The 270,380-nt window shown below is 38.9% G+C and overlaps 3 protein-coding genes and 2 long non-coding RNA genes across 15 annotated transcripts; 3 read left to right on the top strand and 2 right to left on the bottom strand.

Moving 5' to 3' along the window:
• The first annotated feature begins 6,288 nt into the window (after positions 1-6,288).
• Positions 6,289-26,414, top strand: EIF4E (eukaryotic translation initiation factor 4E). The gene is made up of 7 exons (XM_053976452.1): positions 6,289-6,376; positions 15,010-15,116; positions 16,727-16,822; positions 18,797-18,860; positions 20,743-20,856; positions 23,355-23,494; positions 25,356-26,414. Exons 1-7 carry the CDS (start codon positions 6,359-6,361, stop codon positions 25,468-25,470), a joined length of 654 nt encoding a protein of 217 aa, XP_053832427.1. The 5' UTR covers positions 6,289-6,358; the 3' UTR covers positions 25,471-26,414.
• Positions 26,415-50,779: 24,365 nt separating this feature from the next.
• LOC128806688 (uncharacterized) lies at positions 50,780-53,510 on the bottom strand. Its single transcript, XR_008436906.1, has 3 exons — positions 53,196-53,510; positions 51,068-51,160; positions 50,780-50,921 (listed from the first exon to the last, which is right to left on the bottom strand). It is a non-coding gene; the product is annotated as an uncharacterized LOC128806688 (long non-coding RNA).
• Positions 53,511-53,626: 116 nt separating this feature from the next.
• Positions 53,627-138,886, top strand: TSPAN5 (tetraspanin 5). 5 transcript variants are annotated; one of them, XR_008436905.1, is made up of 9 exons: positions 53,627-54,167; positions 112,102-112,152; positions 123,405-123,551; positions 125,361-125,531; positions 127,355-127,480; positions 130,528-130,575; positions 130,706-130,822; positions 131,374-131,519; positions 136,907-136,984. XR_008436905.1 is itself a non-coding variant. In XM_053976449.1 (9 exons), the coding sequence occupies exons 1-8, from the start codon at positions 54,087-54,089 to the stop codon at positions 136,961-136,963; spliced, it is 798 nt and encodes a 265-aa protein (XP_053832424.1). In that variant the 5' UTR covers positions 53,627-54,086; the 3' UTR covers positions 136,964-136,968; positions 137,264-138,886. The 5 variants fall into 5 exon arrangements, 4 of the variants coding, with proteins under 4 accessions (XP_053832424.1, XP_053832423.1, XP_053832425.1 ...); XM_053976449.1 differs by lacking the exon at positions 131,374-131,519 and adding an exon at positions 137,264-138,886 and having other exon boundaries at positions 136,907-136,968; XM_053976448.1 differs by lacking the exon at positions 136,907-136,984 and having other exon boundaries at positions 131,374-136,588.
• On the top strand, positions 74,792-76,950 carry LOC128806689 (uncharacterized). The gene is made up of 4 exons (XR_008436907.1): positions 74,792-74,836; positions 75,968-76,074; positions 76,172-76,209; positions 76,632-76,950. It is a non-coding gene; the product is annotated as an uncharacterized LOC128806689 (long non-coding RNA).
• Positions 138,887-139,715: 829 nt separating the features above from the next.
• On the bottom strand, positions 139,716-230,760 carry RAP1GDS1 (Rap1 GTPase-GDP dissociation stimulator 1). 7 transcript variants are annotated; one of them, XM_053976430.1, is made up of 15 exons: positions 230,532-230,759; positions 198,539-198,649; positions 183,385-183,507; positions 178,251-178,376; positions 165,610-165,756; positions 157,649-157,777; positions 155,209-155,334; positions 152,537-152,680; positions 152,115-152,246; positions 151,572-151,706; positions 149,878-150,003; positions 148,748-148,887; positions 145,849-145,975; positions 144,443-144,571; positions 139,716-140,382 (listed from the first exon to the last, which is right to left on the bottom strand). In XM_053976430.1, exons 1-15 carry the CDS (start codon positions 230,533-230,535, stop codon positions 140,255-140,257), a joined length of 1,827 nt encoding a protein of 608 aa, XP_053832405.1. In that variant the 5' UTR covers positions 230,536-230,759; the 3' UTR covers positions 139,716-140,254. The 7 variants fall into 7 exon arrangements, with proteins under 7 accessions (XP_053832405.1, XP_053832407.1, XP_053832409.1 ...); XM_053976432.1 differs by having other exon boundaries at positions 198,539-198,646; XM_053976434.1 differs by lacking the exon at positions 149,878-150,003 and having other exon boundaries at positions 230,532-230,760.
• Between the last annotated feature and the right edge of the window lie 39,620 nt (positions 230,761-270,380).

The raw sequence follows: 270,380 nt of genomic DNA, 5'->3' as shown, positions 1-270,380 counted from the left end.
TGAAAAAAGATACTCTCTCTGCCTGTAAGATGACTGTGCTTATGTTCTCTGGGTGTTGTCAAACTTGTCAATGTAGAATCATAGAGTTGTTAAGGTTGGAAAAGACCTTTAAGATAATCAAGTCCAACTGTCAGTGTTGCTCTACCACCATGGTGACCACCAAACCACGTCCTCAAGTGCCATGTGCACGTTCTTTGAACATTTCCAGGGATAGTGACTCTACCACCTCCCTGGGCAGCCTCTTCTAATGCTTAACAGCCCTTTCCATGGGTTGGATTGGATATTTCCTAATATCCAAGCTAAACCTCCCCTGGCACAACCTGAGGCCGTTTCCTCTTGTCCCTGTCACTTGTTACATGGGAGAAGAGACCAACCCCCACGTGGCTTACAGCCTCCTTTCAGGCAGTTGTAGAGAAAAATAAGATCTTCCCTGAGCCTCCCTTTCAGCAGGTTAAACACCCCCAGCTCCCTCAGCTGCTTCTCTCCAGAGTTGTGCTCCTTCCTCTGCTCCATTGCCCTTCTCTGGACATGCTCCAGCACCAGAATGTCCTTCTTGTAGTGAGGGGCTCAGAAGTGAACACAGGATTTGAGATGCAGCCTCAACAGTATCACAGAGGAACGATCGCTATCCTATGTACTAAAACATCTTTAACTTGTATCAGTGCAAGATGCTTCTTACTGGTTCATGTCAATAAGCAGTTTGTTTCAAAAAGAGCACAGGGAGATGCCTGTTGAGTGGGAGAATAGCTGCAAAATACTTCAGAGCATGTATCTGCAAGATCCAGCCATTAGTACTGGGATGCCACTCCTTGTTTAAATTTCAGCTCTCTTCCCACTGCTGGCAAGTACAGGCCATGATTTCAGCTAAAACTTTGCAGGATGAGATTCTGTCTCTCTTTCTACTTCAGTGCCATTAACTTCTATTAAACTACACCAATCCTTATTCTGATATTAGTACACAAAATATTCTCCTGATTTCCTGGCATCCAAATGACTCCCCAGAAAGTGTTATTCAAAATCCAATCTATAATCTCAGTATTTTCTGCAACTGTCTTATTCCCTGTGGTCTTCTGTCCCCATGTTTAATAAAGAATATCAATAATTTTAAAAAATCTTAATCTCCTAGGCTTAGGCTTATCTCCTAGGTTAGAGGTTAGGTGAAAATTCTTGCTTTCCCAGAACAGAAAAGCATACATCCTATTTTTTCAGAATAAGTGTATTCATATAAATCTACTTGATGCATTATGATTGCGTTAATTGGCAAAAAGTGGCTAAGTAGTGTCCATAGGACAAGGGCAGCAGATAAAATGCATGATCCAGGTTTGCTGTATGATAAGCTGTTTCACTTAGCATGGCAAATTAATGGAAGGAATTTGATGCCATGCTATTACTGAAGTGTAGTTGCAGGTGGACACCCGTGTTTCTGACAGTTCTCACCTTCATTTCTCCAGTACTGATAATACTTGTATCAGCCTACCATTTGTAGAAAGCGTGAATTCACTGTCAGCAAATTAGGAATGGAGCAAATTAGGAATGTTTCTAGGGTGCCTGCAAAACACAAAGATTACAATAATTATTTTCTTTAACAAGTGAAAATAGCAGTGTTTTGATTCATGCAGCTCACGCTGTGACAGTATTTATGTCCAAATTCTGAAGATAGGCAACCAACTGCCAACCAACATCATGAAATATCTTTAAAGGACACATCATTAAGTGCTTATTTTAACCTTCTTAAAGCAAAATGTTACTGAATGGGCAGAATCACTCCTTAATGACCCATGTGCTAGCAGGTACTGTACTGTGAAAAATCAGTGCTGCTTTTCCAAGCAACCAACAAACCAAGCTATCAAGCAAAGCAGGACAGGTACCTTCATACACTTCACTTGCCTCTTTGTTCCATTTAAGGAACCCTAAGGAGTTGCAGACATCATTTACCTGGTTAAGCAGGGTTTGCAAGTACCTGTTGTCACTGACATGGTATAAAAAACCTCAAGTATACTTGCTGATCTAGTCTCCTGCTCAAATGTCATCATCTGCTTCTTGATGAGATTTCAGTACAATCATTATTAATAATTTAGGATACTTTACTAAATTTTATGAGCATCTAATTCACATTCAAATTGATATATGAATATAAATTCACAATTTATTCCTATTTTTGTCTTTCTTCCTTACTGTGACAATGTCAGTATATGCTTGTGCTCATTTTGTAGTGGTCAACAAGGAGGCATGTAAGGAAAAAAGAGGACTCCTGCTGTACCTAGTAGACAGGGTTCCTTCTGTTATCTGATTTCATTTATTTGCTGTATTTCTGAAGTGCAAATTAAAGGCATGCTGTTTCCCTGCTTCCTTAGAGAAGCCAAAGATGCATGTATTAATTAAACATTTTAAATATATGTGTAATTTAAAGAACAGCAAGCCCCCTAATTGAGGAATTCACAAACTTGTGTAGTTGTCCTCCGCAGTCTTTAGAAAGAACACAGACTGCAACGGCAGATCAGCCTAGAATAAGAAACCCTGAAAGATTTGGCCTAGGGTTTGCTGTTGAAATGGTTTTTAAACAGCCCCATATAAAAAATTATGTGGTTTCTGTGGTATTTCAATGCTTTTGTTTTCCAATTTGGCCTTGATGTTCTGATTTACAAAGTGAACTGACTCCTGCATCCTGAAGGTCCATCCACTGCCATTTCCCATTATCTGGTGGCACACTCATTCTCACCAGGGAAGATCACTGACCTTTGCTATGACCTTACCTGAGCAGAGGTGTTTTTTCTCTGTCAGGCTTTTCACATCCCTTTCCGGCTGCCTGTCCCCCTGTGTTAAGACCAACGCACACAGAGGGGCATGAGGCACGAATTTTATAGCCCATTCATGATGCTTGATTTGCGTCCACTGTTGTCCTCCCAACTTCTCCAAAGCCATGCAAGGCTGGGAGTACGTGAGGGCAGCAAAGAGGGCAAAAGGGGAGGTCAGCAATGTCTCATGGGTCAGAGAGCAGCCGCAGAAAAGCAAGAGCAGCTGGCAGCTGAGACAGCTGCTGCTTAGGGAGAAAATGGCCACTGAATTTGACATTACTTAATTAAGAGAGCACCTTAGCTTGGGTCCCCCCTCCTCGCTTTGCTTCTCTACATTGCAGCAGTGGGGGCTGGGCAGTCCCGCTTTCCCAGTGAAGCTCTTGGTAGCTGTCTCCTGTTCAGGCTCATTGAAGACACAATTAAATGCCTCTTTGTCTAGGGAGGGCTGAAACAATGCAAAAATGCCACCCAGGAGCCGGATCACATGCAAATGTGCCCTGTTGTGGCTCAGCCAGATGGTACAGGCACTTAGTGAGTTTCTCATACCAAATGCAACAGTTATGTAGGTTGTGCGTGTCTGTGTGCAAAAAAGAGAAATCGCAAACCCATCACAAACACCTCAAAGATGGCCACAAAAGCATGATCTTAAAAAGTGAATGGAAAACAGCCCTATAGGAAACATTACCCAGAGGAAAACACAAACCTGTGCTCAAAGCAAAATACTCTTACTAAGAACACAGGGGGGAAAATAATTGTAAACGTCCTTTGTAAATGAACAGAGTTGCATTAAAGAAATACCTGTCTCTATTTTTTCCTCTTTAAAGAAAAATCGTGGGATTTCAAGTTCTGTCCAATTCTCTTAAGTCAAAAGAGGTTGCAATGTATTTTAAGCCCCTGCATCACTTTTTTTCCCCCTCCATTGGTGCAGATACAAACTAAACTACTGAAAGGCCACAATCCAGGCTGGAGCAGCCTTTCTCAAAGCTAATTCCAAGCAAGCTTTAGTTGTGGTGAAAAGGAAAATCCTGCATTCTTTTGTTTTGTTTTGATTTGATTGTTCAAGCTGTACTGTCTCTTGCAGAGTCTGTATTTAATATAGGGCATCAAATTTGCACTATGATGTAAGAATGCTTCTCTCTGCATTCAAGAACACTCTTCTGGTATCCAAGAATTTTAGCAATTTCCAATGTATGCATATGAAACCGGTTGTTTTATCATGGGACAAGATCAAGCTGCATCTTTGTAAAAAAAAAAAAAAAAAAGGTGTTTTTATGAAAAGCATTCCTATTTAACCAGTAAGTTGCAAGCTTTAAAGGGAGAAACTCTACTGCTGGAAATATTTGAAAGAATCCATGAATATGTCTGGAGATGAGAAAAATTTTATTCTTTGCTATGGAAACAGTAGAAGTCATAGAGTGAAGTTCTGGCCTAATAAATTCAACAAGCATGTTACTGATATCCAAAGAGATTTCACTTAGTTTGTGTCATCAGCAGGCCATAAAAATAGACTTAATAGTAGTAAAATACAATCAGTGTTTTATTTCCACTTCAGATACCATGGACAATATTGTGTGACATTAAAAACTCTTTTTATTATCAGGTTTCAAAATCAAATTAAGATGATCAGATTTTTAATCACATACAACATGATGATTCTAAAAGTATTATTTCATTCAAATCACTGAGATATAGGTGTGCAGACCAATTTGAGCTCATACCTACACACCTTTGACTTGGATGCTCCATTTTGCACAATGAAGATGTTCCCAGCACTACCTAAATTCACACTGGAAACTGATAAATCCCTGAAGGATTGCTGAAGACGAGATACCCAGCACTTCTTTACTTCAGTCCCTTCTTTGCTCCACTATAACTTCAAAAGGTGGGATTTTTCTGGCTGTATCTGTGATACCTCTTTGCCTTCTATGGTAAATCTCCTTTTAGTTTGAAGATTATACCACTTGCAAGGCAGCCACATCACTTCTGAGCATCTTGTCTATTATGTGTATTATATCCTCTCATTGCTTCTGTAAGTTGTTGGATAACTTCTGATGTCACCTTTAGAGGCTTTTTGCCTCCAAAACTCAACAAATCAAAGAAAAACATCCCAAACCACTACACATGCTTGCTTCCCATTTGTGTGGCAATAAGGTAGGCCATGTTCTGAGCTCAGCTGTGCTATATTCACCTAGCTAATTAAACACTGTTAATAAGCATAGCTGTCTTATAGGGGGCTGTTTTCCCTGCCTTGCATGAGAGAAATGAAATAGCCAAATGCTATATGACATTCAATGCAATTTGGTGGTTAATACTCACTTATAGTTCTCAGTAAAATGACGTTCAAGGCTGTAAAATGTAGGTCTGTACACTTTGCTCTTTGAGAATAAAAATAAAAAGTTAAACAGAAGAAGATGAAGAAAAAATTATCAGGGAGGAAGACGATTTTGGATGGGTTATCTTTATTTATGTTAAGAGACTTAAAGGCAGGATTAAAACAGGCAGTGGAAGAATGTACATGTCTGCCAAACAAGTAAAGTGGGATATAAGATCCATATGGCAGCATATTAGGCAAATAAATAGGAAGATTTATTAATTACTGTTTTGCATCAAGCCATCTAAAAAGAATTACCAGAAACCAGAAATTTTGCAAAATAGGTAAAATGAACAGTATACCACTGGACAAAAAAAAAAAAAAAAAAAAAAAAAAAAAAAAAAAAAAAAAAAAGAGTCAAAAAAACCCTGCTTCTTCATATACTTTCTGAATGTACAAATTTCAGAGATTATGTTCTTGTTTTGCCATCATAATGTGATTTATAATTATACAGTTTAGGAAGAAATATTTTGGTTTTCAATTTCTGTTTTGTCACTGGGATAAAGATCTGCCCCAGCTCTTTTACTTTGAAAACTGTTACGGTATTTGTTTCATCAAGCAGCATTACAAAAGGTTAAGAACTGAATTATATTTGTGTTTTTCTTTATTGAACCCTTTGCCTTTGATAAGTACTAATCAAATCACAGCACTGAAATGAATCCCATGGCTGGGATTCATTACTTGGTTTAACAGGCTGCCCCGGGGAGTGGTGGAATTGCCGTTCCTGACAGTGTTCAGAAAAATGTGTGGATGTGACGCGTATGGACATAGTTTAGAGCAGGGCTTCGAAGTGCTGGGTTAACACTTGGACTCAATGTTCTTAAAGCTCTTTTCCAACCTAAATGACTCTCTGATTCTGTTCCGGGGACAGAAGGCCACGGAGCGCTGTGCTCGGGGCACGCGACGCTCTGAGCCCGGGGGCCGCGCCGTGCACTCAGCGCGAGCGGGCTCTGCTGCGCCCGCAGCGGCCGCCAGAGGGCGCTCCCACGCCGGCCCGCCTCTTCCTGCCCGGGCGACTGTAGGAGGGGTTCCCGGCGGCCCCCGCGCTTGAAGACTACATCTCCCGGCTGGCACCGCGCCCCAAACGGCCACCGGGCGCTCGTGACCACCGGGCGGCCAATCGCGTGCGGCCCGGGGTCTTTACCCGCCCCCGCCCCGCCCCGCGGTGCGTCCGCGGTCCGAGCGCTCTAAGATGGCGGCGGTGGAGCCGGTGAGTGCCGCGTTCCCTTCTCCCGCCCGCCTTTCCCTTGCCTTCCTCCCACAGCATCCTTATTCTCTTCCTCCTCGTCGAGGCGCCGCTCCGCCGGCCGCGACGGGCGAGGGCGCGGCGGGGGCCCGGCCGGGCGGGCAGGAGTCGGCTGGCCGGGGAGGCCGGCGAGGAGCGCACGCTCGCAGGGGCGGGGGAGGGGACGGCGGGCGCTGTGGCTGTGCCGGCACCGCCGCCCGGGTGCGGCGGCCGCGGCTCCGGTGGGGCCCGGCGGCAGCGGGGCCCGCGGTCCGGCGGCGTCCATTGTGTGGCGCCCCGCCCGCGGCCCCGGCGGCCGCCCGGCCCGCCCGGCGCATGTGGCGCGGTGGGGGTGGCCATGTTGGTTCCCGCCGCCGCGGCGAGCCGGGCGGCGAGGGGCGGCTCCTCCGGCAGCGGGGAAGGGCCGCGTTCCCGGCACGCTGTGCCCCGGAGAGAGGCGCCGCGGTGAGGGAGCGCGGGGTCGGTAAGTCACAAATGCGCTGCTGGGGCAGCCGCCACCACAGCCCGGTGGTGAGACTCGGCAAACGAAATCGTCTTTTCCAGATTGTGTCATCTTTTATTCGAGAGGATTTTTTTTTTCCTAACCTTTCATGATAATTCAGTGCTTCTTTTTGTTTTTTCCAGGTGATAAGCTATGCTCATGGTATTATGCTCGGTCTCACAAACGTAGCCCCAGCCTGCACTTCCATAATGAGCTGGAGCAGCTGGAAGTGATCCAAGTAGAGTTGTTATTCTAATCCCACATGATTGTGTATCATGAGGAGAGGACAGCAGAGGACTCTGTTAGGGTTTCAGGAAAACACAGTTAAGGAGGGCTGGTCTCTTGCTGCTGTGCTTACCAGTTGTGACTAAATAGCCAGTGTGCTGTTTGGAGAGGCCTTGTAACATTTAGAGAAAGTGAAAAAAAGTTTGAAAATCAGAGTTTTTAAATAAAAAGTAATTTTGCCATTTTGTGTAAGGGACACTGATTTTTCTCCTAATGGTTTTATTCTTTGAACCAAACCGCATATTTTTACCTATGAGGAAGAGATGGAAGTGGGCCAGCATTTGTAAATTGCATGGCAGCAGTTCTGTACAGGGAGAGTGTCAGCTATTAAGAGTGCAAGACCAGACCACCAGCAGCACTTTTCCCATGTTCTTCAGCCAGTGTTAAATTCTTTTTTTCACATCCCAAAGCCAGTCTTTGAGTTGTTGCCCACGTATCTAAAGATGAGGGCTTCCTCTCAGTGTAGTGCCTTGTGGTGACTCTGGAGCTTAGTAGGAATTGTGATAAATAATTTGCAATACAGCCATTAGAAATTGAAGTTACTCTAAAGGCCTGCACCTTGTGGCTTTCTTATCCATGCTGCTGGCACAAAAACTGTCTTTGCACCATTTTCTCCAATGACTCCATCAGTACTTTGGGGTAGATCTGAGCCTAATGTAGCAGAAAGTAAACGATTGGTTTTGCCGTGCTGTGTCCCAGCAAGATTGATTGCCTAGATCCAGTTCACTATCAGCAGTTGTGCTGAGCCCCTTATAGTAGAAGATGGAGCAAAGCTGACAACAGTTTAAGTAATTAATGCAGTTACTGAATGTTCTGCTGTAGCCGCAGTATGTTCGCATTCAGGAGTCAGCTACCACCTGTGCTTGCTTATTTTTAAATTGCAGTAAATAACAAAGTCTTTGTTTATTGTCCTTGTAGGTGGCTCCCTTCTGCCTAACCCTAAAGTTAGACGTGTGTAGTGACTGAGGTCAGAGGTGTTGCAGAAATACCGCGTGCTTTGCAGCTGAACAATTTAATTGCATGTGTGGTTAGGGATTACCTCTGGATCATAGGGAGGCCTTTCTGTTGCTCACCTGCAAAGTCTGGATCTGGGTTTGTAGGGATATCATCTGTAATGCTTTCCTGGTAGGAGAATGTGTCCAGAGAAATGAAAATACAACTGAGTAGGGGTTGGTTTTGGTTTTTAAATACAGGCTTCTACTAAGGTCGGTGATGTTTCTGGTACTATCATGGTTTCAAAAGTAGCATACATTGAAAGTCTTAAGAGGCTTGAAAAATGTTTGACTTTTAACAAATACAGAAACTTGAGAGTTCTGTGGAGAGTCCCATAATAATTGTCAAAATGCAAGATTATTCTGTATAAATACAGACCAATTGCACAGTGGTTTACTTCTCCACTGTAGGGAGGACTTAAACCTTTGTAACACTGACAAGTTAAAATTCTGTTTTTCTTGTGATGTCTAGGTTTTTCTTTTAAAAATAGTCTAGATTAATTTTTGAGAATATGCAGAAGCGTCACCTGTTAGAGTGCTCACACAGCCTTTGAGGATTAAATGTGATCAGATAACACCCTGCAAAAGTCCACAACAAAACCAGTAGTAATACTTTAGTAAACAGTAGTTTACCAAAGGTGACTTTAAAATGTAGCTGCACAAAGCCTGTTACTTCTAGGTGCGTATAAATCTTATCCCTCACTGCAAATTGGAAATGGCACCATAGCTCTTTTGTATTTTTGCTTAATGGTGGTTATTGTCATAATTGCAATTCTTGTGAATTTACCTCTTTTTTTTTTTTTTTAGCATACAACAGTGACATTTCATTTATCTGTAATTTGAAAAGTGCTTGTTTGAGAAGGTAATCATACATAGGTGGGAATCAAAACTTTATTTAAATGAAAATATCTCAAGGGGTTACAAACAGTGGTGTAGGACCTTAAAATTCTGGAAAGTTCATAATAGCTCCTAAAATTCAATGTAGGCTGAAAGGTATTTATTTTGCATTATTTGCAGACAGGTAGCATGTAAGTTTAATTCAGCTTCAGACTTGCTCTTGTTGCTGAGTATTTCTGCTGTAGAAGTCAGTGACCTTATCTGCTTGAAGTCAGTATAGCACTGAACTACAGTATTGTGAACACAGTTGCTTGCTCATTGCATTTTCCTGAGATGATACAGGATAGATGTACCTTTCATGCTGTTTTATAATTGAGAATATCTAAGCTTTTGAATTGTAAATAACCTATCTGAGTGAGTATGGAGCTTCCTCTAAGAGGAGTATGTTGCACATCTTGTAAATTTTTTGAGATAAACAGTTTTCTGAAAGCAATTTTGAATAATTACATTTCACATATCATATAAAATACCAAACTTACTTCAAAAAAATGCATAAAAATAGCATATGAAATCAAGCTGTGTTTCATTTACTGGTACTACCTGCAGGTGTGGAGGTACATGGGAAACTTTATGATTGAAAATGTGTCCTTTTGCAGTTTTGTAAAGATTAGTTTGAATTTTGAGGTGATAGAGGGGAGCATTAAATAAGGGATGTTGGTAGAGTGCCTGCATTTTGAAAGAGAAATACAGACTTTAAATGTGAATTAATGTGATTTTTTTTCCTCAGATAAATTCTTTCACTTTTGAAGTATTCTATAGTCAAGGTTAAACTTGAGTTTAGAAGCTGTTTATTATCTTGCAGTAGTCCTTGTTTCTTGAAGTTTAAAACCTGTTCCTGTATAGGACATTGGTGTTCGGAAGGTCTGTGTGATGTGCAGATGTAAGTGTGCTGTAACACAACTGTTGTTAGTGGCCTTAAAGTGCCAATTGTCCTTGATTCTGTATAGAGGATGTAAGGCAGAAAAGTTTTAACTGCTTAAGTCTTTTTTTTTTTTTTTAATAGAGGTCTGTTTCTCTTGTGCTCTGTGCTGTTCATCAGATAACCTATATGTATAACCTGATGCTGTTCATCAGATAACCATCCTTTGCAATCACTGGGCATACCAGTAGTACATCCAGAACTTTTTCTTTGAAAACCTCTCTTGACATTCATACATTCTACATTAAATTCTTTTCTGACGATTGAATGTGTCTTAAATTTTCAGCGATATAAAATTCTATCCTTTGTTGAACCAGAGGCTCAGTATACTTGCAAAATGTGGAGGTCTTTTGTGTAGGAGTGTTTGGGGAGACTAGAGGCTTTTGTTCTTTGACTTATCTGAACTGTTATCCCCAGCAGTTCTGGGAAGTTTTCTTGTCCGAGTGCTTTAGAACTGACAGAATGTTATATGTGGAAACTCATCCCATGGGTAGATTTTGTGTTCCAGTAGCAAAGGCAGCATCAGAGTGCAGACTGGGGTAAGAGGTGTTAGCACAAGGGCAACTTGCTTAGGCAGCGACAAAAACCACAAAGATACTGAGGTAGTTTGGTATTCCTTGTAAGCCATTTGCTGATGCTAGTTAGAAGTTTGTGAGTTAAATGGTGAAAATCTGACAGGCATTTTCATGTATATAACTAATTTTGCAGAAGTCAAGAGGGCTATAAATAGTCTCTGTATCTTTTAAATGAAGTGATATTTCTGTGAAAACCTTTGACCATGGAGGAAGTGTATGACTTTTTACTTAGTCTTTTATGCCTGTTCTCCTGTACACGTGTTCACTTCTGTTGCAATTTGAGGAGATGTCACTCAGTTAAAATCAGGTTTCATGCTTGTGTTCTAATAGTGATTGCCTTTCTAAAAATCTGTGGTGTTCTAAGTAATGATGAATGCAGTTAGGATAGTTGCTGTCTATTACACCTTGCTGTGTCACAAGTAGAAATCCTTTCTTTGTCCTGGTGTCTGGAAATCTACTTCACACTTATAAATTGGTAACAGGTGGCTGTTAGTACCTCTCTTCCAGTTGCTATTACGTGTACTCCATATGATTTTTACCACTGTACATTCATTCCTCAGAGTTGTGTGTCAAATCATCACCTGGCTTGTTTTCTTACAGGATGTAATAATTGCTTGTGGGTGTGCTTTAACCTTTTTTTTTTTTTCCAAAATGTTTTGAAATAAATAGCTCTTGAATTTTGTGCTTTGGAAATTATCCTAGCTCTAGTGTCATAGCAGTTACCCACAAGACCCCTAAGGAGCAGCAGGTAGTAGAAATTGTTTTTCCCAAGACATCAGGTTACTGGGGTGTGCAGTCTTCTTCTTTTGGAAACCCTAAACAGGAAGGTGAAAACTCCGGAATGTAACTTATTTTGGTTGAATGCAAGAAGACTTGGAAAGCCTCTTCCACTAATTAATTCTCTTAGCCTTCACCAAGAGCATGTAATAGTGCCAGGTTATGTCCTTTTGGGCCATAATTGTTGCACTCCAACTGGACTTGTTAAACAACTTCTGTAAACAACTAATGACATGAATGTGGTCTGGGCAGCACCTGAAAGCCCTTGGTAAAACCTAGTCAAGCTTCTTGTTCTCCTTAATAAACAAACCTGATGAAGCAGTTTTTATTGTAAATGCTTTGTTTCCTTCCTGGTGACATGCACACCTTTCTTTGATATGTTGGTCATTACGTGCTGTGGAGAAAGAGTAAATAACACCAATTAAATCTGCAAGTGTCAGAGTCCAAGTAATTGCAGATATACAGAGTCATTAAATGCTGAGTAGGCAAATGTTTCATGGATGTCTACATCAAAAACCACATGGGTGGTGAATAAATGTCATTTAATTATGTGCTGGTTTGTGTATGAGAAGTGGGATTGGCCATGTGAAACTTTCCAGTTTATCTGGTAATACTACCCTGTTTTATTACTTACACTTTAAAAGCAGCAAACTCAGTGGTTACTTAAGTGTATAGAGTCAATTTTAGGTTAAAGAATACATTAGTTACGAGCAATGGTAAAGTATTATGAATGATTTTTAATAAAATAGTCCAGAAACTGCAGGTGGAGTCAGTCTGACTTTGATTAATAGTGTTGCAATTGCAGAGTTCCAACCTGTGAATTGATAAAATGCAGACAGTAACATTTATTCATGTGGTATTTAAAGACTAGAATTCTATGTAATTTCTTGTAGAATTTCTTGGATACCTGGACTTTAAATACCAATTAACAAACTTACATAGTTTCTATTTGACTAATAATGGGAAGTGCTTTGGTATGCAAACATTTAATTCTTGTACTCAGAATAGTGAAAGAAAGGTATAAGATGAAAGGAAATAGGGGCTGATAGTGATTAACCAGCCAAAAATTAAAATGGTTATTTTTCTGTTTTCCTTGATGGCTGTGGGAAATAGAAGGAAGTAAAAATAAACTGATTTAGGCTTCCGAGGTCAGCCAGAAATAATGTTCTTTAATAATAAGTTCTGCTTCCAAATTTACACCTGGTGTGTAGGCCTATAGCTATCCTTGATGGGGCAGCCTGGTGCTGAAAAAGTGTCTTCTGGTGGCATAGTTTTTGAGGGGAGTGGCACAGTCCTGGGTCAAGGTCATAGTTAGTGGAGCCTTGGAGCTGAGCTGTCATTCTCTGTTTTGGACAGGAGCTTGAATAATGGTTAGTCTGAGTTTCATGAATGCCATGTAGCTTTCAGAAGATCTAAAGGGACTTGATATTGTGATGGCTTAAGTAAAATGCATGTGCTGAGTCAAATGTCTTCTGTTTGTCCAAAACCAGAATTTAATGTAATTGTATGAAGGATGATTATCAGTGTACCAGGCAGGTGTTGAGGCTCATTGCATTTTTCTTTTTGTCTGAATGTGCTACCTTAATCCTTTCTAATGTAGTCTTTTGTTAGAAGTTATGAAACAGTTTAGCCCTGCATGTGCTCAGTGGCTTTGTATTGATTCTTCCATTTTATGTAGTTGTGATAATTCTGGAAGAGTGACCAGGGAGACTTTGGGATTAGCTCTTTGTATGTTGAAAGCTAGTTGCAGAGCAAGCATGAGATTTTCAACTGAAATTGTTTTTGGAAGATACTCTGCATCTGCATTCAGCAAGAGTGAGTCTGTTATTAAAGTGCTTCCTTGGTGAATTATACAGCTTCTGTGCACTGTCTGTCTTGAATTGTTCAGTAGGATGGTTTTGTGTGATTCAAGATGAATGATACCAAAAATAAGTGAGGGTAAGACTAGCAATTCTATTCTAGATAGAATATTAAGAACTTAATAAGTTTTTTTGAAGGTCTGCTTAGCTTTTTATAGTATTACACTGGAGGAGATGTGACAGATTTTTCAACACTGTGCTTCTGTGGGTTTGTTAGTGATGATCCCTTTGGGAGATCCTGAGAAAGCATTTAGTTTTATTAGGAGGAAGGGAATTGTGCTATTGTACTGTCTAAATCAAAGCACTGGCCAAGTGCTCCTGTTAGATCTTCACATGTCAGTCTCTTCACTGTGAATGCAGGTGCATGTGAGTGTTCTGAAATACCATGAGGTGTTTTTCTAGGTGGGCTGTTAAACTAAAGCATACTTGATTATTTTCAACCATAAAGAGTAACTTCTCTGGTGTAAAGCATAATATCATGCTTAATTATGCAAAATATATTGATAAGGAAAAGAAAATCCCTGTTAAGACAGAGCTTCAGGTATTATCCAGGAGAGTTTGCCAGCTGGGTCTGTGAAGACTGAGCAGTGTTATCACTTCAAATTCACTTTTCAACAGCTTTGGTATGATAAATGTATGTGGAAGTCTGGAGTAAACTGTTCCATTAATTAAATTGCTTAACATTACTTAATTTACTCTTATGTTATTTTTTTCCTGTTAAAACCACGAAATTTAAATTAGTTTTTTAATACTAGTCTTACATTGCCACATTTGGAAATGTCTAGAGTATTTGGGTCTGCTGTACTTAGCTTTTATATATATTACTGAAGTGCTTTTTCTTTCATGGGGTCAGCTGTATAGGCATTTTTCTGTTAGCTCTTGGGAAGGAGCTACAGTACTCATTCTGTGTTTCTGTAATATTCTAGCATGGATTGCAGGTTAGGGAGGGATGGTGGTAACTGGCAGAGACACTTGGCCTCACAATAAAGTTTTGTATTCCCTGGTTTGAAGGAAAGGCATTAGAATTTCAAATCTGAAACAGTGACTTCTCAAACTGAATGACATGCCTGAGGGGGTTTGCATGCAAAGAGAATATAATTTACTACTTCATGTTGAAATATATTTAACACTTCTAGAGCTGTCTCTAGAAAGTTGAAAAATAACTCCTGAAATCAATCTCATACATACTAAACCAATAAGTACATTTATTTCAGTTGGAAATTTGAGAACTGATGCATGTTTAAATTCTGGTGTTTGGTTCATGATGTTGTAAATACAAAGATAACTGTGTACTGGCTTGGCTTCTAGCTGCTTGCAGTAGCTGATTTTAGATCTGAGATTTTTTGTTTTATCTTCTACTTGTATTAATAGATTTTTTTCTAAATAACAGTCTGTACACCTGTTTCAAATGATGCTCTGTCAGAAGCTGATAAAAATAATTTTGGTTCTGAAGTTATTCTCTGAATTTATTTTAGATGTGCAAATTCTAGATAACATAGATTGTATATTTCTAAAATAGCACTCAAAGTTAGACAAGCATGTATAATAAACCATTTTGGAAACAAAATACATAGGAAGTAAATCACTGTACAGCAAAATGCAAATTCCTGCAGTTAGTGTTTATTGTAGGACCTGTTCAGATGTTGAAGAATAAAGGGATACAGATTGTGCTTTTATTATGTGATTTGGGCCCACAATCAAGATAGATTGTAGGAACTCTTAGCTTCACCTTTTCTAAAGTAACTTTAGAGAACTAAATTACTTCAATAAAAATTGAGAGGGAATGTATTAATATCTCCTTTCTTCAAACAGGAAACCACTCCCAACCCCCAACCTGCAGAAGAGGAGAAAACTGAGCCAGCACCTAGTCAGGAGGTTGCCAGCCCTGAACAGTATATTAAACATCCACTACAAAACAGGTAAATGATACAGAAACTGACTGTAGTTTTGTCAGGGGTAGAAAAATGCCAGTGGCTTTGCAGCTCTTGTTGACCTTATATTCTTTAGCAGTATTTTGGGAATTCTCAGTAGTTTCTGGAAGGTTTTTGCAGTGAGTTTGCAGAGTAAGGAGAATCTGATCCAGATGTTAATATTCAGTCTTCTTCAGATAGTGCAGTTACAGAAGCTGAAAATCTTTGCAAGTTTTCAAAATGCTTTGAAAGAGCATGACTTTGCTTTTAGTTGGAGCCAGGCAGAGCTTTTGTTGCTTTTATCTGATGTGTTTTAAGAGGCTGAGGCGAAGCTGCTGCCCACTAGAACTGGGAAACTTTGCATTCTGCCTTGTACTTAGGAAAATTAAGGTGCCAGTGGTAAAAACTGTAGTTAAAATTATATTTCAAAATTAGTGAAAAATTCAAGCTCTCTTAGAGCTTCAGAAAGACCAGCTTGGAAGTAATTTTCTCCAAGTGAGTTGATGAATTACTGTGGAATGCTTAGTACTTACTGTTGGCAGGTACCTTTTACCAAGTGATACCTTACTCTTTTTCTAAGTTTTGAGCAAGTGTGGAAAACAATGCTTCTTTGTAGTGCTATGCTGCGTGTATCCCATTTTCCTTTTTTTTCTTTCAGCTTCCATCCTCCTTCTCTTTCTTCTAAACACTTTGATTAAATTGATGCTAACAGTTCTTTACAGGTGTTAGTGAGGCTATTACTTGAATTGAGTAAACTTTTAAAACTAGGTTTAAAGTGTCAGGAAGGGTCTCAAAACAACAGATTGACACTTAGTGACTTAAAGCTCTGCTGAGAGAAGATAAATATAGCCTGGTGCTAACCTGAGTTATTTCAACAGTGCTGAAATGATCAGAGTGGAAAAAAAACCCCAACTGTTTAAGTGCCTCATTAGATACCCTCTTCCAGGATTCTAAATTGCTGCAATGATGCTTTTTAGATTCAGAAAGAGCATCTTTGTGTGAAAGGTTCAATTTTGTCTTGATATTTGTACTCAGCAGAGATTATTTTTTTTCATTTAGTGTCATCTTTATATATGCTAATTTTAAAACTTGAAACAATCAATTTGTGGGGGTTTGAGGTGGTTGCCATTACTAAGCTTAATACAGCTTGCATTTTAAAATTTATGCTTTCCTAGTATGTGAATACTTGGGGAGCTTTCATGTCATACATAGCTTTGGAGTGATAGAATTTGCTTATGTAACCTTTATAAGGAAATTACTGGCCAGGGAGCCCAGTTTGAATCGTTGGTGTTGTTTTAGACCATAATCAGTTGTTTGTGGCAGAGGATTGCAGTTTAGCAGTGACAGCAAGGAGAAACATCTGAAGTTTAGAGTCTTTAAACAATTCCAAAGCTATTCAAAATATTTACCTAATGGATTGATAAAGTCTGCCACGATTCTTGTAATGGAAGCACAAACATTGTTAGTCTGTAAAGAATTGATCATGTAGCTTATTGATGAAAACTGACTTCCATGCTCATAATATATTAAGGTTTCAATTAGTTTGACTATAACAATAGAAATGATTACATTTTTAATATACTTTAATTTCTAGATGTTTTTATTTTGTTCTCCTTTAGATGGGCACTCTGGTTTTTTAAAAATGACAAGAGCAAAACTTGGCAAGCAAATCTTCGTCTTATCTCAAAGTTCGATACTGTTGAGGATTTTTGGGCGTAAGTAAAGATTTTTTAATATGCATGATAATTTTGGGATTTGTTGGCAAAGCTTATGTCCAAGTCAAAAAAACCATAAAGTACTCCATTAACTGCAAATTCTTGTCTGTAATCTGAAATATTTGCAAATTTGAAGGTGAAGTCTGTTGAAGAAAATGGAGAAGTTCTTCATCCTTGAAATACACATTGTTTTGCTGAAACACTGCAACACTGCTTATATTCATGTGTACATGACAGACATATAGAACATTTAATTTGTGCAGTAGCTGTCTCATAGTAATATGAACCTGTAAATTCTGGTGGCCAACTGATTGCTGTTTCCATGGCCCCACATTTTCCTCCTTGATTAAATTGACCACTGGCTCATGTTGCATGTTCAAGAGTGCCTGAATCTGGAGTGTAGTAGTTGAGACTCATGCAGATTAATGGCATCCTTGAAAAAAAATTGTTAGAGGTTACAGAAGAAATTACCTTCATTCTAAGTTGAAGGTCTGTGAGAGTGATTAGGCTCCAACAGCAATAAAAAGCCTTTGAAGGTGGGCCTGTGCTTTCCAAACACTTGCTTCAATCAAGATTTTGCCTGCCGTAATGCTGAAACATGGAGAAAATGCAAGTGCTGTGACATTGAGAGTGAACAAAAAACCATTATACATTTGATCTTAGTGTTTCATGCTACATTGAGTGGTAGGGTTCTTATTTTTGTTGCAGACTTTTTTGGATGTGGTCCCCATGGAGGGAGGTGGGGTCGGAGTGTAGTAATAGGACCCGTCAGTGACCCATTAGCACAGGGAGGAAAAATGCTTCAGCCTTTTCAGTAACTTTATTGGTGCAGTCCTGACAGGAGAATGGGATTCTGGGCTTGTAACCAGCTTTCCTGTTCCTAATGTGAGAGTGACTGCAAACTGTGGTTCACTCAGCTGACAGTGGTGGGATATGTGATGGGCAGCTGAGTTGTTTGAAACTCACTACTAAAGTTGGTTAAGGGTAAGTTTTTGAGCTTCTGTAACTGAGCTAGTCTTGGTAATTAGTGCATAATCTAGATGTCTGCAGTGAAGGTATAAAATCAGCCACCAGAAGTTAAGTTACACCTCCTTTGTGGTTGGAGTGGGAAATAGGTGTGTTGTTCTGGGGAGAAAATTTCAGTGTCAAGGTAAACATAAAAGAGGCAAACTGTTAAATTTGTAACTGGTGTTACAAATTCCTGTGTGTGATTTTGCATTGTTAGAACATCACAGTAATCAAGTTTCTTTTTGATGCTGATCTATGCCTCAATATTAGTTGGTCTTGGGCTACAGGTTGCTGTAATATGTGCAAGCCTCTTTCTGAAGTCTGACCTGTTAGGGGTGAAAAAAGGCCTCCATCTCCGTGTTTGAGAAGGAGACACTATGTACTCCTTTGATTGTTTTTCTGAATTGCACAGAATTTGTAAATTTAATTCTGAATATATGTTTTATTGTCTATCATCTGTTCTTGCCTTTTGAGTCCTTAATTTGAATTATCAGGCCTACAGCATTCATACCTGGAGTGCTGTATCAAATAGCAAGGTTGAACATGTCTCCTAAAAGAAATTCTCAGCAGTGCAAGTAGCCCTAGAAATATAAAGAGTTATCCTTATTCCATGAATGTATAGAATACACATGGACACAGAACCTATTGCCGTGAAAGCTCAGTGAGTTATGTTCCTAATAACTTTGAACTTCAGTTCTAAACATTAGAACTAGGTTTAGAAGAAGTATTAGAAATGAGTTTAAAAACAGTTGTGAAATTCCTATTCCATTCTGCTGCTTTAAGCCTAGAACATCTTAATACTGATACTTTTATATTGTTAAAAAATACTTAAGAAATCGGGTTGCTTCTGAAATAACTTTATTGCTCCTTAATTTTTGGGCTTTGGTCATATGTCTTAAATTCTTTAAGAATTTTGTACCTTAAAACAATGCTTAGTTTTTAATCCTGCTTTTTTCCCTCCAATAGTTTATACAACCATATCCAGCTCTCTAGTAATTTAATGCCTGGTTGTGACTACTCGCTCTTTAAGGTAGGTTTGCTAACGTTTTTTCTTTAGTTAAGGATGTTGATGGATGGTTTCCTGTCTAAGCAAGACACTGTCCAAATATTTCACTTAAGACATTTAGGAACATGGTTGGGAATGTCATAAAGGTGTTAATTTTTTTGAGGACGTCCCAAACAGTGTCTGAAAATCAGGTTGTCACTACTTCTGAAATTGGAAGCACTTGCTTTAACACATATTACAGACAGTAGATTTTAATCTGTGACTTTTATTAGTGTTTGTTTTACATTTGAAATGTTTGTGCAAACAATTAAGTGTAAATTTGTGTAGTATGAAAGGTGTTCCAGCTCTGTCACTTGATGTGAAATGAGTTAAAATGTCTGTGGGAGGCAGCAGTGTTGCCCAGTATTCCTTATGGGTGTACTGCTAGCCAGATGCACAGTACTCCTATTAATTTTTATACTACCAGGTAAATACTGTATTACTTAAGCATGAAATAGAAAAGTACACCCATTATGGACAAAAAGAACATGCTGAGGAAGTGTCCAGACTACTGAATAGGGAAAAGTGTACATGAAATCCTGCCTCAGCTGGGGTGAAGATCTGAATTGGGACTCTAAGTTACAAGCACTACCAAGAGGTTAGGATTTATCATGCAGCTTCCTTTCTGGATTCCAGCACCTAAATAGTCCCTGAAGTGCTGGTGCCTGGTTCCTCCTTTGTCCATAAAGCATAGCCGCAGGCTGGGGCTCCTTAGCAGACTGTGTGCACTGTTTGTAGACCCAGCAGCTTCACGTAGGGTTGCTTGGGTTTGGAAAGGTAATGGTATTCTAGGTGACTGAGAAACCTCAGTAGAATTTTAAGAAGTTGTGGGCCCTTCAGAGATTAGGATATCTATGGATAATGCTTGTATTTTTTGCATTAATCCTTAATTTGTGTTTTGAGTATGTGTATCTGGTCTCTGTTTGCTTGTCATCAAGCAGTAATAATTAACTTCATGGAACAGGTATGGAATTGGTAACTGCTTCAGGCTTCTGGGCAATCTCTTACTGCTGTCCTTCAGTTGTGACCTCTTAAAGGCGATGAAGTAGTTTAAACTTTGCAGCTGCCAGTGAGAGTGTTATATTTAATAAGTGAGATGACACCACTCCATCCTGCATGTTGAACACTTAGTTTTCAGCCATAAGTTTTGTTGTGCAATTCTTAGTGGACAGTTCTTAAAAGAATTCCTCTGTCTAGACAATTACTTACTTTTTTAATGACTTTTGGAAGTGCAGCATAGCTGGTTGATATGGGAGTAGTAGCTGGCTGCTTTGCTGTATCAGCACATACAGAATCATTTACTTCAGTGCAGGGCCACTTGCAAAATGTGAATCAGATCTTGCATTGAAAGGGTATATATTTTTTTTTTTTCTTCCCTCTCCCCAACAATGAAAATCATCTTATTTTCACCTTTATGTGAACAAAGCTCTTGAGAGAGACTGTCAAAGGTGTTTATTTCAGTGAAATAATCTGTATGCATGTGTGAAGTACTTGGCTGATCTTGCACTGAGTGCAAGACATAAAATAAGGACTCCAGATAAAATTAGCTGCTACATTCCTGTTTCATCCAGGGCAAAGCAGGTGGTTGTCTTTGCCTGTTGCCTCAGGATTTTTTTTAGTGTTATGTGTGGCTAAGACTTTTGCCTGTACTGTGATGCTTCTGTAGAACTAAAAATTCACTAGAGTGTACACTTGTTGTTTTGGAAGTTTGATATTGGGGTGAGACAGTATTTCTAGACATTCTGGTATGTGTCTTAAACTGTACACTTCTTTCTTAACCAACTATACCAGTTACCACTGGCCTTTTGGTGTCTCTTTAGGAAAAATAGAGATGGAGTCTGATTTAACTTGTGGCCTTTCTTTGCAGGATGGGATTGAACCCATGTGGGAAGATGAAAAGAACAAGCGAGGAGGCCGATGGCTAATTACACTAAACAAGCAGCAGAGACGAAGTGACCTTGATCGCTTCTGGCTAGAGACAGTAAGCACCAGGGGCAGCTAAGGGGTCTTATGTTTGTGTGAAAATACATTTACCTGATTTGATATTTGTGTGCTATGCTAGTCCAACTTCTTGGCAGCAGAGTGTCCTGTAGGGTTTTATTGACAGGCTGTATTTTAAACATATTTTTTCGATAGTGATCTTCATATGCTGTATTGTCTTAATACTTCCTTGTAACAGGCAGCAACAGGGAGAGTTCTGTAGGACAGATTAAGCTGTTCCCATGTAGTGTACAGAACATTACTGTTGAACTACTGTGAAAATAGTACATTGTCTTGAGTGCAACTTGCTGGTTCAATTGATTAAAAAATTTGTTTTACAAATACTTCTTAAAAAAGTGAATTGTTTTCAGGTTTTGGTTTTGTAGAACAAGAGACTTTCAGATGTACTTTTTTCCTTCTGTATTTATCTTAATGCTAGAGTAGGCAATAATAGCACATTCATCCTGTATATACACACTGTAAAAAATACTTCTTTTTTTCCATTGCTCTTATCTCTTTGGAATAGAATTGAATGGTAAATATATTTCTAGTGTGGATTGCAGTAAATGTCTTACAGAAAAATGTGTTGTCTAGGAACTGACTCAGAATAGCCTAAGACAATCTAGTGCAATCTAGGATTTAGGGACATGGATTGCAGACAGGACAATGCACAGCAGTCTTGACAATCTCATCTTTTGTCCTTGGTTTTGTGAGAGGCAGGGAGTATTGCACCCCTTTGAAAGGGAGAAATGGCCTTCAGAATCAAAGCAGAGGTGTCCAAAATGTCAGAACTTTCAGGATCTTTGTAGTCACTGTAGTTGTGATTGGAAGAGAGCCTTACAGTACTGGGCAGTGTGACTGCACGTGAGCAAATTAACATCCTGCTGCATGTACTTGGACTAATGCATGTGTGAGTCCTGACTGCTAATAGCCGTGACATATGGCTTGGAAACATGTAGATACACTGTGCAAACTGAAGGCTAGAGGACTCTGCTTTTTGCTTAGCAGTGAGCAATGGCACAGAGCCTAAATACCCAGGTGAATGTGATATGTGCCCTAAAACAACCCTGTCACTTCTAATTCCAGTAATTATCTGCAACCAATTTTCTGCAATAGAAATCAAAGCCTTTATAACTCCCCTTCGGAACAAATTTTTATTATGCTATAATGATCTTAACTGTGAACTAAACTTCATTTGAGAAGACTTTTTTCACTGTTGTGCAACATTCAAGAAAATTGTACCTGAGTAGTGTTTATTGAGCATGGAAGTCATCTTTGCTTGCATGTGAACCAGGACAGTTGGTCAATATTTTGCATGTCTGTGTGTGGTTTGATCTTAACCATTTATGGCTTGAATTACGCAGCGAGTGTGTGCAGCCTGCAGTTGGGTGTAATATTTAAAGCATGTCTAGTTATACCTGATTTATTCATTGGCACACTTTGTCCTTTTTGTATTTCCTTGAATAAGCCAGCCCTTTGGGGTCTGATGGGTACTGGAAGACCTGCTTTGCTTGAGAAGTTACAAACATGTTAAATTTCCAAAGGTTATAAGTGGTACCAGAGAACTGACATAATTGTAGTATGTTTAGTGTACTGTGCAAGTGAAGGAAACAAGTATCCATTTGCAGATTTGGTGTGCAGAAAGGTTTTTTTTTTTATTCAGCATAGTCTAGGCAAATCTGTCTTGAGTGCAAGAAACCCTTCGTTTTGAATATCAGGATTGCTTGTTTTACAAGTTTCAAGCTGAAGATTTTAAATACCACTTTCACAGTTAGCATGTTGCATGGGGCTGTGACCCCACTCAGTCTGATGTTCCTGCTTCAATTCCAATCTTCACTGCTAGAAACCTGGGAGGAAGAATCTTGTGTTACTTGTGCACCTGCATTGGTGTGTTGTATTAAACCCTGTTCAGGATCACTGATGCCCACTTTAGAGTTTATGGAAACACTGAAGCTTCCTGTGTTAATTGGAAGTAACATTTCATTGGGTAGCACTTACAGTCTGGCTGCAGTCAGATTTACAGTCTGCAGTCTGAATTGATAGACTTCAGCATTGAAATTAAACCTTATGTACCTGATGTTGTGCAAATAGTCCTTAACAGGTTCTTCCTAGATAATGGATGGGAACAGCTAAAATTTCAGATTGGTCCATCTGTGTTAAGTGTACTGTAGAAAGAAGAATAGTGCTTTAATTCTTCTCTTGTTTTGAATTGGGAGGATGGAGTGGAAGGCAGCACTGTGGGAATAATCAGCTGTGTCAGAACTTGCAGCAGGTGGCAGAGGAGGAGGAATGAAAAATTTAGACTAGAAGGAAGATGCCCTACTAGAGTATGTTCACTTGTAATATTTGGAACTTCAAGAAGACACTGCAATAAATAGAAAGTGATTGTTGTATGGCAAATAGCTGTAGGCAGTAAAATGTGTTCCTTGGTCCTTGTGTACACTGAGTGCTTGCTTGCCTACAGAACAGGATTCTGACTCTGAACTTTCTCTTTCACAGCTGCTGTGCCTTATTGGGGAGTCATTCGATGACTACAGTGACGATGTGTGTGGTGCTGTTGTTAATGTTAGAACTAAGGGTGATAAAATAGCAATATGGACAACTGAATGTGAAAACAGGGATGCTGTTACGCATATAGGGTAAGTAACGTGGTCGGTGCCTTGGCTGTATGGAGTGTAACCGTGCGTGTAAAGCCAGTTAGTTTGATAGAGGAGGCATTTCAGGCAAGTGGAGCCTGTGCAGAGCTGTATCCCAAGCTTAAGTAACTGTGCCAAATTATCTTCAGTTTTTCATTTCTAAACTGCAGAGAAGGTAGTGCAGCAGTACAGAGTAGTTACTAGCACATGCTCATACACAAATCTTGGCAAAAGTCTCATTTCACAATGAGGCATTGTAATTAGCAACTGTAGGTAATGTGCAATCTGTTCCAGCCTGCCAGTTTGTAAAGGTGGGTAGTCAGTAAGAGTAGAGCATTGATATGATTTTTTTTCCAGGAAAGTGATGCTTACAAACAAGATAGGAAAGGAAAGGTGCTGCAAGTCTTAAGCACAGAAGGATGTACTCAAATCTGGGGGGAAAAAAAAAGCTGTACAGTGATGTGCTGTGAAACTCTACAGGCGTTTTCCTACATTTTGCCTCTGTTTAAGTACAGATAAAGCAATGCTGACGATTTGTGGGTTATTTGACCTGCATGCTGTAGACTTTAAGTAAGCAAACAGTAGTTATCTCAGACTGAGTCTGTGCTATGGAAAATGCATGTTGTGCTCTAGTGTGTGGCAAGTATTACTAATTACACAGTTACTATTTACACAATTACAATTACTAATTACACAAGTATTTATTGGATTCTTTAGTACTGATGCTTTGGAATAACTTCCTGTTAAATTTGTCATTGTAGGCCATTTACCTCATGCAAATCAATGAAAATATTTGTCTTCCTGTCTTAAGCCAAACTTGAACTGTCAGGCATAGCTGCTTACTTTTTTCACTACCTGAGGACTCTTTTGACACATGCCTTTTTTTTTGGGCCTTTAAGAATCTGTCTGCCTCCTACTAACAATTTTATTATACAGTCATGTTTTCAGGCTTCAATGGTAAGTGTTTAATAATAAACAAGCAAAACTATGGTATTCATCTTCTGCTACCACAATGTTGCAATAAACCTAGTTGGCATCAGCATTTTAGATGGTGTTAACCATTAACTAAGGAGTTGACTCCTTTAGAGAGCTGTGAAAAAGTTAAGATTTTTGCAAACTGACACTAGGACCAAGGTAAGTTATGTTGCCTTCTGGCTCCTTTATTACCCTAACTCCAGACAGGAGTGGCCAATAGTGACTTGCATCTCGCTCTGTGCTGAGGAGCACTGTGTGTGTGTGTTTGTCCCTAAGGCAGGTACTGCAGCTTGTTTATCTTAAGACATAAGATCCAAGGTGGTTTTTCTTAAAGCTTCTGTTGGGTAAGGTGCCCATGACGAGGTCTGTGGGAGTCTGCTTTCTATTGGTAGTTAAAGGAAAGACAGCAACTCTCTGCAGCCACGATGTGTGGGGTGATTAAAACTGACTGTTCCAGGGGATTGCTGTTTTCTTTGGTTCTGGTGGCTTTATCATCTCAGTAGTTGTGGAATTGTGAACATGAGTTCTTCGTAGTTGTTTTGTTTCTGTATGTGGAAATACAGCATTCTGGTTTAATGATACTCACATGAATGCAGTATAGAGTCCCTGCATTTTGCATTTATTTAGGCCTGTTAATTTTTTTTTGCAAGAGCTTGTCCTATTATATGTGGTAAGTCATTTCACAAAACTTTAAGTGGGTTTTAGATGCAATACACTAGAAAAGATCATATTTCAAGTCCTTTTTTCATATCGGAAAAATTGTTTCTAAATTGGCAACTCTTTTTTTTTTTTTTTATGGTGTCCACAGATCTTAAAAGCAGGTGTCCTGATACTAATTCCTTCTTAAGGACTTTGCTTAAACTGTTGTTTTATTTCTTTTCCTCTCCAGGAGAGTATACAAGGAAAGATTAGGACTTCCTCCAAAGATAGTGATTGGTTATCAGTCCCATGCAGACACAGCTACTAAGAGCGGCTCCACCACTAAAAATAGGTTTGTTGTTTAAGACGACACCTTCTGAGTATTCTTTCATAGGAGACTGCGTCAAGCAATCGAGATTGGGAGCTGAACCAAAGCCTCTTCAAAAGCAGAGTGGACTACATTTAAATTTGATTTCCATCTAAATGTTGCTAAGATTTGTGAGGAGTCTCATTCGCCTTTGTCTTGTACTTCTATGTTCAATTTTTCTATTTTGGCTGAAGTAACCATTACCAATCGGAATTTTAGAACACTTCGCCCCCCCAAATCCATAAGTGTGTTTCTGGCCCACTCTGTAATATCTTGGTAGAAACATTACTATTGCAAAAAACTAATTTGTTTATCCACAGTATTCAGAAAAGAAGTTGCATTTCTGTACCTGCAGGAAATTATTCTGTTTTACATTTGCATTGTATGCAGTAAGATTTTGCTGGTTTGGAAAAGAGTATGGTGCATACAGTTTTCTAGCAATTTTTTATACAGCATCATCTTTGCTGTAACCTCTGCTGATGGCTGCTAGATTAATTTATTTGTTTTCCCTATTTGAGAACATTAGTGATATTTTGATTTCAGTTGTTTTTGCTCATGTAACATTTGGTGAAGAATCTGGGAGTATGACAAAGGTGGAATAAACATGATTTTTGTGCATTCTTTGGTAATTTTTTGGTTTTTTTGTAACATCAAAGCTTTGCTACAGATTTATGCATTTCAGTCAAATCAGTGATCTTTTTGTGTGATTTCCTGAACATAAATGTGGATTTTTTTTTTTTAATGTAACACCGTAATTTACATTCCTTACTAGAAATAGTATGTCTGTTTTTGTATCTTATGCTGTATTTTAACACTTTGTATTACTTAGGTTATTTTGCTTTGGTTAAAATGGCTCAAGTAGAAAAGCGGTCCCATTCATACTAAGACAGTGTACAAAACTGTAAATAAAATGTGTACAGTGAATTGTCTTTTAGACAACTAGATTTGTCCTTTTATTTCTCCATCTATACAGCAAGTATTTGTACCTCTCATGACAAGGCAGTCTCTACTGTGGCTTCTATTGTAGTGTCTTCCAAGAAAGATAAAGTTTGGAGCTATAGTCTGTTGAAACTTTTAATAAACCTATTAGATAGCACCCTAAATCAAAATGGAATTATATCAATGTGGCTACTGTTCTTTCTTAGTGGTTGGTGTAATTGATCATGGGTTTTGTTGTTTCTCTTTTTACTTCTGTTTTATGCCCAACCAAGAATTTTAAGGGTACACAGAAAGCTGCTTAGTTTCAGGTAGGAGCTACAGTAAAAGTGCTTCAGTGAGTGATTCTGCTCTAAGGATATAATGCATAAAGTACAAGTAGAGCATACCAGAGACATGGCTACAAATAAAAGTATGAGTATCTAGATAGCTTGCTATTACATATGTCTGAGTAGTTGAAGCTTTGTTACATTGTTTGCAAGTTACTCCAGAGAGCTGTAAGTTTACTTGGAGGTTCACAAGATGGAGATTTTGAGGGTCAAGTTTGCTTATTTTGAGCAAAAGATGTTCTTTCCACCTCTTAGAGCATGGAGCAAAATCAGTGCTTTATTGCTGATTTCTTGCTTTTTTTTTAAGTGTGTGATGTACTTAAAGATCTTGCCAGGGCTATGGAGCTTTTCTTCAGCTGAGTGTCAAGGCAGGTGCTTTATTGGGGTTTTGATCTTTGTGGTAACTGATTAAAGTGAGTTTAGTCACTGACAGTGAAGCTTCAGTTGCATCTGCCTGATGAAGGCACTGAAGCGTCTGTGTGCTGAAATAGACTTGAACGCTTTTCTTGCACGTTTATTCAGAAATGTGTCATAAGGAGCATATCAGACCATGCCAGAAATGTCTGGATCATTATTACGGCTGTTTAATAGAAATACTTAGAGTAGACATCTCTATCTAAAGATGCTATGCCTTCAGTATTTGTCATTAACCAGGATATTTGTGAATGTGGAGAGAGCTGTCTCGGCTGTTTGTGTGCTGGTTTTGCAGATTCTTGTGTAACTGGTTGCCTGTCCTGATTCAGCAGGTGTGAAAGCAAGTCAGGTTTGTTTAATAGGGCCATTGGTAGTAGAATATAGCAGTCCATGCCTGTTTCCCAGCTTCAGCTAATCATCAGTTATGCTTGCATGCATGGGAATGTGAAGATGAATCAGCATCCTGAGTGGTGACTGCGTGTGTGTAATTTGGGAGCACAGTGGCCCGGCTCCCTCAAAGGAGTGTCAGTGGAAACAGTGGCAATGCTGCCCTTTTGTAAAGAGCATTGAGATTAACCTGAGTGCTGTTGTAAGAAGTACATAGTATTGGGTTTGTTCATTGCACTACAAGACTGACCAGAGTATTATTTAGGGTAGCAGCATTTTGTTCATCTAGAAAAGCAATTGATAGTTTTTTTTGGTATGGCCTCAGGTTTTTGAGCCTGAACCTATTGAAGCAGCCAGCCAACTTGCACTGTAGTTTGAAAACTGCAAGCAGGTTGATTTGAGGCTCTTTGCTCACATAACAATTGTAGTGTTTCTGAAAGACTTGAGAGGAAATTAGCTGGCATGGTTGCTTTATCAAACATACAGCCTATGCCTTTAATTCATTTTTAGAGGAAGCAAATGACCACAAACCTTGTTTTCTCCAGCTTGCAAATCACTTTGTGCTGCATACTAATGTTCTTCTGATTATAATGGTGTAGTTTGTGTGCTGAGGGAGAAAGCTGAGAGTTCTCCATTCTGCATGTTATTGTAACAGCCACAGGCTCAGGAGAGGACAAAGCAGTAAATGTTGAAGCATCTCGTATTGCTGCAGAATATTCAGTGTCATTAAACTCACAGCTAAAGGGAAGGCTATTGTCAATGTGTGCTTTTAGTAAGCCTGGGAAGACTACAGAGTAAATGTATAAAGCATCTTTTCAAAAGTGGGGTTATGTGGTACAAAACCAGAGCAAGGAAAGACAGCAGAAATTCTTGTGCTAGAAGAGGTGTAAGAATGTGCCAAAATACAGCCTGTGAAGATGGGGCAACAGGTGAGGAATATGTGTGAATTGTCAGCTTCTGGATATAACGTTAAGTCTTGGACTGTGCAATGCTTTTCATTGTCACTTCTGTTTGTCCTGCTCACTGTCACTGTCTTGTCTATCAAGTTGTCTCTAGCTCAGGAAACTTAAACATCACCCAAATTCTGGAAACTTGGAGTAGTGGCTTTTAGCCAAGCTTGGAGTGAGCTCAGAGCTTCCATACTACCTAATGGAATCCTTTCTTACTAAATTGCTTGGAAAAAGTACTCTGGACTCCATTCTGGGACTCTGACTAAATGCAAAAAAAAACCCCTAAAACTTTGCATTTTAGTCTCTGGAAGTGTCATGGATCTTCCCTTTGATATGTGACCTCCCACATTTCCAAGAAGCTTTATTTTTGAGTCTTGGCCTGATGGTTTTAAAATTAGTTTTTAAGAACACCCTGCACTCAAGTACTCTACCAGATAGTTAAGCTTGATTGTTAAAACCATAGAGCTTTCAGGCTGCCTGGCACTTAACTTTTAGAGGACTTTGCCCTCTTAAAACAAGTCAGTGATTTCTGTAAAGTTATTTTGTGAATAGGTTTTACTTAGGTCTTAAAATAACTTTTTTTTTTTAATGCAGAATTTGTGCCTTTCCCCATTGGGCAAGAAACAGGCAAATGGAAATGACATGACCAGGAAGGAAATAGGTATAGCTATTTCATTTTGAGGCATTTCATGTCTGTCCATCTGAATTCTTTGGAGGGCAGAAATGCAGAGTGCATTAGCAAGAAGTGTGGAACCAGTCCTGTGGAAGGCACCTGCTGCACCTCTCAGTCATTGCTGTAGAGCTCCAGGAGCTGTTCAATCACAAAGGCTTGCCATTTTTGATCTCTTTGTGGGACAGCCATTCACTGCAGCTGCTTGAACAGGTTTTCTGTCTTAGAAGTTTTGTGTTCTGTCAGAATTTGTTTTCAGGTGTCTGGCTCTGGCACTACAGCAAAGCCTTTAATAAGCACTTAAATTCCTTCCCCTGTGATAAAAACCACAGTCACTCTTCCTCTTGCCTGGTGGCTGTCTAGCACTTTCCCAAAAGACTATGGGATTCCCTCCTAGCCTTCCTATTTTGAAATAAAGCAGGTTCTTATGTCCAGAGCTAAATGTGAATTATGGCTGTGCACATGATGGTTCTTACGCTTCCCAGCATTAACTTGTTATTTTGTGTGATGCCTTAAATGTAAAAACATCCTAGCTGAAGTCTGCCTGTTGGTATCAGTTTGCCTGCTAACCAAACAACTCAGATCTATTTTTTTTTTTTATTATTCTCTGGTAGTACTGAGCGTGTGACAAGCTTAGCTGTGAATTTGTGGGGTTTATGACAGCCTATGCTTTTCTTGTCTCCATTTTTCTAATCCTGATGCTTTTCAAGCCTTACTAAAACATGTTTAATAAAGGGGAAAATTACACTGAGTCTAGTCACTGCTTTTTTAGTCACTGTGATACCATGGAGAATTCCAGGTGTTGCTAAACCCAGATAAAGACCGTGTGTGACTTCTTTGGCATAATAATCTGCTTATGGGATTTCATTTTTTTATCTCTAGCCATGTAAGGATGATAATAGTGAAAATGATACTTGAAAGTGTGTGTGAATATATCGTATATAAAGCAAAAATTACTCATCTATTTTTTCAAAGTAGAAAACTGTTTTGTTATTTCTAAAAGGTTTCTTTGACTTTCTGTAATGACTTACTGGATTTTGCTTACAATAGGTAGTTTAGATCAATCTTTTTTCCTATGTTGTGCCTATTATTGTTATCAAAGATTTGGAGCCAACCTCATAGGTCAGGTTTGGCGTTCTTTGAAGTAAAGCTAGTTTTTGAGCCTTATCTTCCTCCATATGTACAGGATAGTTTATCCTAGTGCGTTTCGCCCTGAGCCGTTCAAATACGCAGAAAATATAATGGGAAATTGGAAGGTACTACTTTATTTCTGTAGTTTGAATGAAAATAAAGTTTCTGAGGAACTAATGTCTCAGCTTCTTGACTCTGTATGGGATGTAGAGAAATGCAGCTCAAACATACATGAGTGTGGAACTACTTTGAAACCTGTGTTCTCTTCAGTTTGCAGCTTGTGTGTCACTGGGGCTCCTGCAACTCACCCACACATCAGCATTCTTCTAAACAGAGCTGGTGTTAACAGCAGTGTTTGCAACACTGTAACACTGGTGATTGCAAAATCACTGCTTTTCCCTTGTTTACCAGTGTTCTTCAGTAGGAAGGAGTAGTCTAAATACGGTGTAGTGGATCAACCAGCAGGAAAGTGCAGCTGAACCCTTCATGGGAGCTCCTGTTGTGCCGCTGCAGCGACATCAAACAGCTGGAGCCAGTGCCAAGAAGCAGCATGGGCTTTGGTCTGCCTGTGCTGTCCACTGGGGGCTTCAGCACCAGAAAAAAAACTCTCTGTAGGTGTTACCACTGCACATCTGTGCACTTGAGTGCCAGAGAGGTCTTCTCATACAAGAGTAGATGTTTGACTTGGCTGTAAATTGACCCCACTACATGTTCATATTGTATGTTTGAAGTGGGGATGCTCCTGCACAGTGAGGAAGTGGTGACTACCAAAGTCCAGAGGTGGAGATGCTGCTTCAAAGTTTCCCTGGACCTGGAAATTTCATCCTTCAGTATGTTTCCTGAAAGTGAGGGAGAAATTTGGTTTGATTATTTTTTATTTTTCTCTGCCTCAGGCCATGAGGGTTTTTCAAAGGTCATTTGGGGAGAAATAAAAATTGGCAACTAGATTGAAGCACTGACACGTTTATGGAATTTTAAGGTAAATTCCCCCTTCAAGGTTCTGGTATTCCTTTATGGCTACAGTAGCCCCTAACCCTCAGTGTTATTTAAAGTTTGTGAGGGTGACAAGGCCACATGAATGTCTCTTTTTGTCTTCATTAAACTGGTGCTTTGCCAGTGTTTTGTGGGGATCATAACAGTGGTGCAGAGTAGTCATGAGCTGTAACAGCAGTAACTGCTGCATCAAAACATTGTTTGGATATGGATGACTTCTTAAGCAATAGATGATTCCTTCACATTTGTGCAAAATGTGAAAATGATGCAAAGGGAAGAATCAGGTTTTGTAATGGATTTGATGCTTTTCCTTGGCCACTGTTTCTCAGTAGAGGCAGTGGTGTCCAGCTGTCCCTGCACAGCTGTGCACAGCTGTCTGACAGCAGGAATGATGGCATTGCTGAGGGGACATTGAGGCAGCTCTCGGCAGCTGGGAGCTGCTTTTGTTCTCTGAGCTTGTGCTGTGGGTGCTCTTGGTTATCTCCAGTAAGCTCCGGGACTGAGAGATGAGGTTTTCACGTCTACTCTGCTACATGATCTCCTCCAGCTGCACTCCTGCGGTGTACAAACACGCTCCTGGTTCTGTGCACTTGCTGTCACTGCACTAACCCTGCCCCTTGTGTGGCTTTCTAGATGGGTATTCATGAGAAATTCTAGGTGTTCTGCCAGAACAGGATTAATTCTGGATTGAATACAACCCAACCAACCTTTCCTCTTCTATGCTCTTAAGATTACAGTTTAATTGCTCTAGAAGTACTATGGTGTGGGGTCATCGCTAGTTAAATTGAGTTAACTCAGTCCTACTCCTTGACTTTAATTTTAGAGTTTTTCTAGGTTTGAACAGCAGAGAATCAGCTTCTTTGAAATGCTGAAGTGTCTTTGTTTTAACACAGATAAGCTTGAGCTATGGCTTAGGTCTGCCTTCCTGTCCCCTGAAGGAATTTGCAGCAGAATTGGCATGTGTCAGTAAGGGAGTAAAATGCCTTGGCAGTGTGAGGTGTTTGCAGTGAGATCATTTGCTGGCTGTCCTGTTGCCAAGTGCTGTGTCTTGCAGTGCTGGGTCCAGACTTTGTAAAGGAGGTCTGTACAGGTGTTAACCACGTTTGAGAATACGTCTGTCTTAAAATCCTGGTTTCTTCCATGTGTTGTGTCAATTTTCAGTGGTTTTATTTTTGCCATTTTATAACAGTTTCTGAGGATCTCCGCAGTATTGCTGAGCTGTGCTCAGTGGTAACTGTTATTGATACTATTAACTATTTTGTATATATATGACTGTTATTGGAGTGCTAACATTTTCTAGCAGTTATGGAGCACCTGCATGCTGGCTGCAGCTGGGTTGGTTTGTTTGGAGTAGAAGAGAGAAGAGATTCCTAGCTGCCTCGTGCATTTATTGAGGGTTGGTTCGAGGAGTTTTTTCCCAAAGCTGAGCCATAACCTTAAAATGGAGACTGCAGATAGTAAAGGCATTCTTTCAGTTCACCGATCAGTGGAGAGGGGGTGGCCAGCAGCAGATAGAGGAGCATCCTCACAGGAATGTGCCAGAGGGCAGTGAAACAATTACTCAAAAACAACTGAACTCCCGGGGCACTGAAACAGCTTCTCCTGGATCTGAAGTGGTCAACCCAAAATGCTGTTCAACTCAGTAGGTTTTGTCCTAAACGTTGTAATTCCTCCTTTGCTGCTGCTCTCTGAGGTCACTGCTGTGGATTTATCAGTTCTATTGGTTGCTTTTCTTAATGAAGGGTTTTTGGTCTTCCTAGTTCACCCCATGCTGATCCCTTACTACAGTGGGCAGAAATCAGAGTTTCTGAAACAGTTTTGTTGGACAGGGCAATTCATATTTTCCAGTTTGTAGTCTGAGGTCTCCCTTGGGACAATTGACTGTAAAGGCCTTTTAATTGCAGAAGACAAAAAGGGGAAGAAAATAAGCTTGCAGCTCTGTGCAGCAAAGTCCCTGTGTAAATATCAACCAGACAAGAAGACTTCTGCTCTCTGGATGGAGTTTGCTGTAGCATTGGTCCAGTGTTCAGCTTAGGTGTTAGCAGAAGGCTCTGGGGTGACATGAAAGGAAGAAAGGCAGAGAAAAGTTTCTGTCACTTCCTGACAGTCTGCCAAAGTCCATCCTGGTCTTCATGTCCATGTGAGGAGTTATGGGGTAGAAAATGCAACCATAGGGCTTCCCTACCTTTCTTCTATCTCTGTGATGTTTTACAGAAAAGTAATTCAATTGAGTTTGAGGCCTTGTAGAAAGGGAAACAAGTCAGATAAGCTGCTACTTAAATATTTTGTTTTGGTCATCTAGTGAGACCTAGTAGTTTGGGGTTTTAAAAAAAATTTCAGTGAACACTGAGGACTGAGTTCTTGTTTTCCAGTAACTTCAGCCCTGTGGCATTTGGTGTGTTCCATTCTTGCCATGTTGTTACCCGTGGAGAAAAGAGTCATTGACAACTTTAAAAACTTAGTTTGTTGGTTTGGGGTTTTTTTCCCTTTCAGCAAAGTTTCTTTTTTACTTTGTCATTAAGCAACACGGGGCCAATCTATCATGGTCTAGATTTTGCTGCAGAGGCTTTAAAAGGAGTCAGTGAAAGGGATGTGTGGTTTAGGAATTTTGCCCTGGAAAAAGGAACGCCTCAATGACACAGAATGGGCAGATATTAGGAAGATCTGCACGATGATGTGCTCACTTAGGGAGATGGTTTGCCAGAGGCACAGGTAAGAACAGCTCCAGTCCACTCAGGCTGCAAACTCCCTGACTCCGGTGCCACTCCTGGCTTTTAGGCATCCTCTTTTCTCTGTTTCGTGCAAAGCTGTTCTGCTGAGGGCATGCGGCCACACATTTCCCTGCAGCAGGCTGCAGATCACACACACAGAGTGTTTGGGAGCTTCACCAGGTTGTGTGTTTTGTTTCCAGATAGGCTCTGGAAAGGTTTGACAGCTGGGCCTGTTCCCACTTCCTGCATGGCTGAAATGATTGAATGCTGACTCAAACACTTGCAAGTGCACATTTTCCAGGTGCAGGCCTCCAGCTGCCATCTGCCCTCAAGCAGCCATAAGATGGTTCTATAAAAAACTTCAAGTGGTGAACACACATGGAAGGAGACATTTGGCAATACAGCAGTAGGCAGTGTATCCCAAATAGAAATCCAGTAAAAAGATACACACAAACCAGCAGTGCCTTGCCGTTCCCCAACAGCTGGTATTGTGTTTGCCATGTTTAGGATCACCTAAAAGCACCCTCACTGTGTTTTCCTTTAAAGCTGTTCCTGTCTGCCTCAGCAAGAAGGATTTAACACATTTGGAAAAATCAATGGGCTTCTGCTGCAGGGGGTTGTGGCATGGGCTCGCTTTTGCAGGGAGCCCTTGAGAGAACTTATTTCTTTTATCTAGTGGCATGAGATGTTCAAGAGGAAAATAACTGTTGCAGAAATTGTTCTTGTGCCTTGCCACAGTCCAAAGCTGGAAATGTTAGAGCAGTTCTCTGTAGCTGCCTGGATTAGAAAGGTAACTCATAAACTCTGGTGGATGTTTTTGAAAATGCTGATAATTGTTTTCAGCATACAGTTTGACTGGTTTTTTTCCCTTCAGTGTAGGAGGATAAAAATGTAATATATTTGTTAATACTTATGTATTATTATGAGTTGTGGTACAGGTAGGAAAAAATAATTATATGTAACTATAACACTGAACTGGGCTGATAGGAACTTGTGTACTGTAGACTCAAATGTCAATAAAATGGGATATGCTTTACTTGTCTCCATGTGGTAAAATCCAGGACCTGTTTATTCTCAGGAGGCAGTTTAAAAACCCAAAATTTCCCCCAAATGCAGTAGTTTCATTACTGCTAGTAAAGCTTTAAGGATACTTTGTTATTTGGAGCATTCCATGCAGAAAATTACTTTTCTGGCTCACTTGGGAACCAGGAGCTCTTCTGTTTGCCTTCCTTTGTTACATACTGTATTCTCAACCATGCTTATTTTAAACTTGAGGCTGACAGCAAAGGTGTCCTACCGACTTGGTTAAAATATTGACTGATCTTTGTGTCCTGTTTCCTACAGTGGACAGTGACAGATGATTAGGAAACAGCTTGAGGAATGAAAGATCCATAGTGTGTTTTTTTCTTTGGGATACCTTGTCCACTTTTGGCAAAAAAACTGTGCACCTAAGGCTGCTGTGTTTAACAGCTCCTGATTGATCTGTCTCCATTAATTTGGTGAGTCCTTTTCTGAATGAATTTATAATACTGATTTTTGAAGTTGACACAGCAGCTGAATTTCCAGCACAGCGATGCATTGTGAGAAAGCACTTTCATTTGAGTCATTGCAGCTTTCCACAAAACAACTGAGATTGAGCCTCCCCTTTCAGTTCAGTCTGGTGGCAGCATGTCAGAACTACCACTTAACAAAAGAGGGTGGAGATACCTTTGCTTGCTTTTTTTGTTGGGTTGTTTTTTTTTTTTTTTTTTTTTTTTTCCAAACTGTCCTCTCTGCCAGTCATGTTTGCAGTTTAGGTTGCGTATTTTTTCTGTGTTTCTGTTGTTGAGTACTGGAAGCCTGATTAATCTTCTACCTAGTGCAAACTATACTGTTACAGTATCTAAATAAAAGTCTTGCAATTGATCATAAATGCCATAAAAATAATGCCATAAAAATAATGCCATAAACATAATACCATAAAAATAAAATAATGAAATTACAGAAGCAGAAAATCTGATTGCAAATTAAAAAAAGAGCAACTCCTAATAATTAGCACAACTTTTCCAAAGTAGTACTATGTGGCCCTCTCCAAGTCTGCCTCACCTGATCAAGAGGACCAGGGTTGTTTCAAATGCAAGCGCCCTGATAACAGTTACATCACTTAAGTCCAGATGTCGCTTGGCAGAGCTGTCTGTAGTTACTGTGTGATTTTCACTTTGCTGATGCTGTAAATCCTCTTTCAGTTAGAAGTAACCAAATGCAAATGGTGCATATTCGCAAAGGAACCTTCTCTGCTCGCGCTCTGGCCTTGCGTGTTGCTGTTTTCAAACAGCCCCGTGATGACTTCAGGAGCCTCATGACCTAATAAATTAAACAGCCATAAACAAAGGCAGCCTGATCTCCTCACTCAGGCATTTTGCCACAGAAAGTCAGTGTTTGCTGGCTCAACACTGTCAAATAGAAAAGGCACTGAGAGGGAGGTGACTCATCTTTGTCGAGGTGAGGGAGCTTCCTGCAGTCCCCTCTCTCTGGGCTCTGCAGATCAGGACCCTCAGCAGCCCAAGCAGTGGGACCCCAGCATTGGGGCAGAGCTGTATTTCCATGGGAGCATCTCCCCGAGGGAGCACACGCCTGTCTCTTCCTGCTGCCTTCTTCCAGAGTTCAGGCTCCCTCCTCCACTGAAGAAGGAAAAAAAAAAAAAAGCTTCACAGTCTTTTGAGCTACAGTAGCTCTTTCTTTCAAAGCTGACCTTCAAGGGAATAAATGCTGTCAGCCAGATCCTACTTCGTGCTGTTTGAAGAAAGACTGAAGTGAGAGAGATGTTTTGAGAAGATCTGGATTATTTTTTTCTTTATTTTCTATTCTGCTTGTTCTTTATGTCCCATTTTTAAGATCCTGTCTATCCTGGTGACAGAATGGCTGACCTGGAAATGTAGAAGTATGAATTAACAAGAGCAAAACTTGGGTCTGCTTGAGAGGAAGGTTTTTGTGTTTTTTTTTTTTTTTTTTTCCTTTGGTTATTCTAGAATAATTAATTCATTATGAAGCTTGCAAAAAGGAAGGAACTACTGTTACTGATAAATACTAATATGTATAAAACTCTCATTGTCATAGGTATTAACTTTACTTTTTAGGGAATTTGACCTGTAACTGCAGCCTGAATTTCAGGTTTCTAAATTTCTGAATTTCAGAGTTTCCATGCTGAGAGAGTCTGCAAAGGAGTAAAAGCCTGACCTTGATGTAATTGCTACAACTGTTCTGTGTAGAAGTGTTGATTTTTCTCTGCCAAAGAAATGTCTTATCAGATTTGATGCATCATGTTGCCTCCAGAAAAACTTAACTCCTTTCTAGACAAATTTAGTTGAAGATAAAAATACTCTTAAAACTAATAGTGCATTATTTGTACACAAGTTTTAGCAGTAAAGGAAGTTTAATTAACATCCCTCATCTTACCTCCATAAAATTAACTTTCATGAATCTCTACTGTAATTTGTTAATGAAAAAAATCTTATTTATTAAGCTTACAAAAATATCAGCCAGTCCACGTAATAACTTCTTGAAGATACATTTTCTAAAGTCCAAGAGTAAGGGGATACAAATCTTTCAAGAACTGATTGAAGATAAGCTCAAATAATAGAGAATTCCAGCTATAACTTACTTTCCTTTGAAAAAATATGGAGGGGGAGGAGATTGTAAGATTTATAGCTATAAGAAGTTTGCATATTTTTCCAGTCCTCAGATATAATTGAGGTGACTGTATTTGTTATGGACCTTGATGTAATGCATAGGCCGTGTTGGGTGCCTTTATCTCACTTAAAGTTTCTGAGGAGATCTGTAATGCAGCTGTGAACTCTGCACAAGAGTGAGAAGCTCAGTGTGAACTGGGTATGGTGCTGCTGCTGAGTCATGCTGACAGCTCAGCCTGGGCAGCTTTAATCAAGGTTCAAAGGGGAACAGGCCATCTCTGAGCATTGAGGTAAGACCAAGGAAATCCTGCAGGCACTGCTGGTGCTTAGTTTGCTTCTTGCTGAACCTGCTGTGCCAGCCTCTGCGCTGATAGTAAGGGAAACAACGTGGCTGCTGATCCTCAGATTTCTGGTACTGAAATTAGGGCTTTGGCTTTCTGACTCAGTGCAGAACATCTTCTTAAAGCAATCAGAACAGTTCCTTTGTTGTCAGATGTCACTAGGGGTGTAAAGAAATTTTCATTGACTTCAAGGATGGTGCTCAAAGTGTGACTTTATAATTTTCCTTAGATGTGATTAGGCACTCTTGCAGTGGAGGCTGCCACTGCTGCCAAGGGACTGTGGGAATATTTATGAAATCTTATTTACGTGTAAATTAACTGTGAATGGATGAACTTACTTTCTTCTTGTAACTAGTAGGGTTAAAACTCAATCATGCACATGGAAAGCCAATGGAAAAGGGACTTTTATCTTATGGAATCATAAGACAAAAGTGTTTTCTCCCCCAGCAAGTCATTTGTGGTATCTGCCACAGGATGTCCTTTGGCAAACATATATCTGCCATAGAAAATGGCTTCATGGAAAAGTTGCATAATGACAGATGTCCTTTGTCATCAGGTGGGTTTATGCCAGGGGCAAGGATGTACTTCCTGTTCTCTGGCTTTATGGACATGCATTTGGTTGGGGAAAAAGATGATGTTATTTGTATGTGATATTTCATATCCTGTCATGGACAATTTGTCCTTTCAGTATGAGTCACACTGGTCTAAGCACTGCATGACGCCAATCACTTGTTTCATTTTGTTAGTTGTTAAAAATAAGGCTGGCTTGCTCCCTCACTTACCTTGCACTAGTTATCTTGCCTTAGATTATATAAATGAAGCTCACTCCTTTTCTCACAACCAAAGACAAAGCCCACTTTTAAAGTGACTCCTCCAGCTCTGCCAGCTCTGGTTTACAGCTGCTGTCAGTTACTATTTTGTCAAAGTTTAGGTTTCAAACTCACCTATCTGCCTGACACTGGAAGGCTTGCCTTTGGATATATTCATTGGATCTGACTTGAGATTTATTTACCACTAGGCTTGTTTTACTGTTCCAAGTAAGGGCCAGCCCCTTCCTAGAGCAGAACGTGTGGTATTTGTCAGAAAGAGACAGCTTTAAGGCTGCCAGATAACCTGACCAGCCAGCTCCTCTGTAAACAATTTTGTGGGCTCTGCTGATAACGATAAAGCAACTGCACTGGAGATGATTGGAAGATGCTGGTATCTGTAAGGCAGCAGACCAGTACTGCTCCAGCATACTCATGAAGAAAAGCACTTACAAGCTTATGAACATTTATAACCTCCTGATACTGGTGATGGCACCCATCTGCAGTTTTTCTGCTGTCAGTGTGTGTCATCAAGCCCCAGATGCTCATTGTTTTGGTCTCATCAAACTCCCTGCTTTGGTTCACAGGCCCACAAGAAACTCTCAGTGGCTCTTTGCAACAAACAAAACAATTACAAACACCTTCCAGCCCAGTCTGGGTGATGCTTATCAAAGGGTTACTCATATAGATCTTGCCTGTATTAGGCAAGGTGTCTGCCTCTAGAATGAGACAGTTGGATCCACGGAACTGCTGGTCAACTCTGTTCAGTTTGTATCTGAAATATAGGCTTTTTCAGCTAGGGATTATAGACCTATGAGGACATGCAGGTGCCATTTTGCTAGTTATAAGTTGTACTGTAAATTAAGTTCTAAGGGGTTCAGGTATTTTAAGAGTGCCATTCACCCCTGCACTAGGTGAATTGATCTGGTATGCATTTGTGATGAAAATCCTGAGAAAGAAGAGTGGGTTTGTTACAATGACAGCAATAAAAAAGTGATGGCTTTAGGTCAAACCTGTCAGGTTTCACCCCTGTGGGGAGCGCAGGGAGAGAAACACCTTTATCCTTCCTGTAAACCATACAAATAGAAAAGCAAAGACTACAAAGTAGAAGAGGGTGAAGGGAGAATCCAGGTTTAAGGAGGAGATGGCTCAAAAAGAAGCACTGTGTCTCCTGCAAATATTTGCTGTGATGAAGCATGGGAAGGCATAAAAGCAGTCTGAAAATCTGAGTATTTACATCTGCAGAAAGAGAGAAGGGGAATGAGAGTGCAGATCTTGCTCTTTTTTCTCTGTCTGTGTTGCCAGAGGGCCAAGGCAGGTAGTGGTTGCAGATAAAGCTGCTACCTTCCTCTGTCCCTAGGGCATGTGGGCAACCCAGCAGCCTTCCTGCATTGCTTTCATTTTGGTGCAGCTCTGCACCTTGCACCAAATTCTTTTAGAGATCCATGGACTATTATTGCCTGCCCTTGCCTTTCCACGTGTCAATTTTGCAGCAGAAATGGATCAGTTTTGCTTGATGTGACTTTGCTGTCTGCTGACTTAAAATCAGCTTCAGCTGCTATGAGACTCAAATGGTGACAGCTGGGAGACTGCTTAGCTGCAAGCATGGCTGGAGTTGCTCTGTGACCTGAAGAAAAAGGTGACTGCATTTTACACTCTGGGTGGCAGAATGCCATGCATTAAGGGCAGTCGAAAATAGGTATGTGGGAGGATGCCCTTACTCAGTTAATACACCTAAATGTGAAGAAAGAGGATTTGGTGTCAAAGTACATCTGTTGCCTGTGGTTTGATGCAGACAGCGTGACATGTACTGCTAAACCTTTGTTCCAGCTGTCACAGGCACCTAAGTTTCCATGATTTTTCATTGGCTGCTGCTTGTGAAATTTTCTGCTTTTGAAATTTACTGCTTCTGACATGGAGGAATTTTTTTTCAAAGTGTGAGTGTGCCTGCAGGATGAGGATGTTGATAGCAAAGAGCTGACTACACTCTGCTGAAAGCTTTAGTCCAGCAGAATTTCAACTCCTGGTTGCAGTGGTAGTTAGAAAGGAAGAGGATAAAATTGGACAGCTCTCACCAAGTCCTCTGATTTGTAGTTTCTGAAGAGATTCTTGTCTTAGTCTATTCTTTGCTATGTAAAGGAAAACATACATATTTTCCCTTTGTGTTTAGAGAGCAGGCATGGATTAGGCTTACTAAGCAATAATCAGCTTTCACTGGTTTAAAATTAACTAAAACAAAACTAGTCTTTTTTCTCTCAGTTGGTGACAGTAGGGGACAGAAGGTGTCTGGAGGAGGTGGCTCAGGCTTTTGTGGCACTGTGAAGAGAGATGTGACCTGCAGCAAGCTCTTTCTATTGCCAGAGGCATGGTGCCATGTCTACTCTGGATGAGTTTTCCTGGCCTATCTTCCCACCTGCCAGGATGGCTGTATGGAAAGAGAAGTGAATTCTGCCCTGTGCGGGGAGGGAGGGATAGGTGTTATCCTGGTGGTGATGGGAATGCATGTCCTAGGGCTGGTGGAGACCCAGCAACAGCAGGTGTCCTATCCTACTGTCCACCACCCTCAACCTGTTCCCTTAAAGAGAATGTCCTCCCCTCTCCTATTTTGTGCTGACAGTGAAATGTTAGAGTTGTAACTGAAACAGGTATGTGGGGGATTTTAAACCCCTGCCCCTTGCAGTGGGGAAGGACACCTAGAGGCTTTTGCTACCTTCTCTTTCTTTGCTCTCTCACTGTCATGCTGAGAGCTTCAGTGACGAAGTGCTGTACTGCAGCTGCACTGAGTGTTCCTTGGTCCGTGGGCAGGGATGTCACCCACCACATCAGGGTGGTCCCATCCAGTCTGGCCTTGAATGGAGCCTCCCAGCAACGGGGCATCCACAGCTGCTCTGGGCAGCCTGTTCCAGTGCCTCAGCACCCCCTCAGTAAAGAACTTCTTCCTACTATCTAATTTAAATCTCTCTTCCTTTAGTTTAAAACTGTTTCCTATTTCCTATCACTATGTGCCCGTGTTCTTGTTACGTGACCTGACCCTTTGTCAGTGTGTCCTCCTAGCTCTGTGTAGCCATGTTTGTATCCCTTCCAATGGGCTTCATGTGCCAGCATAAGGAGGCTGGAGCCTCCATGTTCCCCAGCATGGCTGCTTTGTGGGGGCTGGGGATGTTTGATTTTACTTTACCTTCTCTAACTAAGTAGCTTTATTTTGATTTTGTGTTTGGGTGTGGTTAACATGCCTACTCATCTGGAACCACACAGTGTATGTAATTTCAGTGTCTATCTTCAGGCTCACATCATGCTGGGTCATGATTTTTTTGTTTTGGCAGAACAGCAACTAAAGTTTTCCCTTTCTCACTATTGAGCAACTGGGCCAATGACCTCCTCCTGAAATCACAACTGTGACCCATTTTCTGTGCTGAAGCAGCAAAGGTGTAATAGTTCACAGCACAGCACAGACACAGGCATAGCAGGCAACACTTCCCATTTTCAGTTTCTTCTGCTGGCCAGGTCATGCTGGGAGATGTGACTAAAGGCTAAAAAACCTCCACAGGGTGTGCAAGGCCTGTCTGTGTGTCAAGCATCTTTCCATCTCCTCTTAGCACTGAATTGGAGAAGGCTGTTTTCCTTCTCTAGCATTAGGGGGGAGCATGGCTGTTGAGAGTCAGCACAAACTGAAAAAAAACAAGTTCTGAACCTTATGAGTCCAGTTTAAACCTTGTCCCTACACAATGGCCTGTTTATAATCCCTGTAGCACCAGTAACAAAGCTTCTGCAGGCACTGAAGATTGAAGGACCTTGCTCTCAGACATCAGGCAAAGAGCAGGAGTAGAAATGGACAGCCTGATAATTTTGCAGTCCCCTAGGAAGAAGCAAATGAAACTGAGTGGGATTAACAATTGTTGAAACCTTGTTTGCCATTCCAGAGGCCTTGTTAACAACAGTGTTACAAGAGCTATTCAGGAATGATATTATACCAGCAGGGCTGTCTCTGAGAAGTTGCATTTTCTAAACTATAATTCCTTGGTTTAGTTTACCAGGGGTGTCACTGCTGATTGTACATCGGACCTTGGATACAGGGGAGAATATTCTTCTCTTGTTTGAAGCCCCTGGCTCTGTAAATTAGTTTAGTTTCACACTTTGGTAGAAACATTGTGCAATAAACTGTGTGGTAAAACCTCTCCACCCTCAGCCAAAAAAAATACCCAAACTATTACTGATTTTCTCAGAGCTGGGATTTCACATGTGGGCTCAAAGTTCATAGGCTTACATAATTCCTCTGCTTCCACCTCTGCTGGCTTGTGCTTGCTTCCTCCATTCATGGAAAGTACCGTATTGATCAGTTTCCTTTAAACCTCTAAGGATACTTCCTGCCTACTCACTGAGCAAGGCTGGCAGAATCAGTGCCTGTGTGCACAAAAGGTACCAGATAATGACATTTAGGCCAAATGTTCTATCAAGGCTATTTTACTTCATATGCTTTTCCACAATTTAGCACCTCCCTTAATTATGGCATCTCAAGCTAGTTCATTCTGCACACATTCCATTTGTTTCTTTAGGAAAAATACCAGTGTTAGTAATACTAAGAGAATCAAGGATAAAGTATTTAAGGAGAGTGATTCCTTCCAAGGGAAAAGTTTGGGATGCCCAAAGCACGTGTACCTGGGTGCCAGACAATGGTACTGGTAGCTGCAGGAAGACTATGCAAGGAGGACAAAGTATAACCCATACATGTGGATTCTTCCTCAGTAGTATTACCCAAAAGGAAGTTTTTATCAGACCTGTGGTATTTGCAGTGCATCCAGAAGTCAGAGAAGGAGAAGAGGGGGAGACCTGGAAAGGGCCTAAAAAGGGAAGAATCCTTGGAAGGGCAAAGAAGAAGGCCAGGAAAAAAAAAAAAAAAAACAAACCTTTCTAAGTTGCTCTATGAAGGGCACAAAAGCAACTCATGTGCCCCAGAGTCACAGTGCCATGAAAGTTACAACAGAAATCACCAATGGGAAAAGATATTCTTCTTTACCCCCCTTTGTTTTTCTTTTTCTAAATTAAGTTCAAAAGGATGGCAGGACCATGAGGCAAAGTGTTATTTGTGTAGCAGGGAAGAGACACATATGAGGACATCTGTTTTAAGGAGCTACTTCAAAAATAACCACAGGAGAGGAGTGTGTTTGCAGAGCCCAGCAGGCGACCTGCAGAGTAGTGGAAAGTGAGACAGCAGTGGTGCCCCGAGTGCAGACAGCCCCAAATGTCTGCAGGATTGTGTACTCATTGCCAAAACACCCCAACCTGACCTCAGTGGGTGTTTTACAAATTGAAGGAGGTGCTGTTTCCATGTTTTCTGCCCAAAAACATTGATCCCTTTTCTGTTGCTCTCCTTCTTGACCCCTTTTTCTCAAGTCAGCAGCTTTTAAATTCCACTTTCAAGTCTTTAAAAAATAACCCAGTTTCAACGAATCTCCAAAACATATGGCAAAGGAATGCAGATTTGGGTACTACTCCATCCCAAAGATGAGGTCTTATTCACCAGAAAAAGAAAGAAATAGCAGACTGTCAGATTTTGGAGCAGGATGCTCATGTCCAGAATTCTGCCCTAGCCTATTTACTGCTGACTACAGGAACAGACAGCAAACTTGACCACAGATTTACTGAGATGCTTCAAGAAAGTACATTACACCTTGTCTGTTGCTTCAGCTTCCTGGTGGGTAAAAGAGAGAAGTGAGAAGTACAACTTTTATCCTTGTTTTCTTTCTAAAGTCTGTGATTTCAGACAGCGCTTAAAGTGTTATGGTATAGGATTCAATGCAAATATCAGGTGTGATCCATTAGTGAAATGGAAGTGGTAGAGCCAGATGGTGTGAGGCATCCCACTGGGGAACACAATGTTTCAGGCACCATGCAGTTAATTTCTCCTGTTAGCCAGGTAAGAGAGCATGTTTGGGAAAGGCCAAATGAAAACTAAGCATAATTACTCACTGGGAGATTCACCCTTTCCATGGCCAAATACTCCTTAGAACAGAACTTTGTCAAAACATGCCTGATGAATTTCCATCTCTGTTTTCTAGTGTTACATTGGAAAATCAATGGCAAGAACCACTTCCAAGTAGCAACCAGATGTTTCCTCCCTGCTTTTTTTAGCTATCACTGTGAATAACAGAAACCTTTCACAAAGAGAAGTGAGGGTTTGAGATGTAGTAGCTGATACCACTCTGGGAGGACATAGCTGTATTTCTTTTCTACACGAGTGCCTGTCAGCTGACTTTGGCTATCCCCTACCTCAAGGGAAGCATTATCCTCTGTGCTCCCTCCAGTACTGTGTTTTCTGACAAAGAACAAATGTTTCTGCTACAATCAATCCATGTTGTGGTAACAACTTGGAACAAAGCTTTGGTTTCAGTTATAAAAATTCTCACAGCACAAAGTTAACTATTTGGAGTTTCACAGAATTATTCCACATTCACCTGGCTATGACTGGTATAACCATGACTGCACTTCAGCCAGTGTTTGGAAGCTGACTACAAGCTGCAATGCAGCATCATGTGTCAGTAAAGCAAGAAAGGGTTGTGCTTTGGACAAAATTTGATATTTCAAAAGTGTTGAGTAGCAGTCAAATTAGCTAGTCAAATGAGTTCACCAATGGTCATTTCATATACAGACAGCTTACACCATCCCACTCTTTTCAGTGCCCAAGCAAGTTGCAAACTAGGCCCTATAGGACTTGCATCTGACTGCTTTCAAGGAGACTTGGTCTTCTAAACATCAAGGTCACTTTTGCAACAGGAGCTTTGGCATATTGGGCTGAATTCTGAGAGGCATTCAGGCATACAAATTGTTTGATTTTTAAACTTTCCTTGAAGTATTTAATGGTTTACTGTTTTGATGTCTCTTCTGGCTTTGCCAAGGTTATGTTTTTTCTATTACTTTGTAATCACACAGAAGATATAACAGTTGACTCTCAATAAATTTATGGGTAAGTGTTTCATTCCAGCTTGGACTCAGCATATGGCTTTCTTTGTGTAGTTGTTTGATTGCATCATTCTTGTTTCAAATGTGACAATTTGGCTTAAACCTTTCTTTTCCATGTGTGAAGTGGGACACAAATGCATTGCATCATTTGGTTGTGCATATCCACTGGACATGTGTTTTCTGCTATGGGATATGGAAAACTGCCCACATTTTTCTCTGACTGCTGCTGTACAGATGCAGGCAGGGTAGCAAGTATAAGCTCATTAGGACAAAGATGTGTTGTGAAAGGGAACAAGCACTCTAAGCAGGCACCTGTAAACAGATGTTCTTAATAGTGCAGAAGTAGCTGAGTGCAGGCTCTTCCTTGTCCACCCAGCCAAAGCTGCCCTTGTGTTTGATATGGTCACTGCTCCTGCCACCCTTTCTTCCAGTTTTGCTGCAGGGTTCTATGCACCTTGGCTTGCTCCCTAAATGTCTCACTGCTGCAGAGTCCTGAACCAATCAAAATCTGGGCAATGTCCGTTTCTCCCTGTCTGGAGCACAGCGAGGCCCTGAGATGCAGCATCCCTCTGGAAAGCAGACACCAGCAGGCTGCACAGCAGGGTAATTTACCACTAGATGGCTGGACCTCCTTTTTGTCCAGCTCTCAGTTTTGTTCCCTGCTCAATGACTGTGCCTAGCCCAGAACAGTGGACTCGTAAGCTCTCTGCCCACCCACTTTATAGCTTAACATTTTTAAACAGCTGATGCTTTTAGCAGATTTACCTTCATGATGAAGAGTTCAAGTTTTTGAAATGTACTAAAAGAGCAGTGGTAATATCTAAGAAAATCATAGTTTTTTTGCAAGACAAAATGGAAACGCTTCCTAATCCTGTTCTTGGGTTTTTTCCATTTCATGTATAATACAATTTTCACTGAGTCTTATTTCGTAGGTGTATGCATAAGTGGGACACATTTAACAGTTCATCACTCAGACTGAAATACAGCATCATAATGTCCTGAATAGTCACAGCCACGTGCTTTGATCTGGTGAATTTGGTGGTATAAAATCTGTAAAACTTTGAGACACTGACATACGTGTCACTGTGATTTGGGGCAGCAATGTCTTTTCTTTAAGAAAAATTATTTTACCCACTGTCAACATTTTCAAAAAAATTAATACCTCTGGATGAAAAATGTCAACTTTCCTGATGATTGCAGACTAAAACATTATACAGAGCAAGAAGACCCACTTCAAAAGGAAGATTTCTCCTGCCTGAAAGCAGACAAGAGGAATAGGCAAAGAATCTGTTTTTTGAAGATACCACTTTTTTTCCCCTTATCAGTCTCTTTACATTTTCAGCTCTGTTACTTGTATTTACTGGGTTCACAGTGTGTGTCTATAGATGTATTTGTATCCTGCGTTCAAACCAAGAGAAAGGTATGTTTTCATATTAAAATTATTTTAGCTGTTTTGCTGTCACAGCACTGGCATTTTACACTTTCCACTTGCAGGAACAAGGAGGAGTCATTGTCCCTTCTTCCAAGGTAATATAATCTAAAATATCAAACCTGGAAGTCTTAGGGCACTTTAACACCTTTGTGGGAGCTGGAAGATGTGTCTAAAGATGATGAGACATGAAATAGTAAGGTGAAGATTAATCTAAAAATAGTTCTGGGTTGTGATTTCTTTTCTAAGTAGGAGTTTAAGTAGTGTGGTGGAAGAGCAGGAAATTCAGATGAACTCCACCCATCAAGACGCACAGAGAAACACAGGTAGTGAAGCATACAGCAGAGATGAGCCCCTGAATAAATAGACCTCAAAAGTAATTGTTTAACCCGAAAAGAATATTAGTGTTTATTCTGTTCTTATCTGCAGAAAGGTTTCTGGTTCTGTTAATGCAACAGAAGACCATAAGAAAGGCTTGGAAATTTCCATTTAGTGGACTTGCAGACAAATAAATTGTAAATTTTTTGAAGTGCTTCCTTTTTACAAGTGCCTGAAGTGTAACATGTGCAGATTATTTATGAAGAGCAACCTCACATTTGGAAGTAGTCCAGGAACAAAGTCCTACTTGATCCTATCACAAGCAGAATGTTGTTACTGAGCCCAGAATGTTAGATGTAGCATAATCACAGGCATTGTGTATTCCTCCTATGACACTGTGGGAAGCAAAAAGCCATGGTTTGTAATCAGTCTAGTAGTAGTATTCTATACCTTTTGGGAATGTTTAAATAAACTTATTTTATTTACCTTGTTCCTAAGCAGGTCCACTGATACAAGCTATACAGAATACTACTGTAAAATACCTATTCACCGGTGCTGTTACAAGTGCTACGTTTGCTGTGGCAGCTCTGCATAACATCTGAGAAATCAGAAGTGTCAAAACCAAAGGTAAAGGAAACTGGTATCTTTGATCCAGCTATGTGGTAGCTGTCACTGGATGTGAATAGAGATGGTGGGTTTGAAGAACCAGACAAAAATTGTGAGGAAATCAGCTTAGAAGTATCACCAACCTTTGGGATTATCAGCTCACTTGCACAGTCCTAATAAACTGTTAGAGGCCCTGTTGTACAGTCTGCCAGACAGGAGACACCAGTGTCACAGCAAAGATGACAGCATTTTTGTCACTGCTCTTTCCATAGCTCAGATGAGCAAGCCTGTTCCCGACAGAGGGTGGGAGATGGCTCCCTGCAGCCAGGCTGCACTGCATATCTGGGCACTCCTCCAGCAGGTGCTGACCCCCTTGTGCACCTCATTGCTCTCCCCAAAAGGTTTTGGATCAGCTCTCTGCTGTGAAGGCAAGGACATAGAGTCCTATAACCATTTGAATCAAAAAGCAATGAAAAAAATGTTACTTGGATTTGAAATTAGAATTTTTTTTCACAGTTGGCTTTTTCCACTCTATTCTCAGCAAGACAATTTAAGCTCCTGCCTGCACAGAGGTCTAGGGGCTGAACTCCTGACCAAGCTGGCCAAACAGGTATTCCATGCCTTTTAGTTCAATTATTGGCAAGGCCATGGTGGAAAACTTCTAGAAGCTGGGCTTTGAGATTAATTGCTCTTCTAGCTTCCCTTCCTACCACTCTGGCAGCAACTTGAAGCCTATAACAGCCAGATTTACAGTTGGCACTATCTCATCCCATCACCTGCTTGCACTCCCTGACCTTCTGAGAGGTTTACAGGTGTTCCTGGAAAGAGGTGCCAGAATGATTCCTGAGGGATTGTTCTTGCAGTAAACTCTGATCCAGGCTCCCAGGAGAATCAAAAATCTTCACAGGGGAGGAAGGGAGAAGCTCAGGTGGTTTAGGCCTGAGCAAAGGAAACCCTTGAAGGGAAACATTCTCAAAGATTACTTAAAATGGTGGGTTTTCAGAAAATCTTATCAGCATTAAAAACAAACACACTCAGAGGAAATAGTCACTCTCCTGAGTGGTATTACAGAGCAAACACTGTAAGTTAAACCTCTGAGTTGAGTGTGTCTTGTATTATATGATGAAGAATGACTGAAAGAAAGTCAGAGGGCCTTGAAAAACCTAATGGACCTTAGGAAGATATGGTGTTCTGTTACTGGATAAACACTGGTTGTCCTTTCGGACAGAGCATCGTCAAGAATTATACCTGAACCTTCAAGTATACACAGGCAATATAGTCCATGCTTGGGAAGTGAGAAGCTTCCAAATTTGCAGAGTTTGTCCAGTGCTTTTAGCAATACAAAGTGAAAAAGATAAATTTGGCAGTTACTAGAGTAACTAGAAGAGTAGCTAGAAGAGTCTAAGTTTATACACGTTTTAATGACCATGGTCCAGTAATGGGAGGTGACTACACACTGACTGCAGTTATCCTTAATTCAGGATTGCAAATCTGTGTCTCTTTTTGTAGAATAATGCATATGTTTTATCTCATTAAATCCTGTCACTGTCATGTCCATAAAATGGTTGTAAGAATGACCTCATTATTAATGCCCTTTGAGCCAGTTCGATTGTATGAGTGCTTGGAATCACATCTGCAGCCACTGTGTGACAGTGAGCTATGGACCAGGTATGTTATACTATTCCTGCTTCACTGTTGTATAGACTTGTCAGGGCTTAATCCCTGATATGAAAGAGCTGTGTAAAAAACTCCAGAACCAGGACTTGCTGAGGCACAGAAACAGAGCTGTGTGTCAGGATGTTTGCCCCAAGCAGCACCGCGGTGCAGCCGCAGCGCCGGGTGCTCCTTTGCCCCTGCCTGCACAGCCGTGGGCAGGAAGTGCCACCACTCCCACCCCTTCCTCTCACAAGGAGCAGATGCAGCAGCTCGAGGTGCCTAACACAAAAAGAAATAAAGGCTTGGATACACACTGTCTTGAGAAAATAAAATCAGACACGATGCAACTGGTTATTGGTTGTTATTTGGTATGCCTTAGCTTCAGTTTCTGGCCTCTAACCCCTGTAGATGTATAGACACGCTTCATGCTTTGTGAGTCATCCTAACAACATTGTTGTTATCGCTTTATAATGATGTTGGGTTGGTCCTGTGAGATGATATTATTATCCAGTATTGAGAGCTAAGTTTCAGATGAAAAAGCAGCTCAATACTCACCAGTGTTACCCATAACAGTAATTAGTCAGTACTTGCACTTGTTATTCTTGAGGGAAGCTGAAATCATGTTCACATCTGGGGCAGAGCATGTACTTCCACCAAGGCCAATACAACTTGTATCACTACTTGAGTTTAGTTCTATGAAATTCTTACCTCAGAATTCCTTCTAAACCTAAACAATGTCCCCTCATCAGTGCTTGTACTTTTGCTAAGCAGAAAACAAAGTGTTTTTATGGTTGCGAAACCAGAAAATGAACACAAATGGCATTATGAGCTAGTATGCTATTTAGATTTAAAAATATTCTGAGGTAGATAACACCTCTGACTCTATAAATCTTGTCTGTCAGAAAGCACTATGATTTCCCCATGGAAAAAGACTGCTATCCTATGAATTCCCACTAAAATGGAATGTCTAGGAAGTAACTAGACTTATGGACACAGACACTGAACTTTTCTTAGACCACAGCTCTTTATCTTAGTGCATGTGGCATGAGGTGAGATTGGCAATGGGATACCTCATGGATCTACAGCCTTCACTGTGCTGCACTGCTATTTTTCTTCTCGAGTCACTCCTGCTTGCATTTCTTTTTCCCTGGAAAATGTCAAAGAATTCATAGATCAAAAAAGAGGAGCTGACACAAAGACAGGTACTAGATCTAAGGAATGATTGATTTCAGGAATTGGGTTGAGGATTCTTTGCTTGGTGGGAAGTAAGAATTTCAGAGTCTGCAACTATACCTCTTTTAAGATATGAACTTCTCAAACTTGACACACTTCTTAATATTAGAGTTGGCCAGTCTTTAGTCAGAAGAAGTCCATTTATATCTGCATCTTAGAGATGGAAAATAGATTTAGTCATTCGGATGGGACTTTTTCTCAATATCAGAAGCAAATCAAAGCATTCCTGGTGTTATGAAGCACTCTGCTGCTAGAACCAGCTTTGTCATTGAAATACTGACCATTAGTACTCCTGTGCCTTGTCAGATGAATTATGAACTGATGGAATTTGAATAACTGTCTTGCCCTTCTGCAAGAAAAGGTAATATTGCTCCTGCTTAGTATTGCCTCAGGCTTTTGTGCCAAAACATCACAGTAGAATTCAGTGTTGACTGGTAACTAACAGTGAATTTAAAGTGCTGTCACAGTCATCTTGCTCAGCTTCCAGGCCTAGGTGGCCAGAGCATGTAAGGAGCAATCCACAAGAGATGGCACAAAGCCGAAGGGTGGGGATTTTTTTAATCCCTGTTTGTTTAGGACAGGAGGCAAAATGTGTTTGCAGAGGCTGCTGCAGGTGCAGAAGGCTCTGCTACAGCTGGCATTCTGAAAGATCAATTACCTACACCAAAGCTGTTCTGCTGCCTTGCTATCTGCTTGCTTAATACACAAAGTGAATTAAAAAGAGCAGAGTTCTGTGTTCAATACCCTCTTCAAGTGAGCAATCTAACCTTAAAAACCAGACATCCTTAAGCTGATCAGATGATGGGACAATGTGAAATGCTTTTGGCTCTAAAAGGACACTTGCTAATCATAATACTACGCTCAATTGAGAAAGCAAGTGAACTCATGTAAATATGATGCTATGAATGATGTAGGTTGCATTTCTTTTTGAGTTGTTGGGAATTAATGGATTGATAGTTAATCAATCTGTTATTGTTACTGAATTTATCATAATAAGTATTACTCTGCAATATTTTGCTCCTGCCTGCGAAGAATTAAAATGCTAAAGGGTGCCAACACGTGATGTTAGGAGCATGTTATGACAGTAATATTATAAATGTTTGTACAGGTTGTCACCAATATTTGAAGCCACTTGTAAAAGCAGCACCTTTATATAATACATTATTACCATACTGTACTGTAAGTGGTGATGTGCCTTTATCCACTGGTACAGATCATATACATTACTAATTATTCACCCTTTTCAACCCTTTTCCCATGGATGGTCTTGCAAAGACAGTGTTAAAAATAGACACGGGGTAACACTTGTGATAAACTATACAGTCGTGGTCAAAGTGTATAGATGTGTTGCATTAATTTCTCATTTATTTACCAAAAACATCGCTTATTTTCATGGATCCATTTCAGCAAATGCTTCTCATCGTCTACCAGATGTGATAGACAAACATTTCTCCTCACTCTCAAAAAGACTCATAACAAGTTCCCATAACTGATATGATGGGATCTTGAATCAAGACTGCCTTCCGTAGTTCTATCAGTATCATGTTTCTGAAGTGTGTTACATTGCAATCCTGTAGAGATGGGAAATATATTTTATTATAAAGAAATCGTCCATCTATTGAATCAAAAGTTATACTTGCAGAATCACATAAACACAGAACCGATTAGGTTGGAAAAGACCTCCAAGACTGAGTCCAACTTTCACCAATCTCAACCTTGTCAACCAGACAGTGGCACTAAGTGTCACATCCAGTCTTTAACTTAACACCTCCGGGGGCGGTGACTCTGCCACCTCCCTGGGCAGCCCATTCCTAAATTTAACAACCCTTTTTGTTTAGGAATTCCACCTAATGTCCAACCTAAACCTCCCAGCACAGCTTGAGGCCATTTCCTCTCATCCTGTCACACCTGGCACAACCTGCTTTCAGGGAGCTGTAGAGAGTGATAAGGTCACCCCTGAGGCTCCTCTTCTCCAGCCTCTCTCTTAAGAGCTGGACCAGGAAACTTTGAAGGCTTGATCCATTGAAATGAAGACATCCTTCAGTAAAGAAAACCTGTTAATTATGCTGTTAATGCCAGACCATGTGCACTCTGAATCCCGAACAGCATATGAATACAACTAAGCCCCATAACTTTAGGGCTGTCAGATTCAATATAAACTCAGGGGATGTTAAAATATAAACCCTACCAATCATTGTAAAATGGTTCTTTATGCGTTCCTGCGCGTGTGGCGCATACGAGATCATGTGGGAGGCGATCTGACGGCGCCCATTGAGAACAACCAGCACGGTGCTATTACAGTCTCGCTCCTCCTCATTACCGCAGCCAGCCTAGAACCGGTGCTGCCCTCCTGGCAGCTCTCCTGCTGCGGAGCGGTGTTCTCTGTGCCAGGCGGGACCAGTCCTCGCTGTCTCAGCATTCCCCGGCCTGTGTCAGGGCGGGCCGCCGGAGGGAGGACGGGCGGCCGGGAGCCCCTCAGCCCGGCACGCCCGGTCCGGGCGGAGCCTCGGGGCCGCTCCCGCCCCGCCCCCAGCGCCGGCGGCCCTCGCGCGGCCGGATTGGCGGGCAGCGGTGCCAATCACGCCGCGGGGCGGGGCGCGCGCGGCTGCCCCTTGGCGCTGAGGGGGCGCGCGGCTCCGGCCTCTGCCCGGGCCGATCCTGCCCCGGCGGCGCCTTTCCCGGCGGCCGCCCTGCTCCGTGTCGCTCTCTCCTGCCTCCCGCCGCGAGCAGCCGGGGCCTCCCCCATGCGGGAGAAGAGGAGGAGGAGGAGGAGGTGGGAGCTGCTCGCCGGCCATCCCCGGCGCCCGGCAAGTCGGAGCCGACCCGCCGCCGCGCCGCTCCTGCCGCATCTCCCCGCGGCGCGGAGCCGGCCTTGAGCTCTGCCCGTCGCGCCGGCCCCGGACCCCTCCTCGTAGTCTTGCCCCCACCCCCCTTCTAGTCTTCCCAGTTCCCTAGTCTTCCTCCTTTTTATTTGTTGTGTTTTTTTTTTTTTTTTTTTTTTTTTAATTCTCCTCCTTCCCCCCCTCCCTCTCTGGTTCTCACCCTGGCTGCGAGCAAAGCGTCTTCATGAGCACAGAGGATGTCCGGAAAGCACTACAAGGGGCCTGAAGTCAGTTGTTGCATCAAATATTTCATCTTCGGCTTCAATGTCATTTTCTGGGTAAGTGGGGCCGGTTTCGTGTCTTCCTCTGCTTCCTCCTCCTCCTCCCCGGCCGCCGCCGCTCCCGGCTGGGCACGGCCAGGAGCGGCAGGGACGTGTGACAGCCCGGCGTGAGGCCGCGGGGGATTTTAGATGGGGTGCGGGTGCGAGGCCAGGGGCGCCGCCGCCTCCGACCCGACCGCCCGGGGCAGCCCTTCCCCGGGCAAGCTGTGGTGCTGCATTCCTCCACCTCCCGAGGTTGCCGGTTCTCTTCCCTTCCGGCCCTCCTAATTGCTTTTGTTGTTAGTACGAAGGGGATTTCGTGCCTTCTTCCCACCTCCCCGTCTTTTCCTTTTTTCGTGTTCCCTCCTTCCTTCCCCCACCTCTGCTTTGTAGTGGGAGAGGACGGGAACAACCAGGCACTCAGGCCTGGAGAACGAATTGATCTGCATGTTTTCACCCTGCCATCCCTGTTCGATGCAAATAATAGAAAGAATCACAGTTCAGGTACTCTGTGCAGTGCTGTTTAATGGTTTCACAATGATGAAGTTGTGTATGGCACAGGTTTATTATGATTAGCTGTTAGCACATAGTAGTAGTAGCAATAATAGCATGGAGGAGGGGGGAAAGGGTATTTCCACCCATACCTAAAGTGCAAGCCTGTAGGAGGCCTGTTTGGGCATTTGTTTGGATTCCTGACTGTGCTGCTTGATCTGCCTGCACAGTATCTTGTTGCACCATTGCCCACCGGCTGTGGAGTAGGCAGAACTGTACAGTGAAATGTAACCTGCCTCTAACAGTACTTCTAGCATCTTCTCAATGTGTTGGATTTGGAAGAGAAGCAGCTGTTTTTTGGATGTTCGTGCCAAATTTAATAACTGCGGGGCCGGGGGTGCTGGGATGGGGTGAGCATTCTCACACATGTGTGAGTGGTGAGGTCTTCTCACTGCACAGAATGTTAAAGTCAGGTGAAGGCTTTTACATGTACAGTTCCCGTTTTACATGAGGTGTTCCTCAGAGCAATGAGAAACATGCCCAAACCCAGCTTGACAGAGTCACAGAATATTCTGAGTTGGAAAGACCACCAGGATCAGCGAGTCCAGCTCTGGATCAAACCCAGATAGTGTGCATGTGTTTTTGAGGGCCTTTGGAAGCAAGCTGAATACATATCCACTATAGTGGCTTGTTTGGACTAGAAAGGACAACTGGGGGAAAATGCCCCAACACCACCTTGAAGGTTATAGATGAAGGTAGGGAAGAATAGAGGAGAGAAACCTTTTGGGCAGTTCTGGGCTTCTCATTGTCCCCTTGAGGAGAACAGAGGTCAGTGGTTACATGGACAGCAGGTATCTATAGCTAATCTCAGGTTTGTGTTCTTGGAAAATAAACATATCTGAAGAAGACGTTTTGTAAAGATGGGAGTTCTGATGAAGTCCACTTTCATACTGTATTACTTTTCTTGAACAAGAAGTGCTGGAGTGAAGCTGACTGTGACTTTATGGCAGTCAGACCGACGACCCCTGCAGATGAATGGTAGGGAGCTTTGTAATATTTTTTACCCTACAGAGCTGATGTGATTGTACTCTTGGCTCAGATTTCAGTAGTTGAGTTTGCCATGGTTCTTCGCCCTTGTCTGTTTCTTTGTTTTGATTCTGCTGGGCATATGTTGCTGTGAACACAAATATTTTTCAGCAGGGAGCAAGTATTGTGAGGAACACTTGTGTGCTGTGTCCTTGGATTGAGAGAGGGAATAAATAGAACCATGTTAACTTGCTCTTTTAGACACTGTCAGTGTCTCAGAAGCTCTATATCCTGTAATTTCCTTCATTTTATTCTCTGAAGGTGAATGTGTGGATGGTGCAAGTGGGGAAGTGGTTATGCTTCAGATTTTCTGTAACTAGTCTTCTTCTTACTCCTGTGTTCCCGAGATGGATGCAGTGTAGCTTCTGCATGATGGCAAGTGGGCCTGTGTTGTATACTGAATGGGCCAAAGGCTTTTATACTGCTGGAATGTTGATCTGAAAGCCTGAAAAAATATAATTGTGTATCACCTACTCTGCCAGTTGCTTGATGTGAGGCGCTTGCTTGCAGATTTCCTCTTTTGTAAAATGCTAATTGTCTCATTTGTGTTCCTGGCTAAATTTCTTGGAATTCATGAAGACCAAGCACTTTGAGAGTTTAGTAATTTCTTTATAATATTGTAATCTCTTTATGAGAAAGCCTGCATTTATTACCATGTCTCTCGTGATTTGGAGTGAAAACATAGGCAGATATTCTTGTTGAATACATGTTCATATTATTTTTACTGAAGTGACAGGAAACCCTTCAATGACTGGGCCAGAAGAGCTATAAATGAAAATTGCAAATTCAGTTGGTTGTTTACAGAAAGCGATAATCAAAAATAGCCACTAATGTAGTCATTGTAAATAGACTGAAATGATGAAGAGGTCCTCATCTTAACCCCATGACACTTTCCAGGACCTTGCAAACAGGGAGCACACCTTGTTAGGCCTTCTATCTGAGTGTTATTATATAGTGGTTTTAACACAACCCTTTAAAATGTTAATGTAAACAAAGAAAATACCTCTATTCTGCATCATAAAAACAATGGACTAAAAATAAAGAGAACTGAGTTGGAAGAGTAATGATTTTGACAAGAAAATTGTCAGTGCTTTGAATAGAGGAATATTATAGATCTGCTGAAATTATGCAGGGAATGATTGTATTTGCTACTTAAACTGAAGTTATTACAAAAAACTCTGAGTCTTTAAATACCACAGAATAGGGGCAAAATAAATGGCCGGACCTTTTTTGTCGTTTTCGTTTTGTGTTGGTCAGGTATTTCATGCCTTTAAAACCACATCAGAATTATGAGAATTATGAGGATAATGAATATGGAAAAATTGCACTCAAATGCTGTGTGTGTAGTTGTGACTAAAGGTGTGCTTTTTAGGAGGTAGTTCTCAGGCTTGCACCAGCCCAGGTAATGTATTCTTGGCTAAATATGCGTTTCATACTGTTGGAGAAGACAATATTATCTGCTGAGTCTATGCATAATTAATGTTCTAGATATATTTGCAGGCTTAATTTCTCATGGCAGTTCAGTGTTAAAGTTGGTAAATACTCTGGAAATGTTTGTTCAGAGGTGCTTATTTCATGGGATTACTATGCTGGTGAGGAAAAGGAAAGCTCATTGGACAGCCACCAAAGTAATATTTAGGGACAAAGAACTAATAGGCACAAATGCATCTAAATCTGAAGCTGGAAGTCAGTGTAGTGTTTCCCTTTGCCGTGCTGCCGGTTGTGCATTGGGGCACACATCTGTGCTTTGGCTCCACTGCTGTTCTGACGGTGCTAAAGCACCACATGCTCTGTGTGCCACCTTTCCCGGCTGGCAGCTGCTGCCATAGACACTGCTTTTTCATGAGCCTTTCTCCTCTTGTCTCGGTAAAGCATAAAGCTGTAATATGAGGTAACAGAGAACACTTTTCTGTACTCAAAGCAAGCAAATAAACAATGCCTCCTTCCCCCTTCGGCTTCCACATAGAATGATAGCAAATGTATGGTGCAAAAGGTCAAAGTTGGCCACCCTGCTTCACAAAAGGCAAGAACTAGTTCTCTCTCTTTCCCCCTTACTTTGGGAAGACAATTTTGGGCTGACTTTTAGTTCCAAGAGATGTTTTTAATTGTTCTCTGCTCTTTTTTATACTTGATGGATGCCGTGGATGTATAGTATTGTTAAGGTCTAAACTTTCAATCCACACTTGATTCCACTGACCCTGCTCTAACTGGAAAGATGCATAAAAAGCACTGACACCTCAGAAACTTTTGCTTTAGCTGGTGATTCACTCTAAGTTATGAGCTATGCTGCAATTATGATACATCAGCATATTACGAATCATAACTTGTGTTTTAATTTGCTTGGCATCTGCTGTATTTGATGGCAACCATATGGGAATCTAGATAGTCTTCTGAATTACAGAAAGGTAGCAGAAAGAAAATAAGGTTATATAAGTGTGTTACAAGAAAAATGTTGGGTAAGTGCACTTACCTTTAAAGGACAGCCAATAGATCGCTTATTAAATTTTGTATATTGTTGATAGTTTGTTTTTCAAAGGGGGAGAGGATAATTCTCTGATGTCAGCTGGTTTTCAGATATGCACAAGGAAGTTTTGATTTTATAATTTTTCCCTTGCCACAGTGTTTAAAAAAACTCCAAACAAATCAATGTGAAGCTTGTTCCGTGCAATTTTGAAATGCATTCTGTAGCATTTGATCTTCAAAAATTTGCAATGGGAGGATGTCCTTGCAGTGGAAGTGGAAGCATTCTGTTCATTTCCCTCCCTCCCCCTTTTATGATCAAATAAATGACTTTTTTATTTTACCTTTCTTCATAGCACAGATGAAGCATAGCTAAGCATTCCACCAGTGGTCTTGCTAGAAACAGAGCAATTCTTGTTTTGGGCAAGTACTCCACTGATTTGTAACAGTGAAAGGCGGGGGTGTATGTATTGATGAAATAGATGCATTATTGTGAGGTTGGCATTCTTAAATTCCTCAGTGTCTCTTTCAGCAGATGTAGCCTCAGTCTTTCAAATGCATATAAAAATTTAGTAACTGCTGGCTTTGGGGGACTTGCTTCAGATCTGTAGAGGTCATTCTTAGAATAAAAACTTTCCTTGCCTTGTGTTTCTTCACAACTTTGTGGTAGGCTATCATTGTTAATATAAAAAGAAATAGCTGAGGAACTTGGGAGAAACTATTCCTTTCTCTTAAATATTTGTTTTGACAAAATTGGGTGTTTATAAATGTGCTACTGTTTTAAGTTATTTGATGTTTCTAGTTTCTAAAAGATGGAAGAAGTGTAAGAGAACTAGAACTAGAGAAAACGCATTGTGATTAATTGTGTGACTTCTCGTTTGATGCCAATGTGCTTCAAGCAAATATTATTTGAACTATCATGTGCAGCTTATATACCTTCCTTCTGTGTTAAAGATGAATTTGGTAAATATATTTACCAGTCTTCCACCTTGATTGAATTGTCACATTACATTTTTTCTGGTGGCACATCTATCTCAAAGTCTGAAGAGTCAATTTTAATTTTCAGTGTCTCAGTCAGAGAAGAGCTGATCCATGTGAATGGCACCCAGAGCGCAGGCAGCCCCAACAGAATACTTGTGCCACTGAAACATCTTACGGTTATTTGTGTGTGTGAAAAGAAGTTAACCTAATCCCATTGCCCTTGTTGCATGTGGATAATATTTCCAAAATAAAGACAACAAATTCATGTTCTGCAACACTAAATTTGAAGGTGGATGTGATACCTTAATTCTAATAAGGCAGCCTTTGCACTGTGAACTTTTTGGTGTATGTATTAGGTATGTACATATTCAACTGCAGTGTAAGATGTAATAGGTGTGTAGGGAAGGCATGAGCTGTTCCAGGGAAGAAAGGCTTTCTTTGCCCAGAGGGGAACCCAGAAGACACGTTCTTGTAAACAAACAAAAAAACTACATACAAGGTGCAGTTGATGTAGGATAATTTTCAGATTGAAAATGTGGGAGAGAAATGGTTTTTTTGGAAGGGGTTGGTGGAGTTCAGGTTTTTTGTTTGTTTGGGGCTTTTTTGGCTGTTGTTTTTGCGTGGAGAGTAGTAAGAAGAAAAATATAAGGAACTTCTCTATCCTCTGCAGTGGACAGGAGTTTGAAAGAATGTATGTAATCTGTTACTTAAGAATGCTTTCTAAAACCTAATTCTATAGATTACTATAATCCTGATGTACTTAGTAGTGAACTTTAATTTGTTCTTTATTCCTTAAAGTCTCTAAGATGCAAGTTAATGATTAGTAGAGGATGAGAAACTTGAGTTTACAGTTAGTGAAATATCATTTCCTTTTCTTTTGAGTCCCATTCCTACAAATAGACATTTTGAAGTCTGTGTTGAAAAAGAAATATAAACTGGTTTTGGCACCAGGGCTGCTACAAGTTATAAATTTGGAACAAGAAGCTGATGTGTTGTTAAGTGCTCAGGCTGATTACTTCAACAGTTCATACTCAATTAACCAAAAGCAGTAACCTGTGAAGATTTGCTATAGGCATGTAGAATATAATGTTTTGCTTTCAGTTAAAACTGGAGGTGAGAGAAAATATTTTTGACCCCAAAAAAAAATCACTTGACCTAATTCTACCAGTTAGGAAGTTCTGGTCTTAAACTATAGTTCTGTAAGGGAGCCTTGTTTTGCCCAAAATATGCAGCATGCTTCTCAAATGTGTGGCTGGTAGCCTGTCAACAGGACTGTAATTGTTTTATTGATGTAGACAGGAGAGCAAGGAGCTGAACAGCTTGTGAAGTAACCCAGCTCTGTTAGAGATGACCCAGAAGTCACTGTCAGCATTAGCCATAAAAGTATCTTCCAGTATGGTAGTATTTTAAACTTTTCCATATCTGACTTTTCCATTAGCCTGAATTTTATAGTGACATTGTACTCCTGTACAATTTGTCTGTTTCTCATTAAAAATTAGAAAATATTGTTACAATGCAGTAAAGAATTAAAACAAAAAAAGCTTATCCAATTTTTAATAAACTTATTGAATTGTATTTCATGACAGTTTTACGGTGCAAAATCCAACAACACATTAGGCCTTAAATCAGTAAAGAATAATCTATTTCTATTTCATTGAACTGTCACATGAATTTGGAACACATCCTATTTTTTTTTTTATTATGCTGCTGTTCCTGCCACAAAATATTCTATCTTGTGATGTAGGGCTCCGAAGAACACTTGCTGGGTGAGACTCCTGAAAGGGTTTACAGTTTTTCGCACACTGACAAGACGTTGTCGAGAGGTCAAAACAATAAAAAACTTCACTGACGACTTCAGAGAAATCAGAGAACTTTGGAAAAAGTTTAGAGCAGCATTCACTCAAAACACTTCACAAAGCATTGATGTAGCCCATTCAACTTAGCACCTCCAAGCCTGTTTGATTTTAGGTTACTCAAAACTCTGAGAAGAGAGAAGAAGAAAGAGGGAAAGACAGAAGAGATATATAAAAGAGCAAGTATGGCTACTTCTCCTCCTTTCAGCAGTATTCAGCTGAGAGAAATTCCAAGAGGAGATAGGGTCAAGACCTGTGCTTGCCCCATGCTTCAGTTTAGTACCCTTTGGCTTTCCTGGGCCCTTCTCCCTGCTTGGACTTCAGGTCATCTGTCCCCTTTGGGGCTAGACTGGGCTCAGGGCTGGGGTGTGGAGCATGGCCTGTGGTATGGCAGGGACTGGTGACCACTCTGTGGCTGGGATATGGGCCCAGAGTGGGATGTGTGTGTACAGAGCAGGGCATTTCCTCTCCAGAGCAAAGCCTGACCTATCTATTCTCCTACACATGCATCCAAAATACTTTGAGCCAGCAGTCATTCCAGACTCTCACATGTCGTTCTCTGTGAATACAGATTTTCCCTGATTTCAGCAGTATTTTGTGCAGGTGTAGGGGTTGGTGTGGGTGGATGTCACTGTTCGGTCAGTGCTCAATGTAGCTGCTTCTGTAACATACACAGAGATCTAGAGCAGTTCAGCCTTCTCTGTGTGCTGGCATTTAAAAATGTCACTAGCACATTGAGGCTTGCAGTCAGGGGTGCTTGATTTGGTATCAAACTCTGACTCAGTGTGATCTCATATAACCTCCAGATGGCCTGACTTGCGGATATGCTAAAAACAGTCAGATCCTACTTCTATAGCTTTATAAACTAAATGAGGCTGTAGCAGTATTTATTTTAATACACATCAGTCTCTACATCAGATTCTTCAGCCAGTGTTTCAGCTTTCCAGTCACTTTCCTCTGGACAGCATTTAGAATAAGTATTTCATCACACACATAGGGTCTTATGAATGAACTGTCAATTTTCCACAGAACTGGGAAAAATCAATATGCCTCTTCAAGGCCTTGAAAATCCCTCTGCTCCTAGTGAAGACTTTGTTACATCAAATCATATTGAAAACCATTTCAAGCAATGTTCCTGATGTGTGGTCACAGAAGAGCTTTTTTCCTTTTGCAGCAAAGCAAGGAAATATTATGAAAAAACATTATGTACTTATTCTGTACCTGTTGCCTCCTGGTTTTCCCAACAGCAGAACTTCTTACAGGGAAAAACAACTGAAGAATTATAGAAACTTCTGTTTAAATAGGTTCTATTTCTCCTCAATAAGCAAGTAACATTATTTCTAAAAGTGCTTAGTTCTTCTTTTGGTATTGAATTAAAAAAAAAAAAAAACAACATTAAAAGAAGACTAGATATCTTTAGATATGTACAATATTTTGGATTCTTAGAGCCTTCTGTTTTGCTCACTTCATCAATGTAGTATTGATGAGTTATAACCTGAGTGTGTCTGCTGTCATTGCTCTAGTAGGCTACTCTCAGAGGGTACTGAGTATAAGTGGTGCTGCAAGGATGCTTGCAGTAACTCGGCCTGTGGGGTGTTTCCTAGTGTTGGTGGATTACGTTTAATGAGAGTCCAGCTTAATTTTTGTTGATTTAGGAGCTAATCTTACATGACATGGAATATTATTTTGTGTCAGGATTTTCTCTGTGTCAAGAGGGCAGGTTCTCTCAGTTGAGCTCTGGTGCCCCAAGCAAAGGTGCAGCAGCACTTTGTGTGGGATGTCACCCCAAGCAGATCCACCTGGTGCTTGTCATTTTGTCCAAGCCTGCACCACAGGTTCTCCCTGTTGGATACCTTTGCTTTGCTTACCCATGTAGGGCATATACTTGTGAGGCTGGGTTCTGTGTGCTTCCCTCTCACTGAACTGCATCTCTTCTGCTACATTCTATTTTCCAGTGTGCTGTGATTTAAAAATCTTGTGATTTAAAAAGCTTGAAAGGGAGCTCCCTCTTTGTGCTGTATTTAGTTCTTATGTTTTATGTAGAGACGCAGGAAAAAGTTCCCAGATAATGCATGGCAAGTGTTTTGTTGCTTTGTGTTGGGCTTCAATTAACTGTGTCACCTTGTGGAAGATGTCTCTGCAACACCATATGATTGGAGTGTTTCAGACTGGAGCATGGAATTTGGAAATGGTGACTTTTCAAAGCAGTGCGTCCTCCCAGGTAATGAGAAGGGTTGCCAAGTAACCCCGGGCACCTCTCAGCTCGGAGTATACTGGGGTGTTGTACTGTGCACAGAGCAAGAGTTTCAGATTTTTTAATTTTAATTTTTGCCATTTAAATATAAAACCAGAAACATTCCCTGTTCCATGTGGGTAAAAGATAGCATTTTGTAGAAATTGTCTTCCTGACTGTCAGTTCACGTGGGTGTATGTCTAAAGGAATATGTGTGAATTCAGTCAGTCCAACAATAATTAAATCTATAATTAAAATAATTAAAAAAAAAGAGGTAAGACTTGTAAAATTAAAATTCATATTTTTGAAGAAGTTATCCAATTAATTTCTAGATAAAAATTCTTCCATCTGGCTTGTGAAGACTATAAAAAAATATAAATATAAAATATGTAGGATTGCAGTTAAAAAGTAACTAAGGTCCAGTTTTTAATGAATATTGCTTGATATCTCAACAATTCTCTTGTTTCTTTTTCGTTCTGTGGCCATTAAGAGGGGATGTGAACTGCTGCCTAACTCAATTTTTTTCATCTCTGAATGCCTAGGAGGATCTGTTTCTATTGCAAGGCCGCTTCCCACTTTGGTTGTAGGAACCTTTCAGGATTGGTTTTCATGTGGGGCCTTGCAAATTCTGGTATCAAAATGAGAGCAGGAGGCAGCAGACAGCTGAGGCTGGCACAAGGCCGCAGAGCCAAATGTGTTAATACAGCTTCAGTGGACCAACAGCAGGCAGTTACCAGATCTGGCTGAGAACTTTCTCATCTGGGTCAATTTCTATTGATTGGCTGTTTGGCTCCAACAATGAAGTGTGGGAAGCTGGTAGGACCGGCTCCTCCTTTCCCTGCATAGATCAACTTAAAGTGATTGTACAAGTGTGGCCTGTTTCAGCTCTAGATAAAGTGGTTTTGGAGTATGGAGTACACAGAGGTGTAAGACGCGGTGCTGGGGCAGTAGTTAGCTCACTCCAGTGAGCACTGTTATGCAAGTGCCACCCCTCTGGTGCACTTTGATCATCACTGTTTTTGGAACAGTTATTGCGGTCATCTGTTTACTCCTGCTTGCTCAGTGATGTTAGAAAAACAAAAAGTGGTGATTGTCTTCCAAGGTTATTGTAATGTGAACTTAATTTGAACTTAAGTGGACAGCTGCATAATTTCCCTCTCTGGTTTCTTTTCCTTCTCATAAATGTTCCATTCCAAACACTTTCCTTCCCATAAATCTTCCCATTCCAAACACTGTGCCACTCCTTCTAATAGTGCTAAACCTTCGTTGGAGTGGCCTGCTAGATGGGGTGGCAAATTACCTCTCTGAGACAGTTTGTCGTGAATATCCATTCCCAAGTAGTGTCCTTTCTGGTGGCTTGTTACATACAAAAGGTTTGTATGCATTCAGTACATTTATTTTATATATGTATATATAACACTATGCATGCATATATATATATATATATATATATATATATATATATATATATACACACTCGTATAAATATATAATATGTACACAAAATAGCACAGTACTTAAAAAATTAATTCTGATTTGCTAGAGCAGAAGCTTATTAATTTATGTACCTAAAAGCAGGACTTGAAGGGGCTGGAAATCCATCTAACTGCTGTTGCATGCAGAGAAGGACTTTTGCTTCCTCTGACTGTATTCTACTGCTCTGCTCCTGCTGGGAGCTCTGGCATGGTCACAAGCAGTGTTCCCACTTCAGCTGTGTGGGGCTGGGTGTGGTTTGAAAACATTGATTCCTTTTTGTAGTCTTTGTTTTGAAGATAGGCAGAAGCACTGCCTGGGTAGTCTAAAGGTTTGTGGTGATATTTGAATCAATGTTTTATTCTGCAGAAACCTTTTCTTGCAGATAAGTGTGTGTTTGACTCAGGAACATGAGACAGTTACATTTTTACACGGTTTATATCCTTGTTGGCTTCTGCTTTCCTACATTTTTCCTAAACCACTCTCATACCTGTGGGAGAGGAAGCAGCTCCTGAGCGGATGCAGCCAATAACTTTGCACATTAAAGAAAACCAGTCCAAATCCTGATGAGACTGACACTCAAGGGTTTGTGCCACTGTAGCAGAATGAATTGTGACTCCCATTTGGCCATTTTAGTTGCTTTGAATACTCTTCTCTGCCCCATAGATTCATGATCCTATCAGCTGTCCTGCAGTGGGGCTGACATCTGACAGAGGGAAAAGGACAGCTGTGGGCTGCAGCAGCTTTTGTTTTCAACATCCCCATCCCAGAAACAGGGGTGTGTGTAGGATTTCCAGTGAACTCTCTGGTATTTCATACGTTGTTTTAGATGTCATGCCTTTTAAATGACAGTGATGAAGTACTCCACTTACTTGTGGTTTTCATGTCAATAGCAGCTCACTACTGCCTAGAGAAATTACCATGCCTCTTGTAAATATCCTGTTCTTCTTGGTTTTGCCCTCCTTTCAGTTTGTGCTCTACTCCAGCTTGCAGAGACTGCTCTCTCTGTTCCATTCTCAGAGGAAGCCCTTTCTGTGGCTCTATGTATCTGTGTCTGTTCTTACACCTGGAGTAGAAAGCTCACAGGAGCCTCTGCATAGTCACTGTCATGCTGTGAGAAAGGCAGTTTGTGGACTCTGTTAATGGAGTGCACATGACTGCAGGAAAGGGAGAAGAAGTAAAACCCCAGCACTGGCTGGTTTTTGTATCATTTTATAAGGTACTTGTTCCTATTTGACAAGCACCTTTGTTCCATAAACACATGTGCCCTTTCCAGGGTAATGTGCAAGCATCTCCTTGTGAAACAGCAAGCCTCATGTTGGTGCAAGACCTCCCAAATAACACCTGTGGGAGATAATCCTTCTTTAGTTATTGTGTCAAACTGTAAGTCCGGTGAATATCAAAGCTGTGCACGCAGCTCTGGCTCTGATGTGAAGAATTTCACATTTTGTAACAATTCATAAAAAATTGCTGCAGGACTGAGTCTTGTAGAATCAAGTGAGGTAGAATGGGTGAGGCTATTTTAGAGACTGGCATGATCATAGAGATTTGAGGGATGTGCTGTGTCTCCTGTTTGCACCACATGGAAGACCTGTTGCTGTTGAAGCACAGGATCTCAACGGTGTTTTGAGGCTGGAATACAGGACTGAAATTGAAATAGGCTGGTGATTATTGCTGCTGTATGAGTTAGAAACATACTGTAAAGTCCTAAGTACTTACGCTTAGAGTTTGTGGGACTCCTTTTTTGTATCTTTGGTGATGTATCAGAACTCCAGTGAGTATTGCTGTTTAAATCTTTGTAGTGTACTAGGGTCAGATTTTCGTTTATGCTAAAAGGCTATCTTGTTCCTATCTGCCATTGTAACATGTCCTTAAAATGACTGCAGATGATATTTATGGAGCAGGGTAGAACACCTTTGGTGTAGCTGTGTTGTCAAAATTGTTCAAGTGAGCAGTATTAGACTGCTAGCTTGAGGACTTTGAAGGACTTTATAAGATGGAAAGATGGACTTTGCCTTGTGGGATGTGATTGGACTTCTGTATAAATGATAGTGAGAAATCTATAATTTTTCCCAGAACAAGGAGGAATGGAATATACACATTTGTTCATAAAGCAGAAGGTGTTTAAGAATGTAAGCTTATAAAAGTGAGAGGGTAGTAATTTTTTGTCTGAAAAAAGACCGGTATTTTTTTTTTTTTTTTTCCATCTTTCTTTCTGGGAGGATACTTTTCTGCAGTTATTGTTATCAAAGGGCCACTCTTGTAATTGTTTCACTTGGTTTTGTTAGTAGAATTTTAGTTCAAAAGCTTTCTACCTTGGAAAAAAAACAAACACAAAGGCAAACCAAAGCAAACATCCATAAAGTTGTTTCAGAATTCACAGAAAACAAACTGTGGATCAATTATTCAGTGCCTTCCCTCTCCCTCATCCACTTCCTGATGTGTTATTAATTTTGCATGAGCCCCCTGCTTAGCCATTCATGCACTTAGAGTATAGAGCGCAAAGGCTTTCAGCACTGTAAACGACTGGGCACTTACTACGACCCTCTGCATAAGAGCAGATCCTGTTGACTTCAGTGGGAATCACTTGTTGGCAGCTGCATAATTGTTTTTAAAGCAATGTAGGTTTTTAACAAAAAAAGCAAACAAAAAAGGGAGGATGTGTGAGAAGGCCCAAAGAGGTTCCCCAAACAAAACACTGAAAAGTCATTCAAAGGAGCTGGAGCAATTACTTCAGTTGCCAAAGTAGTTAAGACCTGGCAAAAAGGTGATGGAGTGATCTAACCAAAAACTCTGGCAGAGAACAGTTGAGTGTACCGGGGAGTGTTCCTGCTCATTTGTGTTTCAGAGTAAGTGTCTTGCCTGGCCATCCATTACCTGATAACTTCCCTGCAGCAGCAGGAGCTCTATGAGACTCTAATTCTTGGGAGCAGTGAGAGGACTTCGCTGATGAAGGACACAGAGTTCATCCTCAGCGTGCAGTTGTGACTGTGTTCTCTCTAATTGCAGAGTAGTGGTGTGCTTGTATGAAATAGCTTTACATGTGCTGAAATATGTGCAGAAAAGAGTGTTTTCTGCAGGCCTTGCTACCAGTCTGGGCAGCAAGTTGGTCACTACTGTAATTTTTTATAAGCAGTGATTCCCAGCACTTCAATGAGTACCAAGTCCTGCTTTTGCCAGGCACGTACATAAGAACAGCAACTTAATAATACATCTGTGTTCGAGGGAGCTGCTAATGCCCAGCTCTAAAGCACCACTACTGATGTGCTCTACCAGTGGCCACATAAGAAATCTCCACATTTTATTAGTGGCATCTGAACTTTAACAACAGCTTAGGCTAAAGACAATAGCTTCTGTGTGAAATATATTCTATTACTGCTAATGCTGTCTTACCAAGTAAGCTAGTGTGTCGGAGAGAAGAATTTCTGTAAACAAAGCATAAAAGGTTTGTATATAAATCATGCCTGAAAATCAATTTACAACTGAATGGGGATTGAACATCTGGGTCTAGTTTTGTTTATGCTTTGGTGATTGATAGAGAAAAAGTAAAAACAGTCTAAGTGCAGAACTTGATGAATATTGCCTTTATTTCCTACTATTGGATTGTTTCAGCACTTTGTGGTAAAGCAGTATGAGTAGGTAGTTACAGTTTGTGCTAGTACCAATGGTTTCAGTACTGTTAAATGTAAACAACAAGAGCCAGCTTTCTTTTTGTCCTTGAGGAAGGCTTTAAAGAAATGTGAAACTGATTCTTACTGATGGTTTAGGGGAAAAAAATGGTCAAGGTTAACAATCCCTTGCTTTAGATTCATCTTACCACCAAGTGAGATGAAGAACTTTGAGCTGTTGCACTGAATCCTTAGTCTGCTACATTGTCACATATCTTTATGTGAAACATTAATCTCCAGAGCCAAAAATTGCTCCAAGGGTTTGGAGGAGAGTGCTGAGCCTTGCCTTTTCACCAGATTCAGTGCAAGGGAGTTCCCTAGGGGAAAGAATCTTGCTGTTATTTTTCCCTGTGGTGTGTGAAGAAACAATATATCAATACATCTACAGTTCTTATTAAACAAGTTGAAGTGTTAATGATACAGAAATGAAAAAAATGTATCTTTAAAGATCTTGTAATGTGGATTTCTGTTATCTTTGTGTGGATTAACAGTTTACCTAGAACAGTTTTGTTTTTGTTTTAAAATATGTTTGGCTGTGTTTTCTATGGTGTGAAAGATGTGATAAAAGGACATATTTGAATAATCTTTCATTTCTGCCTGGATGCCATACAGTTCAAAGGTAGTTTGGAGTTTTGATGGTTTTGTCCCAGAGGGCAGTTGAAGACAGAGTCCTTGCCAGCTAACCCAACTTAAAGCCTGTGTAAGATACAGCTTCATGGACTGACCCGGGGGCTGGTGAAGAGTGATATGGGAAGTGAACAACTTCCCTTGGGGAGGATGTGACTGGGAGAACCATTTTGCTAATGAAACATCAGACTGGTTTACCTGCCTTGACTTAAAGCCATATAGGGGGTATTATTTGTGAGTGATGTCAAACACCAATCCTGCAATTAGTATTTGGCATAATTAGTAATTTCTATGGACAGACCCAATCTGAAAAAAAGCACCTACTGTATACTGAGCAATGTCTCTTGGGAATATTTCATCTTAATTAGCTCAAATCTGTGGACACATTGTCATTTCCATATTGTTTTCAAAGTCTGATACCTTTGATCAACCCCAGGCTGCCTTAGGAAAGCCTAAGGTGAAAGGAACGTTGAAATCTGACCATTAATACTGGTCTGGTATGACCCAGTAGGAGTTTGTCTGGAATGGTATTTCTGCTGTACTTTGCTGAAGAGTAATAAAGGTGAGGTTTTTTCCTTCTCCCTTGAACTTTTGGGATGAATCTGTCTAGTGAAAATTTTTCTTTCTGGCTTAACCTGAGATGATGCCAGCAGTTTGTACTTCATGGTCTGTAAAATGTTACACAATTTCAAAATGAATTCTCAGTGATCGCAGTGGGAGTAGGGTGAGGTTTACGTGTTTGTTGTTTGTGCAGTGTTCCTAACAAATTATAATCATCAGTAAAATAACTGGAAGCAAAAGGAGTAAATCCTCCTAAGTTTCAAAGGTTATTATTGGAAGTAATTTTGTGAGATTATTAAAGGTAGCTCTGAAATTTTCAAGAAATTGTTACCTTAATGAAAATATATAATATAAATTATTGTTTTAAATCCAGACATTCACTATTAATCAGTTCCCTTAATATGGGTATTTTGTATTTAACATAAAAGGGAATGTTCTTGGATTTGGATAGGACTCAAGAATGAAAACTTGCACAGGGCTAGACAGAAAGTTGTTTTGAAGCTTTTATGGGTGATATGCTGTGAGGTGTTCTAGTCTTTTTTTCTGTGACGTCTAATATGCTTGGTTGAAGCATTTCTTCATATAGAAAATAAATAAAATAAGGTGTCACTGCCAAGGAGGACCTCATCCTTCTAGATATGCAACTAAGAGGCCATACCTGTGATCATGCTGGACCAGGCAATAGGTCTGTTACAGGTAAATATCCTCAGAAAGTGGCCAGTGGTAGAGAGCTGGTGAGAAGTGTAAGAAACAAGGCAGGTACATAGTGATAAATTTTAGGGAATATGCTCTGAATCCCCAGCCTTTCAGATCCAGAAGTAGTATCTTTGTACTTGGTATCACTATATGATTTTTTTCTTTGTAAATTTATCTGGTTGATCATTGAATATCTAATTTTCTGAAGTGAGTGACATCCAGTTGTTAGCTGTACCTTTTTTCTGTTAGTATTGGCTTTACTTTGGGAGAGGTGGAGTTCCAACAGGCATCTAATAAAGCATTCTGCAGCTTGGAGTCAATTAACTTTCATGTTCATCTGCTTAACTTCTGTGAAACCACAATGAAAATCCTGCATCTAAAGAATGTGGCCTAAAACACCTTTTATCTGCTCCCTGCTGTACCATGCTTCTGGCTTTTCCACATAATACCATTAAGAAACAAATTTTGGATGCCTTTCTTTTCAGTGGTTCAGATGGTTGAATTACAAATGTAGGAGGCGTGTAAAGTCAAGTGAGTGTACCAGTCCAAGGCAACTACAGCTGGATGTCACAGATGAAAAAGCTTGCTGCTGGGAAGAGGAGCTTTAAGTTTCCAGATGGTGACCTAGTTGGATCTCCACACAGCTCCTCCAGTTACAATGACATAACCATTTTCAGCCCAGGCCATGTGTAACAGCAAGACATACAGTTGGCAGTTTTTTATGTTGGCAGTAGGATATATAGTTGGCAATTCTTGCAGTTCTGTCCTTTTTCATCCTCTTTCCCGTGCTTCACAAAAGGAAGAAACATGCAAGCCTAAACTCCCAGAATCCTTATTTAATTCTGCCATTGATTGTGGTGCATTTTTATTAAGTAACAAAATAATGTACAAAAAATGAGAATTCTGTCATGGGCAGGTGAATCTGAAGGGTGTTCTCAGGTAGACACCAGACTATGCCTTCCTATGATTACTATTTTGAAGATTCCCGTAATTGTCTGTAACATAAAAGGTCAAATGTAGCACTTACCTGTTATTTTGGAAGGAAAGGTATAAAGTTCCTTTCTTGTCTGGGCTCCGATAAAGCTCCTAAACAAATGTGTGGGTTATGGGCTGTGCTGCCTAGGCTGTCTGTGAAGCAGAGATCAGTGTAGTGCTGAGAGTAGAACCACAAGGGGTTGCAAAAGGTAAATCAGTGGCCAGGCAGGAGAGTGAAGTCATTGGTGCTGTAGAAGTGTGACATCTGGAAGGTTGTGTTGTAGCCCAAGAAAATTTGTTAATCCAGGCAAGTTTATAAGAGTCATCTTATCTTATACCACAGCACTGGACATCTGATAAATGAAATGTCTTTTCTTGTTTATTTGTATAGTAGTCCTGGGAAGGAGGGTGTCGTGGATGACAACTAGTATTGACTGGCTGATGAAGAGAGAGGCAAGAGGGCAACATAAAACCCGATAGCATGGTCAGATCCTTTAAAGCTAGGATCAGACCATACAGAGACTGACTTCAGATTTAAGCTAGTTTACTAGGCTTGAGAATAAGAAAAAAAAAAAAAGCTTACAGAGTTCTAAGACTTTTTGTTTTACTTAAAAATAATAAATGAGTGCTTCTGAATGTCTTTGTAAGTTCTTATTCCCAGGGCTCAGGTCCATGATCTGATTCCCTTAGGAACTGGATTTCCAAGTAAAGAAAAAGGAAAAGCCCTGAGAAAACAGTTTGGTAGCTGTTCATCATGAAATCTGTTTTATTTGCTGCATGGCGATCTATTTTGGAAGTACTTCAATGAAAAGTTGGGCAATGGAAGGCCTAGCATTTAAATGTGTATCACTTTGATTGGTTGTTTTGGTTTTCTTAAGTTTTTAGGTGTGTGGTTTTGTGTGGTTTTTTGAGGGGCTGAATGGTTTTGGGATTTTGTTTTGTTATATATGTGTGAAGTACTTGGATTAATTCCTGGTTTCTTGGCAGCAACGAAGAGTTGTTCCCTCTCTGCCCCATCGTTGTTGCTCACTGTGTAATTGTGTTCTGCATTGTGCCTTGATCTTGCGTATGGTACATTCTATTGAAAGAGAAATAAACCCATCTTGCGTATTGAATTTAATGCTATAGGCTAGCTCTACTTCCAAAAGTGACATTGCTAGAAAACCGTGGATTTTTCTAGCATTAATAAAATTGAGTGTGGGCAATGTATGTTAGCACACTTACTTATATACATATATATACAAGTCTGCTTGTGTGTGTGTATATGTATATATTTTAACTCTTTTTCCTTGTTCTATTTTTTCCCTTCTGCTCCATACCAATACTGCTGAAGCTGTTGTAAGAGGACAGCTTTTGCTCTTGCCAGCCAGAATCTGTTTTTGCAGTGAGGGGTCCCTGCTGGGGAAGCCTTTCTTTTCCTGCTCTTTCTTGTCTCCGCAGGGTAGCATGCATAAGGACTGCCCTCCCGTCTGCTCTGCTGACAGCCGCGCCTTCTCTGCTCTGGCTGTAGCAGCTGCTGCTCCTCAGCCTGACTGAGAGAGCATAAATTAAAGTACAAAGGTCTCCTGTGGCCACTCTTGGCTGGCAGTGCAATGGCAGATCAGACCTTGCTACATCATCTTCACTTGACTTTCTTCTTTTTCTTAAGAATTTCCTTTGCGTTTGTCTCAGTCACAGTATTTTGCCACTGAGCTGAATAGAAGCAGCAGTCCAGTAACTCTAAATGTTTTATGTACTTGTGTCACTGGAGCAGTTTGCAGAGAAAAGAATCAGTGATGTGGGTTTTACCAAAAGCTCAAGTCTTTCTGCTTTTCATACTGCTTGGAAGAGATAAACTGTTTGTGTGCTTTTCATAGGTGCTGAAGATCTAGGGCTAATTCCTGTTCTCATCTCCCCACGAAGTCAGTGGGAGTGTTAGGAACAGCAGAACCATTGTGCTGCCATTGTGTGTGTGTGACTGAGGGCACAGCACTGAGCATGAGTATTTTCTCCAGTGGGCTTTTATTGTTCTGCAACCTGGTATCTTACAATGCTCATATTGGGGGTCTCAACCCCAGAGGGTGGAGAGGGGGCTACTTAGTGATGGGATGGAATGCCATGCCACAAAACTGGCTATGTGGAATTCCTGACACAACTGTTTTGGTTTTTTTTTTGTTTTTTTTTTTTTTTTTTTTTTTTTTTTGTTTGTTTGTTTGTTTGTTTGTTTTTTTTTTGTTTTGTTTTGTGAGGGAGCTGTTTTGGGTTGTTTTGTTTTTGCCCTGTGCTTGTCTGACATAGCAGAAGTTTTTTGGCTCAGTGTGCTTTAATATGAGGACTGTTCCTTGTAGGTGGTAAGTGGTGAGTATTTTTATGATTATTTTTAATTGTTTTATTTAAGTAACTTTGTCTGCTTCCCCTGCTTTTTCTTGCCTTAGACCCTACAGGCTGGTTTGGCTTATTGGGCTTTTGGCTTATGCACTCTTTTTATAGAGTGCTCACATTTTAGCTAGTCTTCTTATCTGTTTCAGAGTTTGAATTCCAACACCTTTATGGGAAAAAATTAAACTGACTAATATTTTGAGTGTTTGTTTTTTATTTTTTTAACCCTTCTTTAAATATCTTTTTTTTCCTTTTCTTCCCCCCCCCCATTTCTTCCCCACCGTGGAATGCACGTTAAACTTGTAAACTCTTGTGTTGTAGCTTCTGTCATGTTTGGATTTGTCTTCAGGGCATTGTCAGGATTGGAAGGCAGCCCTAAGGAAAAGCATTTCAGTAAGTGGTTCATTTTCAGTCCCTGAAAATCATGTAAGAAATGAGAACCTGCTCTTTTTTATTTCCATTTGTATAATTGTCAGCTAGTCCTCAATGCAAGTTTGTTCAGGTCCTCTGCTCATTTTATCCACTGTTCTCTGGATTATGGATGTGGAGGTTCTCCATGATTTGTGCAATGACTCAATTGTTTATTTTTAATGTAGATATGTTTTGGCTTTAAATGCAAGGCTCTGCAACAGTGAATGTTACAGCATGAATACAGTCTTATCATACTTAGTAATATTCCACACTGTGAAAGCCTAAAAGCAAAACATGCCTAAGCTTAGAACCTTTTTATCTATAGTTGTATTACATATAAAATGTCTTGATTTCTATAGTTGACTTCATGGGTTTGGAGGGAGGGAAGTATCAGGACTTTCTCATGCTGTTCCTTTTATCATGCTGATTAGGTAAGTGAAAGCTACCATGGTGGTGGGACAAGAGGACAGCATTGTGCAAGTGAACTGTTGAATGAAAGCAAAATGTACAGGTGATGAAAAATATGTGTGTCCTTTTTCTTCAGTAAGTTGCATGCTAGTAGCAGGTGCAGATGAAGAGATGGCATCCTGTATATTTGCATGTCACACAGAGCAGGATGAGTGGGACAGCAAGTGGCTGTGTGTGCAGCATCCACGCAGTGGCGGAACACTTCTGTAGCTGTTGGTAACTCTGCCCTGTAACTCCACCCCAGCAACCAATAGTGGGTCTGGGATGTGAACTTGCCAGCCAGGGCTTGCCTTGAGTAAACTGGGCTCTGCTAGCTGCCTTTCTGGAGAGCTGTTGTAACTGCAGGTTGACTCTTCCTTTCTTTTTTTCCCCTCTTCTTTTTATCTTGGACAGTGAGCTTTTTACAGGGTGGGGATGAGAAGTATTCTGTGCATTGATTTGTTGTCTGCTTAATTCTGATCAGTTCAAGAATATTTTGGTACAAAGAGTCCAGGGTGTGGTGAGATGACCCAAGAAGTTTGTTAAGGACATGTGAAGTTAATTGCAGGAATTCTACTGTTGCTGTCAGCTGATGGTGCACACTTTTTTTTTTTTTTTTTGGTTCTGAAATGGTATTATCCTTGAATACATTTTTGTGAATCACTGTCACTTGACTTGCTTGTGGGTTCAGAAGATTGATCTTTGCGTAAAGCTCCTCCTGTCCTTTCCTGGCTGATTAAATAACATTTTTCTGAACTTTTGGCATATCTTTGTGTTTGCCTTATCCTTTAAAGGGGAGGAAGAGAACCAAGAAACATATCTACATCCTCTTCTTATTTAATCCCCTAACTAAAAAATGGACATGAAGAGTTCACAAGGGCATTTTTGATATTAGTGCTGCTCTCTTCTGCAGGCAATAAAATAAGCAAATGGGAGCAGTAGCTGAAGTACTTTTTAGACTGTAATTGTCTACTATTGTACTGTCGTTTGCAAAGATTGTAGAAGCAATATAAGTAGCATTGGTGGTGATTTCTTTTTTTCAGGCATTGTTCTTTCCACCCTCAGTTATAACCAGTGCCCTTTAATTGCAGCTCTCTGTCTAATATGAGCTGAAGAAGGTCAGTGTTAGAGAGGGAGGGTGGAGCTACAGTGTGGAATTCATTGGCCTGGCACTGGTGTGATTCAGCTGACAGCTTTTATGTTGGCTGGCATGGCCCTTTCACAACATGAAATACTTTGTTCATTTGTTAGTATTGTGCTGGGTGTTTGCAATGCTTTCAAACAGGCTGATCATAAGATTTTGAGTTTTTTGACACTTGGTTGGGGCTGACTGTTCTGGCCTATGTACTTCTGTGGGTACTGTAATAATACAAATAACTGTGCTTCTCATTCTGACCAATTATAGTATTGAAATGTCATTTTAAGTGTAACAGTGAAGAACACATTAGTAAGAAAGAATAAGGCATGCAGCTGTTGGGTTGTTTTCTTTTTTGACAGTGACCTGCTTAATCTTCCCAGGACCTTCAATTTTTTCATGGCAGCTTGGGAAACAACTGCTGATAGATTGTTTACCTTGAGGACATTGAGAAGTATTGTTCAAAAGGGTAGTTTGTTCTGTTCTGTTTCCTCTACTTCCTACAGCAGTGAGGCTTGGTCTGGTTTCTGTGCTAAAAAGCCAATTACTCTATGTCTCTCTTACAGGCTATAGACAAACACAGTGAAAACTTGCCCAGGATTTGGTAAGGTTTTGGACTGAAATAATAGGTTTTGGTTTAGTGTGGCTTGCTGTTGTCAGTGCTTTGGTCAGAATTGGGTAGGCTGTGCAAGATAGCTGGCTAGTTACAATATGCTTGCATTAAGAATATTTATTTTGGCATTAAAACAACATGTATGTTCATGTTATAAGTAAAGTCCTTTCTTGCTAATTTTGCATTTGTTCCTAAAAGGCACTGTACTTCAGTGGTGCCTGTGGAAAAACAGAGATCATTTAGTTTTGAGCAGTTACTGAAAAACTAATCCTGTACTCCAGAGTATAATGAGTTGTGGATTCTTTATGCCATTAAGTGAAATATGACTGGTGACCTACTTTATTTGCGTATTTAACATACTGGATACTTTTTGTTAATGGGGTTGGTTTTTTTTTTTTTGCTTTTTTTCCTAGGAAACAAATGCCCTGGTATACTGGAGAACAGCTACTGTATGGAGACTGCTGCCTGTCTGAGCATTGTTCTCTTATAGGTGGAAGGCTTTAAAGAGGAAAGAGCTGGAGTTTCCAAAACCATCTTTATTAACCAAAATAGTGCAAGGATGTGTTTCAGACTGCTGTGCAACTTGTCAATGTATTTGTGTTTTTCTCAGTAGGAGTATCTGTGTTGTATTGGCTTATCTAGTAAAAGTGCTGTATATGTTCCCATTGAAGACATATCAAAAGAAACTGAATGAGTAACTAATAAATGGTTGTTCTTGTCATCCTTCCTGTAGATGCATATTTCTAAAAGTATTTTATTTTGAATTATATGGAATGGAAACAATAATGCAGAATTTGGCATAGAGTAGACTTCAGGAAGTAGTATTTTGTTACTGGAGTAGGTAAAGAGAGGGGTGGGAAACCTTTTAAATGTAAAAATTGTCTCAAATTTGTTCTGCTGCTGACTTTTTTATTTTTTAGCCCAGTGTTTATTGTTGCAACATTAAAAAAATAGATGTGGTTGTTGCAATGTTAAATTTGGAGCTGTGATGGTGGAATGGTGTTAGGATTGGTAATACTGAATGTTACTAAGTGGTGAACAAAAACTGGCTCACTACTTGAATTGTTAGGTGAACTAATGAGTGGTTAGGAGTGTGTTGTTGAGTTTTGAGAATGCTGAGCACATTGGAGGAGAAATAATAAGGGAGAATCTGTGAGCTTTTGGTAGTGTGTGACAAATAAAGCTAAGTTCGTAACTTTGAAAGTGCTGCACAATTCCCCTTCGTTCTTTCTGTGCTGACTTCAAAAACTCAGGTAAGGACCAATGCTCAGTGGTAGCTTAGATGCAGGTAACTTACAGCTGCATCTCTGGGAATCTGTGACTTACTCTGTTGCTTCCAGACTGCTTGAACTGAGTGTGTAGCATGCGGTGCCAGTATCAATACACACAGCACTGGTGCCTGAGTTGTGTGCTGCAAGGGCTTGGTGCTTGTTATTCTGATAATTTTCTCTTCTCTTAGTCTACAGCATGTTAAGAAGGAAATAGTGGCAGGACAAGAGAAATCCGTGTAGCTCTGCAATTCCTTGTCAGGGCTTTATTTTGGGCTGCCTTTATTCAGCCCCTTGCTGAGGGAAGCACAGGTAGCCGACAATAGCAGTGTATGACCATGAGCTGCCCAGAAAGGGGAGCAAAATAAGGGGATGTGCTGGGGAGTGGAGCTTGTTTGCTTGCAAGTGCTTGAGGATTTGAGATTCAAGAGGTAATTTTGTCCATATTTGCCAGTAGTAGGGATATAATGCATACTTCTTGCATTCTCTAAGGGTTAGAACTTTCAAACAGCTAAATATCCTTTAAAAATTTAAAAATTTAAAAATTGTCTGTTTTGTAATTAAAGCATTGAAGTTTTCAAAGTAGGACTTTGATGCAAAAACTGGGGGTGAAAGGAGAGTGAAGCAGAGTTGAAACCATGTCCCTAAGTGCCACATCTACCCTATATTTTGTGGTTGATTGCTACAATGGAACATATTTTGTGACAAGGGAAAGAAATTATTTTTCTTATGAGAAAGCTCTTTTTGGGGTTAGGGGGAGGTTCAGATTGTGTGGTAAGTTCTGCAGATGGATCAGATGGTCATTTCCACAGGTGATCCTCATGTAGCTTATCCAGTGTTTTTGCCTAGTGGAAAGAAGGTAGGTGGCTGACATTTCTCTGGATGTTCAATACCAACATCAACCGCTTCATGAGTACCTGTTCCTACTTGTGCTTGGTCAAAAAGATAACTGACTGCTAATAATAAAAGATTTTACTGTGTTTTTGCAGGTTTTTTTTGTTACTTTTTAAAGAAAGTTCAAGTTTCCAAACTCCACATATGCCAGCTTTTCTGATTTGAGATTACATTATGGCACTGCGCCTCTTCACTAGTTACCAGTAAATCTGATCAAAGTAGATCCAAGTCTGAAGACACAAGTATTGTTTATTAATCTCTCCAAGTGTCTGATGTAAGTTCTTAGTGAAAGCAGCTGTATGTGATGTGATCTGGACCTCCTGCAAGAGCTGTGTGCCAGTGGAACTGCTGATTTTCTTATCTGACTTTGTGTGTGTAAAATAAGACTTTTTCAACAGATGGACTCAATAATAGGCAAACAATTTCAGATTTCGACACAATACATAAAAGAAATCTACTTCTCACACAGTTAAGGCATCTAAAACAGATTTTCCACCTCTAAGGTCTAGAGAGAGGGAGAGGAAAAAACCCAGATATAGGTGTTGTAGACCTCTTGAAGGTCTACAGAACAACTGAACTGTCCCTTTGTGTGATAAATACTTAGCATGTGAATGAATAAATGATTTCATGAGAGGTTGCTGGTTAGCTTGCTCTGTTCCCCCAGTGATTGTGAGAGAGTCTTTGGGAGAACTCTGTGCCTGACTATTGAGTTATTAACACTCATGGATGTTAATAACTATTGAGTTATTAACACTCATGGATGCAGCAACTAAAACTGCACAAAGTGGAGGGGCCAAGCATCTAGGAAGGAAGATCTTGTAATTTCAGCTGGGATTAAAGCCTGTGAGCAGTGACTATGGCAAATTTTGCAACGTGCCATGTTAATTTAACCATAAGAGTCCCTGTTCTATGAGTACACTAGTGAACACTGTTACAAACTATTTTCTTTGAAAATGCTGGATGCCCTCCCCTCCCCAAACCCAGTGCTTATCTCTGTTGCCTTTCTCATGGTCACTTTTTGAGAGAAGGTGGAAGGAGGTTCTGGTGAACAAAGTGGCAATTGCAAATAGGACTGTAACTTCTGTCTCTGCATTAAGTGTTCCCATCTGTTGGATCTTTAATACTTCTCTTGTTTCACTTAGTGTAGGTTTTTCTGGATAATACATGTCATGCACATTTATTGTTGCTCTTAGAGCACTTACATGCAAGTGTAAAAACTCTGAGCTGTGGTGTATTAGAGGTACTTGTGTAAAGCAGTATTTGAGTGTACACAAATGCAAAGTAAAGGCACGCTCTGTTGTGGAACATTTAAATGTGCCACTTAGGCAAGATCTCAAGTGTTGTAGAAAATACATGTGGAAATGTTTTAAGAGTTCATTACATAACTAGGGCATCTGATTATTGTTATTCAAATCTCTTCTCACAATAAAAGCCAAAAACTTGTAGAGGAGTTGTCCTTGTATGTTATCATCATCCCACTGTTTCATAGTGCTGTGTAAATTCAGAGCAGCACTGATGCAGCATTAAGGTGCTTCACTCTTAGTGGAAAGTTATTATTTAATTTAGTTTCACTATGCTTTTCATTTTATTTAATGATATGAACATAGGAAATTTTCCTTTTTTTTCCCTTTTAGTAAGGAAATTCAGATTTGAAAATCTGGGATAGATGTGTACATAAGGAAGCAGTCACTCCAAATATCATTCTGCCTTGTTGGTTATACTGCAGGATGATTTCCCTGGGCTTTCCCTTCTGTTTGTTACCTACTGTAGCTTGATAAGGAGAACCAAAATGGACTTCAGCGGGCTCCTTCCTTGAGCTCTGTTTGTACCCTGCAACCGCAAGGACCATGAAGAGGCCAGCTGGACACTTAGAAATGTAGGAAAGGATATTGGAACATAATCAACAGAGTTTCTTAAATCTGCTAAGATTACTCACCACTGCTAAAGTTAGCTTTTGTCTAAGGTTTTGGAAACCAGGTGCTCTGAGGAAATGAAACTGCTGACCAGCTAAAAGAGCAGTGTCAAGCAGTGGCTACAGCTGTCCCAGGCTGATGTCAGCTGGCACTGGTGATGTGGGAATGTATTCTCACAACAGCTGTAGTGTTACTGGGGTCCCTTGGTGTGGAGTGAATTGCATGTGGCAGTGCCTGCTGGGAAAGATCACTTTCCTTACTGGGGTTCCTTCTGTGGTGTTGGAGGACATAGTAATGATAGGAGAAGTAGAAGATAAGGGCTCTGCTCTAGTGTGCTGGTTATTTTTGTTTTCTTCAGCACTGGTGACTCATATGTTGATCAAAGCTTTAGTTCTGCTAAGTGCCGAGTGTGCAAAATTAATGCTTAAGTTTTACATCTAGATCATTGTCATATGATCTAGTGGCTGCAGAACAGATCAGCAAGAGAGTAGCGAGGTACAAATGACACGTCTGCTCTTTTAATTCAAAGTACTTGATCATTAGGACTCCTAAGTTCCAAATCTTTGTGTAGTAATAATACTGCTTTTTCATGATGTTTCCAGTTAGATTCAGTAACTTCTTGCAGAATGAAATAGAAAATCCTGTCTGCGTTAATCATGCTTAGTTTGTTTAGAGGAGCATCCTTTCAGAAAAAAATTTGGTGAGTTTTAGTTCTGTGTTATATGAAGTGACTGTCTTGGTGGCAGATTCTCCATCTGCTGGCAGGCGACACTGATAATTGTACTGGTGTCACTGTTGGTTTGACAGCTCTCTCAGCTGAAATGGTAAAATAATATAGGTTGTAAATGTATTGTTATGTCTTATTTTGTTTCCTTTGAAAATGACATAATTCATGGTTCCAGTTTAGAGAACAGCTAAAGAAAGTAGTGTCTTGAGGAGGAAGCAACCTCTGTGCCAGGGTGGAGGAGGAATGAGCATTGCAGGGAAGATCTGAGGCTTAAGAACTGTTGCTGATAAAAGGCTACTTGAATAGGCACAGACCAAACCCTGCCAGAAAGCACATCAGTATGTGCCCACATATTCCTGGAAAGGAAATCAGCATCAACTATAAGATAATGTAGTGGAGGTTCTCTGTGGTGCTGTCAGTTTTCTGATTGCAGGCTAAATGCGGTGGTGCAGTGAATTTGAAATGGGAGGAACTTAGAAAGATTGCTTTTGCGTGCAGATGTCAAACATCACGCAGTTATCACAAGTTTATTGAAGATTGTTTTTAATGGGAGTATTAAATCTGTTATGCTTTGCTTGCTTTTTAGCTACCTGTATTTCAGGCTTGTCCTCACTTTTTTTTTTCCTCTCCATTTAATGCAAGTTGCTCAGTGCAGGACTAAATAATTATTTTTTACTCTCAAGTAAATTGCTGTGTATTAGTAGTTATATAGTGAGATTTATTTTATTCCTTGCTTCATTCCAGTGTATCATCCGTTCTTATGCCATGTAAACCCCTGCATTTCAGCTTTGTTTTTCAATCTGCTTTGACCTTTTTTTAAATGCAACTGGCATTTTTACCTTGTATCTTAGAGAGTTGAGTGATTAACCTGCAGAATAGCAAGTGTGATTTGGGTTATTTAGACACAAAATTTTTGAGATACCTTTTTTAGGATTTCACTAGTGCGTGATTTTTCTTTTTCTTTTGCTTGCACAGTAGCTAGTGCATGCATACTGCATGGGATAGGACAGGAAGGTTCTCTTACTTTTAGATCAGATTCTCCTCAGCAGAATTGCGGGGAAGAGGGAATTGGTGCTTTAAATTTGCTGCAGTGTGGATGACTTTACTGACATGTAGCCATGATCATGAATTAAGTGCATGAACATTGCCAAGAGAGAGGTTGTGTGGCTGCTGTGCTGCCCTTTCACTTTCATTGTCTCTTGGTGGCACCCCAACCTACTGCTGGGGACAGGTGATGTTTGTGTTCTACCTTCACTTTGAACCTGGAGTGGTTGGTGTTCATCTGTGTTCACTCATTCTCTTCTAGTGCTTCCTTAATTAGCTGAGAACACTGCATTCCTGTCCTTTTCCTAGGGATATGCTTTTCCTGCAAGGAAGTTAAATTAAATGCAACCCTATGCTCCTGAAGCAACAGATGGAAAACTGCCTGTTGCAGAGGTGCTTTTGCTATTAGCTGATGCATGAATTTCGGTTTCTCTTCAGGTATGGTTAGGTGTACTCCTGTTGCCCTCACTAGCCACTCCTAGCTGCTCATGCTTTCAGCAGAGCTCAAGGAAAGAAGCAGCACTGTTGGGGAGTGATGTGATGGAACTTGTTTTTAATATTCAAGAGCAGCAGAGTTACCTGCATATGAAAAGGGTTTTACAGTGAATGGGTTTTTCTCATCAGCTGGAGTGAGACTTTATCTTAACATTTTCTCCCAGAAGCTGTACTTCTGAGTTTGCTAGAAGTTGCTTTATTGTGTGAGATGTATTGGCACTGATGCTATTGAAAGCCTATTTTACATGACAGTATAACAGTAAATTTAGGTGAATGCTTTTGAAACCTTTCACAAGAGCTGAGATTTAACACTGTAATTTTTTCTTGGGTTGTGTTTCAAAGTAATTATTTTCTACCTTCTTTATATAATCTGTAGGGAAACAAAGCAATTTAAAGATTAACAAACAGAAGCTCATCAAAATACATCTATCGGAGCTAGTGATAAATAATCCTTTTAACAACGGATTTGTTGCTGAATGCAAGTATTGTTCCCTGGTATTCAATTACTTGAGCTGATTTTGTTCATATACTAGAAATATTGCTGTGCCCCAGTCCTGTGGTTATTGATGAAGTTGGAGTGTCTGTATCAGCCCTGAGATGGAGCTTTTAATACAGAAGTCATGCAGCATCCATTTCCTGATTGTCATGAGTGGAGCTGCCCCAAGCTGGCAGTCCTCAGACTTGCAGCTGCTTTGCTGTATTGTGCCAGCATTGGCTGGGGAGAGGCAGCAGGCAGGGAAATAAGCTTTCCCAAGGGGAGGTTAATTTAAAATATTTCAGAAATTACATGTTTCCAGAAAGGGATTAACATGAGGAGACTTAGCAGAGGTGTTTGAAGGAAGATGTGCCAGTTTGCAGATGATCAATCTTGTCTCTGGGGTTTTGTGTGTGGAGTTTTTTTGCCTTGAAACTGAGCAGATCATGGCAGGTGGAATTATTTCAGCCCTTAGGTTACAGAACTGTAAAATATTTGACATATCTGTTTAGTACAGTTCTTAAGATGTAACACTGTGGAGCAGTGCTGGATGTGCAGTCATTCTCACAGTCTACTCCCCAGCTTCAATACTATTGATGGAATCATAAACACTTACATATAATTAGTTTGGATGATGAAACCCTGCCTGGTTAATTTGCCATTAGGTATTTTAAAGAGCTCTAACGAGAGAATGCAGAAGGTTGAGGAGGATTAAGAAAATTTCCACAGCTTTTGCCTTTCACTTTTCTTACTATTTGTGTGGTGAAGCCAAACACTTACAAGCTTATTTGGATCTGGAAGGACAGAAAGAATTGATGGAGATTTGCCAGAAGCATTTTTTAACAGAGTAGATTTTCTGATAGGAAACTGATCAGTCGGTCCAGGCCATGCTGCCCAATGCTAGGAAGTAAATGGTCTCTTGGGGCCAAGTGTCCCAGTGCTTTAGCCAGGCTGATTAAATTGGGCTGATACTGGGGGATTGCCATGAGGGAGCACATCTGCACAGCCTGGAGTCAGGGAAGGGTAGAAGAGCCTCTCTGTGGGTCTCTTTGCTATCCAGCTCTATATTTGGCTCTGCAGGACTTGCTGGACTGAGCAGTAAGTGTGGGGTGAGCGCTGTGTGGGCCTGTGCCACATGCTGCCCCAGTCACGGAATCTATAGCGTGTTGGGTCAATCAGGCTTGGATGGAAAGCGCCGCAGGTGGCTTGAGGGGAGCCTTGCTCACCCGCCTGTGACAGGCTCAGGGCCCAGGCAGCTCGTGCTCTGGCCTTGAGCTATGCCCTGCTAATTTCCTTTTTGTTCCTGCTGGACAAAAATGGCCTAAGTGCTGTTGCCACACACTGTCCTTCCTTCTCAGCTGGGTGGAGTGCTACTTCTAAAAATACTTATCACAGAATTAGGGAGTTGAAAGGGACCCACAAGAATCATGGAGCCCTGCTCTTAAGTGGATGGCCTATGTGAGGATGGAACCCACAAGCTTATCAGCACCACCTGTGTGGCTACACAAAGTGCTGTGTACCTCTCACATCTGAAGCTGGTGACTTGCAGCAATAGTTCTCCCCAGTAGTGGCTAGCATGTGTGGATCTGTACAGAATACCTTTTGTAAATCTTACCTAAAGGCTCCAGTCTTTGACTGTTGTTTCTTCTCATTTAGATAATTTTGGTGCATTGCACATCTTTTGTTTCAAGCCTTGTAGCCAATTTTCTGTAAGAGGCTTAAATTTGCAGGACTTGTTAGCAGTTCTAACATGTTAATGGTTCAAGTATAGTGCCAAGTCAACAGTTTGTTCAATTTTTAATTAGGATTATTTTATATCTGACAGTTTTTTGTAATTGCATGTCATTCTACAATTTTTTTAAAAAAGAAATCAGATCACTTTGGTTGTCCAATTCCTGATCTAATTGTTCCTTCTGTGAGCAGTTGGAAAGAGAGGCAGTCCACTTCAGCTAATTGTGTTGTAACTGTCCTAGTGGCTATGACAAATTGTATTAACTCTTCTGTACTTAAGGGAAAAAATGAAATGGAAACATAGACTTGATGCAAAGGGCTGGCTTTATTTGGTAAAATGTGTTTTGGTTTAAACTTTCACTTGTTTTCAGCAGTACTGTTAGCTTGAGGTTTTGATGCATAGTTGTTTCTGAGGGTTCTTGAGTTGAGAGCCTTTACAGGTATGGGTAAAGGATTCTGTTTCATGTTTCATATTGTATGTAATCTTGCTTCTGGAGAGCTCTACTGGGTCTTCCATGCAGTTCCTCAGTTCAGGAATTTTGTTTTGTCTTGTTTTGAGTTTGTTGGGTTTTATTTGTTTGGGCTTTTAAATTTTTGTTATACTGATATCTCAAAATGTGAATAGCCAGAATAATTTGTGACTAATTTTTGAGGGAGAAGAGGAATGTATTGACTTTTGCAAAGTCTTGTTCCTGTACCATGGCCTATCAGTGGACTGAAAGATGGCATTGCTATCTGACAATTCTTGTAGCACCACTCTTCAAACTTCTGGTGACCTCTTGTCAAGAACACAGGGAAAGTAAGGTGCTAAATGTGTTATCCCCTCCTCCTTCCTCTGTAATAATTCTGAAGCCCTTTGGCACACATCTGCAATATTTATTGGAAGGAAGATGAATATATGCCTTTGATCCTATCCAAAAACCTTATCCAAGAGATGGGGTAGGAGCCTGCTGCAGAGGACCCTGTTTTATTGACAGGAACTCTGAGCAGGTAAAGTTCTGAGTTGTCCTCTTCCTGAACTTGGAAGAGGAGGGAAAAATAAAAAAACTAAGAATAACTGAAATATCCCTTAATATTCGTATCCTAGCTCTGTTGCCAAAGGAAAGCTGCAGCAAAGAAAGAGGCTAAGCTTTGTATGATGAGTTAGTGCAACCCTTGAGTTACCTTCAAGTTACTAGTTGAGCATGGGAGAAGAAGGTGTGGCTTTCCAAAGGAACTGCAGAGCACTATTTGGTATTTGGCCCTGACATATTCCCAGTGATATGAATAGATTTCTTATGTTGCAGCACGTAAGCAGGATCAGAATGTGAGTCTACTACAGCAGTTGGTGAAAACAGCATATGTTTAATTTTATGAAGACTTAAAGACAGATGGTGTCGCATAGAATAATTATATAACAGCCAAAATTCCCTTAATAAATCTTTTTATAATAGCTGTGATAATTACTCATAAATAGCCAGTCATTTCAGTATTTTTCTGTTACATAAATAGTACAGGGATCTAGTTTAGCCCCTCTTAAACTCTTGCGTGAATTTGTTCTTTAGTCCACTTGTCATTTCTAGTCTTCCCTTTCTTTTGACAAAAAGCCCAAGTGATGTGCACTTCTGTCCAATCAAGTGAAATAAATCTGAAAATGTCACCTCTCCCTTACATCTGTCTCTTTTAGGCTTTTTTCTTTGCCTTCATGGACTCCCTGTGTTTTACTCCTCCTAGTCTCTGTCCAAAGAGATTAAAGTTCCCCTAAGAAATTGGTTACTGTGTGTTCCCCTGTAATCAGCCTTGGAGGAATGGAGTATTGAATTAAGATCTGTTTTCTGGGAACTGCTGGCTTTCATCCAAGATTTTTATACCCATTTCTTCAGCTGTTATCTTGGATGTTTCTTGCATGACTCTTGAGTAGACTGGCAAGTTGTGTAGATGGCTGGAAAAGAGTTGTTAGAAATGGGTATGAGCTGGGCAACTATTTCTGAGGCATCAGCATAACAGCCTTTGGAGCACCAGTGGCCCTGATTGATCTGACATCAAGATGAACTACCTGCTAGCAAAAGACAGTTGTCTTTTGAAGAGGATTTTAAGGAATGGATTTAACAAACAATGTCCTTTCTTACCTAAGTCTAAGCCTTTCAGTATCCAGTAGCTCATAACCCATCTGCTTTCTGTATCCAAAGGGCAACTTGCCAATTCCTTGTAAGCCACAGGTCACTCCTCGACTGGCATCATCTTGGGGGAAGGGATAGAGAAAAGCTCTTTTCTAGCTCTTTGCCTGTATCATCTTTATGCTGATTTCTACTTTTTCTGGCAAAGGTAGTACACAGGGCAGGGATTCAGATACAGGTCATGATAAGTAGGCTGGCCAAGGCTAGGGAGATGGTAAACTTACGAGGGACAGAATTCTGCTAACACAACATTTTAAATAATGCCAATCAAAAGTAGAAGCATATATTGAGCACTGGCCAGTTTGTCTGCAAAATGTGCTTCTTATTTGAAGGCCTCTTTGTGTAAGCCATATCCCTGCTTATCCCAACGGAAGCCTTGCTAGCTTCCTTGCTAGCTATGGACCTTTAGCAATCGAAACAGATGAGGGTTTGAAGTAGTAATTATAGGAAATACAGCAGCAAAAGTACTTCAGTAAATGCCACTACAGTTTCTCAGCTGGAGAAGTACTAACAGTGATTTCTTTTGGGATATCACACTTTATTCTCTGTGGTAGATGCAATCTGGCCATTGACAATTCTACTTGAGCAAGTTATAAGTTCCTCACAGCAAGAGCAATGCAGGACTGCAAAGCAGTAGAGGCTGCTTGTGTTAGCCAGGTCATTACTGTGAAAATGCATGTCTTATGTGCCCCTATGCACAGCACTACTTACTGTCATGCTGGTTTACAGTAGTGTCAGCCCTAAACAAATATCCTTCAGCAGTGACCTGGAAGCTGAGCAAAGGCTTCTGCTTGCTGGGGCTGTATCTGTCCAGGCAAGGATCCTGGAAACTGGGCATTCACCTGTGAAAGCACAGATGGGGGAAATATTTGGAAGTTTTGGGGTGTGGGGGAAGAGGCTCTTTGCTAACCTTTATATGTTACCAAATTAAACCATTTCCAGTAATAATAAGTAAAGGAAAATCTCCCTTTCTGAGGTCAACCAACTTCCTGAGAATCTATAAAAAAAGAAATACAAATTTGTTAAAATATAACCAAGAGAGCATCTTCATTTTTTACTGTTATTTATTTTTTAGGGGGAAGCATTCTAAATTTCTTGTTTCAATATGGAATTGTTTGTCTGGCTGGTAGTGTGGTTAATTCATCTGTTTTCAGAAGATATTCAGATCAGATTCAGCCCATGGCTCAGACAAGTTGAGAAATTAAACAGGACAATGTCTTTAGCAGACGTGATCTTGTATTTGTCTTAAACAAATTTCCAAGCAGCTGGACTCTTGATTACTCTTTGGTGATAACTTTCATGATTATCCATCTGAGAAATCCAGTGATTTCTTGGTCTGGATGTTGTTAGGACCCTTGCAGGACAGTTAAATGTCTTATTTTCCAGGTCTAATATGGTTTTTATTTTAAAACTTTTAAAATGTTCTTTCACATTAAGTATTTGCATTATACTGAACATGTCATTTGGTGTGGCATATCCCTTGGGTGAGTCGGGGTCAGCTGTCCCAGCTATTTCCTCTCCCATCTCCATGTGCACTCCCAGCCTCCTCGCTGGCGGGATGGGATGAGGAGTGGAAAAGGCCTTGACTGTGCAAGTGCTGCTCAGGTGAAATGAAAACATTGCTGTGTTGTCAACACTGCTTCCAGCACAAATCCAAAATATAGTCCATACTAACTACTGTGAAGACAATTAACTCCATCCCAGCCAAAACCAGCATGCTGATGGAAATGGGGAATGCATGCAAAAGAAGGGGGTTAAGGGATAGAGCAGTGAAATGTTGCAAATAAAGTTCATTGCTAATGTTGGTGTTTCTTATGTGGTCCTTAAAAATGACTATATTCAGTTTTTTCTTTTGGGGGGAATGGCTAGAGAGAGTTAGAATTTGATGTTCATATTATGATGATGAATGTGACAGTTCCCAGCATTTTGCCATAGAATATTCTCTCAGATTTCTCCAATTGGTACAGCTTCTGTGCCTCTTTTCAGCAGTAGGAGTCAGATTTAAAAAAAAAATAAATCTGTGCTGCTGCAAGGCAAACTGCACTAATAATTCATCTGTTCTAGACCGTGGTATTGTGTGGAAGGTACAAGGTTCATGAGAAAAAGTTTATAAGCAGCAGTTAGTTGGCATGTGATTTATGCACCATGAAACTCCATTTAACTATTTTAGGCCTTTTGTGCCCATGATTCTAAAGTGGAAGTATTGTCTGTCACAGTCGGAGGACGGAGGCACTTACATGCTCAGCAAGATGCTAGTTTGGAGGAGTGAATTAGCTCCCTTTCCAGCCTGGGGATAAAGAAAGGTAGGATTGTCAGATTTCTCCAAGTGATCATTTGCAGCATGTATGAAGTCTTTCATAGTGACCTGTAATATGCAACTTTAAACAATAACACCGAGTGTTGAGGTATAGGGGATTATTCTCTTTAGTGTATACTGCCAGATCTGGAGTCTACACTAGTCTCTTCAGTTTGCAATTTTTGTCACTCACAGAACCTTTCAATACATTCAACATGTTCTTGTCCTAGAAGTAAAAGCTTTCAGTTTAAAAGCAAAGAATGTATTCATTGAAGGCGTGGGACATGGCAACATAATTACAATGAGAGCTCATAAGTTAGTCTGTGCTAGCTGTAGTTACATCTTACTTTGACAAGTTTTTGTTGTTTTGCAGTATTTGACTTTCTGGAAATTTTAACACCACCTTGTAACCTGTTTGTTGAATCTCAGATGAAAAAAAAAAAAAAGATTTGAAGCCAAATCAGCTTCTTTTATTGATACTTGACAACAGAAAACTGCTAATAGTTTGTTTTGATTGAGGTCTTTAAGAAAGGCTTATTAAGGGGTTGAGAACAAATAATCTTAGTGTGTAGGGTGCCAAGAATGTCAGAAGAAGGGATGTTGAGCTAAGCAAGGAGTTTTAATGAATTCAAATGTTAGAAAAAGAGCATAGAAGAAACATGAGCAAAGACAGGCAGAGGATATGTGCAGACATCCTTGGGCACTAGGGGTGCCACCCAGCAGGCCAAAGCCTGGTTGCAGTTCAGGCTGTCTTGGGACATTAAAAATTGCTAACAAGGACCTCTACAAGTATACCAGTAGCAAAAGAAAGTTCTTTGAAGAGACAGGTGTGTTGTTGAATAGTAAGATGGCTTAATAATGGATCATACAAGGAAGGCTCAAGTATTCAATGTTTTTGGCTCAAGAAGGCAGTAGAATGGGGACTTACCAGAGAAGCTGATGTCTTGCACTGTCCTCCTATATCTCATCTGACTCATCTTTGATTAAATGTCAGTCTATTGCTGTTTCTGTTGTGAACAGAGAGTACAGGTTATTCTTTTTTCCTTATGCAGTGGTTAGAGTCTATTACCAGTTTGCTGTCCTTTGTGTTGTAAATAAAGATTCTAAGCCTGTTGGGGTTTTTTAGGCCAACAATCACTTCTTTGCTTTCTTAGGTACTCTAAGCAATCCATGTCTTTGTAAAAGTTAAGTTCCCAAAACTAGATGTAATATCCAGCTAAGCTTTACAGGGACTAAATAGAACATAAGGATTACTGTCTGTATTTTGCAGGATATATGGCTTCAGTTTTAAGCTCCCGTATGGAGTAGAGTTTTTGTGCAATGGCTTTTTCTTGTTGACTCAACTTAGAATTTACCTTAGCTCTTTAAAACACTTACTATTTTTAATATTTATTTTTTTAAATGATGCCCACTCAATAAGGAAGTAGTGTGTGACTGGATTTGCCAGAGAAGCACATAGTTATTGTGGCTGAAATTACAGCAGTGCTTTAGTCTTGCTGTTGGAGGGAGGAAAAGGGTGGGAAGTGGGGGATCATCCTAAGAAGGCTACATGCTATATATGTATATATAGCTGGGATCTTGAAGTCTGGGCAGAATTTACTTGCACTGAGAGTCTTAACAAGCATCAGAGATTTGAATAATCCTGTATTAGATTCTTTTCTGTGAGGACCTGACACACACTGCTCTCTGCACTGCACTTCTGCACTTGGCTGTGTCAGCTTTTGAGTAGCTCCTTGTGTGTTGCCTCTGCTGAATGGATGGTTTCATTCTGTCTAGATCTCTGGACTTGGTTAAAATAAACATGAGGTCTCATTCTGACTGCTATAGGAAGACCTATTAAATGTGCTGTTTTCTTTTATCCTGTTGGTAAGAAAAATATTGAATGATAGAGGATAGGTACCTTGAAATTTCTTGTCATGTCTTTCCATTTTGGTAGGGACATATTGGTAATTATTTGCTTACTCAGCCTGTTCTCCCCATTCTCACTGTCGTGTCCTTGTAAACTCACTAGGACTATTTACCCAAATTTGATAACAAGAACCTTTTATTTCAAATTCCCTCAAAATACTCAAGACTAGTTAGTCTTGTTGAAGGTAATGGGGCCCAAAACAGGCATCAGAGAACTTGTGGGTGGATATTGCTGTTAAAATAAGGTTTTTACTTTGTACGTTGACATTAATCAAAATAAATTAAACAGCACAATGCATAGCTGCAGTGTCAGTGTCCCCTGGGAAACATTTTTGATCTAAATACAGTGGGTGTCATTAAGAGCACTTGAAGTGCAGAGGGGGAAGTGCAGTCTTGTGGCATGAAATAATAATAGTCTTCCCAACACAGAATCACAGAATGGTTTGTGTTGGAAGGGACCTTAAAGATCATCTAGTTCCGCCCCCCTTGCCATGGGCAGGGACACCATTTGTCAGGTTGTATTTTCTAAAGATTACAGAGACAACTGCCAGCCTATTTTTTTTTTTTTTTTTTTTTTTTTGGTAGTTGTTTTTCCTTCTCTGAACGGAGGAAAAGAAACTTCCATTCATTATTTGATTTGCTTCAGAGTCATTATTAATTTTGGAAATCAGTAAATATCTGAGTTAATGGTTACTCAGTTGCTTTTCCAAGTGGAGCCGGGCTTGGCAGAAGTTTGTCTTGGCAAACATGACAAAGCAGGAACCTGTGTTTTCATTCTGTAAACTGTAAAGCAGCAACAGCAGCTTGAAGTCCTTTTGCCATTGATTCCTAAAAATATTTTAAAGGATGCTCTCATGAGACTCCACCTGAGTACTGCATCCAGGTCTGGGGTCCTCAGGACCCCAGGAAGGAAGGAAGGATGGACATAGAACTGTTGGAGCAAGTCCAGAGGAGGCCATGAATGTGGATCAGAGGAATGGAGCTCCTGTGCAGACAGTCTGAGAACTGCTCAGCCAGGGGAAGGGGCGGACTGTGGGGAGACCTTCCAGCACCTTCCAATACCTAAAGAGGGCCTAGAGGAACAAACATTTTAGGAGCTCCTGTTGTGATAGAACAAAGGGTAACATTTTCAAACTGAAGAGGGTCGATTTGAATTAGATGTAAGGAAGAGCACAGAAGAACTTTGGTAAGGAAGAACTTTTGCAAGAGTGTGGTAAAACACTTGAACTTGTTCTGTGGTTTAAGGAGATGCTACCTTGTGAAGCTTCCAAGCTTTTAAGAATTCCGTGTTATTTTGTGTCTCTGATACGCTGTTGTGGTTTAACCTCAGCCACCAACTCAGCGCTGCACAGCTGCTCATTCGCTTTGACTACTCTGCCAGTTTTGATGGAGAGTTTAGTTTGTCTTGTCATTGCTGACAGTCTGTGGGAAGAAATAAGTGTTTGAATGAACAGAGTTAACATTTTGGACAAAAACATGAATCTCCTAGAAATCCTGCTATTTGTAAGTGTAATTTACTTTTTTCTTACTAAATCAAACAAAAAAACCCTATCCCAACAAAAACAAAAAAATAAGCAAAAGCAACTCAGCCTTCAACATTCTAATTTGAAATTATTCTTTAAATATCTTTGGGACTGCACAGCTAGTATTCAGTTGAAGTTACATTTAATTAGTAGTAGTTGCTTAAAGTTGGTAATTCATATGGAAAACTAGATAGATCTGTTTTGCAGTCTTTATTGCTAATAACACGGTCAGGGAACATTAAAGAATGAACATTTTGTCACTGAACAGTAAACTTATGTCATGTTTCAGCACATGGGATGGTTATTATGTGGGGTTTGGATTTTTTTGTTTCTCTGGAGGAGCTGATTAAAGCTGGTTGTTGCCTACAGGCATGTTGGAACAAGTTTCTGTTCTTGTTTCTTAGGATTTCTGTTTGTTTTTAAAATCTAATGCAATGAATGCAATCTGCAGTGCAAATGAAATGGAAGATATCTGCCTTGTTTCACAGGGGAATTTCTCCTCTTCTGAGAGCTGGGTGGATATGCAGAACAGATGAAGAATTTTGGAACAGACAAAATAGGAGGTAGCTAGTACTGCCACAGAGAGAAATGTTATCACAATTTTTGTTTCCTTTTCTTTTGTTTTCATGTTTTTGTTTGTATCTTTTCATTGACTTGCCTGGGGTCCATCTGTGATTTGGCCATTACTAGCTTGGTATTTCCTGAATTGTATTTTTGATGTCCTAGAGTGGCAAAAAATATCAAAGGAACAGGTTTCAATCTGGTCAGCACTTCATATTGTTCTGGCAAGGGCAGGGACATGCAGCTTGTAGCAAACAAGCTTAGTGCCCTTGCTCTCTTAGTATCCTCTGTGGCATTATTAGACTTAATTATGTTGATCCCGAATGCACTTTAATTAGGACAGGCAAGGAGAAAATGAACTAGACAGCACAAGTCACATGGACCCCTTCTATCCTGCTTTTTATGTTCTTTGCTTTATTTTCCCTTTCTTCCTTCTTTGACTCTTCAGGCTTTTAATGGAAAAAAAAAGTATGGTTTTGTCACACAAGGTAATTGCATCTTTTAAAGTATAGCTGCCTGCTGTGACTAAAGGGTACCAAAACAGCCTTTAATATCCTGGTGCTGATGAAAGTTTGTCAGAACTTTCTGAATGATTGATAAAGCTGCTCTTACATTTCTTTTCTACTGGCATTTAGGGCAGGCCTCTAGAAAAGGCCTGTCTGCATTTCTGTTTTGTCTCTTCTGGGATTTTCCTAGATACTTTTATCAAATGTCCATAGAGCCATTCCTTTACACCTACATTTATCTCCCTTTTCCCTACCTTCCCTTTCTTTAGACTTTAAATCTATCAAATAGTGGATTTGTAACCCACTGTAACAGTGTATGGCCAAAACCAGTGAGCGTTGTCAGTATTGCTAAAACGAAACCTTTGCTAAATGTTTTTTCACATGCTGTGTTCTTTGTGTGTTCAGTATGTTAAAGTGGAAGTGAACCAGCAATAATCTGTCACAATCCCCCAGATTCAGTCCCATTTAACTGAACAATGAGAAACCAATGTTTCATCAACACTTTACCCTTCCTGAGCCTGAGAAACTACTGAGGTTTTTTGCTTCTACAACAGGGATGGCATTGTACTCAATCACCAGCTTTGAGGCAGGCCTTGTCCTGAAGAATTCAGTCTATTTGGACAAGACAAAAGATGATAGGGAAAACTGAGGCATGGAAGGGACGTGACCTGTGTAGGGTCTTGCTGCAGGTCAGTGGCAAAACCATGGTGAGAACTCGGGTGCTGTAGCTGCTGTCTCATTGCTGGGTCAGCCCCTGCTCACTGTGGGCAACCACTTCCCAGGCACTCCTGATAATCAACTTGTAACATGTGTACTGCAGGTCAAGCTGCTCATTAACTCTGGTGGTGCTGCTGTCATCTCTTCTTTCAGTTCATTGTCTGATTTATAGCTTCAGGTCTCTCACTCTTGTTTCTAAGCTTCTTCATTCTCAAGGTCTTCCAAGATTATTTTGGAATGAGAAAATGTTAATTTCTAGAAGTATCTTACACCAGATTATAATAAGCAGGTCATTAAGCTGTCATGGTCTATCGTGTCTGTGGGACTTGGGAGACCTTTAATCAGCAGATTATTGACAATACATGGCAAACAGTCTGATATGTAAATAAAAGTTCATGACCTTAGGAATTGCTAATAAAAGGTCCCCATTCCAGTTCCTACTGCTAAAAAAGAAGAAAGGTCTATATATGTTTTTGAAGTAGTTTTTATTGTAAGGTTAGTGAAAGGTAAAGAGCCTTGTAGTTCAGGCCCAAGGCTTTTTATCAGCAACTGTAACATTGCACTGCTGCTAATGTTCAATTTTGCTAAGCATACAACAGTTTCCATATGTTGTGTTGTAATCCTATTTTTGGTGATTTTGTCTTCCGAAGTTATTTCAAGTTCCTTCAGCATAATGAGGATTTAAGCAGCATGAGTGTAGTTTTAGGCATTTGTTTGTTTTGTGGTAGTAAACTCGCATGCTTTTTTCATGTACAGTATAAATACAGAAGTTGCCATTTAACTCCCGGTGTCTTTGCACGTGTAAAACTGATTAGCACTCTCTCTGTGTAAGGTATTAGATGGTCTTCAACAGGAAACAGAGAAATCTTCCTCTATACACCAAGACAAAATGCATTTTGCTTGTCAGCCCTCTCCCAGTTAAAGGTGTGGGAGCTAAACCAGAGATATTAAAGAGCCCTTCTCTAAAAACAGCTGTGTGGTCTCCCCTGCCCCAAGCTCAGTGCTCTGGGCCCAAGGTAGGTTGTGATAAGCACACCAGAGCTGGAAGGAGCTCCTGGGTTCTGTGTGAAGTGCAGTACCTTTGGTGCAGAATGCAAGTACAGATGGCCACAGTTACTTTAGCTCCCCTGGAATTTCCACTGCAGCCTCTTGTCCTTATACAGTTGGCCTTTTCTGTGTTTCATACCACAGTGCAAATTAAAACTAGTGTTTGAGAAAAACAGTTCTCAAAAACAAGCTGCAGCCTTAGTCCTGGGTGTCTGTAATTGACCATGTAAAGTGAGTAAGCCTAACAGAACTGACAATGCTCCTTTGTGCTAAATAAATTCTCTTACTATGGATGTACACAAGAAATTGATAATAGCTGGAAGTACATTCTTCTCATATTGTTTAGACTTGCTGCAATTCTACTGCCTGTATTACTCTTATTTTGGAGGGAAATAGATTTACAGTTAATTGGCCTAATCCCCAGTTAACTGAATTTGTAGACAGATCAAATTTTAATAATGAAAAGCATTACAAATTAAATAGATAAAAGTTTTGGATATTGCATAAAGCATTCTAAATGTTAAATTGAACATGGGGCTACAAAAAAAGGCTTGCTTTTAGTTCTTCATTCGGCCAAACAGATCAATTAGATGCTGTACTCTTTGTCTTAGTGGTTTTGTCTTTCATATAAGTTTTACCAGGATCTTAATTGACAGTTTGTAAAAAGGCTTGTCAGAGTTACCAATTTCAGTGATATAATAAAAACAATGATATAAAATGAAATATATATTAAATATTAGCTGTTAGATTTCTGAGGAGAAATACTGCACTCGTTAGGTGACTTTGACTTCTAAAATAAAAGTTAAAGAGGTCTTTGCCCTAACTTAGAGCTGGTTTCTCTTTTCTTTATCTGTGCTGCAGATATCAATCTCAATTTATTGCTCTCAATCACTTTCTGATTTTTAAAAACATATTATACAGTTTCACTGAAGTATGCCCTATTTTTTGTAATTTGATGTAAGAATATATAATATTCACTCAGTAATAATTGAGTGGAGAATTCCCCTTGCTAATTGAATAAACACTTCTTGATCCTTCTTATTGTTGAAGTTGCAGCTTTGCTTTTGTGGAGTGGAATTGAGCAATTGGTGGGAAAAGTCAATGGAAATGCATTTATCTGTGCTGTAGGACACGTGGCTTGTTCAAAGAGGACTCACTGAAAAGTAGATCAGATGTCTTGTGTAAAAACTGCTGTTCATACACATGCTTCTAGCAAAGCTCTTGCTCTTGTGTAAATGGAGAGGTGATAGGGACATGAGGTTGTTTCTGTATAAACATTTTTTGGCAGCTCTTTTGCAGTAGAAGAATACAGGTGATGACAACTCTTGGGGTGAAAGAAATTTTACTTCCATAAGGAGTTTTTTTCCTATGCAAAATCAGTAGCAATGGCCTTACGCAAAAGTATTAAAAATAGGTGTCTGTCTACAATTTGACTGATAAAAATGATACATTTTAGTTAGAAGGTGTTCCTCAGTGCTTTTTTGTGAAGGCATAACAGAGTTAGATGAAGGACTACTGGTTAGATTATATCACCTTTGATAAGATGTCAGTGTTACTGGATTGTTATCTTTTTACAGTGAATCAAAGAAGTTTCTAAGGTGCACATTCAGGTTAAAAAATCTAAAGTGAAAATTTTCATGTAAGGATGCATTTAAAAATATTTCTAAATAATGGAGTGGACTGTGCTGCATTGATTACTTACTCAAGACTACTGAAGTGCACCATCTCTGAAAATGAAGCACAGCCAAGATACTGCTTTGGGACTGGCAGATGTCATGCAGGACTCCAGGCAGATCATTGAGCACAGCTCACCTCCTCAGCTTTTACAAACAGATATTGTGTTTTTCAGGGTTTCTTTATTAAATTTTTGTTTTGTTTTGCAAGCTATGGCAGGGTGGTATGTTAATATTCCTTATGAAGTGAGGATTTTTGCAAATTAAGACTTACCTGGATGCTTACAATGCAGGTCACCATACTGTGCATTGTACATGCTAAGAATAGCAGGAGTTTTGGTGTAATTCCAAGGGGATTTCTTCACACAGGCAATTTTCAGCATAATTGAACAAAGGAATAAAAATCTCAATTTGTAATATTAACTGCAGAACAATTATTAGGAAGGACTCAGAGCCACACAGTCTAAACTCAAGAAAGGAAAAATGGGAAGGGTAGAAGAATCTGAGATCCAGGTAGTATTTTTGTTAGTGTCTGATCATATTTTGCCTTTTGAAGCCAGAAAAATATTCTGATTAATATGAATTTTTTTTTTTATTATAAAAATGTATCAAAGTTCTGATTTTGCATTTAATAGTATCTCTCATTACCCTACAAGACCATGCATCATGGCAGAGATCTTCTGTCCAAAGCTCTAAATGCTTGCCTGGGGCCAGTATACTATGTACGTGTATTTGGGGTGATTTTATCAGCTGTCTTACTGCCTTCCTTGTGTGCGCCTGGAGTCCTGGGGTGGCTGGATTCCTCAGAAAGCCCTTGGTGATGGGATTTGGAAGAGTGAATTAAGTAGAAAGTATAAGAGCTTAAGCTGAGCTCTTAATTGCACTGCTTCTGTCAGTGGAGATTGACTCACAGAGTGGTTGTCTCCTCACTTTGGTACAAACCTCCAGTCTTTTCACTCTGGGCTTATGGGAAGGCTGCATAGAAATATACGGGAAGTAGCCAAAAAAGACTCCTGTGCATAGGACACAGTATCAGGCAGCTTAGGGTCTTTGGTTTTGCTCCCATTTGTTGCTGATTCATGTGGCAGAAATAGGAAGGATCGTTTTGTGTTACACTGATTAGTGAGATCTGTTGAGAAAGAAATGGGTGTTTTTTATAAGCATGTATGAATATCTTAGGATTCAAACTGGATTAAGTTATTTCATATTTACTGGGAGCCAAGAATTGAGGGAATCCTTCAATTGATGAAAAGAATGGAATCTGTGTTTGTGGAACCTCTTTTTATTTTCTCCAGGGAATCTGTGATCTATAAGATGCCCTAATTTTGGAAGGGGGATAACTATTTAAAAAAATAAACTGTGGGACAATACAAAAATACAGGTAGCTATTCTCAAATGAAGAGGTAAAACAATTTCATTTGTAAAATTGATTGCATGCAATTTTAAGGAACAGAAAATCTGGTAAAGCTGGTGGACACTCATTAAATTTTTTCTTTCTAAAATAAAAATACATTTTAAGAGGAGATGGAGCAGGTGGCTTCAAAGACAGTGGTACTATTTTTGGCCTTCTAATTCTGTGATGTGAACTAATGTCAATAGAATTAAGGAGAGTTTACTGGTTTCTCATTATGCTTTTTTGGTCCACTTCTCAGTTTTAACAAGTTAATGGTAATAAATTGTTTCTCTTAAGTTAGGCACTGTGGACATTAGCAATTATTATGGAGAGAATTTTCAAAAGCTTCTAGTAGTTCTTGGCTATGTTAAAGTCAGAAGGGAAACTAGAGGGAATTGTGCCACAGTTTGGTATGCTTGTACATCCTGATTGTTGTGCATCTTTTGCCTGAAGAACTAAAACAGTGTAATTTTTTCAAACCTTAAAAAAAAAATTATCTGTGTTTCATGCCTTTAGATAGATAATAGATGCAGTGTCTTATGGGGACAGACAGCTCAGCCAGCAGCCAAATCTAATCTCTCTTAGTCACTGGAAGGCTGTGGAGTGTGGGCTTTCTCCTGCTGCTTCTTTTGCAGCTCCAGCCTCCACACGGTCTAATGGCTGATGAGAAGCTCTTTGTGCAGAAATGTGATTATGTTGGTTGAGAGTGCAGGGGCTTGTACATGTTACAAATTGGGGCTGGTAAGTTCCTGTAGCACAGCCTCAAACATCCGTATCTTGTAGGAATTGTGTAGGAGAGGCAGGAGTAGGAGCTCCAAGCAAGTCGGTGATAGACCACACTGACAGTGTAGCAAACTATGGATGGATTTGTTATCCTGCATTTTACATAAAAATCATATATATTGACTGTAATGGCAGACAGGGCAGCAACCCCGTTGGTTAATTTGGGACATATAATTTCAACTCATACAGGGTTTATCCTTTTGCTCTGCTTGAGGCAAAAGCTGGTAGTGCTAATTACCGGATTAAGTGAAGGAGAGACAAAAAGCAGTCCGTGGTGTCTCAGTCTTCACACACTCTGTTTCCCTTGCTCGCTCTTTTCAATGCCCTGAGGGTGCCTGCTGTAGAGTCTAATTGCTCGATTTGGTGCATCGAGAGAGAGGATGTGACACGCCACCCTGCACTTGTTTGTGCTCTGCCCGTTTGGTAGTGACAGAAACCAAGCAGAGGTCATGTGAGGGCAGCCAGAAGAGCGCGGCCGTGCCGGGAACGCAGTTCCAGTACACTGGGCTCCTTTCATGCCTTCCGTGTGAATAGGGGTCAGCGCTGTACCAAATGTCATGAAATTAGGTGGTGATTTTATGCAGACACATTTAATGGGACGAACTGAGGAACCCCACCCCACTCTGGAAACAGTGTATTGTGCTTTCAGGGCAGGTTGGAAGGGCTAATCGTGGGTGGTTGAATGAATGAGACTTTGGAGTAAAGCAATTACAGGCCTGATCCTAGAAAACCCTCTTACTTGCTGTCTGTGTGACACAAGCCTGATGATTTACTAGAGAGACCAGGAGTTCAGCAGTCAGAGATGGAGCTGTTGGAAGACATGTTCCTTAATAAAAAAACCCTGTCACTCTAAGGAGTTCGGGGCTGTAATCTTGTATGCTTCTGTTTGTGGGCTTGCATTTAAGTCTACACTCTCTGGGCTGCCTTGTCTCCCTAGCATTGTTTAGGTTGAAATGTAGTTAATGAAGGTGCGGTTTTATACTGACATGCCCAGCCACTTACGAAGTGTTACAGGTCCATTTACAAAATTCTTGAGAACCCAGTTTCATTGGTGAGTGTTATTGGGGTCTCCTATGGGAGTTGTAACTCATATGCTTTAACTCCTACAGCTGGGCACTGCCAGTGGCAATGTGACACCTGAAAGAAAAGCCCACAAACATGTAGCAAACTACAGCTGTATGGGTAGTGCTGGCCATTTTACATTTTTGCAGAGATAGTGGAAGTGAGGGAAATCTTTAGAAAGCAGTTACATTCTTTCTGAGAATGTTGTATTAAATGTCAAGTATTTTATCTTTCTGTATTCCATCAGCTTGCTAGCTCACAGATTGATGCATGTAATTTCAAGGCTGTCTTCTGTTGTGTTTCCAGTGAATAAATTTTCAGCTTATAGCAGTTATTTTCTTAATCTGTAAGTATATGACACTGTGTTTAGATTGTTAGATTTCATTCCATCTGTATGTCCCATATGTTCTGCCCTTCTGCTGTTCCAATTTGTTTGTGGTCACCTTTTTTCACTATGTGAGGGAAAGGATGTGAGTAGCTGGAAAGGATTCTTGCTGATAGCTCCACAGTCATAGTTACAGCTGTTACAGCTGTGTGTTGTTGAAGACCTACCTTGTCTCTGGGTAGCCCAGTGCAGGGTTAATTGCAGTGTTTGTGCAGCAGGGAAGGACCAGATTTAAAGATCTCTTTCTGTTTCCTGATGTTTCAGCTCAAAGAAATATCTAAAAGTATGCAAATACAGTTAAAGGAAAACAATTAATGCTTTGAAAAGTTTCTAATGTCCTTGTAGCGATGAACAACAGCACAGGTTAGTGAGGAAATTTTTTAGGCTTTTTTGAAAGGAAGAGAAGTTAGGCAGAGCTTTCTGGACTTTCCTGGGCATGTTTGTCAATATACAAATAGTTGCTTCAAAGAGGATCAGTAAATAGAATTATTGAAAAACAGAAAAAATGTGTTTGATATTGTTTTTTCATGCTCAGTCAAACTTTATTTTGTTCTGTTTGCATTTACTTCTTAAATTTAGAATCAGCTCCAAATATACTTGCTCTTAAACAAAAGCAAGGCTGAAAACCAGGAGAAGCTATCTTAAGAGCAGTTTCCTTTCCAAATGCTTCTCTGGGAAAACATGGCTTTCAAGCTGGATCCTTTCCTGTTGCTTCTGTTTGTCTGTTAGTGACTGAAAAGTTTGAAAAGTGAAATTCTGACACTATTAACTTTGGGTGAAACTTAAGCATTCTTTTTCAGATAAGGGAAAATCCAAATTAGTTGTTTTTCTCTGTAGTGTTGTGCTTGCACTTTTGTGTTGCAAAATGTTTCTTTTCTCTTCTAGCATAGATTGAAGTTGCAGTGTAGGTAGAGAGTTGTCAGGATTGGTTTAGCAGTTTGATGCTGTGCATGTTCTCCTTTACACTCAAGTTTTTACCCTTCCTCTACCAGGGTACCCTCTTGTCATTGGTGTTTTTAACAGGAATTAACTTTCACCAGTTAGCAGCTGAGATACACCTTCTTTGGAGCATAATTAGAATTATCTGTTAGCTAATTATCTGTAGTGTGGAGTTGTACTTCTTTAGAACATGAAGCCTTTTAAGCAAAGTTGAAGAAATGTCCTGGCTGGTGCTTTTGCCCTGATTTCTATCACAGGTTTGTCAGAACATACATTCCTTGATCTCTTTCTATCCTTGACTGTTTTATTGGTGCTGAGAAGTCTTCTATCAGGGGTGGTCAGGAGGCTTTCTGAGCACCTCAGTGTGATAGAGGTCTGCATGCCCTAACACATTGCTATTGTGTAACGTGCCCAAAGCATCACTATTCCAATAAGATTCAGTGGGATTCTTAAAGGCAGTACTCTAGAAAATCGTGTTATCTTCCAACTGATCAAGCCGAGTGTAGTGGGTTTAGCCTGGAAGGCTGGAGTTGAGAGTATGGATTGAAGATGTCCCTTTTGAGATCCTGTGCAGGATGATTGTTCCATGGGGAACAGCTGAAGTTTTTAAATGAGTTTTACTGTTGACACTCAATAGTAAAAAATAAGCGCTTTTATTCACTTTTATAACAATGTCCAGCTGGGCACAGAAACTTACCTAGCATTAATTTAATTTTTATAATTAAACGGCTGCTTTGTGTTGCTCATATACCTGGTGCCTTGAAACCCTTCTGGGGCTGAGCAGAAAGAGAGAAAGAAGCTTTTCCTATGTGGAGTAGCAATTGCTGGACTAACTTGAAGTGATGGGTGAGTGCGTGAAGTCAAACTGAATCCAGTCCTTTGTGCACAGTTATTGGGGATTTTTTTTTGTTGGGGTGTTGTTTTGAAAAAGTGGTAGGCAAAGACTGACTGACTGCAAGTGCACAGCTCTGCAGCACAAGGGTCTTAGACACTTGCTTTTTATAGCTTTTCTCTTAGGGAGCCATCTGCATGTACTACAGTTTCCAGATCCCTTAAAGATGTTTTCTAGTCCTTTAGAGTCCTGTTTTACTGCTAGGTATTGGTGGAAGAATCAGCTATTAGTGTTTGTGCAAACAGTAAGTAAGCTGGTGGATTCATCAGGAACTATAGTTGATGGAAATAATGTGGCAATAAAATTGGGAATAAAAGTTTGCACTTGCAAGCAAATGAGCATTTTATATGATGTAGGTGATACTGCTCATACTGTTGGCTAAGCTGAAATTATATGAGAAAAGTAGGCTCTGTCATAGTGAACTGGAAATCTTCCAGTGTAGTTCTGTTTTTTCAATGCATTTATTCTTAAAGCAAGTTTAACCCTCAATTTAAATTGCAGTGATAGCGTTGTATTTGTATCCTCAGCACGAGTCCAGCAAAGGTGTTGGCAGCAAAGCCACCCCAGGCTGTTAAACAGTTGTGATCTGAAGGGGCATCTTAACAGAAGTGAAGAGGATTTTGTTTGCATGTTTAGTCAAGCCCCCAACACCTCATTTGAGAATGACAAATAATAGAGGTGCTTTTGGTGCTGTCTGCAAACCAGACAAAGGGTCAGCAGTCTGTTTCATTTAGATAAGCAGCTGGTTTATAGCTACCTTTCCCCCCCCCTTTTTTCTACTGCCAAACTGTGGAACTTTCGCCTAGGAACAAACCTCTCAGGTAAACGGCACTGTGACTATTTGTTGCCGCCAGTTGTTTGTTCTGTGTGGCTTGTGTTTGAAAAGAAATTCAAATCACAGTTTTGTTTACTTTGCCCTTGCGAAGTGTGCTGTTGCAGAAAGGACAAATTGATGTCAATCCCTGAATATTTTACTTTTGTTGGAAATCAGAAAGCTATAGTATAAATATAGATACTAAAGCATGGATTAATGTCAACATAATTTAAAATATAGCTTGATTTGGTGAATAGTCTTGTTTAATCTAGGTACAGTAACCTCTAGAATTAGTAAGAAGCAACATATGGCAAGATAAAATGCAGAGCTGAATTACCTTCTGGAAAAGAATTTTTCAAAGCTCTGCTCAGCAGACATCTAGTGTCTCTGGAAGCTGCACTCAGAGGTTCATAGAACCATTTCTAATACATAATCTGCATTTTTTAGTTCTGGGCAGTTAGTATAACACACAGGAAATCTTGATATTGGCTAAAAATACTTCTCTGTTTGAGACATTTCCCTCTCTTGCAATGACTACAAAGTGCAAAGCGATGAAGAATTTTGGTCAGTATTTATGCAATATGTGTCTTGTAATTTGGCTTTGTGTGTTCACAAATTGCTGATAGCAATTGTGCATGGGTATTAGAAAATAATTTCGATACCTGCCTATTTAGCATTTGGCTTTACTTTTTTCCCCCCTACATCTCTGAAAAATGAAGTTGTGCATGGGTGTGGCTTTTGAGGTTCTGCTTTTGCTTATGTTGACAAAGTACTGTTGGCCTTTGTACATCTTGGTGCACCTTTGTAAAGTGAAGTGTTGATAGGCTGTCAACTCTTGATAAACCTACCACAGCCCTTCTGGTGTCTCCTCCTCTCCTGCATCACCCCACACTTGGTGTAAGGTGATTTATTTCATGTATTAACATATCCCATACATTTGGGCATTTGCCATTAGGGAATTTGTAACTCTGAGTCAGGTAAGAAGTGTGATAAGCTATACCAGCAGGGCCAGGATTTTGGGCACCTGACTTTGGTTTTTGGCATGTTATTAAATTGCATTGACTCCTGTCCTACCTTTTCAAGCTATGATTTCTTCATAAATGTGGTACCAGTTTCTTTCTAAATGGTTTTGAACATCTTATTGTAGAAGACTCCAGAAAGAGAAAAAGGAATGAGCGTTTGGTAGAGGGAAGAGGCAATAAAGCTATTGAGAAAGTTGCTAGGACAAGTTCTGTGTGTATTTGCATTTTGGGGGTGTGTTCACCATTTGCTTGATGCTCACTCTTTTCTGTGCTGGTTGTTTTTTTCTTTTTTTTTTTTTTTTTTTTAATAGAAAGAGAACAAAGTTAAATTGTTTGCCTTAAGTTTTTCTGTAAAGCTGCTGGTGTTCACTTGCCTCTGTCCAGACTGCTTCAGTCTTCTCATTCCTCCCTCATCCTCCACACGTGTTTGCTTCTCTGCAAAGCGAAGAGAATGAATCTCTGACACTTGAATCTCCAATGAAATCTCTGAGAAACAATCTCCTATGAAAGAACCTGGGATGTGGCAGCTTGTGTAGCTGAGATAGAAGATTCTGGTACTCCCTCTCTGCAGCCTACAAGCACAGCTAGGAGCTGAGACTGCTTTCCCAAAAGGAAATGCTGAGTATTCAGAGTATCCTGCTGCGTTGACAAGCCAACCTGTTTGTGTTTCCTGGCTCTGCACTCTTGATGTTCTCAGCTGTTCAATCAATTGGGCAGGCGAAGTAATTGCCCATTTGTTACTAGGGAAAAAGACTAGCTCAGATTATTTCTGTTTGCTGTATCAAATGCCTGAAGTAGATGTTACAACTTTACTGCTTGCAACTGGAATAAGTGAGCACTTGTGTATCAGTTTCCTAATGAGAATGAATGTATTCTGTTTTTTTATGGGTGTGTTGCTATTTTTCAAAATTCTAGTGGAACAGCGGCTTCAGAAAAAGAATGTGAAGACTCATGGTGGAGATGCACCTAAATAGTCTGAAGCTCAGGTCGAGGAGTTTGGGATGAATGAAATTGGCACAGCAGCAGGAAGAAGACAGACAGAAGAGGCCTAGCTGCCCTCAGGGGCTGGAAGCTGCTAACCCTTGGCAGCAAAACAAACCTGGAAAATGACCCATTTGCAGTTCTCCTTCCAGACCTTTTTCCTTCACCCTGGCTTGAAGCAAAAGATGCTTTCTTTGCCCTTATACCTCTTCTTATAACTGACTTGTATGCCAGAATGAGAAGACTTTGCATTGTCAACCTGCCTAAGATAAATGATGAGTGTAATGATAGAGGATGCCAAATTCAGGTTTAGGGTTTTTTCCCAATTTTCTTATTTTATTTTACACTTTTCTACTGTGTGTGTTTGTATTTTAAGCCCATACTGTTTATTTATGCTGCTACAGTACCACTTACATATTTTTGGAAAGTTTTGCAAATAGCAAATGACTTCAGTCATGGATGTTGCAGTGGTGAGGACTGAGCTAGAGATGGGCTGGTATTGTTGAGGACAAGGCTGGATAGGAAAAGCAGAAGGACATGTAGCATGTAGTGTAGTTCAGAAGCAAAGGCAGGGAAGAGATCTTTGGAAAGGTGTGTACAGCAGAATTTCTCAGTCTTTCTGCAAAGTCTTTTGGGCTCAAGGAGAGCCCAAAGAGAGAGAGTGTGATGAAATAAATTCCAGTAGAGAGCAGAAAGAAGAGAAAGGATGGGATCGATGTGAGATGAGTGTACCAAAGTGACTGTGAATGGAGATGTCTCATTATTTCAGCTCTAGGCTTTTTGAATGTTTCTGTGTGGCAGTGGTGAGATATTTACCTTAATGATATTTGATTTTTGTTTGGGGGGAAAAAGGTACTAGTTTTAGGAAATGAGCTAGATCTCACAGAAACGAAAATGTTAAACTCCCAAAAGCTTTTATTGAAGAATTTTACAAAGAGACTGGTATGTTAAAGTTTTTTATTCTTTAAAATAAATCTGCTCCAAATGAAGTATTTTCTTTAGGCATCAGGACCTGAGTTTGAAGAGTCTCAGTATGCATTTGAAAAGAGTTAAATTTATTTTGTCTAGGCTTGAGAGGAGTTGTTCAAAAGTTGGAGCAGGGGAAATAGGGCATAATTCATTCTTCTTTTTGTGTTTTCCAGAATATTGAGTTCTATGGACAAGAGGAAAGGGACTTTAGTCTTAAGGGACTCTTGCTTCAACCTGATTGGCAGTACATATAATTGCACCACCAGAAAGCAATAAAATAAATACGTAGAGCAACAGTAACAGAAAGCAGATGACTTGCTTTTACAATTCAAGAGCTGGAAAAGACAGAAACTGATGGCAATTGACTCTGCAATGGGGGGAGTATATATATCTTGCTTTCTTGTCAGACAATGCGGAAAACCCCATACTGGTGAAAACAAAACATACATTAACAGCCATAGTGTCTTGCTCTGAAAATTGTCATCATGTGTGCTTAATTTTTCATTAGAAAACATTGTGCAAAGGATCTTTGCAGGCAGCTTTTCCCATTGTGTTCTCAGGTCTGTTTTTCTCCTTTGGATAATTCTATAAAAATCAGTCAAGTCTCTGATTTAGCTGAGAAAAATGTGTGGAAACTGCGAAATCTTTTTTTTTAATTCCACGTGTGTGGGTTTTGTGTCGGGAAGGAAAAGATTTTATCAAGACACTTACCTGTGAAATATAGTATAATGTTTTTTAGAGACTGCACATAAAATGGAAATAGATTTGACATCTTGTATTCTATGTCTGAATGTCGCCATGAACTAAAATGGTAATTAGTCACCTATGCAGCATCTTCATCAGCACCTTCATTCACTGACTGTAGTACATGGAGTTTTCTTGCTGCTAATCTCAAGGCAAACAAGAAATGGGCTTTAGAAGAAAGCATTCTTTGTAAGCATTAGCATAGATATGTGAATGTACAGGTGTGCTTTGAGCAGTTTGCCTCTCCTTTCATCAGCACACTTTTTTAGCCATGTGAAAATAAAATGCTTTAACCATTTATGTGGAGAATGGAAAAGTCATTGAAACTGGGGCATATGGAAAAAGAAATAAGAGCAGACTCCTGGTACTTCCCTTCCATGTGATACTGGTCCAGGTGAAAGCTGTAGAGTTGCGAGGATGTTCTATCTGTTCTGCTTGAGAGAATGCTAAGTGGCATATTTTAAGCAGAGTGCACATCAGTGGCATGAACAAGAGAAGAAAACTATGTGAAACTTTGATTTCTACTTCGGTGCTTTCTCTCTGTCAGAGCTACTTAAAAGCATACAAGTGATAAAACCAGCAACTAAATCCTTTTTTGACACAGACAAAAACTGACATGTACATTAAGCTCATTTTTTGCCCCGACTTAAAAAGTAAAAGGACTTATTTAGCATAAAGTACTTTAAAGAAGCAGTGAGTATTGCAGCTAAAGTAATTTTGAGTGAGTCTGAGCACAGACTGCTGCAGAGGAAGTTCTTTGGGAAAAATTGTCCATTTGGGGTTTTGGAGTTCAATTAGGAACTTGTCAGCACTGCTTTATATATGTACAAAGCTCAGGAGCCGTGTGTTTTCCTGACTGTATTTCAGGTGTGAAATGCTATACTTCATGTTGTCCTGATCACTGCTGTGTTGTTGGTAAAATACTTGTACCTTGTGTTCTGTGCTGTGCTGCTTGAATCACTGCAGGAAGTCTTGCTCAGTGAATGACCTACAGCATAGAGGAACACTGGAGTGCCCGTAGGAATCCTGGTACTCTCCATGCTAACACCATGCACAAAGTTCTTGTGGCACCTCAAAGGGAAAGGCAAGTGGGAGTTTTTCACACTGCCAAAATACAGGACTTAAACACCCCCCCAGGCCCCCCCACTCCAACAAACCAGAAAAGCTCTAGCCAGAAAGCTCTGGTTCTGAACTCTGACAGCTTTGGCAGGCTTCGGCTGCTGTGTTTGTGTTGTCACAAGGAAGGTGAAATGAGGTGCCTGCACAAGACTTCCACCTCTGTTTATGCAACAAATGTTTAATGTAACCACACTTGAATGTATATTGGTTTATGCATGTGGCACGTTAACCAACCTCTTACTGCTTGGCCTGCTGCTGTCGTCCTTTTAGTTGAAAACTGGTGCCAAGTTATTTAAGGATGTCAGCTGAAATGAAAAATTCCCTATGTTCAGTAATGGCTGGTCACTCTATGGTTAAGTGCCTCTCAAAGGTGTTCTGGCCTTTTTTGTTAGTGTTTGCCCCAATAGCCTTTAAATGCAGTGCTGTGCTCTGTGATGCTGCATCCTTACCAAAAAAAAGAATAATTTTCCTCCAGGCAGGCAAGACTGAGAATAAAATATGTATAGTTTGAAATGCTGGTCAATTCACTTCGGAAAACAGCATGTAAGTTTCACAAGCACACTTACAGTGCAAGTACTGCTACACCTTCTACTTTTAAATACATGAAGTCTTTATAGAAAAGAAATATGAAAACATTTGGGGTTTGTTTGTGAATAGAAAACTTGGGGCTGGGAAAATACTGCTATGCAAGTGTTTTTTGTAAGGCTAATGCTCCAGAGAAATACTTTAATATTCCCCTGAAAACTATTGTATAAAAAAGGAAAGAAAAAAAGGAAATCAAGATTTGACATGCTCTGCAGCAGTGACCATATATAGTTAGGCCAGATGGTATTATTAGATGTCTGTAGAGAATTGAGGCTTTTTCTCTGTAAAATGATTTGTTGATACTGAGGTAAACTTCCACCTTTTAATTGCTCATTGGAATTACTTCCAAATAATTTTAGGCTATGCAGGACTATCTTTCATAATTGTCAAGAAAATCCGAAGTTAATCCTGGTGAGAGGTGTAAGGCTTCTCATGAACATCTGTTTTCTGCCAGTGTGGGTTACAGAGAGCATTCCTATGTGCTTTCTCCCCATAGCAGGCTGTGTGTATGCCAAGGTGGGCCTTTCCTAGGGCGTGACTGCAGGGGCTTAGGTGAGTGGTCTGCCTACCTCTGTATTTTGCCTCAAGTACAGCAAGTAAAGTTTCTGCAAGGCAAGAGGCATTTAACCAACAATACATGCATGCGAGCAATCTTTTCCTGATTTCAGTCTCCCAGTGAGTGTCAGTGTAAAAACTTTGAGCCAGAAGCTGCATCAGAATCACATTTCAATAGCTATGGACTATCTGTTAATTACCTATTTTTTTTTCTGAATGCCCTTAAGCTTTTGATTTCCACAGCATCCTGTGATAGAGTTTATGATTCCATTCTGAATATTTTTTCTCCTAATGGATCTTGCTCATTGTTCTTCATCTGCTCAAAAAAGCATTTCTGAGTTAGGATATGGAGAGGACAGAGCAGCATGTAATTCTCTTATCCTTTTAAAAACTCTGAGAACTGAGTTTTCTGTTTTTTTCTTGACAGAAGCTAGAGCATCTTGTTTTTTAGGTGCTTCAGTTTAGCACAGTATGGTCTGATTGCCCAGTCTGTAAACAGGGATGAGCTCAGCCTGGCTTGAGACCTGTGTAGTTTACTCTAAGTCACCTTTTGCAACTCATGAGGTAATCTTATGCTTAAGTCTCAAGTTCTGGTGAAGGATCAGGACACCTGACTGGATTAAATTTATATAAAGTCAGTGAAGCTGGGTCAGACCTGCAGCTGATACGTATGACTGTAAAGTTACATTCATATGCACTGATCAAATACTTCCATTCTAGTTTTCCATGCTTGTTCTGTTCAAAACCATATTAACCTGTTCACAAAACATAATGTTTTGTGCCCCTTTACAAATAACAATTTGCCACTTCCAAATGTAACTTACGGATTTTTATAATATAGAACTACCCCCGCCCCCTTCCTTCAGCTGTGGTGCATTTGGCTGTGTAAGAAAGAAGGAAAGGAGCCTGTTACTGCAAAGAAAAAAACTGCATTTGACTGAGAGAGATTTGGACACTTGAACAGCTTTATCTCAAGTTTCAAATAATCACTGCAGTCAGGAAGATTACACACAATCTTTTGGCAAGCTTTATAACCATAAAAAAAGCAGTTTTGATACAGGTAAGATGACCTTTTTTTAGCTTTTTTGTGGTGTATTAGAAAAGGCTGACTTTCTCAAATCCACATCTTGTACTTTATAAATAATTAAGGCTATTGAAATAAGACTTTCTTGACCAGCAGTCCTGCTTTCCATCTAAGAAAAAATTCCATTTATCTTTTGTTAAAATGCAGCCAAGCCTGCAACAGTTTCCTTTGAAGAATGCTGACTTCTAGTATTGTTCAAATTTACAGTCATGACTCTTCAAGTCAAAAAGGAAAAGTTTCATTCCCAGTATGCATGGTCCTTTGGGTAGCTGGCACAGCACACTTGGAGGAGAAAGTTACAGAAATGCAAAGGGTGTTTGGGAACTTCAGGGCATTGTAGTGAGTGTATTCTGCTTGATAATGAGTTACAGATATCCTTGTCATACAGAGCTAAAATTGCCCCTTCAATAAAAGTGCATTTAAGGAAGGAGTCTTTGTTTGAAACTGTTGAAATCACTTCTGGGAAAGGTTTTAAAGTTTATATTCCTGCCTCCTCCCACTTTTCAAAAGAAAAACACTTTTGTTCTGTTTGCAAAAGAGAAATCATTAGGATTCTTCACTGTTTACACAGATCTTAAGAGAAAGGGTATTTATGTGCCAAAATAAGTCTGTACACTGCAGTGTGGAGAAATGACAAAGAAAATAATTTTTATGTTTGAGCAACATTCTATTGCATGCCCTTAAACTACAGTGAAAATAGTTTTCTTTTTAGTTGGCACTTGTAAAATAAGATATGCAAGTTGGACAGATGGACTTAAACATTTACTTTACTGTATTGTGCCAAATAGACACTAATGATGTTGGGAAATGGAGTGCTTATTCTGCCTATTTTGCTTGTTTCACTGATCATTAGTGTAGCTTTTGTATGGAATCCCTTTAGATTTGGAGGGAAATGGTGCGTTTTAAATTATTCAGTGGAATGGACAACACAGATGTAACAAAATCAAAGATGGTGTTCCCTTTTTCATCATGGAAGAAAGACTATCTCTTGAGTATGGTGCTGTTGAATCCTTTGGATGAGAAAGGAAATTGAACTTCCCTTATGAAACAGTCAGTATCAGAAAAGTTATCAAATATTAGCTGCAGGACTTTTAAAAATTCTTAGTCTTTCAGACCAGTATTATTATTTTTTTTCCCTCAGAAATTGTGGGTTATTTTATATGGACAGCATTGCCAAAACTGATAATAAATATGTATTTAGAATTTTTTTAAAATCACTTTCTCACTGTGAGAGTGCTCAGAGGGTAATTGCTTTGTGCAGGCAGTGGTGATGCAATAGTAAAATAGTAAACAAAAGTTTTGTTTGACTGTGTAGTTTGCTTTGAGTCTTACAAACCCAAAAAGAACGTTGCTTGCTCAGTACTGATAAAGTGACACCTATTGCACCTACTGTTCCTATGTGGGATGTCCCTGAGTTGTGCAAGTTTTAAATTCTTCAACTGAAAGTACTTGAATTGTAAAATAAGCAAGATACATATTGTAAAACTCTCACTGAGCGCCCCTCAGTCCTGATAAAATTGTTATCCAACAGAGGATGAGTCAATATATATATTTAAAAAAACAACAGACAAAAACCACCACAAATTTCTAATTCCTGCTCTTTTTTTTTCATTTTCCTTTAGTTCCTTGGCATAGCATTTCTTGGGATTGGATTGTGGGCATGGAATGAAAAGGTAAGTTGAACATAGCACCAAACTTTCTTTTTCCTCTTTATCTCTTTCTGATGAAATGTTGAAACAGTAATATTTTGTGTTCAGACACTGTTTCTTCAGTATTGCGGCTTGGTGTTCCCTGGGGGTCCGTCTGGCCCCTGGGGCAGCAGCCGCTGTAGGTGTCCCGGATAGCGCTGTGCTGATGAGGCGCAGCCTGCCTGGGCCCTCCGGCTAGCTCCGAGCTGCTGGCTACCTTGTGAGCACTTCTGGAGTGATTTCAGCTCTTCATGATTTCAGCTCTTCGTGATTTCAGCTCTTCGTGACTTCAGCTCTGTGGTCGCAAAGTGCCTCAGCAGACGCAGGGAAGGAGAGAGGTGAAGGCTGTGTGGAGTTCTGCGGAGATGTCTTTATTGGCAGCTTCTGCAAAGGGTTCCAGTGACAGCTCTTCCACTGAACTGGGCAATGGTATGGGTTTATATAGGCTGTTGAGGGATCAGGATTTGTCCTATGGCTGAGGTCGAGGAGCATACGACCTATAGCCTTACAGAGAGATAACAGGGGTCTGATGTGTGGAAGAGGAGTAGCTCTGTTCCACTCATCATGACTCTGCATTTCTTATCTTAGGCTAGTGACCGCCATGGAGGCCTTGCAGGGCCTCTGACTGCTACACTTCAGGATCAAAATCGAGCCTCTCTGTCAGATAAAAACCTTAGCTTGGATTGCTTACAGGAACATGGTTGCAATCTTTCCCAAGAATACCTTGGCAAGAAATGGTGGCTGACACTTGCCCATAAACTAATCATTTCAATCCTTGCACACTGACTGCAGCTCAGACAACACTCTGCTGGAGCAGTATGGGCAGTGTGTCCCCAGGAATGGAATGGGAGCCTACATGTCTTAGAAGGCAGCTTCCTGAAAAATACCCAACTAGGCTTTACCTTAAAGCAGCATGTTAATTGCTGTTCCTCTTAAAAAAACAAACCCAAAAAACTGAAAATCAAGATGAGTCCTGAAAACCAATGCAAACCTGAGGCAGAATAGCTGTTGTTTTTTCTTGTGCAAATGAAACTGGCCACTAGAACACCCTTTGTTGCAAGACTCTAAAATCAGCTTTGAAACGGGAAGTACTTGTGTGCGGGAGGTGAGTGGGCAGGGAAGGAGAAAACATTTCTGAACCAGAGCCTAATTTTCAGTTTGCTTGCTGCAGAAGTTGGGAAGAAGTTAAAATGTCAAGGCATGATTTACAAATGTCTTGGGTTACTGGATGAAGAGTTTGGCTTGCTAAAAGACAACAGCTGAAATGAAAGGCCTTCATTTGAAATGAAAGCCTTTTCTTCTTTGTTTAAAAGTTTAAAAATAATAAAACTGTTAACAATGCTGTGTTATTCAGTTACCTAATAAGTTTTTGTTCTTTTAATGGAAAACACTGAGTAAGTTATAATTGATCTTCATTTAAGGCAAAATAACTGGTGCTTGCAACAGAACAAATAACAGGTTTGGAAGCTCTGGAGTTTTGCCTCTACAAAATTCAGGACAAATTTTAAGTTGTTAACTTATATTCTAATTGCTCTGTGTGTGTGCTTTGGAAGGAGATCATCACAAACAGTAATGGGATATTAATTACTGCACACTATGTACACCTATATGGGTGTGTATGTATATTTACATGCCATATGATGCTGATGTTGGATATCTCAGATAGGAGGTGCTGTGACTTTTTTTATTCAGCAAAGATGTAAAATACTCAACATACTCTCAGAACTTGTACCTGTGTCTAAGTTCCAGAGAGTGGCTTTACAGAAGAGATTTGAACATTTTTGTATCATTACAGTAGGTAACACAAATGATTCCTCTTTAGAGTGAATGAGCAGGTAAAGGGAAAACAACTATAGTATTTGAAGTCTAAACTATGCCCATCTTAAGAGCTAGAAGGTGTTCTGGTTTGTTAGGGTTTACATGTTTTCTGTGTGGGAAAGTATGCACCCTTTCCTAGGGAAAATACATTCAATTCATAATTGCTAATAGCCAGAAGTCAAAGCTCTTGTTTTTATGTGAGATTTGGATATCTGTTATCAAGTCATCTTAAACCATTTTAAATCAGATTCTGAAAGTGGGAGAAAATACCATGTTGTTTTAAGACAAGCAAGTAAAGCCACCACAGTTTAATATGCATTAACTCAGGCTTTTTAACATGTTGTTTTTTTTTTTTTTCTAAATTAACAAGTAAAATAAAATAGTGTTTGTTGGTTTGAAACATGGGTTTTTTCTTGAAAAATGATCATGTTTCCACAGCTTCTTTAACTGTTTTATTCTGAAGTGCTTAGTATGGAGTGTTTCAGTTCATGGTTCTAACAATCAAAATGCTGTATAGGTATAGCTGAACTGCAGAGCTCTTGAGCACAGACAAATTTGAGTTTGGTAAAACTATGAAAAGATTTACTTGTGTCAAACCAATTTGAGTCTTTTATTGCACTCAGCTCTTCAGAGGACAGGCAGTGGCCAAAAGCTGCTGTCAGCAAGCTCAAATTCCAGCTATTCATGGGCCCTCTGTTATTTAGTGGGAGGCAGATCAGTTAGATCCCAGACAGTTTTCATACTGCTGGTGAGGAGTTGAAGATGCAAGCCAAGGAGGTGAAGCCTGGGGCTTGAGAGATCTGTAACATAACTGAAAAGCAGCACTTCTCTAGCTAGGCTGCTGCTTGCCTAAGGCTAGGATGGATATCCCTTAGGCATTATGGGCTGGTGTAATGGTACACTGTACAACAACAAAGCAGCTTGTCAGAGAAGGACCGGGGGTACACAAAGTCAAATTGTGAGCCAGCACTGTGTCCTTGTGACAAAGAAGGCGAGTGTGGCTTAGGCTGTACTAGGAATGTTGCCAACAAGTTGAGCACTGGTGAGGCCGAGGCCACAGCTAGGCCAGTTCTGGGCTCTCCAGTCCAAGATGGATGCTGACATACTATAGAATTCAGCAAAGGGCTGAGTAGATGATTAAGGTACTGGAGCGTCTCTCCTACAGGGAAGGCTGAGAGAGCTAAGACTGTTTAGTCCAGGGAAGAGTAGGCTCGAGGAATCTTAATGTATGGAAACACCTAAAGGAAGAACACAAAGAGAATGGAGCCAGGCTGTTTTCAGTGGTGCTCAGTGACAAAGGCAATGGGCACAAAATGAAACACAGGTGGTGTTTCCCCTGAACATCAGGGAGCGCCCTTTTTTTTTTATAATGTGAGGATGACTGGGTGCTGGCACAGTTTGCCTGGACAGGATTTGAATGCAGTCTCTGTCTTTAGAGATTTTTCCAAAGCAATCAGGACATGGTTCTATGCAGCCAGAGCTAGGTGGCCAGATGACTTCAGCCATTCTGTGAAGACTTGCTGCTGTTCCAATGAACTTGACTTTATCAAACTTGAACTTGACACTGCTGTTGTGTAATGTGTAAATTTGTAAGGGGGTTTTGCAGGTCTAGTACTGTAAACTTCATTTAGTGGTGGGGAGGATTTTGATTAACTTCTATTTTGAATTGTGTGGCTTTATGTTCAAGCTGTGTGATTTTTATAGCCCGGCCATCAACTTGTATATACTTTGTATATACTTTTTTTGCTTCACAGAATCTTTTCAAGGTAAAAAGATAGTGTTCCAGGTCACATTAAAACTGTAGGATGTAAAAAAATAATCCAGAGTTTACGGGAGTCTTATTGGCTGCTGGTTAAAACAAATTTGGGACAGATTGGTGGACTTGGTGCCTAGTTTCTCTTTTTTTGCTAAGTTGGCTTGAATTCTTCCCTTTAAACTTTCTTGTGAAAAAGAAAAGCACAATATCTAGTCTTGTGGCCTTCCTTATGGCCTTTGCAGGGAGGCAAAAGAGCTCATTTGTCAAGTAGGCAATAGAATTGGCTTGACAGCCAGTGAGCCAGCCCTAGACAAAAGCTGGGCAATTAGCATTCTGAGCCATGAACCTGAAAGAGAGCTGGGGGTGGGGTGGGGGCAGTAAACTCTGGGGATGAATAAAGCTATCTATACATGGTGGCACTGTATAGGTCACAGTCTCGCAGTGTTTTCAGGCATGCCAGGCTTGGGCTTGCACCATTAAATAGTTCATCCATAGCAGCCGATTTCCACCCTCCTCCCTGCAACAGTGGCATAAACATTGTTAACATACAAAGAGTCTATGTAAAACCTCAGCAACCTACAGCACTTTTGCTCAGCAGCAGGGGAAAATGTTTATATTTCATTGTTTTTCTTAACCACTTCAAGTCATGTCTTCTGTTGACTCTTTAAAAATAAACCAGACTTGTACAAAATGTCGATTTCCCTCCTTGGTTGTATGTATTAGATATTGCAGTCTTATGGCTGTTTGTGGTGTGATACCAACAGGTGCTTGGGAAAATAAGCTTCCTGGCTACCTGCAGGAGATTTATGCTCAAGAGTAGTGAGCCTAAGCGATGAATTGCTGTTAGATCTTCTGAGACCTTCTAAGATTGTCCATGGAGAGGGACTTTTTAGAAGGAAAGCACTGTGGTTTTGGGGTAAACTCTTAAGTAGGAGGTAGAAAAAGTAAGAGATACTAAAGTAGGGAAGAAATCTTTCAAATTTTGTTGATTAAATTTAGTTTGTGTATGAAGTTGACTGAAATGAAGAGGGAGAAATGGAAGAAGTGGACAGTGTGCATGAGTTTGGCTTCTTAGCTTTTCCAGTTAAATCAGCATAACAATAAGTTGCTTCAGCTCAGAAGTCGAGTTGTGTGCAGTTTGGAGTACCACTATGGTACCTCTGGGTGCCAGCATCGTATTTTTATTGAGCAGGAGCTCTAAATCTGGTTCTGAAGTTTTAAGATAGACTTTTACTTGTCTCAGGTGATTTAGGTCAGCTTTGGTGTTCTTGGACAAGCTAAACTCTGTGTATGGAAACAATCACAATTTGTTAGATCCAACTTGTCTCTCCTTGCCCTGAAGTGAAAACTAAAGTTGTTTTCAAGAAAAAATTCTCACTTCTCTTATTGTCCCAGTGGGTGGCTGACATCAGGAAGGAGTGATGCACTAATCACTCCATAATTGTTGTGCATAGATTTCTATTACACAGTTCTTCCAAAAATTATTGCCAACAAGGAAATTGCACATATTCTATGTACCTTATAGGTTGAAGGATACCCAAAGCCTATATCTTGCCCCTAAGACAGGGTTCTGTGTGGATTTTATAGGACTGGAGAAGAGAGGAGGGGATCCACTATTACACTTCATTTAAATTTCAGTTTTAAAGATGCATAATCTAAACAGGCTCTTAAATGATTTACTAGTGTTCCAACACTTTGTAGTCATTAATCCTGAAAAGTCTAAAAATCTGTATCTTGTATGTATTTATGCTAGTTATTCACCTTTTGAACTCTGTCAGCACAAGAAAGCTAGACTAGTTCTTCTCCTCTGTTAGACACTTGGAAAAATAAAGTTCTGCTGCTATTACTGTTTGCTGTGGGAAATGCAAAACCAACAAAAATCAAAGAAATAAGATTTGTAAACATCCCCCACCTAGTTTCTTGCTTGCAGAGACAAAATTCTGGAGTAGAATTAATTTGGCATGTTTCAATGAGTATTGTTCTGTTCCCTTTGTTCATTCAGATGCGCAGCATGGAGGCACTGCATGGAGTTTATGACTAACAAAGCGGAGAGGCATTTTTCTGTTTTAAAATCATGCATTTGAAAATACTTTTATTTACCATCAAACCCCAGATGTTACTTTCTGCCAGTGATACTAAGTCCTGCAGAGAAGCCTGTGAAAAGGCTAAACCTCTGTTTGCAAAAATGGATGTTTCAGAAGATCTGGTATTGATGTATCTTTTTCTGATCTTCTGCATTTCTTGGATGTATGGTGTGGGGTGCTTTTTTGTTTGTTTGTTGTTTGTTCGATTTTGTTTGTTTTGTTTTTGTTTTGTCCTCCTAGTAATGAGATATTGCAGCAGAGAAGGTTTTTTTGGGTTTTTTTTTTTTTTTTTTCCATCTTGGAGAAAATGGAAAATAAGAAATAGTGGATTTCTCCCATCCTCCTGTAGTGTTGAGTTCCCTTCTTTTACATGCTTCCTGTGGGCCAAATTCCATATACACTCATTATATCACCTCTTAGGCTGATGATTCTCTTAAGTTGTCTCTGACTCATTATGCCTTGAATTTTCATTACTGGATCAGCTTTTCAAAATTACTGCTGCCTGGAGTGCTTTCAGTTGGAGCCATTCTTCCTTGTCCTGCAGTTTGCAACTGTGCCTGTTACAGCAGCAGATGATCTGGAAGTGTCACTGGTTGGTTAGTGCATTTATGACTAACTCCCTTAGGAACCCAGGAATGCATCAGATTGTGTAGGTGTGACAACACTGGGTCACTGCTGCAGCCAAGATGTGTCTGGCTTTGGGCTCAGCCTGTGAGGACTGTTACTGCTAAATGCAGGCAATGGGGGACCAACAGGAGAGGAAGTGGTGCTGAAGATCCAGCTTGCACACTGCATGTTTTGAAAGGTTTGAGTTCTTTTCTACCTAGTTCTAGTGTGATCTTGTGGACTGAATGCTTGCTAGTGTTTAGAGCATGAGCGGTGTTCCAGGGCCACATCCTCATTTATAAGTAATCCAGTCTGTGTGCTCTGAGATTGTTCCAGGTGTGAGCTGAAGCACAACTTGTGTGTGATCATTTCAAAAGGACTGCTGGATCTGACCTGAAATATTAATGTAGATGCGCACCAAAGGCAGGAGCTGGAGTCAGGGCTCTGTCTCTGGAAATTAGTAAAAACTGTTCTCATGATCTTAAAGAGTACAAGATGGAGAAGGGGTGAGGTGTGCACCCTTATTGCTTTTGTATGTAACTGTTACTTCCTTATTCTTTATTGATGGGATAAAGGCAAGCTATTGCGCAGCTATAACATCAGGAGGGGCATTCACGGGCTCCTGTGTTCAAGACCAGCATTTTCCCTTTGCCTTGTTCTCCCTTGAGCTATAAATGAGATAAATGCTTGTAGTGTGGAGGGCTCTGGCCATGAGGAAAACATGACAACAGAGGACCTATCAGGCTTTTTTTCCTACCTGTGCTCACATACCAGGAGGCGAATACTCCAGTTCTGCGGGAGTTTTTGTTCTGCCTGGCTTGATTGTCTCACATTTCTTGGTGGGTGGAATGCACCCTTCTGCTGAAGAAAAGAGCCAGGTCCTAACCATTTCATTTGACTCTCCTGAATTTGGGATAGGGTAGAAATGTGGGATCAGTCTTTCCTGTTCCATCCATGCATCATTGTATCCTAATGATACTTCATTGTATCCTAATGAAGTACATTTCATAAATAAAGGAACTTTTTTCACAACTTTACTGTTGCTTATTTTAGTTCACTTATGGATGATGCTTTTGTTTTTTCACTACACCAAATAAATTGTGGCTTGCATTGGATTAAAATATTAAATAGCAGCTCATGGACTGTAATGTACAACAGGCTATGGAGGGTGGAGGAACAGAGCAAACAGATGAACTGGAGATCACCCAGGGAACATGTCCTGCTGGCTCTCCCTTGTGGGACTACAGCAGAGCCCTGGGTTGACACCATAGTGAGAAGTAAATTACTTGAGTATGTAGCTTTGTACAAACAAAGCATTTTGTGCCAATACAGATTACACACATGCCTAAACTACCGAGGAAGCGATGTGCGTGTACCTCAAAAATAACCATACTTCAAAACCAGAATATATGTTGAGGAAAAAATTGCTCCTCCTTTTAGATGTTGAAGTATCAGAGTACTCGCAACAATTTAACAGTCATGGTTGTAGTGGGCAACTGCAGCAATGTTGCTGAGGAAAAATGCCTTGCATTTGTAGAAAGCTTTACTTTAAAGTATGTACAGGTGGTTTGTTTAGTCTTAGTTTTGTCTTGCATTGATGCATGAGAGAAGTAGATAGTCACCATATATTCCATGACTGACTGTTCAGCCTGAGGATTCAGAGCACACTGTGGAGGGTGCACTGTTAGAATATGAGATTACTGATCAAGCACCTCTGGAAATGTTTCCTTCTGCTTTTGGCTAAAGATGGGTTGAAGACAGAATTGGTTACTACCAGATGTTTGTACATCTGTGTCAAACTTTTCCCAGGAGTAGCTGTTGCAGCCAAAAAAAATTTGATATTGTGGTAGTAGGTATTATAGAAACTTGTAGTCAATAGGAAGAGTGTGTGCCTAGAGGACTATACATTTAGATCTTCTTAACAATATAAAATGCGATATTCCCCAGTTGTTGCCCTGCTGCTTGAAGCAAAATATGCATTTCTTCAGGGTATTGCACTGCTGCATCTTCAGAGAGCTTATTTGTAAGTGTCCAGAATACAAGGCTGGAAAACTGTATTCTAAGGAGGAAGCAGTAATCTTCTATTAGACTACTTCTGCGTATCTTGAGCTGTAATCACAGAGCATTGTCTGTGTTTCTCATTCCCACTGCTAGCTATTGTTCTATTGACAAAACCTCTCTGAAGATTGTGTATCCTAAGATGTCTCTACAGAATACTGATAACTTGAGGTTTATATGCAGAGAGCATATGGAGTAAAACAAGAATTAAGCAGTACGTGATTTGCATTGTCAGGATGTGTTATTTGGGATTTATCCAAGTTAGGCTTATGAATGCCATATGTGGACTAGCAACAGATGCACATAAAGGTGCTTTCCAAGGACAGCAAACAATGGCAGATAAAGCCTCTGTTGATCTATGCAGTTTTTGTTGGAACACAGCTACCCTGAGGAATGACCAGCCAACATGTGGCATTGCAGGCTGCTAAGAGCCTGGCAGTTCTAGAAAATCAAGTAAAGGGAAAAAGGGCAGGAGTGGAAAAACAGTATAAAACTGGCTCAATAAATTTTGTGGCCATTGAATTTAATGTGACTGTAACAAAATACAAAGTGGTATGTTTCTTACCAGCACTTTTGTATTATGACTGTCTTCTCTAACAGTATTGTCCACAATTGCGAGCTGAATTTTACTTGGATTTCTTTTTGTTTGAATTTTACTACTTTCATATGGAAAGTTGATTTAGTGTAGTAATTTGCTTTGAGTTTTTTTGTTGATTTATTTGATTTTGTTTGCTTTGTTTTTAAGGAAAGACACAGTGTCTTATGAAGAGAGACTTAAATCTTCATCTTTTTGTGTAAGGCCAAGGCCTTGATTTTTTCAAAGGTTTTGTGTTGTTAGATTATTGTGTTTATATTACTTGTTATTCTTAGCCAGAAAAGTGGCTTGGATTTCTTTTCTGTAACAAATGTAATGAAACAAAAGTAGTGGAAAAACTTTTGCACCAGTTGATGTAAGTGTTAATGATAGGTAGGTGTTCATTTCATCTTGGTGTGTATCATGTCTTTACTGAGATGGTACCAGAAGAAGGGACAGGCCAACTGCTCCGCTTTGATAGCTGGCTCCAAGTTGTGTTACTTTGTTCCTTACATCTCTTTTTGCTTTTTTAATGAATGTCAGTAAGGCTAGTACTGTATGTGATGTAGGAGGAAAGTGATGAATGTAATTTTTTTTTTCCATCCCTCTCAGGCAATAACCTTCTCTAGTAGGAGGGAAAATAATATACTTAGCGAATGCAATTCATGCTGTTGGATTATTGTTTGTATTTTAGAATTGGGTTGTAGTCAGATTTTTCTTTGGGTTTTCTTTTCTAAGAAATCACTCCTTGATGTGTGCATTGGTGAAATTCACATGTATATTTTATTTTCTCTGTCCTTTTCTGCAGAATTAAAAGCTTTGAGTACTGTCTATATTTACTGCTTGCTCAAGTTTTGCTTAGGAAACTCTCTGAAGTGGTTGCAGACTACATGAAGTAATGTGTTAGAGATATTGGTTATGTGACAATTGATATGTTTTGCATGATCCAAAATGGGTATGTGTGTGTGTATATACATATATAATCACAGGTCTAAAGCCACGGTTATGAACAGTCATCATAAACTTACTTTAAATTCTGGAAATGAGGTTATGGTAACATCCTCTTGCTGTTTCGGGACTATTTCAAAGAAACAAAGGGATATGAACAGGAATAAGAAAAACGATGAACTGTGGAGTTTTGCAAATGAGGAGCTGAAGATGTAGAGATCTCTGTTGCTGCTTCTCAAGCCACAGCATAGTGCAGGAGTTAGAGGAAGCAGTAGTCCAAAGCACTCTGCCTGAGTTCAGGGTTCTTTGAGGAAACACAGCAGTGTGCTTTGCATTGACCTACAGCACTGGGGAGGGGAATGAAGAAATAGCGAAACTCAGCTTTTTTTTTTCTGCTGAAAAGCCTTAGGAAACTGTAATTGTTTCTATGCAAACACACTGGAATTGGGTAAACTTTGTACTTGCTTCTTGATATGACCCATCTGTTCAACATCAGCCAAACTCTGCCTCAAATGTGTTCAAAAAATTAAAATAGTTCCTCAGGATTACTGGTGTCGCAACCCAAGCTTTGCTTCCAAGGCAGAAATGGCATTACAAGCAGACTGTGCTGACTGTCATATCTAAAACACAGCATATGTGGTGTAACATATGATAGGTCTATTCTAAGTTAGTGTAAACCATGTCCCAAGACAAGTTCTTAAATTGTCTTTCATCCTACTAAGAGACTTTCATATTTTCAAATTCTTCTTGCTAACTAATTAGTCAGTAGCCATACTTCATTTCTAGAATGAGGTTTTAGTACTGTAGGTACCTGAAGTTGAATTGGCCAGATTATGCAGTTTGTCAAAATTTGTTGAAAAACTTTTGTTGCAAGATACTGCAATCTAGGAGCTCACTTCTAATTTCTGACTATTGCTGTAAATACTGAGAATAAATGCTAAATTCAAGGTGGTTTTGTTGCTTTTAACATTTTTTCCATAGAACATGTAACTGTGTGTTTACATAGATGATGTATATGTATATAAAATGTGTCTCAGGGTAATAAGAGTGAGATAAGTTTTGTTCAAATATCTGTTCTGAGTTTCTGGCACACTGCTTCTTAATAGCTACATAAGCAGAAAATGCCCTGTGGTTTTCTCACAGAGAATTCTTCAAGAATTTGTTTACTTTTTTTTTTTACAATTTTGTTACTCACTCACATGTTGATTCAGCAACATTGCACTTTTGATCTCTTTTGGGATACAAAGATTTTCTTAATTGTGTTTTCTTGCTGTACTGCAGAACATTTATTTTGCTGTAGTCTTCTTCCTTTTTAAGAAGAAAAATGCAGGCAGAATTTGTACAACAGAAACCTGAACATACTTTTTATCCCTTGGCATTGTCTCTTTCTCAGGGAGTGCTGTCCAATATCTCCTCCATCACTGACCTGGGAGGCTTTGATCCTGTTTGGCTCTTCCTAGTGGTAGGAGGAGTTATGTTCATTTTGGGATTTGCAGGATGCATTGGAGCTTTACGAGAAAACACTTTTCTTCTCAAATTTGTAAGTAGCTTTTGCAACTGTGACATTCCTCATTTATGTAGTGTGCCATGTTGTCTGTTCTCTTTAACTGTGTTAAGCTTTTAAAATGTATTTTGGTGAGGAAGGCGTCACAGTACCAGGAAAGCACTTAGCTTTTAACACATTACAGCTCTTCAGTCTGTGGTACTCACTGGTTGTGTATTCTTAAAGCTCAAAACTATTGATGGTAAATACCATAACATGGAAGTACTGCTTTTCATGTGGATATAGCCTAACATTTTGCTTCCCTGTCACAAAAAGAGAGAAATTTCTTGTGAGAATCTGTGTTGAATTTGGAGTCCATAAGAAGATGCCTATGAAATATGAGGGATGTAGATGCAGCAGTGAATGTGACCCATGTGACTTGTGCTGTGCAAGGGCCCCTCATGGTACAGAGGAGATAGGACTGTTACAATATCCTCAGTCTGTCTGATACCCTCAGTCCCTGCCATTCAGCTAATTGGAAAAGGCTTCATTGCTTTCAGTGCTGGGGCCTGGGAAAGTGAAGGGGAGGAGAATGTGTCCAGGATGCAGAAAGAAAATGGAAGTTTTCTTGAACTCTGGGCTGGATTGTTGGTTAGGGAAGGAGTTGCTAGTATACAAATGTACCTCAGTATGCAGAACTTCTTCAACTAAGTAGCTGGGTTCTGTATTTTTAAAGACTTCCTCCTGTGACTTTTGAAAATGAAGAGAGCAGTCTCATGGTCACTTTTAGATAAATGGAAGATTTATAGCAAAGAAGATTCTTTGCTCCACCATTCCCATTTCCAGAGGTGGGCACTGTCTGTGAACACAGTTGTGTCTTCATAACCATTAAGTGTTAATATATACATGAAAAAGCAACCAGTGAAATAACTACCTCCAAGTGACACACTTGGCTCCCACAGACATGTTGTATAAGGGGAGGAGGCAGTTGAGAGTCACAGTTCTCGAGGCATTTATAAAGCAGCTTGTAAGAATTTTTTCTTCTTCCTTGCTTCTCTTAGCTTGCCTAAAATGAACCCATCTGCTGTACTAGAAATAGCTTTCCATACAGCAGCTGCAGGAGAAATTAAAAATGTATCTGAACACACACAGAGAGCATATTAAAATGAAACTCAAAGGCACAGTTGCAAATGGGATGGACTTCCAGTATACTAGGACCCCTGTGTGGTTTAAAACAGTGTAGACTCAGTGGAAATGCTTAGGGAAAGTGGCAGATCATTAGTAATGCCTTTGGCATCCATTGCATTTGAATTAATCATAGCAGTCTCATTTAGTTTTAACGTGGATGTGAGTAATTTCATAGGCATTCCACTCCAACATAGTCATTAATTAATTTCTGCTGTTACCAATTTCTTCTTTGTCTGCTTAGGCAAAGCTTTGCCAGTGAGATGATCTAAAGCAAAGTCATGTAGAAAGCATTTTACTGGCACATTTTACATTGGCTGTTTATGCCTTCTGAAATGTAAGTGCCTATGTTGAAATTTAAGACCGGTTTTCAAGGGCCCTACATGTGGTGATGACTAGCTGTGTCTTGAAATTTACAGTGAATTCTCTTGGCTGTCTTTGAAAATCTCAGTGAAATGTCCAAGGTTTGGCCATTTTGTTGTTTGTTAGAATAGAATTAAGATTTCTGTGCTACACCTCCAATAAGAATGATGTGGTTTTAATTTAAAATTTCCTATGTGCCAAAATGGCTTGAACTTGCACTGAAACAGATAAAGCCTTATCCCTGGATATAACTGTGAGCTTTGGAAGAGTTTTGGTCATAAAGGAAAATAATTTTAGCCTTTTTTATTTTCTTCACAGTTCTCTGTATTTCTTGGAATTATTTTCTTCTTGGAGCTCACTGCTGGTGTTCTAGCATTTGTTTTCAAAGACTGGATAAAGGACCAGCTGTATTTCTTTATAAACAACAACATCAGAGCATACAGAGATGACATTGATTTACAAAACCTCATAGACTTCACACAGGAATATGTAAGTTGGACTGTTTATTTTTTTGTAAAGCTTACTTTTAAGAAATACCTGCTCTTATTTTTTACTTTCCATCTGTTCTGTTTCTTCAAGAAGCAACAGAAATATTCTAGCATATAATGCCTTTGAATATATTTATATTTGTTTTTACAGAACTGCAAACATACAGCACTTATGTAAAATGGCTTTATTGATGTATGACTGCATAAAACAAGATGGAGAGTTGGGGTGGTTTTTCTTGAAGACTTAGAGATAATGTGTCAAAGTTTAAATACTTTATTGTAGAAGTTATCTCATCTGTTTAAGAAATTACTCATTTTCTAAGCTTCATTTGGTCCTAAGATGAATGTTGGTGTAGTTTTAGCAACATTAGAAGTACTACACCACATTGCAGAGTGGCAGAGGTATTTAGTTGGTCCAAGTAAAACTACAATTTTATTTCTTCTGAATTAGACTTAATGGAATAAGCCTAATGAAATGGGCCACTTGTAGAGTTCTTGTAAGACACCTCTAAGTGATGCCACATCTGCACTTGGGAGGGAAGGGTGAAACCAGTGGTGCACCTGTTTGTGCAGGTTAAGCTCTGTAATTTATCAGTGTGTGTAAAGAAGTCTTGGACTGACTTTTGCACACAAGATCTGCCAGTACCTTCCCTCCCCAGTACTCAGTTCTGGCCAGTGTTGATGAAGTCCTCTTTGAATCTGGCACTGTGTGGCTAATATGACTGACTGTTGGTTGAATTAATGTTTACCAATTTTTTACATTCTGCAATTAAAATAGTCTCAATGCTTGATTTGTTTCTCTGTGCCTGGGGGAAAAATGGTAAGTAAGAGGATGTGGATACTTGCACTGTTTTGAATCTTTTGCAAGGAGGTCAGAGGTCACTACAAACTGAAAGTAGTGGTCCACTTGTATGCAGCCAAAGGCTACAGTCCAAATTTGCAGTGACTTCCTAAGGCTTTCTCTCCTAACTGGATTAGCACTCAGCTAGGGGCAGCACGAGTTGTGAGAATGAGTTACTTTTTCAACCAGCAGAGATAGTGCATAAAGACAACATGTCAGGTATTGCGAAGAGAACTGCTACATCTAGAAGGAGAGAATGGCTATTCCAATGCTTTTAAAAATGTTGGGTTTTTTAAGTTGACATAGATGAGTTCATTGGTCTAGCTCCTTAAATGCTGTAAGCCATCAGTGTTTCACTGGTCTCCAATCCATTCTTTGTATGTTCAGCAAAACACATCAATTCCCTGTGTGTTCAACATGTTTTTCCAGACTCAGCCTGCCTTTAGCAGATTTACAATTTTGAAGGATTCACTAAAGGTCTTCATTGTTCAATGTGGGATGCTCAGGGAACAATGTGCCTGTTGTACAGCCAGGCAAAGTTCCCCCAAACTGGCAAAAGGAGTAGCTATGCCAGTGTAGCCCTTGGAGCTTGTTTTTTTGAAAATCCAGGGCTCATTAGACTGGACAGAATATTGTACTCTTGGCTCTACCGTCCCTTGGGCCTGAGCTTGTAGGCCTGTGCAACTCTGTGGTATTGTGTAGGCTTACCAGATCACCCATGGGTGTCTCTCCAGAGAGCAGCATAGCTGGGTATGAACGTAACTTTAATCACATGATAACTTTGGAACAACTTACCCATTTGGAATGGTATTTAAAAAAAATTACAAAAATCCCCAACCAAACAAAAAAAGACAGTTTCAATAAAAGCAGTGGGAGTCTCAGATTTTGTTTTGAAAGCTAGAGGGAAACTGGCAGCAGCGATGCATGTTACTAATGCTGAGATTTTCATTCTGAAATTTAAGCTGTTCTTTTTTTTGTTCTAGTGGCAGTGCTGTGGGGCTTTTGGAGCCGATGACTGGAACCTTAATATTTACTTCAATTGTACAGATTCCAACGCGAGCCGAGAGCGCTGTGGTGTGCCATTCTCTTGCTGTACTAAAGACCCTGCTGTAAGTGACTGTCTAGAGGGTAGGATGGGTGTGTTGTTCCAGTCGTAAATAACGCTTCAAGATTTTCCTTTTTTATTTCTGGAAATTTAGCCTAATTATTAACTTCTCACCAACCTGTATATTTTTTTTTTTTTTTTGCTTTTGCAGCTCAGCTTAATCACTAACTTTTCTGTGGTCAGCAAAACTCATAAGATAACTTAAGTCTTCATTGTTTGTGGCTTTTATTAGAAGGAGAGAACCATGAGCTTGGCTGAGCATACATATTAATTTTAGCAAGTATAAAAAGGAGAAGCACTTAATGAGTTGAAGGATGTGAGCTTTCAATTGCAATTCATCAGAACAGGAACCTTTATGATCAGACACTTTAAAGGAGGTATTATTCATTATTTAATGCAGGATCATGGCTGAAGCCAGTTTGACCCAGTTTGTGCCAGGTATGGTAATGAATGACAGTCTGTGCCCTGTGGAACTGACTTGCTTGCATTAGAATCTTCAGTTGGGTATGGGTATCTTTACATACTCTTTTTTAACCTTTAAAATTACTACCTGTCCTACAGTCACCTGAAATCAGACTTGAAAGGTCAAAAATTGTTTGTAGGAGCAGCTTTTAGGTAAATTTTCTTGTCTTTTAAAATATTTATAGTTCTGGAACATCAATGCATGTTGGAGTCATGCATTGCTAATATGAATATGATAAAGAAGAGTAAAGTGTAGGGAATCAGTTCACTAACAGGGAAGGGCTTGGAGCAGGGATGGGTGTGTGCATGGAAACTGTTACGTGCCTAGCACTGGATAAATTTGACTTTATATAGCTTGAAATAATCTGGCTTTGAGTACTTTTGTTATCTAGCAATTCAGCTGTGGCTTTGTCTTCACCTGGAATGACTTACAGTTCCTTGAATGTATTAGTCTAGCACAGACTGAAGTTAGGCAAGTCGCCAAAAGGCACCTCAGGTGCTTCCTGCCTTGCTAATAATGCAGTGCATTCGCTGCTCCAGGCATCCAGTTGCTGCTGCTCTCCCCCTCTCCTGATAAGGCACTGCCACTTGCGCAAGATGGTTCTGGTTCCTCTGCAGTGAACGTGACTTCACAGTAGTTTGAATTTTTCTCACATACATAGCTGAAAATATTCTAATGGGATATTAAAACAAAATGTAGGTTGGGCTCAAACAATACCTTATGCTTAGGATTCCCTCTGCTGTTTGCCTATCTGCCCACCCACCCACACAGAGGTCATCACAACCCAGTTTTAAAAATATAGTTGTTATAAAACCAAACCAGTGACAGCAGTACAAGGTAATCCTATAAATATATAATCCATCCTAAAGTTCTCTCTTTCAGTTGTGTAAATGGCTATGCAGTTCATTAGGGTGTAATGCAGCAACCAGAAATTTAAAGACAAATCTCATTCACTGTAAGGAAACAACTTAATGGCCTTTAAAACCAGAAAACATTAGAAGTTATGCATACAGGTAAAATAATTGTAACCAAGCTGTGATTGGTTCAGTTGCAGTGATAAACACAGGTTTATTCTTTGGGAAAGCAAATTTGTCCCTTTTAGAATTAGGTTTCAGTGTTGGACTGATGCAGACAGTTACATGGATGACTTACTGTTTTTAGTCTAGCTTGAATCAGAAAGTGGTAAGTTTAAGGCAGGCTAAAATAAGTTTCTTGAAACAAATTTTGACTACCATAGTTCATTTTGATGTTGTTAAGGAGGTTGAAGTGTTCCAAATGCTTGCACAGGCAAGTCTAGAAAACTTACTTATTTCCATTGCATTTTTCATTTTTTGGTTAACAAATTCCAAGGTTAAAGGCAGAAGACATTAGTCATGAAGCAAGTAGGCATTTAGTACAAGGAAGGAAACATAAAATCCCTCTGTCAGAATCTTAGGTGCTTTTGCATCCTTGTAGTCTGTGGCATGTAGGTCCCAGAAGAGAAGCATTCATCTCATTAGGAGTTGCTTGAATTTTGAAGGTCCATTAAAGGAATCCAGTTTTGGCAGCTGACAGAATGCGACCTGTTGGACATCCTGCAAAGTGAGGAAACAGAGGAGCTTTCCATGCTGATAGGAGATACTTTTTTCCATATGGCTGCTTTTTAAAATTGATCCAAAGACACTGCTTGTCTTTCTCACTTCCCACAATTTGATTAAATTGTGGTGGTTGGTACACCTAGCTAAGATTGGCTGATTTTCTCACTTTATTGAGTACTCCTCCTTCTACTCACTGTCATTATATGGTCAGTAACTTAATATTTTGCTGCCATTGTGGCTGATGCCAAAAGTTTCATGTTTCATTTTATTACCATGAAGTAAGTTTATACAAAATAAAAATACAGCTTCAGCTGCCAATGGAAAGCACTTGTTCACTAGGGAAAGTCTGCCAGAGCCTATTTTATTACCTGAGCTTTGGGAGTACTAAAGGAAAGGGAGTAGGAAAAACCCCTCCTTTCCCATTGGTATCAAGCTCCTCTAAGAAAGAACAGGCAGTAAGAACACATTACTCCATCTGTTACTTTTTCTTTCAGGATTTTGGTAAGGAACTGTACATATTTCTAGAGACATTTTCAGAAAGAACTTGCAGCTTTTGCAACAGAACTGCCCCATGTCACCTCTTCATTCTGCACATTCTTGAACCCTGAAAATGACAACAATACTCTTGGCATATTTTTTAGTACAGACAGAACCTTTTCAGCAGAAGGTTCTTTCACTTACCATAGATGTTCCCTAGTCCTTTTACTTTACTAAATGCTTGTATCTGGAACATGGAGTTCACCCAGGTGGAGGGCTGGTTTTCCCAGCTTGCTGACTTGAGAGATAATTTTTTTTTTTACTGCATGCTCTTGTTTGCTGCAAATAATTAATAGTGCAGAGTGAAGGAGGAAGGTTTTTATTAAAGCAATATGCTAACCAATGTTTGGGTGATTTGTCTTATTACATACAGGACTTACTCCAGGGAATCGGGAGAAGGTGTTTGGGAGACATTTTACTGATTGCCTCTCTTCTCTCTCTCTTTCTTTCTCTCTCTCTCTCTCTCTCCTCTAGGAAGATGTTATTAATACTCAGTGTGGCTACGATGCAAGGCAAAAACCAGTAAGCTTTTTTTTTTCCTTCTTAATGTGGTATGTTAAGGATCTGAATCCCTATTGCAAGAGGAGATTGTTCTGCTGATGGTGTAGTTGAATGTAATTATCTCTGTTTTCTTCCCTCTTCTCCTTGGCAGGAAGTTGATCAGCAGATTGTTATCTACACTAAAGGCTGTGTCCCTCAGTTTGAGAAATGGTTGCAGGACAACCTTACCATAGTTGCTGGTATATTCATTGGGATAGCATTACTGCAGGTAAACATCATGTTCCCTGGAATGAGTTGCATGGAGGAATAATAGATAAAGTGAATATATGAGAGGGGAAACTGTATATGAGAATGGGAAATGCAGTGCCAATTGCCTGTTTGTGGATTTTAGCAGTGGGAACTAAACGTATGAGGCTTGCTTTGTGTTAAGGAATATTTAATTTTTATCTATAGGGATACATTTTTTTTTCTTTTCAACTCTCAGCAGGTTGAAACTAACACTGTTAGATAAACGTTATGTAGAGACCTTCAAGTCTGTACAGACCTACTGTTTCCAGTGGTGCTTAAATGAGCAGTAGAGAGCCTTTAGGGTTGCTTTGAAAGAAGACTAGAACTGTTAATCTACTAGAAACCAGTGCCACCATAAAAATATTTGGGTTACAGGAGTTCTGCAATATTCTTTCTTCTTCCAACACTTACTGTTAATTTAATTTCTACCTCAGTTGTTTCTTTCTTATCTAAGTTCTGTATAACTTAAGGAGTTTGCCTGTGTGAAAAGTTACCTAATGCTCCAAGTGAATAAACTGTTGTCTCTTCCAGATATTTGGGATATGCTTAGCCCAGAATTTGGTTAGCGACATTGAGGCTGTCAGAGCCAGCTGGTAAAACTGCTGAAGTAACCACAACAAGACACTGGACAACCGAAACCCTCTGAAACCTCCAGTGTGTCACTCCGACACCAAGCTGTATGGACATGGGTGACAGGGAAGCCTTCTCTCCCAAGTAGTCTCAAGTTTAAGTTCCTGATATTGCAGTGAACTTGTGTTTCTTTGGGGTGGGGGAGAGAAGAGTGGGCTATTGAAAATCTGCTGCTCACTGACAATTTTTTTTCTTTTAAACCAACACTTTGAAAGCTGTTGAGCCGTGAATCTCTACTGTATTCTTGATTTTGAGTAACAAGTGGACACTTTTTTAAATTGGTGTATTCAGTGAGACAGAGTTGCATTGTTGTAGTCTGTGGATATGCTGTTTATTCTTCATGTCATGAGCTCTTTGATAGCTGCCAAATATTCCTGAGATGGTCTATCTCCTCACCACTCTGTAAAGGAACAATCTTCTTGTTTTCACAGCTAAACATAACTACAGGCCTAAACCCATGAAGCAGGAAGCAACTTTCTATGCATCTATTGTACAGTAAAAGAAATTGTTTTTAAAACAAGGGAAATTATTTTTATGCAAGCTTCCAACTATCTCCCTGTAGTACTTTGAGGTTGGAATCAGCAGAAGGGAGAATTACTTAATTTTGTCAAGATCTTTCTTCCTTCTCCACTCTTGTATGAAGGGAAAGGAGTTTTATATTTGACGAACAAGGGTTGCTGCCATACCTTTGGATATCAGTCTCTTAAGGCAAGGATGGGATATAACTGTATAAATGTATGAAAGCAGTGTGGATATTGGGTCCAAGTGAAGAATAATATTCAAAGAATGAATTATATATTAACTTAAAAGAAATCAAAACTTATGTATCTGATACGGCAAAATCTTTTGTTTCTCTGAAATTTAGTGTAACCTAATGTATTTAGGGATCCCACTGATACTAATGCTTTGACATACTTATGCAAAGCTTGTTTCTCTGGTCTGTTCCTAGTTGGGGCTCTGGTCTTTCTTTTTTTCTTTTTCTTTTCTTTAATTCTTTTTACATGCATGAGCTGTGGAATAAGAATCTGTGACACTCCAGTGCTTTAAATATGTGCATATGTTTTTATACAGCCTAATTCAAACTTATTTATTGATAAATGCATGTGATTATGGAAAGATCATTTCCCATTGTCTTGGAAGTTGGAGAGAACAGTTTTTTCAGAGTAAATGCTTACCTCCAGTGAAAAAAATCCATGCTATGGAGATGCATCTCCTTTTCTTGCTCTAAAGGCAACAAAGAGCTTTCTTGAAGCAACAGAATAAAAGTCTTAAAATAGAAGCATTTATTAGGATCAGCTAAGACAGACCCTTTTGAATTGGACACAAGAAAGCAGAATGTGGGGAAAAGCACAAATAGTGGAGAAGACTTAAATCAGGCTCCATCCAGCTTAGTGCTTTTGATTTGTTCTTCTTCACTAATAATAGTGAACTTTAAGATCTGACCATGGCTTTGGATAGTTTATTGCACTTTGTATAAATTTAGTGTGTTTTATGACCCTTCTCAGTATCTCCATACCAGTCCTGAAAGCTGTGGTCGTGCTTTGGTCAGACAGTGGCAAAGGGTGTGTAGCACCTCCTTGTAAGAATGTAACATCTTTCTGAGTTGAGTTTCCTAAACCAGGAGGTATATGGAGTAGAAGAGAGGAACACATTGCTTTCAGAGCTTCCCTGTTCTGGGGGATAGATAGAAGGCTGATCTGGTGACTTGATAAGGCCCTTTTTGGTCCTGTGACACTTAAACAAATGAATATACATACCCTTGCACATTTTGCTTTTATGTGCTTTAGTTGGCTGTGGTTTTTTTCCCCCCTGAAGGCTAGTGATGGGCACGCTGGTGCTTCACAGATGCCTCAGACAGACCCATTGTCCTCCCATCTTTGAGTATTACCTCATCCTCTTCTGGTTAACTCCCACTGACTGGCTCTGAATCAGGCAGCCTCCATATCCCTTGGTATCTGCTGTTAAAGGCTAGCCCTGACTCAGAATATTTTTAAAGCCTTTCAAAGCAATTATAATTCATTGTCCTTAATAAAGTTGGTTCCACCTCAGCACAGCGTTATGTTTTTCTTAGCCACTCCTCGACTTGAGGAGTTACTGGTTGTTTTCCCCCAGAGGGACATACCATTTTGCCGGATAGGACAGACAGATCATCAGCACCAGTGTTGTTGCACTGAGACAAAATGGTGCAGGGAGGAATCAGGGAAGTGGGGTTGAGGAAATAACCCCTCTACCAAAGAGCCTTGATTGTGATCCTGGGCTTTGGTTTGGAGGGAAAACAAAAAGCCTAATTACAGAAACATTCCTTGTTGCCACTGATCTTGAATACTGCTGTTGCTGCTCTGAGTTTCTGAAGATAACTTCATTTTTCTACTTGAATCTCTGCAGTTGTACTGTATTGGCCTTCTGTCTTGTCATGCTGTTCTCCGAGTTCCAGTCTGCTGGCTGTGCAGTTGGCAGTATCAGACTGATAGGAGGGTAAATGCTCCAAGCCGAGCAATTCTTGTTCTCACAACTTGCACGTCTACACACAAATGTGCAACACTTCTGCTGAATCCCAGAATGACTGACTGTTCTTAAAAAAACCACTAGATAACTTACTTTTCTAGAGCTTGTCTTTTGCTGTGGATGTTGATCCTTCTTGCTCCCTCATTCCCAAGAGATACTAATTTACTCATTTTTACATTGTTTGATGCACTGAATGTTTAAGATTAGCTGTCTGTTACACATTTAAATCCCACATATTTTTGTCTACAGACGAGGTAGGATGTCCTAGAAATGTCCCATCAACAGCTACTCAGCAGCTTAGGTGTCCAGTTTGGAAAGCTTGTGGGAGGCCTTGGAAATCAATGTACTATTGTCAGAGCCCACCAAATACAAGCAAACTTTTTTCCAGGAAACTTTGAAAAGTTCACGTGAACTGCAACTAAAGCACAACTGCTGGCTATGTGAGCTCAGTGTCTAAAGCAATAAGATGTGGTAGCCACTAGGACTCCATGGCAATTTCTAGCCTGCCTGGTGTGGTGGTGGGGTACATATGAGTTCAGAGATCAATCTAATTATCTTTAATGTGCAGTAGTTTTTCAGAGATTTGTTGTCAGGTTTATGGAGTGGGAAACAGCTCTGTTTGCTGGGTGATTCCAGTGGAGTAGTGGCATTGCTAACGAGGACTCTGGTAGCTCAGCAGCAGCACTGGCTTTAAAGCTATTTCCATATATCCCATTGAGCCCTGCCAGAGGGCATCACAGTCCTTGCTCCTCTGCTTTCTAAATACCCTTTGTATTCACAGGCCTTTCTGTTGTTTGGGTTTTTTTTTTTTTTTTTGATTAATAGCCTAATGGACAAATGTTTGATTCATCTTTGTGTCTATTTTGGTAGCAGTAGGATCTCTTTGCTTAAAATGCATAATTTTGATTGTACCCCTTAGAGTTTGAAGTCGTCGGGGTGCTTGCTCAAGTGTACTCTGTCCCGAAAGCCTTCTTCTCTCCCCTTTGAGAGAGATGCTCATTGTAGTTCTGGTGTGTAAATAGTGTTTGAAATGTAAATAGTAGCATGCAGATTAAATGATTCTTGCACATCACTGCTTTTCACCCTGAAAGTGTTTATAATGGAGAGGAAAGGTGTCCATCAGGAGAGTCCCGAGTGTTTGTCTGGGCTGTCCCTTGCCCTGATGGAGCAGCAGGAGCGCCTCAGCTGCCCGTGCTCAGTGTCTGCCCAGTGGGTGGGGTGGCTGCCCCTGAGGAAGGTGAAGCCCTGGCCAGCCCTTCGGGCCCTGGTTAGTGGCAGGGCCTCCCTTTGCTTTCACCTTTGCTGCTTGGCATTAGAACAGCATTCGACTGTAAAGTGGAGAGTTGGTGGCAGCACCTCCTACAAGTTATGGGAGGTTGCCATCACTTGTGGCAGGACTAAACATGGTGCTATAAGAACTGTCCTGGACGTCAATCTGTGTTTTTACTACTTTAGAGATGCCCTTGTTAAAATTAGTCTTGGTTAATATGGTTGGTTATGAGAGAAACTATTGTCTGAATTTTTGATTCTGTTTCCCTTCTTGCTGTGTATGTCTTTTGGGTGCATTGAAATAGCAGTTCTGCAAATAGCTGGGAAGGAGATTAGACCTCAAAAGGCGTCAAGCACTGATGAATGTTCCAGTTCCTCCCATTTTTGTTTTTTCTCTGAATCTTTTCCAAATACCCATAACAAATGATGAAACTGTCTAAAACAAATGAAATATTACTACCCTGATCCATTCGCTACCAAATTTTGCCCCTTGAGAAAAAGAAATAAAACATCTGTCTCCCTTAACATGCAGTATACGAAGAAGTACTACTAGCGTGCACAAGGCCGCACTGCTAGCTGTCTTTTGTGTTTTGGCAATATAAGTGTGTTAATAAAAAGCTCCATCTGTATGTGTGTTCATGTTCACGCTGTGTACATAGTAGAGATGGACCTAGAGCTCTGGGAGGATTGTGATGTGGGTTTGTGACTCAGATCCATTTCTGATACATATATTCCAGATTAGTTCCATCTGAATCTTTCTCTCTTGTTCATCTGAAGGTGTACAGCAAGGTGTCAATATTTACCCTTCGTGTATCATTCCTTTTTATACGAATGTATTCTCGTGTTCCTTTTTTATCAGTTGTAAAATTGATTGTAAAAGCCAACTACACTTACCGATTGAAAGTATTGCTATAACAGAACTGCATGCCCAGTAGAGTTTGACTTGAGCTTTAGTTTTCTGATTTCAGACTGGTTCCCTTCAGTTAGGAAAAAAGCATAGATCAGGTGCATAATGTATTACTTGTCATCTTTAGCATTAGACTGTGGTATTGTATCACATGCTGATCTCAATGGATGTAACTGGAGTCTACTTAGGAAGTTAATGCAACTTCCTGGTAATTCATTTTAAGCTATTGAAAATGGTCTTGGTCATGCTACTTGTGTTCTTGGGTTTTTGTTTTTTAATAGAGGCATTTTTTTAGGAATGTTTTAATACACTTATGATGGACAATACAATAGTTTTAATAGTCGTGCAGTATTCTGTATTTACTTGAAGTAAATCATTTTATATGCAATTTGTTAGATAATTACAATTTTATAAATAAAATTGTGTGAAATATGATGTTGTGAACGTGTATGCACTCTTATGTAGCACATAATATAAACAATAGAGACATTCATGGAAAGTTCCTCCAGGAAAAGATCACTACCTTCTTTCTTCCAAACTAACAGGGGAAATAAATCCCCATCTGTCATATGTGTTGTAGAATACTGTGTTCTGATTAAATCACAAAACATGCTCATGCCTCCAGTGGCTGCCCTTAGGTGAATAATAAGCTAAGAAATGAAGAACATGTCCCCACATAAAGAGATCCCTTATTTGCTGTCAGCTGTTGTTGGAGTCTCTGGCTAATGAAAACGCTCTGCTTCTTTCCAACAGGTTGCTGATGTTCCTCAGGCTGCAATGGCTGTGCTCTCCCCAGAATTATTCTGGTAACACTGGTGGGTTCAGAAGTTGATGCTTTGCAAGACTTAGACAAATGAAATTCCCACCTCCCTTCTCAAAAGTTTAAATAAGTGCTACATGTCCTTAAACAGAAGTAGTGAGAACTGGCTCACATTATTGTGCAGGTAAAAATAGGTAATGATGTCCTGTGCTACTTTGGATAGAGGAGCAAGCAGATTTTTTTTTAAAGTATTTCAGAACCTCTAGGTTTTATACACAAAATGGCACTGTGATCAATTTAAAAGCATATCTATATCCAGATTGAAGTCTAATGCCTTTTGCATATTTCAGGCATATGACATTTATCTGAATGTGTGGAAATGATTTGGCAAAATAAACATCTAAATTGGGGACAGACGGACACACAAACACAGGAATGACGAAAAGTTAACAAAAAAGAAGAAAAGCCAAGGGCATTGCCTAATAGATGTGACAAACTTGGGTAAGTGCTTTCATGATGGAGAGGGAGACGAGGAGTGGCTACCTGCCATCTGTCAAACTCTTAACAGACTTGTACACTGATTCTCGAAGTCAAGGCTGGTTACCATTTTAAATCAAATGAGCTTTTCCAATGGGGGCTCTGGATGCAAGGCCAGTATTGTTGTGGTTTCTGCCTTATCCAGAGTGAAGCTTCTCCTTGTAATAAGGACACTGAAATGTTAAAACATGTGGATGTGTTCACCTTCCCAACAGTGAGATGCTGGGCCTTGCCAAGTTTGTACAGATGCCAATGAATGTGACACTCGAGGGAGGTACTGCCTGCCCAGTGGCGTGGCTGTAGGGATTGTTCTGGGTTGGCTGTGGTGGCACTAAGACAAAGACAAGGCCCGATGTCTGGCATTGCTGTCATAGAAACAGTCTGAGCAGCAGATGTCAAGGTTTGCTTAGATGTCATCTAGCTAGTAAACATCTAATTGGAATTACTGTCAGCGTTTTCACTTCACTCAACTTTAGTCCAGTTAGTAGTGAAATGCATTTGATAGTAAGGTCCTTAGATCCCATTTGTTTTTTTAAACGTGCTCAGAAGATAAATTATTTACTAACTACACAGAAGTAACCTGCAGACTGCAGCACACCTCAGGACAGCACAGCATTTGTGTGGCTAGATAGTCTCTTCAATTACCTCCTTCTACTTCAACAAACACCCATCTTTGCCCTTATGTGGGCTTTCCTTCCTAGGCTCAGCACAGATTTTATCTAGGAAAGTCATTTGTTATTCCATCCAGGGAAACCCTCTGAAAGTAGGATATCACCATTGCCCTGTGTTTATGCTTGCTGTGACAGTGGTATTCCTGATAAACATTTGGTGATGAGAATAGAGCTAATGCTTAACCACGGCTCCAGTTAGACAGCCAAATGGGAATTCTGTCAACGTCACAACCAGTTTGTGTGAGCACTTGCAGTTTATACCAATGTCAAAAGGAATGGTATCTTTTGAGAACCAGGCAGGTTGTTGATAACTGGCCTTTCAAATGCTATTTTGGGTTCTGTTTAAGTCAATAGTTTCTGTACCTGAGAGAACTTGGGCTTGTGAGGGCCTGTGAGCTGTGATTGTAAACATGCTGGTTATGTTCAGCAGTAGTGCAGAGGTTCTCTGTTATATGGAGCCTGATGTCAGGAGCTCCTGGTCTGTGTTGACAGTTCTGCATTCTGTCAGTGGCTTTATTGCACTAGTACTAGTAAATGCCTTTTTGAATGTGTGTTTTGTTGTTTTGTTTTTTTGCTGTTGTGCAGTTTGGTATTGGAGGCTTTTTCTGCATCTTTCTAGCACTGGATTAAATGGATGTGGAATCTCTGCAGTGTGAAAATTCCTGTAGCATCTGCTGTGTTTTGGTACAATCTGAGACCTTAAGCTAGCTATTGAACGCAAGTTTCTTTTCATACCCAGCTTGTGTAAACAATCCTTTTACCCTCATGACTGGCATCTTCCCATCACAGAGATAAGCAGTGGTTTCATGGAGCTGGGGAGTGAATTTGTGAAGGTCAAAAGCAGTGGTTTGCAATTACCTGGCATGGGATCTCATAGGTGCTTGGACTTTGGGTTTGCTGCCTCTGCTGGTAAGAAAAGGAAACTTCACTTCAGTGAAGGCTGGCACTTCAGCACTGGGAATGCTGAATTCACTTTAAAATGTTATAGATCTTGTGACCTTCATGCATGGTGGGCTTGATCAAGCTAGGCAATGCTATCACACAGTCCAAAATAACATCTGCTGGCTTGTTGGAAACCGCTATCCCAACTGGCTCCTTGTTTTGCCAAAGTGCTGTCTGCTGTTTTGCTCGCTGGCATGTTATAGACCTACAAAAGAGCAGCTGTGAGATAAGATGCTCAGATTGGCAGGGTTCCATCTCCCTTACCTAGGAAAGGAGCAAAAGGAAGTCTCTTGCATCTTCCATTTCTCACTCAATGGGCTTCTGTTGAACAGCTGCTGCAAGATACTCCTTTAAAAATCCATCTATAAAAACCCCCCAGTAAACAAAGAAGCAATCCCAAGCAAGCCCAGGAGCACTTATATGCACGTGGCTTTATAGGATAAGGATTGTATCATTGCATGATTGTTATGCCACACAGTGCCTCTGTGTGAGCACACACAGTGAAAGTGGTTGAAATAGCTTCTTTTGTATCTGCTCAGCTGAAAGGCAGTGATCGCGTCAGGCCAGAGCCAGGAACAAAAAGAACTCACCAGTGCATGGTGGTGCAGTCATGGCTTCTGTGTGGGATTAGAAAAAAGGACAAACCACAGGGTAAAGTGAGAGGACTGGAATTTTTATTTGTTACCTCTAGGTACCACGAGTTTGACATTAATAGGCAAGACCAGTGAATGAGCAGCAGTACATTGCATTCAAACCTGAATCTCCAAAGCACCAAAAATTGAGCTAGATTTACTTATTAATCCTATAGTTAGCACACTAGTCTGGACCTGCTGCATCTCATATTGTCCCTAATTTAGTAGTACATTTTTATGCAGTTAGGGGGCATGAGGAAAGAGTCAGTTGTGTAGTACCACTTCTACATCATCATAGGACTACAACATGCACATTCTACTATGTGGCCCAAGCAACAAGAATACAATAGAACAGTTACGGGTGGAGACAGGTTCATGTTAACACCACCTATGAATTTGTAGAAACCTTTCTGGACAGGTACCTACAGCAGTTCATCAATTCGTGTGGGAATGTTACACGCATGCACAAGTGATACAGTGGAAAACATAGCAGGAGCGGCAGCAGGACAGAGGACAAAGGTGAAATCTGTGATGGGATGCACTGGAAACAAGACCTTCCTCAGCTTTCTACAGCAAGTCTCTGCTCTGTTAGCGAGGCCTGCTGGGCAACAGTTTTGTTCTCATGGCTGCGGAGTTTTGATATGACTTCTAGAAACGCCATGCTCTGCACTTCCTTTTGAAGAGGTTCTGGAAAAGGAAATATTAAAAGAAACAGTGCTTTGTATGAGATAGGCAGAAGAAAACTGTGAGGAACTTTTCTACTAAACCCTGTACACACAAGCATGCAGCTGTGAATGGTTATTGTTTACTTTTTTGAATTGCTTTTGATGATGGAGAGACAACTTTTCAGAGCCTCTAGCATACACAAACTCCATGGATTTCAGGTGATGATGAATGATGAAGCTGCTGCATAGCAGTTAAGAATATCCACCTGGATTGCCTTCCAAAACAGATGCTTAGGAAGTATTTTTAATGAAAACATTTTTTTGGTTTATTCTTTAAACAAGGCTGACTAAGTGAGCTGGCTGTGACAGACTCACTGCATCATTTGTGTGTGTCAAGTCTCACTAGTTGTGTGGGGGTGTGAGATGGGTCCTTAATGGATGTGTCACCACCTGGTCACTGTTTGCTGTTCCTTTACAGCTCAGCTCTGAAGTTAATGCAAACAACATAATGCAGAGCACTGCCCAGTGCTGTGCATATGGATGCAGTGTTCATGTTCTACTCAAAAGTAGATGATTCTGATGATGAGTCTGATGATTCTGATCCTGGATTGCATGTTACTTACTTTTTGTATTATTTAAAAGAGGTAGGCAGCAACTCAAAAAATTGAGCAGAAATTGTAAGAAATTTGACAAGTTTTCTCAAAGCCTGGTACACTGAACATCTCACAGTTTTGATCTAAAATGGTTGGTTTTGTTATATGCCTCTCTTGTGAAATCCCACTCAGCAACAAATACATATTATTTTGCTTTCCACATGTTGCTGGGGGCCTAATCTCTGAATTTCCCAGGAGAAAACCTACCTGTTTCAGATAGCTATGCTTTATGCTATTTACTTTTTTTTTTTTAATTTAAAAGCAAGCTTTGGCATTTGTTCCCATCCCTACCTACTTTCTTGTTCACATGTTTTTAGTTCTCATGCAGTTTAACCCCTACCATGTAAGAACTGGCACCTCTCGTGCTGCTGTGCACCTGGGAAGATGTATGTACAGACTGATGTCAGTGAAGCTGTTGGGGTGTTCATGCTATGTATGCACTTTCTGCTTTCTGCTGAGATATCAACATGTTTAAGCAAGGTATTTCACTGTGCTTTACCATGGCTGGCAACATCCAGTTTCATGGAGACTCTTGCCTACAGAAGACTGTGCTAGCTAAGAATGCTCTGCTTTGGATGATCCATTTTCCATTCCCCTAATTTTTCTTTCCCTATCCATTCACTCAGTTGCAAGAGGAACTTCCAGATGGAAAGAATCACATAAAAATAGGTATCTGTTAACTGCTTAACACCATTTGAAGTTCAACAAAGGCAAATGCAGAGTTCTTTACCTGGGGAAGAATAACCCCAGGCACCAGCACAGGCTGGGGGCTGATATGGGGAAAGCATCTCTGTGGAGGACCTGGATGTCCTAGTAGAAGAGTAGCTGTCCATGAGCCAGCAGTATGTCCTTGTAGCCATGAAGGCCACTGGAAGGCCTAGGAAGGCCTAGGAAGAACATGGGCAGCAGGTCAAGAGACTCTCTGCTCAGTTCTGATAAACTAACATCTGCAGTGCTTTTGTCCAGTTCTGGGCTTCTCAGTACAAGAGAGACATGGAGCTCCTGGAGTGGAGCCAGTGGAGTGCGACAAAGATGATTTAGGGACTGGAGCATTTCTCAGAAGGAGAGGCTGAGGGAGCTGGGTCTGTTCGGCCTCAAGAAGAGATGAGAAAGGAGGAAACTCATTAGTGTCTGTGAGTATCTGGAGGGAGCGTGTGAAGAGGACAGAACCAGGCTCTGCTCAGTGATGTCCAGCAATAGGACAAGAGGCAACAGGCAGAAACTGATGCAGAGGAAGTTCCACCTGAACATGAGGAAGAAGAACTGCTTTACTGTGCAGATGATTGAACACCAGAACAGATTGCCCAGAGAGGTTCTGGAATCTCCCTCACTGGAACTTTCTGGATGCAATCCTGTGCCATGTGCTCTAGGATGGCTCTGCTTGAGCAGGGAAGCTGGACCACTGTAGTCCCTTCCAACTTGACCCATTCTGTGAACACACAGATGTTGGCAACATCAGGTTAAATGTGATGCCAGATACCCCATAACAAAGCATAGTAACAACAGCAGCCACTGGAGAATTAAACAAAATCAATAGTTAAACCAGTGGAGCTGCTTCTAGTCTTTATTGAACTATATTGGGGTATACTTTAAAAATAACTACACATGTCTGTTCACAGTAGAACAAGGAAACGTGGCTCATGATGTGGAGATGGTAATGCAAACTGTTTAGAGGCAACAGAGCTGTAAGAGGTGTATGTTAGTATTTTCCCATGTAAAGAGCAATCAGCTCCTTGATTCTCCTCTCCTTGGTTAAAATAGTAACCCCCAAATCCCCCCCCCCCCCCAACTTAGAAGTTAATACCAGGGTTGCTCAGTTATTTTTGTGTCCTTGCTGATTTTACACAGGTCTGTTCATCAGGAAGCAAGGTCAGTCAAATACTGGGCCTTAACTTCACAGCTGCATAATGCAGTGACAAGCTGCTGTCTGTTCTCTGGGAGCAGGGTAAGGAGCCTTATGCCTAGGCAAAGCTTACAGTGCAGTGGCAGACTGAATTCTGCCACTCAGATAACCCTAAAATGCCTCCCCTAAGATAAGACTGCTCTGTACTCTGGTGGACAAGAGAGACAGCTATTTGACTTTAACTTGGTGAGTCTTGCAGCTAACAACATTCAGGAAGGGAAAATGCAACTGTCAGGCAGATTTTCTGAAGATGATTATTTTAGTTGTAAGCAGTGGAAATAAAGATCAAGACAGTGAGGCTGACTGTGAACCTTTGGCAAAAGGCTTCTGCTCTAAAATGCATGGATAGTCCGAAGCATGAAATGGCTCAAGAAGGTTGTAGCAACTAAGTTTACATGTCTTAGCATTAAAGTGAGTGCCTACTGTGAGCTGAGGCTTGTTAGCAAATTTTGAGCACAATCTTTGCGCACTGAGATGTGTATATTCTCTATACTAAAACCAAGTATTTGTTCCTATAAGATGGCAAGAATACAATATTCACTTGCATGGATGTACAGGTCTCCAAAATTACACTTGCAGTAGGCATGGTGAACTCTGTTTAAGTTAAAAAGCATCCTTGTTTACAGAGACAGCACACGTTTAACTGTAGTAACTTTTTATCTATTAATTGAATTGCTCTAAACTAATCTCTAGAGAACCTTCATATGTTTCACACTTGGCAAATTGTGCAGACAGGCTCTGACTTTCCAGCTTTCTGTAATTATTCCAGTTCTTTGTCATCTTAGTTGACTGTAAATGCCTAGACCTTTATGGAATGAAATTTGTTCTTTCTCCACAGATTCAATCTTTCTTAAAGAACTGAATGAAAGAAACAGCAACTTCTTGAAACCTTGTATGAAATTTCTCCATGACACCTTGCTCTTTTTTGTTTTGTGGTTTTTGTCTGTTTGCCCACACTCAGGTGGGAAGTTGTAATATCAAACCACAGCCTGTTTGAAGAGCCTGTAAACAGTGTGACCTTTAGCAGAGGGTGAGCTCAGAGAGATGAGGGTTTACAGTGTCCAGCACTGATGAGTCTTAGTGCATTTTGTGCCTGGTGGGCTGTTGAGGGAAGGAGTCTTCCTAGTGATAAGGATCCTTCCTAAAGTACCATCACACATCAATTACAGAGAACTTGCAGTTAGAAATGAAAATGAAATTCTTGTGATCGGTGTATTTGCAAAGACAACTTGATATTGTACAGCTGTAAATGCTTTCATTTCTTTTCTGTCAAAGTTTGAGCTAACTGCATCCTAGAAAAATCATGGTCACGTTTCTGTAGTTAGTATCCAAAATTGAGTTAACAGCTTCATCCTTGACACTATAGATAGACACTACAGAGTCATAGTAAATTGAACCTTTTTGTTTATATCCATTGTGAACAGAGAACCAGTCACAGTGTATTTGTACATGCTCTGTGTTCAGCTGTAGGAGAGAACTATATTGCATACATAAATCTTGGGAAGTAGCCTCTCCTGAATACTCACCAGATCCTATAAGAGCACAGATCAGCACCATGGAGTTATATTTTATTTCTGGAGCACTCCTGTCATCTGAGAGCAGTCTGTGTAGAATCTGAACAAGCTGAGCATTTTCAAGATCCTTTTCAGCAGTGACTGAAATACAAGTGAAAATTTGTAAGTCTGGAAGTGCCACTTTCTTTGATGTTATATGTGTTATCCCTTTATTGAAACATGATCTCTCACCAGAGTGAAAGTGAGGCTGTGGTATATAACTCATTGGTATAAAACTCGAGCGCATATTTGATGGTATGACAAGAATCACAGCTCTTGCTATAAAATTGTGAAGTTGTCTAACTGCTTGAAAGGACAGTCACAGAGTTTAATGATGAAATCCAGTCTTAATGTTCTGTAAGCTGATGGAAAAGCCATGAGGCTTTCTAGCTGTTTAGGCCAACACCTGAAATATTTCAGCTTTCAACACTTCCATTGCCTGAATTTGCTTTTGGAAATTCTGAGTAAATATAGATTGCGTAGTTCTTGATTCCGTGGTAGAGGGAGCTCAGGGTCCATTATAAAGCCTGTGGAAAACTTTTCAAGATCTCCATTTGAGTTACTGCCTCTGTAGTTTTCTAAGATACATGTATTGAATTTGGGCTCAACCTTTAAATGCCTGAAGACAAGACAAAGAGATGATTCATGTGAATAGGAATATCCTTCCTTTTATTTAAAACAATTCCTTGATGTATTGGCAGTGATTCGAAAGTTGAACAGAGCATTCCTGTAGTACACAATGGCAAGAGATGAAATTAAGAACAAAAATATGTAAGGTTGTTTATCTAGTTCCTTAGTTAAAAATTAAGTAAACAGGATAAACAAAACCTCTGTTGAGCATTTACTTTCCTGTTTCAAAAGCTGAGGTACTACAAATGCAGGTGAAGATATGTAATCATGTCTGCCTTCACATGGTAATTCTTGCACTTAATCCTGGGTAATTTAATGAAAACATACTGGGGGCATTAACCACCTCCGTGTATTCTCTAGTTCTCACTTATTAGGTAAGTGCACTCTTCACTTTGGAAAGCTTTCTCAAAAGTGGATTAACATTCTAGTGTCGGAATGTGGTCAGGTCATATAGTCTCTAGTCTAAGGTATGTTTGCTTTCTGAGTTTTACCCCGAATATGAAAGTTAAACTGGAGAGCCTTTCTAGATCACTCCACCACCTACCAGAATGATGGAGCAGATCCCGTGTAACCAGCACTCTCCAGTTTCCTGCATAACGTGATGGCTTGCCTGTGTCTGCATGAACCACCATGGAAATACTGAAAGGCAGGTGGAAGGAGGAGGCTATTCTACATTGCATTCTCCCTCTATGGCTTCTCTTGGGCAGACTGGAAAGGAGACAAGTTGAGTGAACTCCTGGGATACTCACCTAACTCTAGAGCTGCTATCAATGCCAGTGCAACGAGAGCTTCGTTTTGCATTATTACGTGTTCGCTGGTCGCCATGGTTACTAAATGCTTGATGCCACCGCTCTGTACAATGGTCCTAATTACATCCTAAAATACATAAAGCAAAGATAACAAAATTCTGCACTGCATACAAACTGTATTAAATAAGGGAACTGTCAGGGATGCTGTGTTATCTTTGGGTAAGGGTACTCGTTGGCTTTGTGCACACAGAATCACTTTATACATCAATGTACAGACATGCAGGCCTACATATTATCTCTTACTTCTCTGCAATTGCAAGGTACAGGGTGTTAAACCAAGGCAGGTAACCCCATAACTAAGTTAAGACACACATAATGAACTCTTTTCCTGGCTATACAGTGTAACTCAAGTTCTCATGCTGTGCCATCAATCATCAAATAATTAGGGGTTCAAAGTATCCAACAAAATATATACTTGGGGTAAGGAAACACACAAAAATAGTTATAATAAAGTTATTAAATGCTTCATCTCTCTCCATGAATTTTCAGAGCTTCTTCAAAATGTTCAGAGAGGTGAGATCACAAATATGAGACCTTGTTATGTAACAGAAATACCTTACTATGTAACAGAAATACCAGAAATGGTGTACTTGAAAAGCTGTTTAGACATAAGACAGGAAAACAAGCAGTGGTATCTTGTGGAATTTTTCTTCAAATACAAAGGAGGTAAGGAAAAGGTATGTATGGGACACCAATGTGTTGGTTTCTGTTCTAAAGCCAGCTGTTAAAATGAACTGTTGTGCAGTACTGCTGCCTAGTATCTAGGAACTTAAAATGTTATTTAACTGGATTAAATGTGTCTAAAGTAGATAAAAAATACACAGCTAGGATTCTGTTTTCGAGTCCAAAATTTGATCCAACTTATGTGACAAGAGATAAAGATTATAGTAGACTAATACTCTACAGGTTCTATTTATAATTTCAAAAGTGGTTGTGCACCTCACGTTTTCACCATCTTATATCCCAAAAATACTTGCAAAAAGTTTGCCTGAAAAATCAGGTAACTTGACATGCTGAAAGGAAACTGTTCAAGGAAATGTGGATTTATTTTTTATTATTTTTTATTTGTCCTGTGAGTGCACAAAGGTTTGAAGTAGCATTTATTTCTTGAAACAAGAATATTTAAATTTTTCATCTATATCTTAAATTTCCATTTAAAACACATCCCCCTTTCTTACACCAGCCACAAGCCAAAATAGTGAGATGTACAGTCTCACTACTGTGAAACTATAACATTAAAAAAAAAAAAAATCTAAACCCAAACAATCTCAAATACTTTAAATCCCAACCTCATAAAAAAAAAAAAAACCAAAAAAAAACAAAACAAAAAAACCCCAGAAAACCAAAAAACAACACTCCAAAGTATTTTTCAGACTGAGACAATCTGGAATTGCTAAGTTCTATTTGAACTGATGTGGAATTTTGGGTATATAAGTCTTAAGAGCCAATCAGCATCTTTGACATCAACATTTTTTATATTGTAGGTGAACATCACCCTTTAAAAGGCAGTACCAAATAGATGACAGCCATCAGGTTTGGTGCTAGTGTGGCTGAAATCACAGGCTGAAAAACTCCAGTCTTGTAGAATGACTAAAACTGACTGTTGCCTTTGTAAATATTACCCCAAAGCATTTAAAATTAAAAGCCAAATTCAAACCTGATGTCAAGAGCCATACAGCTGTACTCATATTCAAACCTAGAGGGCAGCAAAAGCTTAAAAAACCCCACTCTCTCAGCTTTGTTATCCTCTTCATGTCAAATTTCCTCTGTGAGTACATGCACCCCACAAAAATTAATTCACCTGTGATAATGATGTTAATTTCTGCCTTAATATCTATTTGATGTTATCAGTAGTGTCTCCATATTTAGAATTGAGTTCTGTTGTCCTATAGAGAATATTTATTAAGTCTCCCATCTGTGGTGGTGGTTGCCATCCATACATGCATGTTGGGGACTTTGGGGAGGGGGGCAGAAGAAGTCAGAACCAGGAAAATGAACCCTCATCAGTTTTAGAGGCTGAACATAAAATGGAGAAAGGGTATTAGACAGAGACAGTGATATTAGCAATCAGCAAAGACTTAAATCCCTGTGAGGCCTGTAGATTTGTTCTTGGAGACGCTCAGTACACATCAGGCCCCTACTATATTTTTCACTACATAAATGCCATGGATGAATGAAGAGGTCAGTGGTACAGTCCGAGCTCTCCAAATCACACTTGCTATTTAAGTTCAGTTATGCAGCCTGTGTTCATATCAGTGAACATGCTAAAGGAAATCTGAGCCTGAAATAGCCTGTCTCCAGAGGAGATGTGTTTATCCTTTATAAGGCTGCTTTGTCTAATATTCAGCTGAACATAAGAATGATGGACTTGGACTGCTTAGGTAAAGATATTTGATTGATGTGAAGGTGATGAGAGGGGCAGATGAATTTTTCCTAACGTTATACCTTTTGCCATATACAATTTTGTTAGAATTTGGTATAAATTATCATTTCTAACGATCCATCAGAATCTTAAAACTCTGAAATACCCTGTATGAAGAGTAGGGAGACAGACTATTTCTGGATCTCAGTTTTATATAAATATATAGCAAGATCCTAACAACTGAATTCACTGATTGTTCATATATAGCATCATTAAAACATAGAGAATACAGCATGCTGAAGTTCTGCAGGATACATTTAAAATAAAAGTAAGTCAACCTTGGGCAGAGGAGATGTAACACATGAATACCCAAGCTGGCTTGCTAGAAGGATTGCACGGTGGAGGGCTGGTTACCAACAGCAAGTGCACAGGTAACTCTTGGTTCTGACAAGCTGACCTTTTTCTCCACTAACTTACTTTTGATTTGCTGTGTCGTATAAGTGCAGAAAGTAGTCTGTTGGACTCTCCCATCACACCTGCGTGATCCTTGGCTTCACACCACTCCACCAATCGTTCCACCAGTTTTATGTTTTTGCCCAGCTGTTCAGCTGCTTCTGCTACATGATGCCGGAGCCAACAACACAACAAAAAGGTTGTCATTTTTTTAAGCAAGTACTAGGAAAACAAGCTGAAAGTTACTAACTTGGAGGAGTTAGAAGAACTTCACTAGCCTGCATTACCAAAGGGAAAAGTCTAGATTGCATTTAAGCAAGTAAAGCTAGTCAAAATGAAAAAAAATTAAAAAAATCCAGAAAAACATTCATAATCCAGTTTTTGAAACAACTTATCAGCCCAGTTAATGAAGCTTGTGCACTGATGAAGAGCAGGGAAAATACAGGTGATATCACACTCCCAGCTGAGCTGTGAGCCAGCTCAAGAATTAAAAACCAGGAGGGACTGCTGCCAGAAGGGAGCACTGTGGTCAGTTAGATCAGGTTTGATAGACAGTAAGTCATGTAAGTTTCTTAAAAAATGTCTATTTCACATCCAATAGCTTTGCTAGAACGAGAACGGATCTTTTGAAAATATCTGTAGGACTGAGTCAAAAAATACGCAGCTAATTTACCTCATGAACTATTTCTGTTTTTCAGCAGACTTCTGATTTTATAAATCCTCATCCTGGAACAAGCTGGTAACTAAAAGGTGCCTTTTCTTTTTGGAATTGCAGTCTATCAATTAATAGAGTATTATCCTGTTCCAAGGACAGAGGTACAGCCAGGGAATACAGTAAGTGAACAGCAAAACAGGAGTGGTAGCTCAAAACACTCACACCTCAATACACACTTGTAATGTGACAGTGTAAAGAAAGAAGTTCAAAAGTAAATAAGCATTTGACACCTATTTGAAGGGTCCCTGGTAATCAGTTTAGGAGTTCTGAAAAAAAAATCAACTCATATTCCTTTCCTTTTGCACATGTATTAGATTTATTCCATGACTTCAGGAATGAAATTTAGAAAAACTCTGCTTCTCTCTTTTAAGAATCTTGGCAGCGTATCACAGAGTGAACCAAAGAGAATCACTTAACATAGAGAACAGTTTATTTTTACCTTGTGCATCTATTAACATTCTTAATGTTCCCAGCAGCTTGAACTGAACAGGGGGCATCTCCGATCTGAGAAATTTCAATACAGCTTCTGCAACGCCAGCTGATAGCATCTTAGCCTTATTTACAACTGCATGAATAAAGAACAGAAATTGATCTCAAAAACATTTGTGGAAGATGCAGTTTATTTCAGAGCTGGTCTTGAAGCAAATTTTGAGACGTTGTTTGAAAAAGAGGTTGTGAGCACAGATTGCAGGAACAGTGTGCGCTGGTGGTACTGTGTTGTGGGAAAATGTCACGATTCCTGTGAAATTAAGTGCTTTTTCCTCGCATGCACATCTAACTTTCTGTATTCAGCTTGAGCACCACCAAAGGGGTAGACTCTTCCCTTTGGTCTAGGAAAGGCATCTTCCACAAAATACATCAGGCAGAAGCCCAGGCTAATACTTGCACCCCCAAATATGAGGAAACTTCTCTGAGTCCCAAACACACTCTTCTATTTCTCACAGACAAAGGAACTGAAGCATTCAGTTAGCAGAATAACCTCTTATCCAGTTCCAGTACTTCATACAAACAACACTCTGGCCTGACATGCCTGGAGTCTGTAGTCTTTTATTGCCTTCTTCCCCTCACCAACCTCTCTTTCATTCCTTTCACTAGTCCATGTTCTCCATTTTCACAGAGCTCTCTGAAATGCATTTAAGGTACAAACCTTGCCCAGTAGTGTACTTGGAAAAAAATACTTATTAGGAATTTGAAATAGCGTTTTGACAAAGAGCTCGTACTGAGGTCAGTTATTACTTGTTTGTTTCTTTCTAACAATGTACAGGGATGGTTATGTAGGTCTCTGGCAGACACCCTTCAGCATAGGCTACTGGGAAGCTGCTTGATAGAAGTGAAAAGAATGACTCACCTGAGAAAGGAAAGCAAATGGAATACTGCTGAACCTCAGTGGGTTTAGTTATGTATGCATGATCATTTCTAAAAGTTATGATTTGTCAAAACCAAAAATAGTAAAATAAGGTTATATGGATGAAAGAGTTATTTTTGGCTTGACACAAGAAACCATTCACAAGTGTTATGGATTTGCTTTGTTGTTTTGTGTGTGTGCTGTACCTTTATGCTTGGGTAATCAAAACTCATACAAATTAAGTTACTAAAAATGACAAAATTAGCATTCAGCTTACTGCCAACAAACAGTAACTAACTGCAATAGGCTGGCTATTCTGCCAGTCTACCTCCAACTCTAATTTGGCAATTTTCAGTGTCTTAAGTAACATGCAGTGTTTTAACAAAGTGGGCACTGTTCTGTGGTGGGGACCCTCAGCTGTGAGACAGATTGTAAATGAAGCAAGCAGAAAGAAAAATAAATATGCAGTGCTCTGGACAAAAAGGGTTGAGAAATCATATTCAAGGCCTCCTCAGCTTCTCACCAATTACAAGGCTGCCCTTTCTTTGTGGGGGATACTGTGGGATCAAAGTGGCAAGGGACAGTCACTATGCCTGTGATGTATTCAGAACTGCTTCTCTGAACTGCTGTGCAACAGACACAAAAGCAGTGATGGGCCAGAATGAAAAGCAGCAGTCTGACCTGCCTCTAGGACTGTCAGTCAGTGCTCCCACCCACATTCTCTGGGGGGTACAGTGGGAGAACAGAATTTCACCTTTGTGTAGTTAGCAGTGCAAAGAGAGGCTTACCAGGAATAGCCAGGTTTCTGAGAGCACTCAGTGCAGCGTGCTGCACAGTTACATTTCCATCCTCCACATGTCTGTCTAGCAGATCCATCAGCTTTTGAACTATGCCATTATCCACCATATGGATGCAGTTTCCGTCTGTGCGAGATGTAACAAGTCATTTGTGAAGGGAAGATTATTACTAAGATTTTTACAATAGCTTCTTATGAATAGAAGTGTTATTTCCTTGCTCCTTTTTAGATTTCATTGTTGAGAATTTGACCACCATCACCCGTGAGAACTGCAGTGCTCATGACAAACTTAGAAGAGTGATAGAAGAAATACTGAAGAAGGTAGAAATCCTCTTATACCCCTCTACAAATGCAAAATAATATTTTTTAAAGTAGGTTTAATGTTTTTGAGGATTGTAAAGTTTAAAACTAGTGATGTTGCTGTTTAACGGAACAGCAGCTTTACTGCAACACAGTTCTTATTTGCAGCTGTACAGACAGAGCATGATAGAGGAGAACACATAAATTTACATAAGCTATTATGGCATGTTCTTACCATTTCTGGCAAAATTTGCAATAGCCAGTGCTCCTGCAAGCTGTAGCTGATGACTATTGGAAGGAATCCATGAAAGTACTCTTTGGAACACACTGCCTTTTCCTCCTTCAAATAACTTTTGCATGGATTCATCTGGGGTAAAAAGCACAGAGAGTCGGCAAGCCAAAGGGTTTGTTAGGGAGACTTCTCTTTATATCTGAGAAGCTCTGCTGGTTCCACTACAATTAATCCAGGCCTGCAATGAGGGACAAAATCTGACCTGTTAAATGTTTGTCTGATGGACAGTAGGTCATCCAGGTTATTTAGAAAATTAATAAATAATGAAAATCAGCAGCCAAATAGTGTATCTGTTTGGCTACAAGTATATCTATCTACAAGTATCTGCTGTTGCTTTGCAGAACATAGTGACAGCCCATGCTTACCTCCAAGCAATAACAGAACCATAAGATCAGAAGCTGTTTTAAGCTCTGCAATATCATCCTCTTTGTCGCTGTCCACAGTCTTCTGGACGATCTCAAGTAAGCACTCCACCAAACCTGCTTCAACCAGCTGCAGTTTAATGACATCTGGAAAATAGCATGGATAATAGGAGTCAGAATCAGGATTTTAAATGCATCTATCACACACACATATGCAGGATGGACTGTAAGAAACAGTGATGTCAGTGTTTTCACAGACAACTTCTGTACATAAAACCACAAGTTCTTTATTTGAAATTCTTATGGCAAACTTCTGTTATTATTCATTTAACAGGCTCTCCCTGGCTCTGGACTGCTTTTAGAGCACAGTGATAAGCTGAAGGTGTATGGAGCTCTTCACTTCTAAAAATGAGGCTATTTCTCTACAGCAAACTTGTGGCACCTCAGTCACGGCAAAGCAGACTCATAAAGACTGTGCTGTGTTCACGCTTTCCAAAGACAGACAGTATATTCTGCCATTTGTTGAAAGGGCTGCAGGAGTGCAGAAAGGCCAAATCCAAAAGGTTGGCTTGGCAGAGAAGTTTGCTCTGGAAACTGATGGGGAAAACTCATTTCTTAGTTGTTATTCAAAACAAGGCTTGAGAAGGTAATAAATATTTTTTTCAGGTGACATAGAATCTGGGAACAATATTTTTTCTCTTGTTTCTAAAATAACAAAATATTGAACAGATATTTCCCTTGGAATCTACATGCCTAAACTCCCTTTTTGTTAAGAGGGAATAGCAGGCTGTCTTACGCTATATTAGGTCATTTCATACATGGAAGTGATTCTGGTAGTTTTTGCAGGCCGACTTTGAAAAATAGTCACAAAGCTCTGCAGAAGTGTGGAAAAGAAGTGGATTTCTCTGAGTTTTCTATATGAAATGCTATTTTTAAAAAGGTGTTTAACCTAAGTTAAAATATTTTTAGGCCAGTGTTTTGGAAATATTTTTTTCATACAGTTTACAAGCCACAAATGTGTTCTACCTCTGGTGAAGGATGTGTCTGACTCTCAGTTTCCTGATGTCACTAGGCTTTTTGCCTCAGTGAAATTCATTGTTCCTTTAAGAGCGGCCGACCTTCTCATGAACTTTGTAAGGAAATGCAAAATCTCCAGTCGGGATTTTTTTTTTTAAATAGGCTCTTTTGCACTGAGGTGCTTTAAAAAATGGAGAATTCCCTTAGCTATAGAATACAGGGTTGCAGATGTTCTGTGATTTGAAATTGAAATTGCTACACCAGCATGCTTAATCAACAAGTAAATTAGAAAAAAAACCTTCAAACACCCCAACCACCAAAATCTAGACTCTGCAAATACTTCATTGAGATGTTTTTCCCTTCTGACCTATTGCTAATTATCTACAACCAAAAGCACCTAAACAGTACAAGCAAAGTGGACTCATTTAAGTATGCCTGGAATCCACAGTGGAAATGTTTTTCTGACTACCTCTCAACATCTGAGCATCTGAGTTAGGGTCAGCAGCAGTGAATTTCTCAAATCTTACTGCAATTAAAAAACATGCTTTAAGAAAAATTAAGCATTTGAACTGACATATATCAAACACACAAAAAGTTCAACCCTATTTTGTGTCATTCTGAGGATGGAACTATCTTAGAGCAGATTTTAAATTATTATATAATAAATTATATATTTTGGAAAATATGTGCATTTTTAGAGCTGAAAAAAGGAATTGATTTTCCCTGCCACTTAAAAGTCAAAATACCTTTTTAAATTGAAGTGAAAGTTTATCCTGACTTATACTTTGTAAAACAGACACACACAGAGTAGAGTGAAACATAAATCTGAGTTTGTAGTTCTATCTAACAATCTAGTCAATTAAAAAAAGCTTTAATGCTGAAGACGAGGTTAGAGAGCCATCAAATACTGTGATGTCTTCCCTACACAGAACTGCTTCCCACATCAGTCCATCTCTACCTGTTAACTCATTTCTTTATTTCCATTAAGGGCAGATGATACATTGTACAAGCAACCTTTATCTGATCCTTTGTTCCTCTGGAGGAACATCCTGGAGGGATGATCAGGGCTGCACATCAATTCCTGCTCTTGCTTGAGCAGTGAGTCAAACTCCCAGGGGCTGCCTCGGGCTATGCAAGATATTCCACCAAACACCCAAATTAAGTTCATATCATCTCTCAATGAACAGTAAGGGCAGAGTGTCCAGCCCTTAGCTCTGCAATTGGCATGCCCCTAGCAAAAATAATGTTATAGGAAATGGAACTGCCAGTGGCTCTGCGATTCCAGGAAATGGTGTCCTAGTGCTCCGATGGTCTATGAACACTTGAGCCAATGTTTGCAGACAAATGTTGTGAAGCTCCCTAAAAAGCAGCTTTTGATATTCCCACTGTGGGCATAGGGCAATAAAATATAACATAATTGTATAGAGAGTGAATCAGTGATGGAATTAGCATCAACAATGTGCTGGCTGCTGTCATATGCTCAACAATTAAGACCCATTCACTTTTCATGACACTACAATCACAAGGATCAGTTGTGGTAGCTTTGGAAGGAGACAGCCCATGACTCTGCATTTAGTGCCTGAAAAACACACTGATATACTGAAATAAAAAATACACATAAAAGAATGAGTAAAAGAGTAAGAAAAAAAAATTCTCACCATTTTCTGCCAGAGGGGCCAAAACTTCAAAAATCATCTCTTTTTTATCATGCTCTATTTGCTTCTTGAACAGTTTCACAAGCTCTTCAGCGATGTTTGTGTAGGCAAACTGCTCCTTACTTGACTCTGTGAAGCAAAAGGAGAAAATCAGTATAAAGTAAACAAACCACATAAGAAGGCATAACTACTTTTTCTCTTTGTTAGCAGGTTTATTCAGTGAGATTACTAACTGCTCTTCACAGACAAGAGCAATAGACTCATGCTTGTCACAAAATGAAAAGATAAATGTCTAACACTTTAAATGTGCTGACCTGAATTAGTTATAGTTAAAAGGCTGTTAAAAATATATAAATATAAAATTCAAGGCTGTTTGGTCTGGTTTTGCCCACCAATATGTAAGCTAGCTATAGAAACAGTAATAGTACAAAAATAAGTCTTTGATTTCCCTCATCTTAATAGAAAGACGAGCAGGTTATATACTGCATTTTCTATGGGAGAGATGAAGATTTGCACCAAATCCTTAATATTTACATGGTCTCATGACGGTAACATTTCTTTTGAAATTTGTGTGTGGCTGTTGCTTGGCCATCTCATACTGCACAGATACAGCCTAAAGCAGTTTTACAGATGGGTGAGGTTCCTACCAGATTAGCCAGCAAGTCTTCAAATGTACATTGAACAAAAGCATCTCTTATTCCATTGCCTGTATCATATTCCTCCTCACTGGCAGTATTACAAGGGATGCAGGTGGTAGGGCTGGTGTTCTGCATTCTCCAGTGGCCACCTCCTGAGGGCCATCTGTAGTTAGAGAACCTTCCAGCACCTTTGCTATTGCTCTGTCGGATGCTTAGGGATTACTTTACTGTAGAACTGACCCCAAGGACTTGGGAAAAGCATGACTTGCAGTCCTAGACACATTTCGTACACATCTCATCATTTTCTCTCACTATGGATGATTGCATAGTATATTCTATGTGGATTTTTGATCTTTCCAGTATTTTAGCAGATCTTTCACTGGTTTGTGTCCTGCTTTGACACAGAATTGTCATATAATCCTTTTCAAGGGATTCGTGCAATGCTGTTGTCTCGTAAGTGATGAAAAATGACAAGCAAAAAAAAAAATCCCTGAAGTTACAGGGCAAAAATAAAATAATAGTTACAATGTGATTGACTATTGCTTAAGGGAGAATAAAGTATTACAAAGTAAATTAATTTTGTGCCAGTCTTAAAAAATGACTTTTCAATGTGTATGAACTGGAAGAGAAGTAGCTGCTGTGAAGTTTCTTTTCCATGGTTCTCATTACTCAACAAGACAGAGCTGGATCTTTCCACAGAGGGAAAGGAAATTCTCAGTGAGTCTACCATTTATTATATTTAATATCATTATGGTTTTGGTTGCATTTCAGCACTAGAACTTTCAGTGTATGACTCTTATACTTTCTGCTGTGCAGGCACAGTACACAGTCCCCATCCTGCAGACCTCTGATTTGTTAATTTCTTTAGTGCTGCCTTGATGGTTTTTTCTGCTGTTGATTTGTTAAGAAGAACTGTCTACTGTAAATAAATTTATTATGTGTATGATCAAACTAAACTAGGTAACATGATACTTTCTCTGGCCTTGAAATCTATGAACTCAGGCCTCCAAGTGCTACAAACTCAGAGATATATTTTTCATATTTTGAACTGCTGAATGTTCTTAGACGATATCATAACTGCTATGTATTATTTACTCCAGTGTAAAAAAACCCAACTCACAAAACTAGAATTTCCCCAAATACGTTAGCAAAAGAACAATATAAACCACAAATGTTAATAAAACACAGGCCTTAACAACCCATTGATTTACACATGGTTGAATTCCAATGAAAACTGATCTGCTTGCAAAGATATCAGATGAAAGCAGGGCCACAAACTTCAATTTAAATGAAGTTGTAACTAAAATTAACATCTATTAATGACTTATACATGGAGGTATTCAGACTAGAATATATTAAAATTCTGCACCTAAAATAATACTGAATATGCAGATTAATGAACTGTGTCTGTCTCAATTTCATTCAGAGATTTTCATGAGCCAAATTTAATCTCGATAAAACTTTGTGGAGCTACACTAGGATACAATGTTTATATTATTAATAAATAATTCACATTTAGTAGCAGTGCTATGGAAATATTGTTTAGATGATTTAAAATGTGCTTAGTTGCACTGAAGCACAGTAACATAAAACATAAGGTTGAATTAAGTACCCAAATAAATTTCAGTTACTGAAGGGGGAAAAAAAAAGAGACAACTATATATTCTAGAGAAAACAAGCAAAAATTACTTGTCTATCATTGTTGAATGTACCAAAAAGACTTGAATGAGCTTTTGTCATTCTTTAACTAAGACTTAACATTATGAAAACTGGATGTAAATTTGAGATTAATATAGTGGACTTACCGAGTTCTGCTAAATTGCCAAATGCAACAAGGCACATTTCTGTCAGAGCTGCATTTTGGCAATGAATGCCCAACAATTTCACTAACGTAGGAATAACACCCATATTGATAAGCTGTGACTGCAAGGTATCTACATAAAAAGACAGTACAACAGTGAGTTAGTATTTCTCTTCATAGTACTGTTCTTTTAACCAAAAAAGCATTTTTCACACAAAACAACTTCTAGACTGAGCAGCATTAAAATGTCTGTCTCCTCTACTCTTCAGACTAGGATTCGGTTAAGATTTGAGATATGGAGTCATCATTTTTGTCCCTGGCAATGGAAAGTACTTCCAGAAATATTCCTTCCTGATCTGTTCATAGGGTATACTGAATTATGCAGCTACTGACAATTTTGTGGTTATCAGGTTCCTAATAAATGTCAGGTTTGATTCTGGGCTCACTGAGACTAGCTGACTGAAATTGACCTGAACTAGGCCAATGAAACAGTGATTTATCTGAGAGCTTTTCCTATCTACTTCTTTTAAAATTAAAGATAAAAACTGGAAAATTAAAATTAGAATGAATATAAACTGGCACTGAAATAAACATGAAAAGTTTTATAAACACAGGAAGTCACAATGTAGATTATGAAGAGCTTGAGAAAAAAGGAAGTTTAATAAAGACAAAAAATGGAAGGTTTAAGAAAAGTCCTTAGAAGCCAGTCTGATAATTTCTTGCATAGGATGAAAGTTTATAGTATTTACAAGTAAGAAAAGTATTGTTCCTAGGTGTCTGCAAATAGAAAGATGCGTTGATGGTTAGGCAGAAACATGATTGGTTTAAAAGATTATTTATAACAGTATTTCCTCTTACACATTTTACCTATAACATAGCAAAGAAGAAAAACATTGTTTCACAGTTGAATAGAATGAAGCAGACATAAACGCACCAGATGTTTTTTAGTAATTTTCCTAAGAATCTTTTTTTCCTTTGTTTCTAAAGCATTTCAACTATGTTTAAATGTTACAGACTCAAAAGACAAGGATCCAAAGGCCAGTGACATCAAGAGAATTGTATTACTTAATTTAGCTTTTGGTCAAGCCCTACTAGGGAATTCTGGGGTGGTTTTTTTTTTTTGTTGTTGTTGTTGTTTGTTTCTTTTTTCATTTGTTTGGTTGTTGGAGTTTTTTAGTGTGGTTTTCTTGTTAAGGAATTAATTCTAGGCAACTGAAATCAGTTGGAGTTCTTATATCTGTGGCATCAGAGCCATAAAAAATTGCAGATTTTTACAGGGAGATAAAAACATGACATCTGAAGTTTAGCAAATTTAGAATCATCTCATGTTCTCAGAAAACTCTTTGAAATTTTCATATAATGAAAATTATGAAAGATTCCAGAATGTTTATCTCATTTGTATTCAGTATAAAATACTTTGATAATAATTATGAATTTGGTATACCAAGTAAGTAAATGGCATGGTTATTATAGGTTATTGGGGATGAGCAGGAATCCTTATGGCTTGACATCTTTAATAAAACTGTATTACTTACCAGTAACTGAATTTCCTTTTTTGGGGGGAGGGATTACCTCTTCCACAGATTCATAGTCTTTAGTGAAATTTATAAGAAAGCCATGTCAGACACCAAAGAGCTGTTGAAGTTGTCAAATTTCAGGTAAGTACAAATTGTACTAGCGCATGCATTGAATGCCATTTTACCTCTGGCAGATGTGTGAGTCACTACTACACCCTCCTACTTCATTCCAAACTGACTGGAAAAATCTGTCTTTCAATAGGAAACCTGGGAGAGAGGGAGATGGAATGGTTCTACAGAGAAAATTGTTGTGTAGGAGAACTCAAGTTACTGGTAAATAATCTCTTTTTGTCCTTAGTTTGTGATTGTCCCCTATAAACACTTAAAAATTCCGAAGGAAAACTGGTCGTCATGGAGAGTGGGAGAACAAAGACACAAACCACAAATGCCATAGAAAATTACTTGGAAAGAAATTATTTTGTTACTAGACTATATCTTTAGTCACTCTAAAAATCTCTTTATCCAACTGTAATGGATAAAGAGACAGTCTCTATGGACTTTATTCTAGCATCAGAAGCATAAACTCTCATTTTGAGCAGGTTTTTAGTTCTGCTGTCTCTTTCTTAATACAAAATATATAAAAAGCATGGAGGGAAACCACATTTGAAAGAAAATAGGAATCTTAAGAGTCAGATAGAAAGATATATCATTGTTCAAGAGAGGATGGAGTGCACTGACTAAAGGACCTGTAGAACTTCCAAACTAAAAAAATGAAAAAAACCCATATATTAAAAAAAAAAACAATTGTATTGGGTCAAAAGTCAGGTATTATACCAGACTCCATACCAGTCTGATTTTCCCAGAGTAGAAGGATGGCACCTGAGTACAGGAAATATCTACAGTGATAAGAATGGCATTACAAGAATTGACAATAAGGTTAACATTGCCTTAACAGCAGTAAGTGTTAATTTAAAACTTATAAATTTTCTCCTTTGACAAAGACAGGGCAACCCTGTGAGTCACAAAGGTGCACAGGAAGCAAGACCTTTGAAAATAAAAGGCTGCCAGCAGCTATTTGCTATGTTTATACTTAAGCCTGGGCTTGCCATACAAATTCTGGTCCTGACCTTTACATCTGTCATTATCAGCAACAGGAGGCTCTTTCTCTAGCCAAGTCTATTAAGCATTTTAAGAGAAAAGTATCAGGCATCTGTATCATTGGGATGGAGACCTACAGCATTTTTTAGTTCAGATAAATTAAAAATATCTCAGTGGTTCAGTCTCAGCTGGAGGGACTGCCAGCAGTTCTCTCTCTTCCCTAGGAAAACCTCAGACTGGGTAACTTGGACTAACTGTGTATCTTGGCCTTTCACTGCAGGAAGTGTTAATGCCCAGCTAGAGCGGGAGACCATTTTGGGGAAACATGCACCCATCCTACAATCAGTTGCCTGACACAGGACTAAAGTGAGCTGTGACACCAGGCAACATTGTCTTTCAGGATGAAACAGTGCTTCTGTCCACTTCCTAAGCAGAACTTTATGCATAGAAAGCAGGAAGAATGAAAAACTGAATGCCTCTCCTGAATTTATGACTTTAAACCACAATTTACATTGCTATCACATGTTGCACTAGGTCTGTGTGTTCTTTTTGGGTGAAAAGCACTGACAGTGATGCTGTACAGATGCATATACAGGTAGATAAGAGGCAATCAATACATGCGCCAGCACAAAGAATTACCTACCTAAAACTTGAATTTCAATGGCTCCATGTCCTTCGGTGACACACATGGAAACTCCAAAGAGTAAGATCTGAGGAGAATATCCCAAATTGAGAACTTTATTGGGGGCATTTTAGTTAAAAATGCTGATTTAGGCTAATTCATGATTTTGAAAAGAATTTCAGAAAACAATTCATCATTTGTGTCCCATCAATAACTGTGATAATAATGCTGAAGGAAAAGTAGTTTTGTACAAACTGATGGCATAATTTCATACCCTAGAGAAACCTGCTTGCAATCCCCGCAGCTATGTTAAATCATGACAGAACATAAAAGTGATTGTATGGATTGTCTCACTGTGGTAAGGAACATACTTTTTATCTGCTTTTGCATACTTTAGGTTACTTTGCAATTAGGTATATTTAGGTCTTGCTAGGCATCTCTATCTGTGATGTAAATGAAACAAAATGACAAGCATGAAAATTAGCAAAGGTAAGTCTTAGGAGGAAGCGTTACTGAAATATTGCTGTCAGACTATAATAATGGTGCCATAAATCTCCCTTTCATTTCTTGTATATTTGCATAGCTTCTGCAGATGGTAAACAGTGCACATCAGACCCCAACATTCATTCCAGTTGCTAAGAGTTTTGTAAGAATAAAAAAGGCTCAGCAGTTGTATGATTTAACATCAGGACGTCACATTTTACAATAGTGCTGAAGGAAAGACAATCTTGACAGACTGAAGTTTGCTATGAAATGAAATGAGGCAGCAATCTATAAAGATAATTATTTTTATCTACATATATATGCTCACATACATAAATGTACATATTCTTTCACACATGCATACTGTATCCAGTTAACTTCTGATCTCTAATTTGACTAGCTAATAAGCCAATTGGCCTAGTTTTTCCATTATTTCTATATTTCTTTAGAAAGCCTTCATGGTTTGTTTCAGAGATCTAGAGAGACAATTTGTTACCTTACGGACTGATCCCATTTACTTGCAAATAGCCTTACCTCATAGGATTATGGGATCTTTAGAATAACCATTCTTATTTCTAACTCTTTTATATGAGTGTTTGCATATGATTGTTAGTTTTATTAGATTAGTTATTAGTTTCCCCCTCTTTATCCGAGCCTGCTTTGCTTCTTGCTCTCAAGCAGATTAATGGCTACACAGAAGTTAATAACTGAAAGCAGGGATGAGCTATTTGTGTCTGATTGAATTTGGGTAGTAAAATACAATTATGACAAGAGGATCAAGATAACCTGGGCTGAAGGCAAAGGGAAGTTTACCATCGGGAAAAAAACCCTCTAATTTCTAGCAGTGCAATTAAAATATCAACAATTTTTTTAAAGCTTAGAAGAACTGCAAGAAATGCCAAAGTTTGAGTTTGTTGTCTTAACAATTGTTGTTACTAATGAAATGGTAAGATACCAAGGAAGCAAAGAAAGAACTGAAAGACAGTAAGCAAAAATAATTCCTGAACATAAGCAGATGACACAAGAACCTTGTAAAAGGAATCCTATTTTTAAAGCTTAGACAACACTGTTATGACTGGGGTTACAATTGCAAGCTGAGTGTCCAGAATCAGGATGAGATACAAGAATCCAACATTAATTTGCACTGTTTAGGAAAAGGAAGTCTTACTTGTAGCTGCTCCTTAGTTGCCTTTTTCGTAAAACTCATGTGTGATAAATCCCTTAAAGTACTCAAGACTGAGTCTCTCATGTTTAAAAAAAATAAGGCAGTTTAAAAAATAAGGCATTATTAGTTACTAATAATGAAGTAGTAGCTATTGGAAAAAGAGGGCAGTTAGTTGACTAGGAATGACAAACTGTTTGGAATCAAATAAGACCATTTATATACTCTTTTGCTCATAAAATGCTGATGATTAGAAAATATTAGGGTGTTCACAGATAATCAGATGCAACTAAGAACCAACTGTGCTGTAATGGTCCTTATTTGGAGAGCTAGTACAAATTAAAAGAGTGAAAGTTATTAAGAGCAGTTAAAGAAATCTTCCAAGTCCCCACCTGTAACTTTTTAACACAGCATGCTAAACTGGAAAAGATTATAGAAACATAAAAGGTGAATGTAGAAGTGCTATTTCAAAGACTGAAACACTTCCTCCTTACCTAGTATTTTTTCTTTTATTTTTGTCCAATTGGTTTCCATAACTAAGGACAAAGAAATCTATGACTCTAGGCTGCAATCCGTTACTGCTCATCCTTCAGCAAAACCAATGCAGTGTTTTATCTTCTTTGTAAGTAGCTGGGATCAAACCTTTGCAAGTAATCCCAAAAACTATATTCACTAACTTGTGAGCATAATTAACTGCCAGGGCAATCTCAGTTTTGATGTTTAACAGGTCAGCAAAGAACTGCATTTAGTCAGAATATTATTCACCTGCTGCTGCAATGCATGGAAGTTATGTGGTTGACTCGGGCTCCTAGTCGACATTGACTGCTGTCCTGAAAATTCACGATGGCCCACAGGTGATATTTTTAGACCAGCTCACAATTACGGTCCAATTGTACTCGTGACTCTTAAAACTAGCAAGACAGGTCAACTACCCATTTCTCTATTCACATGCTACAGGTATGGTCACTAAATTTTCTTCTAAAAATTTAGTCCTCTAAATCACTTTTTTTTTTTTTAATATTGATTTATCATATTATTTGGGCTTTAATTTAATGGTTGCCCCAGTCAGTAAGCAAATTCACAATGCAACTAGAGGACACAAATCTTACACAATCTACCTACCCATGAGTGTTGGGCCAAACATGAGCTGGGTTCCTCCAAAAGGGACCCTTCCTCATGGAGACAACCAAGTGTGTGGGGTAAGGTGGAGGTTTGGTAAACTCCCAGCACTCCTCTCTGATGTGATGGTAGAACACGGGGCTGGTGAGCACCCTGATCCAAGAGCTTGGAATACTCCTGCATTTCTCACTTCTGACACTGCTTCAGTGGCTCCTGTGAATAGTGTGTGTGAGATGAAAGATGTCCTTTAGCAGAGAGGAGAGTAGCTAGTGAATCCTCCTGGCTGTCACTGAACCACACAACTGCTTTATTGATTGCATCAGAATAAGCTCTCTTACTAGATGGAATGAGTCATTTATTCAATGTTCCTAACAGTTAAGCTGTTCAGAAGCTGCTTGTTTGGGAGATTTATCTTGTAATTAGTTTTCCTAGAGAAGATCTGCTGGGAGCTTGGTCACTGAAGCAAAACTGATAACAGTATCTCTACACATTGCTTTTGGATTCATTGGTCTTGAGCTACCAAATCTACTGTATGCTCATTAGTCTTAATTAATAGAGAGCATTCTGGTAGTTTAGAGGTGAGAATATCTATTTCCTTCAAATATTGTAACAAAGAAAAGTACTGAGTTACCACTATGAAATATAATAAATGTGATACCCATGCAAAGTGGTCAAGCAAAACAGTGCCTGGAAACTATATGAAATGAAGGAACTAGAAAGTTGTTATTTAGAGAAGATGGAAGATGTACTGTAAACAATAATTCTTAGATAATACAAAGAAAAGAGGAGGAAAAAAACCCAATGTAAGAACAAGTGAAAGAGATGAGACACATGCAACAGTTATATTTGGAGCTGGATGAGTAACACAAAGAGCTGAGATCTCCAGAGAGATGGCACAGAAAACACACATGGAAACTATGCTAGAAGAGATGATAAAGCAGATTAAAAATGTATACAATAAAGCCTATGGACCATCCTGAAATGTAAAAAAGTTTTGGGGACATAGAATTGGAAAGTGAGTTACAGCAAGTGCTATCTTTCAGGAAATGGTGAGTAACTAATAAAGAAGATATTTCTTCCCAAGATGAAACACTGCAATTCAGGAAATGGGCATGACTGAAAACAATGTAATTACTAACTGTATTTGTAATCTGTGCCATTGCAAGTCAGGAGAACGCCCTCTGTGTAGCCTTCCTAATGCATTCCAATTTTTTTGCATTTTGAAAACTTGAAAATGGGTGAAAGCTGTAAATATATTTTGGCACATTAAAAACACTTGTGTGCAGAAGCAAGCTAGGTACTAGTTTGTACAACTAATGTAGAATGCTATTGTGTTACTCTCAGTGGTCAAAGGTTTCTCATTTAATATACTCTCATGTTTTTGTCCCAGTCCCTAAACATCTCCAATTAATGGGATAACGAACATAAACTTATAATTTGTAGGCACAGAACAGTGTTGAACATACCTATACATGATTCCCTATTTATCTTAGAACAATGTAACATATGGTTTTATATACATTTCACAAGGAGAAAAATTATTAACTGTTTGGCATACATACCCTTAAATAATTAACAACACTGTACATCTGCAACAAATTAGTCTTATGATGTTGATAGTATTTGAGAGAGTACTTAATGTAGCCTTCTAATTAGCTTCTGTAAATCTGTGTGATACATCTTTATGCTTTGCTTTTAGACAAAGAAGTAAATTCCAGATGCTCATCTTAAAACTCCACACAATTTATGTTATATGGAATTGTGTCAGAATATATCTAGTATTTTTGGGAACATAATTTTACTGAAACAGAAAATTGTATATGTGAATTGAGGTCTCTGATCTCTTCAGAGTAATTTAGTGTTAAGCATCCACAATGTAAACCTACAGATGATTTTATCTTTTTATCTTTTTTTGTTGGGGTTGTTCTCCTGGTAGACATAAAGCAAATTTCAGTGTTGTTTACCATTCTCATTGCTATAGTTCATCAGCATGCCACAAAAGACAGTCAAGAGCTTCTCACTGGCTGGATCTGTTTTACTGCACAGTGACCTTAAATGGTCTACTACAATATGTGCACCACCTGCATGGTCAACTGCGTTCCTGCCCTCATCTGTAAAACAAAGAGTTACATTAAAAAAAAATGAAACCAAACCCCACCGTCGAATCCCGAACGTAACAGTAATCATACAAAATGAAGCTTTTAAACAGAGTGAAGTCATTCCTCCAGTGTTGTCAAATTCATCTAGAGAGATACCTGAGGCCCAATTTTTAGTGCAACAGAGCTAGGAAAGTGAAAACACCTTCAACAAAAAGGCTTAACCACCTGGCACTAATATCTCTGTAAAGAAGTTCAGTGTTTGAGGCAGAGCTGCTGGAGCTGATAAATAATATTTTGAAGATGCACTGAGTTTTGCCAGAGGGAGGTTCTGAGCACTTGACACAGAACCAAGTCCATATACAGGTAAATTACTCTTGCTGTTACACAGATCAAGAAATTGAAATACTGAAAATAAATTGCTTGGATTACTTAAAAATAAAAAGGGGAATAAAATGGACAAAGCAGACAGAGGTGCTGGTTCCTAGTGGCAACTGTTCATGCACTCAGTCTGCCACACAGCATGTTCTCTGCACTTCTATAGCTGAAATTTAATACCACTACCAGATACTTTATGTATGGCTACAAGAAAAATTTACTCTACATCTATAAAAGACTACAATGTTCTGAAGGGCTGTAAATAACACATCATAATCTTTGTATGGAACTCTTCCTATATAACAAATCAGATTTGACACAATAGTGTAGGAATAAGGAAAAATAGGCCTTCTATTACAGTAATCATCAATACTGCTTCCTTCCCCAGCAGTAAGCAATAAGCAATAGACAACAGTCAATACATTAAATTCCAGGGCTTCTAAAAAGAGAGATTTTCATGTGAGCTACCACTGGAATCAGCTGGGAAATCTGGATGAAAACAAAACCTTGGGTGGGGGGGAAGGAGGAGGGAGTCTCTAAAGTTTTGCAATATAAGAAAAACAAAACCCCCCCTCCTCAATTTCTTCATGGTCCCAAAGCAAATCTCCTCTTTTCCTTGTTATTCACCACTCTACCACCCCTCCTCTCTCTCCCCATCATATGTGCAGGTGAAGCTACCAAGTTTTCATCATTCTGCAACATATTCAGCATGAAACCCAAGGCTATACACATTTATAATATGATCTTCTCACTGTAAAGTGTTCCAGAGCTCTGCAAAAGAAGCTTCTAAATCTTCCAATTCTTGTTAATACTATTCATGAACTTTATATACCCCTTATACTATATATAAAAAACAGGATTCTAAGTATTGCATATAGGGACTTAAGAAAATTTGCTGAATGGAACTGAAGGAAGGGTAATTCTTGGCAGGTCTTAAATTATTACCAAAGTAGCAAGAATTTTGCAGAATAAATTCACTGCCATGACTGTTTCCATCTTGGACAGGATCAGGATGTCAGAAAACTGCATTTTGCTGCTGGGATGTCTATTTCATTTTGACAAAGGAGAAACTGTAATCTACTAAACAGTTAAATTCAAGGTAGGACTCTGTGTCAAAAGAACAACTATTAAAAAAAGGACAAACAGAAAAGAAATTTCTCAGATCTTTGATGCCATAACAAATATAGCTCTAATGCTGAAACAAAAGGAAGTCCTACAATAAAATACAGTGAAATAATACAGGCAGGTTTTTAGACTCAGTGCTTACATCTACCAAATCAGTAGAGAATAAAAAGTAATTTGGGTTGGAATATTCAAGCAGTCTGCTTTGTTTATCCTCTTCTGGTATTTTTTACTTGAAAATTTATCTAAATACATGATTCTGTATTTAACTCATCTGCCTGTGAATCAAAACAGGTATGCAAAATGAAACCGAATCACTGATTCTGGATCAGATGGACTGAATGTGGTCCTCAAATTACTATCATGCAACTTAAATCAACAAACAAGGATGATAAATTCAGGTAAGAATCACATACCAAGCTCTACTGTGTCTTGATGTTGGTGAACTACATGTAAAATATGTAAGCAAAGTATAATAGAAAAGTAGAGGTCGGTGAGTGTCTGGAAACAAGTGTTAAAACACACACACAAAAAAACCCAAAAACTTATAAGTGAAGTTCCTTACCTGGACAGAATTTGGCAGAACTCTACTGAAAATAACTGTGTGACAATATTTTACAAAAAATCTAAGTCATATATTCTTTAAATTCAGATATTTCTGGTTTATTAAAAACTGCTGTACAGTCTCTCACTTCAAATATATGACAAAATTCTTATCCACACAATGTTTTTGTTAAGTAAACAGATCACCAGCTTCTGCTGTACAGACAGCAAAAGTAAAGCAGGAAGATTCAGAAATCTCACTCCAAGAAATGTCTGTCCTTATGGTATACTCAAAAAGTTAGGTACAAATGAACCTCAGAAGGTGGCAGGCTGTAAGAGCCAGCCTTTGGCAGGACTAAAAATGCTGGTAGACTTGTAAAGGAGATGCTATAACTGAGTTTGTTGCTCTCTCTCTTTCCCATGCTGAAGCTTACCCTGCATGGCTGCTGCTCTGCCCCAGGCAGCTGAGTGAACAGACCTGGGTAAGTGCTATAATTAGGATCTCCTGGTGCCGCCTTCTTTGCCCAAGAGGATTAACTCAGCTCATTAGTGCAGGGCCACAAAGAATCCTGCGCCAGATGTCAGAGGAAAACCCTGAAGGTCCTGCCTACCCACTGCCAGCGCTGCTGTGACACTCCACAGCATCCCCAAGCAGAAAGTGTAGACTTGACTCAGAATGCTTCGTGTGCGTTTCACCAACTCGCTTCTCACTACTGCTCTGTCGCTAAGGAACAGATTTTGCACACAAGAATACTCATCAAACTCCAAATCATTTACAGTCAAAACAAGCCCACAGCCACATGTTGCTGAGTCTTGTTCTCAATCCAACTATTACCTGGCAGTTCAGCAGTTCTATGAACTCCCACACTTAACGTGCTTCCAAGCCTCCCAGAAGCTGTGTTGAATTTTTTTCCCCGTGACCTTTTTAAATAAAATTTACTATTCCTAAGAGAACAGTGATTGAACAGTTTAATGACAGCATTCACATTTCTGCTTAAAAATGCTTCATTGTAGCTCACAAAGGGCAGTGCTGTTGTATAGCTTTCTTTTAAGTACATGTAATATGGTCTAAAGATGCCAGAATGAAAACCTAAGAAACCAGACATATTCTTTTCCCTGTAAAATGTACAGTAAGATTTATTACAGAATGAGTGATTACTTCACAATGTTCTTTAGCCCAATTTAACACAACTGTCTCTAAGAATTAATACATTCCCCTTTTCTATCCTGAGTTGCTCAAAGGAGTTGCAAAAAAAAAAAAAAGGTTTTAAGTGGATTATCAAATTACTATAACTGTTCACATTCCCTCTACGAACAGTCTTGTCAAATCTTCCTGTTGCTCAACCATGCCCGAAGTCAACAACCACTTTTTTAATGTACAGGACTGTTAAATCTTTACAATGTAGCACTTAGAGTGGTTTCAATTGGCTTTTCCCCAGCCGTTTGCATCACTTTCCCTTGAGTTTTTTTCCCTAATTCACCAAGCCCTAAAACAAATCATTAAGTCACAAAATGGTCAGCTAGAAAATAATTTGATGGCATTTCTTAAAAATAAGCTTTTGGGCCTTAAGTATGAGATTTATACTTTGAAATGTTCTAGTTTTGCAACTGGATACCTCAATTGTCCTTTCCCCAATTCATGTTCTGCACAAGCTTATTGGTTTAAATAGTTGCATAGGTATAAATGGTGCAAGTCAGGGAGGGAAAGGACTGTCTGCATGATCAAGGTCCCTGATTTGCATAAACCAAATTGCCAAGACAGCAAATTTGGGTGACATTGGAAAAATATAGTATTTATTTTAATTTTTTTTTTACTTGTGTAATGTGTAATGATCAAATTATTTAAGTGACATACTGCCATTTTAATTACTTCATCATTATTGCTTTTGGCTACAATCCTGCATTTTTGGACCAAAATATTGCTTAGATTGGACAGTGCTTTACAGATAACTCTTTCTTGCTTTTCTTAATTAAAAAAGATGAACTAATCTACATTAGCCCAAATTGGGGGTGGGAGAGACTGTTCTTTCTACATGTTCTATTTCTACTTTCCCCCATTTTCTAATTAGGTCCGCTCTGCAAGACTTTTGTGGCGAGGCAGTCATTTGCTCCTGCCGCTTATTCTTTCACCTGAAACCAAAATAGTCTGTGATAACAAACTGGCTGCTGCAAGGAAATTATCATGTGACAGAATATTATGAGCATGTATAAGGATAAAACTGCAGGAGTAGAGCTCCAAAGGAAAAAAATCCTGGTCACATGTGGAAAAAAAAGAAAGACAACATTCAAAAAGCAATGGCAAACCCTGAGCTAGGGTAAATGACATTATCTATGTAGACACTAGGAAAAATACTGCCACTTATATAAACTGGGACTTTACCTCTTCTTTTCCTGTCTGAACACTGTAAGATTAAAACTTTCCACCCAATGCTGTCATTCAGTTTTAACACTTGACTCTACTTTTTATCCTCAGTCTGGTTTGTGTATACTTTTTGGTCACTGCCCCTGTCAGGTCTCTGCATCACTACAGACTATAACCCTGTTACACAACACACAGTAGCATTACATTAATTTTATTTTTCAAGGAAGGTAAGCTTCATGTGATTATACTGTTCTACCGTTGTTTGCTGCTTCTTCCATGTCTTCTGTGCAATTGTCTAAAAGGGACATTATGCAGGAATACTGTATTTTGAGATTCATATTTTAATAATTTGAAAGATAATTTTTGGGATTGCTCTGTCTTGCACTGAAACTTCCCTTTCCTTTATTAATTCTTTTAGGAATTTTAAGGCTGATTACTAGAAGTACAGTTTTGTTTTATTTGCTTACTGGTTAAAATCAATCAACATAATCTTAAAAGTTTTGGTTTAAAAAGAAAAAGACAATCTCGAATTAGTTTTGCTTGCTTCAGAGATAAACAGAATTGTCCCATAGTCAGTTCATCTCAAAATGCTGGCAGTTATCCTTAGCCCTAAAGGTAAGCATTGAGGGTACTGTTTGATAAGTTATTCCTTTAGAATAATTGCTAAAATAATAAATATGTAAACAGTAAACTAGGAGAACACTATCTTTTAATACAGCCCCTTCAAGGACTGAAAATAGGCAGAGTTGATCTTTTTGGATAAAACCGTTGCCAGCAATTTTTTTTGGCTAATGACAACTGATGGAGCAGTGTGTTGGCCCTCTTATGCAACTAGTTTATACTAACAAACAAATACAATTTTTAAATGTATCCAAACAGAGATCTAGGAATATTTTTGGTAGACTCTTCATAATATGTTCAATGTGTGGACCACGGGATATCAATGCTAACAAGCCCTAATCTCTTTCATGATTTCTTTTGTCTACAGAGCCAGGAGCTTGGCAGAACATTTGAGGGGAAAGGTAAGTGTGCAGGTATTGAGATCTCCCTAATGCTATGCTGAGGTAGCAGTCAAATGCAAGCTGCATTCAAGACCACAATTTAATTTCAATAACATTTGCTTATTTGTCAAATTCCTCTTATGTCATATCAATACAAGAAAAAACATGTGTTTCTGATTTCAGACAAAAGAACAGTGATGAATTTAATGCTCAAGACTTCAATACTTTACTTCCAGTCAAATGCTACTAGTGGATCTGATATTCTAGTATAGCAGCAGAAATGGTTTTATCAGCAACAAGACATACAACACTACTAGACTCAGTATTGGCAAGTAATTTGTTCTGGATTCCAAGGATACTTCAGTGTGTAATTAAAATGTAGTAATTACTCTACTGAATTCTGTTTGAAATTAAAGAAGCCAGCTTAGAGAAGAGAATGTTCTACATAGATATACTAAAGTCAGGTAAAGGTCCTCAAAGCTGATTGTAGCTTTGCCTTCCTTTTCATATACAATATGCTTACCGCAGACTCTTCAGTTGATTTTATAACTCTATGAAACTCCTTAGCAATTCCATTGCAGTCAAACAAATTACTCTAGGTTTATGAGAGTGTAAGTCAGAGCTGAAGACAGCTTAGTATTTCATACAGCACAAAATAAATCATGGAACCCAATTACACAGTAAAACAGCAGGCAGTTTTTCTACACTGGTGAATAGGCATTTATAGAATCTCATGCTATTAACAGAATAGACCTGCACAGCACAATTAATTTAGAGTTCCTACTCCCAGGCCTGCAGTACAATGTTGTCTCTCAGCTTCAAACTCTCCAAGAGGAAGGGTGTGAAGTGAGCATGGCACGGTCACAGTCTGATGCAGAACAGGGGTGTGCCGCGAGCTGCTACTGACAGGAGCCCAAATGAGCTGTGGATCCCCACCAAAGCAGCCAGAGGAGCAGTCTCAGAAAGCGTGAAACCCATGGCCATTTGGAATAGGTTGGGAAATGCCCAAGAAGGAAAAAGTAAAACAAAATCAAAATAATCCACCATAAAGCATATTTGTGGATTCTACCAGGGTACGTTTCTTTCCCTGCTAGAAAAAGAAAGACAATTATTCCAAGAATTGAAAAAGTAATAAGTGGACCTGGGAACTACAAACAGCTGAGGCAAGTCTTGGGTTTGGGGTCAGTGCTATTTGTCCCAAATCATGAAGCCTAGGAGGAGCCTAGCCTGAGAACTCATGGGTTTTGCATCACCTCTCAAATGCCTGATGATCTAGAAAGATTTCCTCATCATTCTGATACCATTTAAGCCAGCTGTAAAATAAGAAGTTAGAATAATCTTGTTTAACAGCTTCCTAAGAACATTCATGATTAATTGCGAGTAAGAACTCAATATTACTGCGGAAGTATATGTTGGCATACATACATTCTGGTTTCTAGCTGATGCAATACTTGTGTGCAGAGCCTTGGAGAAAAACCTGCACTATCAAGGACCTCTAAGTAAAAATGCTATGGTTTTCTAAGACTGTGGCATGCCTTAGAGAGGACAGATCTAAAGCCTATATTATTACTGTACAGTCAAAACCTTGAATTTGAATTATCTGCAAGCAAACCACTCAGTTTTCAAGCAACAACTTAGGGACTCTGGTCTTGATTTCTTGGTATTTCTTGGGAAACAGCTTAGTAGGTGGCATATGCATTTGGTAGGATCTAGTTGATAAGTGAAAAATCGTGGTAAGATGCTGCCTAGCTGCATGAATCAGGGTGACCTTCATAAAAGTGATTAGCCAGTAGTGTACCATTATCAACATCAGTTGTGTTCTAGGATTCTGCTGGTTTTCCATATGGTAATGAAAAAGGTTATGCCATTTTTTTAAGAAAATGGAATTTGACTTCTTTCCAGTATATTTTATTTTAAAGTGTCTGATTTTCTCCTGTAGATCTGAAATTAATCATATCTCCTGTGAAAACATAACTATACAATTGAGCTGTTTCTTATTTTTGTACTTAGCCTTTCGTAGCAGATCCCTGCAAGAGATCTGTACATTCTTATAAGATAGGCAGCTGAGTTTACAGAATTTATAGCATGTATAAGATCTTTTTAACAAGAAATGATAAAATGTTCATGTTCTGGAGTTGAGGCTGAGATGAAGAGGGATCTGGTTTTATGTGAAAGGCCTGAAATTCAGCTGAAATTCAGCTAGGAGGCTTGCCGTCAATACAAGTAAGACTGCATAGATAACAAAGAAATATACAGCTTGGGAAATGAGAAAAGGACCCAAAAAATCTCCTGCTGAGAAAGGTAGATAAGCAGCTGCCAGAGGAGATATAGAATGAGCTGGCATTTTTAGCTTCTTTCCAACTCTATAAGATGCTACATACCAAGTATGGTTGCTAAGAACATGTACCCAAGCTGGCAGTTTTGTGAAGAAACAAGGCTGTAGTACAAAAAGAAGTAACTTCTGGATTACACAAGGTCTCTAAACACTGCCTTTAATATGTATATTATGGAAGGGCAGAATGGGAAATTTTTCAATTCCACTACAAAACATATGAAGAGCTTAATTCCCTTTGCTAGCTTTCAGAATATGTGAATGCTCTAAACAGCAAGAAGGAAATATTTTCTAATGGGTAAGAGCCTAATCTAATCTCAACTGAAGTCAATCAGAATGTCTCCCTCTAGTTTGTATGGCTTCCGAATCAGGCTCTAAATATCCCAGCATTTCGCTTTCTCTTAGAATTATCACTTTTATAGCATAAGTATGGCAGCCTCTATCATATGCACAGTGCTATATAAAAACACAGAAAAGTAGTTTGTCAATCACTTCAGAACTGAAGTATTTAACAAGTTACCTGTGCAAAGATCACTGAGATTAAAATAGCATGTGCATTGCAAACTTCATGATAAAAAATATTGTGAGGCTATTATTTGCTAAGAAAATAATACTAATTTAATATAGCATCATTGTCCATTAAAATTCTTGATAAAATTTATTTGATTGGCCTGATCTTTCACCTAGACAAACTGCACTGGTGTGGGGGGTGTCAGAGTAGGAGAGAGACCTGGCTACAGACAGGTTTTGTCTTTCTGCCACATTGTCTTGTTTGTCTTGCAAGAAAGTAGGCCTAAGTTGAAAACTAGTCTCAGTTTCCCTGTCCCTCATGCACTTGATCAACCACATGAGACCAGCCACCAGACTCTTCCCAGCCTACTGTGAAAAAAGCCACCAGAGAGAGCCAAAGGGTGTGCTAATCACCAGGGTGCTCATTACGTGATCAAGAGGTGCAATTTGGATAATGCTTTGCTTTAACTTAATACCCCAATGGCCAGATCTGATGGTAGCAAATAATTCTTAGGCTTTATCTACAGCAGAATTAGCCATTCTGCACTGACTTAACACATTGCTTTTTGCAGCAAGAACCATATTAAACATAACCTTTTCAAAAAATGGAGATGAGATCTTTACATTGCATGTAGAGCCAAGGTGCAGGGAGAACTTAGAAGAGTTTGGGAGGTATCCCTTATTTGTAACATCTGTACCTCTGTAATATCTCTTAAAGAACAAACTTCCTAAAGAAACAGCACCGGGAGGAATGACAGGAGGGGATGGACAGACAGACAGTAGAAAGGTGCCTACAGTTTGACTCATGGATAAAGAGTGGTAAAGCAGCTAGGATAGCTGTTATGCTCTGACTGGACAATTCCTAAGAATTGAGCTTTGATTATAAGCAAAACCACAAAACTGGTGGTTAAAAGGAAAGAATGGGCTAGGAGCTTTGCACCTAATAATATAGGTCTGATAAAATTCTGCCCATGAGTGTGGCCAAGGACTCTGTTGTCTGGGACTTTGGAAGTATAAGCAGCTGTACTTGGTACAGGCTGTAGATACAATGGGGGCGAAAACAGGAGGGAGGAGAGATCATGTCTCCATTTATTTACTTTGCACTTTCTGCTTTGATGAAAATCTGGGGGCTGAGGTGTATGTGGTAGTTACTAGACAAAGTGTGTAGAACAATTGCAGGCTGTACAGGAACATGCAGTAATGTGTCTGCTCTTAAACTGTAGGGCTGCACTGAACAATCTGCATACAGTTGCTTCTGACAGTCTGTAATTCATTACTTCTGGCTTAAAATCTTTTTATCTACCTCAGTTGTTTCTTGTATCTCTGCAAACAAGAGGAAGGCTGGGAGACCAGAAACTCATCAGAACTAACAAAGCTTCCTTCTACCCTGCTTTGCAATTATATTTGCCTGTATTCTTGATGTTCAGAGATTCACATAACACAGATTTCTTTGAAACAAATACTTTAAAAAGGATGCTCTCAAGACTGCTTGGTATAAGTTTGACCTATTTTTTCCTCTTTAACTGTTTATGCAATGCATTTAATTCTCTGTATTTTCTCCCATGTTCAAATAGGTAATTAAGTCATGTTTTCGAGGGCTAACACGTATGAGCACCCAGACAATAACATGTCTACCTCAAAAATAATACACAAGAAAATTTATCAGTAAGTCAACAGGTTTTCATGTCATGTTTTCTGTGAGGAAATGGATCTGTTCAGTGAGGTCTTTGGCCAGATGTAATTCCCCTTTAACTTGTGGGAGGTACTGTATCTCTTTCAGCATTGGGACGTAGTAATGAATTACTTTTCCATAGTAGCTGTTTTCCAGGAGTAGCCACTCCGGAACTTACGGGGAAATGGTCTTGCCTTCATGCAGCAGCTCTGGGATCTCTGAACACTGAGGAACCACTGCCATTTTCCTTTGGAAAAACAATTCAGGTAATCCTTTTCCTCTTCAAGGCTAGTTTTAAGGGGCTTTCCCTGCAGAAGCAGCTGTTTGTCCCACAACTTTCATCCTGCACCATGCCAACGTCTCTCAGAAACAGTGCTCTGATTAACTCACTTTGGCACAAGCTGTCACTAAACAAAATGATGCATGCTATACAGAACAATATAAAGAAATATTCAGTATAAAGAAATATTGCTATGAGCCATCCAGTATGGGCTTTATAGCATAGGCTCAGCCTAACATTGATTTAGGACTTAGAGACACTCCTCATTGCTGCATGTTACAGTTACATGGCCAGTAGAAGTGCAAAAAAAAGCTCATGTAATTGGAAAAATATAGTTACTGATGTATTTCAAGTTCGTATACAAATTACAATTACCAGAAGGGTAACAGATGCTTTTGTCTCAATTGGAAAAAAACCCAAAAACTATTGATATGTAACTTTTTAAATTAGAACTACTGGCTTCCACATCTTGTCTTTGTTAAACTTTATATCTCCTTGTTAGGGAAAATCAATAGTAAAAAACTGAAATAAATTAAATTTTATAGTAATAAGCATAGTGAAAGTATTTGTCCTAAAGAAGAATTTAGGATAGAGTGCATAACTATTTAATAATTACACATTAAGTTAACAGAAAATGTCAGATAGGATGGATGTGACAACTAAGCACTGTAAATAGTCTTTTCCACTCAAATTCAATATGCTAACCTTGATTTTTGTCACATTTTATTACACTTTACTCATTAATTTTATTCACATACACAGGGAAGATAGTGACTGTCCTCCCACAGGAGCACGACAACACATGGCACACAGAACACATCACTGCCTACTGTAGATTTTATCAGTGCTAGCTTTGCTCCACAGAAGGACAATATGAGGTGAGTAATACAGTTTTCTGTACAGGATAAATTCTGCAATGCAAAAGCCAGCAGCAGTCCACAAAACCTCACACTACAAAACCATTTCTATGTGCCCTTATTGTATTTCATGAAAAAATGTGGGATGAAAAATAATGACATGAACAGTTACATAGATTTTACTTATATGAAATAAACCAGTGCACCTTGATCTCATACATAATCCTGAAACAGAATATAGTAAATAAATTATATTATAGGAAGCTTTACAGCTTCTTTGTGAAGTTTCCATTGGGAAGCAGCTGTTCAGTTGATTGGTCACCTTAAAGAAAACCCTAAATGAAAGAATTATACATTAACATCCTCAAGCAGTAGTTGTCTGTAACTGGAAATGACAATATATGATTAACTTCCCTGAGGTCAAAGGCACGGTAATTTAAAACAACATAAAATGTAAATTTTCAAACTCAGATGAAAACAAGTAGCAAGGAGAAAGGCTACAGTCAGTATTCATGCAGCAGAACTTTTGGTAAATGCAACACAGTATGCAGAAAAATTCTCACCATAAAAATAAGTCACTAACTCTCAGGATAACAAAATGATTTTACAATTTCATTTCTCTTCCCATTTGCAGACATCCATAATTCCTTCATGTGCAACATATTCCTGGTGTCTCTGCTTCTGCACCATATTTATTGTGCACTAGCTGTTTTCAAAATTTTGAAGTAAGGGATAATGAGGCTACAGTTTCAAAACACTGCAACTGCTAGTTTGGTTTTGCAGCTGACACACCCATGCATGTAATCAGCACATGCAGTCACAATTGCATTTCAAAACCCAATTGCTTCTTATTGTAAAAATTTATTGTGCCCATAAAAAGCTAAAAAGCCTCACCAACGTTCTCCCCTCCCCCCCCCCACCCTTGACTACCAAAAATACAAATATGTCATCCTGGAGTAACTGATTTGCCACATAAGAATTTTGAGAATCGGCAACATAACTCAGGCATCATTTCAGCCACATACGCAGCTCTGCACAGATTTGAGACTGGTTAGAATATGAGTGTTCCATTCTGACTCTGTTCCATTCCAACACATTCTGTCTGAGGAAAAATTAACTGTTCAGTGCCTATGCATATGTAGCATCTGCTCCTTAAAAACCTAGTTCATTATGTTTGAAAAAAACCCCCAAAAACCAAACCCAGGGTCAGAAAACCTTTCTATTTTATATCCAGTTATATTACAATATTGAAAACGTGTTTTAATCCTTCTGTCACAAAAGCATTATGCAAGTGTGATGTTCAATTTTCTCATCTAATCAGAAGAATCGTGGGGTAAATAAAAACCAAGAAAAGCGGAAAATGACCCCGCAGCACACAGCATACAGAACACCAAAACACTCCCCTCCCTTCCACAAGAGCAAGTACAAAATACAGCAGATTTCAACACTCACGGCTATCGTAGCATATATTGCCCAGGGCACGTCCTGTTTGAAGCAATACTTCCTGGTCTTTACAGTTTAACAGCTGAACCAAGGGAGGGATCAACCCAGCATCTACACAGGGGTTCCGCATGAATTCTGCAAAGAAAGAAAAACCTCTTAACACCAAGCCAGCTATTCCCAATTTCATCCATTCCAGTTACACTGGCCTGGCAACTGGGCCTTCTGTGTGCCCTAAACACGTGCACAGACAGTGTAAATTCTCATGCAAGTTTCTAGAGAATAAGCCCAAGTCAGGATTTGGGCTTAATTCTTTCCATCATTTGCTAATTTAGAAGGAATTAAGGGCATTTAATTGACTTCCATGGAAACTAATTTAACATAGATCAGACTAAGCATATTTTTAGTATCACAAAGAAGTGCTGAAAAGAACAGTGAATTCACAACAAATTCAACATAAACTAGAATTTCTAAATAACACAAAAGATTACTTAAAATTAGTATTCTAGAGCAGCATTTTTTACTCTCTATTGCCTTAATTAGAATTCCAGAAAAGCTTTTGCTTTGAGAGAACTAAAAAAAAAAAAAAAAAAAAAAAAAAGCTTAGTAACAGGATTTTATTTGGAAGGTAAAGAAAAGAACAGAAAAAGAGAATGAGAAATACAAGAGTTTATGTGAGCCCAAAGGCCTGTAGCTTTCCACAGTCTGAGGCCCACCATGGGAACAAAGCTAGAGGACCCATCCATGGAGAAGCACTCTGCCCTTCCTTCCTGCAATACCTCAGAGAACCAAAGAATTATTTTACATCTGTGCAAGTCATAGAGAACTATCCTGTTTGTGTCAGAGACACAAAGGGCTGTTCTACAGAAAGAGATATAGCTAAGCAGGCACTGTGCTGCACATTTTAAAAAGGTGTTTTATGGAAGGAACCACCTGATAACACCAGTGTTATTTCACAGCTTACTACAGAGCACCCTTTAGAGATGTAGTATTGTAAGGCAAATTGTCAATATGTTTTTGATGCGTTCTGAACTGCAAATTATCACAGAATCACAGAGTGGGTAAGATTAGAAGGGACTGCAATGGCTCACCTGGTCCAACCTTTCTGCTTAAGCAGGGTGATCCTAGCACAGGGCATAAGATTGCATCCAGATGGTTCTTGGATATCTGCAGTGAAAGAGACTCCACAACCCCTCTGGCCAATCTGCTGCAGTGCTTGGTCACCCATACAATAAAGAAGTTCTTCCTCATACATTGGTAAGGTCCCCTCTCTGTCATCTCTTCTCAAGGCTGAACAGACCCAGCTCCCTTAGCCTTTCCTTGTAACAGATGCTCCAGTTCCCTCTCACCCTTGTAGCCTCTGCTGGACCTGCTCCAGGAGCTCCACATCTCTCTTGTACAGAGGAGCCCAAAACCAGACACTAATCAGGATGCAGCCTCACCAGGGCTGAGTAGAGGGGCAAGTTATGTCTCTTCCTGATCCTAGACAATATTGGATCTTTCAGAGTCAGTTTACCTTTGTGTTACTTAATCATTTATAAGACAGAATGAAACAGGGTGTACAATCCCCCTAAAAACAGATGAGAAAATTTTCCTGATTCTGAATCAACAGAATTCCTCATGCCAATAACTCAAAGACTTCATACAATGCTTGAAGTACAAATACATCTTCTCAAATACTCCATTTGTTGCATCTATTACAATTGGTAGCTACCAGTTGATTTTGATAGCTACAAAATCTAGTCTCTTTTGTATTTAATCCTGCAGTGTTATTTTAGCTAAAGAATTGTCAGAGGTAAGCAATTATCATGTGATGATATAACTCTGATACATCAACACACAGATGAAGAATAAGCAATATCTATACACTTGCACAGGTCCAAGAAAAGATAGATGTGAGCACAATTAACCCACCTTCCCAGGGTACTGTAACATTTTAGAACTGTAGCTAGATGCTATAGTGTGATAGATAGTGATAGTATCCATTGTAATGAACATAACAGATATCAGATACATCTGGTCTTTAAAACTGGTCTTGCCATGTCCTTGTAACATTGAGTATATTTCTTTATTGCCCACTTTCAACTTCATTGCAATGTTTATTTATCAGATGTATTTAGTTTCTTCTTCTGTCTTCTCTGTCCCCTCAGCTTCTTCCTCTCAATTGCTTGTAAAAACTCTTCCTTGTTCCTCAGCTATTCCTGCATCACTTTCCTTTACACCCACTAACTTACCATAGTCTCTATATCATCAAAGTCAGGTGGATTTTTTTCTCCTAGTCTCTATCAGGAAATGAAACTTGTTCTCTCCTAAAAGACGGAGGTCTCAAGTCTGTTCTGCTGTTTGTTTAGGTTCTTCTTCGCGTGGTGAAAAGAAGTAAGAAACCCTTCCTCCACCCTCCCTCCATTTGGAGTGAACAGAAGCTTTTTCAGCAACAGAATCATTGGTCAATATGCTGAGCAAACTTGTATTTATCAAGGTCACATAAGAGCAAGAAGTAAAAGAAATGGTGCCATATATATCAAAATACATCTGTGAAACAAGAACAAAGATGTGGTAACTGCAACTACTTTTGCAGCTGATACTACACAGAAGTAATAGAAGGATGAAAAGGTAATTGAGAACAGAGTCTTTAAAAGGTTTCCACTAAACTGGGAGAGAAATGAAGCAGATCCTTTGAAGAAAACAGCAAAGAATCGCTTAAGAAGTTAGGAGAAGAACCACTGAGGACAGAGTAACATAAACAAAAGAAGGACAAGCTTTTGACCATGAAATGTAATTGTATAGTAGTATTACAGACTGTGAAGATGATGTTCTCTCATTCCTGAACCTGGCAAAGAAGACGATACTAAAAGCCTTGGAAGAGGGTTTAAAAGGTCCACAGCAGAGAGAGAAACTCCATGTAACAAGTCCATCTGAGTCTTCATGATGCTCACAGTTGAAAGGCAAATGGCTGTAGTTGGAGAGACATGAAGGGAGTTTTGTATGTTTGGGTGTTTAAAATAGGAGAAACAAATATGAGCTCGAGCTCAAGCTGGGAGGAAGAAGAGTCACGTGAGCAGAAGAGGTGAAACAGCAAGAGCATGAAGAGGTGAAAAGATGAAACACGACAAAGCCACCAAGGCAAGTAGAGAGATTTGATGTGATGTGTGTGTGTATGATGAGATGAGGGGAATGTAAGAGGAAAACAAGAAGTGTGGAAGGAAAAGATGCTCTTTGTATCAGATATATCAGTAACACCCAAAATCACATTCTCTGCTCCAAGTTCTGCCAGTACTGCATGGCATGACCACTCAGGGAATGGGTTTAATGCCCACCAGCCATTGAATGTTGATAACATAAATTTCTCGAAGTGCCCTGAAGTTTGTTGAAAACAGGTACAATATAAGCATTAAACTCTTGTATTTTTATGCAATAAAACAAAGAAAACAACAGAATTCAACTGACGTATTCCCTCCTATTGTGCTTAAGCAACTATTTCAATGGAGTTAGAATCCAATGAGAAATACCCAGATGATCTCAGTCTTGAAAGCACTGCGACCTTAAATAATTTCTGCATATCTTCACTTTAACCTTGGCTGACAGAGGTCCCAGTTACACCTGCTAATGACTCCAAGGAAAAGGCAAAAACTATTTTGTATGATGAACCAGGCAGGTAAAGTGCCAGCTTTTCTGGGAGTGTACATTATGCATCAGTTTAAAAGCTGTCAGGAAAAAGGACACATTAGAAACTATTCAGACATTTCATATGTGATTTCAGATACTGGCTAAAATGCTCTGTAAGGGAATCTTTGAGGAAACAATACATAGTAATCATTTTAGCTATTGTGAACATTGATTTTATTCTTAACTTTTTCCTTCTTGGGTAGGAGCTAAAAGGACCAACTGTGAGGACACACGGTTGACAGTGCTGTTCTAAAAATACTTATTATGAATTCACCAAGTACAGAAAAAAACCCATGATATATTAACCTAAATTTCTATCATTCTGAAACATTTCTAAATTTAAATTTCTATGTATACATCTTTTATTGGCTCTTTATCTAAATAATTTCAACACTTCAAAATGAAACATATCTCTTTTCTTTTCTCATTAGTGTTGTTTCTGAATATCCATATATTCATATATACCTCTGTCTTAAAAACAGTAAATTGGGTGGAGGTCACCATGGGGTATCAGTAAGAAGATGTAGTTTGTGATTCCTCAGAAAAGGTGGAATAGAATGTAAAAAGAGTCAGCAAAAATGTAGCCCTTTCCCTGAAGAGGCATCAGCATGAGAGTTTACAAAGGGAGAGGGATGAGGCTGCCAGGACAGCAGTTAAGCATTCTACTTTTCTCTGTCTGGCCTGTGGGGAAGGAAAGCCCAAAATGGAATATGTGCCTCTTCAGCTGTGACAGCAACAAGTCCAGGAGTGAGAAAAGCCACAAATGTCCTCTACCCTCATCACAGGGTCTGCCCATAGTGTCTGCTTGCAGGTATGAGGCCATTCCTCTGGGCTTAAGATATGCAGGTATTGGGTGAGCTTTAAGATAATCCTGTCTAAAGAAAAATCTAAGTAATTTTTTTACTATTTCCGATGTTATATTATATATTGTATATATATAATACATACCAAAATGGAGCTGATTCTTATTTGGGACTTTGGCTCTTACTCTAACACATATAATGCTCTTTAGGTAATTTGTTTCAGTGTGGCATCAAAGGACTCATAATGGTTATAATCTTAGGACAAATCTCAGACCAAAGAAATTATCTACTATCCCATAACCACCTGTATAGATGCTACTGCTATAACAATGGGCTCTATGCACAATTGGCTGCACACTTTGTGCATGTCTTTTTTTCTACATGCTTTTCATATAGGAATGCATTTCATCAGTGGTGGGCTATTTCCGCCCAATAAATTACATTACTGTCTTAAAAACTAAACAGAATGAAAGTAAGAGAAATTCCAGCAGCTAACTGCCTTTTTGATTGTATTAAAAAGTACAGAAAAAAATTAGACAAAACAAAAAGAGTGAAAGGGAGGGACATGAAAGGTGTCTAATCTATAAAATGAAAACATAAATGAAGTAAAACATACTGACAAGTGAGGTGAAAAACTGAAGATGTTCCAGCAGAAAAGTTCTTGTAGAAAACCTCACCATTTCTGGCTACTTCTGCTATGATGTTAGCTACTTTTGCTGTGCAGGAAGATTGTGGCGCCAACAGACTCGCGAACACCTGAAGAACTCCACTTTTCTGGATTTTTTCACTTGTCTCCATATCTGAAAAACACATCATACAAAAATGACTTGTGCATCAAACTGCTCTGGGGAAGAACTGAAAGAAAAGCAGAAGGGAAGTCTTCTCAAAAGTAATTATGATAGTCATAATTTCCCATATAAGAAGCCAACTGTTAGTTGAGTTACCTACCATACTTATTTTATCTGATGTACTCATAGAACTTAATACTTTGCCATTTCTAATCAATTGACCTTTAAAAGGTGACTGCTATGTAAGTATATACAGATACATACTCATGTTTACATGGGGAAAATACTGGAGAGACTGTAAGAGTAAAGGTCATAAAGTGATATGCAGCAGGTAAAGGTATTATGTAAAAGTCAAGGAATCATTGTTTCAAGAGATGAATTATTGTAAATGTTCAAGGAATGATGGGGAAAGTTCTTACAGTTTAGGGTACAGCTTAATGCAGTGTAGGAATCAGAAACTGGTGAAGAGAGCTAAGATGATCCTGGTTGTAGACTCCTCTCACACTCACTTAGATATCTTCTATGTTACTCTGTTACTGAGTAGCTCCAGTATAGACTCAGTAGAAAGAAAAGGGATTTCCTGTAGTAGATATCAAAGATTTGTGACAAAGCTTTCCCCTTTCTGTATGTGGTAAGAGGAATTGTGCAGCTGCTCCCTAACAGGGCCCCACCTAACATTGCTGGCCAACAGCAATGCTCTGTAACAAACCAAAAACCAACTTTGATCCAACTGCAGTTAAATATAAGGTACTAGATGCTTTGACATATTTTGCTAACGCTTTGAAAAATGGCCTATTTGAGATGAATATTAGTGTGACACACAGTACAACTAGATGGCAGCTATCATTTTAGAAAGCAGCATGACTTCTTAAACCATTTATAAGGGAAGTTATTCGCATTCTTCAGAGTTTACTGTGAGATGCTCCAATTGATGACTTTTGCAAAGCAAAACAAATCCATCTGAATTCAGTTTGCAACCACTCTTTGTCTGTGCTTCACCTGTAAATTGATAATAACATTCTACCCTCTCTCTTCTCTTCCTCCTTCCTTTCCCCACTCTCAGGGCTGCAATTCAATTTGATTTGTGGCAGCCCCAGGACCACTCTGCTGCCTCTGAGAGTGGGAGAGATCCACTCAAGCTGCCCCTGAACAGAAGCCAGCACAAGCCTGGCAGAAGTGACTCCCTTGGGTTTTGTGGCTTGCACAGAGTATGTACATGCTTCAGTGTCTGAGAGCTGGTTATGTCTACATAACAGAAAGCAGACTGAAAACAGAGAACTTCAAGTCTGGACTGCAGTTATGCCTCCCATTTCTGTATATAATTCCAATTTGGGATGTTGGTATTTGGCTAGGACCACTCAGCTACAGTATGTAAGTGATGACATCTGATTACAAACATATTAGGCATCAGTAAAGAGTAATCTCAGCATCTCATGGATAATGTAAGTGCTAATTATTATTAACCTGTTTGCAATCTAATTCACTGCAATTTTTGAAATACACTGAAAAAACCTCTCAGAAGATATAACGTAAAAGATCTTATGGCTTATTTCAAAGCTTTTATAAACTCTGACATAGAGCATATACTTAGTAGCAATATTTTCCAATGGACATAGGCATGCAAAATGAAAGTCTGAATTTAGAGAAAATCATATCAGGACTAAAGACTAGTCCAGACATCTTAGATGTCTGTTAAGGAAGAGCTTCTCTCTCCCTTAAGTTCAAAACTCAAAGTACTGAATTCAAAATGCAAAATATGGATATGTGTGAACATGTATTAGTAGGCAGGAGACATTAATGCATTTTGTCCTGTCACGTTGCTGAGATATACAGTATCCAGTCCTATTTTTTTGGTCTGTAGTTGATGGACTCATTACTGTGCAAAGCATAAATTACATAAGTAGAACTATATATATCCAGCAAGAAGTGGGAAAATAAAATTAAATACTTCTCCAGGCAGGTTGTGTGCAGCAGATATACCCTGATTTATTCTATTAAGAAAAGCGAGTGAGCACCATAAAAGCACAGCCCTAACAGACCTCTCAGAAACTGGGAAATCAGTTACCTGGGACCACACAGATGAAAACTGACCAGTGACTTGTTGCTACTCTGAAGCAGTAGAGGAGGCATACCTACATATATTCACTCATCCCTTCAAACCAAAATCCTAATGTTTCTTGTTTGCCAGTTGGGAACTAATGTCAAACTTTTGCTAGTCAAACAAAAAAAGGGAAGACGGATTAATTTGACCAGCAGTGAGTGGAGAACGCCCCTACCTCTACTCTACCCTGGGTGAGTGCTCAAGCATCATTATTTTGGGGAAAGGCACATTACTCTAGCATCAGGCAGAATTACTACTATCAGCCCACAGTGCTCTCTGAGGCATTTTTGCCAGGAATTGCCTTAGGTGTAAAAAATGCCACAGGGTGCTTCAGCTTGTCTACTCCAAGTCTAAGTAAGAACTGTTCTTCCTCTGCAGAACACATACAATTTACACTTGGGGTAATATACAAATTAATTCAGTTTCAAAATAGAGAGATGACAGTATGACACTAAATCTTTGCAAGTAGTTTATATTAGATCCTCCATATAAGGCATCCTAAGAGAATGTGCCAGGAAAATTACTCTTCCATCCTCATGTACATTACTCTGTTTAGTATCTGAAAGGGATTCTGTGTTCAGCATATGAAAGTTCTAATAAAGAAGGTGAGAAAAAAAGAATGTGCTGCAATATACAAATTAATTTAATAAGTCACATGTTATTAGCAGATATTTTTGTTACAGGAAACCACTCTTTCTGGAGTTTTGAAATGCTTAAACAAGGAAGGGTATTTTAATTGGAACAAGATGTCTTATTCATAAACCTAAAATTGCCTTTTTAAACATAGCATTATTGCTCAGTATTTTTTATATTCTTTTAAAGGAGGAAGACTGAACAGGCAAATGATGCACAGGGCTGTCCTGCGAAGTCCAAATGAAGATCTTCAACCACCCTCTACTTGTCTGCAGAGTCAGCTGTACACTCAGTTCAGGTACTAAGTGTTAAAATGCATGTCTGTAGAAGAGCATATCAAGCTGGAAGTCTTGAAGATGATTTCAGTACAGCTGTAGGTATATAAGCATTTCTTATAGAGCCCAAATGGGACAATTGCTTCACTTACAAAACATGAGCGAACAGTCCTGTGTGTGACTCCTTTGTGCTCAGCTTCACATAACGTGTCCTGTAAAATATGTAAAACATACAGGGACACAGGAACAGAAATGAAGGGAAGTATGTGTGGTGTTATTCTTTGGAGTGGACAATAGATTGTCATGTTTATGTAGCAGTATTTTCACTATGATTGTAAAAACCATCAGTTGTTTTTGATTCTGCAGAACCTGAGACCGGGAGACCACACATCAATGCTGCCACAGGGCTGGTACCCCTGACTCTAGGAGAAATAAGGTAGGCTTTGCTGAGAATTAGAAACTGCTACTGGCTTTAGCATAGGCAACCCTCAACTCTTGCCTTTATTTGTTCTCTTCAGAGGCTGGAGAAAGCCCGCCTGGCTTCCTGTCTCTCTGTGTGTATGCACTAAAGAGTTATTATTTATTAAGGATATCAATCTTCTGCATGCTAGTTTCATTCTGGGCTTCCTAATAAATTATTAGAGAGTAAACTATTTTGAAAACTTATTTTAGCTGTCATCTTTTAAATTGCTATTTCAATTGTACTTGGAGCATGTAAACTGAAAAAAATTCTCCAGGAGCAAGAAAGACCTAGGCAAATCTCTACCACATATTCTCCTCCTGTGTTTCTATACTGGCCAAAAAGCAAATCACAGCCACCATGCCTTTAGCAGAACTGCATCCCCTTTAAAATCCATTAAATTTGTGTCTGAAAGAAACCTAGCAATGTATATAGCCTGACATTAGGGTGCCACACCTCATAATCCTTTTGCTATCTGTGATGTATCTGTGGTTTCAAATGCTTTCTTTTAAAGGCTGATTTTCAGTCTGCTTACAACAGCCCACACCTAGAGCTGTCCTGTCTTAAAGCAAAGAAACTGTAGGACTGTAATAATGCTGCATTAAAAGCAGCCCTTTTGCACACAGTCTAACACAGCATAATTGTAGGTGAAAACCCTCTAAGGTTAAGCCTGCTGCTTTAGATGCTTCCTCGTATCACTTGATATCAAGACAAAAGGTATGTTAGATCATGTAGTGTCAAAATCTTGTTCATGTCATAGCTGAGTGATTAAAATGTCAATATGCTTGCTTTTTGTGGTTTTTGCAGTGCCTGAAGTCAGAGTAGTTAAGGGTGTGGGCAGAAAAATCTTTAATGCCACAGATCAGAGCTGGAGAGCTGAGCACCGTGGCTATCAGACTGATTAATTAAGTAGCAGAAATCATAGGAGAAAAATCTAATGTGTTTCAAATTAAAATTCTACACTCTTTTCCCTCTCAGCTCTCTTTGCTCTGAAATCTCACTTCTCTCTATTCACTCCTCTCTCCTCTCTGTATTATTTTGTACACACCTTCAAGTGAAATAAAAGGCAGAAAGGGGGAAGGGAAAGGCAAGGCATATATCTCAGCAGTGCCCTGCTAGCAGAAGAAAGCTGTAGACTCACCATTCCTTAACCCCTTTGAACAATGAGTCTAAGTTACACTGTTTTTAGTAACCCTACAGTTGTGGTGGCTAGCACTGCAATAATTCCCATGTTGTGGAGCTTCAAGCCACAGAATTTTGAATAAACAGCTTTGTGAGGGTCCTTTTTATTAAACAAACCATGTTTGCCATATACTCTTTTGCAAAATGTATATCTTTCTAGCTGCAAAGATGTTTTATAAACCCACTGGAACTACTGCAGAAATTTACCTTGGCTTGATAATGTTCCTCCTACATGCAGTCTCATCAGAAAGAGAAAGATGAACACACGAATAAATAAAAATGAAACCACATATATCATGAAAGGAATCTTCCATCTGCTCTTTCAGAAGGCAGAAGGGAAGAGAATGAAGGGAACAAGGGATATCTTTTGGACTGACACATGCTCCTAACCACCACAGTAAGAAGGTTCATGTGACAAAGCATAAGCACTGATGCTCTCTCCATATACAGCCTCTCTCAAGAAACATTGTCCCTCTCTCCACAGCCTCCCACTGTATTTTTTAAACCACTAAATGAAGATTTTAGTCTGGCTACAAAAGCCAGTGAATTTTAAGAAGCTCAGAAAAACAAATTATATGCTCTCATGATGCACCAATGATAAGAAGGTTTTGCTTAACAAACCTTAACCAAAGAGTCTGTTCCAATTACCAAGAGTTATTTAAACAGGGGAAAAGAAGTCTTTTAATAATAATAATTTATGTATAAAAAATAACTCTAGACATTTGATTTCTTTTTGGCATGCTCCTCCTCACATGGGGAAATCCCCAAAATCTGCCTGTTCAGTTACCCTTGAAATTAGACACCTATTAGGCAAGGAGGGAGGATTCTCCTTTAGCTGTACAAATGTTTCCATCATGGTGTTTGCTCTGTTTTGTCTCTGTCACCAGCTACAGGGCAACTTCACTTCCTATTTTTAATGAAGAAAGAGACAGTACACAGATGTTTGTAATTAAAATCTCAGCTCTAACAAGGAAGGAAGGACATATGGAGAGACAGATTTATCAATCAACTAGCTGCATGAGTCCCTATGATTAAATTCTGCAAAAGCTACACCCAAAGTATAAAAGTGAATTTCAGGATGAGATTCTCCCTGTTGAATAGCCTATTGCAGGTACCAATGAAGTAAAAAAATATGTGACATCTTTGCCTTCAATGAAGAGACATGCACATATACTTCCATGAATAGGTCACAGCACAAGGCAGAATACTAAAGTTAGGCAGCTTGGCACCCCTGAGTTCCTGAACTGCATCCAGTATCGAGCCCTGGCACATAGCTGGTGGATTTATCCGAGCTGTTCCCCCTTTCTGACTCACCCTCTCCAGGATGTAACCATTTCAGTAGTAAGGTTGCTGAAAGAGTTTGATGTCCATGCCTCAGCTGCCAAGTTTGTTGTCTGGCATCTTAGTACAAATGTCATACACTCACATCTTTGTGTTCTGTATTCAGCCTCTGTGGACATTTTCCCCTGCCTCCTCTCTTACTTGTACTGACTGAACTTAGTACAGGTTGCAGGGTAAAGGGTATCCTCATGCTTTAGGTCTTCAAAATGTATAACAAATGCTGGTCCCTTTCCTGGAGTAAAATCCCTCCTCCAAATTTGATTTAGCTTATTAACTTATATTTAGCTTATATTGATTTTTATCAAATAAAATTTGAAAGCTGATCATTTTATATGCAGGAAATGTTTCATGTTCCTTTCAAGCAATCTCTTAGGAGTGCATTTAAGTGAGCTGAAATGCCTGCTGTGATATTCCACCCTTTGCTTCTTGAAAGAGTACATCTACACGTAAAGGAATTTATTAATCTGCTGGTATTTTTAGTGAGCTGTGCTATCAGAGTAGCTTAAAGTAAACCTAATCTTAAAAAGATCACATTTTTAGGTTATAAGGGACTGGGGCAAAGCTAAGAATGAAACTGCAGACCTGAAATTGTGAATTACATGATCACTAAATATAATTTTTTTTGTAAAAGGTAGACGTTTTTCTTTGCATTTTTGAAATGCAATACAGAAGCAAAAGAAAAGGCCTGCCTTTTGAAAATGCAATACAGAGGCAATCTAAAAAAAAAAAATGTGTCAATTCTATTATCTGGAACTGCTATTCACTGATGCCTTCTGCAAAGAAAAAAATATAATAGTTAATCTTTATTTGGCACATTGTGTATTCAATGAATAGCACTTGGAATTTAACACTTGGATAAACATTTAACTATCTGGCACTAACTAAATACATCACTATTAAGGGGAATTTATGTAAAATATAATCCCACTAAGCAGCAGTGATTACCATTCAGTATCATTAGGGTAAGCCAGTTTACTGGGAGACAGTCCAATAAAAAGCAGTCACCTTGATTTAGTATAGTTATACTGTAAAAATATATTATATACAGCTCTTAATGAGGAAACATTTCTGGATTATGTGTGTACAATATCATGACAAGGCAACAGCCCATGAGCTAAGATGCAACAAACATCCTTTCTCAGCAAAAAGAAGGAACACTTTATAACAGAGTATTTGAGCCAAAACTCCCTCTTAAAAAATATTCATCAGGATCCCCAAATTTTAGCAGGACATTTGACTAGAAATCTTTGCAGGTAAGATTAATGGCTTGATTGGCTGAGCTGGCCCAATTAAATTTGAACCCCTGCCTCTGTTAGAAGAGATTATCTGTGTCAGAAGCAGATTAGAAATTCTTGCTATGAGATGTGGGGTTTTGGTTTGACTGCTTCCTACCAGCCACTCAGGTACATGCATTCAGCGTGTTGTTTTTTTTTTTTTTTTTTTTTTTTTTTTACAAAATCTTATCTTTATATCTGTTTCTCCCTTCTGCCATTTCTCTTCTTCCACTAAAATAAAAATCTTATGTTCCACTGTATTCCTTGTAACTCATCCATTTAGTTTCATTTCTTCCTTTTTTATTTCTACTCCTTCTCCCCGCCCTGTTTTGAATAGATGTTAAATGCATTATGCCCACTCCACTGAATTCCAAAGATGCTGAATCAAGGTTTAGAAGTAGCTAAACAGACACTAGTTCATGTCTTCAATATGTAAAAAAAACCAAGTCCTACAAGATACTATGATGCCTTAATGCTGCTCTTAATATTTTTGTAACTTCCAAGACAAACCAGGAATAATAATAAAGTCCTAGAATCTTTGTTATAGGCTAAGGACACCATCTACCTAAAGAATACTTTAATCTCAGCAGATAACTACATTTCAGGAGACAGTTAGCAATAATACTGTTTAGTTTTAGTCTTATTCAAGGAGGACATTCAAGCTTTCATCTGTGTATTTCTTCTTCATGGATAACACCATAAATGTCTGTTGCTTGATTGAATGTTCAAGCTGAGACATTTACATGTCAGGACTAACATGCAGGTCCATGCCTGCTGAGTCTGAGTATACATCCATGGGTGTGATGCCTAGAGAGGCTGACCTAGAACAGAGGCTGGACAGAGCAGGTGTTTATTAAAAGGCCTGAAAGGATACACCTTGGACAGTACAAGAGCCTGGCCAGGGCTACACCCAAGATGGACCCAAAATGGTCACAAAATGGATGACCGATCACGAGGTCCCACACTTCTATAAATTTTGGTCCATTTAACATATTGGGGTTAATCGTCCAGTTACAGCTTCAGGTCATGAAGCCCCATCCTCCCTGCTTGCTCTCTTCAGTTCATTGTGGTTTATGCTTTTTGGGCTTAAGGCTTGCAACAGTTGTCCTTGGTTCTCAGGCTGGAAAAGGATTCTTTTGTCTACCTACCCTGTGAAGACAACTTACCAACACTTAACATGAAGTTCAGAGTTACACACCAAGACAGCACAGAATCTGAAAAATATGGAAGCTAAAATTTAAGGCACCAGGTGGCCTCCTACTCCTTCCAAGATCACAGCTGGGAGACATATACCAGGGATCACTGGAGGGCACACCCAAGGAGGATCAAAAATCCTCCTGGGAGACTGCTACTAAGAAGAAAGGGAGATGCTAAAGATCAAAGAGGAATAAGAAAGCAGGGAAATGCCATTTGTCAGTGAACTTAATTCTACTAGTTATCAGTTGTTTTAAGGCCACTAATCCAGTTAGTACCACTGCCTATTCCCTTAGTTGTGCTAAGCTCTCTTGATGTGCTTATGCACTGCCTTGTCACAGCTTACATGTAAAGTGTGCTAAATCTGCAGGGATGCTGAAAGCTCTGTTTTTATTTATACAAAACAACTGTGGTCAGAATAGGGCCTATAGACAGTTATTGTTTTAAGCTTTAATACTGTGCAAGCATTCACAATCAGGAAAGCATTGTTTGTTGGCCACAACTTGCATGAAACAACAGTATCATCATTTTACTCTTATTCTGCTCATAAAATTTCTTCAAAACAGAGAAAGATTAGTGTGCTGATGCTTAAGAATACGTTTTCTTGAGCATGCTCTGAAATGTGAAGCTTTTTCTCCATGCTCCATTCCACAAAAGGGAACAGAGAAAGCTTAAAATATTTAGCTAATAGGAAAAAATGAAAGTGATTTTAGTTGTTTGGGCCTTAGAATAACTCTGCTATGACAAAAGGTTCTACAACTTAATTTTTTCTATGTTTGGAGCAGGAGGATAGATATTTTCATGCAAATGTGAGAGGGCTGTGGAAACAATAGCTGAAATGACTGTTTCTTAATTCTCTGTGTACTAGAGAGGTACAAGGCTTCACTGAAATGAGATGGCACTTAGTGTTACAAGTTAACCAGACAGTTGCCTGCCTGACTCTGCAATGAATAAAAAAGAGTGCGTACACAAAATTATCAAGAATGTCAAAAAAAAAAAAAAAAAAGAAGAGGTAAATAGATAAAAATAGGTACATCTTGCATTTTTCTTTTAAAAATCAAAGATATTAATAGCAAGAATAATACATTTTAAAATGTCAGGTTTTTTTTTTTTTTTTTAGTTGAGCCCTGAATTACAGAATTATAAAATTGTCAATTCTTCATGATTTTTCTGCTCCAGTAGAGGAATTGTTCCATTTTCTATGGCCAGGGAAGATCAGAAAAACAAACATCAAGTATAGGAAGCACAAGTACTAACTAAATTCAACAACATATGGAAGCCATGGCTATGAAGAACAGAATAAAATGAATTTCCAACTGAAATATAACCTCTGTGTAAACATATGGTTGTGAGAACTGGAAATCCACCAAAATAATTAAAGAGAGAAAACTAGATGCCTGTTAAAGCAGGTGCCTACCAAAGTTTTAGGGCATTCAATGAGAAGTTTCACGACTGACAAAGGAATGTGAGAAATCTGCTGTGTCTCCAGATAGCCAAGATTTTCTTAAGCACTCCAGATGCTAACACATCCTCCTCTGGGATGCCATCAAATAGGAACAAACCCATTTCAGAAAACCCACTGACGTGTCCCAAGAGAAAACCTGAACAAGAAGCTTTAGGTAGGAGGGATAAGCCCATGGTCCCTACACGCTGGAACAGCAGGAAGTGATGGCAAAAGCTTACTAGAAATTGCTCAGGTAATTTGTAACAATGTTATTTTTCCTGATACAACACAGCCAGTATATTCTAAACAAAGCATGGCTCCAGCATATACATTCTGGGGCAAAGCAAAATACTATTATGAAACTGGGTGCATTATGGGAAGAAAAATGGCACTCTAAAGTAGCCTTTGAATAATGCTGAGATTTCCAGTTTCAAGCACGAATTAAAATTTTTCATGTGTCATGTGATGGTTCCTTGAGTTACTAGGTATCAGCAAAGCTCAACAAGTAGAAAATAAGGCATCTTAGTCAGCCACATCTTTAAGGTAAAGGGCATTATTTCAAATATTTCCAACGTTTTCAAAACTGGGGCCTTGCCCTCTCACGTAAGGTTATCTTTATTGCTATGATTTTGCTTAACCACTTTTTCACACAAACATATTCTTAATCTTCTTAAAAGTGTATGTAAAAAAATATTTCAAATGCATGTGTCAGCCTTTCCACTTCAGCTACATGTCAGACATTTTCAGAGCCAGGTGCTGAAAGCTGGGATTAGTGGGCATTTTCAGCTTCTTATGCTGAGTACAGCAGAGCCAAAAATAACATTCTCAGCAGATTTTTCAGATTTCTCATTTATCCAAAATGGGTTATTTATGTCTGCTGTAACTTCTTGTATCTGAAACACAGCATGTCTGGACTAGCAGTAACTTTTTTGTTGGTGTTACTGCAATAATTATGTCCCAGAGAGCCTGCTGTTTAAAAGAAAACCTCTATTTCCTTTTTGCTTCCTTTCTCTCAGGCAGTCCTTTCTTGTGGACATTTATTTAGAGATCTTAGGATAAATGCATTTTTTTGATAGGCACAGTATTTATGAAATGGCTCTTAACAACTATAAATTTGTATATGCTGACTGAATATAATGGCCAGTATTGTTTTCTCTTGTAATTCCTTATACAAGATGATTAACCATTTGTTCCCAATATCCAATAGTAGTACATACCCATATTTTCCTTGGGTGCGAGATACGGAATAAAGCAATTATTCTTCACTTACTTCATTCCAGAAATGTAAGCATATGATCTTTCAAACTAATTTTCTTCAGCACATGTTTTACTCATACTTTTGAGGAGGTTTGTGCCTCTCCTGATTGTTATGATCATTCTACACCCCATGTCACTGTAAATAGTCTACTTCCAGATCAGCAAAATTCTTTCTAGACAATAACACATCAATCCATGTCTGTATAGAACTAATCCAAATTATGTGGAGCAGACAATGGAGTAACGTGTTTTAATGTATAGTTGCTAAAAGAAAACACGTGTAATACATGACTTTCACCTCCTGGTTTAATATAAGTCAGTAATTCATTTAGTGCATGGCTGGCTCTGGTATTTTGCTGCTAACAATGCTTATGGATTGTGTACCTCAGCCTTTCCTTAAAAATCTGAATTATGGGAAGTTTAGCAGATGGTGAGTGCTTGCAGGTGGACAGGGATCAAATATTTGTGGTTTTCTTTCAGAAGCAAGGTAGACAGAATCTCAGTTTATGCGAATGAGGTAGATTCACGGAGCTGAAAGGTAATGTAAGAACGTTACCTGTGAATCTTGACTTATGTAACCGCAACTTTATGGCTGCCAAGTCCCCAGAAATGCTAGTTAACTTCACTGGGAATGCTGAAGGAACTCCACACAAAATGAGGTATGTCATTATTCTAATGCATATTTATGTCTCATTCTTCTGTCATTGTTGCCTCTTTCATCTTCAGAAAAAAACCCCTCAGTTTTCTCTAGTGCCACAAGCTAGACCATATATGACTGGCCTCAGACAGAAGTGCTGGTGACAGACAAGAACTAAAATATCTGCATAAATAGGAATATATATATATTTCAAAACAATGTCTCCTAAGGAAACCATCTGTGCAGGATTTTCAGACCCAGGTCCCAGATGTGAAGAGCTATGCAAGTTTCTCCTAGACAAACTGTTGTTAAAACAATTTGAATTTGGCTTGCCAAATATTTACCAGAAGTTATCAAATTCAGCTGAGTATTTGACTCATCCTTCTGTAGAATAGCATATGTGTGTGTGCATGGACCTTAATTTGACTGACAAATGGCAGAATAACTCCTAAAGTCAGGCAGGAGGTATCATGTTCCAGGGCATTACACTTGTCTAGGATTATCAACAGATCAGTTTTGATAAGGAGAGTGAAAAACAAAAGAATACACAGCAGATTACATAGAAAGAAATGAAAAGTTATGATATTCATCATAACTTTGTCTTCTCTTTCTATACAGCAGAAAGTATGAGAAGAAAGTAATGTTTTAGCATAATGAAAACATAAAGATTGTATGCAAAATAAATGGAACCACAATTTTCACTGTACTCTTAGACACTAGGGAATTTAACATTCTGCAGCAGCCACAAAGCTATGCTGCATGCAGATACCAATGGATAGTGGTGTAATGGTCACTAAAACATTCATGTGTACATGCACTATGCAAACTGAAGTTGTCCTTTATTGAAAATCTCAATTTGTTGCAGTATCATTGGGTTTAACTACTGATTGCGGCTGGCAGTAGATGGGAGTGGGTTGCATTAGCATATTAGTCATGTACTAAATTTTATATAAGATAAAATTATATTTTTATCTCCAAGTCTTAAAGCAGTGAATAAAACTTTAACTTCTGTGATTAACAATACTACCTTGAACTCCCAACAAAATCACAGTCCTATAAAATTCTCTTAAACTATTCATTGTATGGCTTGTTTCTCTCACATTAATATGATGATTTACTGAACTATAATATATATACTTCATTAATTTAATCATACACATGGAAATATACTAAAAGAGAGCAGAATAACTGTTTGCAAAATATTATTTAAATGATTTCTGCATTACAATTAATGTGTACTTTTATATAAACAATTTGATTTCTCATTGTGTAATAATTTATACACAGACACAAAGGTACAGTGTGTCTCTCATAACTAGGTATTGTATATATGATAATACACACTATAATTAAAAATCAATCAGCCAAATCCATATTAAGATGTTAAGTGGATGGATGGGAGCTATGAGAAAGTGTTTAGAAAGCTGATTCTCTATCTATTTGTTGAATCAGTCTATTATATGCAATTTACCTCAATCTCTGAAGCCTTTTGAATGTATTGCTGTTCTCATAAATTATCTCAATCCAGAAGTCTGTTCTCCAAATCATCAAACAACCCTGATAACTAAAGCCCATTGTCTAAAGAGGCTTGGCAAAACTTAGGTATGGAAGTGTCCAGTTCCCTTGAAACAGAATTGATATACTTACTGGTTCCTAAATTACCAGCAAGCTGTTTAAAAAACTTCTCCTATCTGACCCATCTAATTTTCAGTGCATTATTTCAGTTGCCCTCAATCTTGGGCAAATGCAAATATATGGAGATGTGTATCATAGGGCAGCTCAGCAGGGCTGTATCTATGTCACTGACTTACATACATAGAGCATGGGAAATTATGCAGAGAATAAATTTTCTAGAACTACCCCAAAGAGAGAGGTCAAAATCCTAACAATCTGTTTATCTGATCTGGCAGCTATGAATCTAGAAGAGAAAAGATTTTGGAAGGAAGAGCAAAGCCCTAGACTGAGACAGAAGAGTCTGGTTGCAAGGAAGCATCAGTATGTTTGCTGTACATTAGTAAAATTATTTTGCATCTGCCAGACTTGTTCTCTGACACAGCTATGTGATCTTCATAGGCAAAATAGCAAACTCTGTTATTTACACGAGTAAGTTGTCACTTTTCATATGATCTTCTTATTAGTACTTATTGTTTAAGTATTAGGCTTAAAAGTAGTGGAAGTAAATCCAATTGGAGGCTGGATTAAAGTATTGGATATACCTTATAAATAAATCCAGAATCTTCAAAAAAAGGATTGATCTATACCTTAAATATTTTATTACTTTCTGGCTGATAATCTCCTTCTAAAATAATGAGAATTGAAAACAGACTACTATTAAATGCAGACGCTGTTATAATCCATTTTTGACTTGATCTGGATGGTGCTTATATTCAGTTGTGAAAATCCTCATCAAGTATTTTACACCAAGTAATCCAAAAGGCTTTGATTTGTAGAATACCATCATGTGAAAAAAAACAAGACTTATCAATAGTTTGTACTTTTGAGTGCACTGATATTTCCAGAGGACTAACTCTTTTTTTAAATAAAGAAGTTTTAATCACAGCTTGTACCTATCCCGAGAAGTTTTTCAACCTGAAATTATACACATATTTTTCTTCTGCCACAATCTGAAGCACTAAGAAACTTAAACTAGGGAAAGTATTATAAACTGTCACCTTCATTAACTTTACCTTTCTGTCTACTGGGAGTGGGCCAAGCATTCTGAAGTTTTTGGTGAAAATGACATCTTGTTCCATTCTGATGTTATTTTTGTTACATACTACATATCAAATTTGGACTGTGTTTGCATATCCAACCTAGTTCTGCTAATTGAAAGTCCTAGAATTAAGAAATCTGTGATCAGAAGTGTGAGGAGAAATACATTACAAATGGAAAACTATGCTCTTTCAACCAGAATTTCAACCAGCAGCTCCCTTATGAGGAGCTTTTCTCCATGTTATGAGGCTTATTTCTCCATCTCTGTTCCTTTGTTTCTTGAATGATCAATTTAAAAAGTAAGTGTTCTATTTCATTGTGGAGAAAGGAATGGACTACAGCTGTTCCAAATATTCAGGTACTTACCTGTCACTGTCTTTGTTGCTACTGGAATGTTACAGACACATGGGTTAAAAACCCCCAAAACTCAATAGAGCCAATCTAGGCAGCCGACTGCTTGAGTCAGTCTTTCTGCCACATTTTAATTCACTGATCTCAAATGATTTAAAATGTGAAAGGTCCATATAACTTACTGTTTTGTGCCAGAGCTTGAAGCAGACAGTCCAAGCATCCCTCCAAGCTATCTGCTGTGCTGTCAGTGGATGTTATCTTCAGCTTTTTCAGGGCTTCACTTAAATTATCTGCTTGATAAACACAAAGGAAAAAGAAATCAGTGTCCTCATCAATTTGGAAACAGCACTATAGTCTTGAATGTAAATAGTTAGTATAAACAGTTCCTGTATCAATGAAGAAGAAGACACGCATGGTGTGTGTTCTGAGGATACAAAAACCCAGGAGTCAAAAGTTATAAATGAAATGAAACTTTTCAAATTCATATATATGTTTATCATTTTGCATCTGAAAAGAGGATGTCACAGCAGGTGCTTTATGAAATGCCACTGAGCAGCAATTTATCTATCAGTATTTTGTCAGCCTCGCCATTATAGAAAACCAGCAGCCGTTTCTTTGCTTCTCCCCATGTGTGTGGGAATAAAATAGAATAGAAATAAGCATAGCTTGATCTTCTTCATCAAAAGAGGTGAAGTAATTGAAAATGCCAATTTCTGCATGCTGTGTAGGCTTCCATCTTGACTGTTCACAGATGCCTAGTGCTAAGCTTAGAGTCTTTTAAGAATTATGCCACTTTCCACCACAATGTTACAAGCATCATTGTTTATGGGAATTGTGTTAACTCTTTAAATTAAACTGATCCATAAAAACAGATGGCATCTTCTTGAAATAAGAAAGTTCTGTTGTGGATTTCAGATAATTAACTCTTCCCTCTTTAAAAAACCCACCACCACCCAAGTGCAAATGAGATTTCATCATTCTCAAAAGACACCTATTTGCCCAGTAAAGGTTGGGGTAGTATGATTGTTACCATTTTGAGGGTTCTTTTGATGAGCAAGGTTTAAGGCTGCAGCTGCAGCCTGAACCTCTGGTAAGCCCACTGATGACTAACCTCATTCTGAATGGGCTATTCTTTTCAAAAGGAGTGCTGATTCAGTTTCCATGCCAACTCTGACAGCAAGCAGAAAGTGTTACTCAAAACAAATAATATTAAATAGTGTCTCACTGTCTCTTGTTCCCAGTGGCTGATCAAGAGCCTTGACCCAAGCCCGACACAGCCATAGGTGCAGTTTCTTTTCAGTGCATCACTGGTATCTTCTGAGCCTGATTAGCAGCCAGTGCTGCTTAGAGCTTCCCACCAGCGTAGGAAGCCTCCTTGGCAGGTGAGTTGACACCTGCTGTGCTTTGCCTCCTCTTCACTTGCCTATGTATGGGATGGTGCAAAGGAAAAGAGTGAAGACTAAGCAGGCATCCCATGAAAAGGGTGGAATCTCACTCCTTGAGTGCTTTGCTTCTCAGCCAAAGCTGTGGCTTTTGTTCCACCTCCAATTTTTATTAGCATATGCTTTTGTAGTTCAATATTCCATACAGATAAAGGTGAGATACTTAACTTTCTAAAGTGCTCAGTATTTATATATGAAATTGCTTATATGTTTCTACGATCAGGCAGTTATTTTGTCTATTTTGTAATGAACACGTTCTTAGCAACACTATAGTGAGGAATGTCAGTACTCCTTAATGCAACCACACTTGGTTGTGGCTTCTCAAGATCTTAAAAACCTCCCTCCCTACCACCTCCTCACTATGCTGAACTGCCACCTTCTGGAACAAGCTAACTGGGAAAAAAACCCTAAATTTGATTTCCCCTCATACTCACATTACTCTCTAGCAGGCTTACCACAGCACTTTTCTTGAATCACCTTTAGCCAACAGTAAAGTTGAACATGCACTGCAAAGTCTCATTGCTTAAATACATTATTCAGGATGTACCACTAGAATTTGTCAAAAGACACAACTTGTCAATGACCACCCCCAGTACTACAATTTTACATTGTGCACTCCACCTCCTCTCATACCTTCTTCACCTGCCTCCTTCTCATATTCTTCTCTTCAGTTTTCTGCTAACATAGCACTAATTCTCTTCCTTCCTTACAGGCGTCTCATCTCCTTGTATATTCACACACTTAACTTTGAAGCTATAGCAACATTTACAGTAAGAAGACTCAATCTACTATATATATGAAAAGCAAGGGTTCCTATAATCTGGGGAAGAAGAAAATGCAAAGGTAAGAAATTCACTGTCATGCTAGATTTCGCAAACTATTGTCAGAGAGCACACTCAGATTTTATTTCTCTTTTACAGCCTCTCCTATTTCACTTGTGCTCAATAAATCACAAGATACCACTTATTATTTCATTTTTCTGTGTAGAGATGAGTGCTTTATATAAAATACTTGTTATTTCTTTCACTCCATTCCATATCAGAACCTGCAATAGAGTTAGAAGTCTCCCCAGTCTATTTTCTTACCACTCCTTTCTGCTCAGTGCCATGTAAAGTTTTTCTGGGAAAAGTCCACTATTTTAATAATAGAGAATTACAGATTATATGCAAAATTTTGCATTTTGGGCAAAATTGTTCAAATGTGACTATCCAAATATTTCATTCCCTAGGACAAAGAACTCAATTTTTCATGGTACCAAGCATGTGCACATCCTGCTAACATACATGGACATTTAACTGCAACTTTAGACAAACTTCAAGAATCAATGGGCACTTGTGAAAATGGTATTTTTGACCATACTGCTTTTAAAATATCTTATGAAATAATGTTGGACTGTGTGCCAAATTGCCCTTCCACTAGGTATACTTGGATGCTGTATTTTTAAAATAACGTAACATAATAGGAGAGATAAATTTAGAAACCATATGCATAAAGTGTGCTTCGAAAATAAATTACAATAATCCTTGATTTTCTAATAAGCCTACAACTCTAAACTTCTTGCAACTTGACACTTAACCACTCTGTATAAAGAAGAAAATATAACAGGAATACTGTAGAGACAACAGATCTCTTGACACAATGCCAGAAGGCCAAGAGCCCAGAGGGAAGAAACCATCCTTCAAGAAAGAACTCATTTGTTTACCTTGGTTCTTTCTGTCCTAGTCCATCTCCTTTCAAAACTGAGTTGATACCTTGAAAGAGACAGTTACTTTTGAAACCCAAGAATCTTGGACATGTGGAAACAGATCTTCAACAGATTCAGATGTTTTTTTATCTTTTAATTTTTTTTTCTTTTGTTGTCCTGAAAAGAACAAACCCCTATAGTCTGAGATGACACTGACAGGGGTATTCAGAGAGAAGTGCTGTAATGTTCCAGAGGGCTCTCTGGAGCCATATAATCACACAAGGCTTCCCAACTCCTGCTGTTTCACCATTGCCCTAAACCCCTTGTTTAGGGAAGAAGCTGCAAATGCTTCTTTTCCAAGTACAAAACCCCTGTTGTTTTCTTGTGATCATCTCCTGCTTACTTTTGTGTCTCCTCCTCTCCTTCTGTAGAAGCTGTTTCCGATAAGACTTGTTGCTGCACAGGCTGATCAGATTGTCAGCAATAAAATCCCATCAAATAAAAGCAATATAAGGAATCTTTTTGGCTTAGTATCAGAGAAACATGAGTCGATGCATTGTGTCAATATGCAAGTCGTGTGAGGCTCACATTAGGAAGATCTAAGGGCGCAAGATTAGGATGGCTAAGGTAAAAATTGGCTAGTAATGTTCCCGTGGTACAGTTGGTCAACAATGTGGTATCATGTTGTGAATATGTGTGGCATGAAGTTTGAAATTTAATACAAGTATCGACTATTTTGTTGATGACCTTAAGCACAGGAAGTCTCTCATATCTGGCTTACTGTATTGCTTTCAGAAAGATTAGTTATCTTATCTGGACAAGAAGCTCTGAATTCCACACACCTTAATCCTACATATCCTAATGTTACAAACTGGTAAATTAGCAAGTGGAGTCTGCCAAGAACTGTCAGACCTGTCTGGCCCATTCCACCTACGGTTACATTTTGTTTTCCCCAATAACTACTCCTGCACAAACACTCATAAAAAATGAGGCTGTTTAAATTTTTTCATTGCCCACATTGCTTTTTGGTAGCACAGTATTACTACTATCTCTTGCAACCTTTTGCTATCTCTTGTGCAGGCATTTTTACGGAGAAAATTAGTCAAAAACTAACATCAGTGAATGTTTTAATATTCCATTTCACTTGACTGTACGCTTTTTCCTAAGAGCTTTTCTGTGACTCATTCCTATTTGCGGTCACTGACTTGTTTTATATAAAATAACTGTTCTTTCATCTAGTAAAATTTTGGTAGTTCATCAACTTTGTTTAGGGTCAGGGCCACAGTAGTGCTGGTTAGACTGTAAAAAGTTTGAAAAGGTACTCAATACTCTTTTATTAATGCAGCTTCTGAGGGTAACTTGCCAATTTTGCTCTGAGTCCACAGCATCTTCACCCAAATCACAGGAAAAACCCTGTTCCAAGACTGATATTAATAAAGTATGTAGAATGTCTTAGCTGAGTACTTAGATGGTCAGCTTTTGTCTGGACTATTTTTCATATATCTTATAACATTTTATCCAGTATAGATATTTTTTCTACAAAATAAGGATTTTGACATATCATTAATATTGACTGTATCTTTTGACTGACACTTCTTAGATGTAGACATGTTGTTATTAAACAGATTACTGCATTATACATGCAAGTTAACAGATAAGGAATTCAAAATTAATAGATATTGAAATGGGACACACTGAAACACGCTGATCAGATAAAAAAAGAAGTTCCAGCAGTTCTGCTATTATAGGGATGGTGGCTGTATTAACATCAGAGTCTTTTGAGTCTGTTCCACTGCCTCTCAGGAAACAATGAGACATCAAAGTAGAGCAGAAGGAATGGTGCCATTTTATGGGTCTCCTTGTGTTATACCAGCATAAATCTCTTAAAAATATAAGTACATACATGCACATGGGCTAGACTGCAGAACTGACTTCGTTTTCTTGTACAGACTTGAACTTACTAGACTTTCAGACCAAACTAACCCATATGAGAAATCCAACCCAGGCTCACCACAGTTTTTGATGCATAGTGTATTCTGATGTGATATTATCTGAGAACTTGACACAAAGATCAGATATGTAATCCATTTGGGTGAGATTTATATATTTGGCCTGAATGACTTCTTGCAGCAGAAATCCCAGCAGCTGGTGAGATCTGTAGCACAACTTTGGTCTTTAATGAACCCAGATGCCACTTCCCCAAAGAATACGGAAGACTGTTGCAAAATCCTGAGAACCTTTTAGCTCCCAGGACATTGAATAAGTTTGCAGAAATGTACAGCAAGGGTCCTTTTTGAACCTATATAAACTGAGACACATCCTTGTGGTAATTTTTCAGAAGATACCTAGTTCCATACAGATGTTCACATTGACATGCAAAATTCTTCAAATACAGAGTTTACTGAGGACAGAAGAATCTTTTTCTCACATTCCATTGCCAAAAAATACTCTATCCCTTTTTTCTTTATAGCAGCTGCCCTCAAGCACTCCCAAGTGTACAATATTTTCTGCCAAACCACTCAAACCCATCATTAGAGACAACTCTGCTTCTAGCCCATCCACAAAATTTTTAAACCTGGCATCTAATCACGAGGTACCAATATGCTGTCAGAGGGCAGCAGTGGAGAATTGTTTTTTTATTAGTAATGCCAGAAGACCTGTATAGACATACAAGACCAACATCTTAATTAGGAAATACCTTTTTTTTTTCAATAGAAGCCCTGTTTGTTTCTGTCCTACCATGTTCATTGAGGTGGGTTAATGCTTTTTTCCCAACAAATTTTCTAGTTCCAGGGATATAATGATGGATCATTAACTGCAGGGCTTCTTCTGCAAGCTGTTTTTTACTTAGGTACATTTGCTCTACTTTTCTAGCATAGTAACTAATTTTAATGAGAGTGTCTATTTTTTACAGCAGTTCAGCTGCTTCATTCTTAAACACTTTCTGAATCTTAGATATATGCCATCTGGTCTTAGAGACTTGCTACTCTTTCATTTATCCTCTTGCTTCTGCATCTGTTCCTCTGACATGGGGCTTCATTTTTATTACCTGAAAATACTGACATGCCACGACTCACTGCCACCTGAGTACTAAGCTACCTAATTAGTTTTTGTAATTATCAGGTCAGCTTATACACGCTAACAGCTACTTAGTCAATCTGTATTCAAAATTAGGATAAAAACCTACAACAAGTGGCATCAAGCAGCAGTCAGTACATTTGGAATCTCTTGCCAATGCATATTTTCTGTTTGCTTCCCCCCTCACCCCTCGGAGGACACTTGATATCTTTGAAAATAATTTCATGTATTATTTTTACTGTAGCCACAGATAAACAATAGATTCTTATATAAAAACATTTACACTATGCCAAGGTATATGGATCGATAGCTGCTGTAATAGGTTTCTGCAGATTAATGATCCTCTATTACTTAAATCATGACTTCCAAAGGCTATAAGAATAACATTTCAGAAGATTTTGCAGAACCTTGGAAAATTCTTTTTCTCTTTCCTAGGAAAACATAGTACAGATTTAGGTATCTTTATATCTCATAATTAAACACTGCAGATCTGGAATTATTTCAAGGTCTAAAGAAATCGATCAAAATTCAGTGAAATCAACATAACTCTACTGCTTTACAAAAAGCCTTAAAAGATTTTGCTTAAAACCAGTTCTAGAAGAAGAATGAAATAGATTTTTTTCATTTAATAGAAAGCTGCTGGATAAAGGGAGTCTGTAGTGGATAAATTTTATTTAAAAATCAGCTAATGATAGAAAAAGTAATTGTTCAAAATAATTTCGTTCTCAGTTTATGGAAAGAGCCTTTCTGGTACTCTATTACTAGCAGTAGTTGAAAAAACTATCAAGATGGCTTCCAATTTGTAAAGAATTACAATTTAATTGACAAGACTGCATTTGTATTTCCGTATTTTCTTTTCATATAGCTTTTTTTCTCCATGTGCCTGATCTTCACTGAGTCATATTATCAAAATGGTTTTAAACACACAAAGTTCCAAAATTATATCAACCCACATATATTTCATCATGTAAAATATTTACCATACAATACAGTGCATGCCAAGATGTACACATGAAGAATATTGTTTTATACAAGGGACACCTCTCTCTTTCAGGAGAAATGTTCTGTCTAAGAACAGCTGAATGTCTTTCCATACCCTCCTTCTTGGCAAGTGGTTCTCCTTTTATTTACCAGGTATTACTAAAAGATGAAGGATCATTTCCTTTCTCACTGGCCATTATAAAGTTACTATCATTACATTATGTTATCATGATTCAAAGATATGAACGTGCTAGCTTTCAGAAGGTATTTATAAAGTAACGAGGGAAGCAATGCACTGTGTAAGTGAATGGGAGAACTAGAAATTTAGGGTTAAAAGTATCTGTGTGGGAAATGGGGTTTTCAACATGAGATTTTCAGGTTCCAGAATTCCTGCACACTCTAGATGCTGCAGGAGTCTTCAGATGCCGATCCAGATTACACCCAGCACAGACCACAACAATAAAGCAGACCACAACACATTATGGGCAGGTATGAAGAGAGCGTCAGGTCATGGGGCAGAAGGGGCTCCCGCTCTTTGTGGGAACATTCATCTGTAAATGTTTCTCTATACATGCCACCCCTCCTTAGTTTATGACATGGCTTCAAAGTACTGCAACATAAAAGGCAAGAGAAGGTCTCCTCCACCAGATTATTCCAGATTACTGCCCACCCTATACAGAATGAAAAAAAAATAGTGGGGGAAAAACAACAGGACCAAAATAGTACCTTAAATGACTACTGTTACTTCAGAGAGTAGTCCAAACCTGTTTCTTGCTCATGCAAGAACTCATCAAGCAAATTAAAATGGACAGCCTCAAGTAGACAGTTGGAAAAGAATATAGCTCTTCCTGAAGAATCAGTAAATGACTGAAACAGGATCTTGGAAAAAAAAGGAGTAACCTTAATGCTAATCAAATCTATCATTCCCTACAATGCTGTACTACATATAATCATATGGAGCAGTGTAGAAGAGACAAGCTGCATGTCTGCATGTGTCTATGCACAGGCACACACACAAGCAGCTATCAGGGCTTGCATCTCTCTACTGGCTCTTTTCAAATTTATTTTAGGTGGTTTATTATGTTCTGTTGTCTTCTTTCTTTTTCTTTTCTGCTCCTCCAGATGATTTCTGCCTGAAGCACTTTTAATCTAGCAAGCAAGAGTCACTTTGTCAAGTCACGACAGCAAGAACAGAGAACAGGTGCTAGAAAACAAACAGAAGGAAATTAAACTACTGAAACAGTGCAGTCTAGAAACAGCATATTTAAAACTAAATGTATCAAGCTTTTTCAGCTTTATCTTTTCTTTGAGATGATCTTTGCCTACACTACTATGTCCAACTTTTTCTGACTGTACCTGCTCTAAAAGTCTTGATCCTAATATGACTCAAGTTAGCAGACTACAAATGCCAGCCTAGACATTACTGAAACAAGTAAGAGGAAAACACTTTCCTAAAGAGCTTTTAATTTTTTGTTAAATTATTTCCCCTACTATATTAGAACACTGATTTCTTTTGTGGCATAATTTAACGAGGCTGCCAATCCTCTGTACTTTTTCCAAGTTCTATACAAAATATGGCTTATTAATCAACAAAATAACACATATGGAATGCTACAAGTTAGTCTGAGTGAACTTCTGTAGGATGTTGTAACGTGGGACAACAATTTAGACTTGAAGTATACATTACTAATCAATTTAACCAGCTTACTCTAGTGTTAGCTTTTTAGATAAACAAGTTAAAAAGACTTTTTCTTCTTACTGAGCCTAAAAACAAAACAAACAAACAGATAAATAAAAACCAGGTAATACAAAGTTCCAGAACTTTGTATTCCAGCTCATTGACTTCAATAAGCTCTGGTTCAGGTCTTTGGCCTACCCTCTGCAAATCCATATCCACTGTACAAGTACATGGTGCAGTATCTGTCAGAACTATACTTATACCTGCTTGAGTTACTGAACAAATACAGGATTTGATTCTGTATAAAGCCCTCAGGCACATCTTTCACCAGCAAGAGTGAGGATTGTGTCTGGGTAAGATACCTAGGTTCAAAATTGGTACTGCTAGCTCTAATTGTATGTCACATCAGTGTTCTTCTGTCAGATGTTATGAAATACTAATCTCTGACTAGACAGCTGTTTTCTAGCTATCATGAGTTCCCTGAAAACCTTAAATATGGAAAGGAAGCACCTGAAAGGAACAGGCTGAACCATGAGTCCACAGAGTGTTACAGATTTTGTTTTTGTTTCTTTTCTTTTAGGCTGTCTGGTTTGAAGGTCATAGAGTCATGGGCTCTTTAAGGCTAGAGAAAACCTCCAAGATCATTATCTAAGATAATGATAACCTCCAAGTTAATGATAAGATAATGATAAAACCTCCAAGATCATTTAACTAAACACCACCATGCCCACTAAAACATATTGAGAAGTGCTATATTCACCCATTTTTTGAACATTTCCAGGGACAGTGACTTTACCACTTCTCTGGGAAGCCTTTTCCTGCTTTCGGTGAAGAAATTTTTCTTAATATCCAACCTGAGCCTCCCCAGCACAACGTGACAACAACTTATTGTCCCTTGACTGGGACAACATTTCCACTTGTCCCAGTTATCTGGAGGAAGAGGCTGACACCCACCTTGCTACAACCTTCTTTCAGGGAGTTGTAGAGTGATATGATCACCTCTTACCATTCTTTTCTCCAGACCTCAGGTGCCTCAGCTGCTCCCTGGAGGGGTAATCATCATCCTGTCATTTACTGAAGACTATGGAGATTCTCAGTTTTCAGGTATTTCTTACTGACAATAAGTAAATCCATGATGATGCCAGAAAAAGAGGAGTCATATAAATTGTCACGGTCTTAATGTTTACCAGAATCCTTAAATGGAAATCTGACATCACTATTACCATTGCTTACTGATATCAGAAATCAAGTCTTTTTAATACTTAGGTATTTTTTATTCTTTTTTATAAAATACATTCTTTAAGTCTATTAATTAGAAAGTTCTGCTTTTAATATGACCACAAATTGTGCATATAGAAACACCTTTCTGAAATTCACTAAAAAGTAGTGATACCTAAATTACCATACATCTCATAACTCTCTTCTTATCTACCTTACAGAAATGACAACCTCTGAAGCAGTCTTCATCTTTGCATTAAGGGAAGGTATATGTGTAATTTTGCGTAGTATGAAAGTACATCAAGCTTTCTGACACATCCTCTACAAGTGTTTCAAAAATAGTAAGTTAAGAAACAAAATCTCAGCCCTTGTCCTGTTGGCTGTTAATAAAATTCCATCTGGTCACTTAGGAACTGTGCCAACATTACCACACAAAGAGCTTTTTAAGCTGTTTGAATGTTCAAGAGTCATTTGACAGCTTTTTTATTTACCTTTTTTTTTTGTCAAATATGCACCTAATACTATACAGATGGCTAGGTTCTAACAAGTTTACTTGTATGCAATCTTGAAACTAACCTTGAAAGTAAACTGCTGAGGTTTTGCTTTGGGGTGTTGCTTGGGTTATAAGTTTTTTTCTAACATTTAGGATTGTTCAGTCTACTGCTGCTCCAAGTTCCTTATTAGGCAAATAAAAAGTGAAAGTGAAAACTTGGTGCCTGGTTTTTCTAAAACTGCAAACATAGTAAGAATCTGCTCAACCTGCTCAGAGCCAACAGAATGGGAGCAGGAGAAAGGGAGCTGAAGTCTCGGTGGACAGCAAGTTAAAGAAATGTTCACTGACAAAAATCTTCAAAGGGAGAGAAATCCAAAGAACCACTCTGGGCAATGAGAAAAACTTCAGCAGCAGATGGAGACTATTCTCAGTGTATATTATCCTTATATCTTCTAGTGCCAAAATCAGTTCTAGATTTATTCTGTTGACGCTGTGATAAAAGATGTGTATTTAATACAGAAAAATAATTTTCACAGTGTAATTTATATTTAAATTTGTATCAGAAAAATCAAAATTGCTTTGCCAAAAAAAACCCCAGCCCCCATTAAAAAAAAAAAAAAAAAAAAAAATTCTGAGTGACCTGATCCAGCTTCAAAGTTACCCAGCTTGGCGCAGGAGGCTGTATTAGGTGATGCCATCGATGACTTCACTTTTTGTGTGAAGCTGTTAGTCCTTGTGATGAGGCTGTGTAAATCATTAACATATAACAGTGAATTTGCTTGGCCTGGTCTATTGCCTTCAACAATCATTAAAATATCAGAGTGGATTCAATATGTTACAAGTCTTGCAGAGGTAATGCTGGCCATCTACTTCTGCATGATACTGAGCCAAAAGGGACAGGTGAAACAACACTGAATGGTCCACCAGGCTCTCAGCTCGAGGATCAATTGTCTGGGATTCAAGAAATACAGTCAGACAAGAATGCTATTTCAGTTACTTGAAATGGTTTAGTAATGCTTTCTCCTCATTCATATCCCTCAACATCTTTTAACTGAATCAAGTATAAAATCTGTTAGTTAAGGGAATCAATTTGTATATTAAATTTCTGTAGGATAAGCACTCACTATACAGGTAAGGGTCTGATTCTGTCACTATTTATAGATGGGTAACTGAGTAGTCTTACACTTCTGCATACACTCTAAGGTCCTGACATACAATGAGATAATACAAGGGATAAATCTATAAAAACAGAGTATTTTTACTGTTGTTTTAATTAAATTGTGAGCATTGCAACCAAGTGAAGTTTTGGAAAGGATCTGAGTAGAAAGATCTTGGCTTTGATGTTCTCTTTCAATTCTTTAGTTTGGACTTAATTAAAACTAGCTACTCCAATCTTCAATGCTATAATATTTGATTAGAATCCAAAGAGCAATCTACTGCAGAAAATAAAATGGATCTCAGCAGTGGAAAATAGAGACTAATCTAGGAAAATCCATGAAGATTTAAGGAAAGACCAGTATAGATCCAATAACAGAACATAATGATGTTTCTACACATATTCTGTGTGTTATATTTGTGTTTTGTTTAGTGCTGTGTTTTAAAGGTATCTTGGCACCTTAAATGAAGACTTAATTGAAATAAATAATTTATGGAATCTGCCTTTGTACTCCTGGTCTGAGATCTTACATTTTTATAAATTAATAAATTGAATTTCCCAGTTCTTTTACAAACAAAGAAACTGTCTTGTTTGTTGGGTCTTCTAGCAGCTCATTTTAAATTCAAGGTTGATCAGAACACTCTAGCAACCCATTTTTTCCTGGTCCAGCTATCAACTTGAGTTTCTCTGTGGCAGCTGCTACCACAGTGTCTGGTGCTGAAAGAGTCCCCTTTGTATGTCCACTCTATGAGAAACATCTCTGACATCCGACACAGAACAGATACCAGATATTGAAAAGCCTGGGGGCTCACACAACACGGTTCAATGAAATGTCAGCAAGGAAAATAAGTATTTACCTTGATATAGGGGGTATATAAAGGGGGTGATATAAAGGTCATTTTATATTCTATTCTTTTACAGTTAACATAGAAATATAAATATGAAATAAAACAAAATTTAAAAGGTAGCAATTAAATTAGCTTAGCAGCTCCTAATTAAAAAGACATAAGGCATTCTGTTATGCAACACACTCATGCAAGTTCCATTTTCCTTCTTGACAAGATACATATCCTAAACCAGCTGATCTACTACACTCATCCCCGCAGCTATCTTTTTATGGAAACATACAGTTTTCCCCCAGTTCTCTATCCCAGCAGAAGGCTGAATTGCAGCCTCTGCATCTTGTCAGACTGGGGGACTTCACAATGATGTTCCAAAGGGTACATATTCCTTAGATACAAAGTCTTAATGGTGATCTATGGTGTACTCAGAGGACTTTAAAATTTGCATTTAATTTGGTTTAATTTATTTTTCCCCAAAATTACCCCAAAATTCCCTACTTTTAATTATGTGCTGCATGATAATTACAAACCATGCATGAAAGCTTTCAACTCTGAAAATACACTGTTTGAATTTGATGAGTGTGTACAAGTAAGTTCCTAATGGAAGTGACCTGCCATTTGTGTTATTGTTAGGTTTTCAGTGAAAGTTTCTTAGAAACGGATTAGTTACAAATCTAATAAGTGCCTCTAAACCCTTTTATTTACAAATGTCTGATAGTCAAACACTCTTATGGTTGTAAGTACTTGTTTGCCTGTATTATCCTACCTAATGTTACTTTCATCAAAGCGTTTTTGTCCCAAGGAGAAAATCTGAGAGGGAAAGATTAGCAAATAAAAATGCACTTTTCCACCTAAACACACAACTGTTAAGACCTGTAATTAAAAAATTCCCTTTGACCACAGAGGGGCCAAAAGATGTGTGACAGACTTCTCATGCCTTGGAGCAAAAGGCTTTTAGTATTCTCTAATGTCAGTGAAGGATACAGAGGAAATTAAGTCCGTTTTGGAAATCCCTGCTTCTTGGCTGGTGAAATGCCACTAATCTTCCAATTTAGCAGTTTAGTGAAAATTACTAAAATGGCCCAAAATCAACAATATGCACTTTGTAGGCAGATTGTGGTGCCCACATATCACAAATTGAAGGCTACGTTGTCAGCATCATTCGTCTATAAGCTTTTAGGGCCAAAATGTTCTCTAGAGTTCTTAGCTTGCTTTTATAGATATCATGTATGGCTTTAAACCTGGTATTATTAAGATTAGCAGACAACTGTGGTTAATCCATCTAGTGATAAATAGCTGCCTATTAATGCAGTTCTTTATTTTCACCTAGGAATTCATAGGATGTAGAGCATCAATAAAAACACTGCAGTGATGGGATCAGCTCAGATCCTCTCTAAAGGAAAAGGATTCAACTGAGTCTTCATGTAAGACTGACACAAAACTGCAGAATCAGATGGCAAAATTTAAATGGTGCACAAACTATTTAAATTTCAGTATTCAGTATTCAGTATAACCCTATTTAAAAAAAAAAATTGTCACAAAACCCACTAGTATTCTGCATGTCTGCTGTAGTTACAAGTGATCATTAACCTCTGGCCAGCCTTTAAGAGCTTTATTTAGTAAAATTCATAGAAGAGTGGCAATGCAGTAAACATGATACTGATGTTCTGATGCAGCACGTTACAGTACATGGGCACAGCTGGGTAAATCACAATCCAAATGTTACAGTCCTCAAGTATTGCTTCAAAAAACTGTGATGAGCATTTGAATGAGTGAGATGATGCAATAGGTATGCACTGAAAATATGGTTTTGGAGAGAGAAAATCTGACAGCACACATCAGGGGGGAAAATCTCCAAAAGAGAGGGCTACTTTCTGTCTTAAATCTCAGGACTCTTAATTAAACTATTAATCCCCTATTCAATCAACTGTGTTTGGGCAACATCCCAAAAACAAATGAAATGCTCCCAAGAGATACATATTTACAGGAAGCTCAATAAAAAAGGCAAGCAAGATTTCTTTTCTTTCCAAAAAGAAATGTACCTTTTAAAGACAAAAAATTTCTGCAAAATGCCACTCACTAGATTAAATTGCAAGTCATTTGCGTCCCCCACAAGCAGGATCTGACTGAGTGCAAAGTGGAGGAGTGCTTTGCTTTCTCTGCTTAATAACCATCTCTCAGAGTAGGTAAAGAGTCACATTGACAAAAACTGAAAGGGGTCAGGTTCTGCACACAATCTGCAGGTCTCAAGAATGAAGGGCAGATGGGAAGTACAAACATGTCCTTGGGATACATTTCACAAGGAATGCAAGGATCTGTGTCAACTCGATACAGTTGCACATGCTATGTCTCCAAATCAAGAATGCCCACTGTACTCTCAGAGACATTTATCCTTTTGATAACCATGAAGATCTTGACTGATCCTTAAATCACAGGGGAGGAAAAAAAAATCAAGTTTATATGCAGAGATGACTTTAGGAAGCCTACCTCCCATGGACTCTTTCATCAGGCACCAGATTCTGGAGAAATACTACCTTTTTTTCCTTTTAAGTTCCACATGCATATAGCTTAAGCCCAAATCCAGAACTCTCTTAGTTCTCTCAGGCAGCTTTTTAACTAAATACACATATTACTTTTATTGGTGTCTCTGAGGGTAAGGCTCTTCTAGGTCCTGCTTCCAATGTGTCCTTGTCAACACAGACAATAGAGGAATTCTTGGGAGAAATAATATCATGCACATGGCAACAATCTGAAAGTGCCTTTTGCACATTAGTGTGAACATGAAAAGAAACCAAATGCTATCCTCTACCTGAAAGGATTTAAAGCAAATTTCTCCAAAACATACTCAAATCAGATTTTTGTATTTTTCATGTGAGGACTGAAATACCTCTCACTTCTTCTGTTGAGACATATTTTATATTGGATGGGGCTTGAGCAACCTGTTCTAGTGAAAAGTGTCCCCTGCCCATGGCAGAGGGCTTGGGACTATATGACCTTTGATGTTCCTTCCAACCCAACCAATTCTATAATTCTATATTAAACAGTCATTGCATAAAACAAATGAGTAGTCACAGGGAAAAGTGCTGGAACTAAAACCCTTCACCTTTAAAAAATATGCCTTATCAAACACACTGTGAACACATATCATTATTATGTCTTATATCCTGATTGGTTTGAGGGTACAGCTTCAAATTTCAGGCAGAGGAAAAGCTTTGACTTTTGGAGCCCTTTCCTCCATAAAGATGTGCCTGTCCCAAGGAAGGCAAAGTTGGTAACCCACTTGTGCCTCTTCCTCCATTCACATTTGAAAAGAAGAAGGTTTCAAACTTCCTCAGAAAACATGCAGGCATCCAGCTCTAAGAAATATTTTCAAGCCCTGGGCATAAGGCAGAAATCATGCTGATCAGAAAATGGCATGCATATTAATTAAGGGTGATTTCCTGCTGAGCTTGGAAGTTCATCCTACTCTGGACTCTCCAAGCACTTTTTATTTACCAGAACTCTTGGCTCAGGTTTCTGAATGCCACATTGGAAATCAGCACCTAAAATTCACAGCATATGCAAAATGCAGTCTGCCCCTAACCAGGCATCTATAGAGAAACTACCACTGCAGTATTCCAGGATATTCATGGTATTTATTTTATACAGACTCTTAGGAGGACTGAGCTACTGATCAGCTGCCAGTCCTTTTGCCAATAAGAAGGAAAGAAGCAGTGATACTTCAGAAGGAAGACACAAACAACAGAAGTCAAAACCCAGCATGATTTTTGAGGCAATTCCTGACCAGCTTAACAAGGATGTAATAAGGATGTTGCAGCCTTTGGCATAACTGAGTGCCCTTATTTATGGACTGGTAAATAGTCAAGAGGCACTAAAAATCTTTGCAATGGTCTGTCAGAAGTCTGAAAAACTTTACCAATGTGCCCCAGGCCATCCTCCACTTGCATCTTGCACCAACATTAAGGAACAGCACAGTCCTTTCTATACCCTCTGTTTAGAGAGAAATTCCTCTCATTCAGCATATATAACTCCCACAGATGCCAGCCACAAAGGGACCACAGCTGAGAAAAGAATCTCTCTCCTAGTAAGTTTTGTGGTTGTTTCCTTTCTCCTGCATCTTTTTGTTCACTATTATAATTCCTCTGAAAGTGGAAGAAAGGGGAAGTAGAGAAAATAATAGTTCAGAAGTTGTCACACTTTATGGGGTAAAGCTTAGAGACATTTCATGGAGTAAATGTGTGGATTATGCACAAACCAAAAGCTGTTGTCAGTTTTAACTACTGTAGATATGCTGATATTTTAATGAAATTAATAAAAGAAAAGGATGTTTCTGTATCAGCAGGCACAGAGCAAAGTCGCTTTGTTGCTGGCCATATCCTATTCAGTCCCGGAAGCTGCATATAAGAATAAAAATTTAAAAGAACATTAGCAGGTGAAATATTCTTCCTCTTCATTTTATTAACACATAAAAACATCATACGGAATGTTATTGAATGTTATTAATTACTACAGTAAGCAATTGATCCTTAAAGCAGCATTTATCAGGAAAATTGATAATTCAGCTATAAGAACAAGATATAAAAAGTCTTTCTCCTTCCTCAAGTCCCTTTGAACCAAGCAGCTGGGCACAATGAATAGTAGCTTGGTTACTGCTGATAATTTCAAATCTGTTTTAAAGCCAGCACAAGGACACACTTATCTCCTTCTATTATTTTATCTAGGTATCAGACCTTCTCAGACTAAGTACTCCTCCACTCTGTGTCAGCACTGTCATATTTAACCAGAGCTAGACTCATCCACAGAAAAGGGTACAGGAAAGCCCAGAGAGAGGGAACTAAAAACTACTAGTGCTAAAAAATATAAAATATCCCAGGAAACACATCTGATCATCACTACCTTTTTAGACTGAAGTTTGTCTTCTGCAATGATCTCTTGCAAAACAGTCCAGTTACGTCCCACTAGAGAAGTATTAAATGCCTCTGTCTAAAGGAACTATCCTCTGATCTAGTTGAGCAGAACTTTCGATTGTTCTACAATCAACACCATAGGCACTCTAGAAGAATAAAAACTGGAAGATGCTACCAGGTAACTTTGCAAGGGTAGATTAATCTATTTTGGAAAAACTTCCTTTTCCTCCAGGTTGCCAAATTTTTTTTACCAAGCTAAAAATGTCAATTAGTGATATTACACAAGTAAAACCACAATGTGTTGGGATAAATTAACCTAATTTGTGTAGAAGCTTTTACCTCTCTAATTAACACAGATATGGCCCACAACAGACAGAGTGTAGATATGACTGAAGTGTGGGACTCAGGAGAGCTTGTAAGTACATGTTCTGGCTCATCGTATTTCACCTCAGAAAATGAAAGGCATGCGCTCTCCCCTGCTTAGCTGGAAAGGAACATGGTCATGTCATAGAATCATAGAAATAGCACTGAAAGCTGTACTAAAATCCAAAAAGATTACATCAATAGCATGTAGACGAGGCAGGAGCTCAGCAGGGCTTTCATGAGAATGACTGGGAGATCTGGTCCCACTGGTTTCCCATTAACTGCTGCTGCAAGTCAATCTGAATGCATTTCTCATCAGCTAAATAAGTAATGTAGAAAGAGCTGAAATCTGATTTAGGCTACACCTGATAATCCATCTTTCATCCCCAGTGTGATTTTGCAGAATAAAGTCTGTTGGGTGTGTACAGACAAAGATCTGCCATCCTCAATCCACTTGCATTAACTTGTGTTTACTTGTAACTCTGGTCAGTAGAAGGCACAGTTACTTTAGTAACCAACGAACACTCCTAGGCAATTTTTCAAGTATAGAGACTTTAACTATTCAAAATAAATAAATAGGTTTTGTAATTTATAGATAATAAATAAACTTTCGTTCTCCTGGAGTCACAGTTACGAAGGGTTCATCATTGCTTTACATACTATCAAGAAATCAAACATAAATCTGCCAGCCCTATTCAGACTGGCTGAACAGCAGGTTTTGAGTACACAGTTTTTGCTTGAAACCACTATAGCCTAAAGGCAGATACACATTTGTAATCTTTGCAAACAGCACTGAATTTGGAGAAACAACTGGCATGTCAAAGAGGAGTCCAGAGGCACTGTCCAGAAACCTGGGGACTGGATCAACAGAAGTCTCCTGAAGTTCAACAGGGGTAAGTGCCCAGTTCTGCACCAGGGCAGGCTGGGAACACACTGTTGTAAAGGGTTACAGGGGACGCCAAGTAAAACATGAGGCAGCAGCATGTTCCCAAAGTAAACAAAGCAAACCGTACATTGGTTACATCAGGAGCGTGACCAGCACATTGAGGCTCTGCTTGATGCCTGCAAGGATTTGTGTCTCCCACAGTTCTATGTCTGGGTCTCTATGTCCCAGATCAAGGACACTGCAAACTGGGCAGAACTATCAAAATGGTCATGTTCCCACAAGTCATGATGTGTAAGAGCTTGGGGGCCTCTGTAATCTGGCAAAGAGGAGGCTAAGGGGGAAGCCTGGAACTACCTGAAGGAATGTTACAGAACCTAGAGGTTTCAACCAGTAGCTGCACAGTCATAGTTCACCTGGTTCCACCGCTTCAAAATCCTTCCAAATTATGGTTCTGTATTTCTTCTATGATTCCATGAACCTGTTTCAAATTTCATCTCAAAACACTTTCACTGTTTCTACTGCAGTGTCTCCAAGTAGGACATGCAGGTATGCCTAAGTCTTGTTGTGTCACAAATATAACTGCTTGGTTCTTGCTAAAAATTAGCAGAGCATAGATGTGAAAATTCCTCATCTGACTATTCCTGCTATCTAACTTTCATTTAATAAATATTTTCCTTTTCTTTCCAAACAGGTTAAGTACTCTTTTGCTCTATAATACAGGTAGCAGTTTGAAGCTCATGAAGAAAAGGTCTCAAACACAAGTAAAAAGTACTCCTTTTACATCTAAAATAATTTCATTTCACTTGCTAACAATATGTTAATTTTTATTTTTATTATGAGATTTTTATTATGATTCATTTACTATGATATTTACTCAACAGTGTATGCAGTTTTGGTAATGCTTGAACTCCCATATATATGAAGATAGACTGTGATTGTGAAATACCATGCAAGCTAAGTCTTACTACTAGGAAAAAGCAACTTGGTGACTATGATGTAAAATTAGCTTGACTTGGTAAATCCTTCATATTATTCCAGAATGGTCTAAGCACAACTTTGAAAAACAAGGAAGATGGACTCTCTTTTACTGCAGTCTTCAGTTGTAAAGGCAAAACAAAAGGAGTTTGAATGAGGCTTGATTTCTGTTACAGTATTTCAATATTGAGGAAAGATTATTAATTATTTATATCTTTGAAGAGAAAAAGAATGCATTAAAAATGTGAATTCAGGTTTTAAAAAAATCCCACAGAATTTGTGAGATGACAGTTTACATGACACAAATGGAACATAATAACCATTTTTAACCATTTACTAGTTCTGCAGAACTGTTTACTAGAGCTGCAAAAGTATATTAACTCTCCACTTTCCTATTAAAGCAAGCAGTTAGGAACCTCACAGCGTATTAACTGTTAGGAGGTGATGCATATATAATGAAATAATACCTAGAAACTTTATATTTTGAAGTGAATAAGAAGTTTTGGTCTGAACATAACCCTTTGAAAATGCTGAGTTAACCTCCAGCTGTCATTGTGACACACGCTGTACCTTAAAATCTCTATTAATGATGCAATGCCACACTAGAAAACCACATTTTAGGAACAAATGTTTTCACAAGTATCAAACCAGTATTTCTTTTGCATGGCCTGCCTCTCATTTGTTATGCTGCTTGTTTGCTTTCACATTTCAGAGTTCAAGGTAAAAATCTAGTTTTCACTTAATTTCTATTTCCCCATCTGGGTCAAACACAACCTTTTGCAACATGTTAACTTTAAATCCTGCACGAGAATGGGAGGAGAAAGGAAGACAACTTTTTACAATCCACTGTCTTGGTCTTGTTTCCCCTTTTTTAAAGAAACAGATAGGAGTGGGATAAGTTTAAGCTTGGATTTATTTACCTGCTTCACTTTTTACACAATTAAACAATAACTTCACTCTTGCAATTAAAAGGTTATTTAGATGAATTAATGTTTATAGACACCTCTTCAGAGGACTTTTTTTTTTTAAGACAGAGCTGAGTTCTCTTTTCAGCAACTGTTTGTCACTCTTTACTGGCATGTCTACATTTTCTCTCTAACACATGAGAAGTCAAATTTTCTCATCTTTATCTGACAACATGATACACTGAACTGTCTTGTCATTTGAGAATACAACTAATTCCCCCGTGCCACAAATTCTCCAGGGTACTAAACATCTGCAACTTTTTCTGGCTTCCATAGATGTGAGTCACTGCAAAAAAAACCCAAAAAAACCCCCCAAAAAACCACAAACAAACAAACAAACAAAAAAAAAAACCCAAAAAAACAAACCTCTGCCTTTAGATCATAAAGCCATTAATTCTAGTAAACCATGATGAATATTTAAACATGAAACTTTGACAAGTCATCTCAAATATGAAGGTACTATGGGCATAGTTTTATTATGCATCACTTAATTACCCATTATCCTATGGTCATATATGTTCAGGCAGAATACACAGGCTACAATTTGGGCCCAAATACCATCTTAAGTGAAATCTGCAGCCTTTATGCATAATGCAGGGCAATGGGGAACTGAGGCTATAATCTGACTACACTGAAGTTTCAGCAGCAAAGCTGGTTTCAACAGATTACCTTTTCTAAATGCTCTGCAACCAGGTCATTTAAGGCATTGCAATACAGCATCCCTTAAGCCTACAACACACATGTAAACCTGTCATTTGATAGAGTTTTCTGTATTCAAGTTAAAGAAGTCGTGTCTCAGCACTGAATATAAGTTTTACTTTTATTAAATTAATGCCTCAATGCCTCTTGATAAGCTGTGTTGAGCATATAGACCTTTCATGTCAAAGCAAGGACACTTTTATTGTCTGATGGTTTTGCATTACCCTTAGATTACATTAGATGAAGCATCATTAGAAGAAACATCTAGAATGCATTACATTAGAAGAAACATCTAGAATTAAAAGATTCAGATGATATGCTGAATTCTGGGAACAAATTAGTTCCTCAGATACAAAGCAGAAGTGTATGCTCACCTAAACAAGCGGAACTGGGTTTCTAAACTTGAACAGAGCCTTGGAAAGTTAGAACTTATCCAAAGTCCAACACCAACACGTGCTACATGATCAAAGCCCGAGTGGTACAGAATCTCTTACAAAAACACAACACCACAGTGGACATCAAATCCCCACTCTGGTTGTTCTCTGAGATGCCGACAAGTGAGTGTTAAAACAAATATTGTTATAACATAAATATTTTCATTCCAAATTGTGACCCAGCTCAGAAGAGGCCTTTTAGTTATAAAGCTGCTTTTGCAATAAGTCAGAGAGCTAAAAGAAATTTAAAAATCAGGGGCTTGCAAGAATTTCTGAGTTTTCAATTTTGATATCTACTCCTTGATCTCAGATTTACATCTCCACCCAAAGACAGTGTAATCTTAATCTGGAAGCAGGCTCCTCAGCATATCTCAGATTGTAAAAAATAAACTTCTGGTGATGGGAAAAACCAATAGAATCATCTATATATTTTTTTAAAAATAAAAATGGTCAAGGAGAAGAGCCTTGTGTTTCAAAAAACCTGCCAAAACTAAGTAATTTTTAAAATGTGCCTATTGACCAGCTTTCAAAAATCCAGCAAGTCCTTTATATACAGCCAAAGACGCTGTTTTGTTGATAACAACTTCTGATTTTAGAAATAAAGTAGTTTAAGTAGTTGCTAGGTATGCTCACTTCCAAGAGATACCTCACTGTTGTGATCACTGAAGTACAGAAAACTGTTCATAAGTGGAAGAGCTAAAAGTAGGCTAAAAACAATCCAGTAGTCCACAGCTGTTGCTTTTTATCAGAAAGCCTATTTAGTATCAATTTAAAGAAAAAAAAGAAAACATAAAACAGGCCACTCCTTGCTTATTTGAAGTGCTGCATTATCTAGGGCATTTCTCTCTCCAGCCATCTGTTTTGAGCTGGGTGCCTGCACTGAACTCAAATTTTATGCTCACAAGAGAACTCTACCAGTTTCTTCCAGAGACTGCGTGAGAAGTCTCAAATTCTACCTTGTTCACAACAGCAGAAAAAAGAACTGTGATACCTTGTAAAGGGAGATGTTATGACCTCCATAAAGATAAGCAGACACTTCAGATCATGTCTGGGATGAAGCTGCATTCCAAAGAAATCTACTGAATTGCTTTTTGTTTGTTTCCACTGTTCTCGCCTTCAGATTAGTCCAGACTAATGTGTGTGTGATTAGAAGCATAACGTGTAAAAGTCTTGCAAAGAAAAATTCCTAACATTTTCTGACAATATCAGAAAACATCAAAAGCAATCACCTAATAGCTACAAAGTGAATTTCATTCTGAAAGCACAGTATTTTCTCCATGCTGCTACAAGATAGAACAAAGGTCACTGTATGTAAATTAATAGCTTATGGCACTGTGCTTACTGTTCCTTTTACAGGAGGATGTTCTAACATTATGATCTCCAGTTAAATTGGTTTCTTATTTGATATAACAAATTATATAAACTACATAATTCCATAAATTTGAAACAAAAAATCAAGTTTACCAAATAGTTTTCTCTATCATAAAATATAGCTCTTTCTTCATTTAGCAAGTTCCTTCAGAGGCTATGTATTAGTATAGCACCATTTCTAGGAACAGAAAAGTTCCTAGAAAAAAGTGCTTCTGATGATCAAAATCAGTCCAATGTCTGCATTCCTCCCCCAACTGCATCAACTGGGGAGCCAGTATTACTATGCCATGAAAGGGTGGAGTGACCCATGCCATTTTACATACTTTCACCAAAACAGGACAGTTGAAGCTGTAGCACAGCCAAGTGAATAAAGCAGGAACCCAATGACTTCAGTGGTGCTCAGTGTGGGCTTTGTGGGGGTACAAGAATGCTGTATAAATATCATTTACACAAATAGGGCTCAATTTTGTACAATTTCTTTCCTACAAGATGCATTCTTTTATATAATGTACCTATTGTACATTAGGCAGAACTGAAGCATGATTTTAAGCTGGTTGTAAATAACTTGATATTTAACCAAAGAAAAGAAGTTAAAAAAAAAAAACAACACAAAACACTTCAAAACTCTTGAAATTACAAAGCTGAGCATCAGTTTTTCAATTCTTTCCCTAACCATGATGGTGTAAAGGGTATATGGTAAAAGAAGCTGTCATGTCTTCAACTAATAAAGAAAGAACCTGATGAGGAGAGAATGTGAGATGGAAGGGAAGATGGAAAAGAATAGGTAACTGGAAGTAGATGATATAGAAAACTAGGCGATAAAATAAAGAAGTCTGAAGGAATAAGAAAGCTGTGAAAAGATAATACAAAGAGGAAAAAAGAGTATTAGGCAAACTAGAAAATAATTGAATAAATACATTGTAACATCAGATAGAGATACGCGGGTTTTGCCTGGAAAGTGTACACTGTATTTTGGGTACTACTGCACATAAATTGATTACTATCTTTGATTCAACTGAGGTACTATCTTGCTGTAAATGGGTGATGGGATTTTCACTGCAAAAGCTTAAAAAAAAGCCAACCCTCCTGCCCCCCCAAACCTGCTTAATTCCTGACAGCATCTCCTTACATACACATTCCTCCTATTTCTCTCAATCACCAGTGCTTCCCTGCTTTTCCTGTAATTCCATATGGCAGGAGCCAGCATGTCTATATGTTCTCCCCGAGCTTTGCAGAGAAATGGGTAAGAAAGGCTGACAAGCTTTGTAGGATGACAGCAAATTTGTATTTGTATAAAGTGTATTAGTGGATTTCTAAATTAATTTGATTGTACCAGACATTTTTACAACAAATGTGTTCACAGACTGGTTTTCTGTTCTGGTTGTCCTTTTTTTCCTCCCACAGAACACCACCCTGATCCTAAAATCATTCAACAGAAGTAAGGAAGATGAAGTAGGAAAAATTGTGGTTCCCAGTTACAAGAGGTAGAAGGGAAAAAAGAGGAAACAGTAAGTACAAAAGTGCCTCATAATTTTACACTGCTGCTGCTACTCCTCTTGAGGGTCACATTCACACACTGCATTGCCTCCTAACTTGCTCAGGCAGGTCAGGCAGGATGTCTCAGTTGTTTAAACAACAGAGTTCTACCATGACCAGTGATCCAGTGGTGCCCGAAGTGCACATGAAGGACTGCTGAAGGAAGTGGTCAGATACAGAAGATGCTATCATCAATAGAGCAGACCCAGAAGACTGACTTCAGTCAGTTCCTCCAAAGGCCCAGGAGGGGTAAGTTAAACATTCTGTGGACAGGGAAGATTTAGATAAGAAAGATGTGTACAATCTTGCTTTGGTTTTAAAACCCTTTTCTCTTCCCATGCTTTGTTCCTGCTGTCAAGATAAAACAGCATTTTGATTTAAGGAATCATTCCAAAGCCTTCATGTAACAAAAGCAGCTATTTGGCAGTACTGAACTCAAGCTTTGCCTGCAGGGTACTGGGTGCTATTGACAGTGAACATGATGCAATTTCTCCACAGGAAAGGGATATGGGAATGAACTCAGCAAGGAGAGGTAAGCTACTGGTCCTGTAAATAGTGGCATGTACTTGTAAGGCTGCATTTAAGGCTAGGAAAGTTAAAATTGTCTAATTAAAGTCACTGAACTGTCATATCCAACATCAAAGACAGGAAGCATTTCTAAATATGCTCCCAAGAGGAGTTCCCAGCTGCTAGAGAGCAAGGCACCCTCAGCAACAGGCAGAGCTCCCCAGCCAAACACTTCACTCACCCCTAAAGATTACCAAGACTTACACATATTCATGTTGTATGATTTTGGTATTTATGTAAAAGATCTAGGCTGACAGCATTTTCAGTTTTCATTCACAGAATTAATCCATATGGTATGATTTTAGTTCCTAGCCTGTGTATAATTAAGGGCAAAAGGGGTAGAACAGAGTTTGCCAAGTGCTGAGTATGAGAGCTCTCTTCCAAGTGTAGACCTCTAATGTACAGAGGATGAGAGAAAGGTGAGCACCCTGTTGTACATGGTGTTCTTTCTGGACGGATGCATTCTAAGGTGAACGCAATTACTGAAAGATAGAGAAGGCAGTAAGGACAGGATTTTCAACTGCAGGTTTTGTGCCTTGATGCTCCATGCTAGTACATCATGAAGGCCATAAGTGTACAGGCAGTGGACCACGAGATGCTGAGCTGTCACCTCCCCACGTCTCCCAAGCACAGGTCTGTTTCCCATAGGCTCACTAGCAGCCCTGACAAATTTCTAAAGGGTTTTGTTCAATCCTCATCACACCATCCATCCTATAACACTTAGCTGCTTTCCTCCTTCAATCTCAGTCTTCTCAATCTCCATTTCTCTGTCAAGTCTTACTCCCAAATACATTTGCAGAGCATAGACAGGAAATCTGAAAGAAAGGCTGTGATTCGCCATGTGAATTTAAGTACTTGATTAACTGGATTTAATCAGATACTGAAAAGACTTGTCAAACCTGAGTCAACTGATAGGAAGGGTCAACAAAAATTAAAATTATACATAAATTTTGTATATGTCTTTAAAATCATTGTGTCCTGTAAATCAAGCTGCTAAGTATCAGTGGATGGAACCAACTGATGAATTCAAACACAGATTAACTTCCATGAACCTCTCTGAGTTAGTGCTAACACAGTGAATAGCTCAGTGTTTTGACAAATGCCTCAGATGTTCCTATAATACACAACTAGGAGGCAGTAAGTTTGTAGAGCTGTTAAATGTGAAGGAAATGGGACCTACTGTTGAAGTAGATGACTAAAAAAAAATTCCTTTGCAAGAGTGATTTAAAAAAAAAATTTATTTCCCCTGATTTTTAAATGTGTAAGTGTAATTTTTATAATACATTTTTCTGATCTAGAAATAGAAATCATGAAAGCATTTCATTTATTTTAAACTGCAAAGTTTAACACAACTCTATACATGCATCCATGCTGTCAGTTTATGCCTACTGTTAACTTCAACTACTTCAGACATACACACATTTTTTCCCTGACAATTCTTATCATAATTTGTGGAGCTGTATCTGAAAGTGCTTCAGGTCAGAGATATTTCTAAGACACATGCCTTGCCTGTGCACACTTAACATTTGTACAGTTAAGGCATGCTGTACTTATTTGCAAGTCCTAAAGCATCATGCACGAAATTCTGTCCTCTACCTGGAGATAAAATCAACAGCAGTTATCTGGTTTATAGATTTGACAAATTCTTCTGGGCATCTGCCAACTTTGTAATCTACTTGAACTATAGCTTAAGAACCATATGAGATCACCAGGGTTTCTGCACAACTTCAAAGCTCCCTAAGCTAGAGCTGTGCAGTTCTCAGGCTGAACAAACATCGCCAGGCTCTGTGCATAGTTTTGAGGCTCCTTGAACCACAGCCACTTGTTCCAGAGGGTTTACAAATTCTATTAGGCATATCTGGAGCACACATAAATTCTAATACACATCAGCTATGTTTCTGCACTAAAAGGAACTTCAACATTCAGAAATACATGGCTTTTAACTACCATTTTACTCTACCAAAACAAATTTCATTTGGTTGCCATTATAATAAAATCTGTAAATAGAAAACAATTTCTATACCATATTTAACAAAAGGAGGCCCTGGGCGATAGTCCTTGCAGTGAAAGCTGTTACTTATAAAATCCTTTAGTAGGAAAAGCTCTTTGTCTAATTAAAATTCACACTGCCATTTGAAAAACTTCTCCATTAGCTGGAGAACACATATTAACATTTCAAGACACCTAATTTCCAGAAGCTTAGATGTAGTTTCTAATCTATTTTAATCTGGAAACGAGTTAGCATCTAAAATTTAATGCCTTCAATAGTATCAAGACAGCAGGAATGCTCATTTTCTCAAGCACAGCATATGAACAGACCCAGGTGGACCAGTCAGCAATGAAAAGTGGGTTTTCTCTTACATAAGTAACTAGGTCACTGTCTAATGTCCCTTTGTTATCCTACAACACGAACTTCATCCTGTGACAGAGTTAAGAAGGGATAACAACCAACCTCCTTGACAAATGCCACAGAACAATCTCCATAGCCTTCTCTCCTGTCAAACAGTAATGACATTATTTTCACTTTTTTTTGAACAAATACTTGTTCATGCTGATCTCTTCTTTTTGTTTTACATATTTGTATATAATTAAATTCTGAGAATTTCCAGAAATAATTCAGCTTTACTTGAGAAAAATTGAGAACTATAATGAGTCTTCTCAAGCACTGTCAGCAGCATACCATTGGTACTATAAAAAAAGAAAAATAAAGTAATAATTATCTTTTATTTTATTTACATTCTCCTAGCTATTGTCTTTATGTGGAGAGGAACATAGAGTAGACCTCCTTCTTTCTTCCTCCTATTTCTGTCCTCTGTTGTTCTATTCATCCATCTTTAGTTCTAGTATTTCTCTCCCTTCATGCATTTCCCTTAAGGGATTTCTGTTCTCTTCTATTCTTGTCTTGGTAGCTTTCTCATTTCCATTATTACAGCTTTTGTTTCCTTCAGGTTTCAGCTGTTCTTCTGCCCTTTCCTCTTTCAGTTTGATGCTACAGAAAGCCAGACGTTCCTCACAGACTTCTGAAACTAACTCTGATTCTTCTGTTCTCAGGAAACATACTTGTCAATGAAGCCTTTAACCTAAAGCTAAAGACAAAATTGGTTGGTTTCAGTCTGACATAGTAACAGAAGAATACAAATACTGGCCTGATCACAGGAACAGTTATTCATTGAGGAAGGTCAGTCAGAAGTAACCTAACCTTTCTGGCTGTTTTAAAAGCACACTTCAAGGAACATTACTGAAGCAAGAGATATAGTCTAAAAGCGGCTTCTTCTCTGTTTATGGGTAAAAGAGAAGACTTTTACCAAAAGCAACCTCATTTTTTCCAAAATGCTAACAACCCTTTATACTGGCTTAAACTGGTGTATTCTGGCTGGCTAGAACTAAAATGCTGATGGGTGTTAGAAGTGTCATTGTTTTAGCAAAAACTTTAAAAGAATTATAAATTATCTTTTTGTGCAATTGACATAACTGATGTCAGATTTGCATTTCATGAAAGAAAACTAGCAAAAGAGTCCAAGATGGAAGACTTTTTCCCATTAATTTTCATTTGTCTCATCTGAAGCTACTGATTACAATTTTTTGATCATAAGCAGGTTGGTCTACTCTATCTTCCCAAAAGAAATACTGGATACACCCACGCCTGAAGCTTTACATCCTCCTGCTTCCTCTATTTCATGAACCATCATCCTGAAGATAGGCGATGGTTTGTTACACCCTGCTCTATAGCTCAGTTTCAATTTAGTGTTTCACAACCACAAGACTGGTTGCATGTGCTAATTCTTCAGGGAAAGTGGGAGGGAAAATTGAGTATATCTGGCAGGTGAACAGTAATATAAATCTTTGTTCTGATAACTAAGTGGACAGTACTAAAATAAATCCATCTACATTATGGACTGGGAATCGTACATATTTTGTCACTGAGCCTTTATTGCTAGCTATTGTAAAGAGAGCCTAGCAGGCTGCTTATGCAGCTTGTTGCCCAAGTGAACACCTATGTCTGAGCAGAGGCTGCCTTCCATTTCCTGCTAACAAGAGCAGGGCTCTCAAAATGGAAGAATATTTTTATGAGCTTTCACTATTACAGACTGTAACTGACACTTCAAACAAAGTGATAAGTGACATGAAAACAACTGTATCCTGTACTTGTAATCTGCATACAAACTCTCATAAGTGGTGTTTTTCAATCTTCTGCTCAATGGATTACTGCTGAGTGGTTAAATTGTAACAGAGTTCCTAATTTTTATTTCATTAATTTACATCTGAGGAATAATTGCAGCCTGCTTACATTAACAGGTCACTGCTCTAAAATGGAAAGATTTTCTTGGATACAGTGTGATTGTACGAGTTTACCAGTTGTGTTTTTCGAGGTTAAAAAAAAGAATTGACTGAGGAAAGGGACCCTTCATGGTGAAACTGCAGGATTACATTAGTAACTGAAAAGTAAAAGCCTTGTAAATGTTTTTGTAACAACAGAATAAGGTAGTGGTGGTGCACATGTCACCTGAAGTATTCTAAGTTCTCTACTGCCAGCTCTACTTAAGGCCACCTACCTCTCAAAGCCAGAAGTTGAATACTGTTCAAACTCTACTCACACATGGCTTTACAAACTATAAATGCAAGCAACAGAAGTAACAATTTTGGAAAGAACGGGTGTTACTGAGAGGAAAGAGCAACCCTCCCGGAGGAAACAACTGCCATAGTAATGTCTTCAGAGGAACACACACACGGAAACAGTGTAGCAGAAGACTTATTTCTATACAGTGAAGAAAAGGCAGATCCTTGTATGCATAACAAGTATTTTTAACTACAGAAATCTTTTGGTTTGACCTAGAATATATCTGCTTGGGCTTCCACGTTATATCTTCAGTATAGAAACCAGTTAATACTATGCCAACCTGCATACATACCGAAAAGACTATATGCTTAAATGTAAGATATCACTGCACTTTTTGCCACAAACACTTGTTTGTTGAGCATGATTTCTGGAAAGATATAAAAGCCATTGGAAGAACAAATTCATCCTTGATTTAATTCTAAGGATTTTCAGCTTTTATGCTACGTGTTACCAAAAAGACAGCTGAATAACCTGAATGAGGGAATCTACTGCATTGACTGTGTAAGCTTAAACATAGATCTTAGACATTTAAAGTCACTACAGTTCTCAGCCAAGGTGAAACTGATTTCAATCTTTGCTGCTCACAAGAGCTGCTGCAGCGGCTACTTACAGTTTGCTTTGATTTTATAGTCAGTGGAATCAGACCCTGATATGTGAAGAACAGAAAAAGCCCCAAAAAACCCTTCCTTGGTATTTTCACAAGCAATCTCTCTGGGCAGTTATGGCCAGGTACTGACAGAGTCTACAGACAAGTTATTTCAATCTTCCTGAAAATAATTATAACTACTCTTACTTTTGCAGCAAGATTTTGTATCAGATTCTCAAGCTGTTTACAAACGTGTCTGCAACTGAAGTGTAGTTTCCTCCAAAAAGGAGTGATGTGCTCATTCTGCACCAGCTTTTCTGAGCATGTTTTTAGCTGATGCCCTGAAGTTACTATTTCTGGAAGGCAAAACAACTAGACTTTGACCAGAATGATGAGACTAATAGTCTTACTTTGTGAATGGAGACTGGAAGCATAGGCAAACTAAATTTTGGTATTTTGCCTTTTCAATCCTCATGAAAAAGAGATCTTCATGACATTGTTAGAGTTTAACCTAACTGATGAAATCTGACAGTTATTCCTCACGTCTGACCCTGGCAGCTTCTAGTTTGAGCGATTCTCCAAAGGTTTTCTACTGCTTTACAGGAGTTAAGTAAGTATTTAACCTCATTTCGCTACCAGAAAAACTGAGGCCCAGCAACAGCTTCCTTCCACGGAAACTTCTAGTTAAAAGTGAAAGATGCATGTGATCTGCAAAGAAACTACTGATATACCTAAGGCCACAGGAAGTGCTGATGTCAAATCCCCGAGCCGAGTTCAGGAGCTGCCACCTCCTTAAGTCTGGTTGTGAACCATAGTTCCTCGCCCTCTGGACCTGCAACCTTGAGCCCACCATCATGTTTGGCAGACTGGCTGGGTCTTCGGCAGCTCAGCGTGGCACCTCCTACCCATCCCTGGGATCTACATTACAGCCAGATTTCTGGAAAATCTGTTTTATGGTGGCTGTTTCATACCGGGAGAGCTGTAGCTTTGTGCGAGACGATGAGGTGGAGAAGGCAAGAGAAATTCACCAGCAGCTCTGTTAAGAAAACCCAAATGCTTCCTGGTCTCGTATGCCATTTGTTGGGCACTCCATACAAATGTCAATCAGAGTGAAACTACTTAATTTATAATCTTAAGACAAAAAAAGGGAGAGGTAACATGGCTGCATTTCAAGGCACGATTAACGCTCTAAAAGACGGAGAAATACGAAGACCCTTGCCTTCCTCAAACAATGAGCAGAGATTATAAAACAATCTAAACGTACTACCCCAACTTATCTCCATTACGCAAACAGTAACTGGGAAAGCGTCCTGGGGGTGCCTTACATAACTCCTTGCTCTGAGCCCCCCTTGGCACCCGGGGAGTTGATCTTTCCTCAGAACCCCGAACGCAGCCCCGGCTCCGCGAGTGCCGTGCGGAGTTCCCCGGGCTGGGCGCAGCCGGCAGGCAGAGGCAGCGCAGCGGCAGCCGCGGAAACTTTGCGCCGCAGGGGCCGGGCAGCGGCCGCGGCAGCGCCGGGGGAACCGGGGGGGCTCGGCAGAGCCCCGAGCCTCCTCCCCGGCGCTGCGAGGGAGGCGGCCGATGGGAAAGTTGCACCGGCCGCCTCTTCCCGCCCGCCGGAGACGAGAGGGCGGCGGCCTCCGGGGGCAGAGGGGCGGCGGCAGGGGCTGCACAGCGCGGGGCTGGGGCGACTTACCCATGGTGCCGCCGCGGCCTCCTCCGCCTCCTGCTGCTGCTGCTGCTGCTCCTGCAGCCGCCGCCTCTCCGCCGGCGCGGAGGGAGGCGCGGGAGGCGTGTGCGGGGAGTGAGGCGCGGCGCGGAGCCTGCGTGCGGCGGGCTATGAGTCAGGGCAGCACATCCGGGCACGGCCGGGAGACACCCCGCCCGACAGCCCGCCCGCCCGGCCGCACCGAGCCGCCGCCGGGGAAGGGCGGGAGCCGTGCAGGGAGAGAGGAGGCGGCGCGGGGCCGGCAGCAGCGCCCCCGGCTGGGGAGGAGGCGGCGGCGGGGCGGGTCCACTCGCAGCGCCGGCTGCCGCCCCTCGGGCCTCCTTTGTTACAGGAGCTGGGGTGGGGCCGTCCCGAGGGCGGCTGCCGGGGATGGAGGGATGGTGCACCCCGCACATCACCGCATCACCGTCGCTGTGCGCCGTTCCTCGGCCCGCAAGGAACGTGGTGTGGTTTAAACACGGCGCTCGCCGTTTTAAAGTTCATATTTAATGATACGGACTCAAAGGAGGAGTGTTTTCCAAGAAGGAGGGGATTACGCTGGATGGATAATGGGTTTTTTTTTGAGGTGGTCTGTGTGAGGAAAAGGATGAGTGGAGAAAGCGGCAGGTGATGTCCAAGTGCTGCACGTTTTGCTGAACCAACATGACAGGTTTTACACCCGAAACTGAGAGGCGCGAGGTAGTTCTGTGTGGAATGCATTTTTAACAAGAAAACGAATGTCTGTGTTCAGTGGTCCCTATTCCTTTCTGCCCTCGAGTTCAGTATCTGTAAAGTAAGGAACAAAAAGGAACTGTTTGCTGTTGCAGTTCTCATAGCATTTTCAGAAGGAAACATTTGAGGGGGAAGGAGATGAATTGAGTAGTTTCTGTGGTATTTTCCAAATCTTCTCATGGTTATGTATCCGTGGTTTTACCTGAGTAAATCCTAAAGTATGGTTAAATAGAGTAGGACCACAGAGCATGATAAGAGGGGTTTGCTTGTTGTGTGGAAATGGATAGGCCAGGGACAATTCTGATGAGTGATGCAAAAAGAAGTTTTAGTTGAATCATCCCCCACAGTGGCTTCACAAGTGACACCAGTAGTCCCTCTCACCAGCAGTCAGCAGCTGCCAGGGATTTCCTCTCTGGAACACATCCCAGGAGCTTTCATGCCTGGGATGATGGGCAGTGTGATGTGACAAGCAAAGAATAATTCATCAGTCTTTCTGCAGAGTCCAGACTGAACATGTTGGGGTTTATCCATTTACTTTGCTGTAGCCCTATGTTTCACCACCTCTTTCCTTAGGACACAGTGGAATTTTGTAGTTGACTTCAGCAGGGTTAACCACTGTCCCAGTATGCAGAACTTGACACTGAAGATATGTAAATTTATGATCAACTGATGCTGAAAATTAGTATCTTTTATAATGTTAGACAGCACAACCAGTTTTGTTACTGTTTTCATTGCACTGAGACTGCAGGAAATTCAAACCAGAACATGTTGGATTTTTAACTGCAGGGTTTATCTAATTCAGTACTTTAAAAAAACCACAGGTTTCTTAAATGAGCCTAAGTGGTGAAAAGCTGTATTTTTTTCTGCTTTCCTCTATTTTCAAACCTTTTTTGAAATTAATCTTTGTTCTATGTTTATACCTCCTTATGTTTTTCAATCAGCAATAAATTTTGCTTTGGCTTTATATCTGTGTCCCAAATATCTCCTCTACTTTTCTGGGGAAAAGGGCAGTGAAATTCTCTTCTTACTGATCTGTCTTTGAGAGGTCATAGAAGACATATTCCACATATTATTTCTTGTGGGATAAATCCCACGTAGGATATATTGGAGAAACTGTAAAATGCTCAGGTTTCTCTAGTTGACTTTACATGTCCTAACTGAAATGCACACGTATACCTTTGCAAGACCCAGAAAGGTAGGACCATTACCTGCTTCAAGAAAGGATTTTGAGGGCAGTGACTTCTAAAGAATTCTGTATCAAAAACACTGCCAGAAAGAGGCCATAGAATGTCTTTGGTTTTAATTCATTTCAGTGTATCGAAAAGAACCATGCAAAACTAGGGAGACCTTTTGTTCTTTTGACCGAATACTTATTAATTCTAGAACAGAAAGAGAAAGCTCCAAACAAGCTGATGACTCGATTTTTGTCAATCTCTTAATTAGGTACAAGATTACAACAGGAAAAAAGGGTATTGTTAAAAAAACCTCCAAGTGCTGCCATTCTTACAGTTGAATGCAAGATCCTGCATGTATGGTTACACATGGAATAGTTCAAAAGGGAGAAGAATCTTCATGAGAGGAATGTCCATCCCCAAGAGACTATATAGAAGAATTTTGGGCCCTTAGGCTTAGATAACATATATATAGAAGATAATACACAAAATCAGCGTGTTGATTTTTTTTTAAGTGATCAGCCACCTGTAAAGTGTGGTCATGTGATACCTGCAAGAATGTCTCATTAAAAACAATGAAATTAGGATGGTCCTGATTCATGAAGGAAAAAAAAAATAATTAAAACCCAGGTTTTTGAGAAAAACAGGCAATTAGAAACAATGCATTGTGTTACTGGTGAGGTTTGCAGTAGAAATTGGGAAGGAACCTGTACAAGTCTATTGTGTGGATTTCAGAAGTCGTTTCATTTCAGCAGTGGGGGAAAGACTGAAAAATTAGTTCATAAAAATATCCTTTAGAATAGCTTATCACTGCTTTTCTTTCTGCACTTCTAACACAGCTGTGAAAATTGAGTTGTAGACTACAGAAATTAGGAAGTTATTAATAAGTGCTTTCTCTGCAATCCGAGACATCGACTGTGTCTGATGTCCTGCAAGGAAATTGAGAATTTTCTTTGACCAAGTGACCTTCAGTGCTTACCACTTCATGAATGTTCTTTCTCAGATCTTGCACCAATTTCAAATTCTCAGCACATCTCCTTGAAAATCTTCACACATAGGTTATACCATTTAATTTGGCACAAAGGCACATGTAAGGAATATATTTTAAATTGCCTCTGTACAGATACTAGAGGGCTACAGGAGCAACAGGAGCATGCTGGGATTCTCAAATGCATAAGGAAAAATTATATGCTACTGTAATTTAGTGGAAGTCACGTCATCCAATGGGAATGGGCTGTCACAACTTATTCATTATCGAAGGGCAAAGAAAGCAAAAGTGTGGGTAGCACTTTACCCCTGTTAGAGGCATAGACAACCTTTTGAATCCAGGCACCTTGATAAATCTCAGTTCTTATAAAACTAGAGGTGAAAATGGTGCTTGCACATGGAAAATAGGACAAGCTACTTCTTGAGACCTTCCTGCAGTATGTGAATGGGGAGACAATAAAAGTGTGCAGAGGGATGGCTGGCTACTGGCTGGCAGCCTTCTCCCTGAAGGTAAGCTGCCTCAACATGGTCCATGGGATAAGAGCAGATATTGATTGAGAAGTGAACACCTTAACTTTTTCTATGATAACTCATTCACATTCCCATATCAACTGTGTAAGTATTCATGATAAAGCCTTTCTTGAAAGCTGAAATTAGAAAAAGGTACCTGTAGGTACACAGTTTGTGATAATTGGGGTGGGGCTGTGGCCAGCCTCATCCCCAGTGGGCTACAGCTGTGAAAAGCAGGTGAGCAGCATTGACAGCAATGAGCCATGGAGTGCCCAGGTGCACTGACCATCGCCAAAGGGAACAGAGGGCACACAGGTGCCATGCATGGACATGAGGGTATAAAAGGTTGGGCTGAAGAAGAAGAAGGGCAGATATTTGAAGCCTTCTGCAGTGGTGTGGTGTTACTCTCTATGGGTTGAAGCCTTCTGAAATTGTATGGTGATACTTCATATGTGGTGGCCATCTCAACTGCAACATATGCTGCAACAGGTGCCCTTTCTATCTGTGAGTGCAATTTAAATACTAGAATGGTTGACCTTAAAAAATCTGAGAAACTAATTGGTTTTTTAATCCTAAGCTTTCAAAAAACAATGCTTAGATCTGTCTGAAGAAAAAACTCATTTGTGAGTTTATATGTGTTGTGTGTTATGCTGTAAGACTGCAGTAACCCTTTCTGGCCTAAAAATTTGGGGCTTTTTCAATGACCATGTGTATTGGGAACAGTAAAAATGGGATATGGTGTTTGGTGTATACATAACTCATGAAATTACAGTAGGTGTAGGCTTAATTCACACTTTAGAGCTGAAAGCAATTTCCTGCATAGTCAAAAAGAAATTTCTTCTTCTTTGCTCTCAAATGTAACTGGACAGTTGTATTATGTTTTATTTTCTTGCTAGGGTTTTGTGTTTGTTATAGCTTTTCCTACAAACCTCAAGAAGAGCTAGGAGAGCAATTGGAGGGGAAAAGTGTTCTAAGATTATTTTGTCTGCTTGAAATATCTTTGAATGATCTAGTCATAAGATCTGGGCTTGGGAAGGACTTTGCTTCCAGGTGAGATTGGTAGGGGCCTTGCCAGTCTTTACCTTTCTTTTCACTATGGAGGTGGTTTGCCAGATGCACTCCCATCTGTAAGTCTCACCTAAACAGCATCCAGGTGTGCAGCTGTCTTGGGTAGGAGAATTTGGGCAGGTGATTGCTGTTCCTCGGTGATGGCACATAGCTGGATCTGACTAAATCCCAATAGGGTTCAGGTGAGTAAAGTCAGACTAATTATGAAACACCTAGGTTAAATTGTTGGCCCAATGGTCTCTGCTAGCATTGTGCTTGTGGAAGTTATTCACCACAACTGTGAGACAAAGTTGAAAAGGATGAAGGAGAGATCTGGAGAGTTTATATTCCTTCTCAAGGCTGGTGAGAACTTAAATACCATAAATACCATACTTAATAAGTATTTATGGTATTAAATAACTTAATACCATAAAATGAAAGGGGTTAAAGTATTCAGCAAAAATGAAGTTTGTTTGCAGATATCTCCAGCTTCTCTGTAAGTATATTCTTCCCCATATGGGCTGACTATCATCTCCTAATTTAAATAATTTTCCTACTTAAATCAGAGGTGTGCGAGATGAGTTGGAAAAATCCCTTTTATTGATTCACATTGCTGTTTCTGAGTAAGTGCTAATACACAAGCATGTTCTTGTGTAAAGGCTTATTTGGGGGTCGTTAGATGTACAAAGCAATTATACAGTGCTCTTTATTTTTAATTGTATACCTTTAGTACTTCTTCATTTGCAAATAAATGTTTTTAGACTTAGTGTAGTGAAGGGAATACAGCTGCAGCAGAGTTTGTTTTTCTGAGTTTTATTTTAGTAGTATGAAGCATTTTATACTTAAATATGTAGTTCAGCACAAATAATACTCCTCCATTAGGATAATTATGTTTTTTTTGTTTCTCTGCTTCCATTAATTTCTCTAATTAAAGGCAATTAAAAGTAAGCTCTGTAAGTAACTTTTAATTTGTGAAAACTACTTTAGACATGATAATACCAGTGGAAGTAATTTGGATTCTACCTGAGCAACAATAATTATAATAGCAAAGGTGTTGTTAGGTAGTGCTGCTGTGTTCAACCCTTAGTGATGCCTAAACCATAAGGTTGCAATACAAGGAAAATAACATTTTAAAGTAGAGTTACAAAAAAATCTGGTTTGAAATATCACCTTTATACTTCCTAGGCGGTATAGGCAAATTACTTTGGTCTGTGATTGTGTGGTCATGAGCATGCCCATTTCAACAATTGGTGGGTAATGAGCAAACTGCCTGTATTTTGCTAGGACCAAATAGCCAAAGCCCCCAAAAGTCCAGGAAAAATCCTACCATCCCTCAGTGCCAGACAAAATACTGCAGTATTTTAATAACATCACTAAGCTTTCAGAATTTAAATAAGACATTACAGATATTTTTACAGTGTTTTTTACTTAAATATTTCTGCCTTTTTTCAGCACTGCAATTCAATGAGCTTGGGCTTCCTTGGTGCTCTTTCCTTATTTTCACTCAATTTGCTTTGTACCTGTCGGGAAATAATTTTGCCACATGTGATGACTGGTTTAATTCTGATTGAAGTTAGGAAATGAATAGTGTGTATTCAGATCACTCTCTTCAGTGGAATTTGCAACTCTGAGGCAGTGACTTGCCTTGTTATTGTCCACAACATTATTGGCAGTGTTAATCTGGAGAAACAAAGATCCACATTAACACAAGCAATCTTCTTATGCCTGGACTGTGTCCTTTTAAAGCCTGTCTTCAGTTGAGGCAGGTAAAATAAAAACTCTGTAGTTTATTTTGGTTTTGGTTCCTTTGTATAGGAGTTCAGCCAAAGGTAGCAAAAATTCCTTAGTATGTTCATGTGTGAAGGACCCTGTATGTTCAGTGGTTCCTTAACTGTAAAACTGCCATAGATTTCATTGAATTTCATAACACTAACTTTCAATATATGCATCTATCTACCTATCTTCACAAATATTTAATGTATATGTCTATATGCATGCACACAAATATGCATTTGTATATAGCTATTTCTGGGATATCTTAAAAGTAGGAATTGCATATGAATGGGAAAAAAAGGGTGGATGTGGGAGCCTGAAATAATAACTTTGAATACCACAGACAAAATCCTTAGGCTTACATTTTTCTATGCTACAGAATTAGTCATTTCCCCAAAGAAGCTAGTCTTCACATTCCTGTTGAAGACAGCATTTTGCTGCAGCTGCATGCCTTCCTTCTTTCTTCCTTCTTTCTGTTTTTTTGTGTTTTTTTTTTTTTTTTTTCCTATGCCTTAAGCTGCTGCAAATCACATTTCTGACTGAATTCTAGAATGTAAATAATTAGTTGCATCTCATTTGTTCTGGGTCTTGGTGATAGAACCCCCTTTATAACCAGGCAACTATGCATACAACCTGGTGATCCAAGTAACTTTTTGAATTGTCATTTTTCCTGGGAAAGCTCTCAAAATCCATAATGTATTTGAGATACTGCAAGAAATGTAGCCTGCAATAGCATCTCTCATTTCTCTAGCTGAAATTGTGCAGTTGCGCAAATCTGAGAAGACTGAATTTTCAGATAGATGTTGAGTTCTGGTCTGCACTGCTGGTTCTCAAGTTTCTTTTTATTTTTTTTTTTCTTTAGTTTTCTTAGACCATACAGCTGAAGAAGTTGGGGTGGGAAGACACCTTATGCTGTGAAAGTGATTAATGTGCATTAGCAAAGGCAGGGGATGTGTCTATGTGTATATAAAATGTGCATGATGGAGCTATAGCTGTAAAAGTGCTGCTTTAGGCAACTAAGATGCTGGTCTCTATGAAGGGTTGGGTAAGTGCCTCATATTGTGAATTTTGAATTTGTTTTTTAATGTTGAAATCTATGTACCATCAATGATATTACCAATAAATCCACAACCATTATAGCATTAAGAATAAACTGTAGCATTTCTAAAGTAAGACAGTGTCTTCCAAAACTAGAATTAGGAAAAATCTGCACCTAGGCACCAGCAGTGAGGCCATTATCTTCTCTGAATATTTTAGCAAGTGCTTAGCAAGCTTGCCTGTTCACTGAGGTTGAGAATTTCAGAAGGGCAATATTGAGACATTCAAATGCCCACAAGAACTGCTCTCAAGATATTGAAGCATTTCACTGTTTTCCTGCTTGAAAAGTTAAATCTAGAGGTCTGAATCTGCAGATTTCTTGGGATTTGCATCCGCAGAGGGCTTTATATCTCAAAATGTTGGTATCAGTTTCTCCTTCCTTAATGCGTTTTGCTTTTCCCCAAAAGGGCATTAATCTACTTACACATATATAGTAGTAGAACATCTCAAAAGTTTTCAAATGTGTTAAACCAACTTCATTGAGCCAGATTTATCACTTCTTGTCTTTCTAAGGTTTGGTCCATGTTAAAAATTAAGCATAAGGATATTCCAGTGTCAAAAAATATTCTTATTTTCCCCAGTGGGAGTAGAAATACAAACCCAGTATTGTTAAAAATCATGCCTATGGGAACAGGTTCAGTTGCCTCTAAGTTCCTCAGGTTGTACATGGGACTTTAGTCTTGGGAAAGACAGAAATTTTAATACAACAAGCTGAAGAATAATACAGGGCATCAGGATTGAAGATGAATGTGAAAGAGGTGTTGCTTAGTCTAGAATCTTTAAGATGATACTTGAAAGGGCTGTGAGGATGGTTGAGCTTGATGGATGATGATTCCAAGTACATGACAGTGGCTTGATAGCTGATGCAGCAGTTGGACTATGAAAGGACTAGAGAATAAGACAGACCATGAAGAGTTTACAATTGTAGTGTAAACTTAAATTTGAGATCAAGAAAAAAGATTGTTATCTATTATACTCCAAGCTGTGGGAGAAGGCTGATCTGGCGCATCAGGATAAATTAATGTAATAGAGAAACTAAAAGAATCTGACGTTTATGAAGCAAGATGGAAAAGGATTTGTGGTCAGCAGTAGTGTTCTGACATGTGGGGAAAGCTACTAATCTAGAAGACATCTGGGATATAGCAGCATTAAGAGAGGATCAGATTATAGGCAGAAGTGAATGCCAGTGCAATTAGAAATGCAGAGAGTCTTCAATATTTCCATTAATTGCTGCATTGTCTCCTGGACAAGCTACCCAAACAAAATAGAAAAAAATTCAATTACAATTTATTCAAATCCATACTGTTGACTCATTTAAATATTATTTTCATCAGTGTTGTAGGCCAAAGTCTGGCTGACTCATGTAGAAACCTTAAAATTGACATAAGAAGGTGCAAGAATAGAAAGTTTCATTGTTCTTGTCGTTACTGAGGAGAATATTTTTTGACAGATTTGTATCCTGACTTCATGTGAAGGAACTTGAACCTTGTTTTCCAGGAACTGTATGGTGTGCTTGGGACCACTTCTAGGCAATGCTAAGCATGACCCTTTAACAGTATAGATGTAAGCTATGTACAGCTACACTTGTCTTCACAGTCACAGCTTTATTTCTAAAAACTGCTAGATACATCCTTTTCCTAATAACAGGTATTAATGTACTGATTTTACTCATCAGGCTTTCTAATTTTAAAGCCTGTAGCTGATTTGAAGCTGCCCTATTTTAGTGCTGTGTATCTCTGATAGCATGTTTTTCCCACCACTAGTGTTAATTTAACCTGTCAGGCATTGTGACACACTGCAAGACCATGCAGATACTTGTCATGCCTGAAAACACTATCCTGAGCACTGCAGTTGGGGGTGGAAGTTGCAGCAAGGGTAATTACCACATATCTTGATCTTCAGGCAGTGGAGATTGTGGTTAGGAGAGGTTTCCCCCTGGGGAGAAGGGGGAGGTAAGACTCAGCAGTGCTGACTCGGTGTACTCTCAGTGGTTTTTGGCATAGTGAGGAGAGCTGCAGCAGCACAGGAGCTGCCATCTGAAAGAGGACATACAACCCATCAGCAACGAGGGGGGACACACTGATGCTGGAGGGGAGGTGATGGGGAAGAGCCTATAAAGAAGGAGATTTAAAAATGAAAGTTTTATAAGAGGTGTGTTATATTTTAGCCTTTACAAAGAAAATTTTGATTTAAATGGCAGTTTCCCAGTGCTATCTACTACTGCCTTTCCTAGCTCTGCATTACAGCTCTGAGCTCCCAATAAGCTCAAATGGTACTGTGATTTGCTTGATGATTATTACTGTATAAAAAAGTTTATTTGATCCTAGTCTGCATACAGGGACACTTGTATATGTACCTATATCTGTGTATTTTTAGTTATAAGGACCTCTGGACTTGAAACAAAAACACTGTTGTCAACAACTAACTTGGAGGCCTTTGAAAAATTAGCTTTGAAGTCTTAAACTTCTTGCTGCAGGGCTGACTACAGCTGCACTTCCTGCAGTTCTTGATGGCAAGAACTGCAAGAATGTTTAATGAAAGAAGGGGTTTCAAGTAATGTTTTGTATTTGTATTTTGTAGTTCTGCATTGTATTGCTGGATTTTGAATTTTTTGATGTTTGAGGTTATGTCTTTTTTTCTTTGTGCATGAAGCTAGTAACTACCCAAGCTTTAAATTTTAAATTAGCTTTAAGGGCTCTTAATTAACAGCCCTTAAAACAATTTCTTTTTAAATAAACCTAGATACTAAATGAAAAATTAGCTGAAAAAAAAAATTATGAACCAGTGTAGTTAAAATGGCTGTTTGCTTCTCTGTTTACTTACTGATGCATTTGTCCTGTATGAGTCTTTACTGACTGTTTTATTAGAGGAAGTTTTCTAAGCTCCTGTGAATGTTATCGTAAGTGGAGGCCCCAGTGAGACTGCTCCTTAGTGAAAGCACATTTCCCTCTTTTCTTGGGTTTGCATTAGTGATAATGAGTTTCTGGAGCTTTCAGAGCTCTTGCCTGAAAGATAAGGCTATCATGTCTTTGCTGTTGTTGGTCATTATAGTCACTGCTGCTTGGTGATATGCCAGGAATAGTTCAGGGATTAGCTGGTGCTGGGCCTGTGGATACACCTGTGTGTTATGCTAATATTGTGAAAAGAGTGGACTTGGATGTGTAATTCACAAGTATATTCAAGGGAAGTATGTGCAAATAAAATGTTCAAATCTCACCTGCAAATTATATGGACATCTAGGTCTAAAAACACCTCTGTTGTAAAACTCTTAAAATTGCATAGTTGGAGAGCTGTGCCTACTTCACTGTGTAGAGAGACAACCTGATCTTTTTGTTCCCTTTTTATTCCTGCCCACCTGGCCCCTTGTACTGTCTTGTATACCTTGTAGTTTTGCTAGTTCGCCTCCTCTGCAGAGACTGTAGGGCTGTGTGTTGTGCAGGGAAGCCTCTTCTCTTCTTTGTGCTCTGACTCCAGGTGACCTCTTTGTCTCCTCTAGGACTAAAAGTGAGACCTGAGCCTTAATGGAAGCAGCTGTGTGTTCTGACAGCATCAACACTCACCTAAGTCTAAGCTGAGCCTCCTAGAGCCCACGTGGTCTTGTTCTCAGACTCCTGTGGAATCCAAGGCTATCAAAATTCAGCATCACAAAATTCAGCGGCTTATCTACATAAAGGATCTGGAAGTGAGAGCAAACAGTAACCAGTGAATGGCATAGCAATAGCTTATTACCCTGATAAATTGGAAAGCTTGCAAATAAAAAGTCCTTGGGTAATTTTACAGGAGGGAGCAAACATAAATAACTGTAGCCTTCAATAATTTTAACTCCTGCCTCAGAGTTTCAATAGAATATTTCATCTCCTTTCCCCTGATATCTTACTCTACCAAATCAGAAGCATTATTTATTAAGACGGTTGTCAGAGAGTCTAAAATAAGAGAGTAATGTACTGTAGTTCCTTGTAGGCTTTTGGACCCCTAAGTCTTTATTATGACTGAAAAATTCTGCTGTTCCTGAGATTGCTTATTTTAATGGATTTTTTTTCTTGTGCAAGGCAGATAGGATACAATCACTTCAATATAAACAAAAAAAGTAATAGACAATATTTTAGTGGAAGTTAAACATTTCCAAAGCTTCAAACTTTGGAGAGCTGAAACTGCCTCTCCAACAGCCCAGCTCTTTTCCACAGGGTCAGGCTTTTGTTCTCAGAAAAGATGAGTCAAACCCTGTTAACTGGTTTTATAGACCTCTGAGCTCTAGGAATTCTGCTGTTGTAGACTTTTTTTGCAGATTTTTTATATCCCAGGCAAAAACTCATTTGCATATGGTATTGTTATATGTTTTCCTTTGATCTCCTACTTTGGCTTTCTAAGATTGAGTGCTATTTTTTTACTTGCAAATCTGCGTTGCCCCAGGATATGAGAGGTTTGTTTGAGCTCTTAATTGGCCAGTGATGTAAAAAAATGATTGTTTTCTATATTGAAAATGAGCTCAAATAACCCCTTCATGGAGCCTTTGTAACCTACTCTAACTTTCTATGCATTTTTACTGACTCAGATTTATTTTGTCTGGAAGGAGAATGAACTCTTCTAATCTTTTCTCTGGTAGCAGCTATGATTTTTGGGTTTACAAGACATCATCATAAAATATAGAAAAAACAAAAGAAAATTAACCATGCTTTCTAGTGTTCTTATTTCAGTGAAAAAGATACAATTCCAGTTAAATCAAAGGAGGTAATCTGAATAGATATGATATGCCTAAGAATAAAATGGAGTTTGCTTTTTAAGATTTCTTGCATGCTGGTTTATATTGTAATTTTGAAGAGCTTACTTTTTATTTGCACTGAGACTATATTTTATATGGTGCTTTTGGACAAGAAGAAAAAAAATTCCTTTTTATTCTTTGAGAAGCCTGAATGCAAGAATCTAACCTGTAGTGTATAAAACCTCCATGGCTGGTCTTAAAGAGGCTTTATGGAGATATTTTTGTTAGCATTCATGGCATCTTAAAATTGCTTGTTGATTTTTAGAATCTTAGGAGGAAAGGAGAAGTGTATAAATTAAACTTGACATTTTCTACTGAAATTAGAAATACATTGAACTATGAACTGTTTCTTCTGTCAGCTTTATTAACACTTGTTGGTTCTCCTACCTTCTCTTTTTTCTTGCCCCACTGCAGAATCCTTGCCTGTGACGTTTTACTTTCTTCACAATTGCCAAGCCCTGCAGCCAGAGGTTGCACACATCCTTTGAATCCTATTTAGAGGAACTTGTCTCTGCCTTGTAGGTGGGAGAGTGTTATCTTGAGATTGAGAAAAATATGGCAATTTACTTGGCTGCCATGCTGTTCAGAGTCATTAGCTCCAGCTTTTCTTTTTCTTCCCACTCGTTCTCCACTCTGAACTTAAACCATGTACCAGAAATAAGCTGGGTTATACACATATTATTTTAAAAAAATAATCTTCAGGTATAGCTGCTCTATATGACCCTAAGTGGTTTAACCACTGTACTCAGGGAAGGCTGAATGCATAGGTTTGCTTTTGGGTCTTGTATCAGTTATTTAAATGGAGTTACTGCAGACTGAAACTTGTAATTGCTGAGTGAGAGGAACATTATAATGATACAAGTAGCTGTGTGCATTATGGTATGCCTGCTATTTTGATTTTTTTTTTTTTGGTGACTACTATGCCTTTGGAGTTGTGCTTGGTGTTGAAAATAATAGTTAATCTTACTTCCTACTCTTCAGTGCAGTTGCTGAATTATAGTAGTTTTGTTCAGTTGGGTAAGAACTGTGATAATCTTTCATCATGTAGGCTTAAATTTCTGTAAGGCGCATTAAATGAGCAAAATGGTGATGAACAATTCTGAGGAAAAAACTTATTCTTAACTCCTGAATATGTAGGGAACTTATGCTATTTCTCTGTGTCATGTAGAGCTAAATTAAGATGGATGGCCAATGTTTATTCTTCTAATTTTTGCCTTCTAAAACTTACCAAAGGAATGTCTGTGTATGTATTTGGTCAGTTGTAGGGCTTGGTGGCCTTGACTGCATTCTGCCAGCAAGGTGTGGGTGCTGCCTGGATGCCCTGCCAAGGCACACATCAAAGATGTTATTTTTGAGGGCTTTGCAAAGCGTTCAGCAGATGCTCTGTATAGCAGAATTAACTTGTCATGCTTGGGCTTTCTAAAGTGAAATTCCAGATTGAAACTGAGACTGTCACTTGTGTCTCATCACAGATAGCGCAAGAAAATAATTAGGAAGGAAAGAGAGCAGACAGACTGCGTTCCAGGCATTTTATACTGTCTGTCTCTATTTTAGGGTGAATGTGCACCACAGATAGAAGTATCCAGACTAGGAGGGATGTATGCAATGCCCTGTCTCCTTTTAATTTTCTTTGGAGGAAAAAATCCAGGCCTATAGATTTAGGTTATCAAATGATCATCTTTCATGTTGCACTTCTCAGAGTTTATTGAAGAAGTACTCCAGAAAGCAAGCACAAGAATTGTTGTGGTTTTGCTGGGTTTTTTTCTGTATTTGAAACAATCGAAAATAAATGGTTGCAAAAGATATATAGGAAGTTAGTCCTCAAGCTGTTCTAAGGATGGCCTCCTTGCAAATACTTGCAGCCTGTGAACTATCCTATATATCCAGAAACAGATTCAGCAAATGTTTTGCATGTAATCCCCAGTAAAACTTCTCAGCCTTTCATTTTAATAAGAGATTTCTGTACTGCTATAAGCATCTTTAACACCATAGGTTATATGTTTCAATTAAGTGTATCTGTGTTTTCACTTCTTTTGGTGTTCTGAATCTATTGAGCTTTAATCTGAACATATTGTTTTATTTTTTTTTATGTAAGTACTATATTTCCCCCCAATGTACCATATATAGTACCCTGTTAAAATCCAGAGCTAGACATAAATAAGACCTCAAATATGACTTCAAGTTGATAAAAACCAGAAAGATACTGATGGCTTTCATATTTCTCCTTTGTTAAAGAGGAAAAAGGATAAAAGAGCTACCACAGGATACCAGTTCAATGCAAGCTCCTGGTGTGGACAGGCTGCATTCACACCCTTGTGAGTTCTGGGATAGCTTCTCTTGGCAGGCAAACCCTCAGATCAGTTGGCAGGAATGATGTCTCATCAATGTATGTGTGTGTATCTTGATTAAGGGTGCACGTTGTTGGAGCTGACAGGAATGTCAGGCTCTTTAGATTCCCAGAAATTCTCTAAGCCTGACAGATATGAGGCTGGTGTTGGCTGAATACATTGAGATGATTTTTCACAAAAGATGAGTCATTCTTCTTCCTATATGAATTAATACCTCGTTCAGAATCTGAATTTACCATTCCTCTGTGAGATGATTTTTTAAAAAATTATTTACAATTCAGAGACAGAGCTGTATATATTATACTATCTAATAAACACTTAAATGCTAGAGTATGCCATACTTTTGAGTCATACAGAGAATTTTTTTCTTTTAGAAAAACCCTAGAAAAACTAAAGTCTTATTGAGTGTTACTGAGGACATATATTGAGATGCAAGTATATGCAGTGGAAGTAAGTCTGTTATTTTTCTGGGCAGAGACAGAAAAACTATCAAAGCATGACTAAACCTTGGAAAATGTTAAGTGTTCTGTAGCTGAGGGAAAGGGTGTTTATCCTTGTCTTTCTAATTGCTTCATTTAAGTTATCTTATCCAAAACTTTAAAGAGAAGATCCAAATATTGTGTGGTACTATGAGTTTAGTAAATAAAGATATGATTTTTTTACTTTAAATATAAAACTAACATACTGATAAAATCCTGAGTGTGGAAGCAATTTTATAAGGAAGGGATACTTAAATATATATATATTTATATATATATATTATATATATATATTTATATATATATAATGAGCAGAAGCTGTTACCTTTATGCAGATATCTGTGTGTCAGTAAAATAGGTATTGTTTAACTATATCAACTGCATATTAGGATGTAAACACACTTTTCTTTCTCAAACTTGGTTCAAGTAGTCATTTAGGTCAGATTTGCACTACAAAGTTTTGCTGGCATAGCTGTTGTTACTTTTATTGAATGGTTGATAGCCACTGATTTCCTTTAATCTTCTAATTATCCTTTTCTTTGTATACAGTTGTCAATAAAATAACCTCTCAAGTAAAAGACCCTGGAAGTCTGAGATCTACCTGCTGGAGTGGAAATAGATGGTAATGAGCTTGGTGAGGGAAGCAGACTTGTGCCTCATGAGAGACTGTCAGGGAATTTAAATGGACTGGGCACGAGGGTTTAGGCATGGGCTGAGCATAATTACGGCCCTCAGACAACATTGAGGAGATGCTTTGACTACTGCATCTTGGACAGAGAAGGAAAGGGATTTAAAAGATATCAAGCACTCTGGTACTGATGATAATGGAGGCAATTTTCATAGTACTTGGACAGTAATTGCTGAAATTCAGTATTTTGGTAGGAACAATGGTTGTAAGCTAAAGAGTTGTGCAATAGTTCAGTTGTGTCAGTACCAAGTAGAGTTTAATATTTACTAGTTCAGTGTAAATTTTCTGCCAATATTAATTTTGATTACAGGCATTAGAACTGGATGTTGCCCTGGCATAGATAGAATCCTTCTGTATGTGTGTTTTTGTATCTCTTTTGCTGCATCTGGTCCTTAATTAAAGCAGCACAAAAATCTGTGTGGACAAGCTAGAAAAGAAAAGTAAGTATAAACATCAAAAAAAAAGTATTTCAAAATGTAACTCGGTGTTCTTCCTGAGCCTACTTGCATTAACCTGATCCATGAGCAGCAAAGGGTTAAACATGCAGAAAGTGGCAAAACCCAGCTATTTTAGTTTTTTCAGACTCTCTAAACAAGGGAATAAATATGGGCTGCATCTTGCATTTCTTTCAGTCTAGCCTCTAATCAAGGATCTGCTTTTTCCTTTTGCAGTGGATAACATGGGGCTTAAGAGATTTCAGTTAAGAGGGACATGTTAATTAATCCAGGGCTTTATCTCCTCTTAGGTTGTCAAATATACAGATCCTTAATAATACCTCCTCTTTAGCATCTCACTGATGTCTTGATCTGTTTCCAGCATGAAACTTCAAGCTGTAAGTTGTCTCTTAGTGGTTAGATCTTATTTAGGATCGCTACATAACTATGATCGCCCATGTTCAGGAAAGGCAAATTTAAATTTGCTTTACAGGAGAATGGGGTCTCTGTATTAAAAGTGGAATATAACCTGCACTGTTGCAAATAGATGGCAACTGGCCAACACATCTCTTAATTTATTAGCATCAGGAAGGTGAGGTACTCAGTTTTTGAGTGATTTGGAGTTTGTAGTGTTATGGGAATGATAAGCAATTAGAATTCTATTAGTCTGATGTCTGATATCTTGTGGCACTGATCCAGACAAGAGCTAGTCCTTAGACTAGTGCAATTTTTCTTTGTCTGGGCATACTTAGTCTGATGTCATGTGGTTGTGGTGTGTGGGGTTTTGTTATTGTTTGTTTTAAGATTTATCTGACACCAAACAGGAATCCTGCCCTGCAGATGAGCAGTCTCTGCTTTGTGCCAGACAGGAGGCAGACCTACAGGTGTTTAAGCAGCAGCATCACAGCCCAGGCAGGATGCAGAGCTTATGGAATGACTTCTACATTCTCCAGCTAGCAGAAGAGAGGGAATTGGCAGGTAGAAAAGGTGTGGCTGTATCCCAGTAACTTTAGGCTGCTGGCTTTGCATGCTGATGCCCTCCACAGCCAGCCTGCTGCTCGGGTGCTGTGTTAGTGACAGACAGAAGCCAAGTATTTGGACAGGCAGATGGACTTGTCCACTTGGACAGTAGTGGGCCTTGCTCATCCTGTCCCTGTTCTTCAGTAACTTCTAAGGGCCATAAGATATAAGAAACAATGAAAGTGCTACCCAAGGCGTTCAACCTACACAAAGACACTAATTTTCTGTTAGAGGAAGGCTAAAATTTGGTGTGCTGAGGTCAAAGTAAGACAGTTTCCAAGAACAAAGTTACTGAGCTGATAGTCTCAGTAAACCCCAACAGAACTGTTAGAGATGCTAAACGCACTGAAAGGTAAAAAAAAGCTTAAAGGAGTTCAAGAAAATCTCTAGGAGACTAGAGATTTTGAAAATTAATTAAAATATTCTTTCCCAGTCTCTTCTGGGATACTTCCAATGTTTTGTCAGGGGAGATAAAAACTCTGTTGACCCTGTAATTTCAAGTGTCTGAGAGAATGTGGAAGCCAAATCACAGAGCTCTGTCTGTAAGAGCAAGACATATTGATGAGCTGCTCAGTGACCTGGCTGTCATGGCCCAGAAAGTTTTCCAGGAAATGACGGAGACGTGGAAGCCGCTGGTCAGCTTGAGATGAGATGCTGTAAGTAGTGCAGGAACTAAATAATTAGCTTGCAAACAAAGAAAAAGGTTTCAGCCTGCCTTCTGCATAAGATTTGCTGAACATCCAAAGGCTTAGGTAAGCAAGGGTGTAAAATAAGAGCAAGCTGGGCAAATATCCTATGTGCAGAAGGCAGAGCCAAGAAATTGGATTGCCTCAGTTTAAATGACTTTATCTTTAAAGAGAGAACTCCTTGTGATGATTATTTTACTGTAGTGGATGAAAAGAGGAATTTTGGTAGACAGCTGAAGTGACCCACCTCTGAGGATGCTGCAGAGTTTACCCGCAGGAAAAGAAACCTCATTATCCAAAGCTCAAACAAGTCTGTAATATGTGCCTTAGAACTACTCATCCATCAATGTTGGCCAAGAGACAGTTGAGAATTAGAAGGAAAGAAAAAAGAAATTCCATTTGAACTATTAAAGGTATGAAATGGTATTTGCTCCTTACCCAGCCAAAACCCTGTGAGGCATTCTAGAGTAAATTGGTAGCATGCCAGTTTCTTGTTCATTGGAATTTAAGGCTAAAGATGAAAAGCCCCAGCATAAAACAAAGCAAATGCTAGTGAGAATACTAAAGAGTGTTTTGTCTCTATGAATACTGATATGATATGGCCTTGCTTGTGAAAGTCTGAAAGTCAGCATTCTCTAATATCTGGGCTAAAAGAGTATTTTATAAAACAATTGGAAATTCTGCCATAAGGAGTCAAAAATATTGTTACACTACCTCAGGTGATCTTCACTGCACTTGAGATTCTGATTTACAAATATTTAGTTTAAGTAGGTTAAAAAAAAAACAAAAACATTGGAATATCAGCCATCCTAGCTCTTTCATCAAGTCAGCAGAGAAATAACAGGATGTGAATCTGTTAAGTACTGTTTCTATTGATGACATGCTCAACTGTCAGCAGTGTGGCAAACTATACTCTCTTGCACAGTCTGCTCTCAACTTCTGAGAGTAGCAAAGAAATAGTGTAACTTTGCAAATAAAAAAAGCCCTAGCTAATTCAGGTGTTGAAACACAGAGACCGAAGAATGTTGCAGAGATGGCCAAGAGCCAAAGCTTGAAATGTTGCCCAGGTTTCCTGTGGTTTCTCACCAGGAGCTGAGATGCATGAATATGACTTTCCTATTAATCAGATTTTTAAAAAGACCTGATAAACTTGGTTGCAGTGATGGATCTAAGGTGACTGCAGGCTTTTGCACTTCACTGCATATGTGAAGCTTTTGATACAGTATAGAGCCCCAAGGAATGGGCCACTTAAGCACATGGTAAGAAATTAGTCTGGAAAGAGCCAGATGTATGAGCTTTCATTCCATAATTGTTCTGCTGAATGCATGCCAACCTGGCAAAACACCTTCTCTAGAGTTCAGTTTCCATTTGGGACCAGGCTGAAGACTGATTTCATTTCTCTGATGAGATGGTAGCTTGCACAAGGAAGTGCTGGAAGCTTGATCTCTTGTGGTGATTTGGAGAGGGAGGAAGCTGGAAGGTGTTGCAGAGTGTGAGGACTCCCTGATTCACTCTGTGTAATGTCAAGGCCAAAGTAGCCTTTGGGTACTTGAGAGAATTCAGCAGCTAAAACTGCCCATGCAAGTTCTGGCTTGATATGATTACCACAGATGTTGTACACTGCTGATAGGGTGCCTGTCAGCCTCTGTGGTTTAGAGCACACAGTACGTAGCATTTGATGAATTGTGACACAACATGCATGGTTAATACACCAGCCTTTCAATTTCTAGAGGCCTTGCAAAAGGCCCAGTGAATCTAAGCAGAATGTACTTTACTGAGTTAGTTGTGAGCTAGAATTGCCAAGTGGGGATGAAACTGCATTATGTGGGAGAAGGCACTAGGAAGCAATTGTGGACTTAATTTAAGATAAATTCAAGTGTGTGGACATCCTCCCTAAAAGCTAAATGGAAGAGACAGTCCACATTATTGAATAAGATGGCTAAAACCTCAAAAGTCTTTGCCTGGGATCCTCTGTCATGAATGCTTATGTGAGAGGAATAGAAACAAACTTAGTCTGAGAAGAAGAAAACAGACTCCAGGACAGGCTAGCTGCCACTGTGCTTGTCCATGGTAAGTTAGGCACAGAAGGCAACCAGAAAGCAGAAAAAGTGAACAAGAAGTAGAGAAGAACTAAACATCAATGAATATTTAATCACTGGGACACTCATCTTCTCACCATGTTTAAAATTGCTCTATCTTATGCTTGAATTTGTAGAATTTTTATAAGTTTGGGATTTTCAAAATATATATAATAAAGTGGAACCAAGTAGGATATGTTTCTGAAGAGAATTACATATATTTTGCTGAAAACTAAATAACTGAAACAAATCCAACTGCTGAAGCTAGGGTTTGAGATCAAAATTGGAAGTATTCAGAAAAGCTTTTATCATATGAAGTCAGCCGCCTGGCAAAACATTTGTATTTTGTAAAAACCATCAATAATTCAGAAAATATTTGTAAAAGTTTGATCTCATGTCAGAGGAAATATTTACATAATATCTTTTTCCAAGTATAACAGTAGGAGTGCACAATTGTAAAACAGGAATGGAGCTGTAGAGCCTATAGTGCTTGCTGTGTAAAATGCCTACATTGCTTGCTACTGAGTTCACAATAGAGTTCATGAAGCTGAGCATTTTGGGAATGATCTTTTACTTCTGTAAAGTGCTGATTGGACTTACCAGTTACTACTCAGATTTTATACTTGAACTGTCTTTATGAGTGTGTTTAAAACAAAAGAAATACTTATTTTCCATCTCATCAGTAACCTTCAGGCATGTAGGCTGGATCTTAAATTCTGTGCCACTGCTGTGTCTTTATGTTTGTTTGCAAAGAAGGTATTTTAGCAGCATGTATAGACCTCAGCTAAGGTCTTTAATTCCCTGAAGAATTTACATTTTTAGAGATGTTAATATGGTGTGTCCTCCTTTCTGCGTACTTTTTTTTGTAAATGTATCAGTGGAATAACAGCGTATATTATTTGGCAAGTGTTCTGTTAGATCTAGTGCATTACTTTTATTTCTAAATTTATTAATATTGAACTGAGATTTGCTTGGGAGGGATCTGACTTAAACTGAAAGATAAAGGGAGGATTTACACTTTATTTTCCAGAGTAAGGAAAAGGATGGAAGTAAATAAATGCAGGCAAGGCAAAACCTAGGAGCTCAGAAGGACAAAGTCAGCCTTTTGCCATCCCACTGGATTGATTCACCCTAATGCTGTTTCTGCTTTGCTGTAACAGACTCTTTTGCTGTTAGATGTGCATGCGGCTACTAGCTGGAGCACACTGAAAGACTTTTGAGCCTCACACGCCCTCGTCCACAGTGATCAGGCAAGTTTTGCTGACTTGCTGTTTCTTGTTACTTTTCCAGAAAGGTAATTTCTAATGTAACTTTTGCCTGTACTTAAGGGCTCAATTACCAAATGGTGCTATGCATTCACAAATGGCAGTGAGAAGCTCATTTACAGATGAGGTGGAGGGGGGCTCATGCACAGGAAAAGGAGTCTCCTAAAGTGCTGTTTGGGTATTAGGGGGGAGAGAGGGGGAGTTATGGAATGCAGCTGTAGAGCCTATAGTGCTTGCTGTGTAAAATGCCTACATTGCTTGCCTCTGAATTCACAATACAGCTGGCATGCTATCAGATATCCCAAAGGGGATTAGCAGTGGGATTTTAGTAAAAGCCTCTCTGTAAAATAACTAGTGTTTTTTTGAAAATAAAAATGTGTCCAACACTAAGTCGAGGGGAAGAACCTAACAAAACCCCAATTGTGCAAGTCCTATTTCAGTTATGTACTTGTCTTTGCAGAACAAAGAACAAATATTGGATTTTGCTGATGCAAATGTTGCTTCTGGAGATGGGTCACAGCTCTCCACCTTATACTCCAATTAATTTTTCACTTTTGTGGTTTTAGTTTTTGATTTTTTTTCCCCTTCTTTTTCACCTTGTAATCACTTTTTGCTTAGCTTTGGACTTCTCCCTTTTCCCTTCACCCCTGACATGTTGATCTAACTTCGAAAGGCTTTGAGAAATATATATCCATGAAGTCCTTTCACCTTGACCCCTTGCTGCCTGCTGCTGGAAGTGCACTTCCACATGGAAACGGTGCATTCCACCTGGCTTTATTGTTACCATGGAAACAGGCCACAGGCTGCATAAAGCCACTGATGAGACAAGGAGGGAGGAAGAAGCCTTTTAGTTCCTAAAATAGAATAATAAGTGTAGGACTGAGAATAAATATCACTCTAATTGTCAAGGACACATAGAGAGCCAAGTATGAATTCTGGTGGTGCTGTGAAGTAGAGTTTGATGGTGTTTTAATAAGGGAAAGTCTTGGTCTCTTTTGCATTTGTGCAGGCTTGTGCAAGGGTCTCTTTTGGCTTGGTGAAAAAGATTGAATTCAGCTTGCTTCAGTTCTGAGAGAAAATCCAGTTTTTCCTTTGAAAGTGGGTGATCCTAAGTGTCCTGCAACTTTAGGGTATGGGTGATTGTTTTCAGCTGGGTGATGTGAATATTGAGCACAGGTATTTTGCACTGGTGGCAACTTGTAGAGGTGATGTGAGTGATCACATAACGTGTGAGTGGAAGACACAGGCTGAGAAAAGCTGCAGTCTGGCAAACCTGCAGCTGGGGAATGTAGCAGCAACTCAGACATCCCAAGCTCAGGCTCAGCAATCCGTGCTGCTTCTAAATGTGGGTGGGATCTTGGGTGGCACTGAAGCAATAGCTCTGCGTGCCCAGAACACTGAGGAGATGGAAGCTTGAGTCATTTTCCTTCTGTCTCTTGTCTTGCTCTTGGGTTCCTGTTTCTTCAGTGGTATGAGGTTACTTGGAGAAGGCCCACTTTGGATTTATTAAAGGCTCAGTTTGGTAAATTCAGTATTTAGCAGGAGACAGGTTTAGTTAGTGATCTAACTGTAGTCCAGGATTTTGTGGATGCCCATTTAGCAGAAGGTTTAATGAACGAAATGCTTTACTTAACTGATTTATTGATGGAAGGAGATAAAGGGTGTTCTAAGGTGCCATGCACCATATACACCCACAGGTGTGTTACAGGCAGCCATGGGCAAGCACAGCTTGCTCTTAAAGCCAACCAGAAGTGATGTGACAGTACCTCTATGGTCCTGAGCTAAGGCTGATGTTGAGACTTTAGGAGGGCTAGTTAGTTCAGGGCTGTTGTGAGGCTTACTGCAGCCATATGGCTTTGGCCACTGCAAAATAAGGACAGAACTGCTGAGACTGCTGGTTTGTCTTGCTGACAGTGTGTGATGCTGCTTTTTTTTCCAAGCCAGGCAGCTGTTCACTGGCAACTGGAGTAGGAACACTGTGCTCTCAGTTCCCGCCGGCTGCTGAGCAGCTGTCAAGGGGCAGCTGGCTTCTATTGAGACTTGTGACTGCAGCGGAATCAGGAGTGGCTTTGGATCTCATTACCTGCTCTTTGTAACTGCTGGTGCTAGATCCTGGTCTCATTCATAGTTAAGAGTCTGAAACTGTGCACTGATTTCATCGTGCTTGCTTTTCATCTCGTGGCATTATGAATGAGACAAGACTGACTTTCCCCTCCTCCCTGTACTATTCAACCTTCTTAAAGCCTTCAATATCATATTTGTGTAGCCTCCATGCTATGCTTTAGTGGGTCTTACTCAACCTAATAAAGCTCATTAGTAGCTATATTTTCCAGAATAGGTTTATTTTTCTTTTGGAATTACTATGATTCTAACATAATAAAGAAAAATTGCAACATCCTAGTGTTGAATACAGTGTTTATTAAACCCCACCATTTCAATACAGTTTATTTCTTTGGTAAGACTATGGAACTTAACTTGAAAAAGAAGTTTCTTAGCTATCGGGTGAAAAAATGCCACCAATTTATTAACAAAGGAAAGCTTACAGGTGAGATGAAATTACTCTGGTGACACATTTATAGTGTTATAATTGTCAGTGTTTGCTTTTCTGGTTCCTAATGAAAACAATAGAATGTACTAAATTCAACCAGCTGTGTAGATTATACAGTTTAAGCAGCTTCAATTAAAAAGTGTGGGCAATAAGCATCTTCTATTTGTTCTTCCTAATATGAATCCATTTCCAGTACTCCTTATGGGAAACTCCATGATTTATAGTAACAGATTTTTGATTCTATTAATGCTCATGTGATAAGAGAATAGCAAAACCCCCTGCAATTCTTTTTGACATGCATGGTTGAATACAAAGGGCATAGATACACAGATCCACACATTGCATGTGTTAATGGACAATACTAAGTGGTCAAAGGCAACCTCCAAAGCATTTTATATGTAATAATCACCCCTTTTGAGAGAATTACAATATGTAATGTGTTTATATTGCATTGTGTGAAAGCTAACATCTCCTGAACCACAGCTGTAATATAATGCTTTTTGTTTATAACATCTTTTTCTTTCATAGAATCATTGATTGGGAAAACAATCTTTAAACCAAGCAAACAATGAAAACTCAAACCCCACTTCTTTAGCTTTTTCCCCTACTCTAGAAATTGAATATTCAGCTTTAGCAAGTAACACAACATGGGACCTTTCACACCCTCCACAGCATGTCTTGGATGTTGTGTAATTGTCATTGACATATTGTGGCAGCATGAAGTGCAAATCTGGGACTGCACTCATCAAAGCAACTTGGTTTTAAATTTTTTTTTTTCTGGTGATGGCATTGACATTTTTCCATTTGCAGAAGTTTTTGTATTTTTCATGTATATGAACTGTACTTAACTGCATGGAGAATTTAATCCTGAGTTTGATGTTTTGGATGCAACCAAAATAAATATATATAAATGATAAATAGAAAAGCTGCATGAAAAAAATAGAAGACAGTATTGGAACTCGGGAAAACAATTGGAACAAGTATGTCTTTATACCAGACCTGTCCTCAACCAGAGCAGGAGCATCTTTTGTCCAGACAAACACTATGCATGCAATTTATCCATTCAGTAACCCAATAGGTAACATTGCTTTCAGCTGCAATGGGAAAAGAAAATGAATCAAAAAAATGAATCTCAGAGCAGATTGGAAGATGATAATGTGAGGAGAGCAAGGTCTGAGCTGCTGGAAGAATTTGGTGGAAAGCTATGTCTAGATATTTTCACATGACAAGCTTGAAAAATTAAACAGATGCTGAATTTGCAGCAGGATGTTGAAAGAAATGCTGGGGTAAGGAGAATCATCTCTTGGGAATATTCCCATCAATAAAAAAAAAATCTGGTCCAGGATTAGAAATCTGGAGTACTTCATCTGCAGTGTCTTAAAATAATTTATTCTCACAGTGATTTGATGATCTTCAGCTTCCCTGATCACTGTTCTTTTTGGAATAAGCCATTTTTCCTGTCTCCCTCCTCCCTTTTTTTAAAACTTTAAATGTACTCCTCTCTCACTGATACATTCTTTAATAAGGCTCTTTGTGTAGTAGATTAAATTCAAAGTCTACATGATCTTGGGTGCATCAGAAATAGTAATGCAGCATTACTAAAGCACCTTTTCACACTGCTTGGGCATCTTTTTAAAATACATTTAGTGCTTTATTTTTTAAATTGTTATTTTAAAGTATTTATTTACATTATTTTATTTCTGCAAGTTTCATAAAACACTCTTAACTAGGAAACTTTCCTTCATGTCCAATGACATGTGTCTGATACTGAATTTGAAGTCTAGGACTTCTTGTGTAAACCAGCCAAAATACAACTACTTTTTATTTCTTTATTCTGATATTTTGGCAGACTTTTTATCTGTTAGTTTCATCCTGTGAAATTGGTTTTCTATGAGGATGTCTGTGTGAATTGCGTAAAACTTTCACTGGAGACACAAAAATACTTCTATTTTTACTGACTTACTGTCTTTATGAGATTTTTATATTACAGCAGTTTCTTCCCAGCTTCAGGTGAATATATATGGCTACATCCAACTCAAATAAGGGTGATAGCAGAAAAAGGGAGGAGCAGAAGTCTGCAGTTTCTGTTGCACAAAGCCTTCTCCAGAAATGATTAGAGGAGCAGAGGTTTCCATACCCTGAATGCAGTTATTGGCACAAGGGCCGCTGGCTGTCCTGGATCAGAGGCCCACACTGGGTGAGCTCTGATCCACGTTTGAGACATTTTTCATGTGAGAGCTCCATTAGCATTTCACATATGTAACCCAAATAAAAATCACAAATACTTCACCTAAACGGGAAGAATATCACTTGGGAGAAGAGTTTCATTATTGAGTTCCACTTTTTAGAGTGATCCTTACTGTGTGTAGTTCTGGAACAGATGTTGATAGTGGGATTTCTTCAGGTGGGTGCCCTATGGATACGTGTATTCTTGGAGTTGCAGTAGCCTGAAGATACTATTTCTAAATCCCTTTTTCTTTTTTCCTGGAGGCACTGGAAAGGGCAAAGCTTTCTGCTGAATCATGTTTGCAATGGTGGAGTGGGCAGAATTCAGTTTGCCCACGTAGCCTGAGAAAAATTGGGGAAACGCGCCATCTATAGCCACCTCTGCAGTACTTATTTTCCTCCGGTTGTGTGCTACTTTTTCAGTCTTTTCTACAAATCTGTTGTTGAAAACTTTGGCGATAAATTCTGCTTCTTAGTACCAATGAAGGGCAGTGAATATTTTTAACCCTTTTTTTTTTTTTTTTTTTTTTTTTCTTCAAAACCCCTCCAACTCTAATGGTAAGGAAGAATAATTGTATGGAACATGAAATCCCTCTGAGTTTGAATTGAGTGTCAAAGGAGAAAATGTAGTCCTTTGTTTATCTTCCCCACATTTCTCTGTGGTTTGAAAAGATCTCCCCGGATGTGGTTTCAGGTGTCTTTAGGAAATAATCTGTACTCTTTAATGGCAGACCTTGTGCAAAAAACCAGCTCATCCAGCTTGTTCCTAGGGTGCAAGCAGGAAGAGGTCATATTTGAGTAGAGCACTGCGTTTTGAGAGCAAGCACTGAGGCAGCTGTCAGCAACTGGAAATCAGTGCTGGGCAGGCCTGGAAGTGTCCATGTAGCTCAGCCACCGTGGTGTGGGAGCAGCAAATGTCATGTAGTCAGCATTTGTCACTTCAGACTTCTTGGGAAATAAAGATGGAAGCAGAACATGTAATAATGGTAACTTATAACCAATTAGCAATAATCATTCCAGGTGATAGTTTAGCCTCTTTTGAGCTTTGTTGTATAGTGATAATTATCATAACGATCTATTTTTGTTGATCCCATTCACTTTTATTACTTTTAACATTTAGAAATAAAGTGACAAATTGACACTACAGCAGTTCTCACTGTTACCCAAGATAGTAACATGAGCACAACAAAATCTCAGCTGCAAATAAATTTGCAGTTAGGCATTGCTTTATTCAGAGAAACAGATTCAATCTTAAAATTATTCTCAGTATTTTTGATGATCTAACACTTTCTACTTATGGTGCCATATGTGATCAGTGATCCCAGTTTAACCTGTTGAAGTTCCCTTGCATTTTCAGGGATAAACAATAGTGGGGAGGTGGAAATTTAAGATTTGAAACCTTGTACTTAGAATGGCAAGAGTCATCAACATTCTTATAACAGATTTGATTAGAATATCCTCTTCTTTCAAATAAGTTGGCCAGCAATGGAAAGGATGTAGGAAGGAACTGTTTGCTACAATTATTTCTCATGTATCTTCTTTCCCTTGGTTTCTTTTATTTTTCTGTTGTAAGATTCTTATAATGCAGCACCTGAAGGTGATTGCTATCTGATGTTTAAAAATCAGTTTTGCATTTGTTGTTTTTGATGGCTGTCATATTTCCTAAATGATTTTTTTGCTACTTATCTGAAGTTATAGATTTTGCTGTAGCTAAAAATGTCCTTGTAGCCCAATAAAGTAACAAGAGAACAGTTTCTAAAGAAAGTTGTGCATTAGTTTTGTTAAATCCTTGTCTCTGAAAGAGAAGTAAATTCAAGTGCTGCTAAGAGACCTTTCCAAGGTACACAAGTTTTTACCACTTTATTTGATATATACCTCTTAAAAGTAATATTAACAGTATAACAAAGAACTTACAACCTAATTGTTTTAATGAAACTCACTTATGGAACTACCGACTTGAGTAACTATGGTATGCAAATTGTTACAATTTAGTAACAGGAAACGAGATGAGGATGTGTATGACACACATTTTGGAAGATTTTTCTGACAGAAACAAGTAATTTTGATTTAATTAATCTATAAACACTTTCAAAAAGACTTTGGTGTTATCAAATGAGTTTAAAGAAATTAAAGTTCTATGTATCAAGGTTTAGTAGTTGTCAACAAAATAGAAAACTATGAGAAAAACTTCCTGACTTTACTGCGTAAGGGAGTCTCAAGGAATTTATTCTAGGTTCACTGTTATTTAATATTCCCATAAGTGATTTGGAAAGAGGTGATGACCAAGACTGTAAAGTTTGCCCTCTGCACTGCTTTATTCAAAGAAACAAAAATGAAAATGTAGTTGCAAAGAGCTGTAGAAAGACTTAATGATAATGCATGGTGGAGTGATAAAATGGCATGTGAGATTTAGTGCAGGTAAATGCACTTGGGATCCAACCTTAATTTTCTGCATTAAAACCAGTGACAGTGAATTAAATTTTGCTCAAGAACTTAAAATTTTAACACTGTTCTAAACAAATGCTACCCAAAGCACAGCAGCAGTAAAAAAAAAAAAAAAAAAAGGCAAGTAGAAGCATTAAAAAGGAAGGGAAAACAAACCATAAAACCTTATGCCTTTGTATAAATGCCATAATTTGCCTGGAGATTAATTGTTACCTGAAGTTCTGGTTTACTTGTGTCCTGAAAGTGTATTTTAAAATTCAAATATGTACAAAGAAGGACATCAAGAAGGATTACAGATCTGAAATTACATTTTTTTTAAGGATTCACTAGATAGGTTAGGTTTACTCATCTTGAAAAAGTTAGAACCAAGATGGAAGTTTGTAACATAGAACAGATGAATGGAAGTCACTGTTTGTGATTTATTTTTTCTTCTCAATGCAAAAAGCAAGGGCTGTTGTGAGTTATCCAGTGAAATGTTCAGAACAAAGGAGTTCACAGTTATGTGATCAAAGACCAGAGAGAGTGGCTAAAGCAGAGATTTTGGCTGCTGTGTGATGTTTTCCTCTCTCATGCCTTGGAGCCTGACCTGCCCAAGGCAATTCTGGGAGGTCTCATGGCTGAAGGGTCCCAGGTTGGTGCCACATGGACTTGTGGGTATTTTGGCTGGGAAGTGTGAAGTGGGGATCAGGTAGGGAAAAAAAAAAAAAAAAAAAACAGAACAGGATGTGACTCCTGTGTAACCTGTGGAAAGAGATGCATTTTGAGTTCTTCTCCCTCCTTCATCCTTGCACCACAAAGTTCTGCAATTGTAGTCCTGCTCCTGGAAAACTGGAATAATTTATGTTGGAAAAGACCTTTAAGGTCACTGAATCCAACCCCTAACCCCACACTGCCAAGTCCACCACTAAACCATGTCCCTAAGTGCCATATCTACATGTCTTTTAGGAACCTCTAGGGATGGTGCAGAAGTCTGATTTCCTCATGCTTTCTTGAGTGCTTTTAAGCATTGTGTAGATGGTTTTTTGACTCCTTTTATTCCCCTAGCTGCTAGCAAAGATATATATATGGGAACAGTGTCTCTTGCTACTGGGAGCTGAGCAGGGATGCTCTTTACCTCAGGCAGTACATCTTATTACTCCCAAAGAAGAGTGGTGCTTATAACTTGAAGTGGAACCCACTTTAGATGTATAATTATGTTCTTCTGACAAGAAGAAAAATGTGAATTCAGCTTTTGGAACTTTAATATGTAGGGTAAACATTACAGAACAAGAGCATAGCATGACTCTGAAGTAGCATCAGTGCCCATAGCTATAAAATGCATAAAACAATGAAACTACAGAAAGAATTAGACTGTCTAAAGCATGAAGCTAAATGACAATGGAAAATTCATGTTACAGTTGTGTATTTCATGTATTTTCTTAATTTACAATTGTTTATGACAAGCTGTTATCCACATTCCCAAGAGGGAAGAGGTAAATACGTTTACATTAAACTTTGTGCTAGAATGATAGAATCAGTCATAATGTATTATAACAATGATGATTAATGAAGATATTTTCTTTTTTTCCTGAATCCTCCTCTGCCTTAAATTACAACAGAAAAAGAACAAATAGCTCATTAATTCATGAGATTTTTCCCTCCCTTTAATCCCTTCATAAGAAAGGGAGTAACAGATAAAAACAAATTTACGTACAAGATTGTGTTTCGTGTCTGTAATAAAGTCATGCAGTATGTTGACTTTTGGTGCTGCTTTCTAAGCTGCAGGGGGGCTGTTGCAGAGAACTCTTGAAGTTCTAGCATTTAATGCAAGAGTTCAATATGTGAGACCTGTTGAATCATAGGAATTCTTGAATTATTTAAATACATTTTTTCATAATTTGATTACTTTAGGAAAGTAATGACTTATAAAGTAATGTGCTTTGAGAGTGCTGTTGTGTTTTCAGGATGTTAATATATTGTAATAATTGTTATTATTGTCAAAAGTGTCAGACATGACACTAATGCTTGGAAACTTTGATATTAAAAATACAAGTTCCAAATCTAAAGCATCTTGCAAAGAAATATGCTTGCAGAATTGTCTGTACTACAATCAAAAATCTATCAGTGATTGCTTTCTTGTTTAAAACCTTTCTCTTCATAATTCTTGATATTTTCACCTTTAGTTCAAGTGCATCCTTGTAGGTCAGGGTTGTGTTATATTAATGTCTTTTTTCAGAAGGTATTGGGGTTTGTGTGACTCCTGCTGATAGAGTGGTTGGCAGGCCTATATCAGTCTGTAGCAAAAGCTAATTTTCAAAGTTTTAAAATTTTTAGATTTTTAAATCACTTTTAGAGTTGGTATGCTACAAATCTTCTCTCATATCTACACTAAAAATATTCTCATATTAAGAGAACTTTCACAGATCAGGAGTTCTATTTTAAAACAATTTTGAGACGTGACAGATTCAAATTCTGTAATCTCTGGGTAATAACTCTCGTGTTCTGTTGTAAGACAGATTTTTACAGTGCTGTAATGAGCCATGCTCTTTAATGGTTTTGTCTCATCTTCTCAAATTACAGCTTAAGGGTCCCTTTGAAGGCCCTCAAGAGCTGCTGTTCACTGCTACTTCAGAGCCATCTGTAACAAGGAACAACATCAACTGTAGATTGTCATAAATGCTAAGGGGCTGCTTGAGTAGCAATAATTGCATACAGTGAATGATAGTGTATATATAAAAAATATGGAAGAAATTTTATATATATATAAAATATAGAAGAGATTATATATATATATATATATATATATATATATATATATATATATATAATATAGAAGAGAATAAGGAAATCCTTCTTTTTCTTTTTGGTTCCTCTTTTCCCCTGTAATCGTTCTTCCAAGAAATGCATTAGGGGGCAGCAGAGCCATGTGGAGACCAAAGTCACAACTGTATTCCACCTTTTTGTTAGGAATTGTGGTATTTTGTGGATGCTGTTGCCCACATACAAGGCATTGTGTTTTCTCAACACTGAATAAACAAAAGGAATAGTATAATCAGAGAAATTCTCATTATTGCTGAGCAGAGCTTGCACAGGGTCAAGGCCTTTTCTGACTCACTTAGCACTCTGCTACAGAGGAGGCTGGAAGGCACAAGGGATTGGGAGGGGACACAGCTGGGACATCTGGCCAAGGGGATATTCCATCCCATATGGCATCATGCTTGGTGTATGCACCTTGGGGACATTTGTGCTGGTGGCATTTGTCTTCCCAAGACTATGTGACACGGGATGGGGCCCTGCAGTCCCAGGGATGGCTGAGCACCTGCCTGCCCATGGGAAGCAGAGAATGGATTTCATGTTTTGCTTTGCTCATGTGGTGAATGTTGCTTTCCCTGCTAAACTGCCTTCATCCCAGCCCACGAGTTTTCTCACTTTTCCAGTTCTCTCCCTGATCCTGCTGGTGGGGGAGTCAGTCAGTGGCTCTGTGGTACTTAGTTGACCCCTGGGGTTAAAACAATGGAATGCTGAAAATGTGGATGGGGATGTGAGAATTTCTATCTGCAGTAAGCTTTCCATTTCTAGATTAGAATGCTTTCAGGTGGTATTTTAGCTACCTATATGCTTCATCTCTTAGGAAAGGAGATAGGAAATGTAAAGGGAACTCACAGAATATGCAACTGAATTTTTTTATTGCACATTTGTGTTTATTTTGCATAATTTATTAAAAAAAGTTTTGAAATCTAGATTTAATGGATGATGTTGAAAGACTGCTTGGAGTAGTCTCTTCTGTATTCTGGTGTATGTGAGTGCATAATAATTTCAGTACTCTTTGGTGGAGAGTTCTGTATGAATGCAAATTACTTTGTAAATATTATTGTTATAGTAGAAACATTACCCAACATTGGTAGAGTGGAGCTTAAAACTGTAAGAGGAGCAGGATCTGTGTAAAACTGTAAGAGGTGTTGGATCTGTGGTCCTAGAGACTGTAAGGTATCTCAGTCTTGATGATGGTATTCTCGGTATCTTGGTCTCTGTCTTTCACCATGACAACTTTCAGTTAATTTATTTTCTAGAATGGTAGTAGTTAAATAAGTTCTAAAGGCTACTTCTGAGGTAATTTTATCTGCTTAAAAGGATAAAAAAAAATAAAGCTTTTTAAGGATTTTAATTTACCTACAATATTTATATCTTGTTTTTTTTTTTTTTTTTTTTTTTTTTTTTTTTTTTTTTTTTTTCTTTTTTTTTTTGGTTTTTTTTTTTTTTGAGTGAGACTTTTGAGGACAAAGAGGAGTTCTGTTTCTGTCTCTCTAGGGAAATAATGAACACCTTTGTATGAAAAGATGGTCATCTTTCAAGGCTCTAATTATTAGTTTCTATTAATGGAACTGACTCATAACCAGACCAAAGTGTTTAAGTGGGTCACTACTTTTCTAAATGAAGTCCTTACTGTAGATTATCTCAGCAGTCATTGCCCTTTGTCTAACTACTTTCTTTCTCATGAATAAGTTATAGAAATTCTACAGCACAGTTTTGATTTGGCTGTGTTTCTTGTTCAGTTCCTCTTTTTTTTCTGTTTGTGTGTTGGCTTTTTTTTTTTTTTTCTTTTGGTATTTCAGATTCATTGCCCTGTTGTAGTCAGATTTCAGATAGAAATGCTGGTGTAATTTAAGATTTTACTTTAAGAGGCATAACTAAGGGTAGAAGGGAAACATTTAAATGATTCATTGGAGTCTAGTCAACCTTTTGTTCTGTATCTGTTGGTTTTAATAAGATATTTTATTTTTCTTAAGATGTTTCTGATTCTACTGTGGGTAGAGCTAATCATGCCTGAGTCATGTCATCTTCCTGTTTCTCTTAGGACTAGACAATTTTTCATTACCTTCAAGGACTTGTTTGCAAGGTTATGTTTATCAGCAGAAAACATGCTGCAGATCCAAGTTTTTCTTAAAAATTATTGCAGAATCAATGGGCTCAGGTAATACTCTTTGTGAAACTGTTTATGAGCAATAATAGCCATCAAGTGTATTAGGACACAGAGAAGAAAAGCTTTATTGTCCTAGGAGAGAAAGAGTTTTCAAATAGTCTGAAATCAATTCTGTTTTCTGGGGGTTTTGACAGTGCTTTCTTGTAAGCAAAACATCCTATTTTATATTTTTGCTTACTGTAAATTCACTTAAATAAAAGCAGCAAGTAAGCTTTAATAATTTAAGGAATTTTCATAGTTAAAATAGAATAGGACAGCAAGAAGAAACATGAAAAGCAGATGCAATAAATAAGCTCATAAGTGGATCATAAACTATGCTGAGTGTTTTTATAGCACTTGCAACAGCTGTTTTGGCCTTATCTTCTCCCTGGAGAAGTGACAGTATGTGATGTTGGTTGAATCCTTACTTTTATTTTACATAACCATTGCTTTTAGGCCAGAGCTCCTTTGTGCCTTCAAAGCCTAATCTACCTAGGTGTCCCCAGGTTGCTTTTTTTCTTACTGTGAATACATATTTTTGTTAAGTCACGAATGCCCAAAGCATGTTTTTACTATCAAACAAATGTAGGCCTAAGTCCAGCAAAACACTTAAATGTAAATAGTTAAATACACAGTTATCTGTTGCATTTGACTGCCCTAGGACTGCTTACATATTTGAAGCTTTAGACATACAGAAGTGCTTTAGTGGATTGGTGCCCACATGCAATGCCAAGGAAAAGCTAAAATTTGTATTATGTTACTGAGCTAGGCACTCTGGTACAGAGAAATATCTGCAAAGCCTTAACAGAAAAAAAAAAACCAAACACCTAAAATCCTATTTTTAAATAGGTAAAATATTTACATTACAACATATGCACTCTATAAATATTACAGAATTAGCTTAAAAAAACCCCAACAAAACAACTGTTCATTTTCACTTGCTCTTATGGGAATATTACTGTGCTTTGATAAGATTGGCAGTTGCTTTGAAAATGTGGAAGGACTGATGTATCTGGCTGGGATCAGGGAGCTCTGCAGATCTAGGGCTGCTTGCCCATAAAATGTGGTTTGGAAGGGAGAGCTTGATAGAGTGAATAATTCTGTGGCACAATGTGAAAAAATAGAATGTGTGAACAAAGCAGCAGCATTAAAAGGTCGGTGCAGAGAGGAACTGCCTTAGTTTGAATGTTATAACCCTTGATGGCATGATTGTGTTAGGGAGTTTGTGAGATATTGTGCTGGGAAACATGAACAACATGCAAATTAGGTTATTTTACCTGGTGTTTTATTAAAAGAAGTATTAAAACCCAAGCCAGTGACAATTGTTATGCTAGATGTTATTGAGGTGGCTGTAAAGGCTACATAATCACCATGTATCAGTAATACAGCTGCACACATCTTCAGGCAATGGCATCTTACTCCCGCTGTTTCACCAATAAACTTAAAGTTTTCACGGTGTTGTGAAAAATACATCCTTTTAAAACAGCATGTTTTAAATCAGCCTAAATCTACTTTACAAGGTTGGGTATTGAAGCTAAAAGGTGCTGCTGGAGTCTGACACTGATATATCAGCAAATGCTGGCAACATGCTGGGAACTACCTGTGTGCTGTAACACTGGAAGGCAGTCCATTAGTGCCTGAATTAATGCACTCAGGGACTTTTCATTCTTCACAGAATCTATTTCCATATTTAATTACGGGAAAGTCAGAGAAAAAAAGTTACAAAGCACCTTCTTCATCCATTTCATTGTCAATGGGAGTGGTGATTAGTAATTCTTCTTCAAGTTATATTGCAGGGTTCACTTAAAATAATGCAGCTCCTTGCTGAGTTTGCTCCAATTAAACCATATTTTATTTGCTAATGACTTACCAAGTTGACAATGACCTTGAAGTTGGTATTGTCAACACTTCTTGGCATAAAGAGCTGGATGATTTACAGTTATTAAAAGTGCATCAATATATTCTTCAGTCTTTGTCAGTATTTTTAGAAAGATTTTTAATTCCATTACAGATAGGATACTGTACCTGAATAATGTACAGGGTAGTAAGTTAAGTAACAGTCAATTTATGTTGTTTTTACTGAAGATTTTAAAACAACACTTCCAGTGTTTCTGAGTTTGCAAAAGTATACTTTAATACTGAGTAGCTTTAATAACTAGAAATGCAATTTATCTCTGTCACATTTCTGTTGGCCATAACTGACTTATATAAATTTACAGATATTTAGCTACTGAATTTCCTGGTTTCAGAAGGTACACTTTATCATGGTCAAATTTATTTCACTGTGGTATCCTTGTACTGGCAGTAACATCACTAATTGAGTGACTGTATCAATGCAGTAGCACCCCTAGTATTTCACTGCTACCATTTCACTCTGTCATTGAACAGAGTAAGGTATTCTTTATAAATGCTTCTTGGCAATTTAAAATGAAGGTGAATAGTAAAATTACATTTATATACTTTAGAAATGCTTAGAGCATCATAGTTACAATTAAGTAATGTGTGCCTTTAGAAGGGATTTATGTGGACTAGCTTGAACATTTTAGATCAAACAGAATTTTGCACAACTGAGTGCACTAATTTACTGTTTTGTCACTAAAAGTATCACTGAACTTACCACTTTCCTGGTTTTTGTCATGCTTGTCCTTCTGGAAGCTGATGTTGTATGTTCTCTTAACCCAGATGCATACATAGTCACTCTACCAATTCATGAACATTATTTGCAGGGAACTATCATTAGTTCTTCCCATTTTCATATTGCACCATATCGATCTTCAAGGAGAGGGGGGAAAGAACCTGGATGACTTTCTAAAGATGTCATTACTTTAAAAAATACTTTATCATAAATTTTGTGTTCTGATTTGATGCATTTAAATTGGATGGTGTTTTACTCGTTAAGAAGATTTCATATGCAAAAATATAATTTACTGAGTGCCATTTAAAAAAATGATCAAACTGCCATCTTACCTCAAGCAGATATTTTAAGAACATCCTCTTTTTGTTTTGCTTTAAAGAATTGAGTGACTATGCCATAATATTTTACTTTAATGGAGTCGTCATTGTGTGCAAAACTGTAACTGAGAAATCACATGGTCTAATTGGTGCAACCTGTTTCTTTAGTCTGAAACTGCTATCAGTTTTTGCATCATGCCTAATAAAGTATCATAGAGGCTTTGCACTGTTCAATCTAGAGATTGTGAGGTGTCTAGGATCTTTTGAATGGTTAAATGGTAAATAATAGATTGTGCATATGTATGTATATACATATATGGCTTCCTAGTGAGTAGCAAGCACAGATTTCAGTTTAAGTCACTCAGCTATACACAAAATATACACATTAAGTATATACAACATAAAGTATACACATTAAGTATATAAATGATTATCTCTTTCTATTAAAATGCTTTAAAATATTTTTTTTTAATTATACAGTAAGTAGAGTAAATGTAGAGTGAGAATGTGCTGAACATTCTTCTTCTAATATCTCTTGGAACATGGCTAGAAATGCCTGTCACCTGAGTGGATGACATATTTTTATGGCAAGGTTTTCTCTCACAGTATTTTTATTTGGAAACATGCTCATTTGAATTAGCAAGAGATTCAAATAAATAAATTTCCTTAAGAATATGTAGTGTGACTGGTATTTAAAAAGCAGACATGACTTCTGATGTTCAGCATTTCTGTTTTTAATCAGAAAAATCCTTATTCTTCAGTGCAGTCAGCTGTGCTATTTGAAATTGCTCATAATTTCCAATTCTTTTTTCAGTCATGTAAGGTTTACTGCTCTGTAATAGGGTACATATACAAAAAAAGCAGCATATGCATAAAATGAGAGAATGACTGCTTTTTTTTTCCTACTTAAAAAGACTTTAGATTTGCAAAACATAGAAGGCTTTATACCTTGTGGAAAGATATGCTTTTCATTACTATGGAAGCAAATACTATGGTAATAGAAATGTTTAATGAATTTAAGATATATTTCGAAACATTCTACTCTTGTTTTATGTAAAGTTCATTTACTTTTCAAGTGCTGCCCCCAGAAGAGAGAAGCAGAAAGTTCAAATATTGTGGGTATATAGGCAAATCTCATACTAAAATGGCAATCTGCACATTTAATCTCTATAGCAGGCCTGTACATTTTTACAGTTTATTGTTAGCAATTTAATCTCATTCCTTTAAACACAAAAAAGACTTCTCTTTTTTTCAGAGCTGATGCCCCTTTGGGTGGGGAGTCAGGTTGGTTTCATTTCACTTTTTTAGCTGCCAGAGCAATTAGGTCTATCTGATGTGAGGCTGCTCTGCCCTGTCACAGAGGAGGTGCTGGAGATCAGGGCCCTCCAACCCTTGGAGACACCCATCAGTCTGGTTGGAATGTACAAGACTTTCCTGACCTGAGAAAACTTCTATTCCATTAATAATAATATTGTGCTCTTCCTTTATTAGTATTGTAATCAAATGTAAGTTATTCCACAGAATTAACCATATAAAAAATTCAATATGCTTATCCTTATTATAGACTTCACAATAAATTATATTTTTACAGGATCTAATCTGTCACAATTAAAGCTACTTTAAAAAGAATCTTTTGTATGTAGCTGAACAACAATATTTTTTGTTCTACCATGTATTAAAGGAGTAATAAATAGTACCTTATAGAACCACTTGATGGTGCTGTCACCCTTTTGTTCCAAAAATTCAGTTTAACTCTCATGCTTCCTTTGTAACAATGATCATCTTAAATTTCTTTAAGTGGTGAAGGAGGAGGAATTGTATAAGCAAGAAATTATTTTTTATTTTCTTTTTTTCCTTCTTTTTTTTCTTTCTTACTAGGAAAAGGTGACATGTTAAGAAAGCAACATGTAAACCTGTGGGGTTTTTTTTGTTATGGTGAGGTTGTGAGAATGCATATACTGGAAATAGAGATGCTACATATCAATAAAAAAACATCTAAACTGAGGAAGAACCTAGCTGTTATTTTCAGAATGCTGAAGTAATTTATGCATAATGAAGGAAAAGTGGGACTGAATTGCTTTATTGCTTTTCTAAAATGAGGCTGACTTTGATGCTAAAATTATTGAATTATAGAAATGTACATGCTGATCCTGGTAGCAAAGTGGTTTTGGCTACCCCCTGCCCCCCCCAAATACTAGAAAGATTATATTCTTTCCTAGCCTGTCATTCCCAGCATGTAACTGAGAATGTTCTCTCTGTAGTCAATGTATCCGATTTTTTTAGAAATCACGTAAATCTTGCTGTGAATAGTTTTGATGTATTTAGAATTAGTGAGTGAAATTTTAGATACATATTGAATTTACTGAATTATCTGTTTTCTGATGTTTAAAGACACACTCTGTCTACAGGTCACTGAATTTCAAATGTGTCTGTAGAGTTGAACATGGATCTGAAAAGCTTGTAATGAAGGGAAGGGAAATATTTGCACAGATCTTTGTGATGGGTTCAAGGTAGATGCATTCTATCCCGCCTAGTGTGTTTTATCCAGCTATTTCCAACCCATGACTACTATTAAATTTATTCATGTGGAAACCAGAAATTTAGGCTCCCACTTGGGGAGGGGAAAGTATGACACAAGCACACAAGAACAAAATGATGCTAATATGAACATAAAACTTGTGCATTTTTGATATACCTCACACTACAAGGAGCGGTTTCTGCTGCCCCAACTTCTGTTGAATGGACCACAGCTGGATGTGTGGTTGACAGCTGGAAATGCCACAATGCAGATGCGTGCAGAAAGTGTAATTGGACTAATGAGTGGTCCATTCATTGAGCATGCTTGCAGTGCTGAGGTCTGACTGCTTGATGTGTACAGTGATAACCTGAATTTTGTTACTCTTGCCATCTTTATGCATTCTGATCCATCTAGTTTAAAACTAAATTATTAATCAGTACTGACTTTCTATGACAATCCCTGCTGCATCTCTGGGAGCTATATCTGTGCTCTACTTGATGTGTTGTGTATGACTTAAGAAGCAGCTCTGAATAAGAATTGAAATGAGAACTCTAACTTGATTAAATAAGAAAATGTTTTTTAAAAAGTGAATATCCTGTCTGGAATCACAAGCTGCTTCCCTGCTGGACAGCCACTGTAGCTGTGAATCCTCAAAGACCTCTTAGCTAATAACTAGAGTCACTTTTCTCTGTGGTTTCAGCATTACCCCTCACAATGCTGTTAGTGGAATGAACTCGTTACTATTAGAGAATTATTAGCTTAACAATTGCTATTTGTTTGCAGAGAATAGGGAGACTGAGGGTGGGTTGAGGGTAGAGATGTGTGAGTGAGAAAACTGGGGGAAAATCTGCCTGAAGACCTTTGGAATGGAATAAAATTAAACTGCAGTGTGGTTTATATGGTAAATATGGTATAACTAGCAAAGAAATGCCCTAACAAACAGCTCTATGAATAAGATTCGCTACAAGCATTGAAGTGATATTTATACAATAATTTTGGCTGGCAGCTATTATATATTTTACCTGTGCTTTGTAGATGGCCGAGAAACAGCAGAGATGGCCCCAACATGGCCGAGAAACTGAAAAAATTCTTTGACGAATTAAATTTTTCCTTCCTGCTTCTCTCTGTTACTT

Source organism: Vidua macroura, chromosome 4 (genome assembly GCF_024509145.1).
Source record: "Vidua macroura isolate BioBank_ID:100142 chromosome 4, ASM2450914v1, whole genome shotgun sequence".
In the NCBI taxonomy this organism is placed as follows: Eukaryota; Metazoa; Chordata; class Aves; order Passeriformes; family Viduidae; genus Vidua; species Vidua macroura.
The sequence above is the reverse complement of the archived record's forward strand: the minus strand, read 5'-3'. Positions and strand labels throughout refer to the sequence as shown.

Coding starts and splice junctions, on each gene's coding strand:
- TSPAN5 (XM_053976448.1), top strand. CDS start 54,087: ATGTCCGGAAAGCACTACAAGGGGCCTGAAGTCAGTTGTTGCATCAAA. Junction 112,153..123,404: donor TGTGGGCATGGAATGAAAAG/GTAAGTTGAACA, acceptor TCTCTTTCTCAG/GGAGTGCTGTCCAATATCTC. Junction 123,552..125,360: donor ACACTTTTCTTCTCAAATTT/GTAAGTAGCTTT, acceptor TTTTCTTCACAG/TTCTCTGTATTTCTTGGAAT.
- EIF4E (XM_053976452.1), top strand. Junction 18,861..20,742: donor GTGACTACTCGCTCTTTAAG/GTAGGTTTGCTA, acceptor CTTTCTTTGCAG/GATGGGATTGAACCCATGTG. Junction 20,857..23,354: donor ATCGCTTCTGGCTAGAGACA/GTAAGCACCAGG, acceptor TCTCTTTCACAG/CTGCTGTGCCTTATTGGGGA.
- RAP1GDS1 (XM_053976430.1), bottom strand. Junction 155,335..157,648: donor TGGCAATTTAGCAGAACTCG/GTAAGTCCACTA, acceptor TTTGCTTCACAG/AGTCAAGTAAGGAGCAGTTT. Junction 140,383..144,442: donor CTGTGCTCTTATAGGATCTG/GTGAGTATTCAG, acceptor TTCCTTTTCCAG/AACCTCTTCAAAAGGAAGTG.